This window comes from Pan paniscus, chromosome 13, assembly GCF_029289425.2.
Source record: "Pan paniscus chromosome 13, NHGRI_mPanPan1-v2.0_pri, whole genome shotgun sequence".
NCBI classification, from domain to species: domain Eukaryota; kingdom Metazoa; phylum Chordata; class Mammalia; order Primates; family Hominidae; genus Pan; species Pan paniscus.
The window spans coordinates 133,802,272-134,088,591 of NC_073262.2; the positions used below are offsets into that span (position 1 = coordinate 133,802,272).

General features: G+C 47.3%; 4 protein-coding genes, 3 non-coding genes and 2 pseudogenes across 29 annotated transcripts; 3 read left to right on the forward strand and 6 right to left on the reverse strand.

Annotated features, from left to right (window-relative positions):
• Positions 1-22,821: 22,821 nt before the first annotated feature.
• ARMC9 (armadillo repeat containing 9) lies at positions 22,822-212,827 on the forward strand. 22 transcript variants are annotated; one of them, XM_055109209.2, is made up of 25 exons: positions 22,826-22,931; positions 30,522-30,613; positions 32,451-32,576; positions 39,163-39,333; positions 40,969-41,124; positions 47,042-47,134; positions 51,080-51,104; positions 53,880-54,037; positions 58,550-58,648; positions 74,868-74,902; positions 77,296-77,407; positions 80,631-80,723; positions 89,313-89,403; positions 91,262-91,385; positions 94,953-95,092; positions 96,664-96,740; positions 100,337-100,411; positions 109,636-109,726; positions 114,027-114,082; positions 149,633-149,737; positions 162,603-162,718; positions 174,223-174,359; positions 179,187-179,316; positions 188,309-188,481; positions 212,617-212,827. In XM_055109209.2, exons 2-25 carry the CDS (start codon positions 30,563-30,565, stop codon positions 212,631-212,633), a joined length of 2,451 nt encoding a protein of 816 aa, XP_054965184.1. In that variant the 5' UTR covers positions 22,826-22,931; positions 30,522-30,562; the 3' UTR covers positions 212,634-212,827. The 22 variants fall into 22 exon arrangements, with proteins under 22 accessions (XP_063451679.1, XP_063451682.1, XP_063451683.1 ...); XM_063595605.1 differs by lacking the exon at positions 212,617-212,827 and adding an exon at positions 195,793-196,186; XM_063595608.1 differs by lacking the exon at positions 212,617-212,827 and adding an exon at positions 195,793-196,142 and having other exon boundaries at positions 179,190-179,316.
• A 592-nt stretch (positions 212,828-213,419) lies between these two features.
• Positions 213,420-218,997, forward strand: B3GNT7 (UDP-GlcNAc:betaGal beta-1,3-N-acetylglucosaminyltransferase 7). 2 transcript variants are annotated; one of them, XM_034955356.3, is made up of 3 exons: positions 213,420-213,649; positions 215,562-216,747; positions 217,975-218,997. In XM_034955356.3, exons 1-3 carry the CDS (start codon positions 213,639-213,641, stop codon positions 218,098-218,100), a joined length of 1,323 nt encoding a protein of 440 aa, XP_034811247.1. In that variant the 5' UTR covers positions 213,420-213,638; the 3' UTR covers positions 218,101-218,997. The 2 variants fall into 2 exon arrangements, with proteins under 2 accessions (XP_034811247.1, XP_034811248.1); XM_034955357.3 differs by having other exon boundaries at positions 215,562-218,997.
• Positions 218,998-224,070: 5,073 nt separating this feature from the next.
• Positions 224,071-226,623, forward strand: LOC129397313 (endogenous retrovirus group 3 member 1 Env polyprotein-like). The gene is given in 1 exon segment (XM_055109212.1): positions 224,071-226,623. A coding segment is annotated over 1 exon segment (2,049 nt). The 5' UTR covers positions 224,071-224,091; the 3' UTR covers positions 226,141-226,623.
• Positions 226,624-251,699: 25,076 nt separating this feature from the next.
• On the reverse strand, positions 251,700-252,241 carry LOC100986907 (protein archease-like; annotated as a pseudogene).
• A 2,481-nt stretch (positions 252,242-254,722) lies between these two features.
• Positions 254,723-255,212, reverse strand: LOC112439101 (HIG1 domain family member 2A-like; annotated as a pseudogene).
• A 16,471-nt stretch (positions 255,213-271,683) lies between these two features.
• On the reverse strand, positions 271,684-282,921 carry NCL (nucleolin). The gene is made up of 14 exons (XM_003821864.3): positions 281,249-282,921; positions 280,114-280,230; positions 278,450-278,927; positions 277,583-277,780; positions 277,389-277,475; positions 277,063-277,204; positions 275,903-276,027; positions 275,173-275,296; positions 274,550-274,707; positions 273,907-274,030; positions 273,537-273,670; positions 272,921-273,047; positions 272,326-272,549; positions 271,684-272,192 (listed from the first exon to the last, which is right to left on the reverse strand). Exons 1-14 carry the CDS (start codon positions 281,264-281,266, stop codon positions 272,116-272,118), a joined length of 2,133 nt encoding a protein of 710 aa, XP_003821912.3. The 5' UTR covers positions 281,267-282,921; the 3' UTR covers positions 271,684-272,115.
• LOC112439156 (small nucleolar RNA SNORA75) lies at positions 272,725-272,861 on the reverse strand. The gene has a single exon (XR_003027455.1). It is a non-coding gene; the product is annotated as a small nucleolar RNA SNORA75 (small nucleolar RNA).
• On the reverse strand, positions 273,354-273,433 carry LOC112439164 (small nucleolar RNA SNORD20). Its single transcript, XR_003027463.1, has one exon. It is a non-coding gene; the product is annotated as a small nucleolar RNA SNORD20 (small nucleolar RNA).
• LOC112439163 (small nucleolar RNA SNORD82) lies at positions 277,282-277,351 on the reverse strand. The gene has a single exon (XR_003027462.1). It is a non-coding gene; the product is annotated as a small nucleolar RNA SNORD82 (small nucleolar RNA).
• Positions 282,922-286,320: the final 3,399 nt, after the last annotated feature.

Below are 286,320 nucleotides of genomic sequence, written 5' to 3' on the forward strand. Positions count from 1 at the left end.
ACCCAGGTGGCAGAGGTTGCAGTGAGCCAAGATCGCGCCACTGCACTCTAACCTGGGCAACAGAGCAAGACTCCGTCTCAAAAAAAAAAAAAAATTATCCTTGGCTTTCTTGCTCTAATTTTCCTCCTGTCTCTGACCTTCTCTTCATTTGACAAATCAATAGTATTTCTCTTTATTTGAGCATCTGTTTGTGCAGAGATACTTTGGTTTTTTTGGCAAGTCCCACTCCCTCTGACTGCACTTTAACTGCCAACCTTCAGAATTTGGTCTTTGATCCTCTTCTCAGTCTACTTTCTCCAAGCAACTTCGTCCATCCCATGTCACCCAGGCAGGGGAGTGCAGTGGCACAATCCCATCTCACTGCAATCTCCGCCTTCTGGGCTCAAGCAGTCCTCTCACTTCAGCCTCCCGAGTAGCTGGGACTACAGGCGCACGTCACTACACCTGGCTAATTTTTTGTGTTTTTAATAGAAATGGGGTTTCACCATGTTGGCCAGGATGGTCTCCAACTCCTGAGCTCAAGTGATACACCCACTTACCAAGCTGTTGGGATTACAGGCATGAGCCACCACACCCAGCCTCTGAGCTTCTGACATGTACATTTCAGCAACTCACTGGTGTCCCTATCTGGGCTGCTGCACAAGCACTTAAAACATTATGTCCAACCACACTCCACACCCATCCTGCTCTACTTCGGGCTAATGCCAAGCCCTCCATCTGGTTTCCTACACCAGAAACCCCAGCTTCACCTTGACTCAATGCTTGGCATCTCAATTATCTCTCCAGTTCATCCACTTCCCTTCCCCACTGCTCAGTACCCTCAGCTGAAGCATTTAACTGGTCTGTACTTCCAGAGTTGACCCATTCTAATCCATTCTCCAAACTGATCTCTAAAACACAAATCAGGCCAGGTATAATGGCTCACACCTATAATTCCAGCACTTTGGAAGGCTGAGGCAGGAATCGCTTGAGCTCAGGAATTCAAGACCAGCCTGGGCAACAAAGTGAGATCGTCTACACACGCACACTAGATGGGTGTGGTGATGCGTGCTTGTGGTCCCAACTACTCGAGAGGCTGAGGCAGGAGGATCGCTTGAGCCCAGGAATTCAAGGCTGCAGTAAGCCGTGATCACGCCACTGCGCTCCAGCTTGAATGACAGAGCGAGACCCTGTCTCCACCAAAAAAAAAAAAAAAAAGTTAGTCTTAAAAATCTGTGCTTTCTTGTTACCGAATAAAGCCCAAGTTCTTCAATATGTACACATGGCTGCCCAAGGCTTGAACTGCTGCTTGTCTCTCCAGCCTCCTGTCTCTTCATTCTTCTCTCACCTCACACTCAGAACTGCTTTTTACTTCCTCCAAAGACCCAGGCTTTCTGTCACCTGGCCTTTGCACATACCATTCCCTCTGCCTGAAATGCCCACCTCTTTTGATTCCCGCCATTTTCTGCCTAGATCTGGTAGATCTACTTGTTATTTAGGAGGTTTTTAAAGACCTCCTTCAAGAAGCCCTCCATGATTTCTCCCACCAGGGCTGACTTAGGTTCTCTGTTTCCCCAGTACCCAACATTGCCCCGCATTGCCGCCCCACCGTATTTTCATTCATTGCCTGGTTTATTTGCCTAACCTGTCCTACATTTGCTCACCATCATAAACCCTAGCATATAATTTATGGTCACATACTCATTTGCTAACTGTGGCTGCCTTCCCCAAGTACCTAAATGTCTCTTCTCACTCTTCCTCCAGTGACTAAATGCTCCCGCTAAGGACTTTTTCCATTAGTTTTGCTCTTGAAAAACCCTTGTTTTTCTTTATGTGCACAGGCAAACAGTGTCTCTGGAATTTCCAGCTGGCGTGAGATGATGAGAAGACATGAGCATGGGCAAAGATTTTGTGGCTTTGTCCCAGACAACTCCCAACCTTCTTGTATCGATTATAAATGAAACACTTCCACTTCCTTAGCAAGTGCATTTTGCTGTTTCTAGGGTTCCAGTTTCGGTTCCACCCTCTCATCCTTTACTGTTAAAGCTGTAGGGGCCCTTCCAAGCCAAACCACGTAAATGGGAAGATCATGGGCTTTGGCCTCAGATTTAAGTTCAGATCCTCATCTGAGGATCCCTTCATGGGTTCCTCATTTGCACAGAGGGAGTCATGTTGACCTCAAGATTGTTATAGGGATTTAAGAATGGCTGATTATTACACGATGGCTATGTGCTACTGATGAGAATCACATGCATTGTTCCTCATTCCTCACAGCCACTTGAAGAGGTAGATGCTATTATATAGAGAAAATCTACGTTAAGAAACCTGCACTCAAGTAGGCATTCACTAAATTTTACCTGAATCAGAATGGTGTGGCCGGCCAGACGCAGTGGCTCACGCCTGTAATCCCAGCAGTTTGGGAGGCCGAGAATGGCAGATCACTTGAGGTCAGGAGTTCAAGACCAGCCTGGCCAACATGGTGAAACCCCATCTCTACTAAACATACAAAAATTAGCCAGGCGTGTGGTGTGCCTGTAATCCCAGCTACTCAGGAAGCTGAGGCAGGAGAATCACTTGAACCTGAGAGGCAGAGGTTGCAGTGAGCCGAGATTGTGCCATTGCACTCCAGCCTGGGCGACAAGAGTGAAACTCCATCTCAAATTTTAAAGTGCCAGGCGTGGTGGCTCACGCTTGTAATCCTAGCACTTTGGGAGGCCAAGGCGGGCGGATCCCCTGAGGTCAAGAGTTCGAGACTAGCCTGGCCAACAGGGCGAAATCCCGTCTCTACTAAAAATACAAAAAAAAAAGACCGGGTGCAGTGGCTCACGCCTGTAATCCCAGCACTTTGGGAGGCTGCGGCAGGCAGATCACAAGGTCAGGAGATCAAGACCATCCTAGCCAGCATGGTGAAACCCCATCTCTACTAAAATACAAAAAAATTAGCCAGGCATGGTGGTGCGCACCTGTAGTCCCAGCTGCTCAGGAGGCTGAGGCAGGGGAATTGCTCGAACCCGGGAGGCGGAGGTTGCCCTGAGCCAAGATTGTGCCACTGCACTCCAGCCTGGTGACAGAGCAAGATTCCGTCTCAAAAAAATAATAATAATAATACAAAAAAATTAGCTGTGTGTGGTGGCACATGCCTGTAATCCCAGCTACTCAGGAGGCTGAGGCAGGAGAATCATTTGAACCCAGGAGGCGGAGGTTGAAGTGGGCCAAGATCGTGCCACTGCACTGCAGCCTGGGCAACAGAGCAAGACTCTGTCTAAAAAAAAAAAAAAAGAGCGAATCATGCGGCCTAACCCCTCATGCAGGTGAGAACATGCAGACTGAAGTGCTTTGTTCAATATCAAAAGCCATTTTTACATTTGTGTTTCTACTTCCTCTTGCCATTAACCTGGTTTCTGGCCTCTTCATTTTCTGGTATTGTTTGATCCAAAGGATCAACAGACACACCAATAGCCGTGTCTCTTTCATCCTATACCATACTCTGCTCCACATTTCTATCTGCCTCCATACTCCTAAGTCAGTATGCCTTTTCAGAAAGGGATTTTTAACAAAAGCATTCTTTCCAGTTGCCCTCTACAATGTAGCCCATTGGTGATGGGCATTTGCCACTTGTTCGCTGGGATCTGGGCAGTACCTTTGGTGCATGTACTCAGTGTTTTCCCAATCAGCGAGTTATTTATTTTTAATAAAATTATATCCCAGGCCAGGCACAGTGGCTCACACCTGTAATCCCACCTCTTTGGGAGGCCGAGGTGGGCAAATCACGAGGTCAAGAGATCAAGACCATCCTGGCCAACATGGTGAAACCCCGTCTCTACTGAAAGTACAAAAATTAGCCGGGCATGGTGGCGGGTGCCTGTAATCCTAGCTACTCAGGAGGCTGAGGCAGGAGAATCGCTTGAACCCGGGAGGCAGAGGTTGCAGTGAGCCGAGATCGTGCCATTGCACTTCAGCCTGGGCGACAAGAGCGAGACTCCGTCTCAAAAAAAAAAAAAAATTATATCTGGTAGATAATTACCTTTAGAGATCTTGGGCATTACACAGAGCTGGGACTTGGCAAAGAGTTAGACAGAGATAAGGAATTTTCCATTAAGTCTTATTCCCATGACCTAGGCTGGGCAGCATCTGACTCTTGTGCCATTATCGTCTCTCAGAAGCCCTGATTCATGTTCCAAAGATTTCAGAGGTTTACAAGTGTCTAAGCCTTTTTCTGCATGCAGAGTATCAACTAGCATCTCTAAAATAACAACAGGGACGGGTCCTAAGGAAATTCCTTCCTTTGTTCCCGGATTAGAAGCCTGATGGAGGGATTCTACTTACACCTCACTGTCAGTCCCCAGTAATCTCTTCTCTGAGCAGCTCTCAGGCATGTATGACACATGGTTCACAAGGTGATTACTTGTTCTCCTGTGGTTTCCTGTGTGTGTACAATTTTTGTTTCCTAACCAGTCTATAAATAAGCTCCTTAACAGCAAGTCCCAAAGTGTCCCCCAAAGTCCCCATCACAACGCTTGATACACGAGGCCTATTGGTATCAGATTAAACCATTGAGTTAGCTCTGGGAGTCTAGTGATGCCCTTGATCCTGACTGAGTTTCTTCATGGCACTTACACTCACCTGGCATCATAGCTGCTTATTTGTTTATTGTCTGTCTCCCCGGATTAGCACATAAACCTAATGAGGACAAGGAGTTTGTTTTTTATGACTGCTGTATTCCTAGTGCCTGCAGCAGTTTCTGGCTCATTGTAGACTCCTGGTAAATAGTTATTGGAAGGACAATAGTGGCAAAAATGTATTTGGCTCCTGTGCTCTAGGCACTGCATTCATCACTTGGCTGCCCTTCATCCTCACACTTCTACAGTGAGGTAAATATTACAGATAAAGGAAATAGAGCTTAGAGATATTACAGGTGCATAGTAATTTACAGGACTGGAATTCAAACACAGGGTTGTCTAACTATAACACCTGTTTCTTTTGGTTTTGTTTTACTTATTTCCCTTTTTTAAATTTCTTTTTTCATTTTTATTTTTAATTTGAGATGGGGTCTCGCTGTGTTGCCCAGGCTGGTCTCAAACTCCTTAGCTCAAGCCATCTTTCTGCCTCAGCCTCCCAAAGTGCTGGGATTACAGGCGTGAGTCACCGTGCCTGGCTATTTTCGATTATTTCTTAACCACTATGGCAGTGATTTCGGCAGATTTGGAGTCCACCTCAGGAATCCAGCAAGTTTAGCAGGTACTCAGATGATTCTGAGACGGATGGTCCTGAGGCCTCCACACTAAGAAACTCTCCCATATAAAGGTGCCTCCGGAAGACCTGAGTCTCCTGGCCATTTCAATGAAGCGTGGATACAGGAATAGTGCACACCCCAGGACGCTCTACCAGCATAGATGACAGTAGACATAAGCGAAAGTCCTTCCTGAAAAACAGATTTCTCCAGAGGGTACTCAGGGTCTGTCTTACCATCAATAGAGTACAGACATTTCTAGAGACGGAATATACTTCCCAAAGGGGAGTTCCCCAACCACAGAATCGATTGACCAAGTGGGAGCAGGTAGGAGTGCCGTCTATGGCCCCTTGGACGGGTCTCTCTGAAGGACACAAGACACATGGCAGCAGGTCTGCCAGATTCCCCATCTCCAGGCTCTGCTAAACTCGCCATGGCAATTACTGTTCATCATCAAAAAGGCGTTGGGTTGGCCGGGTGCGGTGGCTCATGCCTGTAATCCCAGCGCTTTGGGAGGCCAAGGTGGGTGGATCACTTGAGGCCAGGAGTCTGAGACCAGCCTGGTCAACATGGTGAAATCCCTCTCTACTAAAAATACAAAAAATAGCCAGGCATGGTGGCGGGCGCCTGTAATCCCAGCTACTCGGGAGGCTGAGGCACAAGAATTGCTTGAACCCTGGAGGCAGAGGTTGCAGTGAGCTGAAATTGTGCCACTGTGCTCCAGTCTGGGCAACAGAGTGAGACTCTGTCTCAAAAAAAAAAAAAAAAAAAAAAAAGGCTTTGTGTGTATAGGACCCTAACAGCAGCCCATATTTTGAAATGCTTCTGGCTGTCTTTCCTGGAGCCCATGCTTGGCATACCATGGAGCCCAGGGGCCACAAGAGCCAGCAGGGGCAGCCAGAACGCACCACTTCTCTTGGGAAGTGCCCTGGCCTGAGACTCTGCAGCTTGCAGCAACCCAAGGAGATCAATACACATCCGATGACCCAAGCAAACAGTGCCTATGAGTGGGTGCCATGGAGTCAGTCCTTGCCCTGGAATCTCCAGGCCTCGGGCCTGCCCCATGGTGGCCTGGACACAGGTGCTTCAGCCTCTGGTCGGTTCTCCAAGGGGAACTCTGTTCAGTCACACCAGTCACGCAACAGCGGGAAGCCAGCAGCAGGGGGAAGTGAGAGGGCCACACTCCAGGGTCAGATTAGGACAGCAGGGCCAGACTCCTATAAGCAGGCAAAGCACACGCTGGAGCCAGCACAGCAGAGGCTCAACAAAAATAATTTCATTTTTCTTAAAATAATTTGATCAACATTTGTTTGTCATTGAAATAATCTTTAACAGAAAAAGGAACAAGTCATCAGACTTCCTTATATTCATTCTGTGGCTTACAGCTGTTGTTGTTTTTAATGGGGACAAAGGGGGGGGGGGTGAGTAGAAGGCACCATAATCTTTTTAGTGCTTAGAGTCTTTAAATGTCTTAATCCAGACCCGAACAGGGACACATAATCTGTGCTCGGTCCCTCAACATTCTCAAGCCACTGGTTCAAGATAAAGTCATACTCTGGCGGTGGAGCTGATACTGACAAGGATAATGAACGTGGAGAAGGAGCACCTCGCAGGGCAAAGACCACTGACCTGACCAGACGGTGGGAAATCCAGTCTGCAGACCGGACCTAGCTCAAACTTCTGTATCAGGTTACAGACGATGGCAGAGCCTCCTTCACTCATTCATTCGCACATTCAATAGTGAACTTCCACAACGTCTGCAGCCCAGCAACCACTGGCACTCCTGGTAACGGGTATCTGTGCCTTCATTTCTTCTTAAGGGAAGTGGCCACCTCCTAGCTCAGCCCAGATGCCAGCCCACACATTCCATCCACCAGGTGACAATGATTGGTTCAGGGATGAGCACGTGACCAAGTCAGGCCAATCAGAGCTAACAAGACCCAATTCTGGGGTATCTGTTCTGGCTATTGGGAACCCATCTCTCTCTATCAATCAGCATCTATCTATCTACCTACCTACCTACCTACCTATCTTACCTCTCTACCTAATCTATCTTATCTATTGTCTATCTATCTATCTTCCACTGATGATGTAGCCTAAAACTGCTCCTTCCACCATGTAGATCCTGAATGTGGCACCAACCAAGAGGAAGCTGAGCTAAGAAGCGGATCCAGACGGGCTCTCCTAAGCCCTACGTCCAGCCGTGCCTGTACTTCCAGATTGTGTCGTTCCAGGCAGCAAGTTTTATTTGCTTAAGCAAAACACAGGCTACTTGGAGGTGAATTTCTGGCACTTGATACCAAAAGAGCACTTTAAGAGGAGCCGTGATGGGGGGTATTATGGACTGAGTTGTGTCCTCCCAAAATTCATATGTTGAAGCCCTAACCCCCCCACTAAGTACCTTCAGAATGTCACTATATTTGGGTGGGCACGGTGGTTCACGCATATAATCCTAGCACTTTGGGAGGCCAAGGCAGGAGGATTACTTGAGCTTAGGAGTTTGAGACCATCCTGGGCAACATACTGAGACCTTGTCGCTATAAAAAATTTTGAAAAAATTAGCCAGGTGTGGTAGTACATGCCTGTAGTACCAGCTACTCAGGAGGCTGAGGCTAGAGGATCGCTTGAGCTGGGGAGGTTGAGGCTGCAATAAATCGTGATGGCACCACAGCTCTCCAGCCTGGGCAAAAGAGCCAGAACTTGTCTCAAAAAAAAAAAAAAAGAAAAAGAAAAAAGAGAAAAAGGAATGTCACTATACTTGGAGGTGGCCTTTAAAAAGATGATTAATATAAAATGAGGCCATTACAATAGGCCCTAATCCACTCTGACTATTGTCCCTATAAGAAGAGATTGGGACACAGACACACACAGATGGAGGGACACTGTGAGGACACAAGGAGAAGGTGGCCACCTGCAAGCCCAGGAGAGAAGCCTCAGGAGAAACAAACCTGCCAGCACCTTGATCTTGGACTCCAGCCTCCAGAACTGAGAGAAATAAACATCTGTTGTCAAAACCACCCAGTCTGTGGCTGTTGCAGCCACCCAAGCAGGCTAACACAGAGGGCTTACCTGAAGAAAGGTGGGGCGGTTGAATGCGGGCAGGGGGCATGAAGGAGGTGAGCCAGCTGGAGGAAATCACTGCAGTCATCACTGGAGAGCTGAGGAGGAGGCGGGAGTGATCAAGAGAACATGGACTTGAGACTTGGTCACTGATGCTGACTGCATCGGCGTAGGGAGGAGATTGGCTTCTTCCTGGAGCCTGGTGGTGCCGGCTCCACTAGGAGGGAGGTCAGGGGCACTGAGTGGTGACTGTGAACTTCCCTGGATCTGTCCTCACTGCGCTCTGTGCCTCTTCCCACGCTGGATTATGAGCTTCTGGGGCTGGACTTGGGTCCCTTCATTTTCATATCCCCTCCACTTCCAGGGCCTAGATTCTCAGGGAGGGCACCACTGCCCCTGGGAAGCATTGCACACAATGATGGGACATTTTTGGTTTCTACAATGTTGGGGGAATCCAACCAGCGTTCCTGGAGGGAGCTGGCATGCTGGACGTCCTGCAGCGCTGGGTGGGCAGAGACTGACCTGGGGTGGGTTCAGAACTTTACCAAGGGCTGTTCATCATTTTGAAAACTCACATCAAAGATAGCCACACCATTTGTTCTGCTGAGTCACCAAACCACCACACACCTATGCCAGTGCGAGTGTGCATGACCCACTCTGCCTCAGGTCACCTGCATCAGACTTTGCTTCTTTCTAGAAAGATCTGCATTTTTCTATGCTTTCTGGTATAGTCAGCCTAAGCGCTTATACATGGAAATTATTATATATATATATAATTGCTTTCCCCAGCCTGGGCAACATGGCGAAAACCTGTCTCTAAAAAAAATACAAAAATTAGCCGCGTGTGGTGGTAACTGCCTGTAGTCCCAGTTACTTGAGAGGCTGAAGTGGGAGGATTGCTTGAGCCCGGGAGGTTGAGGCTGCAGTGAGCCATGATCACACCGCTGTACTCCAGCCTGGGTGACAGAGAGAGACCCTGCCTCAAAAAGTAATTACTTAATTAATTAATTAAAATAAGTTGCTTGCCTTTTATTTCTTCTTTCCATTAGAGATAGGGCATTATAAGGGTCATTTTTAAATCATGTGGATAAATATCTGGGAATTTCCTTTTAGGACAGGAAAAGAGGATATTACGAAACATGTTATTAAAGGGGGAGTCTGGAAGGGTGGAGACTCACCGCCCAGGTCAGCCAGGCATGCTCGATGGGGAGCCCCTCTGAGGCCACCCTGCCTGTCCTTCCCCGCAGGCCTGGCACTCTTCTCAGCCTCTACCCTATAAGGCCATGTGAGGGCTGAGCAGCAGACAGAATGAATGGGCTTCCCTGGCCGGTGGCTCTCACGGCTCCCCGGAGCAGAGGGAGGGGAAGGCTGTGGAGACTGGGACTGAGCAGCCTCCCAGGAGAGGAAGCTCCACAGCAACCCCTGCCCCGGGAGCCCCCGATTGGAGGTAGCCTCCGGAGCTGATGCTGGGCAAGCCAGACTTTGAAGTGCAAGCAAGGAAAATGCCCTGTGACCCCTGCTACTTCCCTCTAGACAGGTGCACACACATGCCCATGGGACAGATGGGTCTAGAAAATGTGAGTCAGGACAGATCAGAGCCTTGAAGGCTCCTGGGGCCAGAATGGAGGGTGGGGAGGGAAATCTGTCCCTTGTCTTGGCTCCTTCCCCAGACCTGTGTTCTGGGTTTGGTGCCACTGGTGGAGATGGCGAATGGCCTGCCTAGGGGCGGGTGAGGCCACAGCTGGCCTGGCCTGAGACCTGAAGGCCTAGACAGCTTGGATTCGGGGGGCTTTGGGCTCCAGACCAAGACCTTGATGCCGCAGGGATGGGGCCCCCATAGTGTACCACCATCTGCAGAGACCCCTGGATACAGTGGGGGTTCAACCATGCCCCCACCTCCCTGGAGGGCCAGAGCCTTGCTCCAGTCCCCAGCCCCACCAGCACTTCCAGGCTGGTTCCAGGGAGGCTGGGAAGAAGCTGGGCCTGGCCTTCCTTCCACAGTTGTTCTTGGAACCAAAAATGTTTATTTCCCAGCCTTTTGGTAGCTCCTTCAGGGAGGGACATTCACAGGCAGGCTGAAGGGGAAATGGAGGCACAGGACAGGGTGGTAACTCATCCGGGTCATCCTGTGCCTCCCTGCCCAGCCCTGGCCTGTGTGGAACCCAGGTCCAGATCATGTCACAGCGAGCCTGGGTCCCAGCAGTCAGCGGGACCACCTCCTCTCTCAGGGCCCTGGTGGATTCCCCAGAGGATGCTGCCTTCAGCCGGCCCTGTGGATCTGTGTGTCTTTGCTGGACTGCCTCTGGGACCACCCGCCTTAACCAACCTGCCAGGACAGAAGGACAGGTAGGGTCAGGCTGCCAGTCTGTCCCTCCAGCTCAGGAGTGGGACTGGCCTGAGATGATGGTATGGCACCTGCTCTGGATGGGGTGCAGTGTTCAGGCTGTGCAGGAAAAGGTCAGAGAATGATGTGGGGCCAGTGTGCCCAGGGCCAGCAGCAGAGACAGAGCTGAGATCCCAGAGCGGCCACCACCTCCAGGGCAGCCAGGTCCTTGAGCCACTTCCAGGTCCTGCGACCCTTGGGCCCAGCCTCTGAAGGCTCAAGTTCTTCGCCTGGACCTCCCCGGTCAAAGTGCTCAGCACAGGAAGCGCTGTGGGCCTGGGTGGGGGTCAACTATCCTCCCAGGCTCTGGCCAACAGGCATGAGCTATTTTGTTATTGTTATTTTTAATTTATGGGGTACATGAGATGTTTTGATACAGGCATGCAATGTGAAATAAGCACATCATGGAGAATGGGACATCCATCCCCTCAAGCATTTATCCAAATTTGAGTTGCCAACAGTCCAATTACACTCTAAGTTATTCCAAAATGGACAGTTATTGACTACAGCCACCCCGTTGTGCCATCAAATAGCAGGTCTTATTCAATCATTCTATTTTTTGTACCCATTAAGCATCCCCATCCCCTTCCAAGCCCCTGCTACCCTTCCCAGCCTCTGGTAACCATCCTTGTACTCTCTATGTCCATGAGATCAATCACTTTGATTTTTATTAATTATATTTATTTATGTATTTATTTTGAGACAGAGTCTCACTCTGTCGCCCAGGCTGGAGTGCAGTGGTGTGATCTTGGCTCGCTGCAACCTCCACCTCCCGGGTTCAAGAGATTCTCATGCTTCAGCCTCCCAAGTAGCTGGGATTACAGGCAAGTGCCACCATGCGCGGCTAATTTTTGTATTTTTTGTAGAGACGGGGCTTCGCCATGTTGCCCAGGCTGGTCTCGAACTCCTGAGCTCAAGCAATCGTCCCGCTTTAGCCTCCCAAAGTTCTGGGATTACAGGCATGAGCCACCGCGCCCAGCTATTTTGATTTTTAGATCCCACAAATAAGTGAGAAAGTGCAAGGTGTGTCCTTCTGCCAGGAACTCTCTCAGCTTTTCACCCTGTGCCCACCTATAAAGAGAATGCCACGCCCCTGCAAGTGCCCTCACCCAGGGGAAATGCACAGATGGCATGAGGGGTCCCACAGGTGGCTGGACACTCGTGCACCTCAATGTCAGGGACATGCTCCCACTATCTTGTGCTCCTATATGAGCTGGAAAATGTCCCCCTAAAATTCATTTCCACCCAGCGCTCAGAAGGTAACCTTATCTGGAAATAGAACCCTTGCAGATGTAGTTAGTTAAGATCTGGTCATATTGGAGTAGCGCGGTTCTCCAGCACCAGAAGCCAGCAGATAGGCAGGGATCAGAGTCTCCCTCCTAGCCTTCAGGAAGAGTTAACCCTACTGATCTGATGTCAGGCTTCTGGCCTCTGGAACTGGGAAGGAATCAATTGCTGTTGTTTTCAGCTGCCCAGCTGTGCTCATTTGTTATGGGAGCCCCAGCTGACTGATAAGCTACCAGGCATGGTTCCTTTCCCAAGGCCACCTCGTGATCCAACGTGGCGCCTGGGCTTCAGACGGTACATCTGCGTTCCAGCCATCAGGAGAGGGAGGAGGGAGAATGCTGAAGGCACAATCTTCCCCTTGAGGGACACTTCCCAGAAATTGTACACATCATTTCTGCCTTCATTTGGCCAGAGATTAATCACTTAGTGGTATGTGCCCAGCTAAAAATGTTTGGTTTGGCTGGGCGCAGTGGCTCATGCCTATAATCCCAGCACTTAGAGAGGCTGAGGTGGGCGGATCACTTGAGGTCAGGAGTTCGACACCAGCCTGACCAACATGGTGAAACCCCATCTCTACTAAAAATACAAAATTGGCCGGGCGTGGTGGCAGGTGCCTGTAATCCCAGCTACTCGAGGGCTGAGGCATGAGAATCGCTTGAACCAGGGAAGTGGAGGTTGCAGTGAACCGGGATCGTGCCACTACACTCCAGCCTGGGCAACAGAGCGGGACTGTCTCAAAAACAAAAATAAAACACAAACAAAAAAAATTGGTTTTATTCCTTTTATTCGTCTGGAAAAAGGGGAGAAGAAAGATGGAGGCGCTATGCTGCACACTGACACTCCACAATAAACAAACTTCCTCTATTAGATGTTTCTGGACCCTAAATCCCAAGATCCCCTGATGGAGCCAGTGCCTTCAGCACCTCCATGAGCAGCTCACCACCTTGCTAGCTCCCTTTCTCCCCAGCTCCAAAGCTCCTTCTAGGCCCCTTCTAGGCCAGGACACTCCAGGTCAGCCCCAGTGCCCCCATGGGACCACACACCCTCCACCCACTTCGGCACTGAGACGCAAAAGGCCCCCAGGCACGAGCACCCCCCCTCCTTGAAGGCAGTTCTGAGACCCCGGAGTCTCACCCTGCTCCTCTTGCCACCTCACCCTAGAGGACTTATGTAAGTATTCCTTCCTAATGAATCCATTGCTCCTCCTAAGAGGAAATCTGGAGAAAGAAATGTCCTTCATCTGCTACCATGGGACCCCATTACCTTTCCAGCCTGATTGGTCGGTTGGGCTTCCCCACCCACAGCCAGAAAACCCTCAAACTCAGAGCATCTCTTCCCTCCACCCCCACCGGCTAACGGGCCTGGAGTAAATGACACGGTGGGGTCCAAGCGGCTCAGGCTTCCTCAGCCTCAGAGCTCTCAAGGGGTGGGTTGAAAGCTTTCTTGAAAGCAGGGGGTCCCGCCTCCCCAAAACCCCTCCCACAGACTTCTCTCACTCTCCACATGTTTTCTGGCTGGTCCCAGGGACTCTCTTGCCTCTAGTAGGATGAATCCCAGAGATTTTTGGCTCCCAAATGGGACTCTGGTGCACCTCCTGGGAGCTGGGACCTGCTGCACCCTGTAGTTATGGGACTGGAAGACAGCTGCCAGGTCTTCGCCCGCAACATGGGGAGCACTGTCTCGATGCGTTCATCCTGACGGCTGGGCACTGACGGGCCAGGGAGCAGCTCTCTGAGCCTCAGCTCTCTCCATTTGATGATGCTGCCCCTTGGGTCTGTGCCAGTGTTCTGGTGTCAGCCTCCGGATGCACCCAGACCCTTGCAGGCCAACCTCTGTCAGGACAGCCCCAGTCCTCAGATAGGGTTTGCTTAAATCTAAAGGGTGGGCAGGGCTCATGTCACCTTTTTCTGGATAGCTTCTACGCCTTGATTCAAAGCAGGGGCCGCAAATACCTAGGGGAGTGGGTGACTTAACTCCATTTACTAGAAGTGTCTGAGCCTGAACAAGCTGCCGCCACACTGCACATAACTTCAGCACAACTGCCTCCTTCAGCACCTCCCCCAGGATCCCGGGGCCCCTTTCCAGGACCTGGTCCAGGCATGGAGAAATATTAGGACACGGCTGATCCTCCCTCCCACGGGAGGGGGGAGGAGGGGGCCCCCGGAGCTGAGATTCAGCCACTTGTTCTTTCCTCCTGCTTAGAACTCTGCCTCGTGGGCAGGAAGGGAGGCCTGGGATGGAGGCCGGCTCTGCCAGGGAGCCTGTAAGAGTGCATACTCTGCCTTGCAAGTGATCAGTGTGAAGAGCTCGAGTCAAAAAGGATCCTTTATCCAATACACTCAGAGGCATTTTAGAAAGTCAAGAGGGTGCAGCCATGCCAGGGTAAGGACTAGGCTCCCAGCCTCCAGGGAAGACCCTGGAAGGCCTTGGTGGCTCCTCTCTGGTTCTCAGCAGACCCAAGGTTACCCAGGCAGAGCGGACATGCAGTCCCAGTCCCACACAGGGCTGAAAGCGGAGCGGAGAGGGAGAGAGCGGGACGGAAGCCCAAAGACCGAGGGCACTGTAAAGTCCTACTTCCAGCCCTGCCCAGCGGGGCCAGCTCCACCCCTGACTTCTCAGGGATGTGAGCCAAAGAAAGCCCTTTTGGCTTAAGCTGTTTCGAGACAAGTTCCTATCACTGAATGTGAAGGATCTCTTCTTTCCTAAGACACCGGACAGTTCTGATCTGTCCTTTGTAAGGAGTTCAGGCAGGGAGGGAAAGGGCCAGGGGCCGGACCAGAGAGAACGTGCAGTAAGGGACCCCGGTGGGCCAGGGCTGCCGGCCGGCCAGGGCAGCTCCACAGTCAGGGGCTGGGGGCTAAGCCGGGGCGTGTTGAGAGGGGGCGGCTTGGGGGTCGGTGATGGGAGGAAAACAGGGAACCCAGGACGCCCGGGTGGGGACTGACTCTCCACTCCGGGGTGTATGTTTTCTGGGCGCCTCTAGCCGTCCTGACCGCTGGGCTGGCAGAGATGGAGCTGTGTTCCTGGAAATGACGGCCTAGGGGAGGTGGGGGTGCACCTGGGGCCAGGTCGGGCTGTGCTGGCTGCTCCCCAAGACTCTACCTGAGTCTCCCGCCGCAGCCAACCCCAATCCTTCCTACGCCGGAGATCACTGCAGTGACCCACCCTTCGTTAAGTGTCAGGCCACTGGGTAAAAATCCCTGCAGCCCCTCGCTCGCTTCTCTTGGCTGGAGGCCGCGGGACGGGCTCGCTCCCCGCGCCGGGACCCAGATCGGGAACTGGCCCCCACGCCAGTCTGGCTGCGTCTGGGCCGCTTCCCGGGCTGCTCCGCCGGCCGGATGCTCCCGCTGAGACATTTATCCTCGGCGGGGCAGGGCCCTGGGGGGGCTGCCCCGCCTGCACTGGCCGCGGGTCTCTCCTTGGAGTTGGCTGGGGTACCCAGTGGGCCCGCAGCTCGGCTTTCTTGGCCGCAGATGCTGCAGGGGCCCTGCCTAGGACCCTTGAGTTCCAGCAGAGGCACCCAGACTGCTGAGCCAGAAGATTTGCGTTTCTTTTCTTTTTTTCTTTGAGACAGAGTCAGGCAGATCACGAGGTCAGGAGTTCGAGACCAGCCTGACCAACATGGTCAAAACCCGTCTCTGCTAAAAATACAAAAATTAGCTGGGTGTGGTGGCACGTGCCTGTAATCCCAGCTACTCAGGAGGCTGAGGCAGGAGAATCGCTTGACCCCGGGAGGCGGAGGTTGCAGTGAGCTGAGATCGTACCATTGCATTCCAGCCTGGGTGACAAGAGTGAAACTCCATCTCAAAAAAAAAAAAAAAAAAAAAAAAAAAAAGATGTTCTCTGTGTGCTACCTCTTGCTGGTCACCCAGGTGTGTTGACCTGCCAGGAAACTACCCAAATGTGGTCACTTTAGCATCTATTCCTCCAGCTTAAACCAACATGCCACCCTCTGGGCTAACATCCTGTGCCCTGTGATGTGCTTTTTTAAACTTGCTTAGAAAGTGACAGTCCTCAGCCGGGCGCAGTGGCTCATGCCTGTAATCCCAGTACTTTGGGAGGCTGAGGCGAGCGGATCACGAGGTCAGGAGATCGAGACCATCCTGGCTAACATGGTGAAACCCCGTCTCTACGAAAAAATACAAAAAATTAGCCGGCATCATAGCGTGTGCCTGTAGTCCCAGCTACTCGGGAGGCTGAGGCAGGAGAATGGCGTGAACCCGGGAGGCAGAGCTTACAGTGAGCCGAGATCGCGCCACTGCACTCTAGCCTGGGCGACAGAGCCAGACTCCATCTCAAAAAAAAAAGAAAAGAAAAAAAGAAAGTGACAGTCGTCATGAAAAGTCTTAAGTGTCTATGTCTATGAACACCACTGATGAAAGCCCTAGCAATCTCTCCAAGTGTGCCTGCTTGGAAACCACCTGGGAATCCAGGCTTGCTCTTCCAGATGTTCATTTTGAGGCCTGAGTTTTTCTGCCAACCTCCTCCAGGCCACAGAACGATTGGGGCAGTGATGCGGCTCACATCTTTGGGACAGGGGAGGAAGGACACACACTAGAGGCCACAGTGGCTGCTCAGTGACTTTCAGGGGTCGCCTGCTTTACCGCCCACCGAGAGCTCTTTTGGGAGATGAATAGTTCCACCCGGTGTGCTCTCCTTCCAAGAAATCTTCAGCTTCCAGATATAAACAGCTTTGGGAAGGGGAGTGGGAGGAGAAGCAGCCTTTGGGAGACAATTGTTCCTCCACCCCTACATGGACTCCGGGCTGGGAAGATGAATGGACCTGCATACCCCACACATCATGAGTTTTGAGCAGCGACCAAGATCCAACTTTCCTGGAAGGAAATGTTCGCTTAAGCAGCATCTTGTAATTCATCTCTTGATTTACGCCGGGCATTTCAGTACGTTCCTCCTCCATCCCACTGATTAGATCCAGGCGCTGGGCCTGCCCAGAAACATGCTCTTGGTCTGAACTCCCCCTGCAGGAGCTCCCGGATGAGGCAACTCAGTGTGCTTAATTTAGGTGGCTTCACCCTTTTATGCAACTCAGGAAAGTAACATTTACCAACTCTCCCTCTTTGCTTGTGGTCTCAGCTCTTTGCCTTCCAACAAAGACAGCAGCCAGAAAGATGCCTGCTTTGCCTGCAAAGATGACTTCATTCATGAACTGTGTGTAGCAGGCCACAGAGGAGTGTGACCCTCCTGCCCCTAAAGTACTCAGGGCTAGGGCCCACAGAGGGCTCTAGGCTGCAGAAGAATCAGCTGTGTCCCCCACCAGAATCTAGAGCTCCACCAGTCCCTTCGATGTCCTATGCAAGGCTGAAGATATTGGCTAAAGTGTTCAGCATATTCCAAGGATTTAATTTGAGGTTAAGTTTTTCCCAGCACCAGTGTCATTATAATCCTAGAATCTGAGAGATGGGTGTATGGCGATTCACTAAACCATCCTCTGGTTTTGCATATGTTTGAAATTTTCATAATTAAACAATTTAGAAAGTCATCTTGGGCCCATTGGCAGTATGTGTCCCATTTTGGGAAAACTGGAGTGGTCAAACAAGAACATTTGGGGCAAATGGGATGCTTTGGCAGGTCCTAAGAGTGGTGAAGCTGAGGCAGCTGGTTCAGTGTATTGCTATGAACTCATGGAATATACACAGCAGAGCCAACCTAGAGACTGCCTGGAGGAAGCTTCAGACCTAAGCAGTTTTGCCTCTTGTGACAAAAGTATCCTTTGTACTCCCACGAGAACACATCGAATAAGTTAAATAGACTGAGACTGAGTCAGAGATTTTCCACCTAAATACTGGCATTATGCTTACACAAGTGTTCAGGATTCAAAGAAAGTCTTAAATTATAACTAAGGAATTATAGTAGTTTAATTATTTTTAAACTGTATCAAACCGTATCTATTTGTTCCATATCACACCTAGTCACGGGGATGATACAATTCAGAACCAACCCAGATCCTTGACAACTTGAGCTGCTGGTAAGAAGCCAGCTACTTCTGTATTTATTATAAGAAAATGAATCACCACCCCCATTGCTGAGGCCACTTTTAGTTGATATGACATTGTGAAATAAGAAAAATATATAATTAGGCTGGGCACGGTGGCTCACACCTGTAATCCTAGCACTTTGAGAGGCTGAGGCGGGCAGATCACCTGAGGTCAGGAGTTCGAGACCAGCCTGGCCAACATGGTGAAACCCTGTCTCTACTAAAAATACAAAAACTAGGTGGGCGTGGGGGCACGCACCTGTAATCACAGCTACTCGGGAGGCTGAGGCAAGAGAATCATTTGAACCCAAGAAGCAGAGGTTGCAGTGAGCTGAGATTGCACCACTGCACTCCAGCCTGGGTGACAACAGCAAAACTCTGTCTAACAAAAAAAAAAAAAGAAAGAAAAAGAAAGGAAAAATATATAATTGATCTCTGCCCCTGGCTCCTGGCACAGAGCTCCTAAAATTCTTGTCATTTCCTGAGTGATGGGGCACTAGGTGGATCTTTTTGTTCTATTTGGTCTTTGTCCCTTGCTCCTGATAAAGGGTCCTAATCCCTTGGAATTTCATGGGTGATGGGAACATCTAGTATTCTAATGAGATGACTCTTGGTGGGCTGGTCACCAGAAAAACCAAGCCAAGGTTAGAAGCTTGGAACTTTCAGCCCTATCCCCATCTTCTGGGATGGGGAGAAAAGCCAGAGATTGAGTTAATAATTGATTGTGCCGACCAGGGGCAGTGGCTCACGCCTGTAATCCCAGCACTTTGGGAGGCCAAGGCAGGTGGATCACCTGAGATCGGAAGTTCGAGACCAGCCTGACCAACATGGAGAAACCCTGTCTCTACTAAAAATACAAAATCAGCTGGGCGTGGTGGCGCATGCCTGTAATCCCAGCTACTTGGGAGGCTGAGGCAGGAGAATCGTTTGAACCCCGGAGGCGGAGGTTGCAGTGAGCTGAGATTGCACCATTGCACTCCAGCCTGGGCAACAAAGAGTGAAACTCCATCTCAAAAATAATAATAATAATAACAATCGATTGTGCCTGCATTACGAAGCCTCTGTAAAAATCCCTCAACCACAGTGTTTGAAGAGCTTCTAGACTGCTGAACCATGGAGGTACCTGGAGTGGGCATGGAAGGTCTGCGCCCCCATCCTTTGCCCTGGGTACCATCTCATCTGGCTGTTTATCTGTAACCTTTGTCACATTCTTTATAATGAGCCAGTACATGTGAGTGTTTCCTTCTATGAGCCATCCTAGTAAATTAATGGAACCCTCATTTATAGCCATTTGGTTAGAAGTATAGATGACAACTGCTACTTTTGACTGGCATCTGAGGTGGGGGACAGTCTTGTGGGACTGAGCCTTTGACCTATGGGATCTGATTCTAACTCCAGTCATTAGCTAGTATCAGAATTGAATTGTAGGACAACCAGTTAGTGTCTGCTGGATAGTTGCTTAGTGTGTAGGGAAAAACCTCCACACATCTGCTGTCAGAAGCATTGTGTTGAGGATGGGCATGGTGGCTCACACCTATAATCCCAGCACTTTGGGAGGCCAAAGCGGGAGGATCGCTTGAGCCTAGGCGTTCGAGACCAGCCTGGGCAACAAAGTGGGATCCCACCTCTAAGAAAAAAAAAAAAAAAAAAAAGCCGAGCATAGTGGTGCGCACTTGTGGTCCCAGCAGCTACTTGGGAGGCTGAGGCAGGAGGATCACTTGAGCCTGGAAGTTGAGGCTGCAGCAAGCTATGACTGTGCCACTTCACTCTAGCCTGGGCAACAGAGTTAGACTCTGTCTCAAAAAAAAAATGTGTTGAGTGTGAGAAGAGTAAAAGCAGTCAGTTTGGTTTTTCCTATCTCAAACAGACATATAGAAATTGTGTCTATATTAGTCTGGTCTCTTTTGGTTGCAAGTGACAGAAACCCAACTTGAACCAGTTTATTAATTAAAAGAATTTTTTTTTGTACAGACGGATTTTTTTTTTGTACAGATGGATGTTGCTATGTTGCGTAGGCTGGTCTGAAACTCCTGGCCTCAAGCAATTCTCCCACCTTGGCCTCCCAAAGTGCTGGGATTACAGGCATGAGCCACCATGCAGGTCCAAACCAGTTGAAATTAAAAAGATGGTTGAAGTCGGGTGCAGTAATATGTATAATCCCAGCACTTTGGGAGGCTGAGGCAGGCAGATGGCTTGAGCTCAGGAGTTTGAGACCAGCCTGGGCAACATGGCAAAACTCCGTCTCTATAAAAAGTACAAAAATTAGCTGAGCGTGGTGGCACATGCCTGTAATCTCAGCTATGAGGGAGGCTGAGGTGGGAGGATTGTTTGAGCTCAGGAGGCAGAGGTTGCAGCAAGCTGAGATTGTGCCACTGCACTCCAGCCTGGGTGACAGAGTAAGACCCTGTCTCAAAAAAATAAAAAATTAAAAAGACAGTTGATTGGAAGGATGCTGGAGGAGCTATAAGAATAAGTGCAGCTCCAGGGAACTCAGATCCTGGGACCAGGGATTTGATGTCCCCAGCACTTTCTTTGCATTTCTCTAGGTAATGGCTTCATCTTCTCAGTCTTTCCCATGTAGTGAATGCTGTAGGCTGCCCTGGAGTCTCACTTTACAATAACCTGACCACACTTTAACAGCAAAATCCCAGGGAAGGACTATCATTGGCTTTGCTTGGCTCACATGCCCATCCTGGACCCATCACTGAGGCCAGAGGGATGGGGTAAAATTGGTCCAGTTTGGACCATCTGCCCATCCTGTGGTCAGGGATGGGGTATGTTACCAGAAGGGAGAGGGGAGGTAGACAGACAAAGACAATAGCCACCACAATGACCATAATCCCGGCAGTCAGGCAAATGCACTCAGGAGGGAAAGCAAAGCAGGTGGGGTGTTCACGGCAGCTCAGAGCCCAGGGTCCAGAGACACAGAGACCTGGGTTTAGTCCTGGTCTCCTCAGTGGTGTAAACTTTGAGGAGTTTCTTAATCCCCTATGCCTCATGTTGTTCATCTTGCCAAAGACAAAACAGACAGGTCTAATCTCAGCTAATCAACCATGAGACAAAGAATGAGAAGCTGAAAAGTCTGTCCTTGGCCTTGCCGGCAGGCTCAGGCAGAAGGGAAAAGGTCTGCATTTGTCCTTGTCACAGGTAAACAAGGGGGTCATCCGTGCATCATATGGGAGGCATGAGAAAGACAGGACTGTGGGTCTGATGAAGTCATATGTGGAAGGGTAGTTCTTTCTGATAAGCTACTTCCCAGAACACAAAAGTGTGGAGGATTTTAGAAAACAAAAGGTTTGGGGGTGCGTGGGTGAGATTTCTTAACTGTAGCTGTTTTCTAAGAGCACACAGCTCAGGTTAATTACAACATTGTCAATCAGTAAAATGCTGAAAATATTATTCATCTCATAGATGTGGTGTGAGAATTAAAAACTTTTTTTTTTTTGAGACAGAGTCTCACTCTGTTGCCCAGGCTGGAGTACAGTGGCGTGATCTCGGCTCACTGAAACCTCCATCTTCCGGGTTCAAGGATTCTCCTGCCTCAGCTTCCCAAGTGGCTGGGACTACAGGCACATGCCACTACGCCCAGCTAATTTTTGTATTTTTAGTAGAGACAGGTTTCACCATGTTGGCCAGGCTGGTCTGAAACTTGTGACCTTAGGTGATCCACCTGCCTTGGCCTCCCAAGTGCTGGGATTACAGGTGTGAGCCACCGTGCCGGGCCTGGTGTGAGAATTAAAGAAAACAATCTATATGATTCACTTAGCACAATGCTGGGCACACATATAGGCTGCACGTTTTGCAAACAAAAATACAGAACAATATAACATCCTACATGCACAATAAAATGAAGCAGTATTCGGGATTTACTTATACTAAAACATTATCTAAAATTTACATTTAACTGTGTGTTCTATATTTTGTCTGGCATCTCCTGGCATACAGTTGTGTTGACGATAAATATTATGGCCATGGATTGAAGATTTATTTTCAATCCATATTACCTGGACAGAAGGTAGGGCTCTCTTCTACTAAATACAGCTTTTTTTCTTTTGGAAGACAATCCACTGGCAGGGTTGGGGACTGGGGAGGTGGTGGCCACAGCCCATCTTAGGGCTTCTTCAAAGGCGAGCTGACCTACCTTCTCCGTGCCCCATTCCCTGTCTCTGGCCCTGGTAGCCTCCTCCTTCTTGGAAGCATGGAGGTGGAAACACTGAGGTGGCAACGAGAGACTCCCACGGAATCTCAACGCCTGGAGGGGAGGGATTTTCTATCCATGGCCATCTCTTCACCCTCCAGCACAAAGTTGGGTGACTAGCAAGTGCTCATTCAGTGCTGATGAACTTCAGTTCAAAAGCATCAGGTGCAAAGAGAGGGAAGACGTGTGCTCCTGATTTATTTTTAATAGCCCACATTTAACATGGAAAACAAAAAGTTTCTCTGAAATCCTTGGAAACCGCTGCAGTGGGGCGGGACCCTGGTACCCGGAGCTTTAATGCACATCTTGGGCGTCACTTTTGGTTCTAAGGTGGCCCCAGGTCCCTCCTTTAAGATGGGAATAACCATGCCTGACTCTTTTCCCACGGACACCACACTGTCCTAGTTTGTGTTCTCTACGCGACCACGAGCTCCTTGAGACAAGGGGTTGAGCCTGCTCCGGCTCATCCCGAGAGCCGGCGCAGCGACTGGCGCAACGAAGGGGAAATGAACGAATGAATGAACGAACGAAAGTGGAGTGGTGGAGAGGACCACAGGAGACGCGGTCACCCAGCGCGTGAACCTTGACCACTGCTGGGCTGTGGACCCTCACTTCCGCCGCCAGGAAGTTTCGGGGTCGCCCACCTTCCCTCCCAGGCTGCTCCGCGTCGGCGGCGCCCCGCGCGATTGGCTGCGCCGGCCCCACGTGACGCCGGGGTGGCGGCGGCGGTTGCCCGGGTGACGGCTGCGGAGGTGGCGTCCGGGCTGGGATAGCGCGAGTGTCCGCGGCCGAGCAGCAGGTAAGCGCGTCCCCGGATGCAGCCGGGCCACCCTCCGCCCGCCGTCCTGGTGCTGGGAGGAGGAGCAGTGGGGTTGGAGGGCCGAGGCTCTGCGGACCTCTTGTTCCGAGGAAAACCCCGACGTGCCCGCTCCGCCGCCGCCGGATGCTACCACTTCTCGCCTGCGGTCCAGGGATCTTTCTTCGGCAAGGGCCGAGGCGGCCGCCTGGACATCCCAAGAAAGGACAGGCCCAGCTGCTTCCCGCAAGTAGTCCCTGATCTTTGCTGCAGTGGGCCAAACTTGGAGGGGGTCCCTCAAGCCGTCCAGCTGGTGGTGGCGGCGCGAGCGGGTTATCCGGGATTTAGATCCCCCTGATAATCTCCATCTGCTAGCCGCGTTCCTCAGGCACCCAGTGGAAGTCCAGACTTCACCTAATCTTAGGAAAAACAGGATGCGTGCTATGCAGATTCGGCTTCCATACAAATCCCATAATCCCACCCGTTTGTGGGCCCTAAATCTGTCTTATATAGGAATTCAAAAGCTGCCGCTGCAATCCCCAGATATAACTGGAAAAGTTTTTCTTAGTTTCCGCATAAAGGAGAGCACTGGTTCTCAAACTTGGGAGTGTGTAAAAGTCACCCAGGGAGCTTGTTTAAAAGGCAGATTTCTGGGCATGGTGCCTGCCACGGTGCTCAGTAAGACCAGGGTGGAGGCAGGAATTTTCATTTGCACAAGCGTGCCAGCTGATTCTGATTTAGGTGGTCCAGACTTTGGGAAATACTGTGTAGTGGTTCTTTTCAGCCGCTTAGTCACTTACTGTGGCTGTTGGGAGTGTGTCAGACTTCCTGGGCCTCAAATTGCCTCATCTGGAATGGGAAAATATAAACTATATTCACCTCTCAGGTTTACTATGAAGGTTAAATGTAAAACATTTTGCACATTGCCTGGCATACCATATACCCTCAATAAATGATCCCTATTATGATATAAAAGTTTAGAGAAAATTCTGTAATTTCTTTTTCTTTTCCTTTTTTTGAGACGGAGTCTTTCCATGTCGCTCAGGCTGGAGTGGAGTGGCATGATCTCGGCTCACTGCAACCTCCACCTCCTGGGTTCAAGCGATTCTTTTGCCTCAGCCTCCCTGGTAGCTGGGATTACAGGTGCAGACGCCACCACGCCCGGCTAATTTTTGTATTTTTAGTAGAGATGGGGTTCCACCATGTTGATCAGGCTGGTCTCGAACTCCTGACCTCAGGTGATCCGCCTGCCTCAGCCTCCCAAAGTGTTGGGATTACAGGTGTGAGCCACTGTGCCTGGCCAATTCTGTAATTTCTAAGAATGTTGAGTAATAGGATACCTAGCAGCACTCACATTCAATGACAGTTGATCACAGCAGATACTATTTAAACGGCTTAGGGAGGTCTGCTCTAAGGAGGTGATGTTTATTAGGCACAGTGGTTAACCAGGTGAAGAGAGGGAAGAGTGTTCTAGGTGGAGAGAGTAATATGCGCAAAGGCCTTGAGGTTGGCCTCAAGGTTTCAAATTCTCAGAAACTCACTTTTCCCGTTCCAGGGCCTTTAAAATGACATCCCCTCAACTCCGGCTTCATTTATTCATTATATGCCTCGAGTACCTTTCTTGCTTACTACACACTCTGTTAGGTTCTGGGGATACGAAGTTGAAATACAGCTCCCTGTCTTTGTGAACAGGGTTATAAGAAGTGCCAGGTGCAGTGGCTCATGCCTGTAATCCCAGCACTTTGGGTGGGTGAATCGCTTGAGGTCAGGAGTTCAAGACCAGCCTGGCCAACATGGTGAAACCCTGTCACTACTAAAATAATACAAAAATTAGGCCAGGTGTGATGGCTCACACCTGTAATCCCACCACTTAGGGAGGCTGAGGCAGGTGGATCACCTGAGGTCAGGAGTTCGAGACCAGCCTGGCCAACAGGGTGAAACCCTGTCTCTACTAAAAATACAAAAATTAGCTGGGCGTTGGTGGCGGGCGCCTGTAATCCCATATACTTGGGAGGCTGAGGCAGGAGAATCACTTGAACCTGGGAGGCAGAGGTTGCAGTGAGCCAGATTGCACCTTTGCACTCCAGCCTGGGCGACAAAAGTGAAACTCCATCTCAAAACAACAACAACAAAAAAATTAGCTGGGCGTCATGGCGCATGCCTGTAACCCCAGCTACTTGGGAGGCTGAGGTGGGAGAATCACTTGAACCCAGGAGGTGGAGGTTGCAGTGAGCCGAGATCCCGCCACTGCACTCCAGCCTGGGCAACAGAGCTAAACTCCATCTCAAAAAAAGAAAAAAAAAAAAAAGCCTTGGTAGGGAAAGAAGGGAGGGGTTTTTCATAGAAGACTTCTTGAAAGAGATTAAATCTGGCTTGGCTTAGAATCATGAGTCATGTTTGCCTGGGGGTGCAGAGCATACATCAACCACAGGCTTAGGATCCTGGAAGAGCTTGTTGCATGGGGGAATGGCCAGGAGTTCGCTGTTGGCAGGGTCCAGTGTGGGATTGGTGGAAGGGAGCAAGGAGAGGGATAAGGCAGGGGGAAGGTGGATGGATTTGAGGCATGGGTCCAGAAAAAGGCTGGAGAGGTGGGTGTCCTCCAGCAGCAGATGCCTTTCTTCTCTCCCCTTTTGCATCTGGCAGGGCTGGTGTGGTGCATGGGGAGGTGTCCTCCCTGCTCCTCATTACTGCTTCCAGATCACTACCCACTCCTTCACAAACCCCAGCTCCTTTGAAGCACATGGCAGATGCTGTACCCCTTGCCAGCCCTCCCTGAGGTAGCCACTTCCCAGGGCAAGTCTCTCCAGTTCCCTTGGAGCCTCCAGCACCCGGCTGGCTGCCTATCCCTTCATCTCTTTTACTTCACTTCTGGGGGTTTCCACATCCTGGCCCCTCCAGTTTCTTCATCCTCCTTACTTGCAGGCATCTCTTTCCTCCATCCTCCTCATCTGCCCACTCCCGTGGTCGGGAGCTTTTTAGTACTAGTCACCTTCAAAGTCTTGCCTTCAGGCATCTGTCCCACTCTCTGCCCACTCCTTTCCATCTTTCACACTCACTGGAATGTGCCTCCTTCAGCAGGTCTCAGACCCCACTGCTTCCTCACTGCTCTGCAGCCGCCTTATGTGTGTTCCCCTCCCCCATTCTTAACCTGATTAGTTCCAGTGTCCCATCATGGTTGTACTGTTTTCCCTTTCCTCTCTCTTCTAGAAGAACCTCTCACATTGGTTAACCTAACTCAGATAGCTGAAAGTGCCTGGAGAAGAGCTGCAAAACTGTGCAGACTGATTCCATTTTGGATTCAAGTCCAGAGATCTTAAATGGACTATAATACCAGCAACCCTGCCTTGTTGCTGTAGTCGCTTTGGTTCCCACCCTCCCTTCTCTTCGAACTGTCACCATGCTTCTTACTTGCAGCCGATGACCTTGTTTCTTTTTTTTTTTTTTTTTTTTTTTCACAGAGTCTCACTCTGTTGCCCAGGATGGAGTGCAATGGCACGATCTCGGCTCATTGCAACCTCCACTTCCTGGGTTCAAGCGATTCTCCTGCCTCAGCTTCCAGAGTAGCTGGGATTACAGGCGCCTGCCACCACACCCGGCTAATTTTTGTATTTTTAGTAGAGATGGGGTTTCACCATGCTGGTCAGGCTGGTCTTGAACTCCCAGCATCAGGCGATCTGCCTGCCTTGGCCTCCCAAAGTGCTGGGATTACAGGCGTGAGCCACCGTGCCCAGCTGATCTTGTTTCTTGTTTCACTTTTTTTTTTTTTTTGAGACAGGGTCTTACTTTGTCACCTAGGCTGGAGTGCCATGGCGTGATCCCGGCTCACTACAGCCTCAACCTTCCTGGTTCAAGTGATCCTCCTGTCTCATCCTCCCCAGTAGCTGGGATTACAGGCACACACCACCACACCCAGCTAATTTTTGTATTTCTGTCGAGATGAGGTTTCACCACGTCGCCCAGGCTGGTCTCGAACTCATGAGCTCAAGTAATCTGCCTGCCTTGGTGTCCCAAAGTGCCAAGATTACAGGTGTGAGCCACTGCACCCAGCCTGTTTCACTTCTAATCACTAAATCTGTGTCTTTGCTCAGCACCCATATTCTCTGCTATCCCTCTGAATGCCGTTCCTGCTTCTCCCTTAAACTCCAGGCTCATATATCTGTAAGAATTAAAGAAAGAGGAGAGAAACACGAAGGGTGACTCGACAGTCAACAGGTTTGTTTCCTGGGTAACGGCCAAACTTCACCCTCTTACAATGGGCCTCGGTATAACAGTGGGCCTTAATAAGGACATTCTGTTCCCTTCAGGTGCACTAAGGGAAGCTAAAAGCAGACTTGGGGGGTATGCCTGCAGCTGCAGAAAGTTGTATAGGAACAGACACACAACTCTCCCTCCCAGATAAGCACAACAGAGAGACACAGAAACAGTTCAAGCCTTTGATAAACTCTCCCACCCTGAATCCTTAAAAACTCTTAGTCTGTAGGAGAGTGTGGCTCTGACCTAACTCGGTCGGAAGTCCCTCCCAGGTTTGAAATAAACCTGTTGACTGTCGAGCCACCCTTCGTGTTTCTCTCCTCTCTCCTCTTTCTTTAGTTCTTACAATACCCACTGACCATTTCGGAACCTCCACTGGAATGTCTAACGGGCAGCTCAGACTTACAGCCAAAACAGAGCTCTTGGTTTGACCTCAAAACAGTCCTTCCCCAGGTTTTCGTTGACTCAGCAAATCACATACTCTTTGGCCAGCTGCTCAGATCCCAGGGTTTTTCCTTCCCTTCTTCCCCTCATGTCCCACAACTAACTGGTCTGCAGATTGTGCCTCTTCTGCCTTTTCCATCTGGACTCACAGCACTCATGGCCCCTCTTGCTTATCCAAATGATGCTCATGGCTGGCGTGGCCTGAGCAGTACTCATCTCCCTCTTCCCACTCCCCTCCAGTCTTCTCTGCAGAGCAGGCAACATGCATATTAAAAAATGGACATCAGCAGCCGGGCGTGGTGGCTCACCCCTGTAATCCCAGCACTTTGGGAGGCAGAGGAGGGAGGATTGAGCCCAGGAGTTCAAGACCAGCCTGAGCAATGGTGAAATCCTGTCTCTGAAAAAACCAAGGCTGGGCGTGGTGGCTCATGCCTGTAATCCCAGCACTTTGGGAGGCCGAGGCAGGTGGATCACCTGAGGTCAGGAGTTCGAGACCAGCCTGGCCAACGTGGTAAAACCCCGTCTCTACTAAAAATACAAAAATTAGCTAGGCATGGTGGCGGGTGCCTGTAATCCCAGCTACTTGGGAGGCTGAAGCAGGAGAATTGCTGAAACCCCGGAGGTGGAGGTTGCAGTGAGCCGAGATTGTACCATTCTACTCCAGCCCAAGCAACAACAGCGAGACTCTGTCTCAAAAACAAACAAACAAAAAAAAACCTCACCAAAAACCAAACAAATGAAAAAACCAGAAAACAAAAGACTTGGGGCATAGTGGCACACTCTGTAGGCCCAGCTACTCGGGAGGCTGAGGTGGGAGGACTGCTTGAGTCCAGGAGTTTGAGGCTGCAGTGAGCTATGATCATGTCACTGCACTCTAGCCTGGGCAACAGAGGGAAACTCTGTCTCAGGAAAAAAAAAAAAAAAAAGGACATCAGTGGTGTCAGTCCCCTCCTCCATACTCTCTCTGAGCCTCCTGTTACTGTCAGCCTAATGTCCAAGCCACTTACCAGCTCTGTAAGGCCCACCTGACCTGGCCCCGGCCCCCCATTGCCTGCTGCTGTCTGCCTCACCTCTAGCTACATCCCAATACCCCAAGACTGCAGAGCTCTTCAGCCTGAAGCCTGTGCACTAACAAAGCCCTCTTCCCCAGATCCAGGTGCTCAATCTTTGCTGAAATGTCGCATTCCCAGTGAGGCCATCAACCACTCTATCTAAAATAACCCCATACCCATCTCCTTCAGGTTCTGTCCCTTTCCTTGTGCTGTTTTCTTCATGTCTGGAATCAATTTCCACTCCGTCCATGTTTTTGAGCCTGTACTGTGTGCCAGGCACTGGTCTAGGCACAGGGGAACACCTGTCAGGTGCTGTTGAGAAAAATCAAGCAGCACAAAGGGCTGAGAAGTGATGGGCCGACCTCTTAGAAAGGGTGGTCAGTTAGGCAGAGACCTGAATGAGACGTATCTGAAGGAAGGGCAGTGAGCCAGAGTTCACGAGGGCAGGCGTGTGCTTTGGGTGTTCAGTGGGTGTCCACAGGAACCACACAGTGGCCAGTGTGGCTCAGGTTTACAGAACAAATGGGAGTGTGTCAGAGGCCAAGTTGTCTAGGGCTTTGGGAGTTGAGCCTAAGGAACCTGGCCTTCATCTGGAGGGCGCTGGAACCACAGGAGGGTCCCAAGCAGGAGGGGAATGCTCACTTGTTAAAAGTGTAGAAATTGGATTGAAGTGGAGAGAAAGGAGATGGGGAGGCAGTGGCAGAAAAATGTAAGGTTACAGACTCAGAAGAGATCTGACTGAGTGTGGTGGCTCATGCCTATAATCCCAGCATTTTGGGAGGCCAAGGCGGGAGGATTGCATTACCCAGGAGTTTGGCAGCTTAGTAAGACCCTGTCTCCCTGTCTCTACTTAAAAAAAAAAAAAAAATTACCTGGGTATGGTGGCATGCACCTATAGTTCTAGCCACTGGGGAGGCTGAGGAGGGAGGATCCCTTGAACCCAGGAGTTTTAGCTTGCAGTGAGCTGTGATTGTGCCATTGCACTCCATCCTGGGCAACGGAGTGAGATCCCATCTCAAAAAAAAAAATTCGATGAGTTCTGATACATTCTGAATTTTATAGATGAAAAAAGGCTCTGCACTTCAGTGAGCTGTCTCAGATCAGGTGCCAGTGAATGGCATGGTTAATATCAGAGCCCAGACCTTTTCATTCCTCTGGGGTTACGGGCAACTGCTTTGGGCTGAGCCTGGGGTGTGGGCCATGGGGAATGACTGCTTTGGGTACTCCTTGAGGGAGGGCTAGTAGAAAGAGTAGGAAGAGTTTCTTTTGACTTTAGCCATTGTATTTCCTAGTGCCGCTGAACAAATGACCATAAACTGAGTGCTGTCAAGCAACAAAGATTTAATATCTTCTAGTTCTGGAGGTCAGAAGTCTGAAATGGCTTTCACTGAGCTGAAGTCAAGGTGTCTGCAGTGCTTGATCATTTCTGGATGCTCTGGGAGGATCTGTTCCTTGCCTTATGCAGTTTCTAGAGGCTACTTACCCTCCTTGTCTTATGCCACTTTATCCCCTTTAAAGCCTGCAGTGGCTGTTGAGTCTTTCTCACATCTCATCATGCTGACACTGACCCTCTTGCCTCCGTCTGCCCCCCTCCCTCTGCTGTGACTGCCTTGGGCCCACCTGGGTAATCCAGGATCATCCCCCAATTTAAAGGTCAGCTGATGAGCAACCTTAATTCCATCTGCACCTTAATTCCCCCTTGCCGTGTAACCTCACGTATTCACAGGTTCTGGGGATTGGGGCATGGATGTCTTTGGGGGCCATTATTCTGCTCACCACAACCACCTTTTTGTAGTTTCATAGGTGGTTGAAATGAAAGCTGTTGTCTTGTATTTTTGCCTTCTAGAGATTTTTGCTGTGAGAATTAATTACCAGTAACAGTTCAATATGGGGGACATTCTGGCTCATGAATCTGAATTACTTGGACTAGTGAAAGAGGTAGGTATATTATACAAAACAGAGGTCACAGAGAAACAGATCTTGAAAACTTGTGTTTTAAAATGCAACAAACTATTTAGTGCCTTGTAATGTTTCTAATATTGTTATGTTGGAGCTATTTTTCTATTATATAATATTCCATGTATTTACATTTTGGTTTTATAACTAAACAAATCTTAAAGCCACTTAAAAAGTCCCTTGAAAGAAAATTATAAAAGCAATACATGTCCATGGTAAAAGATTCAAGCACTACAGAAGTATAAAAAGGAAATTTCCCTCCCAGACTTTTTTCTATGTATAGTAAAAATATATTCACATGCCTGTAGTTTGTTTTACAGAATGGGATGATACATTGTTCTATAGCTTGCTTTTTATCTGCCAACAATAATATAGCATGAACATCTGCCTATGATCGGCCCTAGACATTTGAATGCCATAGAGTATTTCATTGAGTGGCTGCATCATAATTTTTTTAACTCATTGTCTGGTAATGGCCTAGGTTTCCTACGCTTAAAGCTTTGACAAGTAGGGCCCAGGCCTTAAACTTTCTGGTGCTAAAGAAATGGTTCGCGCTTGCTGCTGCTTAACTGTGTGAGTAACCATCTGCAGGTTGCGAGAGCCACGGGCCTGGAGCAGGGATGAGGCACCCACCGTGCAACTGCAGATTTGGAATTTGGTGGTGTGATGGTGAATATATTCTTTTTTAAAAAATTTACATTTAAAAATCTTTTTAGAGACAAGGTCTTGTTCTGCCGCCTAGGCTGGAGTGCAGTGGCATCATCATGGTTCACTGTAGCCTTGAACTCCTGGGCTCAAGCAATCTGCCTGCCTCAGCCTCCTGGGTAGCTGAGACTACAGACGTGCACCACCATGCTCAGCTAGGTTTTATTTTAATTTTTGTAGAGATAGGATCTCACTCTGTTGTCCAAGCTGGTCTTGAACTCTTGGCTTCAAGCAATCCTCCTGCCTCAGCCTCCCAAAGTTGTGGGATTGCAGGCATGAGCCACTGCACCCTACCTATATAACACATTTTCTTTTAAAAATTTATTTATTTGAGATGGGGTCTCGCTTTGTTGCCCAGGCTAGTCTCAAAGTCCTAGGCTCAAGCGATCCTCCTACCTCAGCCTCCCAAAGTGTTGGGATTACAGGCATGAGCCATGCCACCTGGCCTATACCATTTTTTCTTTTTTTTTCTTTTTTTTTGAGATGGAGTCTCACTCTGTCGCCCAGGCAGGAGTACAGTGGTGCTTTCTCTGCTCACTGCAACCTCCACCTCCTGGGCTCAAGCGATTCTCCTGCCTCAGCCTCCCGAGTAGCTGGGACTACAGGCACGCGCCACTGCGCCTGGCTAATTTTTGTATTTTTAGTAGAGACGGGGTTTCACCTTGCTGGCCAGGCTGGTCTCGAATTCCTGACCTCGTGATCCACCCGCCTTGGCCTCCCAAAGTGCTGGGATTACAGGCTTGAGCCACTGCTCCTGGCTGGTAGTTCTATTTTTATTTTTTTTGAGGAACCTCCATACAGTTTTCTATAATGGCTGTACCAATTTACAGTCGCACCAAGAGTGCACAAGTGTTTCCTTTCCTCCACATCCTTGCCAAGACTTTTTATCTTTCGTCTTTTTTGTAATAGCCATTCTGACAGGTGTGAGGTAATTAGGTCTCTGTGGTTTTGATTTGCATTTCTCTGATTGTTAGTGATGTTAAGCACCTTTTCATGTATCTATTGGTCTTTTTAATGTCTTCTTTGGATAAATATCTATTCAGATCCTTTGGCTGTTTTTTAATTGGATTATTTGTTTGTTTTGCTGTTGAATTGAATTATTTATTTTTTATAGTATTTAGATTTTGCTGAATTTGAAGACACCTTGAAAACATTTTCAAAAGAATGCAAAATAAAAGGAAAACCATTGTGTAAAACAGTAGGCGGATCTTTCAGAGACTCCAAATCATTGACAATTCAGGTAACATTTTGCTTATTTTTCATCCCTGTAGATAATTCAGGATGCTCCCAACTTGTGGAAAATGCTGCTGTTGGATAGTGCTAGAATAGTTTTTGAGCACTTGCTCAGAGTTACTTTAGATAGCACAAGTGTTTATAGATGAACTAATAATGTCATTTTAAATCTCTGTACCCTCCCCAGGAAATGTGTGGCCATATAAGATCTTTCACAAACATTTCTTGGGAAGAAGGAAAAGAAGAAACCATGCAGTGTTTAGGAACTGAGACAATTGTAGCCTTCCTCCTGAGGAGTTTCAGGTTATTAATTCTAGGCACTGGGGATCCAGCAGTGAACAAACAAAATCCAGCCCCTTGCCAGCACAGCATTTGCATTCTAGCTTGGGGAGGTTGGAGGGAACAGGGAACAAGAGTGAGACTGACAAGGCGGGTCTGTGAAAGGAAGTCTGAGCAGCTCTGTGAATACCAGTGGGCTGCAGGGGCACAGAGGTTATACAGACCTCAACTCTCAGGGTTAGAAGGGACCTTAAAAATCCTCGACTAGGCATGGTGTCTGACTCCTGTAATCCCAGCACTTTGGGAGGCCAAGGCAGGAGGATCGCATAAGCCCAGGAGTTCAAGACCAGCCTGTGCAACACAGTAGGACCTTGTTTCTTTTTCTTTTTTTTTGAGATGGAGTCTCTCGCTCTGTCGCCCAGGCTGGAGTGCGGTGGTACGATCTCGGCTCATCGCCACCTCTGCCTCCAGGATTCAAGCGATTCTCCTGCCTCACCCTCCCTAGTAGCTAGGATTACAGGCACATGCTACTGCATCTGGCTAATTTTTGTATTTTTAGTAGAGATGGGGTTTCACTACGTTGGCCCGGCTAGTCTTGAACTCCTGACCTCAAGTGATCCGCCCGCCTTGGCCTCCCAAAAGTGCTGAGGTTACAGATGTGAGCCACCATGCCCAGCCAGAACCTCGTTTCTATAAAAAATAAAAAATTGGCCGAGCATGGTGGCATGCACCTGTAGTCCCAGCTACTTAGGTGGCTGAGGTAGGAGGATCACTTGAGCCTGGGAAATCAAGGCTGCATTGAGCCATGATCATACTGCTGCACTCCAGCTGTAGTGACAGAATGAGACCCTGTCTCCAAAAAAATTAAAAAGTCATTATTTTAACCATTATTTGATGTCTAAATCTCATTTGTAATATGCCAGGTAAGTAATTAGTTCACCTAGAATATTTCCATTGACTAGAGACTGTACCATTTCCTGAGACAGCATGTTTCACATTTGGATGATTTTATTATTTATTTATGTATTTGAGACGGAGTTGCGCTCTGTTGCCCAGGCTGGAGTGCAGTGGCAGGATCTCGGCTTACTGCAACCTCCGCCTCCTGGGTTCAAGCGATTCTCCTGCCTCAGCCTCCCAAGTAGCTGGGATTACAGGCACACACCATCATGCCCAGCTGGTTTTAGTATTTTTATTGGAGATAGGGTTTCACCAGGTTGGCCAGGCTGGTCTCAAACTCCTGACCTTTGGTGATCCACCCGCCTCAGCCTTCCAAAGTGCTGGGATTACAGATGTGGCCACCACACCTGGTCTATTTTATTTTTATAATTAAAAAAAATTATGTGGAGACAGGGTCTTGCTGTGTTTCCCAGGCTGGTCTCAAACTCCCAATCTCAAGTGATCTTCCTGCCTCAACCTCCCAAAGCACTGGGATTATAGGCATGAGCCACTGCACCTGGCCTTATTATTTTAACAGATTTTTAAATTTTAACATACCTACTTCCAGAAATAATTTTAGGCTTGGCTTGCAAGCCCCTTGAGTAGCTGGAGTTCAAGTGGCATTCACTGCTGGTTTTCTCCTAGTCCTTGACTCCCCAGTGGCCTGGCATGGGCGCTGTTGAGAGAGGGGCACTTTTGAAGTGGCCCGTGGAGCTCAAGGCAGGGCTGAACCCTCTGCCTGCTCCGCTTCAGGCCTCTGGCCCCTGGATGCTGAGCTGCTGCTGCTTCCTGTCAACACAGACTCTTCTGTGGATGCTACAGCAGCCAGACCTTCCTGGCACCCCCCACACCTAGAACGATATGTTCAGAACATAAAAGAATATAGTCATTAGTAGAGGTGAAAACAGGTTCTTAGAGTGAAGTGTGTTCCTCAGGAAATCAGCTTCACTCCCCAGCACCTGGCTTCCCTGGTTCTTTCTGGATGAAGAAAGACCTTTACCCTACACGTTGGAAGTATAGGTGAGCATCTCTTAATTAAAGCTACCATTTGAGAGGAATATAGCAAATCCTCAATACCTAACTAGCAGAAGAGTGAGACTCTTTTGTGAAGTTCACACATGACCAGATGATGTGATGATACAGGGTAAGGCCAACAGGCCCTGTGCCTTGAAGCTTCTTTGCATATCGGTCCCTCCAGAGGTGGCTGCTGTACACTTTCTGCGACTGGTTTGCCATCGCATTTCAGCTCCAGCTGCATCTGAGAACACTCAAATGTCTCTTTAGGTCTTTTTAAAAAATTGTGATTAAAGATAACATAAAATGTATCATCTTAACTATTCTTATGTGTACAGTTCAGTAGTGTTAAATGTGTTCACACTGTTGTGAAACAGATCTCTAGAATTTTTCATCTTACAAACCTGAAACTCTGTCCCCATTTAACAACTCCGCCTTTATCCTCCCCCTAGGCCTTGGCAGCCACTATTCTACTTTCTGTCTATGAATTGGCTACTTTAGATATGTCATATAAATGGAATTATGCAGTATTCGTCTTTCTGTAATTGGCTTATTTCACTCAGCATAATGTCGTCAAAGTTCATTCATGTTGCAATGTATGACAAGATTTCCTTTCCTTTTAAAGGCTGAATAATAATCTGTGATATATATTCACAAACACATACACACACACACACACACCCCCACAGTTTATCTGTTCTTCTGTTGATGGACACTTGGGTTGCTTCCACCTCTTGGCTATTAAGAATAGTGCTGTTGGGGCTGGGCGTGGTGGCTCATGCCTGTAATCCCAGCACTTTGGGAGGCCGAGGTGGGCAGATCACCTGAGGTCAGGAGTTCAAGCCCAGCCTGACCAACATGGTGAAACCCCGCCTCTACTAAAAAAAAAAAAAAAAATACAAAAATTAGCGGGGCATGGTGGCAGGCACCTGTAATCCCAGCTACTTGGGAGGCTGAGGCAGGAGAATCACTTGAACCTGGGAGGCAGAGGTTGCAGTGAGCCAAGATCACACCATTGCACTCCAGCCTGGGGTAAAAAAGTGAGACTTTGTCTCAAAAAAAAAAAAAAAAAATAGTGCTGCAGTGAACGTGGGTGTGCAAGTATCTCTTTAAGGCCTTGCTTTCTGTTCTTTTGGATGTATACCCAGAAGTATTGCTGGATCATATGGTAGTTCTGTTTTTAATTTTTTGAGGAATTGCCAAGCTGTTTTACAAAGTGGTTATACCATTTTCCATTCCCACCAGCAGTACATAAGCGTTCCAGTTTCTCTACATCCTTGCCAATGCTTGTTATTTTCTCTGTGTGTTTTTAAAATATTCACCATTTTGATGGGTTTGAAGTGATATCTTGTCATAGTTTTGATTTGTATTTCTCTGATGTCTTCAGGTCTATTTTTATATAACTTCAAAGACCTTGAAACTTTCTGATTGTCACAAGCATTTCTTTTCTGCTCATCCAGTCAACAGCTGTGTCCCCCACTATGGTAGATTTCCCAAATGAAAAATGCCTGGGTTGAATGAAGAAGAGTGGGGAAAAAATTTAGAAAGAAAAATAAAAAAAAATATCTAGAACTGAGGTTCAGCAAAATATGCTAATTGTTAGTGGAACTCAAAAAATAGTGAATTTCCCCAAGCAGTTTTATGTGTATAGTTCAGTAGTGTTACGTATGTTTACATTGTTGTGAGATATAAGAAGCGTGTGTGTCTACAAGTTACTATTGATGGTGTACACATTTTCTCATCTTGTTGATTCTGCTTTGATCATGGTTTATAGAACATCACTAATATTTTGTGACTGTAAGTTATAATAGCGGATTCTTTTATGTGTGGGAATTATTTTAAGCTCAGGGACCATTTCCAGGTACAGAATATGATTCATGAGTTAGGAAGGATGATAGATGTGATTGTAATGACATAGCAAAAGTTTGTGGTTTCAGGTCTACAAATATAGACCTTAGAACAAACTGTAGATGGGCCATTTGACTTGTGGACTCTGCCAAGCCACATTGATAAAATAACTTTCTTTAAGCCATAACATTTCACAAGAGTCTGCGCTCACCTCATCCACACAGTCAGAGAGCTCTTGGTCACCGCACTTCTCATGGCAAGGCCCCCTCAGGAATGGGCACAGGGTTTGCTTGGGACCTTGGCAGAGGCAAGCATGGGGCAGAACCTGGCCCCACAGCACTGCCCCTGGGAGGATCCCTTCACCTTTGTGGCAGTCATTAACAAGCATGCAGGTCTCTGGTCAGCTTCCCCAAATTCTTCCAAGAGGTGCCTGCATTCAGCTGCTTGTACTTTGTTTTGGCAACCCTCACCCACAGGCGCTAACACACTGTCCCTCGCCTGTGTCCAGGAGGAACAGAAGAGCCAGCCTTGAGGAGGTAGATGCTCATTGTAGGGCTTATTTGAAAAATTCTGAGTTTACTTGAAATGTAACTGGCACCTTCCAGCGTAAGGCAGTATTCAGAGACAGTTCTTGATCACATGACATAGTGAACATTTTTGTAATATTCAGATTTGAGGATTCCTTACCAATCAACATCTTTGACTTATGTGTAACCAAACACTGTTACATTATTTGTTCTCTATACATTTCCATTTTATGTTAGAAAATTTGCTTATAAACAGATAAAACAAGTAATTTTTAAAAATGACAATTAAGCAGGAAAATTATCTGTAAACGTTTTTTCTTTCTTTTTTTTTTTTTTTCTGAGACAGGGTCTCATTCTGTTGCTTAGGCTGAAATACAGTGGTGGGATCTCAGCTCAGTGCAGCCTCTACCTCCAAGGCTCAGATGGTCCTCCCACCTCAGCCTCCCGGGTAGCTGGGACTACAGGCACATGTCACCACACCCAGCTAATTTTTGTACTTTTTGTAGAGACAGGGTTTCACCATGTTGTCCAGGCTCGTCTTGAGCTCCTGGGCTCAAACGATCTGCCCACTTTGGCCTTCCAAAGTGCTGGGATTACAGGTGTGAGCTACCACGCCCGGCCATGTAAACTCACTTTTTTGTTTTTTTTTTTTTGAGATGGAGTCTCGCTCTGTTGCCCAGGCTGGAGTGCAGTGGTGCAATCTCGGCTCACCCCAACCTCCGCCTCCCGGGTTCAAGCAATTCTCCTGCCTCAGCCTCCAGAGTAGCTGGGATTATAGGCATGCACCAGCATGCCCGGCTAATTTTTGTATTTTTAGTGGAGACAGGGTTTCATCATGTTGATCAGGCTGGTCTCGAACTCCTGACCTTGTGATCCACCTGCCTTGGCCTCCCGAAGTGCTGGGATTACAGGTGTGAGCCATCTCACCCATAAACTCATTTTTAGAAGTATAAAAGAACAATGGCCAATAATGGTGGTAAATAACAATGGTATTGGGTGGGGAAGTGGGGATTCTGTAGAAAATCCAATCTCAGAAACGCTGTTGCAGTTGAGCGTAAAATGTAAGTACAAATATCTTGGGCATTCGATACAAAAAGAACAGTAGCAACTGCATTGTTTTGGACTCTTAAGAAGTTCTTTGACTTCTGCCTGATACTTAAATCCACAAAATTATGCCACAGATATTTGTGACAGGTGAGTTATCTTCCTTGTGAGACAGGTGACATGATAATTGCCACCTCCTTTCTCCAGAATTCTTTGAACTAGTGCATGCTGAATCATGATGCTGTCATTGTCCCAGGTGGACTCACACAGCTCTGTGGTCAAACGGCACTGAGCCGGTGCTCCTTCCTCCATCTCCAGCCTTCTCTGTCGCTGCAGCTGCAGCTGGCAGGCGTGGACAGTCACCTTATGGTATAATGGGGTCTGTGGTGGCTTCCTTCAGCTCCATATCAGCCTGGTGTGCTTCTAGCAATGGGGCAAGTGGCAGCGCTATCTCCTAGGCCCAGGATTGACTGGGTCAGTGTGTGTGGGCTCCCAGCCACTACAGGATGTGGAGCCATGCTGTCAGCAACCTTCCATGCCTGTGAGGTTTGTTCCTGGGAGGCCTGGCTAGACTTGGTCTGGATAGCTTTTGTCAGTTGCACGCTGTGGGTCAGCAGGTCCAAAGGGTGACTTCAGTATATTTACGTGTCCGAGAGTTCTCTGGCCCCAAGTCTTCGTTCTGTGCCTGATTCTTTCCATTTCAAAGACCTTAAATGTTTTGTGTGTTCTTTATAGTGCCCAGATTAGATATTGCAAAGGTGTGGGAAACCAGGGTTGGTGTGCAGGAATCGCAGGCTCAGGAGCTTGAATCCTGTGGGATCTCTATTTTTCTATCCTTTACCACTGAAAAGGAGTATATGGGAGATCTGTGGTGTTGAGTGGGTTGTGAGAATTTTGGGTGTTGAAATTTACAACGAGGTATATAGTCTGATGTCTTCTCCACAGAAGGATCTTGTCGCTGCATTTGACAACGGAGACCAGAAGGTGTTCTTCGATCTGTGGGAGGAGCACGTTTCAAGTTCCGTCCGAGATGGGGACTCCTTTGCCCAGAAGCTGGAATTCTATCTCCACATCCATTTTGCCATCTATCTTTTGAAGTACTCTGTGGGGAGACCGGTGGGTTTACCTGGTGATGCGGGTGGGTCTGAGCGGTGTGTTAAGGAACAGTGTTTGCTGTCGTTGTCCACATGGGCATGGATTTCATATGTGGCTGTGCTGTCATAATGCTTACAAGGTACAGGCATCCTCTGTCCTGGTGAGTGATTTTCTACTGTATTCCCAGCAGTTTATATTCTAATTTCTATGGAGATTTAATAATTTCTGTAATCAAAGCTATATTCCTAAATACCTCAAGTTTTTGAAACCTCATCAAAATAAAGTTTATTTGGCAACTTAGTATGTAGGCGTGTATGTCTAAGAGAACATATATTTCAGCTGCATGTTAGACCCTATATTAGAACATAAATTTATTTACTTATTTATTGTAGAGAAAGGGTCTTGCTATGTTGCCCAGGCTGGTCTTGAACTCCTGGGCTCAAACAGTCCTCTCACCTTGGCCTCCCAAAGTGCTGGGATTACAGGCGTGAGCCACTGTGTCTGGCCAGAACACACATTTAAACTTAAGTAGTGGAAAAGAGTACGTCTCTTTGTGGAAAGTCCTTTTGAGTGATAGGTTGAATTTAGCATCTGCAGTCCTTTCCCAGATGGGGCTGGAGATGGGAAGAGAGGAGAAGGCTGAAATGTGAAGCTGCTGCGGTGGCTGAGCTTTGAGTGCAGAGTAAATGACAGAAGGGCAGCAGAGGCAAGCTGGCATTTGACCCCGTGCATTAATGACTGCCCTGTGGACCAAGGTGAACACATGAGAATGTCAGAACACCAAAGGTGGGGACAGTGGTGGAGGGAGCAGCAGGACCATACATTGTGGTAGCTGTTGTTGGAAGCTCTTCCTCAGGTTATCACTCTTGCAGGGAAGATCACAGGAGATTTTCATTTTCTGTTTGTATTTCTGTTTAAGTCTGGGGGTCAAAAGAGGGCTCATGGTTTAGGTCAACTGAGATGTGTTTGTAAGAAGAGGCTTAGTCTATGTACGAGACTGTGAAGGCCATGATTGGTAGAGCCAGTGTGGGAGCAAAGCGCCACATTCACCTCCTCTGGTTTTCTCATTGAGGGCCAAGAGGAGATAGAAGCCCCGAGAGGGGAACTGACTTGCCTGGGATCCACATGGAATAGTGACACAGAGCGAGCCCAGGCCTTAGCACAAGAAAGGAAAGGAGTGACTTGGAAGCTTTTGTTTCCAACACCGTAAAGAAATGCCTGTTAATCTTTAGAAACCGCTCCTGCTGGAGGCATGGGAATGCAGACAGATACTTATTTATATCTGAAAAGTAGAAGCAATGTGTCTATGTAATAATGGGGAAGCTAGTTAAATAAATGTGATAGACAACATGAGGTTTTGTCCTGCCATTAAAAATGTTTATGAAGAATTTTAAGGACATGAGAAAATGGCAATAATAAAGTTAAAAAGCAGCATATTGAACTGTATATATAGTTGTCTGATCTTCCTGACATAGTCTCATTAAGGGGGAAATTTAGGGTGGATGGTAGAATTCTAGAGACAATGCACCTGCCAGGTTAGATAGGGGATGCCAGCGACACGACTGGGACAGAAGGAGCCTCAGAGAGAGGATGGGGTGAGCAGATAGACTGGGCATTGATCTGGAGACCTCAAACAAGTGTTTTCCCTTCTTCTAGGACAAAGAGGAGCTGGATGAAAAGATTTCCTACTTCAAAACCTACCTGGAGACCAAAGGGGCAGCCTTGAGCCAGACCACAGAGTTTCTTCCTTTCTATGCCCTTCCTTTTGTTCCCAACCCTATGGTGCACCCCTCATTTAAAGAACTCTTCCAGGTAAGTGTCAGCTTTTAACTCCTGTGTCAGATCCTGGGTGACATTGTGGTTTTACCTTCTATATGCTGGGGGCTTCTGAATGATGCTTTAAAAAAACTAAAATTTGCTTACATTAGTATTATTTTTAGTTATAACCATAATTTGTTTAGTCAGTCTCCTATTGGATGGTTAGTTAGGTTTGGTTTTTGCCATCCTATACTAGCAGTGGTTTGCAACTTGTACATACATTAAATCTGGAAGAGTTACAGTAATTAACACTTTGTAATAGCAAAAACTAGGAACAACCCAATTGTACACCAACAGGAGCATGCATAAATACATTGTGTTATATTCACACAATGGAATACTATACATCAATGAGAATGAATGAACTAAATTACACATTGATGAAATCTTAAGCCAGATACAAGAGAGGACATGCTATGTGATTCCCTTTGTATATACATCAAAGCAAACAAAAGTAGTTTTTAGGCATATGTGTACCAGTGTTAAAATGTTACAGAAAGTTGGCTGAGCACGGTGGCTCACGCCTGTAATCCCAGCACTTTGGGAGGCCGAGGTGGGTGCATCACTTGAGGCCAGGAGTTCGAGACCAGCCTGGCCAACATGGGGAGACCCCGTCTCTACTAAAAGTACAAAAATTAGCCGGGTGTGTAATTCCAGCTACTCAGGAGGCTGAGGCAGAACAGTTGCTCAAACCCGAGAGGTGAAGGTTGCAGTGAACCAAGAGTGCCACTGCACTCCATCCTGGGCAACAGAGTGAGACCTTGTCTCAAAAAAAAAAAAAAAAATTACAGAAAGCAAGGATTCTCACCTGCTCGAATGGCAACCTAACAATTTTTACATTATCACACACAGAATTGACTTTTCAGGATGTATAGTTCTATGAATTGTAACACACATATGTTTTGTTTGTTTGGTTGGTTGGTTTTGTCGCCCAGGCTGGAGTATAGTGGCGCGATCTCGGCTCACTGCAACCTCTGCCTCCTGGGTTGAAGCGATTCTCTTGCCTCAGCCTCCTGAGTTTAGGTGGGGCTACAGGTGCGCACCAGCACACCTGGCTAATTGTTGTATTTTTAGTAGAGATGGGGTTTCACCATGTTGGCCAGGCTGGTCTTGAACTCCTGACCTCAGGTGATCTGCCTGCCTCGGCCTCCCAAAGTGCTAGGATTACAGGCGTGAGCCACCGTGCCTTGTTTGTTTGTTTTTTGGAGACAGAGTCTCATTCTGTCACCCAGGTCACTCTCACTCAACAGCAACTGATGCAATTCTTCCAAATCCCAGTACATTTCAGCATCCCATTCAGTTGTAATTCTGTAAAACAACTTTCATCCCTCCTGAATAGTAACTGCTAAACTGAAGGTTACTTAGTTGACCGCTTTCATTAAAGCAGGCCTTTTGTAGAGTAGCCCAAGTTGAAATTTTTGCTGTTTTTTCTTGATCATTCTAGATTTAGTTTTACCTACTTCCTCTCCCAGAAGGTTGAAGAAAAAAGTGGTTAAGAAGGTGATTAAATTTGGAAGGGTTCAGATGTCTTCGAGGATTAAAACAAAGAAAATAATAAAAATAAATTTTAAAAAATTAAAAATTAAATTTAAAAATTTCTAAAAATAAATATTCTTGGAAGGAGATGGTAGATTTTCTCACAGTGAGACTTCTGTTCCTAAGTATTCTGTTCGTGAATATTCTGGCATAGTGGCATAGATAAAGCTTGGATCCAGGTGGCAGTAGAGCTGGCAGAATCGGGGATGGGGCCTAGCAGAGGCTGCAGCTGGCAGCTTGACTCACTCAGATTTGGTGTTCCAAGGTGGAGTTCAGCTTCTGGTGGTTTAAGGAATTTAATGACCTTCCGTATTCATGGAGATTCATTTTATTCCATTTTTTTCTTTTGTTAGTCTACATATGTTCTTTTAATGGTAATCACAGATATTTTAGTATGTATACATAATAAAGTCAGTCTTTTGTTTTTTTTTTTGAGATGGAGTTTCACTCTTGTCACCCAGGCTGGAGTGCAACGGCTCGATCTTGGCTCACTGCAACCTCCACCTCCCGGGTTCAAGCGATTCTCCTGCCTCAGGCTCCTGAGTAGCTGGGATTATAGGCACGCGCCACCATGTCCGGCTAATTTTTGTATTTTTAGTAGAGACGGGGTTTCACCATGTTGGCCAGGCTGGTCTCAAACTCCTGACCTCAGGTGATCCGCCTGCCTCAGCCTCCCAAAGTGCTAGGATTACACGTATGAGCCATCACACCCAGCCATAAAGTCTAAATTTAATCTTTATTTTCTTCCAGAACATTCAAGGAACTCAGAATGCATTAACTTCATTCATCCCCTTCACAATTTATGTCCTTTTTTTTTTGTCAAGTATCTTAGTTATATATTTTAAATGTACAAATTAAGAAGTTTTACTATTTTATGCAATCAGTGTGTGTAGATTTTCCCTTATAGCTACCAGTATTTTTGTTCATCATTCCATCTTGTGTTAAAGACCTTCCATCTGGGATAGTCGTCTCCTCTTATTTAAGTACATGTCTTTAAAACCCCCTTTCCTTGAAGATCTCTTCTTTCAGTTCTTGTTTGACTGCAGTGTCTTTATTGCTTTCTCAGATAGGATTAGAATACTAGGTTTACAGTTATTGTCTCTTACTACATTGAAGATACAAATCCTAGCTAGGTTGCATCATTTCCTAGCTCGCATTGCTGCTATTTTGAAGTTGGCTGTCAGTCTAATTGCCGTTCCTTTGAAGGTGATCAATCTTTTCTCTGGCCTCTGGGTTTGTATCATTTCCCTACAGTGTTTCTAGGGATAGATTTCTATTTTTACTTGAGATTTGTTGGGTTTCCTGGATGTGAAGTTTTGTGTCTTTCAACAACTCTGAAAAATTCTCAATTAGTATCTCTTTGTATATTATCATTCTCTTTATTATCTCCTAGATATCTGACTAAATGTATATTAGACCTATTATATTCTCCATGTCTTTTTTTCATTAAAAAAATTGTAAAATACACATAACATAAAATTTACCATTTTGACTTTTTTTTATTATTATTAAAGAGATGGGGTCTCACTCTATCCCCCAGGCTGGAGTGCATGATTATAGCTCACTACAGCCTTGACCTCCTGGGCTCAAGTGATCCTCCCACTTCAGCCTCCCGAGTAGCTAGACTATAGGCGTGCGCCACCACCATTTTGACCATTTCTGAGGGTTCAGCTGAGTAGTGCTAAGAACGTGCACATCATTGTGCTCCCCATACCTTTTAACATCTTATGTTTCCTTCTCTTAATCTCTCTGGCTGTATTCTGGGTGATCTCTTCACATCTGCCTTCCAGTTCACAAACTCACCCTCCAGCTATGTTTAGTCTGTTCTTTAACCTTTTCATTGAATTTGTAATTTCAGTTAACTCTTTTTTTTTAGAAGTTTATTTTTTTGTTGTTTATTGAAATTGCTGGGACATTTTTATAGTCTCTCATTCCTTCCTGTCTTTTATTTCTTTAACATATTAAAACTTTAGGCCAGGTGCAGTGGCTTACACCTCTAATCCTAGCACTTTGGGAGGCCAAGGTGGGCGGATCACCTGAGATCAGGAGTTCCAGACCAGCCTGGCCAACATGGTGAAACCCTGTCTCTACTAAAAATACAAAAATTAGCTGGGCATGGTGGCTAATGCCTGTAATCCCAGCTACTCCGGAGGCTGAGGCAGGAAAATCTCTTGAACCCGGGAGGCGGAGGTTGGAGCGAGCCGAGATCACACCACTGCGCTCCAGCCTGGGCAACAGAGCGAGACTCCATCTCAAAAAAAAAAAAAAAAAAATTCCTTGGCTTCCTAGCTCTAATTTTCCTCCTGTCTCTGACCTCCTGTTCATTTAACAAATCGACCCACCACGCCCAGCTTGGAAATGTTCTTATTCTCAGAGTTGAAAGCACAGAAAAAATAAGAATGGTCAAGAAAAAAATAGGTGACTCATGTCCAAAGAGGCTTTATTTCAGTCTCATCCCTGTCATTAGCAGAGCATCATAAAGTAAGTAATTACATTGAAAACACATATTTGTTGGTAATACAAAATAGTAATCAACAACAGAGCAATCTAACTGGAAGTCTGTATGTCCCAAGCATTTTGTTTTGTTTGTTTTTTGAGACGTAGCAGTCCTTTCCTGAGATTCTTCTCTGTGTGGTTGAGCGTAGACCACCTTGAGTTGTAGCACCTGGGTGATTTCCCTAGGGCTGCCCTAGCAAAGTACCACAGGCCAGATGCCTTAAGACAGCAGGCATTCGTTGTCTTGCAGTTCTGGAGGCTGCAAATCTGAAATCAAGGTGTTGGCAGGGCTGTGCTGTCCCTGAATCCTAGGGGAGGATCCTTCCTTTCCCCTCCCAGCTTCTTGTAGCCACAGGTGTTCTGTGACTGTGGCAGCATCATTCCAGTCTCTGTCTCCATTGTCCCATGGCCGTCTTCCTTCTGTGTCTGTGTCTGAATTTTCTTCTTCTTGTAAGGACATATTAGATTAAGGTCATATTGGATTAAGGACACACCCTACTCCAGTGTGACCTTATCTTAACTTCAATTACATCTGCAATGACCCCATTCCCAATGACCTCATGTTCTGAGGTACCAGGGGTTAGGACTTCAGCATGTATTTTGAGGGAACACAATTCAATCCATAATAACACACACCTTATAAACAAAGTTATGCAGTATCAGGGAATTACACAATTTTTTAAAAATATAAGAACTCTCTGGTCGGGCATGGTGGCTCACGCCTGTAATCCCAGCACTTTGGAAGGCCAAGGCAGGTAGATCACTTGAGGTCAGGAGTTTGAGACCAGCCTGGCCAACATGGTGAAACCCCGTCTCTACCAAAAAAAAAAAATTACAAAACTTAGCCAGGCTTGGTGACCCTCGACCCAGCTACTCAAGAGGCTGAGGCAGGAGAGTTGCTTGAACCTGGGAGGCGGTGGTTGTAGTGAGCATAGATCGAGCCACTGCACTCCAGCCTGGGTGACAAAGCAAGACTCTGTCTCAAAAAAAAAAAAAAAAAAAAGAACTTTCTGCTCATCTGGCAGTATTTTTTTCTAGAAATCAGATGACATACTGGCTAGAATGATTGGGTGGGGGTGGGAGGCATGGAGGAGGGTACAGAGCTGGAGAGGCAGAGACAGTGGGGAAGGATGGAAAGGTCTGAGGGCCATGGGGCAGCATCCAAGAGGATGGTGGGTATGAAGTTTTAGTGGCTTCGCTGCATTTTTGTGGAACTTCTTGGTTTGGGTGGAAGATATTTCTGTATAAAGAGTATAAGAAAAATTGTCCTGAGACAAAGATTGTTACTTGTTATGTTTTTTCTTAAGTCATTAATTTTTTCTTCTTAATGAGCATTATTTGAGATAAATAATTTGTTTTTAAAGGACAAATCATGCTAAGACTATATCATAATTCTTGACATGGTGGGGTATTTGTGGCAGAAAATAGCTTCTGTCCTTTTTTCTTATCTAGACGAGGTTTGTGGAAATGAGTCCCTTTCTTGGGGAGACTCTCAGTAACTTAGTGATAATTGTTTATGTTACGCCTCCCAGTGCTGTGCGTGCCTAGACTGTACTGAACTATTTTTGGTATGCAGCCTAATAAGGTTCCTTGTCACGACTGTGTTTAAATCACATGAAATACTCAAATCATGTTCAGGGTTATTTTTTCCCTGTTTATGAAAGAACTCTATTTTTTCTTCCTACTGTGGGCACTTGAATCTTCTGTAAATGAGTTGGTCAGATGTCCTAAAACCTGTTTTTCACAGCCTCACGTCACTGGCATTTTGCTTTTGGTTTCAATCACTGTGCAGGGTTTTTTAGCCTAATGACCTCAACTTGATGATGCTATTGGTACTTAGTAATCTAATGTTTGTATTTTTGTTCCCTTTTTTCTTTAGGATTCCTGGACTCCAGAGTTAAAGTTGAAGTTGGAAAAGTTTCTAGCTTTAATATCTAAAGCCAGCAACACGCCAAAGCTTTTAACAATATATGTATCCTTTTGAAGCAAATAGAGACCACCTATGGTTTTAGAGCAGATTTTATTTAGAGTTGCACGCTGGCTTAGGTTTATTTAGGTTGCCTCATTAAATCGGGATAATTAATAGTGTTGCTTTCATATTTACAAGGTCAATGAATCATTAGTGGCAGGGCCTATAGAGATCAACTTCTATATCATTGGATCTCTGAGACTTTCTTTTTGGCTAGGTCTTATTTTGATGTCACGTGACTAGAAGTTGTCTTGGTAGAAAAGAAAGTTTGTCTTGTAAAAGAATTCCTTGGGATAATTGTCCCTTTGCAGAATGTCACTTAACCACTTTTAAGCCCTTCAGGCCATGGCATATGGATTGGGTGACCATCTAACTTGTCATTCAAATTGGGATTTCTTTTTAAATAACTTTATTGAGGTGTAAATTTACATACCATAAGATCTACCCATGGTAAGTGTACAATTTAATGCTTTTTGGCAAACGTACAGAGCTGTGCGGTATCACCACAGTCCAGTTCAAACTGGGACACTTTTGAAAGTAAAAAGGGACACTAACTGGACAAAGTACCAGGGTGACAGGTGTAAATAGAGCCTGTTTCAGGAAGAGCAGAACATTAGGTCACCCAACCCATGGAAGACTAATTTCCCAAAGGTTATTAGTTTTTAAAGACAAGTATCTCCTTTTATTTGGAATAAAAATGTATCCAAAGTTATTTCATAACAAGAACATAATGTTTTGAATGGTAAAATTGGTCACCGTTTTGTTTAATTTCATGAAAAATTTAGGCTACTTTGCCGCGTAATACCTTCTGCTTCCTTTCTAACTCCAAAGCATTTGACTTTCTTGACCTAATTGAGGTTTTATTTGTCACTAGGATTCCATGCCACATTTCTACTTGAGCTTCCTAAGCCTTCCCTGTTGCCTGTATTCAAATTCCTTAGCCTGGCCTGAGCCAAACGGACTGATCTACAGCTCTCGTCTCTGCCTTTATATACAAAAGCCTTAAGACTTTTGTTTAAATTCTTCTCTTTACCTACATACCTCGATGTTCGCATATCCAAACCTTTTTCTTCCTAGAGTTCCATATACAGTGATTTTCAATGAAACTAGAACTTTTCCAACTTGACTTATAATTATTTGAACATGCTTTAAAAAATCATTTCTCAGCTTAATTTTTTTTTTTTTGATACTGCTCCTTGTGGAACAGGGCTACCCCATAGGCAGTGTGCCCAGAGTAGCTCAGCTTAATAATTATGGGTGCCAATATGTTAAGAATCTAATCAAAATGATTTACATGGTAAATTATATTAGTTATATTAAAAATATATTAGTATACTCAAAACAGTACCTGACTGGGCCCCGTGGCTCATGCCTGTAATCCCAGCACTTTGGGAGGCTAAGGCGGGAGGATCACTTGAGCCCAGGAGTTTGAGCCCAGAGTGGGCAACATGGCGAAACCCCATCTCTGCAAAAAGTACAAAAAGTTAGCTGAGCGTGGTAGCATCCATATGACTATAGTCCCAGCTATCTGGGGGAGACAGGTGGGCGAATCACCTGAGCCCAGGAAGTTGAGGCTGCATTGAGCTGTGTATTCTGCCATTGAACTTCAGCCTGGGCAACATAGTGAGACCCTGTCTCAAAAAAATAAGAATAAAAAAAGATCATAGTACCTATTTTATAGGAAGAGTATGAAGATTGAGTTAATACATATAACTTGTATGAAACAGTCCAGTATATAGTAAGTGCTTGATAACTGTTAGCTGTTGGCATTAGAATTTTTAAGTACTTGTCACCTTTCATCCTGTTCCACATGCTTTGAAGCATATGCTGAAATATAGCAGGTAACTGTAAATAACATTCTGATATTTTCCTTGTTACATGAAAATACTTGTAGTTCAGTTCAATACATTAAGCTTCTACTATGAGTCAAATATTGTTCTAGGATTTAGAGATATAAAGAAAAGTCCAAGATGTAATTCTCTTAGCCAAACTGGAGCTTTGAACAATAAAATAGGAGTCTGTGAGGCAAACAGAGGAGGGATGGGAATTACAGGTAGAGGGAACAGCCTGTGCAAAGGCACTGAGACAGTGCCTGGGAAACTGAAATAATTTAATATTACTGGAGCAGAGTATTGACATAGACAAACTCAGAGACTAGGCAGGGCCTAGGTCATAAAGGTTTATGCCAAGTCCTATAAGGAATAAGGAGCCTTTGAAGCATTTTAAGTAAGAGAATAACAGTTGTATTTGCAAAAAATAACTTTTTACTTCCTGATTATAAAATCAACTATATTCCTTATAGAAAATTTGGAAAGTACAGAAAGGTATTTAATACAGACATACACCCAAATTGTAAGAAAGGTAGGTACATGTATGTGTGTGTATATTTCTATGCATTTTTATCAAAGGAAGAGAACATCTTCCCATATCATTAAATAGCCTTCAAAAGCAGGTTAAGTTCCCCCAGAGGTTTAAACGTAGAGTTACCACATGACCCAGGAATTGGTCCTGGCTGTACACCCAAGAGCTATATACCCTAGCTATATACCCAAGAGAAATGAAACATACATACGTCCACAAAACAACCTGTACACAAATGTTCATAGTAACATTATTCATAATAGCCAAAAAAATGCAAACAACTCAAATGTCTATCGTCTTATGAATGGATAAACAAACTGTGGTGTTATCCAAATGATGGAATATCATTTGATATCATCCAGCCATAAAAAGGAATGAAGCACTGATTCATGCTGTAACATGAATGATCCTTGAAAGCATTATGCTAACTGAAAGAAGCCAGTGGCAGGGACCAGGTATTATATGACTCTATTCATAAAATGTCCAAAAGAGGCAAATCTGGAGAGACAGAAAGTATATTAGTGGTTGCCAGGGGCTGGGGAAAGCAGGGAAAATGGGAGTAACTGCCAGTGAGTACAGGGTTTCTTTTGGAGGATGATGAAAATGTTCTAAAATTGATTGTAGTGATGGTTGCATAACTCTGAAAATACTGAAAACCATTGAAATGTACACATTGATTGATGATTGATTGATTGATTGAGTCAGAATTTTACTCTTGTCACCCATGCTGGAGTGAAATGGCGTGATCTTGGCTCACTGCAACCTCCGCCTCCCAGGTTCAAGTGATTCTCCTGCCTCAGCCTCCCAAGTAACTGGGATTACAGGCACCCGCTACCATACCTGGCTGATTTTTGCATTTTTAGCAGAGACAGGGTTTCGCCATGTTGGCCAGGCTGGTCTCAAACTCCTGATCTCAGGTAATCCACCCACCTCGGCCTCCCAAATTGCTGGGATTACAGGCGTGAGCCACCACACTGGCCTGAAAGGTACACTTTAAATAGGTGAATTATACAGTACGTGAATAAAGCTATTACCAAAATACTAAGGAAAAGTTTAAGACAAATTAAGGGAAAAGAAACATGTTAAGTAACTGTCTTCAGTCATGCAGCCAGACGTGTGGGAACTGAGATTTGAACCCACGCAGTCTGGCTCCAGAGTCCATGGTCTTAGCAACACTGTGCTATGCTGTTTTCACCTCAATATCGATTTCCTTAGGATAAAGCTTTGAATTGAAGTTAGAGTTGAATTATGTACAAAATCAGATTTGCATTTTTAGTTGGCTTGGTAGCAGTGGGGAAGGCCTTTGGAAGGGGATAGGAAGGGGATAGGAGGCTGTTGAAATAGTGCAAGACTTGAATTCAGACAGTGATAATTGAGATGGGGAGAAGAGGACTTGTTTGGGAGTGAGTCAGGCCAGTATGGAGAAGTTGCTTAGCTATTTACAGCAACAGTTGGAGCTGGCCCTCCCGGCTCCGAGAATTCTGTTTCACCATGCTGAGGTGCTTTCTCACATTGGCCACAGGATGTCCGATACCCCAAGTACCGTTCCCTAAATGCCTGTTTTCCTGAACTTCTTTTTCATCCCAGAAGGAGAATGGACAAAGTAACAAAGGTAAATCATCTAGATTTAAATTTGTCTAAAAACAACTTTGCCAGTTCAGGTTTGAAGTAGTAAGATTGGTGCAAAGATGGAGAGAATTCATGATTTTGGCTTTAAGAGTCTAAATATTTATGAAAGGCTTTGCAGTCATAGTGACCTGCAGTTCCTTGAGGCCCATTTTCGGGAGGGCTGGTATTGTTAGCTTCGTCTTGCATGTCAGGTAGCTAAGCCTTGGAGAAATGAAGAGAATCCAATAATATCCCAAAGGGAGGTAACTGCAGCAGCAGCACATTTTCCCTAGAAGGTGTAGGGCAGCATGGGTAAGGATAGAGTTCTTTTAATTTAATTTATTTTAATTATTTTAATATTTAACTTTTACCTTGAACTAGTCAACAGGGGTCTTCGAAGACATATGGAGTACCCATTCTTATCAAGCATTTTCCATTCCAAAGTAGGAATTCCAGTCTTCAGTTTGTAGCATAAAGTGTTATTTTTCCATGGTCAATCATTTTTACCAGAACTGTTCACTTTTGAGTAAGGTGAGAAAAAGTGTAGTTAATATGAAGTTGGTGGCCCCAGTTGGGGCACTGTACCTCAGTTTTGCCTTTGATACTACATTTTGACAGCTGCTTAAATGATGATGCTGGAAAGGGCCTGTGATGCATGTCATCCCTCTGGTGAGTATTGATGGCATAAGCCTCAGTTCCCAGTAGGTGGAGTGTGACTACAGGAGATCTTGTTCCATGCGCCAGCACATTTGCCCTTTCAAAGCAGAGTCATGCCAGAGAGGATTTCAGAACTTCCTGCCATTGCTTTTTCCTGTTTCTTTTTAGGGAGTGAAACTCTTTTTAAAGAAAGGAAGCATTAATTAGTAAATTATTTAGCTGTTTGCTCACCAGGGAGTTGGCAGATAAGCAGTGGGGTTTGTCACCCTCAGGGAGAGCTTGGGTTTAGGTTTGTCACTCAAGATGGCTTTGGCAGCGTCAGCCTTTGAGAAGGCTTCGGATGCTTGGTTTTGCTCTTGGTAGCCTCAAGCATCCCCAGCTCAGCCGTTCTAAGTGTGTGACTGGTTCTGCCAGCCATACTGACCCTTCTGTCGCTCAGAGGGGACAGGCCCTGCTGGCCCTTCATGGAGGAGCAGGGCTACAGATACGGCCCCATGGGATCAACCTGGACTGCTCCAAGGGTCGCAGGAGCACCCTGAGTCTTGCAGCTCCCCAAGGTTGCCCTACCCCCAGTACAGTATGTGGAGGAAGACTCCCAGCCTGCATCCTCAGCTCTGCAGGCCCGCTCTCTCAGTGCTAGCCTAGGCCCAGGCCTTGGCCACGGTGCGTCCCGGGCCAGTTTGCTCACATCCAACACAGCTGGCATCTTCAACTGGACTGGGACTTTGGATCTTGCCCTGCAGCTCCTGGAAATACACCTCAGCCCACTGTTCCATTGCTGCCTGACAGACCATCCCGACTTGGTGGCACAAAACAATGACATTCACTTATAATGGTGATGATGAGCCTGCATGGTCTGGTAGCTGTGGGCTCAGTTAAGCTGTTCTCCCTCAGCGTGTCTCTCAGGTGCAGTCAGGTGGAGCGGCCTGGGGCCAACTCCAAGGCACTCACACGCAGAGTGGTGGTCGGTGCTGGCTGTCACGTGGGGTCTCAGCAGAGGCCCTTGACGAGAACACCTGCGTGGCCTTGTGGTCTGGGCTTCCTCCAGGCATGTTGCCTGGTTTCCAAGGGTGAATGTCCCCAGAGAGAGCCAGGAGGAAGCTGTATCACTTTTTCTAACCCAGCCTCTGAAGTAAGTCAGTCATTTCTGCTGCATTCTGTTTCTTGCAAGTGAATTCCTAAGGCCCCCTCACCTTCAGAGAAAGGAAATTACGGGGGGATTCCAAGCAAAGAATCCTAGAGCCTTCTAAGCTGCTTGCTCTAAGGCCTGGTGGGAGTGGTTTTATGCTTTATCAAACTGGCAGAATGATGGAATCTCTTCTCCTTCTGGATTCTTGTTTTTCCTAGCAGGAGTCAAGCAGCCCAAAGTTTTATTTAAAATAAAGAAGTGTCCTGCAGATATGAATTGTCCCCCAGACAACTTCATAATACAAAAACAGAGAAAAAGACACAGGTTTGATTCAGGCATTTTATGAGCTCAGTATAGAATAAAACATTCTTTTCTTTTTTTTTGAGACAGAGTCTCACTCTGTTGCCCAGTTGCCCAGGCTGGAGGACAGTGGCGCGATCTTGGCTCACTGCAACTGCTGCCTCCCAGGTTCAAGCGATTCTTGTGCCTCAGCCTCCTGAGTAGCTGGGATTATAGGCGAGCACCACCATGCCTGGCAAATTTTTGTATTTTTTTAGTAGAGATGGGGTTTTACCATGTTGCCCAGGCTGGTCTCCAACTCCTGGCCTCAAGTGATCTGCCCGCCTCGGCCTCCCAAAGTGTTGGGATTACAGGTGTGAGCCACCACCAGCCCTAGACATGTTTATTTTCTTAGACCTAGAAGAACTAAAAGAAATTGCATGAGGTTCAGTCAAGGGAATAGATTTTCTTAGGAAGCCCAGTGAGGATTGAGTTGAACTTCCTGAAAAGGAAATTTTAAGTCAGTGTGGTTACAAAGCACTATGTAAATAAATGTGGCATAAAATAGAAGTAAGTGTGAAACACAAATAGTGTCCAGTTTATTGTTACAAGAAAACATTCTGGCAATAAGTATGGTAGTTCTTTGAGAAGAATACAATTATTTTTCATATTGTGGATTTTTATTGATGTTGTTTGTTTTAACTGTCTTCCTAGAAATCTTGCAGCAGCTCCACCAGCAGCTGGTTGAAGCTGAACGTAGGTCAATGACATACCTCAAACGGTACAATAAGATCCAGGCCGACTACCACAATCTCATTGGAGTCACAGCAGAGCTGGTGGATTCTCTAGAGGCCACAGTCAGCGGCAAGATGGTAAGGAAGATCCCCAATTGTGTGTATGTCTGTTTGGCAATGAAGAAGGCTTATAGGCATGGACTATGTTGATATGGCAGATGGAGCCTGCCTCTCTCCATTCCAAGCCAGTGGCACCTGCTGCTCTATTTCCAAAAGCCAACATGCATGAAGGAGATAAAGCTGATATTTTTTACTGTTTTTATCAAGCTGCTTGCAGTGTTTTACCCATTTTTCTTAACATACTATCTGCTATATCTTTATTTCTCTACTTTATTCTTTTTTGTTTGTTTGTTTTTGAGACGGAGTTTTGCTCTTGTTGCCCAGGTTGGAGTGCAATGGCGTGATCTCGGCTCACTGCAACCTCCGCCTCCCAGATTCAAGTGATTCTCTTGCCTCAGCCTCCCGAGTAGCTGGGATTACAGGCATGTGCCACCACACCCAGCTAATTTTGCATTTTTAGTAGAAACGGGGTTTCTCCATGTTGGTCAGGCTGGTCTCGAACTCCTGAGCTCAGGTGATCCGCCAGCCTTGGCCTCCCAAAGTGCTGGTATTACAAGTGTGAGCCACTGCGCCTGGCCCTTTTTAAAAAATATATTTTTCAAATATTGAGACGGGGTCTTGCTTTGTTGCCTAGGCTGATTTTGAACACCTGGGCTCAAGTGATCCTCCCACCTTGGCGTCCCAAAGTCCTGGGGATTGCAGGTGTGAGCCATCGCACCCAGCCTCTACCTTATTAATATTAGCAAAGGATAAATTGTCTGGCAACAGAAAAATATGTGCTAGCAAAAAAATGAGGGGCACGTGCCCTGCTGTCGTATAGGGAAGCCACTGATTTTCTAATATTGGTTTCGTATCCAGCTACCTTTCTGAATCCCATTAATCTTGGGTGTTTTGATTTATTCTTCTGTGTTCTAGATTGACAGTCATGTTACATCAAATAATATTTGTGTTTTGCTTTTAAAATTTATCTTAACTTTTTTTTCTTAGTACATTGGCTATGGCCTATGGGATATTGTTGAATAATGTCATCATGGGCATCTTTATCTCATTCCTGACTCTTTATAAAGTACAATAAAATCTATTTGTGGACATACAGATTTTTTAAAAATTGAAGTAACTGTAGATTCACACTGCAGTTATAAAAAATAATTCAGGCCAGGCACAGTGGCTCACGCCTGTAATCCCAGCACTTTGGAAGGCTAAGGCGGGAGGATCACTTGAGGCCAGAAGTTTGAAACTACTCTGGACAATATGGTGAGACCTCTGTCACTAAAAATATACAATTAAAAATAAAATTAGCCAGGCATGGTGTCTCACACCTGTAATCTCAGCACTTTGGGAGGCTGAGGTGGGCAGATCATCTGAGGTCAGGAGTTCAAGACCAGAGCCCCGGCCAACATGGCGAAACCCCGTCTCTACTAAAAATACAGGAATTTGCCAGGTGTCGTGGAGCACATCTGTAATCCCAGCTACTCGGGAGGCTGAGGCGGGAGGATCTCTTGAACCCGGCTGGCAGAGGTTGCAGTGAGCCAAGATTGCACTCCAGCCTGGGCAACAGCGTGAAACTGTGTCTCAAATAAATAAATTTAATTTAATTTAAAAAAAGATGGGTCAGAGGAGGAAAGCTGGACTCTTTACTAGCCTTTCTAATGTAAAAGAACCGCGTGGTTTTGGTAAAAGATTGAAACACTTCAGAGAAGCGTGTAGTAAGGAGCAAAAGCTCCTTCACCACAATGCTGTAGATTCATTTCCTTATTGATGTTCAAGACTGACATTGTCTTGTGTATTATTTTAGAACATTTCTCTGCGTATGCGTGTGTGTGTGTGTGTGTGTGTATGTACACACATGCGTACAGCATTTGTACCCTTAGTTGGGATCATATGATGCGTTACTCTTCTGAAACTTGCTATTTCTCTTTCGATATATCTTGGACATCTTTCCATATGGCCAGATCCACCTCATTCTTTTTAATTCTTATACACAATTGCATTATAAGGGTGAATCATTCATTATCAGATCTCTGCTGATGAACATTTAGATTTTTTTGTTGTTGTTTGCTATAACAAAAAAATGTTGCAGTGAACATCCTTGTGTATACTGTACATCTTGATAAAATTCTAAAAGTGGAATTGCTAGGGTAAAGGTATGGGCATGAGCATTTTGATAGAGGTTGCTAAATTATTCATCCTAAAATATCAACAATGTCTACTCCCCCAATAGTGCATGAGAGTACCTATTTCTCCACACACGGCAACACCAAATAGGACTAAACTTTGAAATCTTTGTCAGTTTGGTAAGTAAAACTTGGCATTCTGCATATTTTAATTTAGATTTCTTTAATTATGTATGAGGCTGAGTATATTTTCATGTATATATATATATATATATATATATTTTTTTTTTTGTTCAGTCATCCATTTTCTTTCCTCATTCTCCTGTTTTAAGCAAGAAAGTGACATGATCAGATTGGCTTGTTAGAGAAATGGTTCTGCTAGCAGTTTCAGAAGTTAAAGGAGGAAACAGTTTCAGAACTGAGGGTTTGATCCAAAGTCTCAAAAGCCACAGAAAACTCCAGAAGAAGAGACCTGAAAAGTATCCAGTGTTTTTGACACTTAGAAGTTCACTGGTTGTGAGCTTTGCCACACGAGTTTCCATGGAGGAACGCAGGTGGAAAGTTGGTCACATTGTATTGAAAGTTGAAGTGGGTTGAGACAGTAAATGCAAGCGGTTCTTTCAAGGACCTTGGCTGTAAAGAGAAGCTGTTGAGAGAGTGATTGATAGATAAGGATCTAGGGTGAAAAAGAAGAAGAAGAAAATCTAGGGTAGAAGACGGGAAAGGTATGTTTTTAATATGAAATATATGTGAACATGTTTCTAGTTGTAGGGAAGGAATAAGTATAGAAAGAAAGGTTAAAAATACAAGATGAAAAAGGTATGTTTTTTGTTCGTTTGTTTGAGACAGGGTCTCACTCTGTTGTCTAGCTGGAGTGCAGTGGTGCAATCTCAGCTCACTGCAGCCTCGACCTCCCAGGCTCAAGCCATCCTTTCACCTCAGCCTTCTGAGTAGCTAGGACTACAGGTCTGTGCCACCATGCCTGGCTAATTTTTATTTTATTTTTATTAGAGATGGTATTTCACTATGTTACCCAGGCAAGTCTCAAACTCCTGAGCTCAAGTGAACCGCCTGCCTCAGTCTCCCAAAGTGCTGGGATTACAGGCATGAGCCACTATGCCAGGCCTGAAAAATGAATGTTTAAATTTTAATACTATAGAAATTTACTATAGAAATTCAGAAGGAACGGACTCAGGATAATATAGGAGGTCTAGCCCTGGGATGGAGTTCCTTTTTCTCTGAGTCACTTCACATGTAGCTATGTAACAAAGGGTGACAGACCTCTGCCACAGGATGGACAGAGCCTTTCATGTGGCTGAAGCAGACCAGAAGTTTCTAGCAGATAGGCAGGAGGCCCAGGAGGAGAGAAAAGGGCCCAGCCCTTTCCAGCTCCCCAGGGGTGGAGTAGCCCTGCTTCCCACGCAGTCCTGGGGGATGGCCTTCCTCCCATGCAAGTGGATGAGCAAGGGGTGGGAGAGCAACCGCTTCTACTGCCATGTGGAAGTTCCCCCAGGTGGAATCATGAAGCTGCGGAAGAGGAGACTATTTTCAATTATCATGCCTAGAAAAAAGTGTGGAAGGGTGTACACTTTTTAATAGTCATTATCCGCAGGGATTTGTTTGTGGGGGAAGGGTGGGATTCAGGAGAGGTTGTGGTACTTGTACATTGAAATGAGCATACATTATTTTTTTAAAAAGAAAATGGATGAAAAAAACTCCAAGATGACCACTTTCGATGCTGTATGTCAATCCTGAATTCTCGTAGCTGGTGAGAGAGGCACAAGAGATGCTAAAGGAGAATGCAGGATCCAGCAGCGTTGATGGCGACAGCAGCTCAGCCGCACGTTGTCGAGCACTGGATAGTTGATTAAAAGCGTTTCCATCACTCATTCAGCAAGCACTGGCCAAGCCACCTGTCATGTGCTAGGCATATCTGTGACCTCATTTACCTGCTCACTGTGGCTGTTACAATAAAGGTGTGGAAAGCGAGAGGCAGAGCTGTTGGTCTTCTCGAGTCCGGGACTTGAGCCCTGATCTTCAGATTTGAAGCTTGGCTCTCTTTCCCCCACATTATGGTTGTCCAGTGACTTTGTTACATGAATTTACCAAAGTGGTTTAGGATCTGTTTATTCTACATGACAGTGGAGATAGCTGAAGTGGAGTCAGTTAATTTGCAGTCTGATGTCTCATGAGCACACCTGCAGTGTGTTAGCACCTTGTTCTGTCAGGGCTGGTGCTTTCACTCCTCCCAAGAGCTCTGATGTTAAAGCAAATGATTATTTTTCTGGCTTACATACCTCATCATCATGCCTTACAGAAAGCTGTTGAGAGACCACTCTAATAATTGCCAGCTTGCCTCAGGTGTCCCTCAGTGAGTTTCGTGCCATCACCAGATGTCTTTGTGTCCTCCTTGCAGATCACCCCTGAGTACCTCCAGAGCGTCTGTGTCCGCCTGTTCAGTAACCAGATGCGGCAGAGCCTGGCGCATAGTGTGGACTTCACGAGGCCTGGGACGGTGAGGCTCTGCGCTCAGGGCAGGGTGCCCGTGGTCTATCCCCCTAAATTTAAAAAGAATGTAACTTTAAAAATAGCATGAAAAAATGACATGCAAGAGGCTGCATTTAAGCTGGCTTTTGAAGTCTAGAAACTCCTAGAAGGAAAATAAATCTGTTTTTGAAGAGGGTACAGCTGAAAGCTGGCCTCCTAGGGAGGGTGAGGAGAGAGGCGTGTTCTGCCCACCAGTTGCAGCCACTCAGTGGGGGCTCCCAGGGTTGGGGATCAGTAGGAGTGGATGGAAACTTTATTCTCCTTTTTTAAAAGCACTGCCATAGTGGAAATTGCGTGGTCTAAAGCAGGGACACTTTTTTTTCCCCTAACTTTTTACTTGGAATAATTGCAAAACTGCAAAAGTAGCACAAAGGACATTGGTATACCCTTTACCCAGAGTTACCAGCTGCTAGCATTGGCCCCTTCCTTTGTTGTGTCTCTACACACAAGTGAACACGCACACATATGCACAAAATCTGTTTTCTGAACTATTTGAGGATAAATTATATATATTATGACTCTTTACTCCTAAATACTTCAGTGTGTATTTCTTAAGGTTAGGAGTATTTTCTCATATAACTATACAGTTACCAACTTCAGTAAATTTAACATTGATACAGCCTTCTTATCTACCGTCCATTTTCCACTTTTGGTAGTTGAGTCAGTAATGTCCTTCACTGCATTTCCCGTCCTCTGGTCATCTAGGGTCAATTGTCACATTGAGTTGGCACAGCTCTTAGCCTCTTCTAATCTTGAACATTTCCTCAGCCTTTCCTTGAGTTACGTGACATTAACATGTTAGAAGAATATAATTTTCCCCCTTTAAAAAAAAATAGAACATTTTGCTGGGCGCGGTGGCTCACACCTGTAATCCCAGCGCTTTGGGAGGCCAAGGCGGGTGGATCACGAGGTCAGGAGTTCCAGACCAGCCTGGCCAACATGGTGAAACCCCATCTCTACTAAAAATACAAAAATTAGCCAAGCGTGGTGGTGGGCACCTGTAGTCCCAGCTACTTGGGAGGCTGAGGCAGGAGAATCGCTTGAACCCGGGAGGCAGAGGTTGCAGTGAGCCGAGATTGTGCCATTGCACTCCAGCCTGGGGGACAAGAGCAAGACTTAGTCTCAAAAAAAAAAAAAAAAAAAAAAGAACATTTCTCCTTTTGTGTTTGATATTTCCTTATAATTAGATTCAGGTTATGCATCCCTGAATCACCTAGGCCAAATATGACGTCGGTGATCGTGTGTCCTCCTTAGTTAGACTAGCACACCTAAAGGCCCATGGTTTTGAGGCAGGCATACTTAACCAGAAGAGACACCATTGTCTCTCAAAGTCTTCAAAGTACAGGAACCCACGGGCCAGGAGCTCACACCAACCTGCTGCCCCATTCACAGGCTGCGTGGGTGAAGCCCTGTGAAGCCAGCTGTATAGATTTGGAATGAGGCTCCTGTGTGATCCTGAGGCACCCCTGTGGGTCAGAGCCACAGCTTTTAAGTGAGGGTTTGCACATTAATATAATATTAGAGTCTTAATAAACAGAAGCCTTTTTTTTAGTATTTAAAAGAAAATTTATACCCTACCTAATTCTCAAGTAGATTTGAAGAAGTTTACTATAATATGAGAAAACATAAATATGAGAAACGAGAAGGTAGAAAATAAAAATAAGTAAAGCAGTTGTGATTAAGGGAAAATAAGGGTGGGAAAAATAAAAGTAAACAAGGGCTAAGGCTGGTACAAAAAATGCATGCTGTGAGTTGCCTCTCCGGAGAGGCAGGCTGCAGACTGGGCTCTGAGCTTTCCAGCAGTCTGTGCAAAAAGGGAAACAGGAGCAGTTACATGATTCCCAGTGCTTATAAAGCAGGAGAGGGCAGTTACATAACTTTTATTATGTAATATTTCCTGCATCCAAAACAACATATGTGCTGCATATGCAGGCTAGGAACCATGACAATAAAAGAAACACCCACAAGTCCGCCACATGTGGCTGAAATAGACCATTTCAGTGCTGCTAAACTTTTCTACCCTTCAGGCTTCTTCCAAGTAGGTGTGTTACTTATGTAATTTAAAAACAAGTTTAAATGCTTTTTTTTTTTTTTTTTTTTTAAACTGGATGGTCAGACAACTGCTTCACACAGTTATTCCCGGTGCTAAGACCCGGGATAATTTCTTGGGTCAGCAGTTTGTATGGATCTTCATAGAAGGCACGTAGTCATGTGCTGAAGAGCAGGCGGCCTTGACCACTTCCTCTCAGCCTAACAAATATCTCAGAATGGCTGGCTGTCAGCTGTTCCACACACGTGGACAGACAGATGGTAGAAGCGGAGTCTTTGGGACATGGCCACAGTGATTTTAGTGTGCCAAAATCTTAGAGAATCAGCCATTTTTAAAAGGTCAGTAAAGTCACCATTGGATATGCAAGTCTTAGAAAAGTAACCTCCTCATGAGCCCCTCAGAAGAAGGACTTGAAGCCACATCCCCGAGAATATGGCTGACCCTCTGTCCACTGTCCAGTTAACATTCGGACAATTAGGAAGCAGAGTGTGCTTACCGAAAACTGTGGCTTTCTCATAGCAATTAGCATGACAGGGTCTGTCTACTAGGAGCACTCCTTTCTTCCTCCTTCCCATTTATTTGTTAATTCATCAAAGACTTAGTGTTTTCTAGGTTCAGTTTATAAAATCCCATTATATCTTATATATACCAGCCATCCTTACATTCCCATCTTCTATAGGAGGAGTGATGTATCCAGTTTATTTAAAACTGATGTTGGTCGGGCATGGTGGCGCACACCTGTAATCCCAACACTGGTAGTCCAAGGCGGGCAGATTGCTTGAGCCCAGGAGTTCGAGGCCGGTCTGGGCAACATGGTGAAAACCCATCTCCACAAAAAATACAAAAATTAGGCCAGGCGTGGTGGCTCACGCCTGTAATCCCAGCACTTTGGGAGGCCGAGGCGGGCAGATGACAAGGTCAGGAGATCGAGACCATCCTGGCTAACATGGTGAAACCCTGTCTCTACTAAAAATACAAAAAAATTAGCTGGGCATGGTTGCGGGCACCTGTAGTCCCAGCTACTTGGGAGGCTGAGGCAGGAGAATGGCATGAACCCGGGAGGCGGAGCTTGCAGTGAGCTGAGATCACGCCACTGCACTCCAGCCTGGGTGACAGAGCAAGACTCCGTCTCAAAAAAAAAAAAAAAAATTAGCTGGGCTTGGTGGTGCGTGGCTGTAGCCCCAGCTACTCAGGAGCCTGAGGTGGGAGGATCACTTGAGCCCAGGAGGTTGAGGCTACAGCAAGAGGAGATCGCACCACTGCACTCCAGCCTGGGTGACAGTGAGAGCCTGTCTCAAAAGAAATTAAAAACTGATGACATGTTATTAAGCACGGTTTAAAAGGGAGCAGGGGTACAACACAGCTGGTTATCCCACGAGAAGTTATCAATACCATCTGTCAGGAGACAGTCCTACCACCCCGACTGTTATGTTAGCAGCAAAATACAGACTTTGTCTAACCACTGGAAACCAGGGGAGGGAGGATGAGTTATGTTTAGCTTAGTGATAACCATTCTCCTACTGAATCATTGGCTTAGGAACACGCAATAAAAGCTGCAAAAGCCTTTTACTGTTTCTAGCCGATTTCTTTAACAAGATGATAAAAAGCGGATGGGGGGTCATTGTCAAAGTATAAAAGAGTATTGTTGTTGACTAGACATGCATATATAAAGTTGATTTATGATATGTGTCTCGAGTTCAGATTTACAATGTGTGAAGAAGGAAATTAAGAAACAGTTTAGATGCAATGTCCAGTAACTGGACTGGTAGGATTTAGGATTTGGAAGGAGAAGAAGATTGCTTGCTTTTTTGCTGATTTTTTTAAAGGGATAAATTCTACTCTAGGGCCCAACAGAAGGCCATCAATTTCAAAATAAGTACGTGGCACAGATCAGCATCCTTCATAGAGCGGTCTTGGGTCAGCTCGCCGTCAGGTGCTCTGTTGAGCTTGAGTGTTACTGCTAATTACATACTGTAAAGGAGCTTGGGCTGGGTCCTTTCACAAAACCGTTGATGTCTATAAAGTTTGGTACACTTGATACTGGTTTTTATATCTGGCAGTTAACAAGAATCTGGGCTTCTACCAACTTACTCACTGTTAAAAAATCAAAAGGGCCCATTAAATCGAGCCCTTCTTTCCCCCTGAGTTCTGAACTGGTTGAAAAATAGGACAAAAGAGTAAAGGAAAAAGGAGCTGAAAATATCACTGTTGGTACTGACAAAGCTTATATTGGAGAATGTGGATCTTTTTTTTTTTTTTTTTTTTTGAGACAGGGTCTCGCTCTGTTACCCAGGCTGGAGTGCATTGGCACGATCAGGGGCCTCTGCTGCCTTGACCTCCTGGGATCAAGTGGTCCTCCCACCTCAGCTTCCTGAGTAGCTGGGACTATGGGCCTGCACCACCATGCCCAGCTAATTTTTATTTTTTATTTTTGTAGAGATGAGGTCTCACTATGTTGCCCAGGCTGATCTCAAACTCCTGGGCTCAAGCAGTCCTCCCACTTTGGCCTCCCAAAATGCTGGGATTGCAGGTGTGAGCCACCACACCTGGCTGAGAATGTGGATTTTGCTTGCAGGCAGGTGGGGTCCTACTCTCGTGCCTGGGAATTATGGAAGCATTCTTGCACAGCCCTGGACAGCTCTGGCCAAGCCTAGCCCGCTGCCATTGCTGTGGCCACCATGAGGGCGGCACGGAGGAGCGGAGTTGACACGTCGTCTCTGGTGGGCTCTGCCCAAAGCAGAAGAGGACAGGCAGGGCAGTGATGCCCAGGTCTGCCCCCAGCCTCACAAGTCCTGTTAGTCACCGCCTCTCTGGAGAGGAAGTCTCCCACTGACAGAGCAGCTCACGGTAGAAACACCACAAGAGGAAAGAAGTGTGGTTCTGCCCTCACCTAGTTCACACCCGGGTAGCTGTGTTCAGAAAGCTGCCCGTGTTATCGAAGCTGGCACAGGTGTCTAGGCACTCCCAGAGGGTTTATAAGGACGGGATTCATTTCTTTGAGGCGAGAGCTGTCCCAGGTGGCCTTTTTAGTTTGACTCCGCGTATTGCTGCTCCCACTCATTTGTCTTTCTGTAGTCCTTACCTTATCAGAGCCTGTGGCTTGCTGGGATATGGGAGAAATCAGATTTTATATTATCATCAACTTAGTGATAAGAAGTAAGGGAGAAAGTTATCCCTCAGGGCACAAGAGGCTGAGTTTTTTGTTTTCTAAGATTACGCAAGTCACACGGGTGTGTTCGTTTGCAGGGAACGCAGCGCTAGGCTGTTCCTGGATGACAGTCTGCTGTCGGGGTTTCACCCATGGCAGAGCAGCTCCCTGGCTGTGATCTATTGAAAGTCAGCCCTGGGCACAAGGGGTTAGCGTTAGGGTTAGGGCTAGCGTTACACAAATATGTTAGCTAGAAAGTATACCATTTTATCTGTAAATGAAGGAAAACCCATCCCCTCCCTTCGCTCAGCGCATCCTGCCCTCCCGTGGGAACCTGTTGCCTGCGTTTCATATGCGTCCTTCTAGAGCCTTGAAGTATATATCATTAACTTTTACTTGTGTGTATATTTTCTTTATCTTCTAGAGTTCTAATTTGAGAACAGCATTCCTCTATCAGACATTTAGGTGGCTTTTCTGTTTTCTGCTGTTTCTAATGGTGTAGTACACATTTTCCCTGCCAAGAGCAGTTGAAAGTGCCTTGGTTGGTCTTTCTCTTCTTCACCCCCTGTTCCCCCTGGGCAAATGTGAATGCAGAGACACTGGAGAAAAGGTATGCCACGAGAGGGGGCTGTTCCACCTACACCAAGCCTCTGCCCTAAGAGCAGGAGTGGGTAGAAGGCAGGCTGACCAGGAGACAGAATCTGGTGCCAACTCCTAAGGTAGAAATTCGAGCTCCTGCCCCCTGGATGAGTCCCAAGTCTGACCTAGTGGCACCTCTGGGTTTCTGGATTCCTTGGATGGGGAGGTTTCCATTTAAATGCATCCTTATTTAGAAAGATGCCCATTTGAGAATTAATGCTCTTTTTCTTCAACAACTCCAGATAAGGCCCCGTTGGAAATAAAAGTCAAAACACTTTATTTGTTTGGCTTTTATTTTAGGCTCAGCAGATACATGTGCAGGTTTGTTACATGAGTAAATTACATGTCGCTGGGATTTGGCATACAGATGATCTCATCACCCAGGTAGTCAGCATAATCCTGAGAGTTAGTTTTTCAAACCTTGCCCCTCCTACCCTCCCCCGCCAATAATTCCCAGTATCTGTTATTCTGATCTTTGTGTCCTTGAGTGCTCAGTGTTTAGCTTCCACTTAGAAGTAAGAGTGTGTGGTATTAGGTTTTCTTTTCCTGTGTTAATTTGCTTAGGATGATGGCCTCCAGCTGCATCCATGTTGCTACAAAGGACATGCTTTTGTTCTTTTTTATGGTTTCGTAGTATTCCATTGTATATGTGTACCACATTTTCCTTATCCAGTTCACTGCTGATGGGCACCCGGGTTGATTCCATGTCTTTGCTATTGTGAATAGTGCTGCCATGAACATATGAGTACGTGTGTCTTTTTGGTAGAACGATTTATTTTCCTTTCAGTATAGAATTGCTGGGTCAAATGGTAGTTCTGTTTGAAGTTCTTGAGAAACCTCCAAACTGCTTTTCACAGTGGCTAATTTACATTCCCACGAACACATACAGAGCTTTTTTTGTTTTTGTTTTTGAGACAAGGCCTTGCTTTGTCGCCCAGGCTCACTGCAGCTTCGACCTCCTGGGCTCAGGTGCTCCTCCCACCTCAGTCTCCCAAGCAGCTGGGACTACAGATACACGTCACCACACTTGGCTAATTTTTTTTTTTTTTTTTTTAAGACCGAGTCTCGCTCCATCACCCAGGCTGGACTGCAGTGGCACGGTCTTGGCTCACTGCCAGCTCCGCCTCCCGGGTTCACGCCATTCTCCTGCCTCAGCCTCCCAAGTAGCTGGGACTATAGGCTCCCGCCACCATGCCCTGCTAATTTTTTGTATTTTTAGTAGAGATGAGGTTTCACTGTGTTAGCCAGGATGGTCTCGATCTCTTGACCTCGTGATCCACCTGCCTCGGCCTCCCAAAGTGCTGGGATTATAAGCGTGAGCCAACATGCCCAACCTTGTGATTTTAATTTGCATTAAAATGGTTTTGATTTTGTGATAGAGACTATAGCATTAAATGTAAAAAGACCCAGGACATGTGGCTCTTATAAGGCACCTGCTTCCACCTCAGCCATCTTTGTCAGCAGCTTCCTGCTATGTGGCTTGTGGCTCTGGCTTGAAGCTCAGCATCTTCAGCCCTTGCCTTCTCCCCAGTGTGATTTTCTTACATCTTGGCAAATGCCTACGCTTTCCCCACATTGCTGCCATGTGTCCAGGCCATCTTCCTTGGTGCAATGCCCTGTGTATTGAGGAGTCTCCCAACCAGCACCCCTGACCCTGCTATACCTCGTATACCAATGCCTGTTGCATACCCAGACCAACCTGGTGACGAGAGGGTTTAACACCTTTGTAGGCCGGGTGCAGTGGCTCACGCCTGTAATCCCAGCACTTCGGGAGGCCGAGGCAGGCAGATTACTTGAGGTCAGGAGTTTGAGACCAGCCTGGCCAGCATGACAAAACCCCGTCTCTACTAAAAATACAAAAATTAGCCGAGCGTGGTGGCACACACCTGTAATCCCAGCTACTTGGGAGACTGAGGCACGAGAATCACTTGAACCTGGGAGGCAGAGGTTGCAGTGAACTGAGATCACGCCATTGCACTCCAGCCTGGGCAACAGAGCAAGACTCTGTCTCAAAAAAGAAAACACCTTTGTATTAATATCTCAACCAGTGAGTTAGAGCTGTGACCAGCCATCAGCTGAGACCTTTCTCGAGCTCCAAACCCAGACTTCTGGCCTCCCCATGAATGCCTGACAGCTTCACCAGATTTGTGTCCAAATCGGGCTCAACTTTTCCTCCACACAGGTGGTCTCCCCTCCTGAATTTCCTGTCTCAGTGAAAGACACTCCAGGGAGCACCTGGGAAGCGTCTGAGGTTTTTCTCTGTCCTTTGCCTGGTAATGGGATCTGCAAGAGCTTCCTCCCTCCCTGCCCACATTGCTGTTGTTTTTGTGTTTGTTCAGGCTCTCCATAGTTCCCTCTTGGCTTAATGTCACATTTCCTAACTGGTCTTAAAGCTCTTACCTTACTGGTCATTTGTCACATGGGATCTGAAGTGGCCTTTCTGGTTGTGTCTTGTTTATTTGTACCCTTCATGTTCCAGGAAGGACTCAGGTGTCTTACAGGCATCCGATCATATTACTATCTTGCTCAACACCGTTATCACCTTAGGGTAAAGTGGTTTTCATCTCTTTTAACGTGCAAGTGCCCCTTCTCGTTAAAAAGCTGGCAGGGCCGGACGTGGTGGCTTACACCTGTAATCCCAGCCTTTGGGAGGCCGAGGCGGGCGGATCATGAGGTCAGGAGTTCGAGACCAGCCTGACCAACATGGTGAAACCCCGTCTCTACTAAAAATACAAAAATTAGCCAGGCGTGGTGGCGCACACCTATAATCCTAGCTACTCAGGAGGCTGAGGCAGAAGAATCGCTTGAACCCGGGAGGCGGAGGTTGCAGTTAGCCGAGATCATGCTGCTGCATTCCAGCCTGGGCAACAGAACGAGATTCTGTCTCAAAAAAAAAAAAAAAAAAAAAAAAACCTGGCCATAGCAGCCCCTTCCGCATCTGATGGGGATGTGCCTCTGGCTTGGGCCTCCATCGCCTGCCTAGTCCTCTGGCTGAGATATTGCCTCAAGGGTTCCATTGTGGGCATTTGAACCTCTGTTGAGGTCAAGGGGCCCTACCTTCCTTACCCACGTGCATCCTGCACAGCCTGCCCAGCCACAGTGCTCTGTTAGTCCATGTGAGTACGGAGAGAAGAAGGGGTTGGCAGAAATGGCCTCATCTTCAGGGGCTCACTGGCAGCCTCTCCTGGGGTCTGGCCCCCACACTTACTTTCTGCCCCTCACTGGCCCGCGCACCCCTGCCCCATCCTGCTGCTGTCTCTACTTAGAGCAGCGTTTTCCAAAGCCTGTGCCCACAAATGCCCATCCCGCAGGATTTCCCTGCCCCACAGCCAAACAGCCTGGGAGTTAATAAGCTTGTGAACTGCCATACAGTGAGATTCCCAGCACAGCAGCACACAGGAGACTCCCGAGAAGTCCCACGGAAGAAGTGTTACCCTTGCTGAATCCAGTCAGTCTCCAGTTAGATTGGACCCAGGAACACTTTCCTTACCTTACACCTCCTGCTGGTTTGTCTTAGAAAGTCCCCATCCTGCTAGTCACCAAGAGCTGTCCCAGGCTTGGTGTGGCCCCACTGCCCACCTCCCCACATCATGACACCAGCTAGGGAGAGCAGCTGCTCTGGGAGGCAGGCCCCAGGTCTTCCTGTGGCTGAGAAGGGATGGATGGGGGCAGAAATGCAGCTGTTTCAGCTTGGCTTAGGTAGGCATTTATTTTTCCTACCCAAAGGTTCCAGAGAACCTAGAAGGGAGCCTGGCACGGGGCAAGTGCTCAGTGAATAACTGATGGGTTACTACATTAGTTGTTCCACTGTTCTTCACCTGCATCCTAAAAAGGGTTGCGCCTGCATTTGACCCAGACATCTTCAGATGGGAGCATACCACCCACCCGTGCACACCTCCACGGGAGGGAGACCACCACTTACCCGTGCACACCTCCACGGGAGGGAGACCACCACTTACCCGTGCACACCTCCACGGGAGGGAGACCACCGCCCACCCGTGCACACCTCCACGGGAGGGAGACCACCGCCCACCCGTGCACGCCTCCACGGGAGGGAGACCACCGCCCACCCGTGCACGCCTCCACGGGAGGGAGACCACCGCCCACCCGTGCACGCCTCCACGGGAGGGAGACCACCGCCCACCCCTGCACGCCTCCACGGGAGGGAGACCACCACGTGCATTCGCAGGTCCACTGTGATTGGGAGCACACCACTGTGATTGGGAGCACAGTCCTTTTTCTGATGCCCCAGGCCTGCCAGGCCTTTCCCTGAGCTCTCAGCCTGAAATCCTAGAAATGAGACAGCACTCACTTGGGCTGGAGTGGGCTGGAGTCAGAGCGTCCGTAGCAGGTGGAGTCCACCCTGTGTTCAGAACCCATTGTTAGCTCAGTGAGGGAAATTTTTCTGACTGGTGATTGGTGATTCTGACTGTGTTGGATGGTTTGGGGCTTGTGATTGTTGATGTCTTTGTTGTAGGGCTGTCTGTTGCACTGTAGGTTGGTTAGCAGCGTTCTTGGCCGTCCTCCATTAGATGCCAGTAGCACTACTCCCGCTATTAACAACCCAAAATGTCTCCAGACATTGCCACATATCCCCTATGGGCAAAACCACTCCCAGCTGAGAAGCACTAGAGGGAAAGGAAACATGGCTAGTGCACAGTGTGGAAAATGCTGCCACTCACACTGCAGAGAACGCAGGGGATGCTGAGGAAAATCAATGCCGGCCCATGCTCCCAGAGGGGAGGGTAGACGGTGATGCTGGAAATGGTCCCTGAGAGCATGGAAGGCCAGGGAAGATCGGAGCTATCTTGGAGGATGGGAGTGAAGGAGGCCGAAGAGGGTGAGGGGCTGCCAGGGAGAGGAGCTGGTGACTAGAGCCTTGCGGGGGCCTGGGTTGAGGCTGAGCAGATGCGATTTTTACAAAGACCCCTGTGTTGAGTGTGGAAGGAGGGCTGGAGGAGAGACCTGAAGCAGGGGAGTGGGCAGAGCAAATGTGGACTTTGGGACCCGACTACCTGATTAGATTCTTGTTCTAGGGGAAGTTGCTCAGTCCCTGTGTTTGCTGATCTGAAAGTGGAAATGGCAGTGCATGAAATGAGTTAATATGTGTAAAGTTCCTACAATGGCATGCCTGGTGACTAGTGAGCCCTCAGTAAATGTCAGTGAGTACATCCTTATTAAGCTAAGGTGGTAGTTCAGAGGAGAGAAGTCGTCCTGAATGGAGCCCCTGGCACGGGGATTGGAGAGAAGGTAGCAGCTGTGGGATGGAATCAGTAGGACCTGATACTTTGGGAGATGTAGAGAGTGAAGAGGCCACTTTTTTCTTTTCTTTTTCTGTTTCTTTTTCTTTTTTTTTGAGATGGAGTCTGGCTCTGTCACCCAGGCTGGAGTGCAGTGGTGCGATCTCGGCTCACTGCAACCTCCGCCTCCCGGATTCAAGCGATTCTCCTGCCTCGGCCTCCCAAGTAGCTGGGACTACAGGTGCCCGCCACCACGCCTAGCTAATTTTTGTATTTTTAGTAGAGATGGGGTTTCACCATATTCGCCAGGCTAGTCTCAAACACCTGACCTTGTGATTCACCTGCCTCAGCCTCCCAAAGTGCTGGGATGACAGATGTGAGCCACTGCACCCGGCCTGGCCACTCTTAACTAATTTAATTCCTTAACAATCCTGTGAGGTAGGTACTGCTGGTGCCACCATTATGCAGATGAGGAAACTGAGGCGTGGGGAGTTATTCGGTCATTTATCCTCCTCATTGGATTGTGAGCGCTCTGAGAAGGGCATTTGCTTTCTTCACTGCGTATCACTAGCGCATAGCAGAGACCTGGCTGATGGGGGCAGTCAGTAGGTATGCTTTGCTTGCCAAATGCATGAAATACTGCAGCCTTCTCTCCTTAATTTTTTTTTTTTTTTTTTTTGAGACAGGGTCTTGCTCTGTCACCAAGGCTGCACTGCAGTGGTATAATCATAGCTCACTGCAGCCTCAACCTCCTGGGCTCAGGTGATCCTTCCACCTCAGCCTCCCGAGTAGCTGGGACTACAGGTGTGCACCACCACACCTGGCTAATTTTTACTTTTTGTTGAGATGAGTCTCACTGTGTTGCCTGGCTGGCCTTCTCTCATTGAGAGCATGCTGAGCCACTCCTTCTACAGCCATCTCCAGCTTTGTTTATTTTATTAGATACTAAAGTTGTAATAATGTTTATCAGACTGGCTGTACTCATGAAAGGGCCAATTATTACTGCTTTTCAACCAATTTATTCACAGGGCAAATAGAATGATAGAGAGTTTAGCAAAAGAGTGTTTTAAAAGGTAGAAAACGTTTTTTGGCTACGGAAAAAGGAGAATGTTGATAAATTTCATTTGTGGAAATAACCAGCCAATATCACTAATTATCAAGTATTTTTCTTTATATATTATGGTAATATTTTATTTATTTTTGAGACAGAGCTTTGCTCTTGTCACCCAGGCTGGAATGCAATGGCATGATCTCGGCTCACTGCAACCTCTGCATCACTGATTCAAGCAATTCTCCTTCCGCAGCCTCCCAAGTAGCTGGGATTACAGGCACCTGCCACCATGCCCAGCTAATTTTTGTACTTTTAGTGGAGACGGGGTTTCACCATGTTGGTCAGGCTGGTCTCGAACTCCTGACCTCAAGTGATCCACCCACCTCGGCCTCCCAAAGTACTGGGATTACAGGCATGAGCCACCGCTCCCGGCCATGCTAATATTTTAGTATGGCCGTGTCCTTACTTGACCCGTCTGACTTGTTATCTTAGCTTCTTGGTCTCTGTAAGGTGTTAGGTGAATAATTTTTTTTCTTTTTTGATACAGGGTCTCACTCTGTTGCCCAGGCTGGAGTGCAATGGTGTGATCTTAGCTCACTGCAGCCTCAACCTCCCAGGCTCAAGCAATCCTCCCACCTCAGCCTCTTGAGTAGCTGGGACCACAGGCACGTGCCATCACAACCCCCTAATTTTTTTTTTTTTTTTTTGTAGAGATAGGGTTTCATCATGTTGCTCTGGCTGGTCTCAAACTCCTGGGCTCAAGTGATCCTCCTGCCTCAGCCTCCCAAAGTGTTGGGAGTACAGGCGTGAACGGCTATGCCCAGCTAGATGAATAATTTAGATGACATTTCAAACTTATTTTCTAAACTCACTATTTAAGCCAACAACAGGAATAGGTAATTTCTTTATTAAAACAATCAAGGGTTAAAAAGTATAAAAACATACATGCATGGTCTGAGCCACTTTTTTAATTTTAGTTTTTATTTTCATTGTTTTTTGTTTTTGTTTTTGTTTTTGTGTTTTGAGATGGAGTCTTGGTCTGTCACCCAGGCTGGAGTGCAGTGGTGTGATCGCAGCTCAGTCTCCTGTGTTCAAGCGATTCTCCTGCCTCAGCCTCCTGAGTAGCTGGGACTACAGGTGTGTGCCACCACGCCCAGCTAATTTTTTGTATTTTTAGTAGAGATGGAGTGTCACCATGTTGGCCAGGCTGGTCTTGAACTCCTGACCTCAAGTGATTTGCCTGCCTCGGCCTCCCAAAGTGCTGGGTTTACAGGCCAGGGCCACTGTGCCTGGCTGATCTGAGCCATGTAAAAGTGGTGTTTGGCTGGGCGCGGTTTGGCTGGATTGAACCTGGTAGGCGGAGGTTGCAGTGAGCTGAGGTCATGCCACTGTATTCCAGCCTGGGAGACAGAGTGAGACTGTGTCTCAAAAAAAAAGAAAAAAAAAATGTTATGGACCAGAGTTGGGCTTCTCCAAGTTTATTGTGCAGGCATGTCCGCTGGGGACCTGGCTAAAGTGCAGGTTCTGGTTCAGGAAGTCTGGGATGGGACCCAAAATTCTGCATTTCCAATGAGAGCTGGATGATGCTGCTTGTCTGAGGAGCACACTTTGAGTAGCAGGGGGCTGCAGAGTCCAGAAACAAACCTAAGGATAGATGTATACCTAGCAGACAACAGAGGTAGGAAAGGGGTGGTTTATTTCATGGGTCACGGAGTCAGATGCTGTCAGGGCTAGGAAGTGTGTAAAGCAGCTGGTGTCAGGCTGTAGGGAGCTCTGGGGCCTGAAGATGATGTTCCTTCCACCTTAGTGTTCACATTCTAATTTAAAAAGGAAGAACAAAAAGGAGGTGAAGAAAAAGATAGGGAGGAAGCAAGACTTACTGATGGAAGCATTTTGAGGTGATGTTGGATGGCCTGGGTGGGACTTACATGACGCAGCACAACTGGCTCTCGGGGAACAAGAAAACAAAGTTGCATGCCTCACTCACACCACAGAGGAAAATACAGTAGCATGAATTCCAGAAGGATGAAATCTCTAAATGTAAAAAATAAAGCTATGAAAATCTTAGAAGAATTGAGAGAATGTGTGTATCATCTTGAGGTAGGGTAGACCTTCTTAAGCAAGACTGAAATCCATGAAAACAATCTGGTATCACATAAGGCATGAAGGCAAAGTCAAAAAGCAGGTAATGTCTATGAAAAATAATGGCCAATATCACTAAAGTTTAAGAAAGTAAACTCTTTTCTACCCTTCGAATTGATGGAAGTTTTAGAGCGATAGGCTCCAGTACTGATAACGAAAAAGGAAAGCTTTCCTTCAGTGCGGGGTGTCTGGCAATGTTTATCAGAATTGAAAATCACATACCCTTTGATCTAGATTTTGGAAGTCTAGCTTAGCTCACAAAACAAAATATCAGTAAGTACAAGCATGGTGGCGCACACCCGTAATCCCAGCTACTCTGGAGGCTGAGGCAGGAGGATTGCTTGAGCCCAGGAGTTCAAGACCAGTCTGGGCAATATAGTGAGACCCTATCTATAAAAAAAAAAAAAAAATTGAAAAAAATTGAAAAAAATTGAAAAAAATTTAAGTATCATTAACTGACAATAAGATTTTTAACAAGGCTTCTGTAATTTCATGCACACAGGGGAGAATCATAAAATGGATCCCCAAGTGCCCATCACCCAGCTTCAGCAATAAATGGCATTTCACTAATCTTGCTTGCTTTCTTCTCCTCTACTTATTCCCTGCCCCCACCCTGGAGTTCTTTAAAAGCCAATTCCAAACATGTCATGTCACCTGTAAATCATTCAATATACATTTCTAACTGATCAGAGGCTTTAATATACAAGCACATAGCCACAACACCAAAGACAGTTAACACTAATTCCTTAGTATCTAATACCAGTCCACTCCATATTCAGATTTTCCTTATTTTCTCAAAATATCTTTTTACAGTTGGTTTGAGTCAGTTCAAACAAGCACTACACACTGTATCTGCTTATATGTTTCTCAGATGTATTTTAGTACATACTTAATACAGCACTACCTGTAGTGGCAAAAAGAAACACACACACACACTCACACACACACACACACACACACGCGCGCAATAAATGGGACAAGAATCTCCGTAAAGTAGGTGATGATTTTGCCTATAGACAGGATCAGGATTAAAAGAGAGTGGGGTGGAAGAGGGGTTGTTAATGTTTTTTAAACACGTGTAGAAAACGTTTGACTTGGTACAAAGTGCACATTTTTATACTTGAAGAGAAAATCTTAATAAAGAAAACAGCCAGAATAATATAATGATTCATATTGCTTTTGTTCTTCACAATGTATTTAACTAGGCAGTTTGAAATGCCCCTGGGAGTTTGGTCAGGGAGAACCCATCGTTTTCTATAGAGGATTTTTTTTTGTTTGGTTGTTTTTGTTTTTTTTCTAAAGAAAATAAAGGAATCAAAGAATGGTTACTCCGTAGGCAGAGCAGCCTCTAGAGTTTTTCTTGGAGTGGTGTAACATCAAACCAGGGCTGGGTAGGCTGTGAGCTGGATTAGTGGTGTGTAACTTTAGTTTGGGTTGATGTTTACATCATATGTGACTTTGGTTGGTGAATCCTGGTGGATTAAAACTTTGCACATCTGGGCCAGGCGCGGTGGCTCACGCCTGTAATTCCAGCACTTTGGGAGGCCGAGATGGGCGGATCACGAGGTCAGGAGATTGAGACCATCCTGGCTAACACGGTGAAACCCCGTTTCTACTAAAAATACAAAACAAAATTAGCTGAGCATGGTGGCAGGTGCCTGTAATCCCAGCTACTCAGGAGGCTGAGGCAGGAGAATGGCGTGAACCCGGTAGGCGGAGGTTGCGGTGAGCCAAGATTGCGCCACTGCACTCCAGCCTGGGCGACAGAGCAAGACTCAGTCTCAAAAAAAACAAAAACAAAAACAAAAAAACCTAACTTGCACATCTGTTGATTCCATGCTATTAGGGTAATTTGGGATCCGTGCATTGCTATCAGTGTTTAACACCGTCTGTTTTCTTCTGTCCTCTTCCCCCTAGGCATCCACCATGTTACGAGCCTCCTTGGCACCCGTGTAAGTAACTGCTCTTAGGAATTTTTATTAAGGAGAACAGCAATGTGTAAAACGGGAATTCAAAGTGTCTTTAATAAACACTTAGCAGCCTAGGTTAGAGGAATGCCTTTGAGCTAGAGCTACATGTGAATATTAAAGGAAATACGAGTACTTATAAGTAATGTTGTTAAACTAGAATTATTTTTTATTGCCTGTGTGGTTTTTTTTTGTTGTGTTTTTTTTTTTTTGAGACAGAGTTTCGCTCTTGTTGCCCAGGCTGGAGTACAATGGCGCAATCTCAGCTCACCAGAACCTCCGCCTCCCGGGTTCAAGCGATTGTCCTGCCTCAGCCTCCCGATTACAGGCATACGCCACCACGCCTGGCTAATTTTGTATTTTTAATAAAGACGGGTTTTCTCCATGTTGGTCAGGCTGGTCTTGAACACCCAACCGCAAGTGATCCACCCCCTTTGGCCTCCCAGAGTGCTGGGAATATAGGCGTGAGCCATCGCGCCCAGCCATCTTATATTGTTAATTCTATTCTTTTGGTAAGGAAGCCTCAAACAAAAAAACCTGTTGAATTGTTCATATGGTATTGTATAGAAGTGAATCTAATCTGCTATCATAGTGCAATCCACAGAGTGTTGCACTGTCTGAATTTATGTTGTCTGCTGGTTCACACTGTGATCAGGGCCATGGGCAGCCCTGTGTGTGCCTGAGCACTCCTGTCCTGATGAGTTGGGCTGTCCCCCTTAAGAGTGTCTGATGCTGTGGTGGGAAGGGAGTTGAGAATCTTTGACTTGGGCATGAGGACCAGGGTGGCTTCTGGGACCCTCTGAGCCAGCTTTGCGGGAGAGGAGGGGAAGACAGGGGTGCTGTGTGATTCCTCACACACCTGAGATGCCCACAGCCTTCCTCCTCCCTCAGCCCTGCCTGAGTCTGACCTTGACCCCACGCTTTATTCTCTCCTACCACTTTGGCAGCAGTATCACTGCACAGACTGCTAGGGTTAAAAGCCCACCCCTGCTACCCTCCCTGTGACCGGGGATTACTTGTTTAATTTCTCTGTGCCTCAGTTTCCTCACTTACAAAATGAGGAGAATCATAGTAATTCTATTATAGGATTATTGTGAGGATCAAAATTAGTTAATACGTATACAACACTTAGCATTTGGCGTAATACTGTATATTACACCAAAATTAGGAAACTATCATTGATACAGTACTGTGAACTAGACTGCAAACCTCATTTAGTCTCACCAGTTTTTCCATGCCCTCTAATCTCCTTTTCTACAATAAAACAACAATAAAACAACAATAAAACAAAACGTGAAGACGCTTGTTTTAGCGACAAGGAAGCTGAGGTGATTCCTTTTGTTTCTGGCTGACCGAAGGTGGGTGGCAGGGCAGTCTGAGCTGTGTGGATCTCCAATCCAAGGTCTCTCCTCACTGAAACCTGGCTCCCCAGAGGTCTTTGGAGTCTCCCTAAGGAGGATCTGCAAATTGTCCTACAACCAATCTCCTGCCTACGTTCCCATGCTGCTTCCTGACCACACCTTCTACCTCCTTGGAGGGCTACGCCACCCACCTAATTACTCTTTTTTTCTTTTTTTTTTTCTTTTCTTTGAGACGGAGTCTTGCTGTGTCTTGCCTAGACCGGAGTGGTGCAATCTCGGCTCACTGCAGCCTCTGCCTCCTGGGTTCAAGCGATTCTCCTGTCTCAGCCTCCTGAGTAGCTGGGACTACAGGCGTGTGTCACTATGCCCGGCTAATTTTGTGTTTTTAGTAGAGACGGGGTTTCACCATGTTGGCCAGGCTGGTCTCGAACTCCTGACCTTAGGTGATCCACCCACGCAGGCCTCCCAAAGTGCTGGGATTACAGGCCTGAGCCACCATGCCCGGCCCCCGACTACTTACTCTTCACACTTGTTTCCTGACTGTTGTTCATATTCCCCCAGTCCAGTAGCTCAGGCTTGAGAGGAACAGTGGCTTCAGGTGTTTAGGTAGAACTCTTGGGGCCTGCTGATGCTAATTTTCTTTGAATTATGTCCAAAATTCTAAACAGAACTTCAGTGGAAAGTCATGATGCCCTCAAGGTGATTTCTTCCCTATCCTAGGGAGGTCTGGCTGAAGGTGAATGTAGGGGTTTCTAAATCTGTTCAGGCAAAGACTCCTTGTTTTAGGAAAAATGTTAAACAGAACCTAAGTCCATCCAACAGAATAGGCAGAGCTGAGCTGGTTGAAGCTGAGGTAGGAGCCTAGAACCCAGCCCGCCTTCCAAGTGGAAGCCGGGAGGTCATGCTGGCAGCCCATGGGAACAGCAGGCTCTAGCTCGGGTGTCATAATGCTCAGGAGGTGTAATAAACATGCCCTTTTGCCCTTTTCTTTCTCTTTGAACTTGTGTTGCTGAGTAGGAAATTGAAGGATGTCCCATTACTGCCCTCCTTGGATTATGAGAAACTGAAGAAGGATTTGATTTTGGGCAGTGACCGCTTGAAAGCCTTCTTGTTGCAGGCTCTGCGCTGGGTAGGTGCCTTTGTCTTAAAGTTAGAAAACAAAACCAAACCAGTGCTGGTTTTCTTGGCTGGCTACCTTGCTTGTATCTTTTAACCCATCTTCCAGAAATCTTTCTTCCCCACTGTCTGCTGACACCAAGAACGGAAGTCAAAAGCCACTTCTGAAGATAGCCTGGGCCTCCTTTTAGAAACTCCTATATTATGGCAATTGTGATGTAATGAGTTAGATAAATGAATTTCAAGGCCCAAGAGACTGCACCTGTGTGTAGCCCTTTCCTGGTGATGAGCCCCACTCTGCTTGTGTGAGTGCGTGGAGTCAGGGTTACCCACAGTCCCACAGAGGTTCTGTATTCAGGCACTGCCATGCAGCCACCCTGGACAGGCACCAATGAAAGAACTCCTGTTCACAAGGCCTAAGGAAAGTGTCCTGGTCCCCATCGCTACTTTTCTGCCTAGTCTTCATATTGAGTGCAGTTGAAGTCAGCAATTGGTTCTCAAGCTTTTTAGTGTCAGACCCTTTCCACTCTCAAAAATTACTGAGGACCTCAGAGAGCTTTCATTTATGTGAATTTTACCTACCAATATTTACAGCATTTGAAATTAAAACTGAGAGGATTTGGCTGGGCATGGTGGCTCATGCCTGTAATCCCAGCACACTGGCAGGCCGAGGCAGGTGGATCACCTGAGGTCAGGAGTTCAAGACCATCCTGGCCAACATGGCAAAACCCCATCTCTACTAAAAATACAAAAAAATTAGCCAGGCATGATGGCAGGTGCCTGTAGTCCCAGCTACTCAGGAGACTGAGGCAGGAGAATTGCTTGAACCTGGGAGGCAGAGGTTGCAGTGAGCCAAGATCACACCACTGCACTCCAGCCTCGGTGACAGAGCGAGACCCCATCTCAAACAAAACAAAACAAAACAAAACCCTGAAGATTTGAAATATATGTTTATTAATTCATTTAAAATGAGCAATAATAAATGACATGTTAACATAAATAACATTTTTGTGACAAATACTACTTTCCAAACAACAATAAAATTGTGAGAAGAGCAGCATTGTTCTGCAGTTGTCTTTAATGTCTGGCTTGATGGAAGACAGCTGGATTCTCATATCTGCTTTGTGTTTGATTGTCAGTGTCACACTTCATATGGCCTCCCAGAGATTGATCATAAAAAAGGCATTGTCACATCTTAGTATTATGAAAATTGTGAACTTGCAGACCTGCTAAAGGGTTTGGGGGACCTCATAGGGTTCCCTGGACCACACTGAGAACTGCTGACTCAAGCCAACACTGGTTGAGCCAGCAGTTCTTTATCTGAACAGTCCATTCTAATTCATTAGCATCAGACACCTTCATGGACCCCCGAATTTCAAGGTATCTTGGCATCAGGATCCTTAGCAATTTCCCATCTGTGGATAGAAACAGTTCTCACTTGCATGCTTATATGGTAGTGCTTCCTGAAGTACGTCTTGAGGACTCGGACGACGTATCCAGGATCCACAGGAAGAGTCCTGTGGACAAGCAGTGGTGTCTGCTCTGGTTTTGTTTGGGTCAGGACTAGAGTGGGTGGGGCAGCATGAGTCATCCACGGTGGCTGTTTCCTCCCTGGCCATTGCCTCTCTCTGCTCAAGCTCTCAAACTCATCTTTTATGCGGCTCTTGGTTTACTGATGCTGCACTTCCTCTCAGTCCGTGCTACTCCTGAGCCTCTTGCTGAGACAGGGTATTCCTTTGCTGAGAGAGTGACATCTTCACAGAATAACCAGGAAAAGTGAACAGTTTTCTGTTTTTGTCTGTGTCCCCCTCCAGTGCCCCCACCCAGCTTCTTGCCCCTGCTTCAACCTCAGTGAACTCAACGGAAGGGTAGCAGCACCCCAGTGTGACATTCCAGGCACACCCTGGCCATGGTCATCACATCTGTTGGCAGTGCCTGCTCTGGAGGCCTCCCCGGCTCTCCTTCCAGCCCAGGGCGTCTGATGCTCTGGCCTGCGCTCTTGCCCACGCTAAGAACTAGCATATTCCTTGCACATCCAGCTTCTCTTTGGCTAGAAGCAGGGCTTGCAGCCTCAGGATTTTTATCTAGTAGGATTTTCCTGAAAAAGCAAGGATATTTGCTCACTCTGTTACATGCTTTTTCATATCCCACCTCACACCTGTACACACCGATGTGCACACACCGATGTGCACACACACATACCCATTATACATGCTCTTCACACGAAAGTTTTCTTCTAGCCCTGTGGACATTGCGTAAATTTTTACTTGTAGCAACATGACAGTTTTGCGGCTTTCTAAAATCTACAGAATTCTAGCCAGCTACCTCTACACTCATGCATGCACGCACACGTGCACACACACGCACATGCACTGTATCACTCTGTCATTCCCAATAGGATAGGATAGAGTGAATTTGTTGGCAGGGCATGCATTCAGAGTGCTCTACAGTCAGCCCTGGGCCCCTCCCACGGAGCCCACTCCACTGTGCCCTGTATTGTACTTCCCTGAGCTAGACCTCACTTCCCTATCCCCCACTGTGCTCACGCTCCCCTGTGCTGGTTAATAGGCTGCCCATCCTGCAGGGGCCAGCTCCTGAGCCCCTTTATATAAGAAATGCTTCTCTGTGCATGGATGAGCTCTTCCCTATCTGCACACTTACAGTCTGAGCATTTTGCTGCCTCACTTCTCTGGAGAGTTCACATGTATAAGTTGGCTCCTTGTGTCACCCATTAGGACATCATAGGTTCTTTTTTTTTTTTTTTTTTTTTGAGACCGAGTCTTGCTCTGTCGCCCAGGGTGGAGTGCAGTGGCGCGATCTCGGCTCACTGCAACCTCCGACTCCTGGGTTCACACCATTCTCCTGCCTCAGCCTCCCGAGTAGCTGGGTCTACAGGCGCCTGCCACCACACCCGGCTAATTTTTTTGTATTTTTAGTAGAGACAGGGTTTCACCATGTTAGCCAGGATGGTCTTGATCTCCTGACCTCGTGATCCACCTGCCTCGGCCTCCCAAAGTGCTGGGATTACAGGCGTGAGCCACCACGCCCGTCCCGCATCATAGATTCTCGTTTTGGTTGGCTGGTTAACTTGCCACCACTCCCCAAGCTGGATATTACTTATTTTGTTTGGTTAAATGTGTAGGTACTGATACTGCCATCTAAAACACACCTGCTATGAGAAACTTTTCTCCATGATAAGAGTTAGGTCTCACTACTTTTGTTTTTCTTTGCTCCAGCGCTTGACCACATCCCATCCGGGAGAGCAGAGGGAGACCGTTCTGCAAGCCTACATCAGCAATGACCTCTTGGACTGTTATAGCCACAACCAGGTTGGTAAGAGGTGGGGCCAGATCCCAGCCAGGGCCTTCAATTCTAGGGAATGATCTTAGCAGATGGGGGAAGCTTATAATTTCTCTGCACATTTTCAGCTTCGTAACTGTATGTCAGCCTTGAGCTCATGAGGTTCTGGGCATTGGCTTACTTTTTGCTTCTAGTGAAGAGTTATAAACAAGTTAGAACTGCCTGATTCATCATCTCTGGAGCTCTTTTCTGCCGTTTTTCCTTTTCTCAAATTCCCTACTCTTTACCTCACCTCACTGCTTACCATGAGTCCTGAAAACTGAGTATGACTTCGGAGGGACAAGGTAGGTAAGCAAATTCAGGTTGTTTACATCTGGGCCTGACTAAAAATTTCTTTAACACAGTACTTACTTATAGTTTTGGACCAGATAGTTCTACTGATCCTGTGGGAAAAGTATGAGACTTGGGGTAAAATAAACTGGCTTTCAAACCTCTGCTCTACCACTCATTAGCCAGGTCACCGTAAGCAAGTTACTCAGTCTCAGGCACCTCCTCATCTGGGCAAGGAGCCGCGCCTGCCTCGGGAGGTCGTTGGGATGATTACATGCAGTCAGGTGGGGGAAGTCCTTAGCCCCAGGCCTGGCACCAAGTAGTCACTACATGGTCTTTTTCTTCTGTCCTTGCCCCTCCTACCTGTATCTGCACCAAACTTCACTGGACAGGAGGAGGATCAGGATTTTGAATTCGGCACGTGTTAAGAGTGTACTACATTTTATTTTATTTCAGTTGAATTTTTATCCAGAGTGCTGTAAAAATGTAAAGCTATTGTTAAACTTCACAACGTGTGCACTGAGTGGAGTATCAAATGCTCTGGACACTCACCGATTAAACAGCTGTCTTAGGCCATTTCCTGCTGCTGTAACAGAATACCACAGATAGGGTAATTTATAAACAATCCAAGGGTATTGTCCTCATAGTTCTGGAGTCTAGGAAGTCCAAGAGCATGGCGCCAGCATCTGGCAAGAGTCATCCCAAAGCAAAAGGCAGAAGGCAGAAGTGAGCATGCAAGTCAGAGAATGGGGGTCGAAGCTGTCTTTTTATCAGGAGGCTACTCACACAATAACTAACTCACTCCGGCAATGATGGCATTAATCCATTAATGCCTAATATCCTCTTAAAGGTCCCACCTCCCTGTACTACTACATTGGCAATTAAATGTCGATATGAGTTTTGGTGGGGACATTGAAACCATAGCAACAGACCGTGGGAAAGTGAGTTTCACATTCATCTGTTGTGCATACAGGCAATACAATCTGAGTTTTGAGTTGCCAGTTTACTCTGTGAATGTAGTCTTAATGTTCTCATGAATGAGTTAAGTTTGAAAATAGTCTCTCATATTCTTGACTTATTTTCTTGCTTTTTTTTCCTGTTTGGATTTATAATGGCATTGAATCCAGCCTACAAGGCATGAAGCAGCTGAATAATGTATTGTTATAACTTCCAAACTCAAATTAAAGAGTAAAGTCAATACTGATTATTTCTAACATTATTTCATTGAGTCGAAGATACACTTTTTCCCCCCATTTTAACATCTTTGCTATTAGGGTGTATCTGACAGTCAATGGCATTTTATAGTTTAATTGGCAGGTTTTTTTTTCTTTCTTGATTATGTATAAAATGATAATGTGTCCTCTGATGAAAGGTGTGTTGGGTTTTGTCATCTGTGGTTTTTGTCAAAAAGGCAGTGACCTCTATAGCCATTGAAGAGAGTAATTTCTTCCTCAAGTCGTTATATGTAATTGCTGTGGTTTACTTATATATATTTTTTGAGATGGAGTCTCTCTTGTCACCCAGGTTGGAGTGCAGTGGCGCAATCTCAGCTCACTGCAACCTCTACCTCCTGGGTTTAAGCAATTCTCCTGCCTCAGCCTCCCAAGTAGCTGGGATTACGGGTGCCCACCACCACACCCAGCTAATTTTTTTATTTTTAGTAGAGACGGGATTTCACTGTGTTGGCCAGGCTAGTCTCGAACTCCTGACCTCAGATGATCCACCCACCTCAGCCTCCCAAAGTGCTGGGATTACAGGCGTGAGCCACTGTGCCCAGCTATGGTTTATTTATTTATTTATTCATTTATTCATTTTGAGATGGGGTTTCACTCTAGTCACCCAGGCTGGAGTGCAGTGGCACGATCTCGGCTCACTGCGACCTCCACCTCCTGGGTTCAAGCGATTCTCTTGCTTCAGCCTCCCAAGTAGCTGGGATTACAGGCATGCGCCATCACGCCCAGCTAATTTTGTATTTTTAGTAGAGATGGGATTTCTCCATGTTGATCAGGCTGGTCTCGAACTCCTGACCTCAGGTGATCCGCCCACCTCAGCCTCCCAAAGTGCTGGGATTACAGGCCTGAGCCACTGTTCCCAGCCTGGTTTATTTTTTTAAGAAGAAATGAGCTGCTGGGCACAGTGGCTCACGCCTGTAATTCCAGCACTTTGGTAGGCCGAGGTGGGTGGATCAGGAGGTTAGGAGATCAAGACCAGCCTGGCCAACATGGTGAAACCCTGTCTCTGCTAAAAAAATTAGCCAGACGTGGTGGCACGCACCTGTAATCCCAGATACCCAGGAGGCTGAGGCAGGAGAATTGCTTGAACCCGGGAGACGGAGGTTGCAGTGAGCGGAGATGGCACCACTGCATTCTAGCCTGGCGACAGAGTGAGACTGCGTCTCAAAAAAAAAAAAAAAAAGAAGAAGAAATGAGCTGAACCCTTGAACTCTTTTACACTGCTGGTGGCAATGTAAATTAGTACAACCACTATGGAAAACAGTATGGAGATTCCTTAAAGAACTCAATGTAGAACTACCATTTGGTCCAACAATCCCACTAGTGGCCATCCACCCAAAGGAAAAGAAGTCATTATATGAAAAAGACACATGCACACACACGTTTTCAATTTGCAGTTACAAAGATTTGGAACCAACCTAAGTGCCCATCAACCAAAGAGTGGATAAAGAAAATGTAGTATATATACAACATGAGATACCACTCAGCCATAAAAAGGAATGAAATAATGTCTTTTGCTGCAATTTGGATGGAGCTGGAGGCCTTATTCTAAGTGAAGTAACTCAGGAATGGAAAATCAAATATCATATGTTCCCACTTGTAAGTAGGAGCTAAGATATGAGGATGCAAACAAAAATTTTATAATGGACCTTGCACAGGTGACAGTGTTCACTGTATCCACTGGGTGCACTGAAGTCTCAGAAGTCACCACTAAATAACTTACCCTGTAATTAAAAACCACCTGTAACCCAGAAACTTGAAATAAAACTTTTTTTCTAAAAAAAAAAAAAGAAGAAATAGGCCAGGTGTGGTGGTTCATGCCTGTAATCCCAGCACTTTGGGAGGCCTGAGGTGGGCAGATCACTTGAGGTCAGGTGTTGAGACCAGCCTGGCCAACATGGTGAAACCCTGTCTCTACTAAAAATGCAAAAATTAGCCAGGTATGGTGGTGTGCACCTGTAATCCCAGCTACTTGGGAAGCTGAGTGCTTGAACCCGGGAGACTGAGGTTGCAGTAAGCTGAGATTGCGCCACTGGACTCTAGCCTGGGCAGCAGACTGAGACTCCATCTCAAAAAAAAAAAGAAGAAATGAGTTGAAGTCCTCTTAAGATGTCAGAGAATCTGCAGGGCAGAAAGACTTCTTGTCCAACATGGATGCTGTGTCACTATGGCACCAAGGTAAACTGACCTGTACAGACAGGAAATTGAATTCGTTGGTTCATTCCTCTCCCATAGTGGTTCTCAAAGTTTAACATGCATCGTTATCTCCTGGAGGTCTCATTAAAACAGATCACTGGGTCCCACCAACAGTTTCCATTCAATAGGTCTATGGTGGGGCCCAAGGATTTGCATTTCCAACAAGTTTTCCAGTGATGCTAATACTGCTGGTCCAGGATGCGTTGAGAATTACAGCTTGAGACCAAAAACTTGAATGGAGCCAAATTTAATGAAATTGTAGAGAACTGAATTGTTCATTTTTAGCTGAATTCTTAGTTTCTAGACTTCATAAATATCTCTCTTCATATCTCTAAGCATCTTACCCATTTTTAGGTGTACAGTTCAGTGGTATTAAACACATTCATAATGTGCAACCATCACGTGCCATCCATCTCCATAAATAACTTTTTTCATCTAGTAAAACTGAAACTCTGTACCCATTAAGCAATAATTCTCCATTTCCCCCTACTCCAGGCCCCTGGCAAATTCCCATTCTACTATCTGTCTCTATGATTGTGACTACTCCAAATACCTCATATAAGTAGAATTGTACAGTATTTTTCTTTTTGTGACTGGCTTATTTCACTTAGCTAATGTCCTCAGGTTCATCCACGTAGCATATGTCAGAATTTCTTTCCTTTTTAAGGCTAACATTTCATCATATGGGTGGACCATATTTTGCGTATCTATCTCTTCCTCCGTCAGTAGAAGCTACTGTGGATAGTGCTGCTGTGAAGTGTGCATGCACATCCTGACTGTTGTGTTATCTGCTCCTTGCTTTTCTTTATAGTTTTCCCATCTATGTATATCCTGCATAATACAGTGTTTGCTTTTGTGCTGAGTAGCAAGCATCAGCCTTGCTCTGCAAGGAAACAGGACTGTGCCCATGTTAGATGAAGTTAGCTAGGAGAAGATGGCATAAACCAAAGTTTGGGATGACAGTTAGACATAGCCTCCCTGAGCACTTATTGATCCCCTCTGGGGACATTGGTAATCAAAGGTGGGAGAGAGTCCTGGGAAACATAGAGCATCTGGCAGAATTGAAAGGTGGGCCAGGTACCAGTTGTCCAACAGCAATATTTATTTATTTTTTTTATTTTTTGAGACAGTCTCACTCTGTCGCCCAGGCTGGAGTGCAGTGGCGCAATCTCGGCTCACTGCAACCTCCGTCTCCTGGGTTCAAGCAGTTCTCCCACCTCAGCCTCCTGAGTAGCTGGGACTACAGGTGCACGTCACCATGCCCAGCTAATTTTTCTATTTTTATTAGAGATGGGGTTTCACCATGTTGGCCAGGCTGGTCTCAAACTCCTGACCTCAGGTAATCCTCCTGCATCAGCCTCCCAAAGTGCTGGGATTACAGGTGTGAACCACTGCACCCGGCCCGGCGGCAATATTTATGCCCAAGGGCAATGGTGAGCTGCTCTGTATTTTGGCTTTAAGCTCACTTGATCTACTTCTAGTTCTTGATCACTTGAGAACACTTCTGTGGGGGTAAAAAAAACTATTCACAGCTAATCCACACAGCAGGGCATGGAAGGGGGAGCTAGAACTTCACTAGCACTGTTTAGGGTTATCCAAATGCAGATAAGAGTCTGGGCTCGTTTCAGCAGTCATTTTGTTCTCTGTTTAAAAATTGGGACCTCGTGCACTACTTTGGAACACGGGCAGCGTTTACTAAAACTGAATACCTTATGTCCTAGCAAAACCACTCCTAGATAAGCCCCAACCAAAACGTGCCCATATGTTCACTAAAAAACATGCAAGAATATTCATAGCTGCAGTTCTAGAACCAAAACACTGGCTGCAACCCAAATGTCCATCAGCAGTAGAATGAATACCTGTGATGTGTTTGTAAAATGGGATACCTTGAGCAATGAGAAGGAACACAGCAGAGACCCTGGGTGAATATCACAGACATATTGTTGAATGAAAAAGTCAAACATAAGAGAATATATAATATATGGTTTCATTTATTAAAAAATTTAAGGGGGAGCCAAGCAACATGAATCTATGATGTTAGAAGCCAGGAGAGAGGTCACCCTTGGTTTGGAATGGGGTTCTGGAAGGGCATCTGGGACTATGGTCATGTTCTGTTTCTTTATCTGGTTACTAGTTAGCCACGTGTTCACTTTGTGAACACTCATCAGGCTGTACATGTGATCTGTGCAATGCCCTGTGTAGATGCTATACTTCAGCAAAAATTCAACCTAAATGGGTGTAATGGTAATAGGCATCTTGGGGACGACAGCCTTTGACATGTTGCCCTCTCGAATCAGCTGGGTTTAGTCTGGAAAACATTCTGGTGCATAGCTGCTGTCCAGGAGTCTCTTCACCAAACTTTTGTTGATTCCTTTCACCTCTCTCCTGAATTGGATCTCTGTTTCCAGTGCCCCATATTATCTTATTTCTTGACTTGTTCTCTCGGTTGGTGGAACACATCCTTTAGTTAATAGCGTCTAGAGAAAAAGTACACAGGAAGTAAATTTTTTTGAGATCATGTAGGGTCAAGAAATGTCTTCATTTTTCACATAGAATCCTGGATTGTAAATAATTTTCCTTCAGAATTTTGAAGACATTGCTCCATTGTCTTTTAGGTTCCAGTTTTGCTGTACAGAAATCCAAAGCCAGCTGGGCACAGTGGCTCATGCCCATAATTCTAGCACTTTGGGAGGCCAAGGCAGGAGGATCGCTTGAGCCCAGGAGTTTTTGAGCAGCCTGAGCAACATAGACCCCATTCTCTAAGAAAAAAAAAAATTCTTTTAAATTAACCAGGCATGTTGGTGTGCACCTGTAGTCCCAGCTAACTCAGAAGGCTGAGGCGAGAGGATTGCTTGAGCCCAAGAGGTTGAGGCTGTGGCTGTGAGCTGTGATCACACCACTGCACTTCATCCTGGGCAACAAAGTGAGAGCTTGACTCAAAAAATTTAAAAAAAGAAATCCAAAGCCATTCCAATTCTTTATCTTTTGTATGTGACCTGTGTTTCTCTCCCTAGAAGCATATTGAATCTTCCCAATTTCCCATTGACGTCCTTTATGAGGTATATTTTAATCCCTTTTATTGAGCACTTTGTGGGCCCTTTCAATCTGACAACTTTCATTCTGGTCTTGAGTTATTTTGTTGATGGTTTCTTCCCTCTGTTTTCTGTGTTCTCTCTCTGAATGTTGAACCTCCTGAACTGGTTTTCTATTATAGTTTTCTCTCATCTTTTCTACTTTTTGTTCCACCCACTCTTTAGGAGATTTCTTTTCTTCTTTTTTTTTTTTTTTTTTTTTGAGACAGTCTCACTCTGCTGCCCTGGCATGATCTCAGCTCACTGCAGCCTCTGCCTCCTGGGTTCAAGCAATCCTCCTGCCTCAGCCTCCCGAGTAGCTGGGATTACAGGTGTGTGCCACCACGCCTGGCTAATTTTTGTATTTTTGTAGAGACAGGGTTTCACCATGTTGGCCAGGCTGGTCTCAAACCCCTGACGTCTCTGCCCACCTTGGCCTCCCAAAGTCCTGGGATTATAGCCATGAGCCACCCTGCCCAGCCTCCCTAGCAGATGTCTTCATCTTTATTTTCTGACCCTTCTGTTGAAACTTTTATTTCCTTTTTGATAGCATTCTCTTGTTTCATGGATATAATACAGTTTCTTATATCTTTGAGGATATTATTGATGAATTTTTATTTAATTTTTAGTTTTCTTCTCCCTGCACAGTCTCATTTACTCCAAGCCCCGCCCCCGCCCTCCCCCCCCCATTTGTTTTGGCCTCCTGGTAGAAACTTTTCTCAGATGTCTGCTAGTCCTTGGTGATCTCCTAATGAGAGATTTGGAGTGAAGGGGACCACAAAGCCATTGAGTGTGATGGTGGGGCCTGTCGATGGATACTTCCACCCAGGGGGATCTGGGTGGGCCGTTTGCTGGGAACCTCTGATTTCACGGTCTCTAATTCTTTCCCCATGGGCTGGTCATTTCACTGTGAGAATAGTCTTCTAATCTCAGGCCTAGAGGGCAAAGGTCTGGTTGCCAGGGTCCTGGGAGCCAAGTTTTGGGGTGGCCCTCTGTTCCACATTCATTCTGCATTTAGACACTAACCCCCCTCTCCATTTTGTTCTAGAACCCCGGCAACCCTTGCTCTCCTCTGCCTGGTGTCCCAGATCCACAGACCCTTTGTGTCTCCCTCACAAGGGAACACCCTCTCCCCAGCCCTGTGCTGAGAGGTGTGCAGGAGTCACATGAGTGGGATCCAAGTGCTTCTTAAACAACTTTAATTCATTCGTCTTTATTTTTCTTCAGCTCTTAAGTGCTTTGAGGAGTGAGTAATGGAAATTGGGTAATTCCACAGTGCCCGTTGCTGCCTTGAGATTTGGCCTTCTTGGGCCTGCTAAGCCTCTTGCCATGCTGCATTCCCACTTCCAGAATTGTGGCGTTATCGTTTTTCGTGCTGTTCTCTCTGTCCTTGGGAATTATCTTTTTTAACAGTCCATTTATTGTAGTTTTACTGTGGCTTAGAGGGAGCCAAATTAGTCATGTGTCTTGGATCTGCCATTCTAACCTGGAAAGCAGCAGCAACGGTAACAGCAAACAGGACTGCTTCCTTCGCGCCAGTCACTGTTCTGAGGGCTTCGTGTAATTAATTCATTTAATTTGGAAGTCTGACTAACTTATTTTTGCCAAGTCTCATCAAATTTCAGTTGGAAATCAAGGCTTCCAGATGAAATGTTTGGCTTTAGTCTGTTTATTTCACCTCTAATAAATTCTGGCAGAGGAAGAGAACTACCAGACCCTTAGAGGAGACATGTGTTTATCTCTCCCTGTTCTTAACCTTGTTGTTTTTCCTCTTGACTTTTTCCCCCAGAGGAGTGTGCTTCAGTTGCTGCACTCCAAGAGCGACGTGGTGCGGCAGTACATGGCCAGGCTCATCAATGCTTTTGCGTCACTGGCAGAAGGTGAGACATCAGCTTTGCTTCAAAGAGAAGAGCTAGGTCATATTGATGTGCTTTTTCCTTTGAAAATGAGCGTTGCTCCCAAGTTTCTTAGAGATGACGCTTCCTCAGTTTGTTACTGTTTAATTCATCTAAGGTCTTTTGTGAAAATTAATTGTTGTCATATTGCTTTAGTTTATATCAGAGCACATTTGGACAGTTTAGGGGTTTATTTTGTAAACCTCCCGATTTTATTTTATAAAGCTTTCTGGTTTTGTAACATAGTAACATTTTATATTGCTTTCAAGTATATCACAGGTAATGAATGCATCTTCTATAATTTTCTACTTAAGGCAAAATAAGTGAAACAATTACGGCAAAATAAGCTTAGCGAAACAAAGCAGACTCCAATAAACACTGCACCATTTCCTTCAGAAGACTATGACCTCTTAAATCAAAGGATTTGAAAACTCTGAAAATAACATGCCCCCATAACTGAATTTAAAATGATTTTGCAAAGTGCCATTATCTTCCGTAAGTTCTTATTTATTTGAGCTCTTTATAATGTGAATAAAGGGAGTTTTCAAATTATGAATATATGATACTCCAAAACTTTGTTCATTTGTTCATTCGTTCTTCCATCCATTTGGCAGACATTTATGATAAGCCAGGATGTGTTACTGAGGACCATTCATATAATAATACTGTTGAAACTTATGTCTGAAATTAACATCTTCCATATCCATTCAGAAGTCCACAACAGGCTAGGGACCATTCTGGGCTTATTACAGGGTCCCAGGTGTGGCTTCCTGCTTCTTCTCCAGGCCTTGTACAGAGAGTGTGTATGGAAGCATTCCTTGGCTGCCTCTGTTGTGAAGACTTAAGGGCTCATAACACACACATTACCCCTCATTTCTGTTTGTAGATCTGACTGTTGGGTTCAGGATTTCATGGAAAAAAAAGGACAATGCTCCCCACAAGAACACAGCAATGAATTATGTTTAGCTCACAAGAAGAGTGGTTTTTCTAGTCACCAGATATTTCATTGAATAAAACCAATGTTTAGAAGAAATATCTTTTAATAAGTTTTAATAAGTTTTGTGGGGGTTTTGTGTGTGTGTGTTTTTTTTTTTTTTTTTTTTTTTTGAGAGAGTCTCACTTTGTCAACCAGACTGGAGTACAGTGGCATGATCTCGGCTCACTGTAGCCTCAACCACCTGGGCTCAAGGAATACTCCTTGCGCCTCAGCCCCCCAATTAGCGGGATCAACAGGTGTGCATCATCATACCTGGCTAATGTTCCTTAGTTTTTATAGAGATGAGGTTACGCCCTGTTGCCCAGGCTGGTCTCCAATGCCTCGGCTCAAACAATCCACCTGCCTCAGCCTCCCAAAGTGCTAGGATTACAGGCGTGAGCCACCTTGCACAACCAGTAAGTGTTTGCTTGTTTGTTTGTTTGTTTTGAGATGGAATCTCGCTCCGTCATTCAGGCTGGAGTGCGGTGGCACGATCTCAGGCTCACTGCAACCTGCCTCCTGGGGTCTAGCAATTCTCCTGCCTCAGCCTCCCGAGTAGCTGGGATTACAGGCATCTGCCGCCACACCCAGCTAATTTTTGTATTTTTAATAGAGACGGGGTTTCACCATGTTGGCCAGGCTGGTCTCAAACTCCTGGCCTCAGGTGATCTGCCTGCCTTGGCTTCCCAAACTGCTAGGATTACAGGTGTGAGCCACCGCGCCCTGCCCAGTAAGTTTTTTAGAACATAAAATTACCCAAACTCTACTGTGTTATATGCAAAGTAAGTTTTCGTGGGAAGTGGTTTTGTAGCATACCAGATAAATTATTTCTGTCTTTGACCTGTTTCATCTCTGGTGTATTATCAGGTCGCCTCTACCTTGCCCAGAACACAAAGGTGCTGCAGATGCTGGAGGGAAGGCTGAAGGAGGAGGACAAGGATATTATCACCAGGGAGAATGTTCTTGGGGCCCTGCAGAAGTTCAGTCTCAGGTAACGACTGTGCAATAGGTCACGGTGTCTCCTGTGAGATCAGATTGAGTTAAAATTCCCATGGCAACCCAGGAGGCAGATGGTATTTTTCCACTACACTTTGGAGAGGTTGGATGACTTTCTAAGACAGAGCTAGAAAGCTTATCTGTAATCCACTAAACTCTCCTGCGCAAGGCTGCTGGGGATGGAGGAAGACATTTTCAAAGCATCATTGGATTTTCCTAATGGACATTATCGAGTGCCAGCCATGCAGGATTGTGTCTCAGGGCATGTGCAGGGCTTAGAGACAGACACATGAATCAGACCTGATAGAGCCTCATCCCTCAAGTTACTTCCAGTCCCCTGTGGGAGCTGCACACATGAATGCACATCCCAGCAGAGTGTCAAGGGCAGTTCTGTGGAAGTCAGGGTTAGGGCCTCCTGACCTTGTCCATGATCCCAGCAGCCCACCCCATGGGATCAGCCTAGACCATCATGACTTGGAACCAATGGGGCCAGGCTAATTTCTGTATTTTTAGTAGAGACAGGATTTTACCATGTTGGCCAGTCTGGTCTCGAACTCCTGACCTCAGGTGATCCGCCCACCTCAGCCCCCCAAAGTGCTGGAATTACAGGTGTGAGTCACCGCACCCGGCCCCGTAGATTCCTTTTCAGTTTACAGCTTTGTTGAGATGTATTTACACACCATAATATTCCCCCATATTAAGCATACAATTGAAGGATGTTTAGTGTATTTACAGAGTTGTGCAGTCATCACCACAATCCAGGTTTAGGACATTTCCATCACCACAAAAAGAAACCTCATACCCATTTACAGTCACTCCTCATTCCTACCCCCAGTCCCCGGTAGCCACAAATCTGCTTTCTGTCGATTGACTTGTACTGGACGTTTCATATAAATGGAATCATGTAGTGTGCACTCTTTTGTGACTGGCTTCTCTCACTTAGCATCGCGTTTGCAAGGTTTGTCCATGTAGCAGCATGTGTCAGGGCCTCATTCCTTTTGTGGCTGAATATGTACTCCATTATGGCTACATCATATTGTTTGTTTGTTTTTGAGATGGAGTCTCACTCTGTCACCCAGACTGGAGTGCAGTAGCGCAATCTTGGCTCACTGCAACCTCTGCCTCCCGGGTTCAACCAATTCTCCTGCCTCAAACTCCTGGGTAGCTGGGATTACAGGCGCACACCACCACACCCGGCTAATTTTTGTATTTTTAGTAGAGATGGGGTTTCACCATGCTGGTGAGTCTGGTCTCGAACTCCTAACCTTGTGATCCACCCGCCTCGGCCTCCCAAAGTGCTGGGATTACAGGTGTGAGCCACCGCGCCCGGCCTACACCACATTTTGTTTGTCCTTCAGTTGATTGGCATTTGAGTTGTTTGCCTTTTTGGCCAATATGCATAATGCTGCCGTGAACGCTTCAGCACAAGTCTTCGTGTGGACATATGTTTCCTTTTCTCGTGGATCAGCATCTAGGAGAGGAACTGTTGGGACATATGGTAATTTTTTCAGAGTTTTTATTCTCTCATGATCACCTCAAGTTCTCTTTGACTTTCTTGAGAACTCTAGTCCCTGGAGTCTTCAACTTTTTTCTGTCGGTCCTCTTCTGAACACACTTTCTTCCCATCAAATGTGGTTTACATTTGACTGACTCACAAATAACCAGAAGCCTACAAAGTGAAATGGTCTAAGCATGTGTGTTTTTAGTGGGGGAAGGGATAGGTATTTGTATCTACCATTTGCCAACTCCCTGCCAATGAAAATTCTTTGTTCTAACTATATGAATCGAAAAGAACTGTAAGTGCTGCAGAGTCATTACTTCCTCAGAGCATACAAACACTTCATTTCTGTTTGTTTATAGAGAGAACTTTGCTCAATGTTGATCGCTTTGGGGAAGTTTTTAGAAATTCAATAACTATAGTTAAGTAACAGATATAAGATATGGTGAAAAAAATAATTCCTCCTGGTAATGCGAATGTTTACTGCCTGTTTATCTTTTCCTCCAAGTGTTAATTTAAGCTTTTTTGTTCTGTAAATGTGCTTAACCTTTTTGCAGTTTTCCAGAGTCTCTGCAATAAATGAAGAAGGTAGCTAGTTACCAAGAGAGCGCAGTCTTCACTGTATTCTAATAAGCCACCCTGATTGGGTCAGTGTAGTGTTTAAGAACAGAATGAACGGATAACTGGTTCTGCTGTTCTGTCCTGAGTGGTGGTTTCACCATAACCTGCTCATCCAGAGATGTGCAGAGCTGGCTTCTCTGTGGCATGTCAGTTTTCTACTAATCCAGATGGCATCTCATAATGATACCACACTTAGTCTCAGCAATTCTTAAAGCTAACCTGATGACATTCACCATCACACATTTTGATGGGGTATTGGATTTTGTAAGATTCTACACCTGGACTTTGGGTGGAAAATCATTCCTTATAATTTGCATTAACCAGGTCATTAAACTACCCTTACTCTATAGAAATGTGAATCAAAGTGATGTTAAGCTAGGCTTTTGCTCCTCCTTGTTTTCTTTATTTTTATACAGCTCAGAGTGCCTAGAGCTGGATTATAGAGAGTTTAGGTAAAAATCTATTTGTCAGCTGGGCACGGTGGCTCACGCCTGTAATCCCAGCACTTTGGAAGGTTGAGGCAGGCAGATCAGCTGAGGTTGGGAGTTCGAGACCAGCCTAGCCAACATGAAGAAACCCTGGCTCTACTAAAAATACAAAATTAGCTGGGTGTGGTGGTGCATGCCTGTAATCCCAGCTACTTGGGAGGCTGAGGCAAGAGAATCATTTGAACCCAGGAGGCGGAGGTTGCGGCGAGCCGAGATTGTGCCGTTGCACTCCAGCCTGGGCAATAAGAGCAAAACTCCGTCTCAGGAAAAAAAAAACAAAAAACCTGTTTGTCAAAGAAGTATTTCTATGGTCCCGTTTCCTGGGTTAAGTAAACCAAAAGCTACAAATAAATATTTATTAGATATTTGAAGCAATGCTCTGCTAATTTTAAATATTGAAAAGGAAACTTTCAAAGTAGGAGGCCTCCTTACCACCTTATCTTTATTTAAACCCTTAATAAATATCCCTGATATGTAAAGAATTTTTGTTATTTCAATTGTATGGGTTTAACAAAAATATTCCTCAGAGTCTATGTCTTCTGCAAGTTTGTCTTTTCTGATATGCATTCACATTACTGTTTCTTCTTTTTTTTTTTTTTTTTTTTTTTGAGACAGAGTCTTGCTCCATCGCCCAGGCTGGAGTGCAGTGGTACGATCTCGGCTCACTGCAACCTCTGCCTCCCGGGTTCAAGCAATTCTTGTGCCTCAGCCTCCCGAGTAGCTGGGATTACAGGCGCCGTCACCACGCCTGGCTAATTTTTGTATTTTTAGTAGAGACGGGGTTTCACCATGTTGGCCAGGCTTGTCTCCAACTCCTGACCTCAGGTGATCCGTCCGCCTTGGCCTCCCAAAGTGCTGGGATTACAGGCATGAGCCACTGCTCCCAGCCTACTGTTTCCTCTTATATGAAAAGTTTCTTGGCAGTTTGTATTTACCGTAGGCTCTTTCTTCCCAGGCGCCCGCTGCAGACAGCGATGATTCAAGACGGCCTCATCTTCTGGCTGGTTGATGTTCTGAAGGACCCTGACTGCCTGTCTGACTACACGCTGGAGTACTCGGTGGCTTTGCTCATGAACCTCTGCCTCCGCAGCACAGGTCTCAGCCCCAACCCTCATTCTAGTGCAAGAAGGGGAAGAGATCTTGACCCTTGAAGCTGGGTTTCTAGTGAGCCTGATATGGTTTGCTTTTAGTCTCATAGAAAACTAAAAACAGAAAAAGGAGTAGAAAGCATTTCCAACTAGGTATCAAGCTGTTGAATCCCTGAAGGCAAAATCCATTCTTGCCCTGGAAAAAATGTCTTGTATATATGTAGTGCCTTCATTAAGAGGAGACTAAGTTCATTTACCTTTTTCTTTATTGCATTATTCAAAGGTAGGAAATTAAGAATATGATCCCCTTTTCTGAAGACAAAGAAGTGTGTTCCCAAGATACTACAGGATTAAGCTGGCCGCAGTAGCAGTGACACTAAACCACACTTCCTGCCCTGAATCACACTCTTTTCCCTGCCCCAGCCCTGGAGGTGGAGGTTCTCCTGTGGGCACAAGTCATTTATATACTTGATCGCTGAAGGTAGTGATTTTAGCTTTTCCAGGTACAGGTACTATCTCATTTAAATTGTTACCTGGGATGAAAGAAGCTTCTTTGGAAGAGGTGCCACCTCCAGGCTGTGGCTTTCCCCAGCCTGAGCATCCAGTGTTAGGAGAGAAAGGCTCCCTGGGTAAATAGCTGGCTCAGGAGGACTTGTTGGAGCATCTTCCCCTCTATATACTTTGTAGACTGAACCATGTAACTGTGTGTTGTTGACTGAGTAAATGACTGTTATTTCAGTCATTTAAAAAAATAGCATGTGCAAAAAGTCCTAGCCTTTTTTTTTTTTTTTTTTGAGATGAAGTCACGCTCCATTGCCCAGGCTAGAAGCAGTGGCATGATCTTGGCTCAGTGGTGCAACCTCTGCCTCCCGGGTTCAAGCGATTCTCCTGCCTCAGCCTCCCGAGTAGCTGGGATTACAGGTGCCCGCCACCACACCTGGCGAATTTTTGTATTTTTAGTAGGGAGGGGGTTTTACCATGTTGGCAAGGCTGATCTTGAACTCCTAACTTCAAGTGATCCACCCACTTCGCCCTCCCAAAGTGCTGGGATTACAGGCGTAAACCACCGCACCCAGCCAAAAGTCCTAACTTCTAATATGTTTATCAGATTAGAATTAGCTTTTCTTCATCATCATCACCATATTTGCAGTGATTTTTATGATGATGTTTATAACTACTAAAATGCCTATATGGTCTTCCTGATGGTGGTGTCCGTGCGTGGGAGGGAGAACGTTGCTCTATAATGTATCGTGCTTTCACTGTAATGACTCGCTGTGTGCTCTGACCGGAGTAATAGCCACCACTTGGGATGGTTTACTGAGCACTGAAGTTCTATGCTACACTGAGTCCTTTACATACATTAGTCTGCTTAATTTTGCATCACCTTTTGAGGTAGGTATGAATAGTAATCCCTGTAGTAAAGAAGAGGAAACTGAGGCCCAGATTGGTTACATGACTCACCCGAGGTCATACAGCTCATGAGCAGAGGAGCCAAGATTTGTCTCCAAGTCTACCTGACCTAAAATTGTGCTTCTGGGTTTAGACATGTCATGTTTAGCTTTGATTTGTTTCCCATAGGGAAGAACATGTGTGCCAAGGTGGCAGGCCTCGTGCTCAAAGTCCTTTCGGATCTTCTTGGCCATGAAAACCATGAGGTACTCATTCAGCACTGCTGGCCCTGGGCTCGGGGAGGCTACACTGGGGACCCAATGCCTGTGACCCCACAGGCACACAGCTGGCCCAGGATGGTTGCTGTATTTGAAAACTGTACATGTTCTCTGTCCTGGGATTTTCATAAGCAACTGGGAATCTTTTATAATTTTTAGAATTTTGGAAGTCAGAAGCAGGATGTTCTTTCCGTCCCTGTCTGCTTGGCCCACTGGCCTGTGCCGGGCCCCTCCAGCATTGCTTTTTCTCATCATCTAGCCCCCAACATTCCTCCCCCACATGCCATTCCCTTGGTATGTTTAACGTATCTCTGTGGATGTGGATGGAGCCTTAAAAGAGATATGATACTGTGTATGTGTGTATTGAATTTACAGAAATAGATTGCCCTTTAAGTCTCATTCTGTTTATGGCTTTTCCCTTGTGTTTTTAGGACCTTTCTATGTTGCTTTACATATGTCTAGTTCATTAAGTGTCACTACTGCAAAATAGCCCCTTGTTTGTGCCCCTGACATTTTACTTATCCAGCCTGTACACTTTGAGTGCCATCCACTCTCTGTTGCCACAGCAGTCCTCAGTGGGCATGGCTGCACCTGCCCCATGGGAGCCTGTGCCAGAGCTTCCAAGGATGTGTAGACACTCATCACTACTGGCTGCCAGCATACATCAGTTTCAGGTCACTGAGTCCTGCCAAATTGTCCTCCAGAATGGCTATACTAGCGTTTGCTCTCACCAGTGTCACCCCAACACCTGGTGTTATTTTCTAAGTTTTTAACCTATGGGCCCCAAGCACTTTTTAAATAAAGTAGAGGTATGTATGGGTAAACAAATTAACAAAAACAAATAATCAAATATGATTATTCTCTCACTTGCCTTCTACAAATGCCATTGCAGAAACCATGGCAAAGCTTCAACAAAAATCTAACCACTTTAGACAGATGAGATCCAGGGGTATATCTGAGCAGGATACGATTGAGTACCACTTGGTTTCCACACGTCTGTTCCCATTTCTTTCTTTCTTTTCTTTTTTTTCTTTTTTCTTTTTTCTTTTTTTTTTTTTTTTTGAGACAGAGTCTCACTCTATCATCCAGGCTGGAGTGCAGTGGTGTGATCTTGGCTCACTGCAACCTCCACCTCCCGGGTTCAAGCGATTCTCCTGCCTCAGCCTCCCAAGTAGCTGGGATTACAGGTGCCCGCCACCACGTCTGGCTAATTTTTTGTATTTTTAGTAGAGACGGTGTTTCACCATGTTGGCCAGGCTGGTCTTGAACTCCTGACCTTGTGATTCACCCACCTCGGCCTCCCAAAATGCTGGGATTACAAGCCTGAGCCACCATGCCTGGCCCGTCTGTTCCCATTTCAAGCAGACAGCTCCCATTCTGGTCATTCCATTCACATTTTACACCAGCCCTATCCACTGATTGGTGTGACTTCTTTAGCAAGTGGATGTTTGGTGTCTTTGTGACATTCATTTTATATTTTAAAGCTAGTGAGCTCTGAACTACTTCCAGGCCTGAATGAACTCTGTTCCTCACTTTATTCAACTCAGGCAGGTGAAACCAGTGGGAAACATATTCTTCCATCTCATAATAAAGGTTGGTTTCAAGTACTGGAACCAACATGTCTGCTCTGAAAACTTAATAGACCAAAGGATTCATCATATCATTACCTGTTACCAATGCATTGGCTTTGAAAATGAGCTGGATGGGCTGGGCACGGTGGCTTACGCCTGTAATCCCAGCAATTTTGGGAGACCGAGGCAGGAGGATCACTTGAAGTCAGGAGTTCGAGACCAGCCTGGCCAACATGGTGAAACCCCATCTCTACTGAAAATACAAAAATTAGCCAGGCATGGTGGCTTGTGCCTGTAATCCTAGCTACTCAGGAGGCTGAGGCATGAGAATCACTTGAACCTGGGAGGTGGAGGTTGTAGTGAGCTGAGATTGTGCCATTGCACTCCAGCATGGGTGACAGAGCGAGACTCTGTCTCAAAACAATAAATAAATAAAGAAAAAGAAAATGAGCTTGAAAAATGACATATATATATACATATATACATACATACATACATATATACTTTAGAGCCAAGTAATATGTTTGCTACACTGTAGTAGTCATGATCTTGAAAGACAAAACCAAAATAAAGAAAAAGATGCACATAACTGACTATATGAACATTACATTTTTTGATTGGAAAAAGATGCCATAATCAAAGTCAAAAGATGAATGAAACCCCAAGGAAAAGTTGCATCACATGTGACAAAAGTTTAATATTCCTAATAGATGAAGAGCTGGTATAAATTGGTAAGTAAAAGTCAAGCAATCCAATCGAAAAGAAGGATAAAGGATATGACTAGACAGTTCACAGAATCGTGCTGCCCCAGAAACATGAAAAGATGTTCAGTTGTGCTAGTTCAATCGGGAACTGAAAATAAAAACAACCGTAGGATGCCTTTTTTTACCCATCAGCTTGGCAAGCATTGAAAGTGCTAATGAAGTCCAGTGCCGAAGGAGGGCGGTGGGAAACGAGCCCTCCTCCATTGCTGTGGCGGGCACAGCGTACAGCCTGCTGAAAAGGGAACTTGCTTATCAGCACCTGCCATGCTCCATGTCCCATGTGTGCAAGTAAAACATGGGTCCTGTCTTCAAAAAGCTCATAATAAAGGGGACATAGTGTGAATTTAAAAGGATACTGCCTCCAGTGCTGTAGTGGAGGGATGTACAAGAAGCGGAAGTGAGTGCCCTGTATGGGGGCAGTGGGGCGGGGGTGGGTTCAGGAGAGACTTCCCAGGAGACATGTCTGGGCTTAGTTTTCAAGGTTCATTGTATGTGTGAAGACCATTCCTGGCAAGGTGAACTGCCAGAACCTGGCTGAGACATGGAACAGCCTGGTGGGGGGCATCCCTTAGGTAGTATGGACACTTTGTGGTGGCAGGGAGGAAGAAGCAGAGGTCATGAGATAGAGGCCACCCCTTGAAGATCCTGTGTGCCACACCAAGGAGTTCCACCTTTCCAACTGGGCTCTATGGAAGGTTTCGGAGATGGAGGGAGGGATGATTTGGCCCACGCTATAGAATGTTGGTAGTGATCGATGGTTACATTAAAGGGTGAATATTGAGGGTAGAGAGACTGGTTTGGAGATTTGATGTAGCCTGGTTCATGGACGATGATGTCTGAACAAGGACAGTAGCAGTGGATATGGAAAAAGAGGGGTTCCTATCGAAGAGGCTTGAAGACTAAGTATTGGAGACTGAACAACAACAACAACAAAATCAACGATGACTCCAGAGTTTCTAGCCTGAGTGATTAGGAAGTTAAAGGTAACTTTAAGCAATGAAATGCGCAGGAGTAAGCTTTGGGAGGGAGTGACGAATTTGGTTTTAGACTCAGTGGTAGCTGTCACCTGGGCATGCAGATGGAGATGTCTGTCACTTGGAAACATACATCCTGGAGCACAGGAGAGCTGCGAGGACGGGAACACCCACTCTCCCCATTTGCCAGATTGTTCTGAGGTGTGGTGTTTGATATAGAGTTGTGCAGTATTTGAAAACTTGCAAATAACTGGTTTTTTTTCCTCCCCTTAAAGATACAGCCATATGTGAATGGAGCTCTGTACAGCATCCTTTCTGTTCCATCCATTCGTGAGGAAGCAAGAGCAATGGTAAGAAAGCGTGCCTGAGACACATGTGAGCTTCCTTCAGCGCCGCAGTTCAGAGCTTTTAGAGCAAGACCTCCTTGACTGGGCTCCATAGAAAGGCTCAGATCCGTTCCAAACTCCTTGAAATTGTATGCAAAATGTATATTTGCCATTTCCTGGGGAGAGAGTCTGTAGCTTTTATCAGATCCTCAAGGGGATCCCTAACTCCTAAATGGTGAAAAATTAAAGTGTTAGAAAGTTCCCAGCAGGCTGACTTTTGCAAAGTTATAGACATTCTGATGGCAACCAAATGGAAAAGATTATAAAACTGTCTAGGACTTGGTTTGGTTGGTAAATAGTAAACTCAGTGTTTAATGTGTACGTTAACGCTTGTATGTGAAGTAAAAAACAAACCTCAGGTGATTAGTATATTATTTTGAAAGGACAAATGTTTCTAGATCTAATCAGGAAAACAACTAGAGTTTTGTCTTTTTTCTTTCTACCATGTGAAACCAGATTAACAGTGTATTAAATGCTGTGGTGAAAGAATTAAATATATTTCCACCTTCAAAACACAGGCAAAATTCTCATTGAGACCAACAAAACATTCTTCTAATTGGTTTTGCTTACTTAAAGAATTGCTAAATCTTCTCATTGATCATTTAAAATTACATCAACAATTACACCAGAGACCAAACTTATTTAAGAACCATTCTATGTGATCACACTAAACAGTGGACCTTAATTGTCTACTGCTTTTAAATTTCACTACAGAACAGGGGAAAATAAACTTGCTTAAATTCTGTGTTATGGTCATTTAGGTGAAAGAAAGGGGTTGTCAACCAAGGCAAAGAAGAGGAAAAAACATGTAGGCTGAAGAGAAAGAATGGAGGTAGCATTCAGTCAAAGTGTGAGATGCAGCATGGAGGAAAGGCACCAGGGCAAAGGGATGGAGGGGGTGGGGAGTGAAGCTGAGGACGGGCCATGTGAGGAAGAGTCACAGTTGCAGGTTGTGAGAGCAGGACTGCCCTTAGAGATCCCAGAGCAGGGAGAAAAAAGACGGAAGAGAGGGACAACTTCTGAGACCTATGTGACAACATCAGGTCTGACAGATACCCAATAGGAGTTCCAGAAGGAGATGAATGTGAGCAAATGGGGCGGAAAAATGATTGAATAAATAATGAAGACATGGTGAAAAATACAAACGTAACAGTAAGGTGTCTAGGAAACCCCTAAATGTTTGGAAAATAAACAGCACACTGGTATTAGTTATCTGTTACTGCATAACAATTTACCCCAAAGCTTAGTGGCTTAAACAAGTTTTTGTTTTTGTTTTTGAGACAGAGTCTGGCTCTGTCACCCAGACTGGAGTACAGTGGCACCATCTCGACTCACTGCAACCTCTGCCTCCTGGGTTCAGGCGATTCTCCTGTCTCAGCCTCCCAAGTAGCTGGAACTACAGGTGTGCACCACCACACCCAGCTGATTTTTGTATTTTTAGTAGAGATGGGGTTTCACCATCTTGGCCAGGCTGGTCTCAAGCTCCTAACCTCAAGTGATCCACCTGCCTCAGCCTCCCAAAGTGCTGAGATTACAGATGTGAGCCACCATGCCCAACCAATTTTTGTTTTAGTTTTTGAGACAGGGTCTTGCTCTTTTGCCCAGGCTGGAGTGCAGTGGCCTGATCGTAGTGCACACTGCAGCCTCCATCTCCTAGGCTCAAGCCATCCTCCTGCCTCAGCTTATCCAGTAGCTGGGACTATAGGTGTGCGCCATCACACCTAGCTAATTTTTTTTAAGAGACAGGGTCTTACCATGTTGCCCAAGCTGGTCTCAAACTACTAGGCTCACGTGATCCTCCCATCTTGGCCTCCATGCAGGGATTACATGCATGAGCCGCTGAGCCTGGCCATTGAATTTTTAAATTACAGTCATGTACCACGTAACGACATTTTGGTCAACAAAAGACTGCATATGTGATAATGGTCCAATAAGATTATAATACCCTATTTTTACGGTACCTTACCTATGTTTAGAGATGCTTAGATACACAAATACCACCTTGTTACAGTTGCCTACAGTATTCAACACAGTCACGTGCTGAACAGGTTTGTACCCTAGGATCTTATTAGCTATGCCATATAGCCTAGGTGTGTAGTAGGCTACACCATCTAGGTTTGTCACTTACTCTATGATATTTATACAATAATGACATCATCTCACAACACATTTCTCAGAACATATCCCTATCACTAAGCTACCAATGACTGTTTCTGTGGGACAAACATTCAAGAGCAGATAGCAGCATAGTCCTAACTAAGAGTTGCTCAGTTTATAGTTGAGACTTCAGCCTCTGCTTCCAAGCTCACTCACCTGGCTGTCAGCAGGAGGCCTCAGTTTTCTTCTGGCTATTGACTGGGGACCTCATTTTCTTCCCCCTTGGGCCTCTCCATAAGGCTTCTCTTGACATGGCAGTTGGCTTCCCCTAGAATGAATGATTTGAGAGAGAAAGTAAGCAAGACAGAAGCCCCAGTGTCTTTTAGAAAAACCTACTCTCAGAAATGAGATACCATCGCATTTATTGTCTTGGTTACACAGACCCACCCTGGTACAGTGTGGAGGGGATGGAACCAAGGATGTGACTACCAGGAGGTGGAATCACTGGGGCCACCTTGGGGCTGGCTGCCACACACTCCTAAGTAACTGTGGGTCAAAGAAAAAAGCACAAGAGAAGTGAGGGGCTATTCTTTTGAAAAATATTACAAATATTTTCTCAATTTTGGTTTGTCTTTTTAAATTATGGTAGTTAGCCAGAAGCGGTGGCTCACGCCTGTAATCTCAGCACTTTTGGAAGCCGATGTGGGCAGATCACGAGGTCAGGAGTTTGAGACCAGCCTGGCCAACTTGGTGAAACCCCGTCTCTACTAAAAATACAAAAATTAGCCGCGTGTGGTGGCACGTGCCTGTAATTCCAGCTACTCAGGAGGCTGAGGCAGGAAAATTACTTGAACCCAGGAGGCAGAGGTTGCAGTGAGCCAAGATCATGCCATTGCACTCCAGCCTGGGTAACAGAGCAAGACTCTGTCTCAAAAAGAAAAAAAAAATTATAGTGGTCTTGGTCAAACATTAGCTTTAATGATAGCCAGATCTGTTAATATTTTCCTTAATGGCTTCTACATAGGTTTCTAGATAGGCTGTGAGTTTTGGACTTTGAAAAGGGAATGTGGATTACTTACATAAAGATGTAAGTAGATGATGGGGCACGGTGGCTCATGCCTGTAATCCTAGCACTTTGGGAGGCTGAGGTGGGTGGATCACCTGAGGTCAGGAGTTCGAGACCAGCCTGGCCAACATGGAGAAACCCTGTCTCTACTAAAAATACAACAATTAGCCAGGTGTGGTGGTGGGCGCTGATAATCCCAGCTACTCAGGAGGCTGAGGCAGGAGAATCGCTTGAACCCGGGAGATGGAGGTTGTAGTGAGCTGAGATCATGCCACTGGACTCCACCCTGTGCGACAGGGTGAGACTCTGTCTCAAAAAAAAAAAAAAAGATGTAAGTAGAATAAGCTTCCCTCTGGCATTTAACAGAGATTAAAGATATAAGCCAGGGAGGAACCCCCTTTTAGCCTGAGAACACATCACCTAGGCAGTTGCCTACTTAATTATTTGTGAGAGTGACCTCTAAGGGATGATCATGCCCACAATAAGGTTTTTCTAAAACCCTGAGATTTCCCTCCTTTCACGTTTATCCTTGAGGAAGTTTTTAGATTGATAAAGCCATTATATTCTCTTTGCATGTAGGTCTCACATGGGTGCATTTGCTTGGCAGAGTTTAGGTTGTATGCCTGCACCCTAGCTGAAAGGGAGGCTAGAAATGCTGAATAATGAAGGAAATAAGACAACAAGGAAAACGTTTCCCACAATTCCTCCACCTTGACATCTGATCATGCATGGTGCTAGGGAAGTGGAGGCAGAATTGATGTCCTCAGCCCTGCTGGTATTTGGTTTTTATTTGTTTATTTTTTTGAGACAGAGTCTCGCTCTGTCGCCCAGGCTGGAGTGCAGTGGTGGGATCTCGGCTTACTGCAACCTCTGCCTCCCGAGTTCAAGCAATTCTCCTACCTCAGCCTCCAGAGTAGCTGGGATTACAGGTGCCCACCACCATGCCTGGCTAATGTTTGTATTTTTAGTAGAGACAGGGTTTCACCGTGTTGGCCAGGCTGGTCTCAAACTTCTACCTCAGGTGATCCACCCACCTCAGCCTCCCAAAGTGCTGAGATTACAGGCGTGAGCCACCGCGCCCGGTGCCTGCTGGTATTTGTATGTGTGTCAGCACAGTCCTTCTGGAAAGCAGTTTGGCAGTTACATGAAAAATCACTAAAGGATCTATCTTTTGGACTCATTCATTTTCTTCTGGTTGTTGATGCACAGAAGAAGAGCTCTATGCATGACAATGCTCATTTCAACATTTTTATGAGGGAAAAGCTGGAAGCAACATAAATATCTAGTAATACAGGAATTGCTAATGAAATTATGATTCTTTTGCTCAAAATATTAATATCTATTGAAGATGATAATTAGGAAAAGCAGTATGAAGCAGTATGGAAAAATTTATTTTACTGTATAATGAGAGATAAAAGCACAGTATCTAAGAATGTGTGTGCTCATGGAAAATGACACAATATACATAAAAATTACATTAGTACCAAATGCTATTATAGTAGTCTTACAAGAATACCTAAAGGGAAAAAGGAGAACAAAATAAATGAATCCCCTGAGGCCCATTTGAACTTTAAGAGCCTGCCAAGGCCTGGGGCTGGAGAAGAGATCAGATAAGTGGAGCTGCCCTAATACCCACTCCCCAGGCCTCCTGCAACTAGGGCTGGAGTCATAGTCAGCCATGGGCCTCTGCCCTGGGGACCCCAACAAACATCCTGCCCAGGGCTGGAGCCGATCAGAGACTCTGCAGGTTATAAAGGCTCCCAGAATCTGGGAAGGCCAGGGAGCTGGGCTTAGAAGCCACTCAGCCCAGAGGAATGTCCAAGCACACCATGGGGCTGCTCTGCTCCAGTGACCCTGGGGCCCACAGCACAGGCCCATGACGCCTGCAACTGCCTCCGCTCTCTCCAGAGGGCTGGGTGCTGCTGCTCCCCACCCAACAGAATGATGTGTATTCCCCACGCACCTGATCCTCCACATTGCCCACTTCTGAATCAAAGTCATTTGCTTGGCAGAATCTAGGTGGTGTGCCTGCACCCTAGCTGCAAGGGAGGCTTGGAATGTGAGTATTCTGTCTGTTGCCTTGGGAAATTAACAGTGTAGAGAACCTGGCTATAAGGCATTTGTCAGCCACAGGTGTCACAGTTGTCCATTACAGGTGGTCAGCCTAGTCACTGTATTCCGTGATGCTCACTAGGTACGGGCTTTGCTTTGCTTTGCTTTGCTTTGCTCTCCTTCCTTTCAACGGGGTCTCACTATGTCACCAGGCTAGTCTCGAACTCCTAGGCTCAAGCGATTCTCCTGCCTCAGCCTCCCAATCTCATGATTACATGTCATGTAATCTCATGTCATGTAATCATGTCATGTAATCATGTCATGTAATCATGAGATTACAGACATGAGTCACCACGCCTGGCCTAAGTATGGGCCTTTCAAAATTAGTGTAGAAATTTTTCATATTCTTGGCCCCATAATTCTACTTCTGAAGCTCCACACAAGACATGAGCAAAGATGTATGTATCAGAATGTTCATTCCAGCTTTATTGATCATAGCGGAAGACAGGAAACAATGACAAGACCTAACATGAGGGAGTGACTAAGAACAGAGGCCGGAAGGTAGAGTAGTTGAGAGTGGGTACTCCTGAGCCTGAGGCTGGCTTCGAATCGTGTTCCGCCACTTCCTAGTTGGCTAGTGACAACTGAAGCTCTCAGTGTGATCGTTTTTCCATCTGTAAGATGAGGATTATTGCAGTACCAAACTCATAGGATTGAAAGCATTGAAGGAGCTCATAATATATTTAGAAGAGTGCCTAGCGTGCAGTAAGCATTGAGAGATGTTAGCTGCTATTATTATTATTATAGCTATGAAAATGTAGTTTATAAGATTTTTATTGAACATGAAAATGATCATAAAGTTAAATAAGAAGCAACATATTATCAGTATGTTCTGAGTTACGTAAAACAATGCACATAAAAGGAAGGAAATACTTCAGAATGTTCCCAATTATCTCTGGGTGGGGGGCCTGTGAGTAATTTTTATTCTTTCTTTTATGTTGTTTGCAAGTTTTCTATACAGAACTTGTGTCACTTTCATAACTAGAGGAAAATATTTATATCTACCTGAAATAGATATTTGAATTTCTCAGGGGAAAATTTCCCTTGAAGACCTTTAGTGATAGAGGATTAGACTGTGAAGCTGGAACGATAGAATGCGCTAGAGAGTTCAGTTGTTGAGTAAAAGTAGAAGTGAGTTCGAAGTTAGTTGTTCTGTGTAGCGTTCAGTGCGTGTTGTCAGGCTCTGGAAGAGATGCTTTCTCTCATTTAATCCCTCAAAGGTCCCCTGAAGGAGTGACTGCGGTTGTGCCCATTTTGCTGCTGACAACATCAAGGCTGAAAGGTGAAATCCTCTGCCCAGGGCCACACGGCCGGCGAGGGGCTACGCACCGTGGTTTGACTCCAGAGCCCTCTGCACCTGTGCTGCAGTATCACTCCAGACTTGGGACTTTCACCTAGTCAGACATCTGCACATGACAAATTGTTTTCTTTAACACTATATATACAAATACAGGCTTCTCTATGATTATCTTTATGGTAGTCTTTAATGATAGCTAGCTGGAAGGAGCAGGAGTTCCTTATTTACTTTTTGCACACTGCTTGTATTCCCATTTTTATGCATCTGGATTATTCACTAGGACCTTTTATTATCCTTCTGTCTTCCTGGACATTGTTACCTGACCTAAATTATCTGAAATGACAAGTTATTACTTTCAGGATAAGATGTGGTTGTTCTATGACTTCTTTCTATAATTTAGATCAGATATTACCTAATGTATGTGATTTTTTAAAAATACATGATATTTTGGCTGGGCACACAACTCACACCTGTAATCCCACCACTTTGGGAGGCTGAGGTAGGAAGACTACTTGAGCCCAGGAGTTCGAGACCAGCCTGGGTGACATGGTGAAACCCCATCTCTACAAAAAATACAAAAATTAGTCAGGCATGGTGGCACATGCCTGTAGTCCCAGCTACTTGGGAGGCTAAGGTAGGAGAGTCACTTAAGTCTTGGAGTTGGAGGTTGCAGTGATCAGAGATCGTGCCACTGCACTCCAGCCTGAGTGATAGAGCAAGACTCCATCTCAAAAAATAAATAAATAAGTAAAAATTTTTAAAAGGGGCTTATCACACTGCTTTTTGCTTGATAACTTTCTCCTTCCTGTGGCCCTTACATTGAGTGGGGGATGGAGAAGAGAGGAGAGACACATTTGTGAGATAGATATAAAATTCAGCTCTCCCAGCAGTGCAGGGCCAAGGCAGTCATTGGTTGGTAACTGTCTCTCTGGTACGACAAGCCTGGCCAGGTGTCCAACTGGTCCCACAGGAGCCTGGGCGCTGCTGCTCCCTCAACTCATGGACAACTTTCCAGAGTCCTTCCTCCCTTCCAGACTGTCACCTCCTCCTCTGCGAGCTTACCCATCTCTGCCTCCCAGCTCAGTGTTACTGTTCCCTGAGGTTCTATCCTAACCCTCTGCTCTTCTCTCACTGCCGTCACTGGGGAACCTTGTTTCTTCCCTTTGCTTCAGCTACCAGATCTCTCTCCTGAGCCACGAACCCCTACTGGACACAGCAAGCACAATCTTGACCATTTATCAAGCATCCACTCTGTGCCAGCCATTGGACTAGAGGCTATTTCTTCAGGTGTAATTTACAAACAGTGAAAAGCACAGGCCTTACATGGGGGAGTTTAGTACATCTTGACGAATGTGTATATCTGCATACCAACACCCAGTTATATACTTTGTCTTTTAAAAATTTCAAGTCAACTCAAATTGTTATCCTCATATTTATAGTTGAAGAAACAGGCTAGATGAAGTTGAGTGATTTGAGTGAGGTCACACATTAAATTCATGGGGGAGCTAATTGCAATTACAATACTGATTTAACTTTTCTAGAAGGTAGTGCTCTGTTTTGGATGATAAGAACTCAGCATGTTCAAAGCTGCACTTGGCATTTCTTTAATTCAGTTAGAGCTATTGATTCCAAACTGGCCTACATAAAAAGAGAACTTGTTGGCTCATGTAACTGAAAAGTCCAGGAAAATGTTCAGGCACAGTTTGATCAGGGGCTCACATGCCACTAGATCCGTTTCTCTGGCAGTACTTCTGGACTCCACTTCCTCTGTTTTGAGATCATTATTAGAAGCACTTTCCCCTCACAGTGGTTAGAGGCCTCATCAGCTCAAGCTGTATGGACTCATTCAAATCCTGCCAGGGAAGAGGAGGGAGGGGAATTAGACAATGTGCTTAAGTCGGTATCTTATCCCTACTTTTCCCTGGAATTCTTTTACCCAATATTGAAAATTCTGGCATCAGGGTATTATAATAAACAATGTGTAGTGTAGTGACTTTATAATTCTTTTACTAGAAAAGGAATGAAATCTGTTTAAAGAGAGGTTCTATTCATTTACTTCTCTAAGCATATGGTTTCACTTCTCAATGATCATATTTGGCCCTAAAATCCAGAAGACAGTTTATAAATTTAGGGAAAACACAGGAAAAAAAAAAAAGTAGCTCCCAGACCAACATATTGCCAAAACTTAAGGCAATATTATGCAGTCAAATTTTACAATAGTTTTTTTTTTTGCTAAATGTGTTATAATTCAGCCAGAGAGTCAATAAAAAGAAAATTATTTCACTGTGAATTATGAAAAGGATAAAATGAATGTTTAGTATAAGCCAAGGATTTTTCCTTCTGCCCTTGTGGGACCAGTTGGACACCTGGCCAGGTTTGTCTTGCCAAAGAGATAGTTACCAACCAATGACTGCCTTGGCCCTGCCCTGCTGGGAGAGTTGAATTTTTGTATCTATCTCTTAAACATATCTGCCTCCTCTTCTCCGTCCCCCACCCAAGGTATCCTCTTCCTCTCCCCAAAACATTATTTTTTGGATTAGATGAGATGACCTCATTGAAAAGTAGTTTCCCCCCAGACACTGAAATGTTAACTGTTACTTTCGCCAATACTTCTAGGGAATGGAAGACATCCTACGCTGCTTCATCAAAGAAGGCAATGCTGAAATGATCCGCCAGATAGAATTCATCATCAAGCAGCTAAATTCCGGTCAGTTTGATGCAAGAATCTTTGATCTATCTTTTGAATTATTCACATTTGCCAGAAAGACATATGGCGTTTCATTCAAGAGGCCTTTAGGAAGCCGGGCACGGTGGCTCGTGCTTATAATACTGGCACTTTGGGAGGCCGAGGTGGGTGGATCACGAGGTCAGGAGTTCAAGACCAGCCTGGCCAATATGGTGAAACCCTGTCTCTACTAAAAATACAAAAATTAGCCAGGTGTGGTGGCTTGGCCTGTAGTCCCAGCTACTCAGGAGGCTGAGACAGGAGAATCGCTTGAACCCAGGAGGCAGAAGTTGCAGTGAGCCGAGATTGCACCACTGCACTCCAACCTAGGTGACAGAGCGAGACTCCATCTCAAAAAAAAAAAAAAAAAAAAAAAAAAAAAAAAAAAAGAGGCCTTTAGGAAGGTGGGGAGACCCTAGTGAACCCATAGACAAAAGTTCAGCCAGGTAGGCTGAGCGCGGTGGCTCACACCTGTAATCCCAGCACTTTGAGAGGCCGAGGCAGGCAGATCACTTGAGGTCAGGAGTTCGAGACCAGCCTTACCAACATGGTGAAACCCTGTCTCTACTAAAAATGCAAAATTAGCCAGGCGTGGTTGCGCATGCCTGTAGTCCCAGCTACTCAGGAGGCTGAGGCAGGAGAATCGCTTGAACCTGGGAGGCGGAGGTTGTAGTGAGCCGAGATTGCGCCATTGCACTCCAGCCTGGGCAACAGAGCGAAACTCCTTCTCAAAAAAAAAAAAAAAGTTCCGCCAGGTAGTCAAGGCCAGATTGTCCAAAGATTAACAATCTCTTATCGTACTCTAGGCATATAGTCAACAAAAAGAACTTAAAAGCAATTACAGAAACCCTCCCCTAACCTTGTAAGTTCTCTTTATGTGGCCTCTCCCTTTCCCCTCCTAAATCCTGCCCCACTATTAAGGTGGCTTCCCAAGGGTCCTGGGGTCAGATAATGAAAGCAAATGCCACTGTAAGAAACTTCATCATTTTCCCACTTTTATTCATTCACTGCAGAAAAACTGATGTTGCCAACTGCAGTGTGGAAGGAGGCAATGTGGTCCTTCTATCCAGCCTCCTCCATTACCATAACAACCCACATCCCATAGTAAGCAGGAGAGAGGAAGGCCAGGAAGCCTGGGATGGGGCAGAGGTGGTAGGGAAAGCTCTTCGGCTGTTTCTGTGGACTCCTGACATCATTCACCTGCCAGAGGTACCAAGCACTGCTGGAATCCGGGGCCAGGTTTGTCACCGAGTCTCTCTCCATGCCCTTCCCTGACACCCAGCAGTCCACATCCCTGCAAGTCACATGCGTGAATCCCTTCTGCACATGAGCAGAAAGTGAAGAGTGAGTCTCAAGAGAGCTGCTTGGCCAAGGCCAGAAGCCCCCAGGTGGCCTTTCTTCTAGCTCAGGGTTCACAGTCTGGCTGTACAGGGCAGTCACCTGGGGAGATGTTTAAATCTTTAAGACTGTACCCCACACAAATTAAATCAGAACCTCTCAGAGAGGGGATTTCAAGCTCCCAGTGGGGGCCTCATGTGCAGCCAAGGGCAGAGCCTCACTGCCTGGGTCGCAGAAACGAGGGTGTCCAAGGGGCTCCCGATCAAAAGGAGGCAGCTGAGGAGAGCAGCCAGGGAGCTTTGAAACCTTTGTCCTTTTTAGGCTGGGTGCCCATTTGCCTTGAATATCTCTTCTTTGGGTTGTATGGAACAGCTATAATTCATCCCAGATTCAGGTGGGCAAAAATTAGAACTTTATTTTTTGCAGTAACTTCATTTCTGACTCTCAACCCTCATTCTGGTATATTGAAAAAAATAAAAATAAGACCTGAACCTCAGTGCTGCCTGAGGTTGCTCTCCTGCCTTCTCTGGGTAGGCCACGGTGTGGGGGCGGAGGATTGTTGCACATCCGCGCCTAGTCATCAGCTGTGCCCAGCCCTCCCAGGCCAGGAGTTCTCTGCATTCAGGCTGAGAATCTTCTTCAAGGCCACCTGTGTGTTTTAGTCCACTGAGATACATCTGTCTCCTTGTCTTCCCTCCTTCCTGGCAGCCAAGAAGCAGGATGCAGGCCCCCTTTACTCTCTGGCCCAAGAAACATCTTTTTCTCTTTTATAAGCCTGGCCCTTGGACCAGCCTGCTAGAGTGGGATAAGGGGACAATTTACACTTTTGTAAGGGATGTCTCTGGAAGAAATTGTGTTGGGCAGAGCTAAACTTTCTAACCCTGGGCATTCTGGAAGGCTTGGGAAATACCTACTTAGTTCAGTAAGTTACTGTTTAAATAAAGAGGGCCTAAAGTATTTATCTTTCTATCTCAAGCACCTAAGTTATTCTGTATCCATAGGACAGTGGCAGGAGCCCGCCACTTTGAAACGAAATTTTACAGTGGTTGAACATTCAGATGGAAGACCAGACACACAAGTACCTCGGGACGTCCATCACCAGCATCAAATCAAAGTGAAACCCAGGAGGAGAGCCTCCATCCTGTCTTCATCCTCAAGTGGAAATTAATAGCAGAGTACAAATTGTTGCTAGTGTACCAGTTCTTAAGATGTGTGAAATGGCATTGCCACCATCTTTATTTAGATTATTGGTTTCCTTGTTCTGTTTCAGTAAACTTGAAAACATCTCTGTGGGTTTTCACACGTCCAAGTCCAATCACAGTCTTCTAGCACAATTTATCCAGTAAAGTTTTAAGGTCTTCAAGTATTAAAATTCAAGTATATTTTAGTGACCTAACCCCACAGGTGGGGAAGGACTGTTCTGGCAAAGCCTAAAGGAAAATTCCAGCTGGTGACATTGACAACGCCGGGTGAGCTGCCAACAGCAACAGCAGGGAGATTTGTCCCCTGGCTTGGGCCTGGACCACAATGTCAGCCCTCAGGGAGGGGAACCAGCACCAGAGAGACAACAGAGGCACCAGCCAGGTCACTGGGCAGGAGCAAGGCAGAGCCCCTGGGAAAGGAATGATACTGGCCATTCTAGCCCCACGTGCGTTAGATATCGGAGTGCGGGCACCTCATGGAGTGTGGACCAACTCAGGGAACAGGATGGGAGACAGTCATCCCAGAGAGGAGCTGAGGTCTACAAGGCACTTCACTTCTCAGGACAGGATTATTCTGGGTAGTGGGATGAGTCTAAGCCAGCAGGCCTTGAAGTTATGGGGTCAGGAGAAGGGGAGCTGGGCAGGAGGAGGCAGAGAAAGAGAAGCGTGGCTGGGCTGTCTGTGGCCTTACAAATAGCCAAGAGTCTTAAAAAAGGCATTTCTGTATTCGAAAATGAGCGGTTTATAACTGATGAGTACAGCAGCACTTCCTGAAGGTGGAATGGTGTATGCTGTTGGTGGATAGGGAAGTTAGTCATTAAACTTCAGCCAGAAAGCAGAGTGGCATCACATCTTCATGCCTGCACAGTAGCTTTCTAGACTAAATGGCATTCACGACAATGCTGCGACCCATGGGGCATGCAAGCCTCAGTGAGCAGGAGGACACTTTGGTGTCCCACTGGCCTCGGTCCAGTGAAGTCAGTGGAGTCCTTCCCTTTAGAATGAGCGTTGGGTTGAGAACATGGGTTTCTACATCTTCCCTCCTGGGAATGGTTTGGTGTTTGATCAAATGTGGGTGCACCCTGCCTGCCACTTTACAAGCTGGGTGCTCTCCTCAAGTATGGCTTTAGTTCCTTCTTTTCTCCTACTTCCCATTTGACTTCCTTCCTTCTTTCAGGCTTTCTTTACCTTCATGTCATTTGTTCAAGAAACAAGTGCTAATAAGAAAGATGTAGTAGGGATAGAGGGAGGGGTAAGTCAGCTGCTCTGTCCCCTGGGACTCACAGTTCAGTGCAGTGGGTGAGAGACAAGTCAGTAAGCATTCATTCATTAGTAAGCAGCAATCTTCCAGAAGTGGCGTGAACTGTCAGGAGTTCTAGATAAAACGCTGAGTGTGTTCAGGGGAGGAAGAGATGGCTGCTGAGCAAGGGGATCAGGGAAGACTTCGTGGAGGAGAAAGTACCAACACCTCTGCAGTGCCTGCTTCGTACCTGGCCCTAAGCCGGGCGCTTCCCTTGTGATGTATTGTGAGGTCCTCCCGACAACCCTGAGAAGTGGCTGGTACAACCCCCATTCTACAGAGGAGGAAGCCAGGGCTCTTTCTTTCTGTAACTCCTTTGTGCTACCAACTTACTGCTCTTTTTCTCATTAAGGTGTTTATGTCTCTGCAGAGGCTGACAGATTCTGTGGACCAAGGCTCCCACTGTTTATCCATTATTCATTGATTCTTTTTTTCTTTATAGAAGAGCTACCAGATGGTGTTCTTGAATCTGATGATGATGAAGATGAAGATGATGAAGTAAGTTGGAGGTTCTTGACACCACATAGAAAACCCACACCAAACTGTTCTCTCTTTCCTGCCTTGACAAGTGAGTCCAGAAATGGAGATTTTTCATTCCTGCTACACTATTTCTCACAATTCTGAGGGTTGGCTAAAGCTCAGCTGGGTGGTGGTTCGGGTCTCACTTGGGGTCTCATGTGGAGAGCCCAGCGGCCATGTTTGAAGACTCCCACACTCATTGCGTTCACAGCAGAGACACAGCATTGCATGTCATTCGAGTTTCATGGGAAGCTGAACAATGACCATTCTTCTGTGTGAGCTTTTGCTCTGAAGGGGCACGAGCCTCGGCCTGTCTTCCTCACCGGTGGGAGTGCTGGGCGTGTAGGCGCCTGGCGAGAGTCTCTGGCGTGAGGGGTGCTGGGTTTAGTTCAGAGCTAATGGAACTGACCAGTTTTCTCTGTTATTTGCATTCTTTTGACTTGTGTTTCCTCAGCTGTGAAAAATCTACTTGCCTGGTGTTTTAGAGCATGAAGGTTTAGAAGTTAATGTATGCGAGTCTCTGAAATGATGTAAAGAATGGTGACTCAGGGACTGTAGTCGGATTTTCAGATGACAAGATTTTACATGGTTTTCCTTCAGATACCTAGGAAGAAAAGACCTGTTGTCCCCTCTGGTCATCCTTGATTTGCCTGCCTTCATTTGCAGGGAGCAGTTACTCCTGCAGTGAATGCTGGAACATTTTCATCTATTTTGGGGGGAGCATTCACTGAAAAAGTGGATGTCAGAGGATGTTTTTTTGTTTGGAGTCGTGGCCTATCAGCTTGTAAAATGTGTAAAAGCCAGGTTTTTGATCACTGATGGCATCAGTTGGGAAAGAGGTATTTAAGAGCCCCTGCCAGAGAGGATGTGCTAAGATCTGCTGGGAGATGCTTCCTCAGCAGGCGGCCTCTGTGGCTGCCGTTTTCTTCACAGGCTGCAGGTGGCATCAGCGGGTACGTGCTCCTGCTGGCTCTTCCTGCCTTGTCCAGCAGTGCAGAGCTTGACCTCCAGATAGGGGTCCTGGCCCCTATCATCTTCTCCAGGCCCCTGTGTTTACAAAGGTGGAGGCAGAGGGAAAAACACCAGCTTGAGCTCACACAGAGAGTTGATGGTGGTAAAATTGGGTTTAGAACAGGAGTCGGCAGACACTTTGTGTAAAGGAAAAGATAGGAACTATTTTAGGGCTTGCAGGCCACACAGTCTCTGCTCCAGCCACTCAATTCTGCCATTGTAACACGGTGGCTGTCAGCAGTACATAAGTGGCTGAACGTGGCTGTGTTCCTGTAAAACTATTTATGGACGCTAAAAATTTGAATTTCATACAATTTTTGCATGTCATTAAATATTTTTTCAAATACTTAAAAACACAAAAATCATTCTTAGCTAGTGAGCATAGGAAAGCAGGCACCTGACTCGTGGGCCATTGTTTGCCAGCCCCTAGGCAGTTCCCGGACTTGGGCAGCCTTCTCTTGATTATAATGAGTCACCACCTTTGTGCCTGGCCCTTCAATATCATTCTAAATGATAGTTTAAATTAATATTTAATTATTTGTTTTTAACAGCTTTTTTTCATTGTGTCCAAAAGTTCGTCTCGAGATCTGTTTTCTTCCCTTCTTGTATCATCCCTTTGGGTTTTTCGGTTTGCTTTGGTTTTTCGTTTTGCTTTGTTTTTGCTATAAATCCTGTTTTTATCTTATAAGGGAAAATTCATTTTGTTCAACTGTTCTAGTTAATGATGAGAACTCAATTTCTGGAAATTTCATTCTGAAAGCAGTTGTCTACTGTAAATGAACAAATACAGAAGTCTTATAATTTTCTGGACTTTTGCTACTCTTTTAAGAGGTTGATGTTTGAAAATACTTGTGATAACTAGAATTTTCAGAAGATTTCTAGAAGAGGTTTAGTTGGAAAATTATAAGGAAAAGATCTGTCATTTGGGCCAAATGGGACTCTGTGATGAACCCCGGGCAGCAGATGGGGGCTCCTTCTCCCAGGTAAGCCTCACTGTGCATCACCGGTGCCAGCCGGGGCAGTCCGGGCACAGCCCATCTTGCCTGGATTTTACTCAGCTTTCACCGGAGGCTAGCATTACGTTTATAACTGTCTTTCAAAGTTGGAGGGAAAAAAGAGAGTGACAGATCTTAGGCTAAAGAAAATTTCTAAGAATCCTTTGAGAAGTAGCACTGTTGTTGGAATGTGGTTATCACTTCCCAAGGTGACAGCGCTGAAGGAGACAGCAAAATTATTTGCAAGGTGTTGGAGTCATACCGTATCTTGCTTAGCAGTGTAAATGTTCTTTCATTTAATATTTAGACCCAAAACACAGAAAAATGAAACCACTGTTTTCAGTTAGCTGCTTCGCGACTCTAAAGATAAAATGGTTCTAATGGGGCCAGGCACGGTGGCTCACACCTGCAATCTCAACACTTTGGGAGGCCGAGGTGGGCGGATCACTTGAGACCAGCCTGGCCCACATGGTGAAACCCCATCTCTACTAAAAATACAAAAATTAGCTGGTTCATGGTGGCGTGCGCCTGTAATCCCAGCTACTAGGGAAGCTGAGGCACGAGAATCACCTGAACCTGGGAGGCGGAGGCTGCAGTGAGCTAAGATCCTGCCAGTGCACTCCAGCCTAGGCAACAAAGCAAGACCCCATCTCAAAAAAAGGGGGGGGCTCTAGTGGGATGGGGCCTGAGACCAGGGTAAATTATGCTCACTCTAAATCACATTGAGCTGAAATCTGCACTCGCAACTTCCACCACTGCTATCCCTGCTTCACTGGAAACTCTCAAGAGAACCCCTGATGCAAAGTCTCGTTTTTCTCTGTAATTTATAATGACTTGATCTAATGTGCTAACCTAACAAAGTTATGTCTGAATATACATACATTTATACACTAAAATTTAAAAAAAAATAAAGGTAGAGCTAGAAATGCATCTTCTGATTTATAGACTGTCTAGGATATAGTGTCAAATAGAAAAAGGAAATCATAAAGTAATTTGACCAATAATTTCAGAAAAAGCAAATGTATAAACACACAGGGCTATGGATTATGTATGTGCCTATGTAGCGGAAAGGTGTGGACATGTACGCCCTCTTTGCTGACATTATAAACTGCAAGGGGGGAATAGGAATAAGGAAGTTTGGGTGAAAAATGCAGAGAGGCCCTGAGGCTCCTCAAGAGAGAGAAGTGAGAATAGGACACGGGGTTTAGTGGCATGGAAGTCAGTTGCTGTGCATTTTTGTGGGTTGATGGAGCAAAAGCGAAATGAATGGATTAAGGGCCAGGTGGGAAGTGAGAAAATGGCTTAAGAAGTGTATGCTGCTCCTCGCCCAGTCTGGCTGTGCACAGAAGAGCAATAGTGGCTGAAGGGGGCGTTTTTGTTTGTTTTAAGATGAGAGAAACCTGAGCATGTTAAAATGCTGATGGAATAGCTCCAGCCGAGAGGGAGAGCTGGAACATTCAAGGCAGGAAGAGTCTACAGGATGGCATCGAAAAGATGGGTGTTTTCATTGTTTTCTAAACCACTTATACTTTCTTGGCCCACAAAGCCCCAGACCCATTTAAACCTCCAGAGAAACAAAACCATCATTAGATCAGCTTGGACAATACACCCCAGGGAATGGACAATGACAGCTGTTATTTAAGGATTCAAATGCATCTCATTTAGCACTTCAGAGAAATGTTGTTACCTGATGCATTTATTTTATATGAAACAGACGTAATATGTTACAAAAGGGCTGTTGGTAAATCACTAAGCTTAGGAGCCTGGTTCCGTTGTTCTCACCCCCAGTGACTCAGGTTTCCTTACTATATATCACAGCCAGTTTCCTTGTATGGCTTCCTTAAGTAGAAATGCAAGACCTTCCTGTGCTATTCTAGAAGACTGATTTTAAGACAAATATTCTCGCCTCTTGACAAAATAGGTTTAAGTGCCAGGTGAGGTCAGCCGTGGACATTTACTTGCTGGTTGCCATGTAAGTGCCAATCATATGCTCAGCAATTTCCTTCTATACAAAGTGCTCAAATCTAAGAGTTGCTCATATATTTACTCAACAAATATTTGAGGGCCTCGAAATAACACTATTGTAGGAACTAATAGGGAAGGGATGCAAAAGAAATCTAAAAGAGTATCTGTGGTTTAAAATACCTCCAAGAATTTCCAGCCTAGATAGGGAAGATCACAGTGATTCTGACAACAGCAGCTCCCGCCTGCTGGCAGTGCCGGGTGCCAGGCACTGTTCTAGGCGCCTTATGGGTGTTCAGTCATCTCCTCTTCTTAGCAGCCCTGTGGTAGGTGCTATTTTTATTCACATTTCACAGATGAAGAGACAGAGAGAAAATAGGTCACTTGCCAAGTTCACACAGCTAATAAGTAACTGATGGGGCTGGGATTCAAATCCAGGTGGTCTGACTCAGTGGTCCATGCTCCTAACCACTGCCCTATATTACCTTCTTGTGAGACATACATGAATGCAAAATAGCAAGTAACAGAAAATAAATATGTGATCACAGATTCATAAAGGTGATAGACACAGGAAGTGCCACAGAAATTCCAAGTACTCCAGGAATACTGGGAGATGGCTGGTGTGGGGTAAAGAGGAAGTGAGATGAGTTGAGGAAGGGAAGGGTGTGGCCAGCAGGGGTGGCATCCTCTAGGGGAGACAGCGCAAGCATAAGCTTTATCCTTTGCCTCTCCACTGCACTCACATCAACCCCCCCAAGAAACCCATGTTAGTGATCTAGTGTGTGCACGTGCTTTCATACTTAAAAGATGCACACACAGAGTACATGGAGGTATGTACTACACACAGATCCATATATACTTTTGTCAGTATTTGTTTTTCAAAATGAGATAACATAGAGATAGAAATACACATACTTCTACACCATGTTGCCTTTTTCTCTTGTTAATGTTTCTTGAAAGTCCTTCTGAGTTAGGCAGTGTAGCAAGTTGATACTTTTTAATGCTATGAATGTATAATTTTCTAGATTTTTTGCTATTTCAAACAATGCTGTAGTAAAATCTTTGTAAAAATATCCTTATTTACCAGGGCTTTTATTTATATGGGCTTTTGCTGCTGGATGAAAAAGTATTTTTTTAATAATAGATTTTCCCAGATTGCTCTTTTTCAAAGGCTGTTAATAATTCAGATTTCACTAGGAGAACATGAAGGAGCCTCTTCCCTCCATCTCCACTAGCAATAGGTGCTGTTACTCTTTTTTTTTTTTCAATGTTTTTGCCAATCTGGATTTGGATTTGCTACATTGTACATTTCCAATTTCATATCCTTTCTGTTTTTTTCAGTTGTGCTTCTTTCCAAACCCTTTTCACCATCATTACAAATGTTTTAAAGATATGTTTTTTCTGATCTCTTTTGCCACAAATCTTTAAAAAAAATTTTTTTAAGTTAAAGATTGAGGCGGTATGTGGTGGCTCAAGCCTGAATCCCAGCAATTTGAGAGGCCAAAACAGGCATATCACCTGAGGCCAGGAGTTCAAGACCACCCTGGCCAACATGGTGAAACCCTGTCTCTACTAAAAATACAAAAATCAGCTGGGCGTGGTGGTGCACACCTGTAATCCAAGCTACTCGGTAGTCTGAGGCGCAAGAATCATTTGAACCCGGGAGGTGGAGGTTGCAGTGATCCAACATCATGCCACTGCACTCCAGCCCGGGCAGAGCAAGACTCCATCTCAAAAAAAAAAAAGTTAAATATATTGGCTTTTATTTTATAGCTCCTGGGTTTCCTGTCCTGGTTAAGGTCTTCCCTAACCCTAAATTTTACATGTAGTCTCCTAGGTTTTCTTTTAAGATTTTAATTTTTTCATTTAAGTTTTAGTTATTAAATATGTTATACATAGGAAAGAAAAACATACATGTTTATATAAGGTTTGAAGTAACCATTCTCCAATTTTTGGTTTCAGGAGCCATTTACATTCTTAAAAATTACTGAAGATTCTGAAGAGTTAATGAGTATTTTGTCTATCAAAATTTTTTAAATGAGAACTTAAATATGATAAAATGTTAAATATTAAAATATTAAATAACTTAAAATGGCAATAATAAATCCATTACATTAATATAAATAAGATATTCTTATGAAAAAATTATTTTTCAAAACAAAATTTTATTAAAAAGTGTAGCATTGTGGGTTTTTTGTTTTTTGTTTTTTTTTGCCAATCTCTTTAATGTCTGGATCAGAAAAACACAATTTGATCTGGGCTGTATCTGTTGTCATATGTTGTTTTGATTGAAGGACATAAAGAAAATCTAGCCTCACACACCTGTGTACTTGGAAAGGGGTGAAGTATTTTCAAAGCCTTTTCAGATAGATATTTCTGCTCAGTATTACTTTAAAACCAGACAGGTAATAGTTTATTAAAAGTTAGTTGCAATGTGGAATTAGAAACCAATTTTAAATATCATTTTTATTGGCTGGGTGCAGTGGCTCACGCCTGTAATCTCAGCACTTTTGGAGCCCCAGGTGGGCGGATCACCTGAGGTCAGGAGTTTTGAGACCAGCCTGGCCAACATGGTGAAACCCCGTCTCTACCAAAAATACAAAAATTAGCTGGGCGTCGTGATGTGCGCCTGTAATCTCAGCTACTCTGGAGGCTGAGGTGGGAGAATCGCCTGAACCCAGGATGCGGAGATTGCAGTGAGCCAAGATCACACCACTGCACTCCAGCCTGGGTGACGGAGCGAGACTCCGTCTCAAAAAAATAAATAAATAAGTAAATAATCATTTTTATCTTGTTAATTAAAATCTATTGATCTATCTTGCATTTTGTTAATTTGATTTTCTGATTGTTCCCTAACAATCAGATGTGCTAATGTATAGAAATACAATTGATTTTAGAATATTGAACTTGTATCCTACAACCTTACTGAATTTATTAGCTCAAAGAGTTTTTTGTTTGTTGTGGGTTTTGGGTTTGTTTGGGTTGTTTTGTTTTGTTTTGTTTCGTTTCGTTTTGGATTCCTTAGGATTTTCTGTATAACAAGATTGTGTCATCTGTGAATAGAGATCATTTTACTTCCTTTTCAATCTAGCTATCCTTTATTTTCTTGCCTTGCCTGATTGCGCTGGCTAGAGCCTCTAGTACAATGCCAAATAGAAGTGGAGAGAGCAGGCATCTTTTGCTTGTTCCTGATCTTACAGTGAACGTTTTCAGTCCTTCTCCATCTAGTACAATGTTAGCTGGGATTTTTTCATAGATCTCATTATAAGATTAAGAAAGTTTCCCTCTGTTCCTAGTTTGCTGAGTGTTGGATTTTGTTAAATGCTTTTTCTTCATCATATGAGATGATCATTCTTTGATTTTTTCCCTTTCATACTATTGATATGGTGTATTTATTTATATTGACTTTCAGACCAGGTGCGGTGGCTCATGCCTGTAATCCCAGCATTTTGGGAGGCCAAGGCCGGTGGATCACCTGAGGCCGGGAGTTCAAGACCAGCCTGGCCAACATGATGAAACCCCATTTCTACTAAAATACAAAAATTAGCCGGGTGTGATGGTGCACGCTTGTAATCCTAGCTACTCAGAGGCTGAGGCATGAGAATTGCTTGAACCTGGGAGGTGGAGGTTGCAGTGAGCCGAGATTGCGCCACTGCACTCCAGACTGGGCAACAGAGCGAGACTCAGTCTCAAAAAAAATAATTATGGCCAGGCGTGGTGGCTCACGCCTGTAATCCCAGCACTTTGAGAGGCCAAGGTGGATGGATCACCGGGTCAAGAGATCAAGACCATCCTGGCCAACATGGTGAAACCCCATCTCTACTGAAAATACAAAAGTTAACTGGGTGTGGTGGCGCACGCCTGTAGTCCCAGCTACTCTGGAGACAAAGGCAGGAGAATTGCTTGAGCCCAGGAGGCAGAGGTTGCAGTGAGCCGAGATCGCGCCACTGCACTCCAGCCTGGCAACAGAGACTGCATCTCAATAATAATAATAATCATTATTATTATCATATTGCTTTTCTTACTTCCCAATTTCTACTGGCATCCTGCCTGTTTCATATTTTCAATAGCTCTTTTACCCATGCAGGATTTTGTATTATAATTCATTGATCATTTGGAAAATATTGGCTTACCAAGTTTTACAGTTTTTCCAAATTTTTTGTTTGTTTGAGACGAAGTCTCACTCTGTCGCCCAGGCTGGAGTGCAATGGTGCAATCTCTCGGCCCGCTGCAACCTCCGCCTCCTGGGTTCAAGTGATTCTTTTGCCTCAGCCTCCCAAGTAGCTGGGGTTACAGGCATGTGCCACCACGCCTGGCTAATTTTTTGTACTTTTAGTAGAGACAGGGCTTCACTATGTTGGCCGGGCTGATCTTGAACTCCTGACCTCAGGTGATCTGCCCACCTCGTCCTCCCAAAGTGCTGGGATTACAGGTGTGAGCCACTGTGCCCAGCCCCAAATGTTGATACATTTTATTATATAACATCAGAAATTGTGTGTTATCAACACCAATAGCATCAGAAAAGCCTTTAGGTATTGGGAAGCTATTGAGCTCACAATGGCAGATATAGGTTTCTCAAAATTCTCATTTTTTCTTGAAAGTTTAAATTGTATTATTGCTGACAAATACTATTGGTTGTTTTCCTTAAAGTGACAGGCTCACTTCATTAATTTTTGAGAAGACATCTGCTGTATACTTAAGTCTAAATAACCATAGTCTGTCAGTTACTCTTTCAAATGAAAATGGTGTTCCTTGAAAAAAGTGGCTTGCAACTTCATCTCACAAGTCCCATTCCTGAAGATAACCATCCGCTTTAGTATAGCAGTACTGCTTTATCTGCCTGTACATTCCAAAAGATGGGCCATAAGGGTTAAGAGTTAATAAAATTAATTCCTACCAGTTCATCAAGGACAGCCTTCAATGAAACTCTATCTACCTGTCATCTATCATCTATCATCATCCCCGTATTTATCTATGGTGAAATACAGTGACTGCTACTAGAGTTTGAGATCGCTGCCTTGGTTTGTGCTAAGGCACCAGTGGTTTTACCCATCATTGCTTTTGTATCATGAGTGCAAATGTCAATGCATTTGTTCCAGGATAAACCATGAAAGTCAATAAAGCATCCAACACTTTAAGTATTTCAGCCAGTATTACTTGTGCTTCGTTGCCAAGTATTTACATAAGAGATCTTTGTGATTAGTGACTGTTGATACTGGAAGATTACAAGCAAAATAACAAATCCAGGCGTAGTTCTGCAGATGAGATATTAACTCAGCATTCACGTTTACAGCTTCATCTTTAATTCGACAGGCTATTGTTTCATTGGAAAGTGACACTAATGTGATTTCTTTTGTAACTTTCCATCCAGCAGGCATTCAGCAGTGGCAGCTGTACAAGGCTATCGTGTGTGTTTCTCTAGCGAAGGCAATATAACTTACCTACCCTGCAAGGTTCTTTACTGGCCGTGTTTTAAAATTTTGGGTGCTGGGGGGAGAATAATTTTAGATTTACAGAAAAAAAAATAGTAGAGAGGATTCCTGTCTACCCATCATACAGCTGCAGTGGCTTTTTAATTTCTAGTTTGAAAAGTGATAAAAAACAAATGTTCAATTTCTCACTTTTAAAGAACTCATCACGATTTAAATAAACTCATCACTCATCAATATTTAAACAAACTCATCTTGTTTAAATAGTCAAATTCTTTTTCATTAAACTCCGAATGATTGGTCTCAAAATTGCACTCCAACTTAACTGACGTTTGCACTCCAACTTAACTGACATAGTTAAATACATTCTGTTACATAAGTTACAATAAGGTAAATTATTGACATCTGTAAAACTGAGGGAAAGACAGCTTTCATCATATTTATTTTTTATTGGCAGTTTCATCCAGCTTCTTTGGAATAGATTCCTCCCTTCCATGAGTCAGAGAACTTTCCCTCCCTTATTACTTCCCTCCTTCTTGCCACTAGTTGGGATTTTGATTGGGACTACATTAAATCTATAAATCAATTTGAGTGTTTTATTCCATGAGCATAGTATGTCTCCATTGTTTTGAGGCCTTTTTATACTGTGCTTCAAATCTAATTTAAATACCTGATACATAAAGACTTGAGTCATTGCCACCTTTTTTTAATATCCAGAATCATTTGGAGAATAATCCAATGTGAATAAATTCAAATGTGAATCATTTGAAGAAGCTAATTGGTAGAGTTAGAACAGTATAATGGCCAAATTAATACTTTTCTTAGAATTTGAGACAATAAATAGAAAAATGTGGCTGTTGGTCACATTAGTGCTATAATGGAATTGTAATGAAACACAGCATGACAGATCCAACAAAGTGCAATCAGAACTAGCTAGACCGGGGCATGGAACTTGTATACATCTCGAGAGCAAGAAGTTAAATTCAAGAAGATGGGCTGAACAAGATAGGAACAAGCTATTTGTCCAAGCAGTCAAGAGTAACAAGATCTTCCAAGTGAGGCCTAAGAACTCAGGCAAGGAGGAAAAAAAAAAAAAGAACTCAGGCAAGGAGACAATAAGAAACAACACGGGACTTGTAATCCACACAGAGGATCTGGGCAGTGAGTCTTGAACAACAGGGGAAGCGACAGTGAAGCTTAACACAAAGCAAGAGTTTTATAATCTTATTCTTCCTTCCCTTCTTGACCAGAGCCACAGGTGGCCTTAGCACGGACGTGGAGCTCTAGGGTGTCTGGCCCAAGGATGGTGCTCAGGGCTGGATCATTGAGTTCCTCTGAGAGTGCCTCTCCAGAGGGCTCCAGTGCAAACCTCAAGGTGCCCCTGGTTTTCCTTTCCCTTGCCCTGGTGTTCTCCCCTCTCCATCTCAGTTTTGCCTGGGAACAGCTCTGCTCCATGGAAAAGACAGTTTGCTGCTCACAGTGCCCCAGAGGCAGGGGCGTGCCACACCACAGGGAGTCACACAAGGAAGCACTGGGGTGGAGCAAGAGGCTGAGAGAGGGGGTAAGTATAGGCGAGGTGGCATAAGCATGCTGAGGATTGTTTCGTTTGGATGAATTTCAGTGGGCTCTCGAGCAAAGGGGCTTTCCCTACTTGTCTGGCACCTAGCCCTGGGGTGATTAGGGCAGGTGGATAATGGCCAGGCGTGTAAGAGCCCAATAAAGGAGATGGTTGGGGTGTGAGCTCTGGATTGGTTGATTTGTATTTGGAAAGCACACTTGGGGGCAAATGTTTTAATATTCCTAAGAGCTGACTAGTTCTGGAAGGGGCAGTCCCTCCAGGGCCAGGCAAGCTCCAATCAAAGCATCAGCGTAGAGGGAATGGAAGACATGGCTAAAACATGAGACCTCCACAGCCTGGCCTCACTGAATATCTAGTCTCATCTCCCTCTCCTCTCGGAAATGGACTCTGGGCCTGAAGGAGTTCCAGGGACCTTACATGGCCCCAAACCCCCCTTCTTGGTTTTCCCACTTCCTTTATCCCATCATTGCTGTCAACCAGGTTCCAGAGCAGGGACAGTTGACTGCCACCAGGCATCTGGCCATAACGTTGACATTGCTCCCCTTGTTATTCAGCCCAATTGACAAAAACTGAAGTCTTTCAAAAGGAACTTTTATTAAAAACTAAAGGAAGAAACTTAGCAAATAAGAGAGGTGTTCAAGCATAGGTTCCAGATTGAAATTGCAGAGCAGGTGACATCCCAGCTGAGGAGCAGCAGGAGCCAAGGCACCGGCCTGATGCTAACCAAGGGGGGTTCACTTTGGCCACAGCTCAGGGAGTGTGGAGGGCAAGGGTGGGAGACAAAGCTGGAAGGATGAATTGGAGCCAGACAGTAAAGAGTGGACACTCACTGAAGATTTGTGAGCCCAAGAGACGTGAGCAGAGCCATGCCTTCAGAGGACTACTCTGGCATCAGTGTTCAAGTTCACTGGGGACCCGAAGAGCTTAGTGCGGCAACACAGCCAGTATTTTCCCAGTGCTTCCGTGTGCAGACATGGGCCAAGAGCTTCCCTGGCTTTCTCCCGTGCATTCCCCTCACCCTTCTGCCGGGTGTGTGCTATTCTTAGCCCCATTTTATGGATAAGAAAACCAAAGTTCAGAGAGGTTCAGAAACTTGTCTAGGGTCCCAAGGCAGTAGCTGGTGGGACAGAGATTTAAGCCCAGGCTGGCGTGAGAGCCTGCAGGCTGCAGCGGCAGTGGGGCTGAGCTTGGCTGATGGCAGAGGGTGCTCCTGGAGGTGGGACCTGCAGGAGTTGGGAACTCACGAGCCATGACATGAGTAACCAAAGGCTGGTAACCTTGGACCCTAGGTAGCTGGGAGGATGGCGATGCCATTAACAATACGGGGAACACAGGCTGGGGGTAAGAGCAGATCATGTGTAGGGCGAAACTAGATTTTGCACGTGTCAGGAGGCACAACAAGATGATGTGGCTAGAACGGAAAATGATAGGGCATAGAACCAGACAGTTCCTGACCAGCCTTCCTCCAGGTGACTTTGCATTCCATACGCAGAGACATACTGTTGAGGGTTTGGGGCCTCCTTTCTCTTCGGCCACCTTCATACGTGACCTGTGAGATTGTGGACCCACTTGAAGCTGCTTGTAGGTGCATGTCCAGAGAGCCAGAGGCTAGCTGCTCTCCATGAATCAGTCACCTCTGATGGGTCACCCGTCGTGGCCAGCTCGCTTGGCATGGCCAGCTCGCTTGGCGTGGCACAGGCTACGCTTCTAATCCCCGTTACCTAATGAGTAAAGAAGTGTCTGTCTTATGTCTGTGTTACTTGCAGGACCTTTCCATTATTTAACCAAGTCAATAAAGAAACCAGTGTTTCCCAATTAAGGCTTTTGCTTCTTTCTGGTACCTTTTCAGCTTCTAAATTCGTTTATTTCTGCAAGACTGCTCGTGTGCTCTCAGACCCTGGCTGGGATGCACCACCCAGCAGGCTGACTCATGGCTCCTGCCCTCATTTCCACTCTGGTTTCTATGGAAATAGACATCCGATGGCTCAAAACAAGGTGAGGGCTTGTAGACACCTCATGATTCCTAGGCATTTATAAACCCTATTTGTCCAACATCGGTTGCCTTGGAAACAGGTGCAGAAAAGGTTTTCTCTCTTATCTGATTTTTTAAAAATTTTACCAAAGCAGTGATGAGTTTTTCCTGTTATCACGGAATTTGGGAATAATAGTACATTTTATGTAGTGAAGCATATTTCTAGTTTTTCATTATTTGATAAATAAATGCATTCTACATTATTTCATTTTACAATATTTATTTAATAAATAAATACGTTTCTATCCATTTGATCAAATCACTATCACTTGGTATTCAAAGATGAAATGCTTAGCGTCTGGGTCTAGAAATATGACTGGAGAAAAAATGTGTATGGCCTGCTGTTCCTTGCAACTTCAGAATTCGAGGCATCTAGGGCATAGATGTCTTGAATTCTGAAGTTGGAAGGACAACAGGCCATATACCACTTTTTACAATTTTTTTTTTTTTTTGCAAAATCTAAGATGTTTTTTCCAATTGAAGTTAGAGTTTAAGTGATCAAAACTGATGTTTATGCTGAACCTTAGCAAGTGGGAAAAGCCAACTAATTATTTCAGTCTTATACTATCCTGACCAAGGTTCTTGGCTTGCATCGCTGCTTGGTTTTAAGAGCTCAGGGTCTGTTTACTCAAATTGAGCCATTTTATATCTAAATTCTGTGTGCCATCCATGTTATGTAAAATATGGAGCATGTCTGTTATAGAAAACATAGAAATAGAAGCAATTTTCTGTTAATCGTGAGCAAATGAGCAATGCACCATACTCGGTTTAGTGGAGTGACGAGGACTACATAACTAACTGATAGTCATTCATTAAGCATTTGTTAGGCATGGTGTATTAAAGTTCAGCTATGGGGCCGGGCGCGGTGGCTCACGCCTGTAATCCCAGCACTTTGGGAGGCTGAGGCGGGAGGATCACCTGAGGTCGGGAGTTCGCGACCAGCCTGACCAACATGGAGAAACCCCGTCTCTACTAAAGCTACAAAATTAGCCAGGCATGGTGGCACATGCCTGTAATCCCAGCTACCCAGGAGGCTGAGGCAGGAGAATTGAATTGCTTGAACCCGGGAGGCAAGGTTGCAGTGAGCCGAGATCGCGCCATTGCACTCCAGCCTGGGCAACAAGAGTGAAACTCCATCTCAAAAAAAAAAAAAAAGGTAAAGTTAAGCTATGGGCCGGGTGCAATGGCTCACGCCTGTAATCCCAGCACTTTGGGAGGCCGAGGTGGGCGGATCACCTGAGGTCGGGAGATCGCGACCAGCCTGACCAACATGGAGAAACCCCATCTCAACTAAAAATACAAAAATTAGCCAGGTGTGGTGGTGCATGCCTGTAATCCCAGCTACTTGGGAGGCTGAGGCAGGAGAATCGCTTGAACCCGGGGTAGGGGGGAACGGAGGTTGCAGTGAGCCGAGATTGTGCCATTGCACTCCAGCCTGGGCAACGAGTGAAACTCCGTCTCAAAAGATAAAAAAAAAAGGTAAGCTGTGATCTGCTGCTAGGGGCAGTCCAATCTTTAAGGGGAAAAGCAGAGTAAGTTCACTTAAAATAGAAAGACAGAAAAGCAGGCCAGGCACAGTGACTCATGCTTGTAATCCCAGCACTTTGGGAGGCTGAGGTGGGAGGATCGCTTGAGCCCAGGAGTTTGAGACCAGCCTGGGCAACATGATGAGACCTCATCTCTACAAAAAATTTAAAAATTAGCCAAGTGTGCTTGTGCGTAACTGTAGTCCCAGCTACTTGGGAGGCTGAGATGGGAAGATCGCTTGAGCCCAAGAGGTTGAGGCTTCAGAGAGCTGAAATTTGTGCCATTGCATCCCAGCCTGGGTGACAGAGCAAGACTGTGTCTCAAAAAAATAAAAATAAAAATAGAAAAAGACAGAAGCATAGTGAAAGTTAATGTTGCTGTGTGGGGAGGGACACTGCAGAGAATTTGCTATGCAGCTCACTTTGCAGCCGGCTGTGTGCTACTTTCTGGCATTTATTTTCATATCCTCTTTCCTGGTGGAGTCATTTTTTTTTCTTTTGCTGCTATTCACACTACCTTTTATTCTGTGTTAGTGAATTGTAAGTGCTGCTGGGACAGGGCCGTATCAGTGTGGTTCTCCAGAGGCTCCTCACTACCGGCACAGCACTTGGCACATACCAATGGTGGGGTAGGTATTTGCTGACTGAGCATGTGCCCCGTATAGAACACTGTGCAGGGGTTCTGCTGGGCGCAGTTGCTCACGCCTATAATCCCAGCACTTTGGGAGGCCAAGGCAGGCGGATCACTTGAGGTCAGGAGTTCGAGACCAGCCTAGCCAACATGGCGAAACACCGTCTCTACTAAAAATACAAAAATTAGCCAGGTGTGATGGCATGTGCCTGTAATCTCAGCTACTCTGGAGGCTGAGGAGTGAGAATCGCTTGAATCCGGGAGGTGGAGTTCTCAGTGAGCCGAGATCGTGCCACTACACTCTAGCCTGGGTGACAAAGTAAGACTCCATCGCAAAAAAAAAAAAAAAAAAATATTGTGCAGGGGTTCTGATGGTTCCTTTCCGCAGAGAATCCCTTCAGAGGAATGTAAGAAGGCAGATTCATCCAATCCCAGCCTGGAGAATTTTCACAAAGTGCATATACCTATGTAATTCAGACACCACCCACCCCCTCAAGTTCTTGACCTCTTCTTGAAATTTATATAAATGGAGTTATTCAGTATAATATACTCATGTGTCTGGCTCATTTGATCAATGTTATGTTTGCTAACCCCCAAAAAACTACCCCAAATCTTAGTGGCTTAAAAAACAATAATATTTTCCTCCCAATTCTGTGGGTTGGCTTGGCAGGTCCTCTGCTGGTTTCACCTGGACTTACTCATGTGGCTTCATTCGGCTGGATGTCAGCTGGGCCGGAAGGTTCGAGGTGGTTTGGCAGTTGGTGCAGGCTGCCAGTGCAGTGTGCCTCAGTTCTCCGCCACGTGACTTCACTCCTCCAGTGAGCTGGAACTGGGCATCTCTGAGTTCCAAGAGGTTGAAGTTGGAAGCTTCCAGTCCTCTTGAGGCTGAGGCTCCAGAATTCTCAGGGCCTCATTTCTGCCAAATTCTACTGTCAAAGTCACAAGGCCAGCCCAGACTCAAAGGATTAGAAAAATAGACCCTTCCCTGCATGGGATGAGTGGCAAAGCCACATAGCAAAAGGATGTCCTTGCCAGGATGGCAGGAGTTTGTGGCGGTTAAACAGTCTGCTACAGGGAGATTCTTCTCCGAACAAACCGTTTGAAGATAGTCTTTGTGTGCAAAACAGCCTTTTACAGTTTCACACACTTTTTTTTTTTTTTTTTTTTTTTGCAAAATCTAAGATTTTTTTTTCCAATTGAAGTTAGAGTTTTGGTGATCAAAACTGACATTTATGTTGGCCCTTACTAGGTGGGAAAAGCCAGCTGGCTATTTCAGTCTTATACTACCCTGGCCTTACCACGCTCTATCCTCAGTTCTTAATTTCAGAAACGTTACCATTCTTTTTCTAACAAAAAAGTAGTATTGTAAGGACTCAATGAACTAATCTGTATATTATCCTGAACAGAGTGCCTTGTGTGTATAGTATACATTCGGTTCAGGCTTGCTTTTTTGTTTCCTCCTAGTTCTCCCGAGTGGATCAAGCTCTGGGAATGTTGTAAAAACTGACTTGGCTAGAATTCATCTATTTAACAAATATGTATCAAGCACCTGTTATATGCCCAGGTCTATTCTATATCCTTAGTGTTTTTTTCTGTCTACTCATTCTACCAGTTACTAAGAGAGGAGTATAGAAATCTCCAACTAAATTGTGAATTTGCCTATTTTCCCTTTCAATTCTGTCAGTTTTGGGTTCATCTATTGTGGAATTTGTTTGCTTTAAGCATATATGTTTGTAATTCTGTCATCCAACAGTGTTGACCCTTTATCACCATGAAATGTCCTTTGTCTCTAATAATGTCTCTAGAATATTTGGTCTGTCCGATATTAATATAGCCACTTCAGCTCTCTCATGCTTGCTGTTTGCGTGACATGTTTTATTCTTTTACTTTCAACCTATTCGTGTCTTTTAATATAAAGTACTTCTCTTGTATACAGGATATAGCTAGCTTTTGCTTTTTTAATCCAGTCCGACAATCTGCCTTTGATTGGAGTATTTATTTAGTGTGTTCACATTTTTGACAGTTTTATTGAGGATATAATTTATATACCATAAAATTCATCTGTTTTAAGTAAATGTATAATTCCATGAATTTTAGTAAATTTATAGAGTTGTGCTACCATCCCCACAATTCAATTTTAAAATATTTTCATCACCCTGCAAAGCTCCCTTGTACACATTTGTAGTCAACCCTTGCCTGGGTCCCCCACCCCCACAAACCCCAGGTAACCATTAATCTGCTTCTGTCTCTAGATATTTGCCTTTTCTGGAGATTTTATATCGTATGCATGTGGCTAGTGTTTTCATTTTCTTTTTTTTGTTTGTTTGAGACAGGGTGTCACTCTTGTCATGCAGGCTGGAGTGCAGTGGTGCAATCACGGCTCACTGCAACCTCCACCTCCTGGGCTCAAGGGATCCTACCACCTCAGCCTCCTTGAGTAGCTGGAACTGCAGGTGTGTGCCACCACTTCTGCCTAATTTTTTTTTTTTTTTTGGTAGGACGGAATCCCACTATGTTGCCCAGGGTGGTCTTAAACTTCTGGGCTCAAGTGATCTTCCCACCTTGACCTCCCAAAGTACTGGGATTACAGGCATGAGCCACCACACCAGCCATCTTTTCTTTTTTTTTTTGTTTTTTGTTTTTTGTTTTTGAGACGGAGTTTCACTCTTATTGACCAGGCTGGAGTGTGATGGCGCAATCTCGGCTCACTACAACCTCCGCCTCACAGGTTCAAGTGATTCTCCTGCCTCACCCTCCCAAGTAGCTGGGATTACAGGCTTGCGCCACCACGCCTGGCTAATTTTGTGTTTTTAGTAGAGATGGGGTTTCACCATGTTGGTCAGGCTGGTCTCGAACTCCCGACCTCAGCTGATCCGCCCGCCTTGGCCTCCCAAAGTGCTGGGATTACAGGCGTGAGCCACTGCGCCAGGTCATTTTCCTAATAGTGTCTTTTGATTTGTAAAAGTTTTTTATTTTGATGAGGTCTAGTTTATCTTTTTCATTTTTTCATTTATGGTCTATGCTTTTGTTGTTGTATCTAAGAACTTTTTGCCCAACCCAGACTTTCTCAACCTTGGCACTATTGACATTTTGGGCCAGATAATTCTTTGTTGGGGAGGCTGTGCTATGCGTTAGTGGGTGTTTAGCAGCATCCATGGCCTCTGCCCATTAGATGCTAGTATTAATCCACCCCTCTTCCCAGTTGTCACAACCAAAAATGTTTCTAGACATTGCTAAATGTCCCCTACGAGGCAAAATTACTCCTAGTTGGAAACCATTGGCCTAGGCCAACATTGCAAAGATTTTCTTTTATGTTTCCTTCTAAGGGCTTTGTTTTTAACTCCTATGTTTAGGTATAGGACCATTTTTAGTTAATTTTTGTGTGTGATGTGAGATAAAGATCTAAATTCACCCTCCTGCATATGAATATCCAGTTGCCCCAGTATCATTTGTTGAAAAGACTATTATTCAACCCATTGTATTGCTTTGTCAAATAGCACCTTTGTAAAAAATAAATTGGCCGGGTGCGGTGGCCATAATCCCAGCACTTTGGGAGGCCAAGGCAGGAGGATCATGAGGTCAGGAGTTCAAGACCAGCCTGACCAATATGGTGAAACCCCATCTCTATTAAACATACAAAAATTAGCCAGGTGTGGTGGTGCATGCCTATAGTCCCAGTTACTTGGGAGGCTGAGGCAGGAGAATCACTTGAACCTGGGAGGCAGAAGTTGCAGTAAGCCAAGATCATGCCACTGCACTCCAGCCTGGGTGACAGAGCAAGACTCAATCTCAAAAAAAAAAAAAAAAAAAAAATGCTGGACGCAGTAGCTCATGCTTGTAATCCCGGCACTTTGGGAGGCCAAGGTGGGCAGATCACGAAGTCAAGAGTTCAAGACCAGCCTGGCCAGCATGGTGAAACCCCATCTCTACTAAAAATACAAAAAAATTAGCCAGGCGTGGTGGCGCACACCTGTAGTCCCAGCTACTCAGGAGGCTGAGGCAGGAGAGCTGTTTGAACCTTGCAGGCAGAGGTTACAGTGAGCCGAGATTGTGCCACTGCACTCCAGCCTGGGCGACAGAGCAAGGCTCTGTCTCATAAATAAATAAATAAATAAATTGACCACAAATGTAAGAATTTATTTCTGGACTCTCAATTTTGTTCACTTGATTCATATGTCTAGCTCTATGCTAGTACCACATGATGTTAATTACTATAGCTTTATAGTAGGTTTCAAAATACGAGTTCTTCAACTTTGTTTTCTTTTTCAAAATTGTTTTGTTTAATATTCATATTTAATGTAATAATTGATACGGTTGGGTTTAATTCTGCCATTTGCTATCAGTGTTCTATTTATCTCTTTGTTACTCTGTCCTTCCTGCCTTCTTTTGTATTAAGTAATATATGTACTGCTGCCCTTTGTATTAAGCAAATATTTTTTAGTAAACCATTTTAATAACTCTACTAACTTTTTAGCCGTATTTGCCTTTTTGTTTGTAAGTTGGTTCTAGGGATTCAGTATGCATCTTTTACTTGTCACAAACTACTTCGAGTTAATACTGATTTATTACTGGTCAAATAGAAGAACTTTGCATCAGTAGGCTTGATTTCTGTTCCTCTTTTGTGCTCTTGTTGCCATATTTGCTACATTTATATTTATTATCAACCCGGTTCTATAAATAGTCATGTATCATTTAAAGAAGGAACATGTGTGTATGTGTGTGTGTGTGTGTGTGTGTGTGTGTATCTCCACCTACATATTTACCATTTCCAGTGCTCTGTAATGCTGGTCTCTTAACAACAAATTCTGTTTTGTTTTTTTTTTAATCTGGAATTTTCTTTAGTTCACCTTCTTTTTTTTTTAATTGCTACTTGATTTGGTCAAAACACCTTCATTTTTGAAGCATAGTTTCACTGCATATAGAATTCTTAGTTGGCAGGGCGCAGTGGTTCATGCCTGTAATCCCAGCACCTTGGGAGGCCGAGGCAGGTGGATCACCTGAGGTCAGGAGTTCGAGACCAGCCTGGCCAACATGGTGAAACGCCATCTCTACTAAAAATATAAAAAATTAGCCAAGCGTGGTGGCACATGCTACTTGGGAGGCTGAGGTGGGAGAATCGCTTGAACCCAGGAGAATCACTTGAATTGAGGCGGAGGTTGCAGTGAGCCGAGATCATACCACTGCACTCCAGCCTGGGTGACAGAGCAAGACTCCATCTCAAAAAAAAAAAAGGATTCTTAGTCAACAGGTGTTTTTTCCCCAGCACTTTTAATAGGTCGTTCTTTTGTCTTCTGGCTTCCATTGTTTTGTTTTGTTTGTTTGTGACAGAGTCTCACTGTGTTACCCAAGCTGGAGTACAGTGGCTTGACCTTGGCTCACTGCAACCTCTACCTCCCAGGTTCAAGCAATTCTCATGCCTCAGCCTCCTGAGTATCTGGGATTACAGGCATGCACCACCACACCTGGCTGACTTTTGTATTTTTGGTAGAGATGGGGTTTCACCATGTTGGCCAGGCCGGTCTCAAACTGCGCCCAGCCCCATTGTTTCTGATAAGAAGCCAGCTGTTAATTGCATATTTTATCATTGCTCCCCTGTATGTAATGGGTTGTTTTCCCCTTACTTTTGAATATTTTTTTTCTTTGGTTCTTAGCGGTTTGTCTATGATGTACCTAGGTGTGGGTTTTTCTGTGTTAATCTTTTTTAGGGTTCATGGAACTTTTTTTTTTTTTGAGACGGAGTCTCATTCTGTCGCCCAGGCTGGAGCTCAATGGCGCAATCGTGGCTCACTGCAACCTCCGCCTCCTGGGTTCAAGCGATTCTCCTGCCTCAGCTTCCTGAGTGGCTGGGATTACAGGCGCCTGCCACCATGCCTGGCTGATTTTTATATTTTTAGTCGAGGCAGGGTTTCACCATGCTGGCCAGACTGGTCTCGAACACCCGACCTGAGGCAATCCGCCTGCCTTGGCCTCCCAAAGTGCTAGGATTACAGGTGTGAGCCACTGCCCCCGGCCTGGAACTTCTTGGATCTATAAGTTACAATGTTTTTTGTGTGTGTGTTTGTTTTGGGTTTTTTTTTTTTTTTTTAAACCAAATTTGAGTAGTGTATAACCATTATTTACTCAAGTGTTATTTTCTGCCCCTTTCCTCTCCTCCTGAAAATCCAGTTGCACACATGTTAGAATGCTGATATTATCTAACAGATTTCTGAGGCTTTCTTCATTTTTATCCAATGTTTGTTCTCTTCTTTGAGCTGGATACTTTCTCTTGATCGTCCTTCCAGTTAACTGATTCTTTTACCCTTTTGTATCTGCTGTTGAGCTCATCTATTGAATTCTTCATTTCAGTTATTGTACTTTTCAGCTCTGGAATTCCCATTTGGTTCCTTTTTATAGTGTCTATTTTTCTGTTGAGATTTCCCGTTTTTCACTGATTTTCAGTATTTTTTTTAAAACTTCTGAGCACATTTTCCTTTAATTCTTTGAGCATATTTATAATAGCTGCTTTGAAGTGTTTTTCTACTAAATCTAACATCTGGGCCCACTCAAAGTTAGTTTCTCTTGTCTATTTTTCCCCCAAGGACAGGTCACGCTTTGTTTCTGCTGTATCTAGTAATGCATTTGGTTGACAACCAGACGTTATAGATAACGTGTTGTCGTGATTCTAGATTACGTTTTGCTCTCCTGAGGGCTGTTGCTTTCATTTGTTTGGTAAGCAGTTAACTTGCCTGCTCTTAAACTGAGAAATGTGTCTCCCCTGTAGAAGGCAGCCACGAGTGTGTCTATCATTTTCTCCAATCCCAGGGGTCTCCCCTGCATAATTTAACTGTTGATTGGGATGGAAATTGTGCTCAGATGCCTGAAGCCAGTAAGGTTTCCACCTTCTGCTGCTTGAGCTGTGTGTGGATTGAGGAATACATTTGCAAGCACAAAAAATTATCTGCAAGTTTTCCCACACTGTTAGTTTCCTCTGGGTTCCTTGGGTTTTCTGCATGTACCTGTAGTTTAGCAGTCAGAGATGTGTGGAGATTGTAACATCTCTTAGCCTCTGTAGCCCTCTTGCTTCCAGCTGTCCCCCTTCAATTTCTAGCAGCTGTGCCTGCCACTTGCCCTCTACCATGTTCACACCTCCAGGCCCTGGGGTGTCACTGCCTACGATGGGAACGCCTCCAGGCAGGAAGGCCATGAACACACAGTTCTCACCCAGTGCCCTAGCACTTCCCCACTGAGCAAGTACTGCTTAAGTTGTTGCCTGCCATTGGTCATTTTCCAGTGTCCTGGAATGATTATTTTTAGTAAACGTATCACATTTTGCACTTGATAACTGTAGAGAGGAATTGCCTGACCTACTCCTGTTCCAGGAACAGGAGTATATGCCTAGGGCCAGAAGTCGTTAGATCCTAGGGATATAGCGGTAAAAGCAAAGTAGACATCCTATTTGGAGAAAGCAAGCCTTCAACAAATAAGCAGAGATCATAGCCAGGTGACCATGAGTGCTTTGAAGAGCAGTGGGGCAGAGGGAAGAGCAAGTGGCAAGGTCCTGAGGCAGAAGCATATTGGGGGCCTTCCGGGAACAGGAAGAAGCAGGGAGGGAGTTGGATATGAGGTCAGATCACCTAGGGCCTGGGGAAGGACCTTGGCTTCTATCCTGAGAGAGGAGGGAAGCTGTTAGAAGGTCACTTTCATTTTTAAGTGATCAAAGTGCTAGTTTACTAATTTACAGTGAGAAATAAAACTGCCTGAGTGAGGTCAGTAAGTCATTGACTGGGCTGGGCTATTCCTGGGACTTGAACTGAGCCCAAAGGCGCTGGGACCAGGTAGCCTTGTAGAGCTCATGAACATCCAGGTGGAAGTGGCCACTGGGCTCTGCCAAGTGTCCCCCATCCTAGGATCAGGAGCCCTGTTCGGGTCCTGATTCTGCCATGTACAAGCCTTAGTTTCTCTAAATGGGCTAAAACTAACTGCCACGAACCTGAGCAATGCTCAGCCCAGCATCTCACCCCCATGCTAGGCACTAGTAAGGGGTTCTAACCCAGATGTGGGCATAACAAACACCTGAGGCTCATAAATCACCTGGCGGTCCCAGGCGCCCATGCTCCTTAAACTGCTAAGTGACCAGGGACTCTTCCTCTCCCTTACACTTTGCTGTCATCTTCCAGATGGTGTCTACACACTGTGGCTCATCGTTCTGGAAGTCACTTTCATCTTCCCCTTCATTTCCTTTCTGCTCCACATCCTGACTTAAGCCTCACACCCCTCTCTGTACTAACTTCCCAGCCTTCGGTCTCTGGCCCTCCCAGCTTGTCCTGCATGTGGCCACCAGACCATCTTCTTAAAGCAGAGCTTGGACCACACGGGGACATGATCACTTAATTTTTAAATTAGGGAATATTTTAAACTTTTCAGAAAGAACAGAAAATAATATAACAGACAGCTGTGGCTGTATCCCTTCCTCTCCCTCCCCGCCTTCTCTCCCCAGAATTAACCACTATCTTGAAGTTGGTGTATTAATTCCACAGATGATTCTGTACTTTCATAATATACACTGTTATGGTTTTTAATTTTACATAAGTGGCTAGTATTATATGAATTGTTTACTGGCTTGCTTTTTTCATTCAACATTATGTGTTAGAGGTTTACTCATCCCAATACCCAGTTCACCCACTTAGCTGCTGTATGTAGTATTTCATTGTCAGAATAAGCCCCTGTGTGTTTCTCCTTCCTTTCCTGTGTTTTCCACAGTGCAGCAAAGAGCTTCCTCATCCTCGTGTCCTTATATGCCCTTGAGTGCTTCTCTGCAGCTCACACCTAGATGCTGAATTGCTGATGCAGGGGGATGAGGGTCTCATCTTTACTAAATCCTGCCAAATTGCTCCCCAAAGGGCTGACCCATTTGCACATTCACATGATGCCTTTTAAAACACTTTCTTGCTCCCCATCACTTGGCACAATCTCAAGTTGCTAACGGTAGTATTCAAAGCCTCACTCATTAAGACCCTGTCTACCTTTATATTTTTATTTATATTTGTTTTTTCATCTGTAAAAATAGGGATAAATAATGACAGAGATGTGAACAGCAAGTTCATCTGTGGCCCCTCATGGACAAAAAAAAAAAAAAAAGATAGTGTCCTTTCCTTCCTTTTCTTCCGTATAGTGTCCACTCGCTGGTCTTTCTTCTGGAGCTATATAGAATAAGCCTAATCCAGAAAAGGCAGTGGCAGGGGGTGGCATTAAAGCCAAGGCTGGGACCTGTCTTAATCCCTGTTAGGCATCTTATTGGCAGGTGAGCTGATGGTCACAGCTCACTGAGGTATTGGATCACATCCTTGTCTTGTATCACGTGTGCATTTGATCAGCATGCTCTTCCTGTCCTTATTCCAAGTCCAAGGCAACAGGGAACAGGTGGGGCCAAGCCTGGAAGCCTCTCTATACCTGCCAGAGACTCACAAAAATGATAGATGCATGGTTAATACTTGCTGAATGTCGAGTCAGTGACTGGCAGAATCTGAACACCAAGAAACGGTTCAGAAGCTAACTCCCTGTGTTTGAGCCCTGCCCGACAACTTACCAGCTGTGTGTGGCTTTGGGCAAGCTGGTGAACCTCACCAAGCCTCAGTGTTCTCATCTGTAAAGCGAGAATATTAATACCCTTTCCATCAGGTGCTTGTGAGGATCAAATGAAACAATCCATGTCAAGTGCCAGGCAGACTCAATGCCTGTCAGCTGTTTTTAACACCGCCCTTGCGATCTAGAGGCAGACTGGCCTGACTGGTCTGGAGGCAAGCCGAAGTCTGCTGGAATGGAGGTTCCTCATGTGCTGCCTGGCCAGAATGAGAGAGAGCCAAGGCCAGGGCTGGCCCGGATGGAGCGGGGATGGAAAGCAGCTGGCAGAGAAGTAGAGCACCCTCAGTGGGGAAAGGAGGGGTGGGAGGAGGCTGGTCCCAGGCCACACTTTGGGTAGCAGCAGCCTGGGAGTTTTTCCTGAGGTTTTTTCTGTGAAACTTTAAGATTCATCTAAACAGTATTTCAGAACATAGACATTATATTGAATAATAGTTTTTTTTTTTCTTTATGGCATTCCTGCTGGCATGTAAGAAAATCCCTTCATTGGGTCAGGAGTGTGTCCAGTCCTGGAGTGGTGGTTTCTTCTTAACTAGCCCATCTTCACTTGCTCCAGGTTGGGGTGGGGACATACCCTGCCTTGGTCCCTAGGTCTTTTGTTCCCCTTTGCCCCTTGTGTCCTGAGCACACTCTTAGGATCCTGTTTGGAAGGGGCCCTGATTTCGGTTACCCTCTTCCTCTTCTCCATGTGAAGCGCGGTGTCTGTGGTGCTGCTGGGACACTGGGTCCCTCTCCCTCTAACCTCATGGAAGCTTTCTGCTCTTTCACTTCCTGTCCCACTGAGCCTCCAGGTCTTCTCTTATTGGGTGTATTAAATATTGCGATAAGCCCTGCTTTTCCTAGGGCAACTTTGCCATCATCTCCACATTTCTTGCTGTTTTTGCTTAGAGTACAGAAAAAGTTTAAGCAAGTAAACTGAGCGGCGAAAGCAAGAGACTGGGAGAATTAGGGAAGTAAAGGTTGTTTGGGTTCTCCGGTTTCTGTCATATCCTTATTTAATGAACTGGTCTGGTTGTGAAACCAACTGTCATACCCTGGGCTGCATTTTTGTGAATGGGGAAATGAATGTAGAGGGAGACTTCTCCGCGTCGCAGGGAGCCCTCAAGGATCCCGGACGTGCTTCCATCTGCAGTCGTGGGCACGTGCTCAGGAGGAGAGCTGCACACGTGGCCAGGGCCCATTCCACTGGGGAAGTCAGCGCCTCACGCTGCCTGGCCTGGTCACCTCAGTCCACCTCGCTCTCCCATGTGGAGTGTTTTTCCCTTATTTTCACAAAGAGTGAGATTTACAATTCAGCGTTCTGAGAAGGTGTCTCAAATTTAAACTACTTATAGAAGTCTTATAATTATTTCAAGTGGAAAGCACACTGGATACTTTCACTTGTCATGTGTAAAACCTCCTGAACACATTCTGCTCTGCATTCTATCTGTAAGAATCTGAGTTTTCAAATGCATTTAGTGGTCACCCTTAGTTTTGTTTTCAGGCCAGTTGCTTAGAATCTGGTTTGTCTGGAGTATTATGTATCGAAAGCCTCCAGTTAAGCATCTTGTAATGTCATAAGGTCACCAAGCTGCCATGGGGAAGCTTCGCATTAGGACATCTAAATTCATCTCAGCTCGAGCGCCTTTTTTATGAGGCATTCTTAATTTCTTGAAGTAATCAGTTATCACTGAGCTCTAACGTTAGTAATCTGATGCATTCTGCTCTGGTACATAAAGACCAGTAATTTTAGTCAAATTCCTCCAACAATGGTATTTAAGACCCACCCTAATGAGGCATTTATTCTTGAGTATTTCTTTATCCATCACTCCCTTACTTCACAAAGTAGATTTTAAAATATGTCGTTTCGTTTGGAATTCACAAGCAGCTCAGACAAGTTAGCACAGTGGCTGGTGCCTTTGTCGCCCAGTGCACCCAGCACCTTGCCAGGCTTGCATTGAGAGAGGCTAGCAGAATTCTTTCCCCGAGCAGGGCACGGTGGCTCATGCCTGTAATCCCAGCACTTTAGGAGGCTAAGGTCGGAGGAATGCTTGAGGCCAGGAGTTAGGGGCTATAGTGAGCTGTGATCATACCACTGCACTCCAACATGAGCTACAGAGCAAGAACCTGTCTCTTAAAAAAAAAAATGGGGGGAGAACTGATGGCAGTAGTGGCTCCCCTCCCAGCTGGAAGGCCTGAGTTGGCATTCTCAGAGGGTGCCTCCTGGCCTCACCTCTGGGTTTGCCCATTATTAAAAGTCCGGATACATCCTCAGAGTTGTTTTCATCTGCCTGGCACTGATTGAGAAAGTGGAGCAAGCGCCTGCTATCAGCAAGCTTCATTTCTGGGAGGTTCTCTGCTTACATTTCCCACCGCAGGTAGTGGGCTCCTCTGCCTGCAGGTGTTACTGGGAACGGTTGAATGAAGCTCTGGCTTCTTTGTTAAGCTGCCCTTCCCACCTCAACTAGCGCAGCTCAGTTTGCTTCCGCTCTCTCCCCTCCCGAGCCCTAAGGATGCCTCCATTCCCTTTTCGCCGGTTTCAGTGTTTCTCAGAAACCATGGCAGTGACTTGTTTATATCTACACAGTATCATGGCGTTCCAAAAGCAGAGAATTTAAGAAATTTCTTCCATCAGTAAGTCATGATTTTAAAGGAGGCAGCCAAGTGATCCCATTTACTAGCTAGAGAAAATGAGGCGCTGACAAGAATCATGTCTTTCTGAATTAGAACCTTGGTACAAAATTTTTCAAACCAAGAACCATCAATTTGGGGATGATTTTCACCTCAGTTTTCTTACATCTATGCATTTTACATTGAAGTAACAATAGTGTTTGCCTGCATGTTGCACTAGAGAAACTGAGGCAGCGGAAGCCAACCGTCCCTGTTGTGAGCAGGTCAGCTGCGGGCCCTGGTTCTGCCCCAGGCCGCCCCCTGCTCACACTACTAAGCTGCAATTCAAGTTAACTTTTATTAATGGGTAGCAAATATTAGGACCAAATGCAGAAACTGTCCTGTGTTTCTGGAGGTTAGGGAGGGCCTATCAATTCTCAACAAATTTAATTGTAAAGTACTTTTTTTTTTTTTTTTTTTTTGAGATGTAGTCTTGCTCTGTTGCCCAGGCTGGAGTGCAGTGGTGCGATCTCGGCTCACTGCAACCTCCGCCTCCCAGGTTCAAGCGATTCTTCTGCCTCAGCCTCCCGAGTAGCTGGGACTACAGGCACACGCCACCACGCCCAGCTAATTTTTGTATTTTTAGTAAAGACGGGGTTTCACCATATTGGCCAGGCTGGTCTTGAACGCCTGACCTCGTAATCCGCCCACCTCGGCCTCCCAAAGTGCTGGGATTATAGGCCGCCCGGCCTATAAAGTACGTTTAATTAAAAAACAGCTTTGTTTTAATTAAAAAAAAAAAAAAAAGGCCAAGCACAGTGGCTTACACCTGTAATCCCAGCACTTCGGGAGGCCAAGGTGGGCGGATCACCTGAGGTTGGGAGTTCGAGACCAGCCTGACCAACATGAAGAAACCCCATCCCTACTGAAAATACAAAATTAGTAGTGGCGCCTGCCTATAATCCCAGCTACTCGGGAGGCTGAGGCGAGAGAATCACTTGAACCCAGGAGGCGGAGGTTGTGGTGAGTGGAAATCGCACCATTGCATTCAGCCTGGGCAACAAAAGCAAAACTCCATCTCTAAATAGATAGATAAATAAATAAATAAATAAATAAAATAAAATAAACCAAAATGAGGACAGGTACAGTGACTCACGCCTATAACCCTAGCTATTCGGAGGCCGAGGCAGAAGATCGCTTGAGCCCAGGAGTTCAAGTCCAGCCTGAGCAACATAGCAAAACCCCATCTCAAAAAAAAAAAAAAAATTCGTTTAATTAAAACAAAATGAGCTGGGTGCAGTGGCTCATGCCTGTAATCCCAGCACTTTGAGAGTCCGAGATGGGTGGATCACTTGAGCTCAAGAGTTTGAGACCAGCCTGGGCAACATGGAAAAACCCCGTCTCTACCAAAAATACAAAAATTAGCCAGGCGTACTGGTACATGCCTGTGGTCCCAGCTACTTGGGAGGCTGAGGTAGGAGGATCACTGGAGACTGGGAAGTTGAGGCTGCAATGTGGCCCTTGATTACGCCACTGCTCTCCAGCCTGGGAGACAGAGCAAGAGACCCTGTCTCAAAAAATAATAAATAAAATAAAATGGAATAAATAACTTTAACTTGTGATTGAGATGTGTTGTTTGCTAGTTTGTGTTTATATAAGTTGATTTGCAAGTAAATGGGTCTTACATATGTACTTGTCCAGGATAAAGAAACACTTTTGCTGGCATTGACTGAAGTTAGCCATTGACTATGTGTCTCTCGTTGAAATGGAATATGGACATTTATTTTGTTTCTTAATGTTTCGTATTCCCTCCTGGCAGGGAAGTAGTGTCTCACCAATACCTTGGTGAAACTGTGATTCCAATGCCCATTTCCAGCTGGGGCCTCTGAGGCTCTGTCCCCTGGAGAAGAGGTGAAACACTACTCCATGCCCAGAGCTCCCTGCCGCTCACTCAGACCACAGAGCTGCTGCTTTGGTTCACAAGGAGTACTCATTTTCCTAAAATTCATCATAAAATGTACACACACCCTTTGATCACTGAGATGTTGTTATTTTGGTGAAGTACTCTAAGCCAAGGCAACAACCTCAATCTTCCGTAACCGTCCCAGAGTTGACTTGGGGTAGGGCCTCACAACAGGATTACCTTTAAGGAAATTTCAGGACAGCGGGTCTGCTAGCACTTGGCAGAGCTGGCAACTCAGATGCAGCAGCAGGAGAAGGTGGCTGCCCTCACCATAGGGCATGAGTCCCAACTAGAGCTTAAATTGCAGTGGTAACTGTGAGCCTGGGCCCTGGGTGGGGCAAGAGTGGATTCTCCATTTGTGATTAAACAAGAGAAGGGGAGAGAGAGGGACGAGACCCTGAACTTCAGATGCCACTATAGCCCTCCCTTCCATTACTCTCTGTGTCCTGTTGAGCTCAGTCTTAGCCAGGCAGCAGGGACCCAAGCTATCCAGCCTGTACCTCCTCAGAAACAGGCTTCTTCTGTGGGGCCCCAAGAGGCCCAAGTCAAAGACCTGGGCAGAAAGGGGCTGCCCCAAGCTTAAAGTCCAGACTCCTAGACTCAGAGCTGGGCTACTGCTGTGGATTTGTCACTTCTCTGGGCCTCTGTTTCCACACCAGGAAAATCCACACCAAGCCATTGTGAAAGTTAAGATGTAAAGTGCTATGGAAATGTAAGGTGGGTTCCTTAATTATTCTATGACAAGGGACATCAAATAAATGCCCCCAAATGCAAGCTAGCAGGAGCAGCATCTCCTCAGTAGCCCCTTCCCTGAGTAAGATGGTGCTGATTGTTGGAAAAGGCTCTGGATTGATCTGGGGCCTGCCTCTTATGCTGCTGGTTCAGGCCTGTCTTTGGGGACAGCCTAGAGTAAGTCGAATCCCCTTTTCTTAGGACAGCCCATCCCAAGGTGACACCGTCTGGTGATGGCAGGTGGCACTGACTATGTGGTTGAGAGACTGGAGAGGCGGGGTAGCTTCCCCCAGCGCAGCCCTAGCTAGGACAGGCAGCATCACATTTCAAGGCCCAGTTCCCAGCCACAACCTGCCTTCCAGGCCCAGGAGGTTGAGCCTTCATATTCCTTGGAAACTGACTGGGGCAAATCAAACTCACCAAAGACCAGAACATCCTGAATAACTAGAAATTAGTCGGAAATGAAGACAGGGTACTCATTTTTGCAGAATACAGCTTTCTCTTCCTGTTGGCAAGTGTCAAGGAGCCAATTATAGTCATTAGATTGTTGGGTGGGCCAGGAGTCAAAGGGAAGGACTGGGTAGATGATCTTAGGGAACACTGTCACCAGGAGATGATGGCCTGCCCTCCCCCTGCACCCCTAGACCACTCCAGCACTTGGCTGCCACCTTCCTCCAGGGCCCCTCCTTCCCCTTTTTCCCTCCATAGCCAGCAGCTTCCCTCTTTCTGAGTTAATATTTGTATTGCTCTTTGTAATTTAACCTGCAAAGGACAGTCTAAGGTCGGCCGGAAGCTTTGGCAGGGACGAGGAAGGGGCAGTGCACGCTCCCCCATGACTGTGTGTGCCGTTCGGTCGGCGTTCGAGTATACAGAGCCTTGTGACATCTCACATATGCTCGTTTTTTAATTTTTAACTCTTCTGTTTTTAATTCAAGATCAGAACGTTTCCATCACTCAAGGATCCCTCATAGAAGGATCCCTTTTACAGCCACCGCCATTTCCTCCTTAACACCTGGCAACCACTAATCTGTTCTCCATTTCTATAATTTTATCATTTCCAGAATGTTATAGAAATGGAATCATATAGTATGCAACCATTGAGGACTGGCTTTTTTCACCAACATCATTCTCCGGAGATCCATCCAGGCTTGTGTACATCAGCAGTTCCTTTTCTTTCTGAGTAGTATTCTGTGGTGTGTATGTACCACCTTCGTTTACCTGTTCTCTTGTTGAAGGGCATCTATTGTTTCCAGTTTGGGGCTATTATGAATAAAGCTGCCATGAAACATTCATATACAGATTTTTGTATGCCAACAAGTTTTTATTTCTCTGGGATAAATGCCCAGGAGTATAATTGCTGGTTCTATATAGTTGCATGTTTACCTCTTTAAGAAATTGCCGAAATGTAGTTGCATGTTTAGCTTTTTTTGTTTTTGTTTTTTTGGGTTTTTTTTGACACTGAGTCTTGCTCTGTCACCCAGGCTGGAGTGCGGTGGCATGATCTCGGCTCACTGCAACCTCTGCCTCCCGGGCTCAAGTGATTCTCATGCTTCAACCTCCAAAGTAGTTGGGATTACAGGCACATGCCACCAGGCCTGGCTAATTTTTGTTTTGTTCGTAGAGACGGTGTTTCGCCATGTTGCCCAGGCTGGTCTCAAACTCCTGATTCAAGTGATTCGCTCGCCTCGGCTTTCCAAAGTGCTGGGATTACAGGCATAACCCACTGCACCTGGCCTGTTTTTGCCATTCTAATAGGCATGTAGTGATATCTCATTGTGGTTTTAATTTGCATTTCCTTAATGGCTAATGATATTGAACATCTTTTCATGTGCTTATTGCCATCTGTATATTCTCCCTGGTGAAATGTCTCTTCATGTCTTTTGCCCATTTTCTAATTAGATTGTTTGGGTATTTTGAATGTTGAGTTTTGAGAGTTCTTTATTTTAGTTACTAGTCTTCTGCTGAGTATGTGGTTTCCAAATACTTTCTCCCTGTCTATAGCTTTCCTTTTCATCTTCTTAACAGCGTCTTTTCACCGAATAAGTTTTTAAGTTTTTTGATGAAATTCAGTTTATCAATTTTTTCCTTTTATGGGTTGTTCTAAAAATGTGTTAGTTTTACGTTTAAGTCCATGATGCATTTTGAGTTGATTTTTATATAAGATACGAGAATTAGATTGAGGTTCAGTTTTTTTTCCTACAAATGTTCAATTTCTCCAGCACTATTTGTTGAAAGGACTATCCTTTCTCATTGAATTTCTTTTGTACCTTAGTCTAAAACCCACTGGACATATTTGTGTAGGTCCATTTTGGAGTTCTCTGTTCCATTCCATTGATCTATGTGTCTGTCCCTCTACCAGTAGCATACAATCTGGACTACTAAGCTTGAAATCATGTAGATTGATTCTTCCCATATTGTTCTTTTTCAAAATTGTCTTAGCATGTTCAATTTTCTTTTCTTTTCTTTTCTTTTTTTTTTTTTTGAGTCGGAGTCTTGCTCTGTCGCCCAGGCTGGAGTGCAATGGGGCAATCTCGGCTCACTGCAAGCTCCGCTTCCCGGGTTCACACCATTCCCCTGCCTCAGCCTCCCAAGTAGCTGGGACTACAGGAACCCACCACCACGGCGGGCTACTTTTTTTTGTATTTTTTGGTAGAGACAGGGTTTCACCATGTTAGCCAGGATGGTCTTGATCTCCTGACCTCGTGGTCCACCCACCTCAGCCTCCCAAAGTGCTGGGATTACAGGCGTGAGCCACCGCGCCCGGCCAACGTGTTTAATTTTCTTTGCCCTTTCCATATAGATTTTAGAATAATCTTACTTATGACTACAAAATATCTTGCTGGGATTTTGATAGAAATTCCTTTACACCTGTAAATAAATATGGGGAGAACTATGTTGAGTCTTCTTGATTCATGAACGAGGTGTGGTTCTATATTTATTTGAATTTTTGATTTCTTTTTTCTTTTCTATTTTGAGACAGAATTTTGCTCTTTTTGCCCAAGCTGGAGTGCAGTGGCGTGATCTCGGCTCACTTCAACCTCCGCCTCCTGGGTTCAAGTGATCCTCCTGCCTCAGCCTCTGAGTAGCTGGGATTACAGGCATGCGCCACCACGCCCGGCTAATTTTGTATTTTTAGTAGAGACGGGTTTTCACCATGTTGGTCAGGCTGGTCTTGAACTACTGACCTCAGGTGATCCGCCCACCTCAGCCTCCCAAAGTACTGAGATTACAGGCGTGAGCCACCGCGCCCGGCAGATTTCTTTCACTAGATTTTTGTAGTTCTCAGCATACAAATGTTGTATATGTTTTGTTAGATTTATGCCTATTTCTCTTTTTCTGAGCACTTGTAAATGGCATTATATTTTTAATTTCAATGTTCGTGTGTTCCTTACTAGTATATAGAAATTGATTTTATATGTCTTTCTTATATCCTGTGAGCTTTTTGAATTCATTACTTCTAGGAGGGTTTTTTGTGTGTGTATGTGGTTTCTTTGTAGATTCCTTATTTCTACACAGACAGTCATATTATGTGCAAATAGGGATAGTTTTTCTTCCTTTTCTCATCTGTATGGCTTTTATTTGCTTTTCTTGCCTTGTCAGGACTCCTTTTCCTACAAATGTTCAATTTCTCCAGCACTATTTGATGAGATAACTATCCTTTCTCATTGAATTTCTTTTGTACCTTAGTCTTAAACCCACTGGACATATTTGTGTAGGTCCATTTTGGAGTTCTGTGTTCCATTCCATTGATCTATGTGTCTGTCCCTCTGCCAGTAGCATACAGTGTGGACTACTATAGCTTGAAATCATGTAGATCGATTCTTACCATATTGTTTTCAAAATTGTCTTAGCGTGTTCAATTTTCTTTTTCTTTCTTTTTTTTTTTTTTTTTTTTTTGAGACGGAGTCTCGCTCTGTCACCCAGACTGAAGTACAATGGCGCAATTTCGTCTTCTAATTACTGCCAGGTTTGAGTAGAATTCCAGGTTCCATGCTTGGCCTGGTTGACACCAGATAATGGGGGGTCCCGGAAACCCACTACGCCTCCACTAATGCCTCCCTGCCTAGAAGGGACGAGAGTGCCCCGTCACTCACTGCGCCCCACATGGCTCCTCCAACACCACCCCAGGAAGGGTGTGAGGGGCATCTGGTCACTGCCAAGTGTGGGTAGAAGTCTGGGCTCCCACCTGGTCTTCACTTACATTGTGGGGTGGGGGCCTCCTTACCGCCCAGCAGGGATGAAACTGCTGCCTACCCAGCCTTCTCTAGTAGAGAGAACCCACCGCCAGGGGTGTTGGGGTGTGCGGCCCAGCCTGGTGAGGGTACAGCTGGGGCTCCTGAGGCCCTTGCTGGCGCAGGTGGGAGTGGAGCTACCATATTTTCTCCAGTGTTTATTTCCTAAAATCTTCCTGTCATGCCAGCCTTCCCCTGTCAGGTCCTTTGGCTAAAGGAAGCAGGCTTTGGGTAAAGGAAGCAGGCTTTGGCTAAAGGAAGCAGGCTTTGGCTAAAGGAAGCCGGCTTTGGGGGGCTTTTTTTGTTTTCACCATTGACATTTCTGGGTTGTTGGTTTCTTGGGCTCCAGGTGTGGCATATATGAAACAAAAAGAAAACCCAGGCAGCCTGGGTAACCTGGCAAAACCTCGTCTATACAAAAAAATACAAAAAGTAGCCGCATGTGGTGGCATACACCTGTAGTTCCAGCTACTTGGGAGGCTGAGACAGGAGGATCACTTAAGCCCAGGAGGTCAAGGGCACAATGACCTGTGATCATGCCACTGCACTGCAGCCTGGGTGACAGAGCGAGACCCTATCTCAAAAAGAAAAGAAAACCCAGGGAAGTCACCAGCTGTCATCCTTGGGTCTCAAGGCCCCTAGGCAGTCTGCTTTCATCTCTCCATCTTTCAGAGTCACCTTATGTTTCTTTTATAGGTAGTGTCCAGTGTTTTTGGTTGTACGTAGTGGGAGGAATATGGAAAGGAACATCCACTGGGTCTTCCCAGAAGCAGGACAGTGCTGCCCTTTTTGCTGAGTCTTGTTACTTATTGGCTGTAAATGTTCCTGAGACGAGCAAACCTGTTCTAGAGTTCCCTATCCCCCATAAGGCCTGTGTATGACTGACTGGCTGTTCATATGGTGCCTTGATCTCACAGAGAGAGAAGTTCTGAGAACTGTGATTAGGAGAGACTTTAAAGAGCCTTCTGGAACCTCTGCACACCTAAGCAATGGAGGCTCCCTAGCTCCCTAGCTTCCTGAAGAGGCTGGTTGGCCTTGTCCCTTTGGTCTTCATGGAGAGGTTGGGAGCAGAGGCAGACTGCCCCTGAGCCCCCTTGGAATATAAGCCTCCAAGTTGCTGTGATTGGCCGAGGCCTTCTTGTTTCATGACAGCTACACATTCTGGGGAGCCACCCCTTGGGAGCTTGTGGCAGGGTGTCCATGGCATTCACCCCATGTCTCCTGAAACAGGAGGACCATGACATCATGGAAGCCGATCTGGATAAAGACGAACTGATCCAGCCCCAGCTCGGAGAACTCTCAGGAGAGAAGCTTCTGACCACGGAGTACCTGGGGGTAAGTGCCACACAAAGGGTGGGGATCCTGAAACAGAAAGGCCAGATGGACATTGATGGATTTCGTGTTTTCAGTGACACAGAGGGTTTAGTTTGGTTTGTTACCATACTGTATTTATGAGAAGGTCCATGTTAGCCAGTCTGCTCTCAGTGGCCCTGAAATGCACTGTGGCCCTAGCTACCTGTCACAAGTAGACAGGTGTACGGATTGGGGAAAGATATAACTAGAAGGCATATGCCAGGGGCCTTTGGAACATCAGAAGATATGCCTGGCCCCAGTAGCAATCGCCTACCATCCCACTTTTTAATTTCTGTATGCCTTATGTATTGGAAGGGAATACTGAGGTAGACTTGGAAGTCCTTGGTGCAGAGGTGTTGGCTGAAACCATCATAGCCCATGAGGTTACCCACTGAAGCACAGTGTGGAGAGAGAGTGGGGGCTGAGCAAGGAGGGGCATTCCAGCAGTCAGGAGTGGGAGAAAGGAGAGGACCCGAGAAGGCCAGAAAGTGAGTAGTCACCGCGTCCTCAGGAGAACTGAAGAGGGTCATGGAAACAGAAGGGAGAGGTGTTTCAGGATGGAGCCAGTGGTCAGTGCAAGCATCCAAGAGGCCTGTGGAGTCACCATCTGGGATGGGTCCTTAAGCTGACCTGTGAGAGCTCCCGTTGGCTCGGATGCTCAGCCAGCTCCAGAACCACTGGCTTAACGACCCACCAGCTAAATAGGGCAGGATGTGAGTCAGGAGGAAGCAGCCACTCCTCAGGAGAGGATAGCAGTGCCAGGGCCCGCAGGTATCTCAGAGAGCAGGTTGGGGGGCCTGGTGGGATGCTGGAGTGTAAGGGTCTGGAAGGGAGGAGCAATTGCCAGGAACCAGGACCAATTCAGACTGAAACCCTGTGTGGGACAGCTGAGCACATAGGGTAGAAGAGTCACTAAAAGAGGCTCCTAGAACTTTGAAGCTGGTGGTTGCTTCAGTCAGTTGTTTGGACCCCAAAGTCTTCCTCACAGCCAGCAGGTTGGTGTTGGAGAAGAAGGGTGGAGCCAGCGTCTCAACAATTGACTGGCACAGCCAGAGCCTTGGGAAGGAGAAAGACGATGCATGCAGGTGGCCTGAGGCTTTATGGGAGCAGGTGGAAGCAGAAAGTGCCTGCCAGGTCCCATTGCCACCCCCAACCCAGACCCTTGGCACCTCCCCAGGACACTGGGCCCCCTGGTCACCTGGCCCTCATCTCTTCCTCATCATCTGTGGAACTTCAGGGATTCTAGGCTGGAGTGCAGTGTGTGGTGGTGGGACTTCAGGTTGGAGAGAGAGCCACAGTCCAGATCATGTGGCTTTGTAGGTCATGGCGAGGGTTTGGGATTTTATTTACAAGAGCTAGGACGCCACTGGAGGTGAGAGCAAGGAAGTGACTCGGTTTGACTCATGTTCTAACATATCCACTATATTTTCACTCTGCTGCTTTGTGAAGGCAGGGAGGTGACTGATGGAGGCTGGGGGGCGGGGAACCACCGCGAACCCCTTCAGGGATAGGGGTTGCTGGGCAGTACCTGCCATTCCTTAGAACATCTCAAGGATTAAAGTAGTCTAATTGGCTGTGGAGCTGTTTACATTAGGTGGAGCAGGGAGGTGCTCAGGAAAGGTCAGAAGTGCAGCCGTCAAGGTTCCAAGTTGTTGATGGAAGCCTAAGGCTTGACTAGGCCTCTGTCGCCCTTTGGAAGAACGCTGGTTTTGTCAGAGACGCGGCTCCGTGTGATTGGTTTCACAGGCAGGCGGTGAGGAAAACAGAGGAGGCAAATTGGTGGGGCTTCCTCAGAGGGCACGTGTTGATACCTGTTGAGACCGCGGCGCATGTACCCCTGACCACACTACCGCACAGACAGACACGCAGGCACGTAAACATGAGCAAGGATGGCCATTTGCAGCCAGGTCAGACAGAAGCCTGAATACAGCGCTTAGTTAATAATCTAGAGGACCTCTCCCCGGCAAAATGCCATGGGGGAGGATCTTCTGTTGATATGGTAAACATCTTCAGTAAAAACAAAAAAGCAAGGTGCAGAACGTGGTGAGACTGCTAGTTTAATCATGCAGATTGGTGAGGCGCAAAGGCACAGAGCTTTCAAATCAATCAGTAACCCCAGTTTAATGGCATCTGGAAATGGTACCATCTTACCATAATATGCAGTTCTAAACCTCCTAAATGTTTATGGATGATCCTTTTACTAGAAGGAAACCATGGGTGGAGATGTGAGTACTGAGAAACACAGAAAGAATCCACTGTGAAGATGGGAAGACCCAGTACAATTTGGTATTTCCCATGGCTGCAGTAACAAAGCACCACTAACTGCAGACTTAAAACAGCAGAAATGTATTCTGTCTTCGTTTTGAAAGGCAGAAATCCAAAATCAAGGTATCCTTAGGGCTCAGCTCCCCCAAAGGACTCTATGGGAGGATCCTTCTTGCCTCTTCCAGCCTCTGGTGGCCCCAGGCCATCCTTGGCTTGTGGCTGCAACATGCCAATCCCTGGCCTGCCTTCACATGGCCTTCCCCTCTTCTGTCTTTTGTAAGGACACTTGTTCCCCCGGGTGACCCAGGATGAGTTCTTCCTCTCAAGGGTCCTTATTACATCTACAAGGGTCTTTTTTCCAAATAAACTCATTCACAGTTTCCAGGGGTCAGGACATGGGCATAGCTTTTGGGGGCCACCATTCAGCTGACCACACCAGGTCACCATAGGATCTCATGAATATTTTGATTAGAAAATTTAACGTGGAGCAGTAAGCGCTGAGGCCGGATTCACTCCCAGCACTGCCCCTGTTCATGAGTCATCCCCCACCGCCCTGTCACCCGGTCTTGTGATCTGACATTGCCAGCCTGCCAGCCTCTGTGTGCCGGGTTGGGGATCTCAGAAGATGGGATCCCACCTTGTCATGCCCTTGCTCTTGTGGTGCATGAAAAACCTTTAAATTCACATTTTTGTCGCGTTTTGTGTGTGTGCCAAGCTGAGGAGCTCTGACCAAGATAGAAGACGTTTCACTGGGAAATATGGGCCTGAAAGTCATGATCCAGGCCCCTTGTTCCGATGTACTGGGTACATTGCAGATTTTTCAAGATGACTCTAAAGATGTTGGCGTTTTGAAACATTCTGTCAGAAAATTGTATTCAAAAAGCTTTGAGTGAACCTGTGCCATCTGCCCAACACAGCGGAATGCCGAAGAGGCTTAAGACACAGCTGTTACCGTCAAGAAGTTTTCAGAAGGCCCCAAACAGATAAAACTGCTCTTGCTGAGTGGGGTAGATAACAGCTGGTCAGTGGCCAGCAGGTGTGATCCTGCAGGGTGAGAGCTAGTCCCAGACCACTGAATCTGGGTTAAGGATAGAGTCTAGGCCCTACCCTATACCTCCTGACCAAATCCCAGGAACCAATCATGGTGCACGCCAGTAATTTAAAAACCAACCAGCAGCTTGGGAGTAAGGGTGGTGGTGCGACCGGGGCGTCCGCCAGAGTGTTCGGGGATGGGAGGAAGCTGTTCCCAGGATCCTGGACCAGTAGCCACCCGTTCCTTGCAGGGCCACACTGCTAGTCCCCACCCTCAAAGTCTACCCACAGCTCCTCTGCTCTGCAGAGCACAGGCTATGCAAAATGCTGAAGAGCACGGCGATCTCAGAAAGCTAGGGACAGAGAACAGGTCATGCTTCCGAGGCTTGCGGGAGAGTAGCGGTGGCCCCATGAGATGTGTTGCTTACTCGTAATTCTAGTAAAGCCATGTGCTGTGTTCTGCTATAGGCTGTGAACGTCAGAGTTCAAGACTGCTGACTTTCCTCCTGCTTCTCCTGCCTCTAGTATTTGTGAAATTTTTAGTGCCGTGCATACCGTGCTGAGTAATCAACAATGCCTCTGGCCAGGTGCGGTGGCTGACGCGTGTGATCCCAAGACTTTTGAGAGACAGGTGGGAGGATCGCTTGAGCTCAGGAGTTCAGGACCAGCCTGGGCAATGTAGGGAAACCTTGTCTTTACTAAAATTTTTTTTTAAATTAGCCAGGTATGGTGGCACGCACCTGTGGTCCCAGCTATTCAGGAGGCTGAGGTGGGAGGATCACCTGAGCCCAGGAGATGGAGGCTTCAGGGAGCTGTGATTGCACCACTACATTCCAGCCTTGGAGTGCAAAAATAAATAAATAAATTATTATTATAAAAATAAATAAATACAAATACAAATAGAAAACAATTCTTCTTAAGAAGAATGCCCTGACTTAAATAGCTCCATCACCTGGGTTAAAGGATATAAACATTTATGACAGAATCATAGAATCCCAGTTTTTTTTTTTTTTTTAATTTCATAGTGACCTTTAACAGTAATAGGCAGATCTCAGATTAATTCAGTCCATGCCATGGGCCAAGCCCTGTGCTGACTGCTTCACACAACTCCATTTGACTGAATCCTCCCAGCAAACTTACGGGGCATCTTCCACTAGTATCTGCATTTTATAGAGGAGGGCGCTGAGGCTGAGAAAGGCTGAGTCGCTTCCAGGCGTCACCTGAGCCCACCTGCCTTTTACCACTCAGCCGGGCCGCCTTGCAGCAGCACTGGCCGTTGTCAGGTGAGTGGATTCTGTACTTGCAAGTTGAGAGAGCTCCAACCCGTGTGACATATTCGTAATAACTATATGATCTATGTTTTCGTCACAGACTCAGTTTTGGGGGGAATGCCTATAGTGAACGCTAATTGCTCCCTTTCCACACTTCCTTTCCCCTCCATCAAGTGAGAACCCAAATTCATTTAGTTTTCCTAAGAATCCCCGAAAGGGCTGGTTAGAGTGCAGGTTCCTGGCCCCACCTCCAGAGAATCTGAGGCTGTGGCAGTGCCCCAGGAGTGTGCATTTTTATTTTCCCCTAAAGTGGTTCTGAAGCAGGAGTCTGGGCCCTGGAGACTTGGCCCATTTGGACAGAACTCAGGGTGTTCATGGAGCTGCCCCCAGCCTGTCTTCTGCAGCATGGCACCGTGCAGAGCTGAGGCCCTCCTAGGCTGGGCTCAGGCCTGGGCGAGCACCTGGAGACAGGAGAGGGCCCTGGGATCCTGCTGTACCCTGTCCTGCTGTGCCTAGAGGGGCAGAAGCATGAGGTGGCTTGCAGCGGGCCCTGAGATCTCCTGCCCTTCTGTGCTCACAACAAAAACCAAAACTAGAGGAGAAAAGGCCTCTGTTTCCAAATATTACTTTTCGGGTTTTTTTTCACATATGTCTCCACTTTGGGGCATTTCCTAATCCCTTTTCAGTCTATTATTCCTGCCCCGTGTGACTGTAATGGTTGAAGAGCCATTGCCTCTGCTTATTAGGGGATTTGTTGGAACTGACTCAACGTCTATACATGTGTGTGTGTATATATATATATATATTTTTTTTTTTTTTTTTTGAGACAGTGTCTCACTTTGTTGTCCCAGCTGGAGTGCAGTGGCACAATCTTGGCTCATTGCAGCCTCCGCCTCCCAGGTTCGAGGATTCTCCTGCCTCAGCCTCCTGAGTAGCTGGAATTACAGGCGCGCGCCACCACGCCCGACTAATTTTTGTATTTTTAGTAGAGACAGGGTTTCACCATGTTGATCAGGCTGGTCTCGAACTCCTGACCTCGTGAGCCACCTCACCCGGCCTCAATGTCTATATTCTTGTACATGAAAACACAACCAAATAAGCAGGGGAAAATCCCAAACCCCAAAATATCTTGAATCCTTTTCGTTTGCCATTTGTTTCTTATTCTTTTTTCTAATTACAAAAGAAATGTATGCTTATTCTAAAAACTCGAAGTAACAGAACGTAAAGACCAACCCTAAGTCTACCCAACCAGAGGTAATCACTGTCTCTTGTTGTCTTTCCTTATCAGTTAGGATTGGGCTGAGCTGCAAATAGCAGAGAGTCCTACCTTATCAATCCAGCTAAAAATTCCTGGCAGGTGGGGGCTGTCAGAGCCCAGGCTCTTTTCATCTCTTAGCGTGGCCCTGCCTGCCGGAAGGGCAGATTTAAGCGTTGTGGTTCCTCCAGCTTACAAGGGCTTGGGAGGCCTCCTCTAAAATAATGGAATGCAAAATGAGGTATAAAAACGGGTGCTTATGTGGAATGAGAATTAGAAAATAAATCATAGTGAAGCTCACATTTTTTTTTTTTTTAAACAGTCTTGCTCTGTTGCCCAGGCTGGAGTGCAGTGGCGCAATCTCGGCTTACTGTAGCCTCCACCTCCCAGGTTCATGCAATTCTCGTGCCTCAGCCTCAGCCTCCCAAGAAGCTGGGACTACAGGCGTATGTGCCACTATGCCTGGCTAATTTTGGTATCATTAGTAGAGATGGGGTTTCACCTTGTTGGCCAGGGTGGTCTCGAACTCCTGGCCTCAAGTGATCCACCTGCCTCAGCCTCTCAAAGTGTTGGGATTACAGGCATGAGCCACCTCGCCCGGCCCCAATTCACTTTTTTTTTTTTTTTGCGACAGTGTCTTGCTCTGTCACACAGGGTGGAATGCAGTAGAGCAAACATGGCTCACTGTGGCTTCAACCTCCTAGGCTTAAATGATCTTCCCACCTCAGCCCCCCAAGTACAAGTTCAAGTTTTAAAAATTGGCAGATAACACAAACATTATAAAATCTAGAAAAATAATGTTTATATTAACTAGCTGCTTGGCAAACACCTCATAGTTTTTCTTCATATATCTTCTGTTTTATGCCCTTTGATTGCTTCTGTATATGGCAAATTAGTAATGTTTTACAAGCATAAACATAAAAATGTAATGTTTTTGTCTACATATATGAAGATGTTTTTAATGTTTTCTACCGAGAAAGAAAAAAAGATTAGCCTTTCCTGTAACATATTTGATCAAATTTTCTTAATATTGATTGATTAAAAAACTTTGTTTTGGCCTCACATTTAGTTCATGGTAATGCCCTGTAAATCTTTTTACTTAAAAAATTATATGTATAGGCTGGGTGTGGTGGCTCACGCCTGTAATCCCAGCACTTTGGGAGGCCAAGGCGGGCAGATCACAAGGTCAGGAGTTCAAGACCAGCCTGGCCAACATGGTGAAACTCCGTCTCTACTACAAATACAAAAATTAGCCAGGCGTGGTGGTGTGCATCTGTAATCCCAGCTACTCAGGAGGCTGAGGCAGGAGAATTGCTTGAACCTGGGAGGCAGAGGTTGCAGTGAGCCGAGATCGTGCCATTGCACTCTAGCTCTGGGCGACAGAGCAAGACTCTGTCTTGTGGAAAAAAAAAAAAATTATATGTATTTTTAAAAGACAAAAATTTAAATCAACACCTGTAGAAAATAATAAAAAATAATACAAAAGAAAATGTTTATGTAAATTTTTGTTTTGTTTTGTTTTAGAGATATGATGTCACTCTGTCACCCAGGCTGGAGTGCAGTTGTGCAATCATAGCTCGCTGCACCTCAAACTCCTGGGTGGCATTAAGCAATCCTCCTGCCTCAGCCTCCCAGAGTGCTGGGATAACAGGCGTAAGCCACTGTGCATGACCCGTTTTGTTATTAAATTTGAGAAAACCATCCTCAAGTTTCTTCCATAAAAACACTAGGCCGGGAGCAGTGGCTCACGCCTGTAATCCCAACACCTTGGGAGGCCGAGGTGGGCAGATCACCTGAATTCAAGACCAGCCTGGCCAACACGGTGAAACCGTATCTCTACTTAAAATACAAAAATTATTCAGGCGTGGTAGCACATGCCTGTAATCCCAGCTACTTGGAAGGCTAAGGCAGAAGTAATCGCTTGAACCCAGGAGGCAGAGGTTGCAGCGGGCCAGAATCACGACATTGCACTCCAGCCTGGGTGACAAGAGTGAAACTCCGTCTCAACCACAACAACAGCAAACACTATATAGGGGAGGCAAAATTTTACCTTTCTCCCTTAGGATTTTTGGCTGGGCCTGAGAATTAAATTGATGTAAAACAGATACACAGGAGAAAAGCATATACATTTCTATAAGTTTTATGTGACATGGGAGCTCTCCTGCAGAAACGAAGGGAAAAGAACTGGCAGAACCTAAATGCTTTTAAACTAGGTTGAACAAAGAGAGGCAATGGTGGAAAAGTTACCAAATTATATGGGGAGGCTAAAGGAAGACAAGAATCATGTTACCCAGGTCTGTTTGTACAGAATTCTCTCAGCTCTGACAACATGTGGTTTTTTTCTTCTGGTACCCGGAGAGCATCTTTCACATGGGAGTTTTTATCGCTTGTTTTCAGGAAGAAAAGAGGAAGATTAGAATGTCCTTCTTGCATCAAGCGCCTTTACCTCAAAATAATCCTAAGCCAAAGTGGCTTATTTTGGAATGGCATATTCTGCCACCCCTTAACTGTAACTGGGGGCATTTGAAGTTTTCTTGCACACTGATTATTCACAAATACTCTAACAACATAGAGAATTACTAGAGACCATTCCTACACCAGGACAGATAGCAATCATTTGACTATGCATGGAAGGTACTGTGAATCATGGAAATTTTTCCCACTAAATCTAAATTAAGGCCAGGCTGAGTGGCTCACTCCTGTAATCCCAGCACTTTGGGAGGCTGAGGCAAGTGGATCACCTGAGGTCAGGAGTTCGAGACCAGCTTGGCCAGCATCGTGAAACCCCGTCTCTACTAAAAACACAAAAAATTAGCCAGGCATGGTGGCACATGCCTGTAGTCCCAGCTACTCGGGAAGCTGAGGCAGGAGAATTGCTTGAACCCAGGAGACGGAGGTTGCAGTGAGCCAAGATCGCGCCACTGTACTGCAGCCTGGGCAACAGAGCAAGCTCCGTCTCAAAACAAACAAACAAACAAAAAACAAGTGTAGGGCTGGGCATGGTGGCTCATGTGTGTAATCCCAGTGCTTTGGGAGGCTGAGGAATGAGGATCACTTGAGGCCAGGAGATCAAGACCAGCCTCAGCAACAATAGGAAGGCCCATCTCTACAGATTAATTAGCTATGGTGACGCATGCCTGTAGTCTCAACTACTTGGGAGGTTGAGACGGGAGGATCATTTGAGCCTAGGAGTTCAAGGCTTCAGTGAGCTATGATTGCACCACTGCACTCCAGCCTAGGTGGCAGAGCAAGACCTTGTCTCAAAAACCTACACGTACATAAAATGACCATGTGACACATTAAGTTTCATTAGCTCTGGTAATTCTGCCTTGATGTCTTCATTCACATGCCTGTTGCCTCTTCATCATATGATGACGGGTACATTTCCTGGCACAAATCTGTGATCAACTCAGGAAGAAGGCCAAATGTGCAGGTCAGCCAAATCTGCCCCTACAGTGCTTTCCTGAAGCTCCACTTGGTGACCTCCACTTAACTAACTGGTCAAAACTGGGTCCTATGGCCCCTAGCTGCACGGGAGTCTGGGAGGTGAGTATTTTTAAGTAGACACATTGCCGTGCTGACAAAATCAGTTCTGTTGGTCAGGAAGGAGAGGGTGAATATTATGTAGACTGCTAACAGTGTCTGCCTCCCCTTTCAGATTATTTTCTATGTATACAGAGATATAGATGATTGATTGATCAATAGATAGATAGATAGATAGATAGAGTATACCTGTATTTTTTTACAGAAATTCATACTGCTTTATAATGTCTTTAAGCGATTCACAAATACTCAAAACCAATTAGTAAGAAATTTTTTTTACCTAAATTGACATGTTGACCAACTTTTACTACTGAGTAAATTGCATTCAGCTAAATAATATGCTCTTTTTTTATTGTGCTTAAATATGCTGCATTTTTTAGTAGCAGAACCTTCTTTCAAATAAATAATCTCCGTCTGTAACACTGATGAAAGCCGGGTTCTCTGAATGAGTATAGGTGGATGTGAGGAGCCCTTGCTCTCCTCTCTTCCCAGACCCCAAAGCATTTCTGCGGAACTCAGTATAAACAGCTCTGTCTCAGCAGGTTGTTGGACAAGATACCCTCTAAGATCCTTCAGCCCACAAAGGCTTCTTTGCAACTGAGGGGCCCGAGAGTAGGCTGGGTGGCTCACACTGCAAGCAAGGGGAGGGGAAGCCCAGGCCAGCAAGAACAGGCTGGGAAGCAGCTGCACTGCCAGGCCCTGCACACTGAAGCCGCTCCACTGAGGGCCTTTCTTCAGGCATTTTTGCAACAGACCAGGCAGTGCTGGCCCACAGGCCAGACGCAGTTTCCCCATCCACTGGAGAGGAAAAATGCCAACCACTTTAAATTATTTTCCAGGTTTCTGTAGTTTAAGGAGATGAAATAACTGGCAGAGTCTAAAATATTCTCGAATACGTGACATGTTCTGTCATTTCCAGGAAGACATTGGGAGGAGCGAGCTCAGATGACCGCTGACAGTGGGGAAGTGGAGGCAGAGGACTAGTCACAGGCTCGAGAAAACCCGCATGTTGACTGTTTCCCCTTTTCCAGTTGCCTTCTTAGTGTTTCTCTGTGGGAGGGCTCAGGGGTCCTCTGGCATGAGGGACAGGAAAAAGAGAAGGCAAGAGTCACCCTGGAGCACCGTGATGAGAGCGTGTAAAGCCGACCCTAGATCCTCCTGGATCGGGGAAGTGGGGTGGAAGGGAAGTTACAGTGGAAGCAGACAGCAGTGTTAAGTGGTTGCAGTGAAAATATCCTGCCTTGGTAGATTTCTTTAGAGACAGAAAAGGCGACGCAACTGCATTTTAGTTTTTATTTACGTGGCTTAGTTACATTCCATTTCCCCCAAGAAGCTGGGTGCCTCCCACTTTCTCACTCTCCCAGGCTTTTTCCCTTTCACTCTTCTTTCCATCCCTCCCCACCTCCTAGTCAGGGCAGGGTTTTTTTGTTTTTGTTTTTGTTTGAGATGCTCTTGTTGCCCAGGCTGGAGTGCAATGGCGCCATCTCGGCTCACTGCAACCTCCACCTCCCTGGTTCAAGTGATTATCCTGCCTCAGCCTCCTGAGTCACTGGGATTACAGGCATGCACCACCATGCCTAGCTAATTTTGTATTTTTAGTAGAGATGGGATTTCTCCATGTTAGTCAGGCTGGTCTCGAACTCCCAACCTCAAGTGATCCACCCACCTCGGCTTCCCAAAGTGCTGGGATTACAGGTGTGAGCCACTGTACCCGGACCAGGGCAGGTTTTGACCCCACCTGTCACTTCCCTGACTGAGAACTGTCTCAGGGTCCAGTGAGGCTCACTGAATCCCATAGGCACTGGCCCTTTTTTTCTTCCTCTCCCTGCCTAAGATACTAGATAAACGCAAAGGAATTTTCAGCAGAAATCAAAGATGAAATTCCAGTGTTCAAGAAGTTTGGTTTTTTGTTTTTTATTTTATTTACTTTTTGTTTTGAAATAATTATAGATTGATAGGAAGTTGCAAAAGTAACACAGACAGTTCCCAGGCGCCCTTCACATAATTTCCCCTGGTGCTAGTATCTTATGTAATTTATAGCATAATAATAGCAAAACCAGGAAGCTGACATTGGTATCATCCACAGACTTTATTCACATTTCACTAGTTTGACAGTGATTTCCTTTTTAAACAGTTTTTCTTAAGTATTAACATAATAGTAACCATGTTACAAAAAATTGTGGCAGAAAAAAATATTCTTAGTTCTACTGTCCTGTAGAGCCACCCTAATCATGTTAAGGTTCATTTCTTTCCAAGGTCTTTTTGTGCACTTTTAGCACAATTGAAAGCATTGTTTAGCTGGACACAGTGGCGTGCACTTGTAATCCCATCTACTGGGGAGGCTAAGGCAGGAAGATCACTCCACTGCACTCCAGCCTGGGCAACATGGCAAGACCTTGTCTCGAGGAAAAAAAAAAAAAGCATTCTTTATGTACATTATTATAACCTGATTTTTATTTAATGTTTTAAATAAATATATTTCTGCATAACCTGTTCTTTATCATTGTACATGGCTATATGATATATATATCAAGTGAATATGCCATGTTTTACTTATTTACTCCCCTGTTACTAGACATTAGATCATTTCAGTTTTACTCTATAATAACTTTATAATGAACAACCTTGTTTATCTTACGCTTTCCATGTTTTGGATTCATTCACTCGTATTTACACTCAAGGATGTGTGAACATTTTTACAACTCTTGATAAAATGCCAAATTGTTTTCCAAGAGTTGTCTCAAATTTCAATCTCCCTAATTAGTGTTAATCGTTAAACTAGTGTTTTAAACTATCGGGAGCAGTGGACGGGATCGTTTTTCTGTCATTCTTATAATAGTTGAAGAATGCCACCTTGTTTTGTGAAGTTGTAGTTTCTAATTTCTAGTAAAGTTGGTCTTTTTTGTTTCTTCTACTTACTAGTAATACTTTCTATTTTGTGACATGGTGGTTTGAATTCTTTGCCCGATTATCAATTTAGTGTTTTACTTACTGATTTGTAGGAGCTCCTTAGCTATGAAAATGTTAACCTTTAATCTGTTAAATTTGCTTCAAATACTTCTTCCAAGTTTGTTGTTTGCCTGTTGATTTGGTTTATTTTTAACATACTGCGCATGTGGAAATGTTCGTATTTTTATGAAATCAAATGTCCGTCTTTTTTTCCCTTCTCATTTTTACAAACCCAGTCCTTTTCAGAGATGTGATGAGTTACAGTAGATCAACCGCTTTCTTCCTTTTCCTAGGGTTTGACTTTGTTTTAATTTATACTGCTAAATGGTGTGATACACAAACCGTTAGCAAAAAAAAGGGTTTTTCCCCGCAATTTCTGTTTACCTGAATAATTTGTGACATGATCCTTCCTCATTTATTTGCAAAGCTTCTTATCATTATAGAGTAGTTTATTCAGTGTATTCTGCTTGACTTCTAGCTCAGCTCTCTAATAGATATTTCTCCAGCCCTTTTTTCTCTTTCCTTCCACCAGATCATGACCAACACAGGGAAGACAAGGCGGAAGGGGCTGGCTAATGTGCAGTGGAGCGGGGATGAGCCCCTGCAAAGGCCCGTCACCCCCGGCGGCCACAGAAACGGGTACCCAGTGTAAGTCAGGGCTAAAGGAAGCGGGAATTGACTTTCTTAAGCTTTGTTTTGATTACAGTGTAAGATGTATGTATTTTTAAAATTCAAAATAAAGCATTCATTTTGAAAAGCATTTATCTCTTTATTTTGGGGGGATTTTTGGAGGGAAAGAGGTTGAGTCCTTCTCCCTTCCCCCAGGATTTTTTTATTCCAGAAGGAGAAGTGGTTGGATTACAGGATCTCCAGGGCCACTTCAGAAGACAAATGTTGGCCAGAGTAATTTCAAAAGAAGGGACCTGAAAGGAATCGGGCTCTCTCCAGAAGGACTCCTGTCGTGCCTTTTCTGTGGCCTCTCGTCGCAGCACCAAGCCCTGTGTTGGGATTGGAATGTTACAGTTTAAGACTCGAAATCAATTTATTTTAGATGACTTTTTGGAACAACTGGATGCTGTTTTAGCTGCCGAGCCTTATTCATCTTCCATAGCCTTGCTCGTACCCCATTTGTAGAAATGAAATTTTAGTCTCGTTACGTAGAGCCTCTGGTCTCCCTGGAGGCCTAGACCCCTTGTGGGCTAGGGAGCCCCAGATCAGACAGTCCAGTGGGTGGTAGAGAAGCCACTTCTGTGGTCTGGGTGGCCTCTCTTTTCCTGTCTAGAGAGAATATTACAGCAAAATATTACAGAGAGCAGGCTAAAAACCTCCATATATTCATTCAAAAAATAATGGCCATGTAATTTTTAAAAGAATATACCGTGTTTTACTTAGTTATCCCCTGAAACTGGGCACTTTATTTTTTCCAGTCTTACTCTATTGCAATTTTGTAATGAACAACCAGGCAACGGAATTGAGCAACAAAACTCAGAAATGCCTGCCCTCATGGAGCTCTGTGCTGCCACGGACACCAGGGACACCAGGCAAGACAGACCCAGCTCCTTGATGAGTTCTGTTGCCCATCTGGGATTTGTCCTATAAATGTTTCAGGGCCCATGCCATAGATGAGTGCTCTGAGATCTGTTTGGTTTGATTTCATAATTAGGTATGATATGCTTATATTTCTAGGTGTTTATTTTTAGTTACTGATATATAAACTAGTACATGCCCTTTTCTCTCTTAAACTTACAATCAGTGTTTTTAACCTACAGAAAAGTTAAAGAATATTACACTGAAGATGGCCGGGCGTGGTGGCTCACACCTGTAATCCCAGCAGTTCGGGAGGCTGAGGCAGGCAAATCACAAAGTCAGGAGATCGAGACCATCCTGGCTAACATGGTGAAACCCCATCTCTACTAAAAATACAAAAAATTAGCCCAGCATGGTGGCAGGCACCTGTAGTCCCAGCTACTCGGGAGGCTGAGGCAGGAGAATGCCGTGAACCCAGGAGGCAGAGCTTGCAGTGAGCTGAGATCTCGCCACTAGCACTCAGCCTGGGCGATAGAGCGACACTCCGTCTCAAAAAATAAAAAAAAAAAAAAATTACACTGAAGAGCTTTCAATTAACATTTGTGTGCCCTATCTCTCTCTCTTGCTCTCCTTCTGTGTGTATGATACGTAATTTACATGCGTATACATTTTTTTGCTCAACTATCTGAGAGAAGATTGTAGACTTTTGCACATAACCCCACTATCACAGCTAAGAAATTTGACAGTAATAATATGGATATAGTATTATAGTATTCCTTAATTGTCCCCTAAAGGTTCTTTACATCTGAGTGGTTTTGGATCATTTGGTTTTCATCCAGCAATACGGCCAGTTACCAATTACTAGTAAATCTAGTTGATAAATATAATACCTTTTTAAATGGAAGTAGCAACAGGAACTAATAAAATTCCTCTTGGCTTGACATGGGAAAGAGGACACTGAATCATTGTCTTAAAAGTATTTTTCAATTATTTTTTAAAATAATTAAAACCCTGCTTTCATGAGAGGCAACAATGACATAAGGCTATTTTAATCAGAGATAAGGATAGGGAATCTAATAAATGTGGGGCTAACCAGTGGGCACAGTTAATTCTTGGGTCAGGTGTTCTTCTTTGTAGAGAAATTTGAGGATGTTTTCCATGCCTGGGAGCACATCTGTCTCCCCTCTGATATGTGGGGGTGGCCCCATCAAGATCTTTGGCTGTGGCAAGCTGCCAGGTAATGAGGGCAGCTCATTTTCCTGAAACCATGGAACTTCCCACTATAATGATGCAGTCGCCCCGTCACCAGCTTCCCTTATCAGGCCTCAACAAACATTTTTATCACTTCTCTGCCATATGGTGTTCTCATTGCTGGGGTTGCAGAAATCAATAAGATGTGACTCCCTGCCCTCAGAAGCACACAGACCAAGCTGTGTGGTAGGGAAAGAGGTGGTCAATGGAATGCAGTGGGCACTCTCCCCAGCGCATGGGTACTCCAGATGGGCTACACGATGCTGATGTGCAAGATTTGCAGTTCTGCCTTTGCATCTCGAGCTCACCTCTACAAAGTTTGAATGCTGGGGGTCTTGGACATCATCCTCTACAGATAAGAGACTACTATATGTGATGTAAGATAGGCATCCTGGCTTATTTTTCTCCATGTAGAGAGCTACTCTTCTCTACACCACCTATAAACAGCTCATTATTTCTCCACTGATTCAAGGTGCCACTTTAATTCTATATCCCCTCCAGTCACCCTAGCTCTCTATTTTGACACATTGTCCAGTTGCCTGTTGCCACACCAGTGTTTATTGCACAGATTCTTAGCATATCTAAATATTGCATAGAAAAATCCTCTCTCCCTGCCTGACTTTGGCTTTCTCTTTCAGAGCTGATTTAACTATGTAGAGACCTTTATTTTTCTGTAAGCATTTAAAAATAAGTCTGGCAACTTCCTTAAAAAATCCTTTTAGGATTTTGATTAGTATCACATTAAATTTATGTAATGTTTTGGAGATGATTGAAATCTTTGCAATGTTAAGTCACTGTGCAGCATTACATCATATTAATTTTATATGTTAAGACAGAATAATGGTCCCTCAAAGATGTCCACATCCTAATCCCCACAACCTGTGACTAAATGACATTACATGGCAAAAAGGACTTTGCTGATGTGATTAAGTTAAGGATCTAGAGATAGATGATTCTGGATAATCTGGGTGGGCCCAATGTAATCACAAGGGGCCTTACTGAAGGGAAGCAGGAGTGTCAGAAACAAAAGGAGGTGTGACAACTGTGTCAGAAGTCTGAGTGATGCAAGGCCATGAGCCGAGGAATGCAGACACCCTCTAGAAACTGGAAAAGGCAAGGAAATAAATTCTCTCCTGGAGCCTCCAGAAAGAATGCACCCCTGTTGACCCACTGTAAACTCCTGACCTCCATAATTGTGAGACAAGTTTGTGTTGTTTTCAGTCACTAAGTTTGTGGTAAGACTGCAAATTATGAAACAACTACAGGAAAACATTGGGGAATGTCTCCAGGACATTGTTCTGGGCGAACATTTCTTGAGTAATACCTGACAAGCACAGGCAACCAAAGCAAAAATGAACAAATGGGATCACATCAAGTTAAAAAGCTTCTATAGCAAAGGAAACAATCAACAAAGTGAAGAGACAGCCCACAGAATGGGAGAAAATATTTGCAAACTACCCATCTGACAAAGGATTAATAATCAGAATTAAAAAGGAGCTCAAACAACTCTATAGGAAAAAGTCTAATAGTTGGATTAAAAAAATGGGCAAAAGATTTGAATAGACATTTCTCAAAAGAAGACACATAGATGACAAACAGGCTTATGAAAGGGTGCTCAGCATCATTGATCATCAGAGATGCAAATCAACACTACACTGAGATACCTTCTCACCCCTGTTAAAACGGCTTATCTCCAAAAGTCAGGCAATAACAAATGCTGGCAAGAATGTGGAGAAAAGGGAACCCTCATACACTGTTGGTGAGAATGTAAATTAGTACAGCCACTATGGAGAACAGTTTGGAGATTCCTCGAAGAACTAAAAATAGAGCTACCACATGATCCAGCAGTCCCGCTGCTGGGTATATACCCAACAGAAAGGAAGTCCATGTGTCAAAGATAGCTCTGCACCCCATGCTTGCTGCAGCACCGTTCACAGGAGCCAAGATTTGGAAGTAGCCTCAGTGTCCATCAGCAGATGAATGGACAAAGAAAATGTGGTACATATACACAATGGAGTACTATTCAGTGCAAAAGAATGAGATCCAGTCATTTGCAAAACATGGATGGAACTGGAGATCATTATGCTACATGAAATAAGCCAGGCACAGAAAGTCAAACATCACACGTTCCCACTTACTTAAACAATCTAAACAATTGAGCTCATGGAGATAGAGAGTAGAAGGATGGTTACTAGAGACCGGGAAGGGTGGTTGGTTGGGGGTGGTGGCTAGGGGAGTTGGAGAAGGTTAATGGTGCCAAAAAAACACATAAAGAATGGGCCAGGCATGGTGGCTCATGCCTGTAATCTCAACACTTTGGGAGGCCAAGGCGGGTAGATCACTTAAGGTCAGGAGTTCGAGACCAACCTGGCCAACGTGGTAAAACCCTGTCTCTACTAAAAATACAAAAATTAACCAGGTGCGGTAGCGAGTGCCTGTAATCCAGCTCCTCGGGAGGCTGAGGCAGGAGAATCACTTGAACCTGGGAGACAGAGGTTGCAGTGAGCTGAGATCACACCACTGCAATCCAGCCTAGGTAACAGAGTGAGACCCCCAACTTAAAAAAAAAAAAAGAGTAAGACCTAGTATTTGATAGCACAACAGAGTGACTATAGTCAATAATAATTTAATTGTACATTTTAAAATAACTAAAAGAGTATGATTGGAATTTTTTTTACACACAGGATGAATACTTGAGGGGATGAGTACTCCATTCTCCATGATGTGATTCTTACACATTGCATGCCTGTATCAAAACAATTCACGTATACTATACATATATACACCTACTGTACCCACAAACATCTAAAAAAAAAAAAAATTGAGGGGAGTCTTGCTCTGTTGCCCAGGCTGGAGTGCAGTGGCACAGGCTTGGCAACTGCAAGCTCCGCCTCCCAGGTTCAAGCGATTCTCCTGCCTCAGCCTCCCAAGTAGCTGGGATTACAGGCACCCGCCACCACACCTGGCTAATTTTTAAATTTTCTGTAGAGAAGGGATTTCACCATGTTGGCCAGGCTGGTCTTGAACTCCTCACCTCAGGCGATCCGCCTGCCTCAGCCTCCCAAAATGCTGGGATTACAGGTGCGAGCCACTGTGCCTGGCCTTAAAAATTGAAAATTAAAACAAAAATATTACGGTACTTTGTTAGAACAGCAGTAGAAAATGAAGACAACCATCCTGTGTGCAAGTACAGGATGACTCTCCAGTTCTTTAGGTCTTGTTTGATACATTTCCTTGCTAGGAGAAACCTGAGGCCAGGCATGGTGGCTCACACCTGCAATCCTAGCACTTTGGGAGGTTGAGGCAGGAGCATTGCTTCAGTCCCAGAGGTCGTGGCTGCAGTGAGCTGTGATTGTGCCACTGCTCTCCAGCCTGGGCAACAAAGTGAGACCCTTGTCTCAAAAAAAAAAAAAAAAGAAAAAGAAACTTCGTATGTTCAAGGCAATGGTGGGCATGTTCTTGAGGGAAGGTCAGGACCCTTCTCAGCCCTGGAGGTTGGATGTGTTTAATTTAGCCCAGTTTTTTAAATTTAACTCCCCTTGTCAATGATGATCTCAATGGGCATGCAATCCATTCCAGCCATGGGATCTAAGATTTTCCAACTTTTATGAAGGGCTTGAGAAACTCTGTACTTTCTTTTCCCCTTTTGGGCTTTGACTGTTGCTTGAGATGCTATGCTTGGAGGTCCTGCAGCCATCCTATTTGCACAAAGTGACAATTCTTTTTTTTTTTTTTTTTTGAGACAGAGTCTCGCTCTGTCACCCAGGCTGGAGTGCAGTGGCACAATCTCGGCTCACTGCAAGCTCCATCTCCCAGTTCACGCCATTCTCCTGCCTCAGCCTCCCGAGTAGTTGGGACTACAGGCGCCCGCCACCATGCCCAGCTATTTTTTTGTATTTTTAGTGGAGACGGGGTTTCACTGTGTTAGGATGGTCTCGATCTCCTGACCTCGTGATCCGCCTGTCTCGGTCTCCCAAAGTGCTGGGATTACAGGCGTGAGCCACTGCACCCGGCCACAAAGTGACAATTCTAAGAACAAAAGCAAAACCACACCAGGAAGGCCAGGGAAACCCAGCAGAGAGAACCTGGATCTGCAGCAAAGTCACTCAGCTTTGCATTCCCCACCCTGTACTCGCTCCCTCTGGAATTCTGTTTATGTTGAATATTACATTTCCCTTACCGTTTAAACCAGTGGTGTTGAACTTTTGTTACTTGTAGTCCAAAACATGTATGGAACAAGTAAATATAAAGAAAATAAAAATTATTTATTCCAGCAACCAGAGAGAATTATGATCATCATTTTAGTGTATTACATTTAGTGTAGTTTTTTCCTACTTATATTTTTAGCAAACAAGAAACCTTTTAGTGTTTGTGTATGTGTCTACATGTATATATGGTTTGTTTGCAGTTTGATTTTTGTTTGTTTTCTTTTGCATTGTTGAACATCCTGTAAAAGATGATTTAATGATTTATATTATATTTACATACCCTAATTTATATAGCCATGCTGCCATTTCTGACATTCGTTTTTACTGATTTGGAGTTATTATATGCTTGGTGAACCAGTAAGTACATAAATATTCGTAACTAAAACAAAAAAAAAATGATGACCCTCCCTTCACCACCAGCACCCTCTGGTATCCTGTTGCCAGGAGTGTGGATACATCTAGAATCTTAGTCCTCTTGAGGACACAATGACAGTATGTATTGCACACATTCAGAATACCAGGACTTTTTTGGTTTTGTTTTAAGACAGCATCTCGCTCTGTCACCCCGGCTGGAGTATAGCGGCACAATCACAGCTCACTGCAGCTTGACCTCCTGGGCTCAAACCATCCTCCCACCTCAGCCTCCCAAGCAGCTGGGACCACAGGCATGCGCCACCACATCTGGCTGAATTTTTAATTTTTTGTGGAGACAGGGTCTCACTATGTTGCCTAGTCTTGAACTCCTGAGTTCAAGCAATCCTCCTACCTCAGCCTTCCAAAGTGCTGGGATTACAGGTGTGAGCCACTATGCCCAGCCCAGCCACTAGTACTTTTGGAGCCAGTAATTCCACTGCTAAGATTTTTTTTTTTTTTAACAGTCTTGCTCTGTCGCCCAGGCTGGAGTGCAATGGTACTATCTCAGCTTCTTGCAACCTCGGTCTCCTGGGTTCAAGCGATTCTCCTTTCTCCTGTCTCAGCCTCCCAAGTAGCTGGGATTACAGGCGCCTGCCACCACGCCCAGCTAATTTTATTTTATTTTATTTATTTATTTATTTTTTTTTTAGTAGAGACGGGTTTTCACCATGTTGGCCAGGCTGATCTGGGACTCCTGACCTCAAGTGATCCGCCCGCCTTGGCTTCCCAAAGTGCTGGGATTACAGGCGTGAGCCACCGCACCCACTGCTAGGATTTTATACTGAGAAATAATCAGATGTTCACAGGATAGATAGATAGATAGATAGATGACAGGTAGGTAGATAGATGGATAGAAGATAGGTAGGTAGGTAGACATAGATATAGATAAATAGATAACCATATATACACACAAAAGGTTATTTGTTGCAATATTATTCATAAAATTAGAAATTACATTCCCAGGCCGGGCGCGGGGGCTCACACCTGTAATCCCAGCAGTTTGGGAGGCCAAGGCAGGTGGATCACAAGGTCAGGAGTTCCAGACCAGCCTGGCCAAGATGTTGAATCCCCGTCTCTACTAAAAATACAAAAATTTGGCCGGGCGCCATGGCTCACGCCTATAATCCCAGCACTTTGGGAGGCCGAGATGGGCGGATCACAAGGTCAAGAGAACGAGCCATCCTGGCTAACACGATGAAACCTGGTCTCTACTAAAAATACAAAACAAATTAGCTGGGCGTAGTGGCGGGTAGTCCCAGCTGAGGCAGGAGAATGGCGTGAACCCAGGAGGCAGAGCTTGCAGTGAGCCGAGATCGCACCACTGCACCCCAGCCTGGGCGACAGAACGAGACTCGGTCTCAAAAATAAAATAAATAAATAAATAAATAAAATACAAAAATTAGCCAGGCACGGTGGTAGGCGCCGGTAGTCCCAGCTATTTGGGAGGCTAAGGCAGGAGAATCACCTGAACCCAGGAGGCAGAGGTTGCAGTGAGCCGAGATCATGCCACTGCACTCTAGCCTAGGCAACAGAGTGAGACTCCATCTCAAAAAAAAGAAAAAGAAAAATTACATTCGCAAAATAGGAGGCTGGTTATATAAATTATGATATATTCACACAAAAGAGTACGGAAGATGATGTTTTAGAAAAATATTGAATGACATGGGAAGAGCCTCACAATATATTGCTAAGTGAAAAAGCAGATTATGGAATGCTGTGAACATAGCATGCTGGCCATTTAGAGTGAACCCCAGCTAGAATTTTTAAGTGTATATTTGCATATTTTTAAAGATTTTTTAAAAAATCAAATGTTAAGTGGTTGTGCTTAGATATTGGGAGTGCAGGTCATTTATATATTCTATATATTTATCTAATTTTTCATGAAAAACACTTACTGGTTTTATAATCAAGGAAAAAAAGGTTGCAGGTAAACACATTTGCCTTGTGCAATGGGGGCTCTCCCACCCCACCTCAGCCTAGCATCAGCTGCGCCTCCCTGGCCATTTTCTTCCCACCCAACCCTGCCCCCTTCGATGGTTCCAGATCCTTCTGTCTCCCCGATCTCTGTGCAATCCCTGGACACATCCTTTGCTCTGTCTTCATCCTCCCCTCCCGCTGCCTTCCTTGGGCCTCTTGACAGGCTCTGGGGCTGTGCCTTCCTCCCTCTCAGGCCCTCTCTGGCTGTGTCCCTGCCCCATCTTCCTCTCCATTCAGCCCTCCGTGGCCAGGCGATGACTTCCAGAGGGTATTTCTGCCAAGACCACAGGTGACCTTCCAGTTTCCAACCCCGGAGGACACTCAGGGCACATTGTCCCCACTCTTTCAGTTGCCGGCTGCTGACCCCTCCTAGGAGTCATTCCACCCCAGTCTCCATGTGCTGGCCTCGGCCTCTCACCCCCTTCCTCCCTGGAGGCCCCAGTGAAGGCCCTAACTCCATCCTGCCTGTTCCCTAGTTTCCACTACTCACTCATGACACCCACACTCAGCCCAGATGTCCCTACAGCACCCCAATTCAGCATTTCCTAGAACGACACAGTTGCCATCTGAGTCCCCTGCTTCAGGGCATGGCATGAGTGCCCGCAAACAGCCAAGCCAGAGTCCAGCAGGTTTGCACACTCCTCCCACCCCGTCCTGCCCACCACTGGCCTTCACGGCTCAGGGAGTTCCTCCTAACAGTGTTCCCTGCCACCGGCTACCTTCCACGACTGTGGATGGAATGATGTTTCTAGCAGGGAATGTCATTCCTTTGGTTCTCCATTACTTGGGGATCAAGTTTAAATTCGGGCCTTACAGACTGCTTCTCAATTGACACCCCTGTCACAAGCATCAGAGCCCCCCAGGACACCCTGCCCCCTCCACACTACTGTCGCACAGGTCTTTTCAGGAGAGGGAGGTAGGGGACATCCATATTTTGTGATGTTTTAAATCTTTCTGTAACAATGCAGCATACACACACACACACACACACACACACACACACACACACACACCCCATATATAGATATATAGATTTTTTTCCCCTCTTCACCTTGCTCATGGTGTTACTTCTGCTGGAAAACCTTCCCTCTTCTGGCACCTGGCAGAACTGAGTTCAAAACTCAGAAAAGAGTTCAAAACTGAGTTGGCTAGGAGTGTGGTGGCTCACGCCTGTAATCCTAGGACTTTGGGAGGCCAAGGTGGTAGGATCACTTGAGCTCAGTTCAAAACCAGCCAAGTCAACACAGACCTCATCTCCATTTAAAGAAAAAAAAAAAAAGACTGATTGCCCACCTCGGGAAGACTTTCCTGCCCCCCTCAGGCTCCTTATCTTTGACTTTGGGTTGAGCCATGTGAATTTTTTTTTTTTTTTTTTTTTTTTTTTGAGACAGAGTCTCACTCTGTTGCCCAGGCTGGAGTGCAATGGTGCAATCTTGGCTCACTACAACCTCCGCCTCCCTGGCTCAAGCGATTCTCCTGCCTCAGCCTCTTGAGTAGCTGGGACTACAGGTATACATCACCACGTCCCACTAATTTTTATATTTTTAGTAGAGACGGGGTTTCACCATGTTGGCCAAGCTGGTCTCAAACTCCTGACCTCAAGTGATCTGCCCGCCTTGGCCTCCCAAAGTGCTGGGATTACAGGCATGAGCCGCCACGCCTAGCCAGACATATGAAATTGACATTCAAAAACAACCATTTGCAGGGTCCAGCCCTAGGCAGGCATGAGCTTGTCGTGTGTTCCCCACTGAGCCCTTGTTGGAGTAGGTGGCCCATATCTCCTTGTTGAAGGGGGAGTGAGGGCTCCGTTGCCTTACAGATAACTGGAGGGCCTTCCTCGGAGATCTGTGATCAAGGTTGACCCAATGAGGCTGTCCCAGCCAGCTGGCCCTCGCAACTGGCTGGATCTGGTGCAATGAAGCTCTCAGCACTTGTCTGCTGGGCGAAGGTGTCTCCCCCAGCTTGGGTGCCAACATGAGGCACTGCAAAGGAGCTGTTCTGCACACATCCTTTAGGTAGTGTTACAAGAAAGTTAAGTTCTAGGCCAGTCACAGTGGCTCACACCTGTAATCCCAGCACTTTGGGAGGCCAAGGTGAGAGGATTGCTTGAGCCCAGGAGTTCGAGACCAGTCCTGGCAACATGGAGAGACCTTGTCTCTACAAAAAATAAAAAAATCAGTTGAGTGTGGAGGCGCCCATCTGTAGTCCCAGCTACTCCGGAGGCTGAGATGGGAGGATCACTTGAGCCTGGGAGGTCAAGGCTACAGTGAGCTGTGGTTGCACCATGGCACTCCAGCCTGGGCGACAGAGTGAGACCCTGTCTCTAAGAAAAAAAGAAGAAAGTTCTGCAGTCTCGTTCTTGGCCAACACTTGCCACGGCTGACATGACATGTTATGTCTTCTCTGGTTGGATTCATCCCTTCATTCATCTGCTTCATCCTTGGAGAAACCAGCAGATCCGTGCCTTACGTTGTTTGCTTGAAATGTCATGGTCCCATGTCACCCAGGGTCGTAACACGTAATTGTGTGTTAGGAATACACCACGCCATGTATCACTGTGAATACAGAAGGGGGCTAACAGGAGCAAGGGGAGGCTACTGCCTCAGAGGGTCAGCCTCCTGGCTCCTGCCAAGACCCTTTAAAAGGTCTGATATGCTAATGATGGTTTAACAAGACTTTGAGGCACCGCCCCCTCCTGTATTTGTGATGCTGCAGTCAGCAGTCCGAATCTCCTGGCTGGCTATACTTACTGCCGTTTTTCATGTTTTTCTCCAGGGTGGAAGACCAACACACACCTCCCCAGACAGCCCAGCACGCCAGAAACGGCCACCCGCAGGCCCTGCCAACCGCTCACGAGGCTGTCTACAGGGAGGGCAAGCCCAGCACCCCGGAGTCCTGCGTCTCCTCTTCATGTAAGAACGTGGGCAGCACACTGGGTCAGTTCTGGGATTGTGATGTCTAAAACCTACGCAAAACAGCAGCAGGAGTGGCAGACGCACGTCTGCTCCTGGGAAGCCCTCTGGTCTCAGCAACAGCCCCGTGTCACAGAGGCTCACGGGATTCCCAGCCCACAGCCAGACCCATGCTGGGCTGGTCCTCTGCGTCCCCTTCTCAGAGCACTGCCTGTTGTCCCGTCTGGGAGCTCCTGGGGCAAGATTTCTGACTGGTGAAAGCCGGCTTTAATGTGAAACTTCGGAGGAGGAATCCCGGGCTGATGTTGATCTGTGACCCTGATTCTGATAGCTCAGATTCTGGTGCAGAGGAGGCCAGCCGCCTGCTGGAAGGCTGGACGGAGGCAGAAATGTGCAACTAAGAGCACAAACAACTCTGGGATCCAAACGCCTTTGAAACTTCCAGCTGAGTTAACCAGAGGCTGATGGGAGATAAAAGTATTTTTTAGATGCCAGAAAAAATATATATACTTTGAATCAGAAATGTACAAAGTATTTTTTTTAATTTTTGAAAGGAAATTAAAAGGATTATGAGCAGTTCAGATAAGACTCTAATTTCCATTTGAGTAGGAAAAACAACAGAGGAACGGGTTGGATTCCTGTCTGAGAAACATCTGAGAACTTGCATCTGCTCACAATTGGATTCAGACGCTTCCAGGCCCAGGTGCAGAGCGGTAGCCAGTGACGAGTCAGCAATGGCTGGGTTATTTGCAACCCCTGGGTCTCTTGGTGATGAGCAGTTTCAGAGGTTTTGCCAGCGTTGATCATCAGTTATTTTACATGTGCTTTACTAAAGCTGTAAATATTAATATGCTCTCCAAAGGTGAGCAGCTTAGTAATTTATCCAGAGATTTCTGCTGCCAGGGTGGAGGTCTTAGGGGGCGTCTAAAAAGTTTTGCCAATTTGACTGAATGCCATTGAGTTAAAACATTTCAAGTTCTTAGGCCTGGACTTCCTAAAAGGCTCCACAGTACATTCAGGGTAACGTAGCGGTAACATCCTTGCTTTACCAAAATGACCACTGAGAGGCCCTTTATTTTTGCACTGATTGGACGTGCCTTTGGGAAGCTGTCATGCTGTTACCTGCAGGGCGGAGGCACTTGAGGTTGGCATGGATGGAAATGGCCAAGGAGCAGCTGCCGCAATGTTGATGTTATTGTTGTTTTCAAGAACAGTTTACTTTAGCCCTGACAAAGTCTGGGCCCAGGCACATTCCGGGTTCTTGCATGAACAGGGTGGGCACCCACCAGGACACTCAGCCTTGGTGGTCACGGACGGTTGCCAGTGCTTCTTCCTAGGGAGGCAGCAGCTGCCCACCAGCCCCCAGATGGACCAGCTGGAGGCAGAGCAGTGCTTTTCCCAAATCCCGCTGTCGGTGCCCCCATTAACCTGCCCCAAATGCTGAGACCATGTTCTGAGTGTCCCTTCCTTAAGCCTGCTCCTATTGGCTCAGCCTGGCTGGGACCCAGGACACAGACCCACGCAGCCCTGCCCTTCTCCACCTGCCAGAGACCAGGAATAGTCACTGCCCTCCCTGGCCCTGCCAGGCCCGCTCTGAGCCTCAGGCCAACACCCCTAGTCCTCCTTTTATTTTATTTTACTTTATTTTATTTTATTTTGAGACAAGGTCTCACTCTGTCCCCCAGGCTGGAGTGCAGTGGCCAGTCATAGCTCACTGCAGCCTCACATTCCTAAGCGATCCTCCCGCATCAGCTTCCTGAGTAGCTGGCACTACACATGCACCACCATACCAGGCAAAGTGGTTTTCTATTTTTTGTAAAGACGAAGTTTGCTGTTGCCTAGGCTGGTCTTGAACTCCTAGTCTCAAGTAATCCTCCTGCCTGAGCCTCCCAAAGCACTGGGATTACAGGCGTGAGCCATCATGCCTGGCCCTCTTAGTCTCCTTTAAAATCCTTTTACTTGACAAAAAGTTCTTCCTTTGGAAAAACCAAGCCCCAGGTGCAGTTTCCTCTGGGTCATGAGTAAGCCTTTGCCACGCCTGGAGTAGATTCCATTCTGACCTTCTTTCAGACAGGCCTGCCCACGGCCTGTTGCGTCTCCCCAGTTGGCCTCCCTGCCCCTCTCCCTGTCCTGTCACCTGCCTCTGTCTAAGGGATGGATGGCAAACAGCCCTCTGCTTCTGTGCTCCATCTGGGCTTTGCAGATAGGGGGACTGCGGTTAAGTCCATTAAGCCAGGGGATGAATGAGGGGGAGGGGGATGAGCAGCAAGGACAGCAGGGAGTGGGCAGTGCTGGGCTGGGCATGGGCACCCCTGAGCCATGTTGCCTTCTGCTTCATTCCTTCCCTGCTCAGGAGCTTGCTCTGACTTCCTCCAGACAGTCCTGCTTCTCCATCCCTCCCCTCCACTTCAATTGATTGATTGATTGATTGATTGATTGATTGATTGATTGATTGTAGAGAGAGGTGTTTCTCTGTGCTGCCCAGGCTGGTCTTGAACCCTTGGGCTCAAGCGATCCTCCCGCCTCGGCCTCCCAAAGTGCTGGGATTACAGGCATGGGGCCCTCTCCACTTCCCTTCTCTCACTCACCTTGCCCCAGGCCCATCCTGGCCCCAGGCAGTGCTCCCCACAGGTCTCCTTGCACACAGCTCGCTGCTGAGTCTGGCCTGTGCTGGGAACTAACGCCCCACCCAGAGACCCCGTGGAAACCCCCACCTTCACGCTGAGTTTCTTGAGGAAGAGCCTTTGCGCTTTGCGTTCAGTCAGCACCTCAGGGAAAACTCATGAGGAGGAACCTGTTGGACCCTCAAAGTGCTTGATCGGTTGAGTGCAGGCCCAGAAAGTACATTCTAGGCAAAAGACAGCCCCAAATGCCAACAGGAAATAGTTCCCAAGGGAAAAGGCCAATAATATGGCTTAGCATTTTGCAGAACATTGGCCTGAGGAAAGCTATTCTCATTTCCCCACCAACCAGGACTATCTTCAATATCAAAATCACATGCCTTGGGACTTCATAGCCCTGGGAGTTAAAATGCCCAGCCCTGTCTGAAATGGACCAGCAGGCAAGAGATACTACTGTCCCAGGAAGCCCCCGGTGCACACCCATGGCTGCCCCATCTCCTAGCTCCTGGCTGTCTTAGTTAGGGGGGTCTCCTGTTCTTTTTTTTTTTTTTTTTTTTTTTGAGATGGAGTCTCACTCTCTCACCCAGGCTGGAGTGCAGTGGTGCGATCTTGGCTCACTGCAAACTCCGCCTCCCGGGGTTCAAGTGATTCCCCTGCCTCAGCCTCCTGAGTAGCTGGGATTACAGGCATGTGTTACCATACCCGGCTAATTTTTGTATTTTTAGTAGAGACAGGGTTTTACCATGTTGGCCAGGCTGGTCTCAAACTCCTGGCCTCAAGTGATCTGCCTGCCCCAGCCTCCCAAAGTGGTGGGATTACAGGCGTGAGCCACCGTGCTCAGCTGGTCTCTTGTTCTTGGTGGGACCTCTGAAAGTCTTCAGTGTGGCCTGTGCTGGAGGAAGTAGGAGAGGAGAAGGGGACAGCTGAACCAAGACCACCTCATGGTCTTGGGACGCTCCAGCTCAGTTCCTCCTTTTTTATGACCACCCCATCCCCTACGCTCACACCCCCTGGGAAGCTCCTGGTCCTGGTCCTAGAGGACTTGCCTGGCGTGGGCACAGCTTTGTGACTCCACACGTTGTAATGGGGTTCCCCTGCGTGTAGCCCAGCAATTCGGTGTGACTTCACTCAAGTATTCTCTTGTACACCTACGCTTTTTCTCCTGGCCTTATTCTAAGCACACTGAGCATGTGCCTCCTGTCCTGAAGCTCTATTTCTAGACCCAGATCCAGGTGGAGACCGCCCAGTGCCACCCGCTGGGTTCTGGTATCAGAAATAGATTCTCGTTTGGGTCAAAAGAGAATTATCTGGAAGTCAAAGCCCCTTGCTACAGGGAAACCTGCAGGGAAGATCCCTTTATATTTAAGATTAAACAGATCACATTGCAAAGCCACAGAGGAGCTGCTAAAATGAAAGAGCTGAGAGGAGCTTGGCCTAAGGGAGTCACGGATGCAGCCTCTGTCACAGTGTCGCTGCAGCAGTGACATGGACCCCTTCAGCTGTAGGAGAAGAGGAGAGGCGGGGTGGGGGAAGGGGTGCGTGGCATCTGAGATGAAGGAACATCTGTTCCCAGGCCCTTGGGGAGCCCTCCGTATGCTATGATGCTATCTGGGATTCTCCGTCTGCTTCCCCGTGAAGGGCTCCTGCATGTCCTGGGTGGCCTGGTTCTGGGTGGGCATCAGCTACAGCACAAGTCACTGGGAGGGCACTTCCTGGCCACCCTGGGTGTACCGAGGGGTTCAGCATTAAGGAGCCTTGGGCTGCTCGGTGAGGAGCACCCTACCTCTCAGGTTGTTGGTTTTAGCAAATTAAACTACACACCACCCAGTTACATTTGAGTTTCAGATAAGCAAATGGGCCTCCACATTCTGTCTGGGGGCGCCTAGCCATGGCCCAGGGAGACAATTCGTTGTTCTGAGGGCTTTCCAGAGGCTGAGGGGTGCCAGGAAGGCTGAGCGGCCAGGGTGATCTGAACCTCCCTGGGCTGTGCCTGTCACCGCCAGCAGTGTGCCTGCCATCCCCCGCTACCTGGCAAGTTCCCGGGCTGCACGAGTAAACAAGTATCCCAAGCCACAGGCGCCAGGGAGCCCGCAGGGCCTGGCCTGGGGTGCGTGCTTTTCTTGGCTTTCCAGCCCAGCCCAGGAGAGGGCATCCTTAGAGGGGCTCCAGAGCAGATGTGGACTGAACTTTCTCTCCTCCTCCCCAGCAGCCATCATCGCCAAGCCAGGAGAGTGGCTCCCAAGAGGACGCCAGGAAGAGCCTCGCCCAGCCCCCACGGGGACCCCCCGCCAGCCAAGGGAGGCGCCCCAGGACCCAGGCAGTGGAGTGACCACCAGGTAAGGGGGATATCACAAGGCCTCGAACCTGACTCTCGGAGCTCTGGGAGTGGGCGCCCCACACCGGATGCAGAGCACCCAGGAGACCTGGAAGGCTCCTCTGAGGCCCAGCCTCTGACAGGGGAGGCTAAGGAGCAGTGTCAAGATTCCCAGCGGAGTGCAGCCGCCACTCCTGACCACCTCGGAGGGCTGTGCTGCCTGAGAGCCATCAGTCAGACGGGAAGGACACGGCACTCAGAAGCATGCCCATGGGACTAGTTTTCAAAACTGCCAGGCGGACTTGTCCGGGGCTGGGTGATGGGGTGACTTAGGGACAGTGTCCTGTCAGCTTTTTGCATTTGGAGGAAGTGGGCTGTAGGGCAGAAAGATGGAGAAGGAGGTGAGTAAATGGTTTGGCTCAGAGGTCACTTCCTGAAACAGAAACTGGGCCTCCAGGCTGGGGCGTGGTGGCGCACGCCTGTAATCCCAACACTTTGGGAGGCTGAGGCAGGAGGATTGCTTGAGCCCAGGAGTTTGAAACTAGCCTGGGCAACATAGTGAGACCCTGTCTCAAAAAAAAAAAAAATCAAAAAACTAAAAAAAAGAAAAGAAAAAAGTGGACCCCTGAGCAGAAGAAAAAAAAAAAAAAGTGTCCTCTCTTCCACTGTGCCACGTGAGCACAGACTGGCCCTGTGGGTTATTAGGGGTTCTTTAGGGTCTAGAAAGGACCTTTCCAATCTTGCCAGCTCTTTCTTTTGGATCTGGAGAAACCTGCTCAGGGAGAGGGGCCTGGCCTGGGTCTCAGACCCTGCCTGTCCCTGACCACCAGACATGCCAGCTGCCCCTCACCACTTCCTCCTGGCCATGAAGGAAGCCAACCTCCTGCGGTAAAATATGGGGCTGGAGCAGGATCAGCTTAGTTCTGGGGGCCCCAGGAGAGGACAGGCAGGAAGACTGAGCAGAACCTACACCCACTGGTGGAGAAAATCGGAGAGAGAAAGAGGCAGGAAGAGAAATCAATGGGGAGTGGCAGACAGGAGGAGGATGTAAGAGAAAGGGGGCGCAGATGAGTGTGCTGAGCTTCCTTGGGTGGGATGGGCTAGAAGCCGAAATCGGAACTGTGGGAAGGATGGGAAGGACTTCAGGACCTGGGCTAGGGAAGGGTGGGGGCAGTCCCAGCTATCTTTAAGAAGCACAGGGGTCAAAGGTGGCTGCATTACTGGGGGAGGGGCCAAGCCTCTGGACTCCTCCAGTTCCACTGCCAACCTGCCTGGGGACCCAGGGACCTACCTCCCCTACCTGGGCCTCTTCCCCTCTTTCTGTGGCTGAAGAGGAGCTTGTCAGCCAGACCAGGGGTTCTCAGGCTCTCAGCATCCCCCTGAAATGGGGACTCAAAATGAGAGACCTCTGAGGAGTGGGCTAGAGCTATCTCATGCCCCCAGTCCAGACTGGATCCTCCCCTGCGGTTCAGCCAGGCCAAACCTACGCTTCCGGTATAGGCCACTTCTTTTTACTTCCTGCAAATGCTGAGTTCATTTCTGAGGCTCCCCACTGGGGACAGCCCTCTCTCCCCAGAAATAACTGTTTTCACAGTAGGTAGGCAGCCGACCCTGAGGGACCTCATTACATCAAGCACGGTTGCCTAGCTGGCCCCCCAAGATTCTATTGGCACAAAGACCCCTCAGGGTCCAACCCAGAGGTGCCCTCCCCTTGGTGTCAGTCACTGAAGCCAGCTCTTATTTTAAGCCTGGGGGTTCAGTGTGAGGAAGAAGAGGATGGAAGGAGGGAGAAGTACAAGTTGTTCCATCTTCCCCTTCCTCCCTCACTGGCAACGTCATCTAGAATATTGCGGCATTCTAGATGGGAGATATATATATACCTCATATGTATATGGTATACCTCATCTAGAATGCCGTAATATTCTAAATCACAAGTGGCCATCTCTTGTCAGGCTGACTTCAGCCCCAATTCAGGTCTCACTGAAGCATCCCTTCCTCCTGCCTGACCCCAAAGTGCAGGTCACGCCCTTCTGCCAGGCTCACAGAAGCCACAGTCCCTCCACGGGGCGGAGACCCCACTGTGTTGTCATGTGGCTGCCTCTCACTGCCTCAGAGACAAGCGCAGTGTGCAGGGCACAGAGAGCGTGCAGGGCCTGCTGGGTATACGGGAAATGCAGGGCTGCAGGGAGTGTGCACAGTGTGCAAGGTATTCAGGAAGTGCAGGGCTGCAGGGAGTGTGCAAGGAGTGCAGGGAATGCAGGGCATGCAGGAGTGTGCACAGAGTGCCAGGAGTGCAGGGCATCTGTGCTGTGCTTCTGCACCTAGCCTAGGTGGTTAGAGTACTTGTTGATGAACAAGTAGGAGAAAGGGAGAAAGAGTGGTTCTCTATGTGGCTTTGGTGGGGAACGTTTGTCCCCTCAACTTCCCCGAGCTCTGTTCTCTTGCTCTTTCAGGTGAGGTCTCATACCCAGAAGAAGAATTGGTGGATGGGCAGGAAGCCCTTGGGGCAGAGGTCTGGGGTCAGTGGTAGACTGAATGATGGCACTGTTTACTTAGCCCGGCTTTCAGGTGTTTTAAGGATAATGGCCACTCAAGCTCTGTGCCAGTGACTTCCAGCAACTGTCTTGCTGTAAAATTACTTTCTCGGAGGCTGGGGAATAAAAGTCTAGACCTGCCTGGCGCAGTGGCTCACGCCTGTAATCCCAGCACTTTGGGAGGCCAAGGCGGGCGGACAACAAGGTCAAGAGATCAAGATCATCCTGGCCAACATGGAGAAACCCCGTCTCTACTAAAAATACAAAAATTTGCTGGGCGTGGTGGCACGTGCTTGTAGTCCCAGCTACTTGGGAGGCTGAGGCAGGAGAGTCGCTTGAACTGGGAAGCAGAGGTTGCAGTGAGCCGAGATCACACCACTGCACTCCAGCCTGGATGACAGAGTAAGACTCCATCTCAAAAAAAAAAAAAAAAAAAAAAAAAAAAAAGCCCAGACCCTACAATCATGGTGCCTTCCCCCAACCCCCATGGTGAAATGTTCCTTTTCCTTTGTCAGCTTCTTAGACTCCTTAGATTAAGTAGCAGGAGAAAACTAATGTTGACCAGCTTTAAAGATGTATTTATTAAGAAACAAATGCATTTATCCTGCGAAGAGCCAAAGTGCATCCCAAGAAGTATGTCAGTCCAGACCACAGAGGCTGAGTTGCACCCTGGAATGTGCAGGAAGGTGATGGCAGGGCTGCCTTGACTGTCACCTGTCAGTCCTTCTCAGCATGGCCCTGCCACTCCAGAAGAGCAGCCCCAGCCAGGTGTGGGGTGCTTGTGCCTGGAAGTTCACCTCCACGTGGCCTGAGGACAGGTGAGGGAGGTGGCTCTGTCTGAGGAGCTCCTCGCACCCAGGCCCAGGACAGGATCAGAAGCAAATGTCAAAGATCTTGTCCTGCCACAGATGAGAAGTGATTCTTTTGCAAGTGCTGTGACTTTTTTAAAATGAGAAGAGATTGTACATATGTCTACATGTATGCCTTTCCCCTCACGTTTGTCCCTGAGGATGGACAGCAGCTCCCAATGGCACATTCATGCATCCAGCTAAAGAAACAACACATGCTCATGCCTGGAATCCCAGCACTTTGGGAGGCCGAGGCGGGCGGATCACCTGAGGTCCAGGAGTTTGAGACCAGCCTGACCAACATGGTGAAACCCTGTCTCTACTAAAAATACAAAAATTAGCCGGGCATGGTGGTGCATGCCTGTAATCCCAGCTACTCGGGAAGCTGAGGCAGGAGAATCATTTGAACCCAGGAGGTGGAGGTTGCAGTGAGCCGAGATCACACCATTGCACTCCAGCCTGGACAACAGGGCGAGATTTCGTTTCAAAAAAAAAAGAAAGAAAGAAAGTGGCCCTCGGCAGAGCATCAGGGAGCTGCCCCTTGGCCTGGCAGAGCCCACCCCGTGAGGCACCCTGACCACCTTGGGGGCTGCTTCAGGCAGTGCCTGTGTTGACCTAGGAGGCTGGGCCCCTATCACTGGATGCTCCGGCTGCTCTAGGAAGGATGCAGTGGGAGGTGGGGTGGACGGCTGTTGGTAAGTGTCAGCTGAGCCCCCGGTGGCCTCAGGGCCCTCCATCCTCCCAGCATGGTGAGCTCAGCAGCCTGGAGGCAGCCAGGAGCCAGGGCCAGGAAATGGCGCTGGTGTGGCCTGAGATGAGGCCAGATTAGGGCAGAGCAGAGAAACCATGTGGAAAGGAAGTCCAGGACGGCAGTCACCTATGACATAGGGGAAGTCATGTGCCGCAGAAACGCATGAGACTGAGTCCTGGAAAAAATGTAAAGGGTGATATACGGGAAAGTTGGGAGGTGCTCTGCAAGGTAGGTGATTGTTTATTAGAGCAGCCTGGCCCTTATATGATCTCAGCGTATCAATAGGAACATTGTGTTGGGAGGGAAGAGCCATAAAATGCCTCGGGAGATGCTGAATCTTTCCCTGTGTTTGCAGTGCTGCTGAGTCATAATCCGGCTGCTAAGCATCACCCAGCAGAGGATCCTGTGTCCCTTCTGTTTGCATTAAGCCCAAAGAAAAGCATTCAGGGCCCCTAGGCGACTCTGCCCAGAGGGTTCATAACCGGCTCTCAGTTATTGCTGCGCACATTTCATCTGGATTATAAGAAAACCCAGAAAGGGGCAGAGGTGGGGAAACGGGCCAGAACAGAATACACCAGATAAAGGCAGATAGGAACCAGCCGCACACACAGCAGATAGGAACCAGCTGCACACACAGCTCCCGTGCCATGGGCACACATTTGGCTACACGTCTCAAGCTCCTCGGCCTCCTGGGGCTTCATGTGTCGTTTCTTTTTCTTTTTTTTTGAGACACAGTCTCGCTCTGTCACCCAGGCTGGAGTGCAGTGGCACGATCTTGGCTCACTGCAACCTCTGCCTCCTGGGTTCAAGCTATTCTCCTGCCTCAGCTATTTTCTCCAGTGCCAGTGGGAGGGGCCAGCCAGAGGTAGCCCCGGTCTGAGGAGGCTCATTCCCACCCCTCACAGTCATGTCCTAGGGAGAGGGGGACAGGCTTAAGGTGTATTAGTTAGGACTCTCCAGGGAAACAGGCTGATTTTAGGGAATTGGCTCATGTGATTGGAGAGGCTTGGCAAGTGCAAAAAAATCTGATTGGGTAGACCAGCAGGCTGGAGAGTCAGGGGAGAGTTGCAGTTCAAGTCCAAAGGCCATCAGTTGGCAGAACCCCTTCTTGCTCAGGGAATATCAGTCTTTTTCTATTATGGCCTTCAGCTGACTGGATGGGGGCACTCATGTTATGGAGGGTGATCTGCCTCACTCAGAGTCCACTGATTTAAATGTTCGTCTTGTCCAAAAAAGAACTTCACAGAAACGTCTAGAATAATATTTGACCGAATATCTGGGCACCATGGCCCAGCCAAATTGACACATAAAAATAACCATTACGGGCCAGGCACGGTGGCTTATGCCTATAATCCTGGTACTGTGGGAGGCCAAGATGGGAGGATCTCTTGAGGCCAGGAGTGTGAGGCCAGCCTGGGCAACATTAGCAAAACCCCACCTCTAAAAAAATAATAAAATTTTAAAAATTGGGCCAGCTGCGGTGGCTCACGCCTGTAATCCCAGCACTTTGGGAGGCCGAGGTGGGTGGATCACGAGGTCAGGAGATCGAGACCATCCTGGCCAACATGGTGAAAACCCGTCTCTACTAAAAATACAAAAATTAGCTGGGCATGGTGGCGGGTGCCTGTAGTCCCAGCTACTCGGAAGGCTGAGGCAGAATTGCTTGAACCCATGAGGCGGAGGTTGCAGTGACCCAAGATCATGCCACTGCACTCGAGCCTGGTGACAGAGCGAGACTCTGTCTCAAAACAAAACAAAACAAAACAAATTTTTTTTTTTGAGACGGAGTCTCGCTCTGTCGCCCAGGCTAGAGTGCAGTGGCGCAATCTCGGCTCACTGCAACCTCTGCCTCCCGGGTTCACGCCATTCTCTTGCCTCAGCCTCCCGAGTAGCTGGGACTACAGGCGCCCGCCACCACGCCTGGCTAATTTTTTGTATTTTTAGTAGAGATGGGGTTTCACCATGTTAGCCAGGATGGTCTCGATCTCATGACCTCGTGATCCCCCCGGCTCGGCCTCCCGAAGTGCTGGGATTACAGGCGTGAGCCACCACGCCCGGCCAACAAAACAAATTTTAAAAAATTATTTTTAATAACCATCACATAAGGGCTTTGATACCCAGTGGCAAATTGCTCTCCAAAAAGATGGTGTCCTCTTCCAGTTATCCTTGGGGTGGGACGTTACAGATTCCTGGGCCCTGCCGCCCAGGCTTTCTCTCCTTGGGCTTCTTGTTGACTCGCCTCAGCTGACCCTGACCCTGCAACTTGACCTTGCTGCCTGCCGGCTTTAAGGCGCCATATGGAAGCCAGCTATCCCTCCTGGAATTGCACTGCCAGTTCCTCCAACCCTGGGGGACCCTGGCTGCCTTTGAGGGCTGCCTCCCAGGCTAGCTGGTGCTGGCCGCCCTGTCCCCAAGACCATGCGATGGTCCTAGGGCTAACCCAGCACTAACCCCTGCCCTTACCAGTGCTGGGAATAGTACCGCTGTTCATGTGAGTCGTTTTTACTAGGTTTCCTGTTGTTCCTTCTTAAAATATGGCAGGGCTACACTTAAAAATGATAAAGATGGTAAATATTGTGCATATTTTACTACAATTTAAAATAAGTTAACTGGCCGGGCGCGGTGGCTCATACCTATAATCCCAGGACTTTGGGAAGCAGAGGTGGGTGGATCACCTGAGGTCAGGAGTTTGAGAGGAGCCTGGCCAACATTGTGAAACCCTGTCTCTTCTAAAAATACAAAAATTAGCCGGGCGTGGTGGCGGGCGCCTGTAATTGCAGCTACTCGGGAGGCTGAGTCACGAGAACTTGAACCCAGGAGGCAGAGGTTGCAATGAGCCGAGATCGCACCATTGCACTACAGCCTGGGCAACAAGAGCAAAACTCCATTTCAAAAAAAAAAAAAAGATAAATTAAAATAAGTTAACTATTATAATAATGACACAAAATATCAAAATATGAATAGTAAAACATAAAAATTTGAACCAAATAATTTTAAAACACCTCATTTGATGGTTACACACGTTATATCTGCATCAGAATATCACACTGTACCCCATAAATATGTACAATTATTTATCAGTTTAAAAAAGAAAGAAACCACCTCACTAGACCACGTACAAAGCTCCTTTGTATGTGTGAAAAAAGCATCAGCAAAGCTTTCATGTAATGATTTTACAACCCAGTTCCCTGGTCAGATAGCCCCGCGTATCTGTGAACTCATCCCATCAGGAAATGCATCCTGATCTCTGATCCCCAGCCCCTAGCAGAATTCTCAGCACGCATGAACTTGATCAATGAATGAAAGAAAAGCAGAACATCCATTTATTAAATCCGAGTATATCAATCAGAAGAAATAATACCCAACTCTTGTAAATGCTAACGACAGGCTGCATGGACGTGTGGAGAGGGTGGGGTGAGACTCATAAAAGCAGAGTGGTAACAGGAGCCTGTAACTGTACCTACAAGTAAGCAACAATGTCACATAGGCAAAAGGTAGAATGTGGAAAATATTTGGGGGAATAGTGTTATGAGTGATACAAAAATTTTATTTTTTGAGACAGGGTCACACTTTGTTGCCCAGGCTGGAGGGCCCTGGCGTGAACAAAGCTCACTGCAGCCTTGACCTCCCAGGCACAAGTGATCTTCCTGCCTAGCCTCCCAAGTAGCTGGGATTACAGGCACATGCCACCATGCCCGGCTAATTTTTTGTATTTTTAGTAGAGATGGGGTTTCACCATGCTGGCCAGGCTGGTCTCGAACTCCTGACCTCGTGATCTGCCCACCTTGGCCTCCCAAAGTGCTGGGATTACAGGCGTGAGCCACCGCGCCCGGCCTATTTTTCTAATTATTAAAGTGATATATTATCAATGTAAAAAAAAAAAGGCATATAGAAACACATCAAACCAAAAGAATCCCACAGTCTCCTCCCAAGTCCTACTTCCCAGAACTATACTTCCATCTAAGGGGTGCTAACAACTGGGCCCAGGATATGACCTCACTGAATTCTCACAGCTGTTCCTTAGACATTTTACAGGCAGGGAAACTGAGGCTCCCAAGGTGTCAGGGAACTCCCGTGCAATCACCATCTGGAGAGCGGTGGGGCTGGACCCAAGGCTGCATGGCATGGGGATTCTTGCCCATGGGTGCCTGCATTTCCCCACCTTATGCCCATCGTCTCCTTCCTCCTGTGGTTTCTTTTTTTTCTTTTTTTTAATTTTATTTTTTTGAGACAGAGTCTCACTCTGTCACCCAGGCTGGAGTGCAGTGGCGTGATCTTGGCCCACTGCAGCCTCTGCCTCCCAGGTTCAAGCAATTCTCCTGTCTCAGCCTCCTGACTAGCTGGGACTACAGGCATCTGCCACCATGCCCGGGTAATTTTTGTATTTTTAGTAGAGACGGTGGGGGGGGGGGTCTCACCATATTGGTCAGGCTGGTCTCGAACTCCTGACCTCAGGTGATCCGCCTGCCTCGGCCTCCCAAAGTGTTGGATTACAGGCGTGAGTCACCATGCTCAGCCAGTTTCTTTTTTTTTTTTTTTTTTGAGACAGAATTTTGCTCTTGTCGCCCAGGCTGGAGTGCAACAGTGCCGTCTTGGCTCACTGCAACCTCCTCCCAGGTTCAAGCGGTTCTCCTGCCTCAGCCTCCTGAGGAGCTGGAACTACAGGTGCCCGCCACCCCGCCCGGCTAATTTTTGAATTTTTAGTAGTGACGGGGCTTCACCATGTTGGCCAGGCTGGTCTCTAACTCCTGACTTCAGGTGATTTGTCCGCCTTGGCCTCTCAGAGTGCTGGGATTACAGGTGGGAGCCACCACACCCGGCCCCTCCTGTGGTTTCTAATGCTGTAGTAGCTGGGACTCCAGGTTGCACGTTTTGTTCTAGGGAATGTGCATCAGCCTTCACCTGCAAGCCCCGGGCCCCCTGCACTCCAGAGATGCTGGACTGGAACCCACCCAAGGCAAAGGCGCCAGTTCTGGCCCCTCTGTTCTCTTCATGTGGCCCCCAGCAGGCCAGCCGCCCCGGCTCCACAGCGTCCTCCACAAGGGGCCTGCCGAGTAAGTCAGCCTGGGCCCCACTGGCGTGGGAGCCTGGCCACCCGCCAACCTGGAGGGAAGGGCATTTTGCTGCTATATTTGGCCCCATGCTCCTGTGTGTACCAGGCCAGGCCAGAAGGGCAGAAGGCCTGCTTCCCTTCCCCACACAACCAGGCCCCAGCAGGTGGCTTCCTTTCCTCCAGGGACTGGTTCTGCATGAATCTTCCTTCCTATTAAATTCCCTTTGGCTTCAGTGACTCAAACTCAAGCTGAGGAGTGAGACCTCCAGGCAGGTCACTGAGAGAGAAGCCCCTCCCCACTTCCCTCTGTGGAGCTCACAGAGTTGGCCCTGAGCTGGCCCTGCTGCCCCGGGGTTGGCCCTGAAACTCGGACCTGCCCTGGTGGGAGGTGGTCCAGCCCCTGGTTCAGCCACTGTGTCCCTGCCTGGCCCAGCCTCGGTCAGGCCACCCCCAGGTCAAACAGAAGCGGGTGTCTGCTCGCAGGCTGGATGGAGGGGCCGCCAGAAGGGCCTGAAGATGGGATGGGCCCAAGGGGCCCCACTCTCTCCCTGGGGCCTCCCTCTCACCCTCTCACCTGAGGCTCACTGTAAGGACCACTTCTCTGTCTTTCTCTGTCCCCTTCCAGCTTCTGCCAATTGATAGCCCCTCCACCTCCACGCCCCAACTGAGCTGAACCTTTCTAGAGGGCTTTACCAAAACACAGGGAAAACAAAAGGACAGAACAAAAGGCCAGGCAGGACTAAAGGAGTCCCGCTTAGGATATGCGCATTTCTGTGGCCACCCCCAGCCCGCCCCACCCTACTACCTTCCTGGCCAGGCCCTGGGTGCTCTGGTCAGCTGGGGACATGCTGGGTTGGAAGTGGGGGTAATGGCCATGGCTGGGGAGCCAGGTTGGGACCCCTCCCGCTTCCCACTGGGAAACACACCCAAAACCCCAGCCCAGCCAGTCGCAGCCCAGGTCAGGCGCAGAGGAGGTACAGCAAATCCAGGGGAGGCTCGGCCAGGAGGAAGGTGCCACTGGGGCAGGGATCCCCAGTCATAGCAACAGTGACACCAGCAGCTGGTGGCTGGCCTGGCCCCACATCTAGCAGCATAGCGTGGCCACGGTGTGGACGGCTCAGCCAGCCATGGGCGTTGTGTGTCCTGTGGGCTCAACAAACACGTGAGCTGTTGCCAGCAAAGCTGACTAAGTGACCCGCACCAAGCAGCCTGCTTCCTGTGAGGAAAGAGCCGGCCTGCCAGTCGAGCCCAGGCCACAGAACAGGTGACCTGGGAGAGGGAAGGTTCCCTCGCTTCTGAGCCGGCTGAAAGAGGGACTGAGTGGGACAGAGGGTATTCTGTGCGGAGACCACACAGCACTGGCATCTTGCTCTGGCTTTTCTCTTCAGGCAGCCAGTCTCACAGGAAGTAAGGATGTCCCCGGGTGTCCCCATCACGTTGCCGGAGGACCAGCCAGCTTCCCGCTCTCAGCTGGCAGCAGCTGTCGGTGATGGATGTGAAGGGACAGTTGTCCACAAGACTCTGGGAGCTGAGGGGAGGCCGGCTCTCCAGGCAGCACCAGAGCAAGGCCATCGCAGCCCCGCCAGCCGGGTCACTTTCTCCCGGGGCAGAGCCACCAAGGAGGGCTGGGGAGAGCCTGGCATTGCCCTCCTGGAGAGGGGAATTTCCTGCTCACCCTTCACACACAGAGGAGAGGGGTGGCTTTTGCCCGCAGGAGATCTTCTGGCCCCAGAAACAGCAGGTGCTGGATTTGCAGCCCTGGCCCTCCAGGCCCCAACAGGGCGACAGTGTGGGGCCAGCCTGGAGCAGGGCTTTTCCAAGGCTGCTGAAGCCAGCCCTCCTCACTTGGACTGACTACCAGGACCCAGAAGGAACTCAGGGTGAAGCTCATTTTATTCTCAAGCCTGCGTCTCAGCAGCAAAGTTGGTGTTTTCTTCCTGTGTTAAACTCTGAGAAAGAAGGCCAGGTGCGGTGGCTCACGCCTATAATTCCAGCACTTTGGAAGGCTGAGGCGGGCAGATCACGAGGTCAGGAGATCGAGACCATCCTGGCTAACGTGGTGAAACCCCGTCTCTACTAAAAAAATACAAAAAAATTAGCCGGGCGTGGTGGCGGGCGCCTGTAGTCCCAGCTACTCTGGAGGCTGAGGCAGGAGAATGGCGTGAACCCGGGAGGCGGAGCTTGCAGTGAGCCGAGATCGTGCCACTGCACTCTAGCCTGGGTGACAGAGCGAGACTCCGTCCCAAAAAAAAAAAATTCTGAGAATATGGTGTGTTCCAGCCTCTTCAAAGCTCTGCTCTTCTGCACACGTTTTTTGAAGGCCTTAAAAAGGCCACCAGTGTGACCAGGGAGCACCCTCTGCCTCCCTCCCTGCACTGGGACCATAAACATAAACAGCTCTACCAGCAAAGTGACCCATCCCGCGGGGGAGGCCTGCGCACGCCCCTCACCAGGGCTGTCATCAGAATCCAGTCTTAGGACAGAGGAAGGATGTTTGCCTTCAGGACCAGCAAGTCACAGGTGTCCTGGATGTTACCCAAGCTCTAAAATCAAATAAAACCCATCAGTATTTAGTGGTGTGTGTGTGTGTGTGTGTGTGTGTGTGTGTGTGTGTGTGTGTGTATGTGTGTGTATGAAGGGAAATGGAAAGCAGATAAAAGTCGCGTGCCCTCCCCCAGGCACCTGATCTGCCCACAGACCCTTCAATGGGGACATCTCTGGTCCCAATGGTCGTAAATAAAGGCTAAGCGCTGGATTTTTCCATGGCCCCCTGACTCCTCAGGAGCGCAGGCAGAGGAGGTAAACAGGAGGCCAGGTTACCCATGAGATGACCAGAAGCTCATCCAGGGCCGGGACCCTGGTTCATCTCGTGAATTCTTGGCAGCGGCTCCAGGCTGGGCACATTAGATGCTGTCAAGTGACTGGCCTGGTGGCCCCCTCTTGGTTCTCTGGAACTGTGTCCACTCTGTGCTCAGGGAAGAAGGCTGCCGTCCTGACCTGTCAGCCACCAGGCCCTCTCTGAACTCCTCACTTGACCTGGAGGCATTGGGAGCAAACACAAAGCTCGCCCCTGGTGTCGGTGCAGACAGAGGAAAAGCAGAGGGTCCGCAAAATGCAACTCCTCCGTGGTGAGACTTTGAAAAGGTGTAGAGTGGTTGCAGACAAACAGCAAAGGAGTGGAATGGAAAAATCTCTCTTGCTCCCCACAAGAAGTCCACTCCCCTACAGATTCCTCAGATGCCACTGGCTGGCACAGCCTTTCCCGCCCTTGGTGTGGGAGCAGCAGAAGTCCAGGGGGGGGTGGGAGAATCATCGGGGTCAGGTCAGTGTCTCCCTCGTCTGAAGTCAACCACTACTTTTCCCTCAAGCCTACCAAAGAGCTAAAGTCTGATCTGTAGATGTCTGATGGTTTGAGGAGAAGAAAAGATAGTCTTTTAGAGAAGTGGGGAGTATCCAACTTAGGGTCAAAATACACTGAGATTAGGCCGGGCACGGTGGCTCACACCTGTAATCCCAGTGCTTTGGGAGGCCGAGGCGGATGGATCACTTGAGGCCTCCAGGAGTTCGAGACCAGCCTGGCCAACATGGCGAAACCCCGTCTCTACTAAAATACAAAAAATTAGCTGGACGTGGTGGTGGGTGCCTGTAATCTCAGCTACTCAAGGAGGCTGAGGCACAAGAATAGCTTGAACCGGGAGATGGAAGATGCAGTGAGCCAAGATCACGCCCCTGCACTCCAGCCTGGGCGACAGAGACTCCGTCAAAAAAAAAAAATACATTGAGATTACCAGGTGGGGTATGTGTGGTTCTTCCAGGAAAGTGCTGAAAATATCACCCAGGCCTCTGCACCACACCCTGGGAGAGTACACTCCTGGGCTCACGCCTCTGCATTCCAAGGCTGACAGCTAGAAATATACTTTGTAAAATACCAACAACTTATTCACAAATATTCCAACTATCTACCGGCTCCAATGAGCTTGCTGAGGATGGGTATGACCCCAGTCTAAGGGGAAAGAATCTAAAACACAAGTAAACCTGTTTAAAGGCCAGATCTCCAGATGGAGATCCAAGCAGATGGCGCCTAAGGTTTGCCCTTGAAAACTACCAAGGGAAGCCACAGAGAGGGATCTTTGGACCTTCTGGAAAATGGTAAGGCCCCAGGTAGATTATGGCTCCTCTGCCCTGGAGGCTGAGCCGCCCCTCTGGTTACCTCACGTCTTCTGGTTTCTTCTGAGTGGGACTTGATCTCATTTCTGCATTCACAGCAAGGTGGAACTGTCTGGCAAGAGCTTAAATTAGGACCTGTGGTGGGGACTTTAATAGGCAGGTGGAGGTTTGAGATCCAGTGAGATGCCAGAGATTAGTCAATAGGTGAGGAAAGATTTGGCCCAAATCAAAAGAGCTAAAAATAATAATAATAAAATAAAAATAAAAATAAAATAGTTGAACAAATAAGGTTCATGAAAAAAAAAGAAAAGAAAGAAAAGGTAAAGAAAAGAAATCCGTGATAAAATATCAAACTTTTTAATAAAAACAAGTCTGGCCCTGTACTTGGATGACCCCACCTGGCTTGTCTAACCCTAATCCCAGCCCCAGTTTTAATAAAACTGTATTTACAAAATAGGCAGCTGGGACGTGGACCAGAGATACCAATTTGATTTTTTTAAAATATTACTTTAAAATATTACATCATGTGTCTTCATTACTGAGTTTTGGGGTAGCCCTTTAAATTTTGTATGCAAGGTGAATACCTCACCCCTCTCTCCTGGCCTAGAATCTGGGGGATCCCCCTGTCCCTCCCACAGTGCCTGATAGCACAGCCTGTGGCTGGTGGTGTGCCTGTTTGCCTAGCTTTATCTCTCCAGATATTATTTGGGGTGTGCTGTTCTAAGAAGTGATTAGGTTAGCTTTTGCATATTAACAAACTACCTCTGAAACTTAGTGGCTTAAACCAACAAATTTATTAGCTTTATAATGATTTGGATCAGTGATGGGGGCTGGGCACAGATAGGCGATTCTTCTGCTGGGCTTGGCTGAACTCAACTATGTCTTATGGTCAGAGGGCAGTCAGGGGCTTCACTCATGTCTGGTAGTTGGCTGTTGGCTGAGCCCTTGGTTCTCCTCTGGCTTAGGCTTGTTCACATGGTGGCCTCGGGGCTCCCATGGCAGTTAGAGAAATCAAGCCCAAGTCTCATATCACGTTCACTATTCTCCCATTGTCCAAAGCAGACCACATGGCCAAGGCCCAAGTCTGTGTGAAAGGATGTGGATACAGGGACCCCGAATGAACCAGAGGCAATACTGCTGCAAGCTACCACATAGATGCTGTTCAGAGCTTTGCAGAACCAAATCTTTTAGGGCTGTTTTTCCATTGTGGTATACCCTCTCCATTTAGATTCAATTGAACAAATATATTCTTTGGGGCTGCAGTGTGTCAGATGTGGAGACACGGTCCCACTGGCTTTCAAGTTGCCATCCATCTTCTAGGGAGAATTTCTGGCCTTTTCGGATGGCACGGTCCAGGCCAGAGCACCAGTCCCAGGTTGAAACATCAGGCAGGTTTCTAGGAAATGGTTGCAAAATTAGCAAAAAGTCAGGGCTACAGAGCCCTATCCAGAGTCATCTCCTTAAGGTGTCTACTAAAGCCTGGGGGTGGATGGGATCTCAGAAGGGGGACTAGAGAAATAGGAAACTGGGGACAGAACCCGGGGGTGAGAAAGAAGACAGCAGGTGTTGTGGGAAGTCAGGGACCCCAAACGGAGGGACTGGCTGAAGCCATGACAGAAGAACGTGGATTGTGATGATTTCATGGACATTTATTAGTTCCCCCAAATTAATACTTTCGTAATTTCTTATGCCTGTCTTTACTACAGTCTCTAAACATAAGTTGTGAATATTTCATGGACACTTATCACTTCCCCAATCAATACCCTTGTGATTTCCTATGCCTGTCTTGTCTTTAATCTCTTAATCCTGTCAGCCGAGGGGGATGTATGTTGCCTCAGGACCCTGTAATAATTGCATTAACTGCACAAATTGTACAGCATGTGTGTTTGAGCAATATGAAATCTGAGCACCTTGAAAAAAGAACAGGGTAACAACAGCAATTGTTCAGGGAATAAGAGAGATAACCTTAAACTCTGACCATGGGTGAGTCGGGCGGAACAGAGCCATATTTCTCTTCTTTCAAAAGCAAATGGGAGAAATATCGCTGAATTCTTTTTCTCAGCATGGAACATCCCTGAGAAAGAGAATGCACACCTGGGGGTGGGTCTCTGAACTGGCCCCCCTCCCCCGGGGGCGTGGTCGTCTCTTATGGTCGAGGCTGCAGAGATGAAATAAACTCCAGTCTCTCATAGCGCTCCCAGGCTTATTAGGAAGAGGAAATTCCCGCCTAATAAATTTTGGTCAGACCGGTTGCTCTCAAACCCTGTCTCCTGATAAGATGTTATCAATGACAATGGTGCCCAAAACTTCATTAGCAATTTTAATTTTGCCTTGGTCCTGTGGTCCTGTGATCTCGCCCTGCCTCCACTTGCCTTGTGATATTCTATTACCCTGTTAAGTACTTGGTGTCTGTCACCCACACCTATTCGCACACTCCCTCCCCTTTTGAAAATCCCTAATAAAAACTTGCTGGTTTTTGTGGCTTGTGGGGCATCACGGATCCTACCAACATGTGATGTCTGCCCCGGACACCCAGCTTTACAGTTTCTCTCTTTTGTACTCTGTCCCTTTATTTCTCAAGCTGGCCGACGCTCAGGAAAAATAGAAAAGAACTTATGTGATTACTGGGGCAGGTTCCCCGATAGGCAGGTGCAGGAGTTTCAAGGAAGGAGGAGGAGGAGGACTAGGGATGCAGGGAGGAGGACTTGGAGTGCAGGGGGAGGACTAAGGATGCAAGCTCTGGAACCCAGGGAGGAAAGCAGGGGATGGAGGGCGGTCACCATGGTCGGGCTGTAGAGGAGGTGGGGAAGAAGATAACAGGCTAAGGCCAGCTTGAGAGCAGTTTCCTTAGAGCACTGGCCAGAGGTCAGCCTGCACCAGTGCCCGTCAAGGCGGTGAGCTGGATGCCAAAGGCATTGAGGTCAGAGGGGAGACCCAGAGAAGACAGGGAAGTGGTGGCATGAGCTCTAAGAAGGGAGGCTGGAGCAAAGGCCTTAAAGTTGTGATCTTGAGGGGTGCTGGGGAGCAAGGAGTCCACCAGGCTCTCCTCTGGCCCCTGGGCAGGAGGCAGCGGTGTGTGGCCAGTTTGGGACAGCTCACAGAGCTGATTACTAAGTTTGGGGGGAATTCTTTTTTTTTTTTTTAGGACAGAGTCTCGCTCTGTTGCCCAGGCTGGAGTGCAATGGTGCGATCTCGGCTCACTGCAAGCTCCGCCTCCCGGGTTCAAGCAGTTCTCCTGCCTCAGGCTCCCAAGTAGCTGGGATTACAGGCACGTGCCACCATGCCTGGCTAATTTTTGGACTTTTAGGAGAGACGAGGTTTCACCATGTTCGTCAGGCTGGTCTCGAACTCCTGACCTCAGGTAATCCGCCCACCTTGGCCTTCCAAAGTGCTGGGATTACAGGCATGAGCCACCGCGCCCAGCCCAGTTTGGGGGAATTCTATGAGCTGCTTTTAAACATAGCCATTACCAAAACTTAAGTTATATAAACTTACAGTAAAATAAATTCTATTAAGAACAAAGGGAATAAATACTCAAAACATCCTTTCCTAAGGATTTTCCTGCATCCACTGTCCTCAGTCCTGGAGGTTATTCACATCTGTTGCATCTGTATGGTGGAAATATGACAGAATTAACAAAGGCTGCTGGACATCTCTTCCCAGCTCTGTGTTCAGTGACATCATTTTGGTAGCTTGAAACTGGCCATGGTGGGGGTATTTACACCCAGAAATTGGCAAGCACCACAAACCAGAGCTTTAGCCCCCACCCCCAAGAGCCGGTTATTAAATGTTTACCAGCACACCACTGGCAGAAGCCGTGCAAGACGGTGCAGCCTCAGAGGCAGGATGTTGGGTGGATCAGGAACTATGTCAGGGAGAGTTAGAGGAAGCAAGGCAGTGTGCGTCCCTGAAATGGCAAAGTCAAGGGTGTGGCATGCACGATGGAGAGGTAGCGGCTGACTCTGCCCAAATCTCTTTCTACAGGTCCTCAGGGATCGCACTGGCCCAAAGCACTTGTGTCAGCTCACCTTCCAGCATCTGGCTCAGAGCCTCTCCCCATTTCTGTGATCACCGAGGGCTTCTTCCAGTTGTCCTGGGTGTCACTTGGACACCTTCCTGCTTGGCACAGTGTTGCTGCTCACGCTCTCGCTGTCCCTCTGGGCCTCTGGAAACACGCCTGCCCCAAGTGTGCACAGGTGTGGAGGTGCTCTTTGTCACAAGTCTTCAGTGATGAGTCACCAGTTCCCGGGGGGGAAGAGTTCACTGGATACATGATAGTGTGGCCTGGGTCTCAAACAGCCTGGAGTAGGGAGCGCTGACCAGGCTGGAAAGGAGGGGCGTACAGGGTGCCACCCTCTGACCAGCAAGTTTCCAAGTTATGCCAAGTCAGGCCTCAACTCAGGCAGCACCGTCTTCAAGGGAGAAGCCAGGCAGAGGGTCCCAGTGGCTTATAGGCCCTGAGGGGCAGGACCAGGGACCCTGGGTTTACTGAGGGAAGGTGGGGTAGAGGCTGGATAAAGTACCTCAGCCAAAGGCAAGAAGAGTGGGGCTGAAGGGCTGGGGCCTGGATTTGGGACGCCATTACCATTGCCATTCTCAGCCAAACACCAGTCTTTTTTTTTTTTTTGAGACAGTCTTGCTATGTTGCCCAGGCTATCCTTAATTGATCCTCCTGTGAGGCCTCCCAAAGTGCTGGAATTAAAGGCACGTGCCACCAAGCCCAGCCGAAGGCCAGTCTTTCAAGGCCTCAAAGGGGAACAGCATGATTAGAATGTGTGCACAGCTGGCCGGGCACGGTGGCTCACGCCTGTAATCTCAGCACTTTGGAAGGCCGAGGTGGGCGGATCACGAGGTCAGGAATTCAAGACCAGCCTGGCCAACATGGTGAAACCCTGTCTCTATCAAAAATACAAAAATTAGCCGGGCATGGTGGCGTGCGCCTGTAATCCCAGCTACTTAGGAGGCTTGAGGCAGGAGAATTGCTTGAACCCGGGAAGTGGAGGTTGCAGTGAGCCGAGATTGTGCCACTGCACCCCAGCCCAGGCGACAGAGAGAAGAAAGCATGTGTGCACAGCCTCCAGGGAGGCCCTTGGCCCCAGGGTCTGAGGATAGGCCAATGGCCCTCCCTGGCCTCGGGCATCCCACCTGGGCCCTGTTGGGATGACTACCCTGGGGCTGTGTGGCAAACCAGCAAGGAGGCGGCTGCTGTGCGCTGAGCACCCTGGACAAGGCCCAGGAGGCTGCCGCAGAGACAGGGGAGGCTGGGGGAGGGGGAGGGAGGCAGGGACAGGGAATCAGCATCCCTGGGAGACCCCAGCAGCAGCCAAGACTCCAAAAAGGGCATGAAATAGTGGTCAGGTGGAAAAATGCAAAAACCAGGCCAAAGAGGAGAGAAGTTTCAGATTTTGTGAAACCCCCCTCCCCCAGAGACCCTGGAAATAGTGACAGGGAGGAGACCTCGCTCTCTGACTCACGGCTATTGCTGTGCCGCATGAGTGCACATGAGTGGGCAAGGTTGCTGGGGTACTAGGAGACCCCAGGACCAATAACCCCCATCCTAGGAAAGGAAGCAGAGTCAGGCAGGGTGAGGCCATCCTCTGGGGTGAGGCTGAGGCCCAGGCAACTGGATGTTTGTTGTTCCCGTGGCTGAGAGGAAGAATGGAGGGAGTGGCCATTGTCAATACAAAGATCTCAAGGAGAATCAGGTCATGAGTCAGGCCGACTAGAGCCAGTAAGGGGGGCCACGATCAACAATGGCGCTTCCAGAGGCCACCATGGCCGAGGCCGTGATGTGGAGAGGATGGGTGGGGAGTGGCATCACACAACACCTGGAACTTGGGCTTCAGGGCGTCCTGGTGCTCTGCTGAGCCCGTCCGTGGGGATCCTCTGGTGTGGCCTGGGATCCCAGAGCCATCAGCAGCTGCGGCGCTGCCTGGCCAGGGTGAGGGTTGAGCAGGCCTCCCTCCAGGCGGAGGCCTCCCCTCCCCACTCTCGCCATGTGGTCTACATGGGAACTGCCCGACTGCCCTGGTCGGGAGCAGATGGGACCCCCCACTTTCCCTTTCAAAGACAAAGCTGAGATGAGAGCTGCCAGTGGCTGGGCCTCCATCTCCAGAGGAAGCCATGGTACAGGAGGAGAGAGAGAGCCGCTATTCAGGAAGAGGCAGAGGGGCCGATCGCCCGGTGGAATCTGGTTGTTTCCAGCAATACCCGGCCCTGCTCAGCTTAACTGAGCCAATAAATCCCTGCCTTTAAAATAAAAAAGATACTTCAGGTTGGGTGTCGCTAGCAATCCAAAGGTTTATAACCTAAACACTGACCCTGGTCACTCAGACTTGGGATTGCTGCTTGAGTTTTGTGTGCCACGTTGCTCCCATCTTCCTTCAAAACCCACCTTCAAGCCCAGTGTAACTCTGGTCCTTAAATTTTTAACTGTGAAACCACCTCCAACGCTCCACAGGCCCTTTACCCTTCCATCAGGAGGTGCCGATGGATGCCCAGGGCTCGGGTGCTTCCAGGGAAATCAGCATTTGGCTGGGCCCCTTTGGTTTGCTTAGGAGCAAACTCCTCTTTCTTTGAGTTCAAAACCACTCCAGGCTCCACTCCATCCTCCACTCTCTACTCCATCCACCACTCTCTTCTCCACTCCATCCTCCATCTCTCCTCCACTCCATCTTCCACTGTCTCCTCCACTCCCTCCTCCACTCCATCCTCCACTCCCTCCTCCACTCCATACTCCACTGTCTCCTCTACTCCCTCCTGCACTCCCTCCTCCACTCCATCCTCCATTCCATCCTCCACTCCATCCTTCACTCCCTCCTCCACTCCATTCTCCACTGTCTCCTCTACTCCCTCCTTCACTCTCTCCTCCACTCTCTCCTCCACTCCATCCTCCACTCTCTCCTCCACTCCATCCTCCACTCCATCCTCCACTCCCTCCTTCACTGTCTCCTCCACTCTTCTCCACTCCATCTTCCACTCTCTGCTCCACTCAGGAAAACAATTTTCCACCTTCACTTTTATTTCAAAATTGTGAGGGTTCTCTTGGTGTCGTGTATAAATGTAAGATGATGAAGGGACAAAAGAGGGGATGATGTGGCCTGTGATTAAGGAATTCAGCACAGAGATTAAAGGTGGGACAGATGGTGACAGTGGCAGTGCCCGGCTCGAGGTCCAGACTCAGCTCTGGACTCTTTTGGTGGATGAGACCTGGGCCACAGCCTCGGCCATGAGGCCCAAGGTTCGTGCTGAGGATTTTAAGGTCTCCATCAGGCACAGGCAGCAGTGGGCCCAGCAAACTGGACTGAAAAGTTCACGGTCATAATTGTAGTTAAATAAAACTCAGAAACTCAATCTGGCCCAGGGGTGAAATACACCACAGTTTTTTCCCACACAGTGGTTTGGCTAATGAAAAGTTTACTGCTGGACTATGAGGCTCCATGACCAGTGGCCATGGGTGGGGACAGGCAGGCACTGCAATGCTTTGACTGGGCTTCATGCCCCACCTAGGGGCTCTGGCCTCCCAGCACTGTCTCCAGGCCCAGGACCCTGCAGCACGCTGCACTGGCCCTGCCCCTCTGCCCTCACCCACTCTCTGGCTGGTCTCAGGGGTCAGAGAGCAAAGCAGGTCCCCAAGCCAGACAGACGTGGCATCAAACCTCATAGCCTTCCAAAGCGATGGAGACACAGCAAAAGCTGACGCCTGTCACCTGTGAGTCAGGCTCCAGTTCTCTCACCGAGGCCTGTCACCAGAAGCCCTGAGTCCCCGTTACAGAGGCCTTCTGCTCTTACAGCAGCAAACCCAGCACTGAGCTTTTCTCTTCTGCTCTGTTGGTTCTCCAACATCTACCATCAGTAGCCACCCCAGCTCCTGGTGTCACCCTCCCATGTTAAGGATAGATCCCAGTTCCACTCTCCAGAATCTTGGGTCCTCTGGCTCTGAAAATGCCCTGAATCTCTCCCACCCTCATCTCAGCCCATCAGTGACCCTCTTCCTGCCAGCCACCCGCTCGTATACCCAGGGCTCCCGTTAACCTTCCAGCCCTGACTCCTGCGGGATGACAGCCCAAGGAGAAGAGGGCACAGGGGTTCCACCTGGCGACGGGAGGGTCTAAGCAGGGATGAGAGGAGGCGCCCAGCCTCTGCTCCTCCTCTTGTCCTGGTGCCTCTGGCTCCATAGATTCCCAGAAGCAAGATGGCACCGTGGGCCTAACGCTGGCATTAAACCAATATGATTTCAGGGGCAAGACCAAACTGCTGTTCCAAATTTTAGTCTGCGATTGGGCCAAAATGGCATTATCACTTTCCTGGGCAGAGGATCCTCATTTCTGAGTCCCTATCCTAGGCCGGGGCCAAGGGCTCCAGCTGCAGTGGCAGCAAAGCCAAGACTCTCCCCTAACTCAGCATGGAGGGGAGGGAAGGAAGACCAGGGCCAGGCAGCGGGCTGGGAGTCGGGGGTGTGGGAGCCAAGACGGGGATTGGACTAGGGCCAGGGAGGGCCCTGAAGGTAGGTGCTAAGCTGAGGTGTGTGAGGGACCCTCTGGGAGGTCTTGACCCCATGGGATGCGGAGTTGGGTTTTCCTAGCCCTGGCTCCTGCCTCCGTCCCCCTGGCCTACAGCCCCTGCATGCCTTGGCCCCTGCCTGCTCCTCCCAATGCCACCGCATGCCACCTTTAGGCTCTTGTGGGACCTCAACTCCTCAGCTTCCTGCCCCTCTCCACCTCCAGCTCTCAGACCTTTCCCCTCCCTGTCACTGAACGCACTGTGAGGCCCTTGCTTTGAGAGGGCAGGGTGGGCCTGGGACTGTTCCCACAGTGTCCTGTCGGGGCCAGGCACAAGCTCAAACTTAAATGTGCATATGGGTCACTGGGCAGGGCCTCACGGGCCTGGGAGCTTGCACTCTAAGGAGCCCAGGTGCTGTCGATGTTGCTCAGCTTCTGGTCGCAATGCAAGGGTCCCTTCCTGAGCTCACCACACGCTGGGGTCACTCCGGGCTGTGGCTACCACTGGGCCTCGCTTCTGCCTTCTGCAAAAACCGCAAACTCCCCAGGGCAGCACATGTGTCACAGACGTCTTTTTAACAGCTTTATTGAGGTATAATTGACAACAATCAACTCTATGTGTTTAAAGTATACAATGTGGTGAATTTTGACGTATGTAAACAACCATAAAATCATCGCCATAATCAAGATCGACACAGTCAACGTCACTCCCAACAGTTTCCTCTGGGCCCCTTGTAATTCCTCCCACCTCACCCCATGTTTAGGCAATTGACATTTCTTGTCATGATAGATTAGTTTGCACTTTCTAGAATTTTATACATACAAGGTAAGGCAAGATAGGTGGGTGGGGACAGGCAGGCGCTGCAATGCCTTGGCTGAGGTTCATACCCCACCCAGGGGGCTCTGGCCTGGCAGCCCTGTCTCCACACCCAAGACCCTGCAGCACGCTGCCCTGGCCCTGCCCCTGCCCCTCTGCCCTCACCCACAGTAAAGACACCTCATCACACAAGATATATTCTTTTTTTGACTGGCTTCTTTCATTCAGAATAATTATTTTGAGATTCATCACTGTTGTGGTGTGTAGCAATAATTTAGTCCTTTTTATTTATTTATTTTTATTTTTATTTATTATTTTTTTGAGATGGAGTCTCACTCTGTCGCCCAGGCTGGAGTGCAATGCCATGATCTCAGCTCACTACAAGCTCCGCCTTCTGGGTTCACGCCATTCTGACTGCCTCAGCCTCCCGAGTAGCTGGGACTACAGGCGCCCACTACCATGCCCAGCTAATTTTTTTGTATTTTTAGTAGAGACGGGGTTTCACCACGTTAGCCAGGATAGTCTCGATCTCCTGACCTTGTGACCCACCCGTCTCGGCCTCCCAAAGTGCTGGAATTACAGGTGTGAACCATCGCACCTGGCCTAGACCTTTTTATTAGTAGTAGTATTCCATTGTACAGATATGTCACAATTGGTATATGTGCCTACTACAAATAAAGCTGCTGTGAACGTTCATGTACACATCTCGGTATGGACACACATTTTGTTTCTCTTCGAAACGTATAAAAGTATACGTTTAACTTATTAAGAAGCCATCCTGGCAGGGTGCAGTTGCTCATGCCTGTAATTCCAACACTTTGAGAGGCCAAGATGGGAGGATCACTTGAGGCCAGAAGTTTGAGACCAGCCTGGGCAACATACTGACACCCTGTCTCTACAAAAAAGAAAAGAAAAGAGAAAGAAAGAGACCATCTAACTGTTTTCCAAAGTTATACCAATTTATATTCCCACCAGAAGTGTATGAGAGTTCCTTCCAGTTGCTCCACATCCTCACCAACACTTGGTATGGTCAGTCTTTCTAATTCAAACATTCTAATGGGTGTGTAGTGCTTTCTCGCCATGGTTTTAATTCATGTCTCCCTAATGACTAATGATGTTGAGCAACTTTTCATGGGAGTATTTGTCATCCAAATGTCTTCTTTGGTGAGGTGTCTGTTCAAATCTTTTGCTAATGTTTCGATTGGGTTGTTTATTTCTTATTTATCACATTTGAGAGTTCTTTACATATTCTTGATACAAGCCCTTTATCAGACATGTACTTTGCAAACAGTTTCTCCCAGTCTGTGGTTTGTCTTTTCATGCTTTTCCAAATGTCTTTCAAAGAGCAGAAGTTCTTAATTTTGATGAAGTCCAATTTATCAATTTTTTTATTTTAGGAATCACGTTTTTGGTGTTGTATCTAAGAAATGTTTGTTTCCATTTCAGTGCCTGGCCCTAGGCATGTATGCCCCTGTTGCTCAATCAGTGCTTGTGTCCGGCAGAGCAAAGGTTGAGGCAGGCTGGCCAGGGGACTTTGGCTATAGATGAAGGAAGACTAGAGGTGCTAGGAGACATGGCTCCAGAGGGCTGAAGAAACACTGGTAGTACCTTGAGATGTCCCAGGAGGTGAGCAGGACAGGCTGCAGCTGCGAAGGGATGCCTGGGGCAGGGAGGTGCAACTTGGGAGCTTGGATGCTGTGTTCTCCTGCCATTGGTGGCAAATGGCATCTCTCTCCTTTCCTTCCTCTCCCTCCTCTCCTCCTGTCCTTCCTTCCTTCTTTATTTCTACCTTCTTTTTATTTCTTGCTTGCTTGTTTGTGAGCTGGCTTTACTTCTCTTTTGTGAACTCTTTGCCCTATTTCTCTCCTGGGGTCTTCTTGTCTATCCATGTAGGGGACCTCTGCATGTAGTAAAGGCACCAACCTTTCCTTTCCTATTGCTCCCAATCTTCCTCGGAATCATGATTTTCTGTCTTTTGACCCTGCCAACCTTTGCAGGCTTTGACCAAACCACCATAGAACATTCTCAGACAAGTCACTTCTCTCGGGCTCCCAAGTGTGCTCTCTCTCCCCAGTGACCCCAGACCTGCTGGGGTGGAGGAAGGGATCCATCTATTTAGGTGAGGAAGGGGTAGATCTGGGTCTTCTAGAAGAACCTTTGAAAGCTCTGTAGCCGGGTGTGGTGGCGCATGCCTGTAGTACCAGCTACTTGGGAGGCTGTGGTGGGAGGATCACTTGAGCCCAGGAGGTCAAGGCTGCAGTGAGCCAAGATTGTGCCACTGCACTCCAGCCTGGGCAACAGAGTGAGACCATGTCTCAAGAAGAAAAAAAAGAAAGCAAGCTCTGATGCTCAAGAAGACTTGTCATTCTCACAGCCTTTGCTGCCCCCACCAAAAGTTTCCCCATGTTCTGGTGCCCCTGTCTCCTCCCCATCTGCTAGGGCAAGCCGTTTGTGGGAGACAGATCACAATAACAGCATCAGTCTGGAATCTTTAGTCATGAGTGACCAAAACCACAAATGAAAAATTATTGGCTCCTGTAACCAAACCAGGGGAGGCAGGGTAGCACCTAAATTGCCACACAAACATAGTGGCTTAAAACAGCTCACACTGACCATCTCACAGTTTCTGCAGGTCAGAAGTCCAGGCCGGCTCAGTTAGTTCTCAGCTCAGAATTTTATAAGGTTGGAATCAAGGTGTCTGTCAGTCACCGGGGCTTTACTGGGAGGCTCAGGAAGCTCTTGGGTCTAGGCTCATCAGAGCATGGGCAGAATCCAGTTCCTCAAGGGTGTGGGACTGAGGTTCCTGTTTCCTGGCTGGTGTCAGCCAGGGCTGCCCTTGGCTCCTCAAGGACCCCTCTGGAGTCTCTGGACCAAATATGGGTCCAGTAAAGGAGGCGAAAGCCATCTCATGCGCAGAATCTCTAACTTTCTCTTCTGCTGCATCACCTCTGCTTGCAGCCAGCGACAGTTCCTTGCTTTTATGGACTCGTGTGATTAGCTTGGACCACCCCAGATAATCCAAGATAATTTTTCTGTTTTAAGGTCCATGACCTTAATTACATCTGCAAAGGCCCTTTTTTCCCTGTGACCTAACATAGTCCCAGGTTCCAGGAACAAGGGTATGGATATCTTTGGGGAAAGAGCATTCATTTGCCCACTGCAGGGCCTCGAAACCAGGATTCCAGCCCTGTTCAGACTCTGGTTTCTCTGTTTTGCTTTGCGTGTTGTTTTAGTCTTTTCCCTGCAGTGAAGGGGCCTGGGGTGCACAGCACAATATTTCCCCAATATATTCAGAGTCACACCCTAAAAACCCTGATGATCAGAGACCAGTGCCCTTTGAAAATCCCCAGGGAAGGGCCTTGATTGACCCAGCTCGGGTCACAGGCCCATCCCTTGGACCAAGCACATTGTTGGGGTGCAAGGGGTATAAGGTACCATGACTGGTCCAACCTGGCCAAGAGGCCACCCCTGAGACTAGAGGAGTGAGGTCTCTGCTAAAAGATGGAGACAGGTGCTAGCTACAAAGCCAGAAATGATGTTGTGATTATCATCATAGGGGGCCACCTGTGGATCCTGCTAGTGGGTCTCAGGGAGGCTGCTGCCTTAGTACTTCACTGCAACCCTGGGAGGTCACACTATTATATTTTTTTTTTGAGAAAATATATAATAATATTATTTATTATCATTTATGCTGGAAAGCAGTGGTGCAGTCATGGCTCACTGCAGCCTCAATTTCCCAGGCTCACCTCAGCCTCAGCCTCCTCTCACCTCAGCCTCAGCCTCCAAAACCACAGGCACGCACCACCACACCCTGCTAATTTTTAAATTTTTGTAGAGACGGGGGTCTCACTGTGTTGCCCAGGCTGGTCTTGAGCTCCTGAGCTGAAGTGATCCTCCTGCCTCCGTCTCCCAAAGTGCTGGGATTACAGGCGTGAGCCACCACGCCTGGCCAGGTTGCATTATTAACGCTACTCTAATGGCACCAAGTCCCAGCCCCACCACCCACCTGCCTCAGTTTCCTTCCCTGTAAAATGGGACTAATAAGAATCTGTGCCTGGCCAGGCTGTAGGGCTGCTGGGGAAGCAGAGAGGAGGGTGTGTGTGAAGAGGAGGCTTCGCGTGTGTGAGGAGGCCTTTGGCCAGAGCCTGGGAAGGACTTCTGGAGCCCTCCAGCTCTCCAGCCCACCTCTCTCCCAGGGCAGCAGAGCCACGGGCACAGAGATCTGGCGGGCCTAGTGGGAGCAGGGCTGCCCAGCCTGCACCTGGTCAGGCTCTGCTCCATGAAAAGGCAGCCATTCAGGGCCAGCTTGGACGGCGGCCGGGTGACGAGAGACAGGGAGCCCTGTGCTCCGGAGAGGAAGCAGGCCTCCGTGTGGCCTCAGCGTGGGGCTGAGCTGCCAGCTCGGGAGGGGAGGCGCCCGAGAGGGAAGACTAAGCTAGTGTTTGGGGCTGAGGGGCTGAAAGGAGGCTGTGTGTACCCAGGCTGGCCGCCCGGCGGGCGGGATGTGAGTCATGGTGGCCTGGGGGAGGAGGGTGCTGCCTGGGCCCAGCTGTCCAGGGCGAGGGGCACAATGCCCACCGCGGGTGAATATGTGGCAGTGTGTGCTGGGGGTGGGGCTGAGGCTCTGCACATCTGGCCAAGCCGCCCCAGGCTCCCTGGGGTGGGCACACCCCATTGCCCTCTGAATATGGCTGCCCCTCCTCCCTGCCCAGGCCTCCAGGCTGCCATGCTGGCGATGTGGTCCCGTAGTTGCTCAGCCAGTGGGCATCAGCCCCGCCCTTCTGCGTGCTGCCCACCAGGAAAACGGAAAGGCCCGTCCCTGCTCTTAGTGGTGCCCCGTGTGGTGGGACAGGTGGAGGAGGGACAGACAGAGGAGGCTCGTGCAGGGGAACGCCAGCCAAGGAGGGAGCGCCTGCTCCAAGGGAGGGGGCATTTGAGGTGGGTTTTGAAAGATGAGCAGGAACTCACTGGATTCTAAAAGGTGGGTGGAGAGAGCACATTTGAGCAGAAGGAAGGCTGGGATCTGAGTGAACGGAGACCAGGGTTGCTGGATTGAGGTTGGGGGCAGATGCGGGTGGTGTTAAGGGTTTGTGGACGGTGCCCAGAGGGCCCTGAAGGTCATGGGAGACACAGACTTGAGAACTTGGGCAAAGATCACAAGGGCTGCTCACGGATGTAACAGGGCCCTGCCTGGTCCTCAGCCCCTTCCCAAGGGCCTACCAGGCAGAGTTTCACTGGTAACAGATGAGCTGGCTCGGGGAGGCCCCTTCCACCTGGGAAAGGCCATGGACATGGTGTGTGTGTGTGTACGTCTCTGGCTGTGTGTGGATGGGTGTGTGTGTGTGTTTTTTACCAAGTGTGCATGTATCTCAGGTGTGTGAGGGTTACATGCATGTCTGTGTATCTGACCTCTATGTGTATAGGCATGGTTTGTGTCTCTCCAAATATGCGTGTGTGTCTGTATGTGTATGCATGTCCCTGAGTGTGTGTGTTCATGCATCTGGGTTCACACGTATGCCTGCGTGTTTCTGTGTGTGTGTTTGTGAGAGTGTGTGTCTATGTGTGCCCACCAACGCCCCTGCCGACAGCAGCCTAGGTGCAGCCCCGCCGCCCTGTGTCCGGGGCGCGCTGCTCCACTTCTTCTTTGCCTTCTGAGCCCTCTTTGCTGGGCTTCCAGTTCCTCGGCATCTTTGAACTCCAGCTTCTCTCTCTGGCTGCCCAGCTCCACCCTGACTTTCCTGGGTCCCAAACCCAAAAAGCTCAGAGCAGCCAATGGGTGCCTGGGCACAGGAAAGGGTCCAGAGAGCTGCCCAGCCCCAGAAGGAGCTGCGTCCTCCCTCCACTGGCCAGCCTGCGGCTCCTCCCCACCCCAGAAAGAAGGGCTGATCAGGAGCACATGTGGAGGCATTTCCCAGCACCTCTCACCTGATTCTCCAGCCTTCTGGGACTCTCATCTAGGGCTCTGTTTTGGATGATCTGAGAGTCCCAGGGGCTTGGCATGAGTGGGAGACCAGGCCCAGGCATCTCTGCAGCTGCTGAGTGAGCCTCTGGAACCAGGTTTTCTTGATAACAGCAGCTTCCTTTGACGGATCTGCCCACTCCAGGCTGTTCTCATGGGGCTGCAAATCTCAGGACTTGTCCCAACCACAGAAGGGAATGCATAACCCAGGCCTGGCCAACTGTGGTACCCCCGCCCCCCCGCAACGTGATCATTGGCCTAGGTTGGGGACATGACTGAAGTGAGACTAGTGAGAGTCCTTCCCTAGACATCTGTATATGGAGGCCGAGACAGGGAAAAACCTCTCTTTTCTCTGAGGTCCCTGAGATGAGGTGACAAATGCCTCAGCCCATTTGCGAGCCTGTGTTTCTCCTGCTCTTCATGAAGAAGCCCGCAGACCTTAGGGAAGAGCTAGGGGCTGGGCAACTGTCCAGAGAGAGAGGCTGTGGAGGGAGAGGGGATCCTGTTATATGAACCAACAAATCCCTCTGGCTGGAGCCACCTTGGGTCGGGCTGCTGTCTCTCACAACCAGAGGAGCCCTGAGCGATCCCTGCCTGGAACCACACAGCTGGGTTTCCAGGGAGCACCTTTGCCTGGCCCTCGACATGCCTCATCGTTCCTCCCTGGCCTTCTCAGATCCTGCACAGAGGCTGTGGACACCCTCTTCCATTCCTCAAGCTCTAAACCCACTTCTGCTTCCTCAACTGCCACCTATTTCAGTGGGAAATTTTAACTTCCTTAACTCGTTCCTTTCTGGCCCCAATTGCTTCCATTGCCGCTTCCCCATTCTGTCCTCCTCCTGCCCAGGTTCAATGACGCAGTGGCCCTCCTCTGGCCCTGGCTCAAGGCCCACCAAGAGAGCAGGGATTGGAGGGCTCAAAACCGGTGGTTCCCAAACCTGCCTACACTTTGAGAATCACTGGGAATCTCTGGGGAATTACAGTCTCCTAGGCAGCATCCTTGCATGCAGGCTCTGGAATTGGTAAGAAGCACCTCCTCTGGGAGGGCAAGGTGTCTTCCTGGTTGTTGGGCTTGGCTTTATTGGGCAGGACTGGGCCATGGAAGGGCACCTCAGGGTTCCCCACAGCAGGATGCTGCCTGGCATGCTGCTTCTATGAGAGCCCTGCTTGCAGCCTTTTTTTTTTTTTTTTTTTTTTTTTAAGATGGAATCTCACTCTGTCGCCCAGGCTGGAGTGCAGTGGCACAATCTCGGCTCACTGCAAGCTCCGCCTCCTGGGTTCAAGTGATTCTCCTGCCTCAGCCTCCCAAGTAGTTGGGATTACAGGCACCCGCCACCACGCCCAGCTAATTTTTATATTTTAGTAGAAACGGAGTTTCACCATGTTGATCAGGCTGGTCTTGAACTCCTGACCTCAAGTGATCTGCCCGCCTCAGCCTCCCAAAGTGCTGGGATTACAGGCCTGAGCCACCATGCCCGGCCACATGCAGCCTCTTTAAACTTCTTCCTGTTTCAGTTCAACGCCTTGTGATCTGGGCTTCTTTCTGGCCCAGTCTTCCCTTGGGCAAGGGGAGTTCCCAGACTCCAGACCACCCAAGCCTTGAAGACACGGTCATCTCCTCCTACCTCGCTGCTTGCTCCATCCTGGCCTTCTCCTCCTCCCACCCCTTCAAAGGAAGACCTGTCCCCCAGGGAAATGTGTTCTCCCTTTTCATTTTCCATCCCTACTTCCCTTCCTGCCCTAGATCCACACACTGCCTTGGCTTCACATGGGAGCCATTTCTGGGAGACACCAGTTTACCTGGGGGCACTCCCCCAGTGCTTGTCTGGGTAGTGACCCCCTTGACTCAGCAGCCTTGAGGTCCCTCCTGCACTGCCCTGCAGGATGGGTCAGGTTCTCTGCAGAGGATATTGGTGGCCTTCAAGGACCAGAGGTAGTTGAGAAAGCGTAGGTCTCACCCCACCCTTCCCCATCGGGTGGCATATTATAATGAAATCAACTCTCAGACCCAACGGCTACCCTACTGGAAACATCTGTTAGCACGAAGCACAGAAACAGACACCCTGCCCCTGCCCACAAGCTCAGGGAAGTCTCACTCTGTCCTGTCACAACAGCTTTTGTCAGGGTGAATTCAAGGACATGCTCACCATGACTAGCTAACCTCCAGTCAGAGCACCACCTGTGGGGGCCCAGAACCACTCAGAGAAAGTTCTAGACCCGGGGCACTGCCCTGCTGGTGGCTGGACTTGCCCAGGCACAGGCAGAGGGGACTTGTGGTGCCTCTTCCCAGGCACACATCTTCAGCAACACTCTTTTTACTACAGAACAATGATTTCCGACCCTCCCGTGTTAATGTACAGACCCTCTGCTGTGACAGTAGACAACCACATTTGAAGTGCTGGCTGTGGCTGCCCCTGGAGTGTAGACTGCTGCTCAGGGTCTTTCAAAAACACCAACTAAGATTAACTCACAAGCTCACAAAATCACAGCAGCACTGAGGCGATTACAGCCAGCATAGCTGCCTGCCCGTGGCCCCTGCTGGGCTCCGCGCTCTCGCCCCACGATGGCCACCTCTCTGCAAGGCACGCAAGACTCCTCACCTTCTGCTTTGGGGGTCCCTCTGACCCAAGTTGGCCCCCACCTTGTCCAGTCAAGCCACTGACCCAGTGTGTTTTCTGGCCAGTCAGATACTCCCACCCTTGGGTCTCTGCAGCCCTCGCCTCTGGGCAAAGGCCTGTGCTGGGGTTACCAGCAGGGTGGGATTCCAACCTATTCTGGAAGGTTGAAGGGGTGGGATATAAAAGAAAGTGGAGGTGGAGGTAGGGATGGGCTGAGGGGCCAAAAGATGTACTGGGGAAGGGGGCATTTCTTGGGGTCCTCCAACGTCCTGGCTCACGAGCTTCCCCCTCCAAGGGAGCAACCTGAGGTGCACAGAGTGGCCTTGTGACAAGGACACAGAACCCACCTCCACCTTGGCTTGGGACTCCTGCAGCCTATGCAGCCAGCTCATCCGTCACCCACCCTCTTCTCCTGGTATCTGCCACTCTGGAACTTCCCTCTACCTCTGGGCTCTGCCTTCAGCCAGGGTTGGGGACAGCAGGTAGGCAGATCCCATCGCAGACAGGCCTGCCTTCCTCAGGGCCTCGCTTAAATCCACAGGAATCTGCTGGGGCTCTGCCCTCTGGCTGGGGCAGGTGGAACTGGCCAGATTGGCGGTGGGGGGACCACTGTGCTTGCCATAGGGACTGGCCCAGCTGCCCCACAGGGGAGCACATTGGAATAACAGGGGAGGCTGACCCAAGCCTGGCCCGGCTCCACACTCCCCACCCCCACCCCACCATCAGGGACTCGCATTTAATTGTCATTCATTTCCCCTCTCTGAATTCAAACTAGGCACAGATCAAATGATTCCATGATGACAAACTGCCTGTCTCAACTGACCAGATTCCACTGGCAAACACTCCGCTGACCTTGGGCAGCTCCCTCTGCTCCCACCTCCTCTGGCCCTTGTGCTTCTGGGGCTTTGTGGAGTAGCTGGACATCAATGATAACACTAACAGTAGCCGGCCTGCCACCAAGTTCTTTACATAGGGGATGCCTATGTCTGTGCTTCATTGGCGTCATCTCACAAGGCCCTGAGCTGGCAGGAAATTGAGGTCTCAAGGGGAAAAGCCACCTGCCCCCAGTGACAACCAGGAAGTGCAAGACTCTGACCCAACCCCCATGCCTGCCATCCCCAAACATGGGCTTAAAACCCCTTCCCAGGGACGGCTGTGTCCACCCCTCAGCAGGAGAAGGAGACCCCACAGCACCGGGTGAGAGGTCAGTGCTGAAGCCAGGGAGGCAGCTCTCAGCAGGGCACCTGTGTGGAGCCAGGGAAGCCAGGGCCACACTTGCAGGGTGAAGTGGGGAACCCGGAAGGCTGGGCAGTGGAGCAAAATGCTTGGTGCCCTGCGGGAACCGGTGGCCAAGGCTACACTGGGATGAAGGGAGCCGTGGAGCTGCAGAATCTGCGGGTGGCCCTCAGTGGCAGGCAGCCAGGCCAACAGGGGCTTTGGGCTGCAGGTCAGCCCCTCCCCTGCTCTGGAACTTTTGGAGGGCCATTACAAAGGACATCAGCCCCAAGATACTCCTCTGAAATTCTGCCTGAAAGGCCCTTCACATTCCCTAATTGGCACTTACAACATTCCAGAACATTCTATGGTACCTTAAGTTTCTCCTCCCCCTCCAAAGGGCCCTTGAACCTTAAGGATAGGGCAGAAGGGGCTCCTCACCCTGGCCTCGAGGGCTTAAGATCCAGCTGAGGACTCCTAGCCTCCCTGTGTGCTGGGCAGGAAAGTAGCTCCTTGTCACTGCTGTCCCTGGGAAAGGAAAAAAGGTTGAGGAAGGGCTCAGAGCCAGCCTTCAGACCAGGCAGGAAGGGTTCAGAGCCAGCCTTCAGGCCATGCAGGCCTCCTGGATGTGCTTACTAACTCTGGGCTCGCTGTTCTCTGAGCTGGCTGGGAGTTCCCCTCTGCACCCCCGTTTCCTCCCCTGTAAGGTGGGAATAATAGTGTATGCCTCGAGGATTAAGTGAACCAGTCATGCATGGGCCGAGAACCAGGTTTGGCATATTGTAGCTGCTCAGTGGACGTTAGCTGTTATGATTGGACCACAACGTGCTTCCGTTTCAATTCTATGGGCATTTTGGAGGTCCTGCTGGATGCTAAGCACCGAAACCTCAACCCGGAACAAGACCAGAACAACCTGAGCAACAACAGGACCAGCGATGGCTCTCCCGGCTGGAGGATTCCGGAAGTCACCTGGCTGGACCAAGCCCTCTCCGTGTTCTCTGTCAGCCCACTCCCCAGAGCCGCTAGGCCTGATGTGCACAAGCAGACTAATAAAGGCTTGAGGACAAAAAGGGTTTTGAGTGATAAGTGAAAAAAGAAAGGAGATAGGGCTGGGCCAACAGGCCTTCCCTTGGTGGTGGGGAGCCCTCAGAGGTGGGAGGAACCCCAGAGGTGAAGAGAGGGACATGGTGGGGGCACAAAAAAAGCTTCCAGAGCCACAGCCTGGGCGAGTCCTGACATGGAGCCCAGTCTCATACGGCCTCTTTCCCTAGTGGCTGGCTTTGCTCCTGGCCCTAGGTAGCCCAACAGCTGGGCAAGGGGTCTGTCTGGGCAGGGGAAAGGTGCAGGGGCAGAAGGTAGCAGAGGGAGAAAAGGACACCCTGTCTGCCTCTGGCCCCAAAGACAAGTCCGAATGGGGCCAGAGGGAAATGGCTGGGCCTTGGGGTGCCCCAGGGTCTTGGAGGGGACTGGGTGTTCAGGTTTCGCACAAGTACAGGAGGGACCGGCGACCGCCCTCCCCCCGCCCCGGGAGGCTCCGCCAGGGACAGGCGTCCCCGGGATTGGAGGTGACCCCCGTGGGCTCCGAAGCCCCGCCTCGGCCATGCACTGTCTACTAGGCGCGCTTGGGGAGCCTAGGGGCCGTCTCGGAGAAATGGGGTGGTCCCCGCCAGGCGGCGGCGGGGCGGGCCCGGGGCGCCGAAGGGGTTAAGGCACCTGGGCCACCGCCCCTGCCGGCCCCTCCTCCCGCGGCCGGGAAGAGGAAAGTCGCGGCGGGGGCGCGGCCCGGCCTCCGTCCCCACCCGCCCGCCGTCCCGCCGGCCCGAGCCGTGGCGCCCAGAGCTGCGAGCCGCTCGCCCCTCCGCCGCTCCGGCCCGGGCCGCCATGTCGCTGTGGTGAGTGGGGCGGGGGGCCGTCGGGGGCCTGGGCGGGGGCGTGGGCCCGGGGCTCCCCCTCCTCCGTGGCCACAGACGGGCGCCGGGACTCCCGGGATGGGAGATGCCCCCGCGCGCGCCGCGCCGGCCTCAGTTTCCCGGGGGCGGATGGGCGGGCGCGGCGGCGGCGGCGGGAGATGTTCGCGGTACGCGGCCCCGGACCCCTGGGGGGCGTCGAGGGGTCTTGGGGCGCCGCGCTCAGCTCCCCGGCCCCGCGGCCCTGGACACCGCTCCAGGACCCCGGCGGCTGGGACCCCAGGTCTTGCCGGCAGCTGGGTCCCCTCGCCCTTCCAGACCCTTGAGGGCCCCCTGCGCCCGGGCCACTCTCCTCCTCTCGGGGCTTCCTTCCGCGGGACCTCGGACCGCCGCCCGCCCGGCCCCTCTCCGCCCCTCCCGGGCTTTCCCTACGAATGGAGCGGACCCGGCAGGTGGAGCGCCCGCAGCCCAGGGCTTCGCCGCCTTCCCGGTGCACCCCCCGACCTCCCCCGTCCCGGCCTCGGTGGGCGGCTTCCCTGGAACCCCTAGGGCTGGCAGGGCCGGATCCGGAGCCCTCCGTTTCCTCCCCGGAGAGCTGGACCTTGGGTCACACCCCCCAGCCTGCACCTAAGTTGCCCCTGTCTTCCTCCAACCACATGCCCCAGCAACCTGGGGACCCTATGGGGAAAATGTCGCTCTATGGGGCTCAGCCTGCATTCACCCTGGGGCCTGGACCTGCAACCGGACCAGCCCTCAGGGCAACCCAGGCGTCTCCACGGGCTGCCTGTCTCTCCTGGCACCCTGCTCCTCCCCCTTGGAGGTCAGCGCCATCTCTCTGCTAGGCTGGCCCTGGAAGGCCACTCTGCTGTCCCCAGAGCTCTCAGCCCCCAGGTCTCCACTGGGGAGGGTGGGGCAGGTGTCCTGGCAGCCCCTGGAGGGTGAGATGAAGAGAGGAGGTCCTTCAGGACAGGGGCTCAGGCCCCAGGGCTTGGGACGACCAGCACTCCTGGCAGAGAGCTCTAATTTCTGCTTCTGAAATGGGTGTGGACCGGGGTTGGGGTGGGGGGGTCTCTGGGCAAGAAGGGTCCCTCAAGGGCTGGAGCTGCAAATGTGCCCCCTCCCAGGGAGTAGAGCTGTAGCCTCATGTCTTCTAATGGGGTGTTATGAGCTGGGGATGTTAAGGTAGGGGTGAGGGGCAGTGCCATGCTAGAGGTGCTCACTGCATCCTTGGGCCTCCATCAACCATGAGGGCTGCTCTTTGTTGGGTGAGACAGACTGGAGAAGGGGGAGGAGGGCCAGTCTTCCTCGGGTCCCAAGCTCGAGCCACTCTCCAATGTGCCCCACATGTGATGGAGCTCCCGGGCGGCACAGAGGGTCAGAGGGTGCCCTCTCAATGACTCTGGCTCTGAGTCACCTAATGATACCAATACCTACTGCTGTGGGTAGGTACACCACAGGGAAATGAAAGGCATTGGGGTTCCAGGCGTGGGGAACAGGGCAGAGGTTTCCACCTGAGGCCCTCCTGTTAAGGTGACAGCATTCCCCTAACTGTGCACCCACTGCCTGGTACTTTATATGGCACTCCAATCCTGTGTTTTAGCCCCATTTGGGGGAAGAAGAAATCGTGGCTCAGAGTGGTTGTAAACCACTCATTCAGCTTGTAAGCGTCAGGGCCTGATTCCACAGTGCTCCTTGAGGAGAGGGCAGGGTGGGAGAAAGAAAGGGCAGGGTGGGAGAGGAAGCGGGACCCTACCCTGACAGCTTAGGGACTCCGGGACTGAACCTGTGCCCAGGTCCACTTGCCCGTCTGGGACCACCCAGCCTCCCAAGGGGGGTGCCAGGAGAGCCCTGGGCTCATCTTTTCTCTCTCCTCTGTACTGTCCGCTCTCCCCCACAGGAAGAAAACCGTCTACCGGAGTCTGTGCCTGGCCCTGGCCCTGCTCGTGGCCGTGACGGTGTTCCAACGCAGTCTCACCCCTGGTCAGTTTCTGCAGGAGCCTCCGCCACCCACCCTGGAGCCACAGAAGGCCCAGAAGCCAAATGGACAGCTGGTGAACCCCAACAACTTCTGGAAGAACCCGAAAGATGTGGCTGCGCCCATGCCCATGGCCTCTCAGGGGCCCCAGGCCTGGGACGTGACCACCACTAACTGCTCAGCCAATATCAACTTGACCCACCAGCCCTGGTTCCAGGTCTTGGAGCCGCAGTTCCGGCAGTTTCTCTTCTACCGCCACTGCCGCTACTTCCCCATGCTGCTGAACCACCCGGAGAAGTGCAGGGGTGATGTCTACCTGCTGGTGGTTGTCAAGTCAGTCATTACGCAGCACGACCGCCGCGAGGCCATCCGCCAGACCTGGGGCCGCGAGAGGCAGTCCGCGGGTGGGGGCCGAGGCGCCGTGCGCACCCTCTTCCTGCTGGGCACGGCCTCCAAGCAGGAGGAGCGCCTGCACTACCAGCAGCTGCTGGCCTACGAAGACCGCCTCTATGGCGACATCCTGCAGTGGGACTTTCTCGACACCTTCTTCAACCTGACCCTCAAGGAGATCCACTTCCTCAAGTGGCTGGACATCTACTGCCCCCACGTCCCCTTCATTTTCAAAGGCGACGATGACGTCTTCGTCAACCCCACCAACCTGCTAGAATTTCTGGCTGACCGGCAGCCACAGGAAAACCTGTTCGTGGGCGATGTCCTGCAGCACGCTCGGCCCATTCGCAGGAAAGACAACAAATACTACATCCCGGGGGCCCTGTACAGCAAGGCCAGCTATCCGCCGTATGCAGGCGGCGGTGGCTTCCTCATGGCCGGCAGCCTGGCCCGGCGCCTGCACCATGCCTGCGACACCCTGGAGCTCTACCCGATCGATGACGTCTTTCTGGGCATGTGCCTGGAGGTGCTGGGCGTGCAGCCCACGGCCCACGAGGGCTTCAAGACTTTCGGCATCTCCCGGAACCGCAACAGCCGCATGAACAAGGAGCCGTGCTTTTTCCGCGCCATGCTCGTGGTGCACAAGCTGCTGCCCCCTGAGCTGCTCGCCATGTGGGGGCTGGTGCACAGCAATCTCACCTGCTCCCGCAAGCTCCAGGTGCTCTGACCCCAGCCGGGCTACTAGGACAGGCCAGGGCACTTGCTCCTGAGCCCCCATGGTATTGGGGCTGGAGCCACAGTGCCCAGGCCTAGCCTTTGGTCCCCAAGGGGAGGTGGAGGGTTGAGGCCTACGTGCCACTGGGTGTGGTGGGGTGCAGGTAGCCAGAAAGGGACCTCCCTGTGTGGATAATTCTAGGAAACTGAGGCCCAGGAACGGTTGGAGCTGCCCAGTCTGGAGGCCCTCTCTGAGGAGCGAGGTGCCAGGCCCTGGCAGCCCTCCTGACCTGGGTCCGTTGCTGCCCCCTCAGATGTGGTGGGAGGTCCTGGTGACCTCTGGAGGAACGCTGTGCTCAGGTACCTGGGCTAGGCCTGGCCTGATGGGTCTGTGGCCGCCCCTCGTCTTCACAGGGAAGAGTCTTCTGTGAAATGCCTCAGTCTCCCCAGAGGCCGGGCGGCCCTGGCAGGAGAAACTCAACCCTGTGCAGGCTCACAGGCACCCCCCAGTCCACGCCCCGGTCTCCTGGGAGAGAGGGCCCAGCAGGCTCTCCGCAGCCCCAGGCCTGCCTGGAGACGGGCCGCCTCTGCCACAGGGCCTCCACTCCCGGCTGTGTCCTGTAAGGTCTGGAAGGGCGACCGCTCTGACTACCTCAGCGCCCCTCAGAATCTCCCTGGGGCTGCAGCCCTACCCCACCCCGACACAGGGCAGAAGAGCAGCGCTCCTGGCCCCTCGAAGTCCCAGAGCTGCTGACCCCCGCCCCAGGCAATTCCCTCCCGCAGCCCCCACACCCCCAGGCCTGGCTCCCTGGCTGGAAAGCAGCCGGTTTGGCCCTGGAAGTGGACATTCCTCTATTACTGTGAAGTTTTATTTATGAAGAATTTGGAGGGAGAAGGCTCCAGGCTTCAGGAGGGGGCGGTGTCCTCCCTGGCCCTCCTCCCTTCCCTCCCCTCATTCCAGCTGCCTGCCCTCAGCACCCCCAGGCCCCTCACAGCCCAGCCCCCTCCAGAGCCCTGCCCCACCGCACCCTGCTTCTCCAGGGCCTAGCAGACCAGCATCTGCCCCCGTGAAGGGATGGATCAGCTGTGGGGGTGGGTGCAGAAGGTTGCCACCTCCTACCTCAGCGAGAGTCACCTAGGAAAGATGGAGGGATTGACACTATTTTCTCAATAAAATGGGACTTTTTTTTTTTTTTTTTTTTTTTTTTGGTGTGAAACTTCCTGTTCCCAGCTGCATCAGAGAGCCTGTCTGGGGCCAAGGTTGCCAGAGATTTCTGAAGACACAGCTTGTTCCTTGTTCTTGGCTGGTGGGTGCACAAGGACTTCTGGAAGGGATTTAGACGGGGCTGAGTGCTAGGATTAAAGTGGGAATGGGAGTACGGCAACAGAAAAACCTGGGAGCTAGCAATGCACCCAGCCCTTGACTGTGCCCTGGTGGACAGCCGAGCTGTGGCTCAAGCGTGAGCCAGTGCCTTCCTGTCCCTGCCAAGGGTGAGGCCAGAGTTGGCCCCAAGGCTAATGTTTCAGTGGGTGGGATTAGGTCGGCCGTACAGAGGCCGGTGGGCTCCCTGACGTCCCTTCCAGGCAGCCTGAAAGCACTGAAATAGCTTATGGCCCTGTGCCAGGGACCTTGGCCCAAGCTGCTGACCTCCAGGGTGGGGAGGGAGCTACCCCCAGGAGAAGAGTCACTCAGGCAACAGTATGAGCAAGCCAGCCAGCAGCTCCGTGCCTGCACCCAGCTCAGGGGAATCCCAGGGGGTTCAGATGCCCAGGAAGGAAAAGGGGACAGCGCTGCTGCTATGGAATGAGACCACCACTTCTCCTGTTGTCCTTCCCAGCTTCTCCCCAACCTCCCCTTTTCCCTAGTTTATAAGACAGGAGAAAAGGGAGAAAGCAAAAAGTTGGAAAGAAACAGAAGTAAGATAAATAGCTAGACGACCTTGGCGCCACCACCTGGCCCTGGTGGTTAGAATGATAATAATAATATTAACCCCTGACCAAAACGACTGGTGTTATCTGTAAATCCCAGACATTGTGTGAGAAAGCACTGTAAAACTTTTTGTTCTATTAGCTGATGTGTGTAGCCCCTAGTCACGTTCCTCACGCTTACTTGATCTATTATGACCCTTTTATGTGGACCCCTTAGAGTTGTAAGCTCTTAAAAGGGCTAGGAGTTTCTTTTTCGGGGAGCTCGGCTCTTAAGACGCGAGTCCGCCGATGCTCCCGGCCGAATAAAAACCTCTTCCTTCTTTAATCCGGTGTCTGAGGAGTTTTGTCTGGGACTCATCCTGCTACATTTCTTGGTTCCCTGATCGGGAAGCGAGGTAATTGACGGACGGTCGAGGCGGCCCCTTAGGCGGCTTAGGCCTGCCCTGTGGAGCATCCCTGCGGGGGACTGTGGCCGGCTTGAGCGACGCGGATCCTGAGAGCACTCCCGGGTAGGCAATGCTCTTGACGGGTGGAACACCTCGTCAGAGCAGTGTGTGGCAGGCCCCCGTGGAGGATCAGCGCAGTGGCTGAAGGAACGGGCACTTGGAGTCCGGACATCTGAAACTTGGTAAGACTGGTCTTGGGAACTTGCCCACTCCATTTGAGTGGAAGCATGTCCTGATCACCCACGGTGTGCCTGTACCGGCACTTTGGTTTTTGTTTTTGACTTGACTTGAATTGCTTGATACTTTGGTTTTGGTTTTGACCTGGCTTGGATTTCTGGATACTCTGGGTTTGGTTTTGATTCTGGTTTGGTGTAAACTGAAAGTGTGTGTGCCCTTTTTACCCATTCTTTGTTCTGTGTGTGCGTGCGGTGTGAGCTTGGTGTTTTGTCTCAAGGAAACACGGGTCAGACACAAGGTAAGCCTACTCCGCTAGGAACTATGTTGAAAAGTTTTAAGAAGGGATTTAACGGAGACTATGGGGTTACTATGACACCAGGGAAACAATTTTGTGTGAAATAGATCGGCCAACATTAGAAGTGGGTTGGCCATCAGAAGGAAGCCTGGACAGGTCCCTTGTTTCTAAGGTATGGCACAAGGTAACTGGTAAGTCAGGACACTCAGACCAGTTCCCATACATAGACACTTGGTTACTACAGCTGGTGCTAGACCCCCCACAGTGGCTAAGAGGGCAGGCAGCAGCAGCGCTAGTAGGAAAGGGACAGATAGCCAAGGAAGGATCCCGCTCTACCCACCGAGGGAAATTAACTCCTGAATTTCTGTTCGACCCAACATCAGAAGATCCATTGCAGGAGATGGCACCAGTGATCCCAGTGCTGCCCTCCCCTTACCAGGCAGAGAGGCTCCCTACTTTTGAGCCCACAGTGCTTGTGCCTCCGTAAGACAAACATATCCCTAGGCCACCCAGAGTAGACAAGAGAGGAGGTGAAGCCTCGGGAGAAACCCCTCCCTTGGCAGCTCATTTAAGACCCAAAACTGGGATACAAATGCCCCTGAGAGAGCAGCGGTATACTGGGATAGAGGAGGATGGTCACGTGGTGGAGAAGCGTGTTTTTGTGTACCAGCCCTTCACCTCTGCCAACCTTCTCAATTGGAAAAACAATACCCTGTCCTATACTGAAAAACCACAAGCTCTAATTGATTTGCTCCAAACTATTATCCAGACCCATAACCCCACTTGAGCTGATTGCCACCAGTTGCTCATGTTCCTCTTTAACACAGATGAAAGGCAGAGAGTGCTCCAAGCAGCAACTAAGTGGGTACAGGAACATGCACCGGCTGATTACCAAAACCCCCAAGAGTATGTAAGGACCCAGTTACCAGGAACTGACCCCCAGTGGGATCCAAATGAAAGAGAGGATATGCAAAGGCTAAACCGAGACAGGGAAGCTGTCTTGGAAGGATTAAAGAGGGGAACCCAGAAGGCCACAAACGTTAACAAGGTCTCTGAGGTCATTCGGGGAAAAAGAAGAAAGTCCAGCACAATTCTACCAGAGACTGTGTGAGGGCTATCGTATGTATACTCCCTTTGATCCCGTTAGCCCTGAAAATCAGCGGATGATTAACATGGCTTTAGTTAGTCAAAGCGCAGAAGACATTGGGAGAAAACTGCAGAAACAGGATGGGTTTGCAGGGATGAACACATCACAGTTATTAGAAATAGCTAACCAGGTGTTTGTAAACAGGGATGCAGTAAGCCATAAGGAAAACCGCAGAGAGAATAAACGTCAGGCCCGGCGAAACGCCGACCTGTTAGCTGCAGCAATCGGGGGGGTCCCCTCAAAGAGGCAAGGGAACGGGGGCCCCTGGAAAGAAACTCAGCCTGGCTGTCAGAGCTTGCAGTGTAACCAGTGTGCTTGTTGTAAAGAAATAGGATATTGGAAGAACAAATGCCCCCAGCTAAAAGGAAAACAAGGTGACTTGGAGCAGGAGGCTCCAGACAAGGAGGAAGGGGCCCTGCTCAACCTGGCAGAAGAGTTATTGGACTGAGGGGGACCGGGCTCAAGGGCCCCCAAAGAGCCTATGGCCAGGATGACAGTTGGGGGTAAAGACATTGATTTTCTTGTAGATACTGGTGCTGAACATTCGGTAGTAACCGCCCCGGTCGCCCCCTTATCCAAAAAGACTATTGACATAATCAGAGCCACGGGAATTTCAGCAAAACAAGCTTTCTGCTTGCCCCGGACTTGTACTGTAGGAGGACGTAAAGTGATTCATCAGTTTTTATATACGCCTGACTGTCCCTTGCCCTTGTTGGGAAGGGACTTGCTTTGCAAGCTGAGAGCCAGTATCTCTTTTACAGAGCATGGCTCTTTGCTGCTAAAGTTACCTGGAACGGGAGTCATTATGACCCTTATGGTCCCCTGAGAGGAGGAATGGAGACTTTTCTTAACTGAGTCAGGCCAAGAGATAAGACCAGCTCTGGCTAAGCGGTGGCCAAGAGTGTGGGCGGAAGACAACCCTCCAGGGTTGGCAGTCAACCAAGCCCCCATACTTATAGAAGTTAAGCCTGGGGCCCAGCCAGTTAGGCAAAAACAGTACCCGGTCCCCAGAGAAGCTCTTGAAGGTATTCAGGTCCCTCTCAAGTGCCTAAGAACCTTTGGAATGATAGTTCCTTGTCAGTCTCCATGGAACACTCCCCTCCTGCCTGTTCCCAAGCCAGGGACCAAGGACTACAGGCCGGTACAGGATTTGCGCTTGGTTAATCAGGCTACAGTGACTTTACATCCAGCAGTACATAACCCGTACACATTGCTGGGGTTGCTGCCAGCTGAGGACAGCTGCTTCACCTGCTTGGACCTGAAAGACGCTCTCTTTAGCATCAGATTAGCCCCTGAGAGCCAGAAGCTGTTTGCCTTTCAGTGGGAAGATCCGGAGTCAGGTGTCACTACTCAGTACACTTGGACCTGGCTTCCTCAAAGGTTCAAGAACTCCCCCACCATCTTCGGGGAGGCGTTGGCTCGAGACCTCCAGAAGTGTCCCACCAGAAACCTAGGCTGCGTGTTGCTCCAGTACATTGATGACCTTTTGCTGGGACACCCCACGGCAGTCGGGTGCGCCAAGGGAACGGATGCTCTACTCCGGCATCTGGAGGACTGTGGGTATAAGGTGTCCAAGAAAAAAGCTCAGATCTGCCGACCGCAGGTACGTTACTTGGGATTTACTATCCGACAGGGGGAGCGCAGCCTGGGATCAGAAAGAAAGCAGGTCATTTGCACTCTACCGGAGCCTAAGAGCAGAAAGCAGGTGAGAAAATTCTTAGGAGCTGTGGGGTTTTGCAGACTGTGGATCCCAAACTTTGCAGTATTAGCCAAGCCTTTGTATGAGGTCACAAAGTAGGGGGACTGGGAACCTTTTGAATGGGGATCCCAACAACAGCAAGCCTTTCGTGAGTTAAAGGAAAAACTTATGTCAGCCCCAGCCCTGGGGCTACCCAATCTGACAAAGCCTTTTACATTGTATGTGTCAGAGAGAGAAAAGATGGCAGTTAGAGTTTTAACCCAAACTGTGGGGCCCTGGCCGAGGCCAGTGGCCTACCTCTCTAAACAACTAGACGGGGTTTCTAAAGGATGGCCCCCATGTTTGAGGGCCTTGGCAGCAACTGCCCTGCTAGTACAAGAAGCAGTTAAGCTGACTCTTGGGCAAAACCTGAACATAAAGGCCCCCCAAGCTATGGTGACTTTAATAAATACTAAAGGACATCATTGGCTCACAAATGCTAGACTCACCAAGTACCAAAGTTTGCTCTGTGAAAATCCCCGTATAACCATTGAAGTTTGTAACACCCTGAACCCCACTACCTTGCTTCTGGTATCAGAGAGCCCTGTCGAGCATGACTGTGTAGAAGTGTTGGACTCAGTCTACTCTAGCAGACCTGACCGCCAGGACCAGCCTGGGGCATCAGTAGACTGGGAACTATGCGTGGATGGGGGCAGCTTCATCAACCCCCAAGGAGAGAGAGGTGCAGGGTATGCAGTGGTAACCCTGGACACTGTTGTTGAAGCCAGATCGTTGCCCCAGGCCACTTCAGCCCAGAAAGCTGAACTCATTGCTTTCATTCGGGCCTTAGAACTCAGTGAAGGTGAGACTGTAAACATTTACACTGACTCTCGGTATGCCTTTTTAACCCTTCAAGTGCATGAAGCATCATATAAAGAAAAGGCCCTATTGAACTCTGGGGAAAGGACATAAAATATCAACAAGAAATCTTGCAATTATTAGAAGCCGTATGGAAACCCCACAAGGTGGCAGTTATGCATTGCAGAGGACACCAGCGAGCTTCCACCTTGGTGGGCTTCGGGAATTCCTGTGCTGACTCAGAGTGCCGGAAAGGTAGAGTGGATGAATTGGACTATCAAAAATAGTTAAGGGAAAGTATGTCAGGAAACAGGATTAAAATGGATACAGGCTCTCCCTATGGTATTATTTAATATTAGATGTACCCTTTCTAAAAGAACAGGATATTCCCCTTATGAAATATTGTAGCCCCCTCCCCTATTGCGGGGACTTCCAGGCACTCCCCGAGAGGTGAAATTGAGTTACAGCGACAGCTACAGGCTTTAGGAAAAATTACACAAACAATCTCAGCCTGGGTAAATGAGAGATGCCCTGTTAGCTTATTCTCCCCAGTTCACCCTTTCTCCCCAAGGACTGGAACATAGCCTCTTTGTGCCCACGGTGGAAAGGACCCCAGACTGTCGTCCTGAGCACTCCCACCGCTGTGAAGGTAGAAGGAATCCCAGCCTGGATCCACCACAGCTGTGTAAAACCTGCAACGCCTGAAACCTGGGAGGCAAGACCAAGCCCAGACGACCCTTGCAGAGTGACCCTGAAGAAAATGACAAGCCCTGCTCCAGTCACGCCCGGAAGCTGACTGGTCCACGCACGGCCAAAGCATGAGGAAGCTCATCGTGGGATTCATTTTTCTTACATTTTGGACTTATACAGTAAGGGCTTCAACTGACCTTACTCAAACTGGGGACTGTTCCCAGTGTATTCACCAGGTCACTGACGTAGGACAGCAAATTAAAACAATCTTTCTGTTCTATAGTTATTATGAATGTATGGGCACGTTAAAAGAAACTTGATTGTATAATGCCACTCAGTACAAGGTATGTAGCCCAGGAAATGACCAACCTGATGTGTGTTATAACCCATCTGAGCCCCCTGTAACCACTGTTTTTGAAAGAAGATTAGGAACTGGCCTTTTCCTAGGTGATACAAGTAAAATAATAACTAGAACAGAAGAAAAAGGAATCCCCAAACAAGTAACTTTAAGATTTGATGCTTATGCAGCCATTAATAGTAACAAGCTAGGAACAGGATGTGGTTCTCTTAACTGGGAAAGGAGCTACAGAGTAGAAAATAAATATGTTTGTCATGAGTCAGGGGTTTGTGAAAATTGTGCCTTTTGGCCATGTGTTATTTGGGCTACTTGGAAAAAGAACAAAAAGGACCTGGTTCATCTTCAGAAGGGGGACGCCAACCCCTCCTGTGCTGCCGGTCACTGTAACCCACTAGAACTAATAATTACCGATCCCCTAGATCCCTGTTGGAAAAAGGGAGAACGTGTAACCCTGGGGATCGATGGGACAGGGATAAACCCCCAAGTTGCCATTTTAGTTAGAGGGGAGGTCCACAAGCGCTCTCCCAAGCCAGTGTTTCAAACCTTTTATGAGGAGCTGAATCTGCCAGCACCAGAACTTCCGAAAAAGACAAAAAATTTGTTTCTCCAATCAGCAGAAAATGTAGCTCTTTCCCTTAATGTTACTTCCTGTTATGTATGCGGGGGAACCACTATCGGAGACCGATGGCCTTGGGAAGCCCGAGAGTTGGTGCCTACTGATCCAGCTCCTGATATAATTCCAGTTCAGAAGGCCCAAGCTAGCAACTTCTGGGTCCTAAAATCCTCAATTATTGGACAATACTGTATAGCTAGAGAAGGGAAAGACTTTATCATCCCTGTAGAAAAGCTTAATTGTATAGGACAGAAGTTGTACAACAGCACAACAAAGACAATTACTTGGTGGGGCCTAAACCACACTGAAAAGAACCCATTTAGTAAATTTTCTAAATTAAAAACTGCCTGGGCTCATCCAGAATCTCATCAGGACTGGACGGCTCCCACCGGACTATACCGGATATGTGGGCACACAGCCTACATTCAGTTACCTAATAAATGGGCAGGCAGTTGTGTTATTGGCACTATTAAGCTGTCCTTTTTCTTATTACCCATAAAAACGGGTGAGCTCCTAGGTTTCCGTGTCTATACCTCCCGAGAAAAGAGAGGCATAGTTATAGGAAACTGGAAAGATAATGAGTGGCCCCCTGAAAGGATCATACAATATTATGGGCCTGCCACATGGGTACAAGACGGCTCATGGGGATACCAAACCCCCATCTACATGCTCAATCGGATCATACGGTTGCAGACCGTCTTAGAAATAATTACTAATGAAACTGGCAGAGCTTTGACTGTTTTAGCTCGGCAGGAAACCCAAATGAGGAATGCTATCTATCAGAATAGACTGGCCTTGGACTACTTGCTGGCAGTTGAAGGAGGAGTTTGTGGAAAATTTAACTTAACCAATTGCTGCCTACAAATAGATGATCAAGGACAGGTGGTTGAAAACATAGTCAGGGACATGACAAAGTTGGCACATACGCCTGTACAGGTTTGGCACGAGTTTGATCCTGAGTCTTTATTTGGAAAATGGTTTCCAGCTATAGGAGGATTTAAAACCCTCATTGTAGGTGTATTGCTAGTAATAAGAACTTGCTTGCTGCTCCCCTGTGTATTACCCTTGCTTTTTCAAATGAGAAAAGGTTTTGTTGCTACTTTGGTTCATCAGAAAACTTCAGCACACGTGAATTATATGAATCACTATCGCTCTATCTCGCAAAGAGACTCAAAAAGTGAGGATGAGAGTGAGAACTCCCACTAAAAAGTGAAAATTCTCAAAGGGGGAAAATAGGGAATGAGACTACCACTTCTCCTGTTGTCCTTCCCAGCTTCTCCCCAACCTCCCCTTTTCCCTAGTTTATAAGACAGGAGAAAAGGGAGAGAGCAAAAAGTTGGAAAGAAACAGAAGTAAGATAAATAGCTAGACGACCTTGGCGCCACCACCTGGCCCTGGTGGTTAGAATGATAATAATAATATTAACCCCTGACCAAAACTACTGGTGTTATCTGTAAATCCCAGACATTGTGTGAGAAAGCACTGTAAAATTTTTTGTTCTGTTAGCTGATGTGTGTAGCCCCCAGTCACGTTCCTCACGCTTACTTGATCTATTATGACCCTTTCACGTGGACCCCTTAGAGTTGTAAGCTCTTAAAAGGGCTAGGAGTTTCTTTTTCGGGGAGCTCGGCTCTTAAGACGCGAGTCTGCTGATGCTCCCGGCCGAATAAAAACCTCTTCCTTCTTTAATCTGGTGTCTGAGGAGTTTTGTCTGCGACTCATCCTGCTACACTGCTATTTCTCCCTCCTCAGCACAGGTCTTCCCACAGTTCTCTCTTGGCCAGCCGGCTGCATAATTTGCAGAGCCCAGTGCAAAATGAAATTACAGGACCCTGGTTTTAAAAAGGTATTAAGAATTTTAAAGGTCAGGCTCACGCCTGTAATCCCAACACTTTGGGAGGCTGAGGTGGGAGGATGGCTTGAGCCCAGGAATTTGGGACCAGCCTGGGTGACATAGAGAGACCCCTGTCTCTACAAAAAAAAAAAATTTTTTTTTTTTTTGAGACAGAGTCTCACTCTGTCGCCCAGGCTGGAGTGCAGTGGTGCGATCTCAGCTCACTGCAAGCTCTGCCTCCCAGGTTCACACCATTCTGCTGCCTCAGCCTCCCGAGTAGCTGGGACTACAGGCACCCGCCACCACGCCTGGCTAATTTTTTTCTAAAAAAATTTTAAAATTACCTCAGAGTGGTGGCACGCACCTGTCTGGGGCCAAGGTTGCCAGAGATTGCCTCGGGAGGCTGAGGTGGGAGGATCCCTTGAGCCCAGGAGGTCGAGGCTGCAGTGAGCTGTGATCGCATCACTGCACTCCAGCCTGGGTGACAGAGCGAGACACTGTCTCAAAAAAAAAAAAAAAAGAATTTAAGATTGCCACAGCAGAGCATTGAGCATTAAACCAAGTGCTGGGAGCTTCTGAGGGAGGCCTGCGACTGTGATGCCAGCCCTATTTGCCCCTCCTCATCCTCAGAAGCCAGGTCCTGCTCTGGGCTGCAGAGAGGTGATTGGGGCTCACAGTTCAGCACGGGAGAGGGCAGCCCAGGGACACCCAGAAAATGGAGGTGTACAGGCCACAGGACCCAGGCCCAGGTGGAGGCCCAGAGACGGTTATGGGTTCAGCTGCCCCTGAAGGATCAGGCAGAGGGAACCACGTATACCAAGGGCTGCTGGGAGCAGGGTGGATGCATTCTGAAGCGGAAAGGAGCTCCTCTCGGGGCTGGACCTGGGGTGAGAGAAGGGGTGGGAGGCTGGGAGGCAGGCAGGGCAGTTTCTCAGGTCTTCTAGGTTCAGGAGTACTTTAACTTTATCCTGTGCACAAAGGGACAAGGAGCAGGGGTTCACGGCAGCCTGAGGGAGCAGAGGGCAGTTTTGAGGCACCTCCACCCCTCCCTCTGGCGCACTTTGGCCCATTCTGGCCATCTCCAGTGGGGCCCCACTCTGGAAAATCAGGCATTTAGTTTTGCTTCCTGGTAATGATAACAGCTGACATTTTATGGAGGACATTTCATATGCCAGGCACCCTGGTAAACATTTAACGTGTAGTCAATATGACTTTAACTCAGGGTACAAATATGGTTACTTTTTAATTTTTCTCATTGATTGCTCAAATCCCTCATGTACCATTATTGGCAGAAAAATCCAATATCAGCCTCTTGGAACCCACTCTCAAATTGTCCAAGAACCTCAGGGATTTCCCTCCTCCAAAGAGAGGGTTCTCTGGAAAGTCTGAGCAGTCATCTCCAGTTGTTCCCTCTCTCTCCACACAGGGGCGCTGTGGAACAGCGCCTGTGCACAGTCCTGTGGCTTCTGAGGCTTGGCTACCTTCACTGCACAGGCTGCGGTGGGGCCTATGCTTCCAAAACAAAGTTACCCTTCTCTCAGTCACCCTCACAAGCTCAACAACCTTTCCCCAGAGAGCAGCAGCATGCCAGGGGTGCTGGGTCCTGTGGCCCCCCAGTCAGCTACACAGTCTGTGGGGGAATCCCACAGACTCAGGTTCTCTCTGGCCTGGTGAAGCAACTTTTTAGACAGTAGATTTTAGTTGGTCCCAGGGTCTTAACTCTTTCCTCCTCAAAGGCCCTGCCTTTGCAAATTGGTTCCCTCCTCCCCAGCAACTGGCTGTGCATTCCAAGGGGCCTTGAAAAGGGGTAGCCTTTGTCAATCCTCAAAAAGTCCAGTTCCACTCTTCCCCCAGGGTAATGGGTGCCTACTCAGCCACATTTACATAACTAAAGGAGACCACTCAAAGAATCCTACTCTTAACAAAGAAAGCCTGTTCCTAGGTGACTTATTCTGTGCACCTAAACTGAGAAGGAGCAGGGGGAAGCTTCTGGAATCCTGTTATACACCATGTTCAAAGTAAGAAATGGAGGGCTCTAAGAGAAGGATCCCACGGCTATTGTGTGACAGGCACGATTTGAACTCTGTGCCCTGCACACCTAACCCCCATACTCTACTGTCTCCCAAGAGCCTCCAGCCTCCCATCCTTTTTCCTTAGCAGTAACTTAGTCATAAATATCTGTGTTTGTTGTTTCTGTCTAAAAGGAGGAAAATGTTATGTCCAATGAGCGATTGAAACTGTTATGTCCAATGAGCGATTGAAACTGTGATGGTTGGGGGAGCCCAGCGTTATTAGGGCTGTAAGAAATAAATGTTTCCAGAGAGTTATTTAAGCTATTGTGAAGAAAAACTTTTCTGTTCCAGTGAAACACTATACATTATCTAAAGCACAGCCAGACCTGTCTGCTTCCAGCCCCATTCATGGTCTTTGAGCTATTTTGCACCTCTTTTTAAGTTGCAAGTACTGAGGGCTTTGCAAACTGTCTTGTCAGGTGAAGCTTCCATTGACTTCTCTTCCACTCCCCACCAACACCCCCACGGTGGAAAAACCAGTTTGCCGCTGTTTGCAATTCAATTCCTTCACTCCATATAAATTTGTGCTCTTTGATGTCTCCTTTGAACCAGATATAACATCTACCTTGTCTTTCTTATGAGTAAAATAAATCTTTAATACATGCTCATTTTTTATTTCTGAACAAGGGTCATGAATCTACCTTTTTCTGAAAATTGTCTTTTACCAATTGCCTTTATGTGAAAATGAACACAGATACATTATCGAACAGAATGCAATTTTTGCTTATATTTCTAAAACAAAACTTGAATCTTGGAATACATTGTATACTCACTAAAGACCCTTCCAAAGTGAGCCAAAGCTTAGAGCTCAATCCTTTTAGAGGCTTTTGCCCCTCGGGAATTTGAGAAAATATCTAGTCCAGATCGCAACCAGACAGAATGAATCCGAATGAGTGAGTGGGTGGGGCGCGAGCCCAGGCATTTTTTATCGCTCCCAGGTGACTCAAGTTGGGAACTACCCGCCCGGGCTAGGATTGACTGACCCTGCCGTGCAGCCTGTGACCTATCACAAATCACCTTGGCTTTGTTTTTCCTCGGTGCGGCCGAATCCCACAGGAATGCACGGAATCCCTGCCCTCACCCATGGCGAAGCTGCCCCCCTCGGGCTCCGCCTGCCCCCCGCGGCTCCTCGTCGCCGGGCAGCCAGGAGCTGCCGGGTGGGCGCGGGCGTCTCGGGGCGCGATGCGAACCAGACCCCCTCGCGGAACCCGCCTGGGCTGTGCAGGGGACAACGCGTTAGGCCGTCGAGGGTGGGGCGAGCCCTGTGTGTGTGATGGGGGTGGCATCCGATGGATCCCGGGGGCCTGCGGAGGAGGTGGGGATCTCGGCGCCACCCGGTGCGCGCCCCGAGGGCATCTCCCCTCGAGACCAGTCCGCGGGGCTGGGCGAGGCGTGGGGTAAGGCGGCGTAGACCTCCCAGTGCCGGCTGCAGGGCCGCGGGTCGGGGCGGGGCCCCGCGAGGAGCAAGGGGCTGGCGGGGCTGGAGGGCTGGGTGAGTCCCGGCCCTGGCAATCCCAGGAGAGGGCAGGGAGCGCCCCCAACTGACCGCCGGGGGCATCGTGACGCTGAGGTGGATGGGAGACTGCACGATTTGAGCAGGTTGTGTGAAATCTGGAACTCCATTACTTGTACCCCAAGGCATCTTTTTAATGCGGATTTATGCTGGAAAGCCCCACACCAAGCTGTTAACAGGAACTGCTTCGTGGCACTGAGATTCCAGGGGCTGCTCGTTCCTTTCTCTGGCTCATCTGTGTAAGGAAGACTTTCCTCCGTGAGCCTTTCCACCAAGCTCAGGCCTGAGGCTTAGGAGAAATGTGCGAGATCCCGACAGCCTCGGAGGGAGTGAGGGGGCTTCGAGAACCTCAGGGCCACCTTAGGGGCCTCTACCAGGGAAGGAGAAATGATCTTGTTTCACCGGCCAGGGAGGTGAGTGCAGCCCCTTCAGGACCTCAAAAATCTCTACTGGGGGCCCACCCTCAGAGGCCTGGTGAGGTCAGAACTAAGGCCTTGGATAGCAGGATACAGTTTGCTGTTCTAATTGTTTAGTATCTGATCTCATAGACAAATGACACAATAATCATTTTTTCATAAAATCTTAATATATAAAGCCAACGATGGTAAGGATATGTTTGGTTTCAAGTGACAAGAGATTCTGCTCAGTTGGGCTTGGTGGCTCACACCTGTAACCCCAGCACTTTAAGAGGCCTAGATGGGCGGATCGCTTGAGCTCAGGAGTTTGAGACAAGCCTGGCAACATGGTGAAACACCACCTCTACAAAAAAGTACAAAAATTAGCCAGGCATGGTGGCATGAGCACCTGTAGTCCCAGCCACTGAGGGTTGCGGGGGGGAGCTGAGATGGGAGGATCCTGGGAGGTTGAGGTTGCAGTACCCATGCACTCCGGCCTGGGTGACAGAATGAGACCCTGTCTCAAAAAAAATAATAATAATAGAAAGAAAAGGAAAAAAGAAAGTCTGCTCGAACTGGTTGCGACCAGCAAGGAGATGTGTGGGCTCACAGAAGTGAAAGTACAGGGATGCCTGCCTCAGGGGCTGATGCAGGACAGAAATATAAAACAGCCACTCCCCATACTGGAGCTGCCTAGCTGGAAAGGGGCAGGTTGAGATTGCTCTCAGGTGGCCTGACTGCAAAAGCTGCATGTTAGCCACCACTCAGAACACGTGCTAGGGTCTGGAGGATGGAGGCAAGTCTGGAAACAGCTGCCTGTCCACCATGACTGCAATTTGTTAAGACCACCTGCAATTTGCTAAGCGCTAATGGGGAGGCCAGGCTCAGCTCAGATAGCTCAGCTCCTGCAGACCTAGTCGAATGTTTCTTGCTAGATTTTGTTTTATGTACTTTTGTAACCAAATGCTCCCATTTTTTCTAAGAAAAACAGAATGAATTACTTTTTTTTAAATTATTATTTTCTATTCTCTCCCCTTTCCCTCCTTCCCGTTTCCTACTCAGCCCTTCAGAAATGCAAATGTAACTGTTCACCTCCCCCTATACATTCCCTTCAGGGTAATTCCCTTCAGGGCAATTTCTTCAATGGCTCCAAGACAGATCTTTTCCTTGAGAGCTGACAGTCGATTTGCTGACAGTTGATTTGCAGACTGAAGCATACCTGCCACGGAACTTTTACCTCCATGGGATGGCCTTAGAACTTCTGCTCTGCAAGCTGGAAGTGACCTTCATCCTCCAGGAGGGTATGTCGAAAGCATTCCCGCTTGGCCACTTTTACAAGTTATTTCTGCCTGGGAAGGCACCAACTCAATTATCCAGTAGATAAGACGCGGGGCAACAGGGGAACCCCTGCCTTGCATACTTGCTCACCCCCTACCTTATAAAAGTGTCCATGTTACTGCTCCAAAGGTGAAGCAGCACATGTAAAGGCAGGACACGTTGTGTCCCTTCCCCAAGCTACCTTTGGAATACATTCACTTTTCTTACACCAGACCTCGCGCTTGTTCATTGGACTCTGCATGCGATGAGCAACTAACCTGCTTTTCAGTTATGCTTTGGAGCCATGTTGTTTAGCACTTAGAAAATAGAGGTGAGTCTGGGCGTGGTGGCTCATGCCTATAATCCCAGCATTTTGGGAGGCCGAGGTGGGTGGACCACTTGAGGTCAGGAATTCAAGACCAACCTGGCCAACTTGGTGAAACCCTGTCTCTACTAAAAATAGAAAAAATGAGCCCAGCATGGTGGCACATCCCCGTAATCCCAGTTACTCGGGAGGCTGAGGCATGAGAATTGCTTGAATCCGGGAGGTGGAGGTTGCAGTGAGCCGACATCACGCCACTGCACTCCAGCCTGGGCCACAGAGTGAGGCTCCGTCTCAAAAAAAAAGAAAATAGAGGGTGTCTGATAAAATGTACCTTCTCTAGTGTGCAGCACAGTAAATCCAGCACCCCAGAGATGTCCTGCCTGGCTCCCTGGAACCCGTCTGTGCACATGATGAGATGTCACCTCTGTAATTAGCTTAGGTTACATGGCACAATTAGCCTTAAAATAGGGAAATATTCTGGGTGAGCCTCATCTAATCCCATGAGAACTTAAAAGCAGAGAGCTTTCTCCCACTATCAGCAGAAGGAGAAGTCAGACTAGAAGCAGAATTCACATGCCATTGTTGACCTGAAGACTGAGGGACAAGGTGGCAAGGAATGATAGCAAATTCTAGAAGCTAACAGCAGCCCCTGGCTGGCAGCCAGCAAGGAAATGGGAACTTCATACTGAATTCTGCCAGTAATAGAAATGAGCTTGGAAGAGGACCCTAAATTCCAGGGGAGGGATGCAGCAGGCCAACACCCTGATTTCAGCTTGGACAGAGAATGTAGCCATGCTGTACTGGTCTCCTGACCTGTGGGACTATGGCAAAATAAATGGATGTTGTGTTAAAAAGAAAAAACCTAAACACTCAGAAAAAAAGAAAAATGTTGGCAGTACAAAGAGATATTGCCAGAAACACAAATATAGTGAGTCTTTAACATACTATTTAACAACCTAGAAGAGATTTAACTTACCAAAATCAGAGACATCAGGCCAGACAGGGTGGCTCACGCCTGTAATCCCAGCACTTTGGGAAGCCAAGTGGTTGGATCACTTAAGGCCAGGAGTTCAAGACAAACCTGACCAACATGGTGAAACCCCATCTCTACTGAAAATACAAAAGTTATCCGGGTGTGGTGGCATGCGCCTGTAATCCCAGCTCCTTGGGAGGCTAAGGCAGAAGAATCTCTTGAACCCGGGGGGCAGAGGTTGCAGTGAGCCAAGATTCCACCACTGCACTCCAGCCTGGCCTGGACAACAGAGCAAGACTCTCTCAAAAAAAATAAAAATGAAAATAAATCAAAGACATCAAAGACCCAAACAATACTATGAGTAGTTTGAATCAAAGATCTGTATCAAATTCTGTACCACACACAGCTTGTATCTTCTTTTTGCATATGAAACCTTTACCATATATGTGTATTAGAAGGAAAGACAACATCAACTATCCCCCAAGGCAGAAATTAAACAGGCCAAACTCTATGTCCACAATATACGGTAAATCAGAAATTACCCACAAAATTAAACCAAACAAGAACAATGACAAAAATCCTAGCCTGTTTCTTAAATAACTGTTGAGTCAAAGAGAAAGTAAAAACTATAATGGTTCATTGTTTTGAAATCGGGAAGACCACATAATTATATTTAAGGGAATAATGTCAGTTTACCTCATTTTGACTTCAAGGGGTGTTACGTGTCAGGCCTTGGGCTTAAGGCTGTAGCTGCTGAACATTGCCCAATTTAACAACTATAAATGCATTCATTATTGTAAAAATAAAAATAAAAACAAGTGAACTAATGTTTCAACTCAACATTGCACGAGAATAATTTTATTTTTATTTATTTATTTTTTTGAAACAGGGTCTCGCTCCGTTGCCCAGGCTGGAGTGCAGTGGCACCATCTTGGCTCACTGCAACCTCTGCCTTCCAGGCTGAAGAGCTCCTCCCACCTCAGCCTCCCCAGTGGCTGGGACTATAGGCACACCCTCCAGGCCTAGCTAATTTTTGTATTTTCGGTAGAGATAGGGTTTTGCGATGTTGCCCAGGCTGGTCTCAGTCTCCTGAGCTCGATTCATCTGTCCACCTCAGCCTCCCAAAGTGCTGAGACTACAGGCACGAGCCAGCACGCTGGGCCAGAAAAGAACTTTATTTATTTATTTATTTTTGAGACGGAGTCTTGCTCTGTCACCCAAGCTGGAGTGCAGTGGTGTGATCTTGGCTCACTGCAAGCTTCGCCTCCTGGGTTCAAGTGATTCCCCTGCCTCAGCCTCCTGAGTAGCTGGGATTACAGGCACCTGCCACCACACCCAGCTAATTTTTGTATTTTTAGTAGAGACGGGGTTTTGCCATGTTGGCCAGGCTGGTCTTGAACTCCTGACCTCAGGTGATCTGCCTGCCTCAGACTCCCAAAGTGCTGGGATTACAGGTGTGAGCCACCACGACCAGCCCAGAAAAGAACTTTAAAGCAGAATAAAACAAAACCAGAAAAAAGAAATAATAAAGACATAAGAGAGATGAGTCAAATTTAATGAATTTGAAAGGAGTAGATAAATAAATCTGTCGGTTATTTTTTTTAAAAAGCGTTAAAATAGCTAAACCTATGCCAAATTTAATGAAAGACAAATGTAATTAGCAAGTTAATTAAATGCAGTTTAAAGTGTAAAAGTATAAGAATTATAATTCATATATGAATAGATTTTTAATTTTTTATTTTTAAAATTAATTTTTTTTTTTTACAGAGTCCTGCTCTGTCGAACCAGGCTGGAGGGCAGTGGAGCGATCATAGCACACTGTAGTCTTGACCTCCTGGGCTCGAGCGATCCTCTTGCCTCAGCCTCCTGGGTAGCTAGGACTACAGGCATGTGGTACCACACCCTGCCATGAGTAGATTTTAAATCTTGTTGAAAAGTATGCGGCCTGAGCAACATGGAAAAACCCCATCTCTACTAAAAATACAAATATTGGCCAAGCATTGTAGCATGCACCTGTAGTCTCAGCTACCTGGGAGGCTGAGGCAGGAGAATTGCTTAAACCCGGGAGGCAGAGGTTGCAGTGAGCCGAGATTGTGCCACTGTACTCCAGCCTTGGTGACATAGTGAGATTCTGTCTCAAAAAAAAAGAAAAGTATGGTTCAAATAAACAAAAGGAATAGAGTCAAAAAGAAAGGAAGCCAGGTGTGGCACACACCTGTACTCCCATCTATTAGGGAGGCTAAGGAAGGAGGCTCACTTGAGCCCAGGAGTTCAAAGCTGCAGTGAGCTGTGACCATCGCACTGCACTCCAGCCTGTGCAACAGAGCCAGACCCTGTCTCTAAAAATAAAGAAAACCCATATGCTCCCATAAGCCAGGAACAATTGGAAAGAGTTATCAATCACCTTCCCAGAGTCTCTGGAGACCATTTGGGCAGTAAGTTCTTTCAGGCAGTAAGGTCTTTCAAACTCCCAAGAAACAACTAGTTCTAGCCTATGAGCCCATTTTTGCCATGGCAAAAAATGACAAGCTCTCCAATTCATTGTATGAAATTAATATAACACTGATCCCAAAGCCAGCAAATAGAGCACAGCTAAATTACCCCTGATTCCCACAAACTGCATTGTAGCCAGAAGCCGCCTTGCTATCCTGGTCTCATAGCTTTCAGGTACTTGGCTCCTCATTTGTTCCTAAATCCTACTGACAGGGACATGAGGTGGGAGAAAAAAAAAGAAGAATTTGCCAAAGATGGCCGGACTTCAGGGGAAGATTACCTACCCCACATCCCTCTTAACAGCTCCCCTTCCCACTGAAAGCCTTTTTTTTTTTTTTTTTTTTTTTTTTTTTTGAGAAGGAGTTTCACTCTGTCGCCCAGGCTGGAGTGCAGTGACACATGCCCTCCAGGCCCAGCTAATTTTTGTATTTTCGGCTCACTGCAACCTCTGCCTCCCAGGTTCAAGCAATTCTCCTGCCTCAGCCTCCCGAGTAGCGGGGACTACAGGCACGCGCCACCACACCCAGCTAATTTTTGTATTTTTAGTGGAGATGGGGTTTCACCATGTTGGCCAGGATGGTCTCCATCTCTTGACCTCGTGATCCGCCCGCCTCAGCCTCCCAAAGTGCTGGGATTACAGGTGTGAGCCACGGTGCCCAAACCGAGCCATTTTCATTGGCAATAAAATCTCCCACATTTACTATCCTTCAATTCGTTCGTGTGACCTCATTTTTCCTGGATGCCGGACAAAAGCTTAGGAGCCACAAGTGTGGATACGAAAGGCTGTCACACTGGCCCTTCGCCCTCGCTAGCAGAGGGCAGCCATGGGCCCACTGAGAGCTGTTAACACTTAAGCCGTCCGTGGACAGCAGAGCTAAAAGAGCACTCTAACATGGCCTCCGGGGCCCCGGGAGTCGCAGGCACCCTGCCTGGACGCTGTTGTGGGGCCTGAACGAAGTTCACTGCTGCTGGCGCCCAAAAGCGCTCGCTCCACCTCCTGCACCTGCTCACCTGTGTGCTCCCTTTCACGAGGGTCGGAATGCGGTGGATCTGAGAGAGTGGAGTCTGATCCTGCCCGCACTGAAACAGCTGGCTGGTTCCAGCACTCCTGCGCTCCAGTTCCCGCCTGGTTTGCTGTGTGCTCCCTCCCACCAGCAGTTGAGAGCAGTGGGCTAAGTAAACTAGGCACCCCTGTCCAAAGTCCTGAGAAGGGCTCAAGGAACTATCCTGCTTCACTATTGATCAGTGGTCTCCCTGTCAGGGGCAGATCCGGCCTTCTCTTCTCAAATTATCCTGGGTGATAATACCCATGGGGTTTGTCTCCTGGGTGATTCCCTCCACGGCTGAGCCTCACCCACTACCTTCTCGTCAGTGTCATTGACTCTGCACACAGGTTACTGTTGCTCACCCACCACTGGTGCCTCTGACCCTTCTAGGACCATCTAGGTCCCCCTGAGTAACTCAGGGGCATTGCTGACCAGCTGTGGACCAGAAGGCTCCCTTAGGGCACCTGCTGCATGGTAGGGCTAACTGTAGCTGTCCCCCAAGACCTGTGGGGTCAGGCCCTTCCCTCTGATGTTGGGGTTGGGGACCTTGCAGCGGAGTCAGAGGGAGAAGCTTCGTGTTCCCTCCACCCCAGGATCCTCCACCGAAGTAAGTAATTTGGCACAGAGGAAACCAGATGCACAAAAATTAAAAGGATAAACCATAATTCAGCTAAAATACCCAAGGGTTGAAATTGCCAAAGAACGTGCAAAATTCAAGGAAAAAAAGATACGAAAGTGGGCTGGGCGCAGTGGCTCACACCTGTAATCCCAGCACTTTGGGAGGCCGAGGCGGGTGGATCACGAGGTCAGGAGATCGAGACCATCCTGGCTAACACGGTGAAACCACGTCTCTACTAAAAAAATACAAAAAAAATTAGCTGGGCGTGGTCCGGGCACCTGTAGTCCCAGCTACTCGGGAGACTGAGGCAGGAGAATGGCGTGAACCCAGGAGGCGGAGCTTGCAGTGAGCCGAGATCGCGCCAGTGCACTCCAGCCTGGGCGACAGAGAGAGACTCCGTCTCAAAAAAAAAAAGATACAGAAGTGAAATAATAAAGGTAAAGGAATGAGATAGCCAGGAAAAGATAAGCCAACTTAAACAGAAAAGCCAGGAGGAGCCAGGTAACTCAGAATGGTAGGTGTGCTAGATTGAACAATGTGTGTCTAAAGTCACACATAAACAAAACAATTTCAACCTATGTGTTTTAAAATTAAAAAACAAGAAGTAGCTGGGCACAATGGCTCACACCTGTAATCCCAACACTTTGGGAGGCCCAGGTGGGAGGATTGTTTGAACCTGGGAGTTCAAGACCAGCCTGGGAGACCCATCTCTACAAAAAATTTAAAAGATTAGCCCTGCGTGGTGGTGCACACCTGTGGTTCCAGCTATCAGGGAAGCTGAGGCAGGAGGATCGCTTGAGCCCAGGAAGTCGAGGCTGTAGTGAGCCATGTTTGCACCACTACACTCCAGCCTGGATGACAGAGCAAGACCCTGTCTCAAAAAGGAAAAAAGAAAAACCAAAAGGACCTCCATAAAACAAGAAGTAGCAGGCAGTTGGGTGCAGTAGCTCACCCTGTAATCCCAGCACTTTGGGAAGCTCCCTTGAGCCCAGGAGTTCCAGACAAGCCTGGGCAACATCGTGAGACTCCATCTCTACAAAAAATTCAAAAATCAGCCAACGCGGTGGTGCACCCTTGTAGCCCTAGCTACTCAGCAGGTTGAGACAGAAGGATCGCTTGAGCCCAGGAGTTCAAGGTTACAGTGAGCTATGATCGTGCACTGCACTCCAGCCTGAGCAATAGAGCAAGACCTTGTCTCAAAAAAAAAAAAAAGTAGCAGACAAAGAGCATGAGCTCATAAAGGGTCATCTGGACTGAAATCTGGGGGTGAAGGAGAGGGCAGGGCCCCAGCACCCCAGCAGCCTGGACACACTCCTGCGCCAGGTGCAGCCCCCTTTTCAGGGGATGAATGGGGGACTTGTCTTCCTCTGCATTCCTTGACCAGCCTGAGTGCCAGCCTCACTTCACTGGTGCTGGAGGAAAAGCAGTGGCCTATGGAGACCCCAGTCCCAGGCTGGCTCCTGTTCTTGCTCCAGACAGAACTTTTGAAGCCCTTGGTGTTGCTAAAAGTGCTTGTTTCTTGGCCCCGCTCCTCTCACTCTGGGGACTAGGAGGGCTGATGCTGTTATCCAGGTTGACAGGGACTGCTTTGTGCCTCGGTCAGGGCTCTGTCCTCACAACCTTTCCGGGCCTTCTCAGAGTCTGTGGGCCACCCATTTGGCTACCCACACTGCTGAGAGTCACTGGGCAGAAAATGCGGAGTTTCTGCATTCCATTTGAAGCTGCTTGGTGTTCCGTCTGAACAAACCATGGTGTATTTAACCAGCCCCTGTGGATGGACGGTGCTAGATCAGTCCTTGTTAATGTAACATCACTCCCATCCCCTTCTACATCTCCCTGCATTTCCAGAGCCCCTTTCCAGTATATCCTAGGCTGAATTCTGCCCATGAAGGAAGCAGAAGCCATTGGTCTCCAGCAGCTACTATGTTAGGCAGCAAAACTCATGGCAGACTCCTTTCCTCAGCTTCTGGGCATCACCCTGCATGACCCCCACTGCAGTGCTATAAGCAGCTGAGATCCAGCCAGGCACAGTGGCTCACACCTGTAATCCCAGCACTTTGGGAGGCCAAGGCTGGCGGATCACTTGAGGTCAGGAGTTCGAGACCAGCCTGAGATCCTTGGTGACAGCTTCCGGCAGCTCCAGGTGTCCCCCTGGGCATCATGTGCTTTGGCCCTGCCAGCACCGAGGATCACTGGTGATGACTTCCCTGCCATCTCCTAACTTCTAGAACTTTCCTGGCCTTTCCTCTCCCAGCCCTTCCAATGCATCTCTTTCTGCTCGAAATACCTAGAGTGGCTTCTGTTTTCTTGATTGAACCCTGACTGCTACAAACAGTACCCTCGCATATCCTGCACATGCCAGGAACACATGCCAGTCTATCTGTAGTATAAGTTACTAGAAGTCAAATTTTCAGGTCAGTTTCAAGGTTGATGGTGTATTAGTTTGCTAGGGCTGCCATAACAGAGAACCACAGACTGGGTGGCTTAAACAACGGAAAGTTTATTTCCTCACAGTCTGAGGCTGAAGTCTGAGATTAAGATGTTGGCAGAGTTAGTTTCACTCTATGGGTGTATGTGTCCAAATTTCCTCTTCTTATAAAGACATCTGTCATATTGGATTAGGGCCCCACCCTAACAATCTCTTTTTAACTTAATTCCCTCTTTAAAGACCCTGTCTCCAAATGCAGTCACATTCTGAGGTACTGGAGGTTAGGACTTCAGCGTGTGAATTTTGAGGGGATGCAACTCAGTCCGTAACAGATAACTAGCTATTCCCAACTCACCCTCCCTGGCAATTGTCCCAAACAGCAGGTACATGAAATGTGTCAGCAAACCTGGTGATCATCATCAATCTAACAGGTAAGAAAATGCACATAGTGTTGTTTTAATTTGCATTTCTCCTACTCTGAGTGACATTAACATCTTTTCATGTGTTTGAATCATTCATATTTCCTTTCCTGAGAAAGATTTGTACAGGACAATTCTCTAGGTGACCTTAAACCAGCCCGGTTCTCCCATCTTTCTTGCTTGTAGTTCTGAAAAATAACTGTAGAATGTGCTAGAAATGCAACATCTTGAGATAAGGGGGAGCTGGCCAGAACTGCTCAGGCTCTGTTCCAGTTCCCCCTTAGAAACAGGGTGGCTCATGCCTGTAATCCCAGCACTTTGGGAGGCCTAGGCAGGCAGATCACCTGAGGTCAGGAGTTCAAGACTAGCCTGGCCAACATGGTGAAACCCTGTCTCTACCAAAAATACAAAAAATTAGCCAGGCATGGTGGCAGGTGCCTGTAATCCCAGCTACTCGGGAGGCTGAGGCAGAAGAATTGCTTAAACCCGGGAGGTGGAGGTTGCGGTGAGCCAAGATCGCACCACTGTACTCCAGCCTGGGCAACAAGAGCGAGACTCTGTCTCAAAAAAAAAAAAGAAAGAAAAGAAACAGGGTGTCCTTCAACACTGCAGCTCAGCCACTCACAGAGCATAAAGCTCAGGGCAGGCTGCTTTTCAGGGTTCTTCAGCCATGGTGCAGGTGGGACGCATGAAGTCAAGATTCCATCAGCCCTGGGCAGCTGGCCTGAGCCTGGGGAACTGGCTCTGAATGAATCCTAGGCCTCTGTTGCCCCTTGCTGCCAATCTGTAATAAATCCTCATCATGTAACTGGGTGCATGTGAGTGTGTTCTGTCTCACCAGATGCCAACAAGTTGGTAAGCAGCGCACGGTGAGCCTGCTTCACCGTTGGTTCATATCCTTTGCCTATTTTTCTATTGGCTTATTTGTCTTTGCCTTTGTCTTTTTTTCCATTGCTACACCTACTAAAATGGGATTGACTTTTACTTATTGATTTGTAGAAGAGGTTCATTAAAGACATTTATCTGATATGCACTGAAAATATTTTTCCATTTGTCATCTATCTTTTGACTTTGTTCATAATTTTTCTGTGATACAGTGATATTTTAATGTAAATTTTCCATCTTTTCCTTAATGGCTTCTAGGTACTATGTCGTTATTCTTAGAAAGTCCTCTCCTACCCAAAAAGCACTGAAAATTTAAAAATTAAAAATAAGACTGGACGTGGTGGCTCACACCTGTAATCCCAGCAATTTGGGAGGCCGAGGCGGGTGGGTCACGAGGTCAGGAGTTTGAGACCAGCCTGGCCAACATGATGAAACCCCGTCTCTACTAAAAATACAAAAATCAGCCGGGCCTGGTGGCACATGCCTGTAATCCCAGCTACTAGGGAGGCTGAGGCAGGAGAATTGCTTGATCCTGGGAGGCGGAGGTTGCAGTGAGCCGAGATCGCACCATTGCACTCCAGCTCTGGGCGACAGAGCAAGACTCTGTCTTGGAAAAAATAAATAAATAAAAATTAAATTTAAAAAGCTCTTTCCAACTTTAAGTTATAAAATAAATTTTCCATATTTTCTTCTAGTACTCTCATATTTCACTTTTTACATTAACATATTTGATCCACCTGAAATGTATTTTAATATAAGATATGAGGTATTGCTGGGCATGGTGGCTCATGCCTGTAGTCTCAGCACTTTTGGAGGCCAAGGCAGGATGATCACTTGATTCCAGGAGCACAAGATCAGCCTGAGCAACATAGTGACACCCCATTTCTACAAATAATAGTCTAAAAATATTAGCCAGGAGTGGTGGTGTGTGCCTATGGTCCTAGCTACTCAGGAGACTGACAGGAGTATCACCTGAACCTGGGAGCAGTGAGCCATGATCACACCACTGCACTCCAGCCTGGGTGACAGAGTGAGACCCTGTCTCAAAAAAAAAAGATATTAATATAATTTTTCCTCTAGGCAGATGGTATTCCAGTTGCGCCAACATCAGTGGAAGTGGCAGATTTATTACGTACTGAATTATCGTGTGGACTTGGGTCTAATTCCATGTTTCCTGGGCACATTTGAGACCTCTGCACTTCTCTAACCTCTGACTCTGACATCTCCCCTCTTTTCATCAGATGACCTTGCCTTTTAATTCAAAGAGCACGTGGAAGGACTCGTGGGAAGAGCACCTCCAGTTTAAAAACAAAAGATCCATCCCCTGCTTGCCTCCGCCTGAGTCTCAGAGCCCACCCTTCCCAAGCCCTTAGGACCACTGTCTCTCTTCTGTGGTCAACATCCATTGCTCCACTAATCCTTCTCCATAGCCTTTTCTTTTCTTTTCTTTTCTTTTTTGAGACGGGGTCTCATTCTGTTGCCCAGGCTGGAGTGCAGTGGTGCCATCTCGGCTCACTGCAACCTTTGCCTCCCAGGTTCAAGCGATTCTCACACCTCAGCCTCCCAAGTAGCTGTGATTACAGGCACCTGCCAACACGCCCAGCTAATTTTTGTATTTTTAGTAGAGACAGGATTTCACCATGCTAGCCAGGCTGGCCTCGAACTCCTGACCTTATGTGACCCGCCCACCTCAGCCTCCCAAAGTGCTGGGATTGCAGGCCTGAGCCACCGCGCCTAGCTCCATGGCCTTTTAAATGGGCTCAAGACTTTTACATGTTGAAAACAAACAAAAACAAGAAACTCCTTCAACCCCACGAACCTCTTCAGCTGTGTCCCTACTCTCATCCCACAGCCACATTCCCTGAGGGAATTGTAGTCTCTGCAGTCCCGTTCCCCAGTTACTCCTCAAGACCCTGCACCCCACTCATCCAGAGTCAGAAATAGTGGAGAGCTCTTGGTCTTGCTTGGTGTCTGGTCTGTCCTCCCAGCTCTGAACAACCACATCCTCCGCCAACATCAAGCAGGACTTCAGCTGGACAGGATGTGGCTCATGACAGCCACTTTCACAAGGTTCCCAGAAGGGGAGCCAAAGGGTAGGAGGTCTCAGAGGTGGCAGCCTTCAGTCTCCTGCGAGAGGGAGTGAGAGGAGCCGCTGGTCTTCTCTTCCGCAAGTGACCAGTCAGGAGTCCGAGTCCACCCACAGATGTTGCAGAAAGCAACAGGGCTTGCTCCAAAAGCCTGAACATCACTGGGGTCTGGGGCTGTAAGGGGGTACCGGGGGGCTCATGAGAGGGCAGTGTTAAGTGCCTTCCTGCCCATCTTCAAGCCAGGCCCTGGAGCCAGCCACCTGCCTCAGCAATTTCCCCATTGCCAGTTCCAGGCCAGGTGAGACTCATAAAATCACTCACAAAGCAGAATGTGTAGTCAGAGCTGGGGAAGCACCAGCCTGAGGGGCAGGAGGCTAAAGTCAGGAGCTGTGTACTAAGCAATTCACACCCTCCCTCTCCCCAGAGAGATCTGGCCTTTGTCCCTTTGTCCTGGTTCCTGGAAGACCACACCTGATGGTTTACCGTTACCCTAATGAGGTGACTCATGATGGGCCCCTTAGGGCGAGAGCTGTCAGAGCAACCCCCGGGGCGAAGAAACAAGCTAGAGACCCAGTTCAACCTCACAGGCAATGATTCCATCACCCTGCCCACAGAGGGAAACTGCAACACAAATTCTGACATCAAAGCCCGGGGAAGCTTCCGTGGTCGGCAGTACTCTGCGAATTGTCACACATCACAGCAAGGAGGAGGTGATGCCACACCCGTGGCTGCCAGCTCCTCATCAGGACCCTCCCTGGACTCTGCCCTGTGTCTCTTCCTTTGGCTGGTTCTAATTAGTATCCTTTCCCGTTCATAAACATGGGGGCAATAGTGCTGTGCTTAAGGAAGCACCAGCAATTGGAGGTGAACCCAGACAGGAAGAATCCAGCCCCAGCCTTGTCCCGCCGTCTGAGGATGACACCAGGAAGTCCTGACCTCCCAGGACCTGAAGCAGAAGGGCGCTTGGTATGGTGACACGGGCGGGACGGTCTGCCACTGGGTTGACCAGCCCACCTTTGTGATGAACCTAAGTAGATTAATTTCATTTTCTGGGAGGGTGTAGTGGGTGGAGGGCACAGATAGTCAGCCAAAGTATCATCCCAGACCCAAAAAATCAGGGGATCTGTTTGCTTTTTAAATAAAAAGAGATGGGGGTAAGTTTGTGCAGACACGAGGAGCACTTAAAATCACAGGTAGAATAATAGGAGAAGAACAGAATTGTCTGAGTTTAGTGCAAGGATAGGGAGAGGCCTCAGAGCCACTGGGGCCAAACCCCAGCCCTTGCAAACAACGCTTCCTCAACACCTGTAGGCAGCCATGGTTTTTTCGGATGGATCTAGCTTGGGGCAACCACAGCTTAAGGAAGAACTAGGGGTACTGTGTCTTCAGCTGGGGAGCAGAGCCCATAGGCCTGCTGAGCCCTCAGCCTCCAGTTCCCTGGTCGGGCCTTCCAGCTTCACTGCTTCCTCAGAGCCTGTGGGAACATTGCTACCTCCACCCTTCACCATGATTGGTGTGGGCCTTTGCATTATCCTCTGTTAACCTGCAGGTGGTCTTAATCTGGGGTCCACGAATGCCCACAGGGTCCACAGAGAGCATTCAGGGGACTCATATGCATGGATGGGAATAAATAGACATCTTTGTTTTCACCAACCCTTAACTTTTCTTCAAAATTTGTTAAGGTAGTGGCAAAAAACCACAATAGTATTAGCAGTTCTGTGACTTTGTCACTATATCAGTCAGATCGCAACCAGAGAAACACAACCAGCAGGAGGTACAGCCCATGCTCCTGATTCGTGGTGGTTATGTTCTATAAAATCACCACAAACACTGGATTAGTGAATGTTGAAGCTTTGCTCCTAGGAGAAATTAGGTTTCTCCTTAGGTTCCTGTGAGGGTCTGGTCACAATATTTTCTTTCTTTCTTTTTTTTTTTTTGGACCGAGTCTCACTCTATTGCCCAGGCTGGAGTGCGGTGGTGCGTGGTGCATTCTCAGCAAACTGCAACCTCCACTGCCTGGATTCAAGTGATTCTCGTGCCTCAGCCTCCCAAGTAGCTGCGATTACAGGTGTGTGCCACCACGCCTGGCTAATTTTTTTTATTTTTAGTAGAGATGGGGTTTCACCATGTTGACCAGGCTGGTATCAAACTCCTGGCCTCAAGTGATCCACTCACCTCGGCCTCCCAAAGTGCTGGAATTACAGGCTTGAGCCACCGTGCCTGGCCTAGTCACAATATTTTCATCAGTTGACCAACACATAACCTTTTTTTATGTTTGTTTCTGTTTAAAGACACCGAAGTTAATATACAGTTGATTCATTAATTTTTTCTTTTTTTAGTTGTAGTTTTACTCTTGTTGCCCAGGTTGGAGTACAATGACATGATCTTGGCTCACTGCAACCTCCGCCTCCCAGGTTCAAGCCATTCTCCTGCCTCAGCCTGCTGAATAGCTGGGATTACAGGCATCTGCCACCATGCCCAGCTAATTTTTTGTAGTTTTTAGTAGAGATGGGGTTTCACCATGTTGGCCAGGCTGGTCTAACTCCTGACCTCAGGTGATCCTCCTGCCTCGGCCTCCTAAAGTGCGGGAATTACAGGCATGAGCCACCACGCCCAGCCTGATTCATTAATATTGGACTCATGGCACCATAACTCACACCTGAATGAAGCTTCTCCAATGCACAGATTTTCTCCCTATAGCACATCACATCCTTCTTGCTCTTAGGAGCACCAGAAAGCTCATCAGCAGTTCACTTGGGGGCCACATGAAACAAGAAAACCAGCAACAAAAAGCACAAAATACAAAAAAAGTGGCACTGGCTGGGCGTGGTGGCTCATGCCTGTAATCCCTGCACTTTGGGAGGCTGAGGCAGGCAGATCACAAGGTTAGGAGTTCAAGACCAGCCTGGCCAACATGGTGAAACCCCATCTCTACTAAAAATACAAAAATTAGCCGAGTGTGGTGACACGCACCTGTAGTCTCAGCTACTCGGGAGGCTGAGGCAGGAGAATTGCTTGAACCTGGGAGGCAGAGGTTGCAGTGAGCCGAGATCGTGCCACTGCACTCCAGCCTGGGTGACAGAGCGAGACTCTGTCTCAAAAAAAAAAAAAAGTGGCACTAAATAGACCACCAAAAGGACACATGTTTACAGTGTGAGAGCTGAAACAAGAAGGCAGGCTCAGCCGGGTATGGTGGCCCACGCCTGTAATCCCAGCACTTTGAGGCAGGTGGATCACGAGGTCAGGAGTTCCAGACCAGCCTGGCCAAGATGGTGAAACTCCATCTCTACTAAAAATACAAAAATTAGCTGGGTGTGGTGGCGCATGCCTATAATCCCAGCTACTCGGGAGGCTGAGGCAGGAGAATCGCTTGAGCCAGGGAGGCAGAGGTTGCAGTGAGTCGAGATTGTGCCACTGCACTCCAGCCTGAGCGACAGAGTGAGACTCCATCTCAAAAAAAAAAAAAAAAAGAATGACATGGACACATATGGAGTAGTTTTAAGGAGTGGAGAGTTTAATAGGCAAGAAGAAAGGGAGAAGACAGAAGAAAGAAGCTCCCCCATACAGAGACAGAAGGAGGGGGGCTCCAAAGTCCAAAGAGGGAACCCCAAGTGTGGTGAATACCAGCCAGGTATATGTAGAGGCTGGAGGAAGCAGTGTTTGATTTGCATAGGGCTCAGGGGATTGGTTTGACCAGGCATGTCATTCATGCAGCCCGTGAAAAAGCTGGCCCTCCCACCCTAGCCTTTTAATATGCAAACGCAGGGTGCCATGATGTTCTACACACATGGGGATATGTAGGGGTGGCCATGTTGCCAGGAACATGTGGGGCAAGGGCAAGAAGGTCGCAGGAATCGCCATGTTTGGGTGGACCCAGTTTCTAATGGCCTTCATTTGCATATCAAAGGTTGCCGGCCTGGCTCTAAGAGCTGCTTTAAAAACGAAAATTTCCCAGGGACCCCTTTTCCTCTCTTATCTGCCTAAAATAATTTCTTAACTCCTACAACACTATCATACCACATTACAGTTGTAGTATTGAAGAAAGAGACATATGATAAATACGTATTATCCAGTTTCAGTTTTGGCAATGAACATGACAGTCCACAAAAGCCACCATGTTTTTTGTGCTGAAAAATTCTTGTGAATGGAAGAATGAAACCAGCAAAATGAAAAGGATCCCTTCTGAAAATGCATTTAAAGATGCAAGGGTTTTTTTGTGTAAGGAAAGCTCAATTCAAAAATAGCTGGGGCCAGGTGTAAGGGGCTCACACCTGTAATCACAACATTTTGGAGTGCCAAAGTGGGAGGACAGCTCGAGGCCAGGAGTTCGAGACCTACCTGGGCAACATAGCAAGACCCTATCTCTTTAAAAAAAAGAGAGAGAGAGTTGGAGCACTTGATTTTTGTCAACCACATCTGTGTGAAGAGACCAGCAAGCAGACTTTGTGCGAGGAATAAAGCTTTTTAATCACCTGGGTGCAGGCGGACTGACTCTGAAAAAGCAGTCAGCGAAGGGAGATAAGAAAGGGACAGCTTTATAGGGTTTGGGTAGGCAGTGGAAAGTTACAGTTAAAGGTGATTATCTATTGTTAGCAGGGGAGGGGGTCCCAAGGTGCATGGTGGAGAGATCATGGGACTCATTGTCCAGAGGAAGAGTGTCCCAGGGTCAATTGATCAGCTGGGGCAGGGCAGGAACAAGTCATAATGGTAGAATGTCATAAGGTGGATTAATTAGTTAAGGCGGGAACTGGCTGTTTCACTTCTTCGTGATTTTTCGTCTGCTCTAGACTTCTTGGCTCCTGCAGGCCATCTTGGCTCCTGCAGGCCATCTGGACTTATATGTGCAGGTCACAGGGGTTATAATGGCTGACTGTCAGGCCTCTGAGCCCAAGCTAAGCCATCATATCCCCTGTGACCTGCACGTATACATCCAGATGGCCTGAAGCAACTGAAGAACCACAGAAGATGACATTCCACCATTGTGATCTGTTCCTGCCCCACCCTAACTGATCAATTGACCTTATGACAATACACCCTCCCCGCCCTTGCGATCATGTACTTTGTAATATCCTCCCCCGCCTTTAAGAAGGTACTTTGTGATATTTTCCCTGCCCTTGAGAATGTACTTTGTGAGATCCACCTCCTGCCCACAAAAAATTGCTCCTAACTCCACCACCTATCCCAAACCTATAAGAACTAATGATAATCCCACCACCCTTTGCTGACTCCTTTTTTGGACTCAGCCCGCCTGCACCCAGGTGAAATAAACAGCCTTGTTGCTCACACAAAGCCTGTTGGTGGACTCTTTTCACATGGACACATGTGACACTGAGCTTTGGCTCAGAGGCTTGACATTCCTGTTTTTTTATTTATAAAATATACAGTAATAAGAAAAGATAAAGAAAATGTAAGTTTCTTCTGGGGATTATTGGCATAGGGGCGATGTTTCTCAGGACTGCTTCAAGCGTGACCAGGACTGTGCGGACACCTTAAAGAAAATTTAAGGGTAGAGGGCAGCATAAGAATGGGAATTGAGGTTAAAAGTGAGTATAAAAGTAAAGAATAGGATTTCATCAGGGTGAAAGTATTGGAGTGTGCCCTGCCAGCAAAGATCTTCCATCCACTCCAAAAGGGAGTCAAGAGTGGCGGTTTGGGGACAGCACCAGGAGATATCAGCTGTGATGGTTTGGAGAAAAGGTGTAAACTGTCAGTGTAAACAAGAGCAAGGCATTTATGAGTAGGTGAGAATGGTGAAGAGGAAAATAGCAGAGATGAAAAAGTTTGTGAGGTGCAGTCCAAGAAGGAGGGGGTGACACCAAGAAGGAGGGGGTGACTGCGTAAAGCCTTGTTGTAAAGAGTAGAGTAAGGAAGAAGAGACCTAATCCTGTGAGGCTGGAAGGGCATATTTTCCTTGGTCTAAGAACCATTTGTCTTGAGTGGAGAGGGATTGATAGGTGGAAACTTCAGTGGGAGAGTAAGTAGCAGTGACTGATGAGAAGGAGAAAAACTGGCTGTGAGGGACAGAAATAGGAATACTGGCTGCTTGTTTAGCTGTCTTATCAGCATAATTGTTACCTTGAGCAGTGGGGTCTGAGGCCCTTTGATGGCCTTTGCAGGGAATGACTCCAGCTTCTTTTGGAAGTAAAGCGGCCTTAAGAAGAGTATTAAAGAGGCATTAATAATGGAGGACCCGTGCGTAGTGAGGAAACCTCTTTCTGCCCATATAACAGCATGGTGGAGCAGGATATGGAAGGCATATTTAGAGTCAGTATAAATATTGACACACAGTCCCTTTGCAAGACTGAGGGTCCCATTTAAGGCAATGAGTTCAGCTTGCTGAGAGGTAGTGGAGGCGGGCAGCACAGTGGCCTCAATGATAGATGTGGAAGATACTATAGCACAGCCTGCCTTTGCTGGTGAGTGGCGATTAGGCCTGGTGGAACAGCCATCAATAAACCAAAGTGTGATCAGGGTGAGGAACAGGAAAGAAGGAAATATGGGGAAATGAAGTGAATGTCAGGTGGATCAAAGAGATACGGTCATGGGGGTCAGGTGTGGTATCAGGAATATTGTGGGAGGCTGGATTGAAGTCCGGGCCAGGAACAGTGGTAATTGTGGGAGACTCAACGAAGAGTGAGTATAGCTGAAGGAGCCAGGGAGCAGAAAGTATATGTGTCAGGTGTGAGGAAGAAAGTAGATTTTGAAAGTTATGAGAACTGTAGAGAGTGAGTTGAGCAGAGTTTGTGATTTTGAGGTCCTTTATAAAAGTATTAGAGTGGTGGCAGCCGCCGCACACAGACATGAGGGCCAGCCTAAAACAGTAAGGTCAAGTTGTCTTGTCGCCTAGGCTGGAGTGCAGTAACCTGATCTCAGCTCACTGCAGCCTCTGCCTCCTGGGCTCAAGCAATCCTCCCACCTCAGCCTCCCTAATAGCTGGGATTATAGGCATGCACCACCACATTGGGCCATTTTTTATATTTTTTATAGAAATGGGGTTTTGCCATGTTGCCCAGGCTGGTCTTGAACTCCTGAGCTCAAATGATATGCCCACTTCGGCCTCCCAAAGTGCTGGGATTACAGGCATGAGCCACCATGCCCAGCCTATATTTTTTAAATTAATGTATAATTTACATCCAAAAAAATGCACAAATCCTAAGCTTACAGTTTGATTAGTTTTGACAATTGTGTACATCTTGTGTAATCACCACCCCTTTCAAGATATAGAATATTTTCAACACCCCAGAAAATTCCCTGGGTGCCTTTCCATTCAATCTCTACCCTACCCCTGGAGACACCCACTTTTCTCTTTTATCAATTTCAAAATTTTTTTCTCATTATTATTTATTAATAATTTCTTTTTTTAATTTTTCAAAAATTCTTTTATTCTCTAGTTATACACACATACTCACTTTCAAATAAAATTCTATATTAGAAGGAAAGGTCTCTTTGTAAGGCATAATATTGACTTTTTCTTATGAGAAAACAGGAAATATCATTGGTGCTTTTAAAAAAGTGAAAGCATGAGAGAAAAATCAGGGCTCCATGTAGAGAAGTCTAATTGTTTCTCTACAAAAACCAACTGGAATACAGGATAGCTCTGTCCTACAGCAACCTAAAACACAACCTCCCTTGATGTACGTATAGAAAATACATGTCTTGTGGCCGGGCGTGGTGGCTCACGCCTGTAATCCCAGTACTTTGGGAGGCCAAGGTGGGCAGATCACAAGGTCAGGAGATCAAGACCATCCTAGCTAACACGGTGAAACCCCGTCTCTACTAAAAATACAAAAATTAGCCGGGCGTGGTGATGGGTGCCTATAGTCCCAGCTACTCAGGAGGCTGAGGCAGGAGAATGGTGTGAACCCGGGAGGCGGAGCTTGCACAGTAAGCCGAGCTCACGCCACTGCGCTTCAGCCTGGGCTACAGAGAGAGACTCCGTCTCAAAAAAAAAAAAAAAAAAAAAAGAAAGAAAGAAAGAAAATATATGTCTTAACCAACTTGGGGTTATTCTTTTTTCAACCTGGATTCAGCCTCAGGCTGCTGTTGACATCAGTGCTCCTCTCTGGGGCGAGGCTGGAGGGCTTGCATTGCACTGGAAGGGCATGAGGCACCTACTGCCACAGCAGAGAATCAAAGGACCATAACTCTCCCTTGGGGGTTGAAGAATTCTTTAAAGTCTGAATATTTGGGGAACACAGAGCAAGGCTGTGCCCTGATTTTCCCTTTCTGAAAGTCACACTTTAACTAAAACATTTCTGTTCTACAAATTTCCATATATCAAAAGGTGCTGTAGCATTTAATTCATACTGTCTTCTCAAAAGGAAGAGGGAAAAAAAAAACAGTTCTTCATAGAAGTCTTTTCTTTTTTGGTGTCTTAAATGTCAATTATCACAAAAACTTCCGGCTTCTCTTCATTATAGACCTGCATTGCTGAATATGTTATTGCCTTGACTTCTGTTCCCTGAGGGTATTTGGACAATGAAGACTCTTCTCCCCACCCAATTGATCATAATTTGAAATTTCTTTGATCAATACTAAGTACTTTCACTTCCCGGGGTATGAAGAATTCATCAGCACTGAACTTATAAAGCCATTCATCCAAAAAGTGAAACAGGAGAGACTGTAAGTCATCTCCTTGGGTTTCTACTTCTACTGTTGGGAGGGGCTCCACTGTCCCAGTATCTGTCATGTAACCAAACATGGCCATTGCACATTGCTCGAATGCTTCCTCCAGAGTATCTCCCCATGCGTGTAACTGCACATCCGCTGTATGATCCAAATACTCGTACTTCCTATTGACTGGTGGATACTTGGCCTTGATCACCTTCTGTTCCTCAGTCAAATTGTAATCTCTAACATCTTCCTCTGCCTGCGCCATGACTCTTTATTAATAATTTCAACTTTTAGGCTGGGTGTGGCGGCTCATGCCTGTAAACCCAGCACTTTGGGAGGCTGAGGCAGGCAGATCACCTGAGGTCAGGAGCTCCAGACCAGCCTGGCCAACATGGTGAAACCCTGTCTCTACCAAAAATACAAAAATTAGCCAGGCGTGGTCATGGGCGCCTGTAACCCCAGCTACTGAGGAGACTGAGCAGGAGAATCGCTTGAACCCAGGAGGCAGGGGTCGCAGTGAGCCGAGATTGCACCACTGCACTCCAGCCTGGGCAACAGAACAGACTCCATCTCAAAAAAAAAAAAAAAAAAAAAAATTTAGTGGCCGGGCACAGTGGCTGACGCCTGTAATCCCAGCACTTTGGGAGGCCAAGGTGTGCAGATCATGAGGTCAGAAGTTCGAGACCAGCCTGACCAACATGGCGAAACCCTGTCTCTACTAAAGATACAAAAAATTAGCCGGGTGTGGTGGCGCCCACCTGTAATCCCAGCTACTCGGGAGGCTGAGTCAGGAGAATCACTTGAACCTGAGAGGCGGAGGTTGCAGTGAGCTGAGATTGCCCCATTGCACTCCAGCCTGGGCAACAGGGTGAGACGCCATCTCAAAATAAATAAATATAAATTTTTTAAAAATTCAACTTTTATTTTATATTCGGGGGTACATGTGCAGGTTTGTTACATGGATATGTTGTGTGATGCTGAGGTTTGGGGTACAATTGATGCCATCACCCAGGTAGTGAGCATAGTACCCAATAGTTGGTTTTTCTTTTTTTTTTTCCCAAGACAGAGTCTTGCTCTGTCATCCAGGCTGTAGTGCAGTGGTGCAAACTCGACTCACCGCAACCTCTGCCTCCCGAGTTCAAGCAATTCTCCTGCCTCAGCCTCCCAAGTAGCTGGGATTACAGGCACCTGCCACCGCACCTGGCTAGTTTTTGTATTTTTAGTAGAGACAAGGTTTCACCATGTTGGCCAGGCTGGTCTGGAACTCCTGACCTTGTGATCTGCCTGCCTCAGCCTCCCAAAGTTCTGGGATTACAAGCATGAGCCACCGTGCCCGGCCAATAGTTGGTTTTTCAACCCTTTTCCTCCTTCCTTCCCCATCTAGTGGTCCCCAGTGTCTATTGTTGCTGTCTTTATGTCCCTGAGTACCCAATGTTTAGTTCCCACTTATAAGTAAGAACATGCGGTATTTGGTTTTCTGTTCCTTAGTTACTTTGCTTAGAATAATGCCTCCAGCTGCATCCATGTTGCTGTAAAGGACATGATTTCATTCATTTTTTTTTTATGGCTGTATAGTATTGCATGGTGTATATGTACCACATTTTCTTTATCCAGTCCACCATTAATGGACACTGAGGTTGATTCCATGTCTTTGCTATTGTAAATAGCGGTGTGAAAAACATACAAGTGTATGTGTCTTTTTGGTAGAATGATTTATTTTATTTTAATATGTATAATATATTATATACTTAATATATAATTTACAGTGGCTCACGCCTGTAATCCTAACATTTTGGGAGGCCGAGGCAGGCAGATCACCTGAGGTCAGGAGTTCGAGACCAGCCTAATCAACCTACTCGGGAGGCTGAGGTAGGAGAATCACTAGAATTCGGGAGGTGGAGGTTGCGGTGAGCCGAGATGGCACCATTGCACTCCAGCCTGGGCAACAAGAGCAAAACTCCATCTCGGAAAAAACAACAACAACAAAAATATATATATACACACACACACACACACACACACACACACATACATACATATAATTTAACATGGCCGGGCACAGTGGCTCACGCCTGTTATCCCAGCACTTTGAGAGGCCGAGGCGGGCAGATCACTTGAGGCCAAGAGTTCAAGACCAGCCTGGCCAACATGGTGAAACCCCGTCTCTACTAAAAATACAAAAAAAAAATGAGCCAGGCTTGGTGGCCTGTAATCCCAGGTACTCGGGAGGCTGAAGCATGAGAATCGCTTGAACCTGGAAGGCAGAGGTTGCAGTGAGCCAAGATCGTGCCATTGCACTATAGCCTGGGTGACAGAGTGAGACTCCATTTCAAACAATAATAATAATTTAATATATTATATATATTTATATAGGCCAGACAAAGTGGCTTATTCCTGTCATCCCAGTGCTTTGGGAGGACAAGGCAGGTGGATCACTTGAGATCAGCAGTTCGAGACCAGCCTGGCCGACATGGCGAAACCCCATATCTACTAAAAATACACAAATCAGCTGGGCATGGTGGGGGCCGCCTGTAATCCCAGCTACTTGGGAGGCTGAGGCATGAAAATAGCTTGAACCCAGGAGGTGGAGGTTGCAGTGAGCTGAGATCACACCACTGCACTCCAGCCTGGGTGACAGAGTGACTCTGTCTCAAAAATAATAACTTTATATATATTTTATAAGTGGATTAGAGTTTATTAAGCAGGGGAGTGGAAGAGATGTGGCACAAATAGAGGTATGTAACATTCAAACAACAGAATCTGGGATTTTTGAAAAAGTATTTTAGTTACGGGTACACAAAGGATCACTTCCACCCCCAACGACACTGGGGCCTCTGAAAGGGGAGGAAGGACTAAGTCCCACGGCAGGGCCAGTGGTTGCTCCTGGGTTTTGGAATGATCTCTGCAGAGCTTTCAAGGCCAGACCATGGGCTCAGGATTGAGACTTCATAGCGGTTGTGACTAGACCCAGCAAGATGGCTGCAACTGTGAAGCCCTGGACAGCGATCCGGGTGCGTGTCATGAGCTGAGAGCGCTGACTGTGGCCCTGGTGGAAGCAGTAGAGGCCGTAGGTGAGGGCGGTCGCCATGCCCAGGCAACCTGGGAACCTGGGTACCATGTGGTTCTCGCGGGTCTTGTGAAGGAATTTTTCCTTGAAACTCTCTGGATTGCTGTAAACAGTGGAGCTAAACCCCTAAATGACTGGGGGCTTCCATGGTTCCAAGGGGACCTCTGGAGTCACAGGGCCAGGAGCCGCCATATCCAGGCCACAGCTACGGGAGAAAATCGGGACTCCGAGCTCTGCCTCCTGGTGAAGGTCAGAAAAAGAAAAATATATATTATATATATTTACATATATTTCTTTTAATAATATATATACCCAGGAATGGATTGCTGGATCGAATGGTAGTTCTGCTTTAAGTACTTTTAGAAATCTCCAAACCAGCCGGGTGCAGTGGCTTATGCCTGTAAACCCAACACTTTGGGAGGCTGAGGCATGTGGATCACCTGAGGTCAGGAGTTCGAGACCAGCCTGGGCAATGTTGCAAAACCCCATCTCTACTAAAAATTAGCTGGACGTGGTGGTGTGCACCTGTAATCCCAGCTACTCAGGAGGCTGAGGCAGGAGAATTGCCTGAACCCGGGAGGCAGAGGCTGCGATGAGCCGAGATCGAGCCACTGCACTCCAGCCTGGGCAACAAGAGTGAAACTCCGTCTCAAAAAAAAAAAAAAAAGAAATCTCCAAACTGCTTTCCACAGTGGCTGGACTAGTTTACATTCCCACCAACAGTATATAAGTGTTTTCTTTTCTCCACAGCCTTGACAGCATCTGTTGTTTTTTGACTTTTTAGGAATAGCCATTTTGACTGGTGTGAGATGTTATCTCATTGTGGTTTGTTTTTGTTTTTGTTTTGAGAGTCTCGCTTTGTTGTCCAGGCTGGAGTGCAGTGGCCCCATCTCAGCTCACTGCAACCTCTGCCTCCCAGGTTCAAGTGATTCTCACACCTCAGCCTCCCATGTAGCTGGGATTACAGGCATGAGCCACCATACCTGGCTAATTTTGTATTTTTAGTAGAGATGGCGTTTTGCTATGTTGGCCAGGCTGGTCTCAAACTCCTGACCTCAAGTGATCCACCCATCTCGGCCTCCCAAAGTGCTGGGATTACAGGTGTGACCCACCGCACCTGGCCCAGCCCCGATTGTGGTTTTGATTTGCATTTCTCTGATGATTAGTGATGTTGAGCATTTCTTCATGTTTTTTGGCCACTCTTGTCTTATTTATTTGTTTGTTTATTTATTTATTTATTTATTTTTTGAGATGGAGTTATGTTCTTGTTGCTTAGCCTGGAGTACAATGGCATGACCTTGGCTCACTGAAACCTCTGCCTCCTGGATTCAAGTGATTCTCCCGCCTCAGCCTCCCAAGTAGCTGGGATTACAGGCATGCACCACCACACCTGGCTAATTTTTGTATTTTTAGTAGAGACGGGTTTCTCCATGTTGCTCAGGCTGGTCTCGAACTCCCAACCTCAGGTGATCCACCCGCCTCAGCCTCCCAAAGTGCTGGGATTACAGGCATGAGCCACTGCGCCCGGCCACTCTTGTCTTATTTTGAGAAGTGTCTGTTCGTGTATTTGTCCACTTTTTAATGGAGTTATTTGTTTTTTGTTTGTTGAATTCTTTAAGTTCCTTATAGATTCCGGATATTAGACCTTTGTCGACTGCATGGTTTGCAAATATTTTCTCCCATTCTGTAGGTTTTCTGTTTACTCTGACAACCACTTTTCTGATTTCTATGACCAGTGATTAGTGTTCTTGTTAGTTCTAGATTTTGTCACTCTACATAAGATTTTTGAGTCATCCACGTTGTTGAATGAATAAGTAGGTTTTTAAAAATTGTTAAGTAGGCTGGGTGCAGGGGCTCATGCCTGTAATTCCAGCAGTTTGGAAGGCCAAAGCAGGAGGATCACTTGAGCACCAGGAGTTTGAAACCAGCCTGGGCAACATAGGGAGACTCCGTCTCTAAAAAAACTTAAAAATTAGCTGGATGTGGTGGCGTGCACCTGTGTTCCCAGCTACTTGGGAGGCTGAGGTGGGAGGATTGCTTGAGCCCAGGAGGTAGATGCTGCAGTCAGCTGATATCACACCACTGCACTCCAGCCTTGGCAACAGAGGGAGACCCTGTCTCAAAAAAACAAAAATGTGCTAAGTGATATTCCATTGCCTTAATATACTACAGCTTGTTTATCCATTCTCCTCCTGATGGACATTTGAGTTCTTTCCAGTTTTGGGCTATTATGAATAAAGCTGCTACAAACATTGTTATACAAGTCTTTTTGTGGACATATGTTTTCATTTCTCTTGAGAAAATATTTAGGAGTGGAATTGAGTCATAAGAGTCGGTATACATTTAAGTTTATACTCTTATAAACTGTCAGAGTTGGTGGGTGTTTAACTTTATAACAAATGGTCAAACACTTTTCCAAAATGGCTGAGCCACTACAGTAGGTAGCTAGTCAGGTATGAGCAGGCCAGGAGAAGGCTCCCCACACACACACTAGGAGTGTCGGGCAACCATCAGGTGATGGTCAGGTGGTTGTTAACTGTCTCTCTAAAGTAATAATTGATCACAGCCAGTGCAGGGAAAGGCCGTCTCTTAATAGATGGAAAACACCTGAAATTGGTGATCAGCAGCTTTCCAATAAGATCCAAGGAATGGGGAGAACAAGACTCCAGAAGTAGGCCAACGTGCAAAACCCCAAGTCGAGACGTCGAGCTGTGCACTAGGGTCTCTCGAGTCGCCTGCTTGGCCCTCTTCCAAGTGTACTTTCCTTCCTTTCCTTACTGCTCTAAAGCTTTTTAGTAACTCACTCCTGTTCTAAAACTTGCCTTGATCTCTCTCCTTATGCCTTACGGCCCTCAGTCGAATTCTTTCTTCTGAGAAGGCAAGAATGGAGGTCGCTGCAGACTCATACAGGTAACTACCACCACTAACAGTGCCATTTCATATTCTAACAGCAATATATGAGAGTTCTTGTTGTTTACACCCTTGTCAACATTCGGCATTGTCAGTGTTGTTAATTTGAACTATTTGGTGGGTGCATGTTGGTATCTCATTGTGGCTTTAATTTGTATTTCTCTGGTGACTAACGATGTTGAATGCCTTTTCTTTTTTTCTTTTTTGAGACGAAGTCTCACTCTGTCACCGAGGCTGGAGTGCAGTGGCGCCATCTTGGCTCCTTGCAACCTCCACCTCCCTGGTTCAAGCAATTCCCCTGCCTCAGCCTCCCAAGTAGCTGGGATTACAGGCACACGCCACCACTCCAGGCTAATTTTTTTGTATTTTTAGTACAGACAGGGTTTCACTATGTTAGCCAGGCTAGTCTCAAACTCCTGACCTCAGGCAATCTGCCCACCTCAGCCTCCCAAAGTGCTGGAATTACAGGCATGAGCCACCACTCCTGGTCGTTGAATGCCTTTTCATGTGCTCTTTTCTTTTTTCTTTTCTTTTCTTTTCTTTCTTTTATTTCTTTTTTTTTTTTTTTTGACTGAGTCTCACTCTGTTGCCCAGACTGGAGTGAAGTGGCGTGATCTCAGCTCACCACAACCTTCACCTTCCAGGTTCAAGCAATTCTCCTGCCTCAGCCTCCCAAGTAGCTGAGATTGCAGGCATGCACCACCATGCCCGGCTAATTTTTGTATTTTTAGTAGAGATGGGATTTCACCACGTTGGCCAGGCTGGTCTCAAACTCCTAACCTTAGGTGATCTGCCCACCTGGCCTCCCAAGGTGCTGGGATTACAGACATGAGCCACCACACCCAGCTGGTATTTTTATTTTATTTATTGAGATGGAGTTTCACTCTTGTGGCCCAGGCTGGAGTGCAATGGCACGATCTCAGCTCACCGCAACCTCCACCTCCCAGGTTCAAGCAATTTTCCTGCCTCAGCCTCCCAAGTAGCTGGGATTACAGGCGTGCACCACCATACCCAGCTTATTTTGTATTTTTAGTAGAGATGGGGTTTTACCGTGTTGGTCAGGCTGATCTCCAACTCCCGACCTCAGGTGATCTGCCCGCCTCAACTTCCCAAAGTGCTGGGATTACAGGCATGAGCCACCGTGCCCGGTCTAATTTTTGTATTTTTAGTAGAGATGGGGTTTCACTGTGTTGGCCAGGCTGGTCTCAAACTCCTGACCTCGTGTTCCATCTGCCTCAGCCTCCCAAAGTGCTGGGATTACAGGTGTGAGCCACCGCACCTGGCCTCTTTTTTAATTGATTAATTAATTTTTTAAAAAGAGATGAGGTCTTGCTCTGTTGTCCAAGCTGGTCTTGAACTCCTGGGCTCAAGCAATCCTCCTGCCTCAGCCTCCTCCCCAAGTGCTGGGATTACAGGTGTGGGCCACTGTACCTGGCCTTCTGTGCTTTTTTTTTGCTGTCCAGATATCTTCTTTTATAAAGTATCTGTTCAAGCCTTTAGTCCATTTTGTTATCAATTGTCTTTTTATTATGGATTAGTAATTCTTTATATATTATGATACAAATGCTTTGTCAAAAATAGGTATTGGGCTGGCCGAGGTGGCTCATGCCTGTAATCCCAGCACTTTGGGAGGCTGAGACAGGCAGATCACTTGAGTTCAGGAGTTTGAGACCAGCCTGGCCTCAAACTGTGTTTGAGACACAGTAAAACCCCGTCTCTACCAAAAATGCAAAAAAAACTAGCCGGGCGTGGTGGCACATGCCTGTAATCCCAGCTACTGGGGAGGCTGAGGCAGGAGAATCGCTTGAACCCAGGAGGCGGAGGTTGTAGTGAGATCATACCACTGCACTCTATCCTGAAAAAGACAGACTCTGTCTCAAAAGAAAAAAAAGTATTGCATTGCATTGTAAAGATTTTCTCCCAACCTGTGGCTTGTCTCTTCATTTTCTCAACAGTGTCTTCTAATGAGCAGACATTTTAGTTCTGATGAGTCCAGTTTATCTTTTTTCTCTCATTTATGGTTAATGCCTTTTGTATCCTCTCTAAGACATCTTTCCCTACCCTTAATCATAAAGATATTCTTCTTTGCTTCTAAAAGCTTTATGATTTTAGGCTTTGTATTTATATCTATAACCTGTCTCAAATTAATTTTTGTATATAATATGAAGTGAAAGACAAAGCTCTTTTTTTTCTTTTTTCTTTCTTTTTTTCGAGATAGAGTCTCACTGTCACCCAGGCTGGAGTGCAATGGCTCGATCTCTGCTCACTGCAACCTCTGCCTCCCAGGTTCAAGCGATTCTCCTGCCTCAGCCTCCTGAGTAGCTTGGATTACAGGCATGCCCCACCATGCCCAGCTAATTTTTGTATTTTTGGTAGAGATGGGGTTTCACCATACTGGCTAGGCTGGTCTCGAACTCCTGACCTCAACTGATCCACCTGCCTGGGCCTTCTAAAGTGCTAGGATTACAGGTGTGAGCCACTGTGGCTGGCCAAGAATACCTTTTTTTTTTTTTTTTGGTCTCTGTCGCCCAGGCTGGAGTGCAGTGGTGTGATCCTAGCTCACTGCAGCCTCGACTTCTTGGGCTCAAGCAGTCCTCCTGCCCAGCTTCCCGAGTAGCTAGGACTTTAGGTGCACGCCACTATGCCCCACTAATTTTATTTTTTGTAGAAATGGAGTCTCCCTATGTTGCACAGGCTGGTCTCAAACCCCTGGGCTCAAGCCTAACAAAGTGCCAGGATTATAGGTTGGAGCCACTGCACTCAGCCCATATGAATATCCAGTTTTCAAAACATTATTTGATGAAAAGACTCTTTTCCCATTGAATACCTGCGTACCTTTATCAAAAATAAATTAACTATATATATGAGGAATGGTTTATTGACTTTCTAGTCTGTGTCACTGATGTATATATTTTCCCTATAACAATACCACACTATTTTTTATTACTGTAGCTTTATATTAAACCTTAAAATCATTTAGTATAAGTCCTCCAACTTTGTTTCTTTTACTTTTTAAGATTGTTTTGAGCCAGGCACAGTGGCTCACACCTGTAATCTCAGCATTTTGGGAGGCCGAGGCGAGCAGATCACTTGAGCCCGGGAGTTTGAGACCAGCTGGGGCAACTTGGCAAAACCCTGTCTCTACAAAAAAATACAAAAATCAGCCAGGTGTGGTGGTGTGTGCCTGTATTCCCAGCAACTTGGGAGGCTGAGGCAGGAGGATCACTTGAGTCTAAAGAGGTCGACGTTGCAGTGAGCCAAGATCATGCCACTGCACACCAGCCTGGGCAACCAAGCGAGGCCCTGTCTCAAAAAAAAAAAAAAAAGATTGTTTTGGCTATTTTAGTGTTTTGCATTTCTATATAAGTTTTCAAATCATCTTGTCAAGTTCTTTTTGTTTTTGTTTTTGTTTTTTTGAGACGGAGTCTCAGTCTGTCACCCAGACTGGAGTGCAGTGGCAGGATCTCGGCTCACTGCAACCTCCCCCTCCCGGGTTCAAGCGATTCTCCTGACTCAGCTCCCGAATAGCTGGGACTATAGGCACCCACCACCATGCCTGGCTAATTTTTGTATTTTTAGTAAAGATGGGGTTTCACCATGTTGGCCAGGCTGGTCTCGAACTCCAGACCTTGTGATTCGCCCACCTCGGCCTCCAAAAGTGCTGGGATTACAGGTGTGAGCCACCGTGCCCGGCCCATCTTGTCAATTTCTATTCAAAGCTTTTCTGAGATTATGATGATTGGGTTGAATCTGTAAATAAGCTTGGAGAGAACTGACACGTTAACAATATTAAGTCTTTTCATTTACAAACATGGTGTATCTCTCCAGTTATTTAGTCAATTTCCCTCGACAATGCCCTGCTCACCTCGTATTAAATCTATTCCTCAGTATTTTGTTTTTCTTAGTGAAATTACAATAATTTAAAAATTTTCTATTTTCCAGTCATTTGCTGTTTGGTATATATGTGAAACCAATTTTTACATATTGATTTTATGTCCTTGAAACCTTGGTACTTTTGCTTATTATGACAGTTTTTTGTAGATTCTCAATGATTTTTCTAAATATGTAATCATATTATCTATGAATAATGACTGTTTTAGTTCTTTCTTCCCAATCTTTACACTTTTTATTTCTTTTCCTTGCCTTGTTGTACTGGACTTCCAACAGTGTTACTTGGAAATAGTGAAAACAGACACCCTTGCCTTGTTCATGATCTTAGTGGGAGACTGTTCAATATTTTACTAGTAAGTGTGATATTAGCCTTAGGTTTTTCATAGGTGTTCTTTATCAGTCTGTTAAAATTTTGTTGAGTTTTGTTTATCACAACTGTTAATTGTTGAAGTTTGACAAATGCTTTCTCTACTTTTATTTGGACAATTGTATTATTTTTGTCCTTTAATTCTATAATATTGTGAATTATTAGGTTGGTGGAAAAGTAATTGCTGTTTTGCCAGTGAAATAATGGCAAAAACTGCAATTACATAATACATTGATTTTTCAAATGTTAACTAAACTTGAATTGAGACTATACCCTACTTGATCATGATGATCATCATTTTTATATATGTCTTGATTCAGTTTGATTTTTTTTTGTTTTTGAGACAAAGTCTTGCTCTTGTCGCCCAGGCTGGAGTGCAATGGCACAGTCTCTGCTCACTGCAACCTCCGCCTCCCAGGTTCAAGCAATTCTCTTGCCTCAGCCTCCTGAGTAGCTGGGATTAACAGGCGCCTGCCACCACACCCAGCTAATTTTTGTATTTTTAGTAGAGATGGAGTTTCACCATGTTGGCCAGGCTGGTCTCGAACTGACCTTAGGCGACCTGCCGACCTCAGCCTCCCAAAGTGCTGGGAATACAGGCATGAGCCATTGTACCCGGCCAGTAATTTTTTTTTTTTTAGAGATGGGGTTTTGCTCTGTTGCCCAGGCTGCAGTGCAGTGGCATGATCATCGCTTAGTGCAGCCTCAACCTGCTAGGCTCAAACAATCCTCCCACCTCAGCCTCCAGAGCAGCCGGGACTACAGGTGCATCACCATATCTGGCTAATTTTTTTTCTTTTTTTTTTTTTTTTTGAGACATCTCACTCTTGTCCCCCAGGCTGGAGTGCAATGGTGTAATCTCGGCTCACTGCAACCTCCACCTCCTGGGTTCAAGTGATTCTCCTGCTTCAACCTCCCAAGTAGTTGGGATTACAGTCACCTGCCACCACACCCGGCTAATTTTTGTATTTTAAGTAGAGATGGGGTTTCACCATGTCGGCCAGGCTGGTCTCGAACTCCTGACCTCAGGTGATCCGCTCACCTCAGCCTCCCAAAGTGCTGGGATTACAGACATGAGCCACTGCACCCAACCACATCTGGCTAATTTTTAAAAATTTTTTTGTAAAGACGGGGGTCTTGCTATGTTGCCAAGGCTGGTCTCAAACTGCTAGACTTAAGCAATCCTCCTGCTTCGGCCTCCTAAAGTGCTAGGATTACAGGCATGAGCCACCATGCCCAGCCTGCTAATATTTTATTTTATTTTATTTTATTTATTGCCACCATGCCCAGCCTAATATTTTATTGTATTTAGTTTTTGAGATGGAGTCTCACTCTGTGGCCCAGGCTGGAGTGCAGTGGCATGATCTTGGCTCACTGCAACCTCTGCCTCCCGGGTTCAAGCAATTCTCTTGCCTCAGCCTCCTGAGTAGCTGGGATTGCAGGTGTGTACCACCGTACCCTGCTAATTTTTGTATATTTAGTAGAGATGTGGTTTCACCATATTGGTCAGGCTGATCTTGAACTCCTAGCTTCATGATCTGCCCACCTTGGCCTCCCAAACTACTGGGATTACAGGCGTGAGCCACCGTGCCCGGCCCCAGCTTGCTAATATATTTTTTAAATTTTTATGTTTATGTTTCATGAGGAATATTGGTCTTTTTTTGTAATGTCCTTGTCATATTTTGGTATCAGCACTCATAAAACAAATTGGAAAAAGTTTTCTTTTCTTCTACTTTCTGAAATATAGTTTGTGTAAGATTGGTATTATTTCTTCTTTCAACATTTTATAGAATTTACTCATAAAGCCATCTGGGCCTGGAGTTTTCTCTGTGGAAAGTTTAAACGATTAATTCAATTTCATCAGTACATGTAGGATTATTCATATTTTCCATTTCTTCTTGTGTACGTTTTGGAAACTTATGTTTTCAAAGAATTTGCTCATTTTATCTAAGTTGTTAAATTTTGTGAAGTAAAGCTATTCACAATACTCCTTCATTATATTGAATATCTGGATGGGGTATGGTGGCTCACACCTGTAATCCCAGTACTTTGGGAGGATAAGGAGGGAGGATTACTTGAGGCTAGAAGTTCAAGACCAGCCTGGGCAACATAACAGGACTCCATTTCTACAAAAATAAAAAAAAAAATTTTTTTTTTAATTAGCCAGGCATGGTGGCATGCACCTGTGGTTTCAGCCACTTGAGAGGCTGAGGCAGGAGGATCGCTTGAGCCCTGGAGTTCCAGGCTGCAGCGAGCTACAGTCGTGCCACCACACTCCAGCCTGGGCAATGGACAACAGAGCAAGACCCTGTCTCTTAAAAAAAAAATAATAATAATAATAATCAGTACAATCTATAATGTGATGATACCCCTTCTTTCATTCCTGATAATGGCTATTTGTGTTTTGTCTTCTTTTTTTCTTGATCAGTCTTGCTAGAGGACTATCAATTTTATCTTATTTATCCTTTCAGTGAACTAATTTTTGTCTTGATTTTTCTATATCATTAATTGTTATTTTTATTATTTCCTTTTCCTATGTATTTCTTCTTTCTTTTTTACATGCTTAAGCTGGAAACAGTTAACTTTAAAACTCTTTTTCTTTTCTAAAGTATTTTAAGTTATAAATTTCCATCTAAGAACTGCTTTAGCTGCATCCCAAAATGTGTTTTTATTGTCATTCATTTTGAAATAGTATCTAATTTCTCTTGTGATTTCTACTTTGATCCATTCAGAAGTGTTTTTCAGAAATGTAATTAATATACAAATGTTTAGGAGTATTCTAGGTATCTTATTGTTATCATTTCTAATTTATTTCTGTTATATCAGATTGTATATTTTCCAATCCTTTGGAATTTCTTGAGATTTGTTTTGGAGCCTAGAATATTTTGGTGAATGTTTTATGTGCACTTGAAAAGAAGATGTGTTTTTCAATAGCTAGACCTAAATGACCAACAGTTTTCAATTCTTCTATATCATTATTGATGTTTGTCTATTTACTTTATCTGTTACTAAATGAGGGGTGTTAAAATCTCCAACTGTGATTGAAAATTTGTCCATTTCTCTTTATCTCTATCAATTTTTTGCTTCACAGGTTATAAAACTCTGTTATTGTTTGCATGCACATTTAAGATTGCTATGTCTTTCTAGTAAATTTACCTTTTTTTCATTACGAAATGTTGCTCTGGGCCGGGCGCAGTGGCTCATGCCTGTAATCCTAGCACTTTGGGAAGCCGAGGCAGGCGGATCACGAGGTCAGGAGATTGAGACCATCCTGGCTAACGTGGTGAAAACCCGTCTGTACTAAAAATACAAAAAATTAACTGGGTGTGGTGGCGGGCGCCTGTAGTCCCAGCTACTCAGGAGGCTGAGACAGGAGAATCGCTTGAACCTAGGAGATGGAGGTTGCAGTGAGCCACTGCACTCCAGCCTGGGTGACAGCAAGACTCCGTCTCAGAAAGAAAGGTTGCTCTGGCCAGGTGTGGTGGCTCACATCAATAATCCCAGCATTTTGGGAGGCTGAGGTGGGAGATCACTTGAGCCCAGGCGTTTGAGACCAGCCTGGGCAACATAGCAAGACCCTGTCTCTATTAAATAAAAAATTAAAAGAAAAAAGGAATTTGAAGGCAATTTCTATGCAGATTTTATGGTTTCCTCCTCTGTGTCTCCCTCATTTTCATTATTTCCCAAAATTTCCGACTCATACTCCAACCTGATTCCTCAGCACAGTAAGACACCCACTTTCTGCTCTATTCCCCCGGAGTCACGCAGGTTGGGTGATGCCCTCAGGGGAAAAGCTGGTTAAACATGGGTCTCATCCAGTGTGCTTCCCTTCTTTCCAGGATCGATACCATCTTCCCTGGGTTGCTCCAGTTTTCTATCTGGTATTATTGGAAGACAAATCAACTTTAGAAGTTGATCTTTAAATATTTCGCCCAGGGCCTGGTGCGATGGCTCATGCCTGTAATCCCAGCACTTTGGGAGGCTGAGGCAGGCGAATCACCTGAGGTCAGGAGTTTGAGACAGACTCGTCAACATGATAAGACCCTGTCTCTACTAAAATTACAAAAAATTAGCCAGGCGTGGTGGCACATGCCTGTAGTCCCAGCTACTCAGGAGGCTGAGGCAGGAGAATTGCTTGAACCTGGGCGGTAGAGGTTGCCGTGAGCTGAGATTGTGCCACTGCACTTCAGCCTGGGTGACAGAGAGAGACTCCGTCTTCAAAAATAAAAATTAAAAAATAAAAAACTAAAAATAAAATAAATAAATAGTTTACCCAGAGTTTTTTTGTTTTGTTTTTTTTGAGACAGGCCTCCCTCTGTTGCCCAGGCTGGAGGGTAGTGGTGCAATCACAGCTCACTGCAGCCTCAACCTCCCCAGTGGCTCAGGTGATCCTCCCACTTTAGTCTCCCTAGTAGCTGGGACTATAAGAGCGTGACACCATGCCTGGCTAATTTTTTTTTTTTTTTTTTTTTTTTTTTTTTTATATATAAGGTCTTGCTCTGTTGCCCAGGCTGGAGCACAGTGGTGCAATCTAGGCTCACTGCAACCTCTGCCTCCCAGGTTCCAGAGATTCTCCTGCCTCGGCTTCCCGAGTAACTGGGCCTACAAGCATACGCCACCATGCCCGGTTAATTTTTGTATTTTTAGTAGAGGCGAGGTTTCACCATGTTGACCAGGTTCGTCTTGAACTCCTGACCTCAGGTAATCCGCCCGCCTTGGCCTCCCAAAGTGCTGGGATTACAGGTGTGAGCCACTGCACCAGGCCCGCCTGGCTAATTTTTGTATTTTTTGTAGAGACAGAGTTTCACCATGTTACCCAGGCTGGTATCAAACTCGGGGGCTCAAGCAATCCGCAGATCTTGGCCTCCCAAAGTGCTAGGATTACAGGTATAAGCCACCTGTCTGGCCTAACCAGAGTTTATAATTGTCATCAACAGAAGGATTAGTCTGTTATAAGCCACTTCATCACTACCAGAACCAAACTACCTGTGTTTTCAATGTAAATAAATCTTACCTAATCCATTAATGAACATATCTATAATTCTATCACATAAGTTGTGCTCAAATATTTTAATAACTAATTTCAATATAATTGGTCTCCCTTGTATTCCTTTTATATTTTAAAGTGATTTAGAAAACATTATTCTGAAAAGGGTTCAAAGGCTTCACCAGACTCCCAAAAGAATCCTTGGTACAAAAACATTAAGAATTTAAACTGGATGCAGTGGTATGTGCCTGTAGTCAGCTACTGGGGAGGCTAAAGTGGGATCACTTGAGCCCAGGAGTTCAAGGCCATACTGTGCTATGATAACATCTTTGTACTCTAGCCTGGGCAACAAAGTGAGACCTCATCTCATTTTAAAAAATAATAAAGTAAAAATAACTTTAAAAATATGTTGGCCAGGTGCAGTGGCTAACACCTGTAATCCTAACACTTGGGGAGGCCAAGACGGGAGGACTGCTTGAGCCCAGAAGTTTGAGACCAGCCTGGGTAATGCAGTGAGACACTGTCTCTATAAAAACATTTTTTTTTTTTAATTAGCCAGGCGTGGTGGTGCACATATGTAATCCCCACCACTAAGCTACTCGAGAGACTGAGGTAGGAGGATTGCTTGAGCTCAGGAGGCCAAGGCTGCAGTGAGCCATGATTGTGCCACTGCACTCCAGCCTGGGCCACAGAGTGAGACCTTATACGTAAAAAAATAAAAAAATTAAAAAATAAAAGTATCTTTATCTTTATTTATTTATTTATTTTTGAGACGGAGTCTTGCTCTGTCGCCCAGGCTGGAGTGCAGTGGTGTGATCTTGGCTCACTGCAACCTCCGCCTCCCAGGTTCATGCCATTTCTCCTGCCTCAGCCTCCCGAGCAGCTGGGACTACAGGCACCCGCCACCACGCCCAGCTAATTTTTTGTATTTTTAGTAGAGACGGGGTTTCACTGTGTTGGCCAGGATGGTCTCAATCTCCTGACCTCGTGATCCGCCCGCCTCGGACTCCCAAAGTGCTGGGATTACAGGCGTGAGCCACTGCACCCGGCCCCTTTTTTTTTTTTTTTTTTTTTTTTTTTTTTTTTTTTTTTTGAGACAGAGTCAAGCTCTGTTGCCCAGGCTGGAGTGCAGTGGCACAATCTCGGCTCACTTCAACCTCCTAGGTTCAAGTGATTCTCATGCCTCAGCCTCTGGAGTAGCTGAGATTATTGGCGCCTGACACCACACCTGGCTAATTTTTCTATTTTTAGTAGAGACAGGGTTTTGCCATGTTGGTCAGGCTGGTCTCGAACTCCTGACTTCAGGTCATCCACCCACCTTGGCCTCCCAAAGTGCTGGGATTACAGGCGGTGAGCCACCATGCCTGGCCCTACTGCCTAAATTCTTAGCGGTGGAGGAGGAGTTTCGGCAGGAAGGAGGGATAGTCTGTTAGATGCTGCAGGGAAGTAGGTGAACCTAGGGAAGGCTGACCCCTGGCTTTGGCACCTGGGGGAAGGGGGACAGAAGCCACACTTCGAGAAGGCTAGAGTATGCTCATCCTGAAAGTTTGGCAATGAAGGGAAGAGACAACTGTGTGAGGTGGCAGGGTCAGGAGACAGTCTTTTGGGGTGAGAAAAGCTTTGGTATTTTTTTTAAGCCTGATGAGAGACAGTGAGACACACAAAGATAACGGGGTAACTCTCAGAGAAAGGGCACAGGACATGCTTCCAAATAATCTTAGCTATAGGATCCAATTGGAAACCCCTTTTGCAGGGGTTGTGCAGCATCACTCAAGGTGGGAGACTCCCTGGGCCTATCCACTGGTCTGGAATCTGAGGCTGAGTTTGGAGTTAGAAGGCCTGCCTTCAGCTCATCACCAGGCCTCCCTCCGGCAGGAGTTTCCACATCCTTGTGGACTTATGCTGCCACCTGCTGGAAACATGACAAATGTGGCGACAACCATTTGCAGAAGAAAACTATCACTTTTCTAAAATGGCTCCAAACACCTCCAAATCAGAAACTAGAGACAGGCACTAGGGAAGACTGGGAATTTGACTTCAGTCCCTAATCGCAAGCCTCAATGTCTCTTTCTGGCCCTGCAGGGTAACCCACCTTCCATCTTTTTTTTTTTTTTTTTTTTTTTGAGACAGTGTTGTCGCCCTTGTCGTCCGGGCTGGAGTGTGATGGCGCATCTCGGCTCACTGCAGCCTCTGCCTCCTGGGTTCAAGCAATTCTCCTGCCTCAGCCTCTCAAGTAGCTGGGATTACAGGCGCCCACTTATCATGCCCAGCTAATTTTTGTATTTTTAGTAGAGATGGGGTTTCACCATGTTGGCCAGGCTGGTCTCAAACTCCAAACCTCAGGTGATCCACCCTCCTTGGCCTCCCAAAGTGCTGGGCTTACAGGCCTGAGCCACCGCACCCGGCCTTCATCTTCGTTCAACAGGAAATCAGCACATATGATTAGAACAAGCACTGAGAAATCACAGGACTGGACCGTCTCTGCTTTCCTTCTCTTAAGGAATGGTAAAGAAAAAGAATCAGGAGACAGGAACGTTAGTGTCCTGCCCTTGTCTTGCCTCACAGCAGGTTAGTAGAGGGGCTGAGGAAAAAGCCCAGCTGCTGAGCACAGTTGCCCAGCAACTGCCCCATTATTAACAGCTACTTGATAGAAATGCAAGCCCCACCTTGGGAGCCATGAGCTCTTCCTGCAATTCAAGCCCTATCAAAATCGCACTCCCATAGGCTCTCCAAGTATGGAAAAAGCAGTGACTGTGCTGCACCAGAGCCACCAGCAATCCCAGCCCTTATTCGTAGATGGCCACACGGCATATAGACTATCGCTTACTTTAACCCACAGGCCTCCCAAAGAAACCAGCTGCAGCACATTCTCACCTCGGTGAAGGCTGCAGGGAACCGAGGAGAGCCCTGGAGGCATCATTTCATAGATTCCAGAAGACCTAGACACCAAGTCACAAGGTTTTTCAAGCTGTTTGTCACCCAGGCTGGAGTGCAGTGTCGGGCTCAAGCAATCCTCTCACCTCAGCTTCCTGAGAACTGCAGGCTTATGCCATCACGGCCACCTCATTTTTCTTGTAGAGATGGGAGTCTCACTGTTGTCTAGGCTGGTCTCAAGCCATCTCCACACCCAGGCTTCCCAAGGTGTTGGGATTACAGGTATGACCCACGGTGCCCGGCCTCACGGGATCTTTCTTGAAAGCCACTGGAGATAAATTCATACTTATGTTCATACTATGTGCTTTGCTGCAATTTAAGAGCTAACAGACCTAATCCACAACACGCCTGATGGGCTTCAATTAACTGAGCTTTTAATTCCTTATCCAGAATACGGGCTGCGAGGCCTTCCTTTTTGTCCTTAGGCTTGCCTCATAGGAGACCCTCCCACTGCTTTTTCATCGTAGTTACAACCCTGGCTGGCCACCTTCCTCTCTAGAGCATGAGGGTCTTGGAACTGGATTGTCACCACCCCCATCCCCTGGACATGGAACAGGGCTGACAAGCAGTAGGTGATAAGCCCAAGGATGTTAAGATTTCAACAGCCCAACTGAACCAGAGTAAACCCAAAGCAGCTATGTATTCTTCACGTTTCCTTCTAAGCTTATCCAAGTATCACAGTTTGATTTCACTAGTCTGACTAGAACAGGTTTTTGGACTTGGCTACCTATGTTGATTTTGGGCACTGGGTTTCAAGTAAATTCATCACAATGTTGATAGTCCCGCCTCTCACGTGGCCTTGTTTTTTTTTTACTAAAAGGGGAGGTTGAGAGGCAAGTACTTAAGACCAGAAAGAATAAGCAATATACGTAGTGCAGAACAAATGGCTTTTTGGGGGTTTACTGGATGGGCAGTTTCCTCCCCAGCCCCATGGTTCCAAAGTGTCCATTGGTCTATCCATCTAGCGTTGAGTTCTATTCCAGAACTGCTTTTTGGGAGATGGGAGTCTCGCTTTGTTACCCAGCCTGGAGTATAGTAGTGTGTGCTCAGCTCACTCTGCTTCCCGGGTTCACGTGACTCTCCCGCTTCAGCCTCCTGAGTAGCTGGGACTACAGGAGTACACCACCATGCCCAGCTAATTTTTGTATTTTTAGTAGAGATGGGCTTTTACCATGTTGGCCAGGCTGGTCTTCAACTCCTGACCTCAGTTGATCTGCCTGCCTCGGCCTCCCCAAGTGTTGGGATTACAGGAGTTAGCCACTGCTCTTCCCTGAAGCTCTTCCTTGTCCTAGGAAACCTGACTAATGTGTTCCTGCACCTCTTTCCAGAGTCGTCTTCAGGACATAATCCTCAGACCTGCTAAAAGTAGGAGAAGCTGCAGCAGCCTTCAAGTCAGCACCAGGGCTGCAGGAGCAGGTCCCCTCACCAGCATTTCAACCAAGTTAGTTAGGGCTGGGATACTGGAAACACGCACTAAGCCATTTCCATTGGGATGGGTGAAGCAAGTGGCAGAGCTGGCTTTGCCATGCTCTCCAGTGACATTCCAGGGGAAACACTCTTTAGGAAGTAACACGTCTGGCACCAGAGTTGACTTTTAATTTGTCCTAAAGCCGCTGAAGCAAAAACCATGATAAAACATTCTTTCTTTTCTTTTACAACCCCACGAACGCAAAAGAAAAAAACAAAAAAACAAAAAGAAACAACAACAAAACCCAAACTATTTGTAGGAAAAAATGGTTTTGTACATGGGATGAAACAATATAAATTCAAAACTTACAGATAAGGGTTAGCTCTATCACTCAACTCTTTAAAAAGTTTATATGAATATCCAGTCAAAACCAACACGGTATTGCCCTTGAAATGTTAACTAGACGGATTTCCAAGGAGACCACAGGACTGTATACTGTCTTGGAATGTCCTCAGAAGGCTCTGTCATTGATCAGGTAACAGTAAAAACCCCAGAGTCCTTTCTTTCAAATGGAAAAGGGAAAGCAGAGGGACAGAAGCTATTCAAACTTCGTCTTCTTTCCTTGTGGCTTGTGGTCACCTCCTCCTCCTCTGCCTCCTCGGAAGCCGCCTCGCCCTACAGGAGGAAGGCAAGACACTGTTAAAAGAATGGGTACAAAGCTCCTCCTCCCCAGTGATTAGGAACCGTGACAGGGCACAGGGTCTGAAGAGCACATGCTATGTGGTGTCACTATCTCTGCGTGCCTTACCTCCAAAGCCTCCCCGGCCTCTGCCACCAAATCCTCCTCGGCCTCCTCTACCACCACCTCGTCCTCCAAAGCCGCCTCTGCCTCCACCACGACCCCCGAAGCCACCTTCACCCTTAGGTTTGGCCCAGTCCAAGGTAACTTTATTTCCATCAATTTCACCGTCTTCCATGGCCTCCTTGGCAGCTTTGGCATCCTCCTCACTGTTGAAGTCTACAAAACCAAACCTAGAACACCAAATGAAATTGCCCATTATAAAAAGCACCTACTACACATGTCCCAAGTTAACTGTACATGCTGGGGAGCCATCCCACAGAAAGTAGCCTTGTTTATTTGGGAAAAGATACCAGTGACAGAGTAGCTCTCTATGGAAAACTAACTGGTGTGACAGCTTGAACCCCAGAATGTCTCACAATACAGCTAAATATACCTCTGTAAAGACAGAAGGTAAAATAATGCTAGTTCTGTGAATTCTCTCTTCTTCTCGTGCGAATCCATAAACTGCCACTGATAGACAGAAAGGAGCTCAATGAGAAGACACATTAGACTCAAGGTCTGCACAGAACAAAAACCCCTTCAAGTGGAAGCAGCACCTTACCCTTTGGAGGACCCAGTTTCCCGGTCAGTAACTATCCTTGCCCGAACGGAGCCGTCAAATGACTCCTTTAATGTCTCTTCAGTGGTATCCTCAGACAGGCCTTTGACAAACAGAGTTTTGGATGGCTCTGGGAAGGAAAAAAAAATGTGACTTTATGTGAAGTCACAGTTCGTAACACTGAATTTGCACAACGCCTAGTATGACTACTAGCCAAGAATACTTGTTTTAGTGAAAAAGCAGTTAAAAGCAACTAAGCCAACTAGTCCTTAATTAAAGTAAGGCTATTCTGGGTTTACATTTTTTAATTGCCATTGCATAGTTGATATCCTGCCCCAGATCTTCTATGGAAAGTGGGAGAAGCAACCCAAGCAGGTGCTGCCCACTGGATGGGGCAGGAAATCATGGGCAAACTTGCTACTCTGAGTTGACACAGCTGGATCAGAACTTGACTATCTAGAGGAATTTTCTTGAGATTTCATCAATTATTTCTCAGGTAATCAGTCATCATATCCAGTTATTGTTCACTCAGTAGCAACAGGAAACACAGAATTTGTGCAAAAAATAAAGCACTGAGAGTGCTACCCCCAACCACAGCACCCTAACCAGGTGAACTTACGGCTTCTGGCATTAGGGGATCCCCTGGGTCCTTGCAACTCCAGCCTGATTGCTCTGCCCTCAATTTCCCTTTTATTACAGGAATTTAAAGCTTCTTTAGCGTCTTCGAATGAAGCAAACTCTATAAATGCATACCTGAGGATGAACAGTTAATGCTTAGAGTAAGTTACCAGGCACATGCTCCTTCACTGTCACATGATGCTGCCAAGCCCCTTCTCTCAAGTTGGTACCTAAATGATGATCTTTATTTTACACTCATTTACGTAGCTAAAATTATTTGGCTTTTCTGACAGGATCACATGACCTTACGTTCCTTTAGACCTCTAAGACATATATAGCCTATAACTGATGATATAAAGGTATTATCTTACCCTTTAGATTTGCCATTTTGGTTCTGGGGTACTTTGATAAAAGTTGCTTTCTCAAATACTTCCTGAAGAGTTTCTTCTGTTGCACTGTAGGAGAGGTTGCTTAAAACCAGAGTTTTTGATTCACCTGCAAATAGAGATGCCACATTCCTAAGACTCTGAAACAGTGGTTCCCAGCTTCGGTCACAACAGTAATATCTTATTCCTAAGAATTTCAGTGCTTGAGTTAATATACAAATACTCATGATGTAAGCTAAATCCATTTCTGTTACTCAACATATTAAGCACCTAGTACGTGTTGCAATGTCCTGCTGGTTGTTCTTACATAGGCTGATGACTGGTCTGTTTTCCTAGAATCATCTGAGTTCAAAACGCACATGGTCAAAGTCATTTAAAGTATAAAACATGCCTACAAAGGAAGCTTGATTTGCCTACTGTATTCCAATGCAAAATGATTTTAGAGCTCTCATTCAAGATTGGAAATTACTATTCCAAATAAGAGTATGACTTGGGGTATCATGTCCTTGATCTTCACCTACATTTAAGTAACTTTGATTAAAAAGTATTTATAAACTTATGAAATACAAAGACACAAAGGAGTTCCCTCCACCAATTCTGGAACCTTGTAACAAGCCTAATTTCTTACCACTCCAAGTGCTATTCTTTCCACCTCTATAGTCTTGATTTTGACCTTTCTCTCCAGTATAGTACAGGGAAATAGATCGCCCATCGATCTCTGTTCCCTGCTTTTCTTCAAAGGTTTTCTCTGCATCAGCTTCTGTCTTAAATTCAATATAAGCAATCCTGCAATGGAGGGAGAAGAACTCATGGTTTTTAAAACCATATTAACACAAATGCTTTTACCTCAGCAACACAGAACTTGCTTCAGATCTGAGTACAATAAATGCCCTTAGTTTTATGCCACTTTTCAATCAAAACTCGCGCTTCCCTCTTACTTCCCACTAGTTTTACAAATACTTGGAATTTTTTCATAGTAACCTCACCTCACTGAAAGAACTGCTACTACTTACAAAGTATTTATTGTAAGCTAGGCACATTTCTTGCTTCTTTATAAGTATTAGCTTGTCTTTTAAAATCACCCTATAAGTACATTATCCCCATGGTACAGATGGGTTACTGAGGCACAAATTTACAGGTTAAACTGTCCAAGATTACACGCCTAAGGAAATCAAACCAATATTTCTTTTATAAAGCAGGAAAGTGCATTAATGTTAATAAAACCCTTACATTTATATAGACAGAACATACCCTTTACTTTTCCCATCCTTGCTGACTAATCTGATCTCTGCAGCATCTTCAAACACTTCTTTCAATTCATCCTGAGTGACTTTGTAAGGGAGATTTTTAGCCAAAAGTGTTCTCGCATCTCGCTCTAGATTAAAAAAACAAAAATGAGCTCTGTGGCCTGAAAAACCAAAGGTGGGGGGCAACAACAAAAAGACGGGAAAAACACACATAGCTCTATTCAACAAATAATTTGAGATCCTATAATGTACAAGGCTCGGTGCTAAATATGGAGATATAGCAGTGTCAACACACAAGTGGTCCCTCCATGTTGTCACAGCTGATGTCAAACTATCTGTTAGGTACACTGGAGTTCAACCTAGAGTAGACGCGCATAACAAAAAAAGTGAATGTACCAATTCAAAACATTACAACTGTATATAGAGAGTAATTAGGGACCTTATCTAGTTTCAGTGAAGAAAGATCCCTTTACGTTAATTTAGGGGCATCTAATAATTCTTGTTCTGTATAAAAGTGCTCTTGCTTGCCTAACTCAGGAATTTATAACACTGACAAGCAGTGCCAAGTACTCTTGTAAACACTGTAGCTCATTTAATTCCCACATTAAGAGGAAACCAAAGGAAAAAAATGATTTAAAAAAATAAGAGGAAACCAAGGGAAATGGGTTACAAAGCATTTTCCCTAGCAGTCTAGCTCCTGAGTTCATTGCATAATCTCATAAAGCCTTACATACCTTTCTTACTGTCTTTTCCTTTTGGTTTCTCTAGTTTAATTTCATTGCCAAAGACTTTCAAACCAGTGAGTTCCAACGCTTTCTCCAGGTCTTCAGCAGATTCAAAATCCACATAACCAAATTTCCTTCAAGGTGGAGAGGAGGGCAAAATTACAACAGGTGAAAACACAAATCAAAATCCACAATATGTATTCTAGACAAATGTGATGGTGCAAACAAAGATCACATTTAAAAAAGCACCCCTAGTATTAGCAAAACAAAGTCAAGGCTCTGCAAACTGCAGCTACAGAACAAGGTCTCAGCACGAAGATATGACATGCACATCCACGTTTGAGGTCTTCATCATGGAGCTAAATTGCTTATAAGAATTCACAGTAGCAGCTGACAAAAGAACACCTGTAAACACTAATACAGGAGAATCCTGTCTGGATAAAAGTATTCACTATGATGACTAGACAGGTCTAATAGTTTCAGGTACTTCCAAGAAAATAAACATTATTTTAAATTGAGACGGTGTCTCAATCTGTTGCCCAGGCTGGAGTACAGTGGCGCGAACTTGGCTCACTGCAACCTCTGCCTCCCAGGTTCAAGCGATTCTCCCACCTAACACCAAATTATTAAAACTTACTGGCAGGGAACAGTGGCTCACGCCTGTAATCCCAGCACTTCGAGAGGCCGAGGTGGGTGGATCACTTGAGGTCAGGAGTTCAAAACCAGCCTGACCAACATGGTGAAACCCCATCTCAACTAAAAATACAAAAATTAGCCAGACATGGTGAAGTGCACCTGTAATCCCAGCTACTCGGGAGGCTTAGGCAGGAGAATCGCTTGAACCCGGGAGGCAGAGGTTGCAGTGAGCCAAGACTGCGCCACTGTACTCCAGCCTGAGCAAAAGCCAGCGTCCGTCTCAATAAATAACAAAAACAAACAACAAAAAAACTTACTAAAAATTATTCTGTGCTATACCAAGTTACGACTGATTATGGAAATTGCAACTTAGGGGATCTACAGTTTAATTCTAACTTAGTTCACTAATGCTAATCCTTGAAGATGTTTACAGTATTCATGTTTAACAGTGGCAGGCTAAAGTAACTGTGCTAACAGGGGAAGGAAAAGCATTAACAGACCCACGTGTATGTAACGTGCAGTGAAGCACTTACCTAGTCATACCAATTCTGACATCCACAACAGCAAGATCATTTTTAGCAAAAACATCGCTGATACCAGTTTTTAATTCAGGAGCAGATTTGTTAAAGTTTAGGTTTCCAACAAAGAGATTGAAAGCCGTAGTCGGTTCTGTGCCTGCACAAAAAAAGCTCAACTCAGTCTACTTGTAGTGTGGTAAAAAGTTAGTTTCCAAAGCAAAATTTCTATACACAGCACATCAGCACACTACAATGTAACATCAGGTTTCAGTATTAAGTCCCTTTGTTATTCATCATTTGTGCTGTTTATCTCCCCCACATCCCCTAATTCTGCAAGTTACCTTCCACTTTCTGTTTCTTGGCTTCAGGAGCTGCTTTCTGTTTGGCCATTTCCTTCTTTCGTTTTCCAGGTGCTTCTTTGACAGGCTCTGGACAAGATGTCAAACAATGTATCACACATCAGTAGCCACAAACACTTAAGTGCCTCCTTTAAACATAACTCATGTCAATGTATGTCAGAATCTAATTTAAGTACCTTCCTCCTCCTCTTCTTCCTCCTCCTCATCTTCATCATCATCATCTTCATCATCTTCGTCGTCGTCGTCATCCTCGTCCTCATCATCCTCTTCTTCTTCATCTTCATCCTCAGCCACGTTCTTGGCTTTCACAGGAACAACTTTTGCAGCTTTCTTTCCTTTGGCTGGTGTAGTCTCCATAGCTTCTTCTTCAGAGTCTGAAAGAGAAGTCACCTAAAAATTGCAGCAATCTCCCAAAACCAACATCGGTTTTCAAATCTAATGTAAAGAAAATGCAATCCTGTCACGTTTAGTTAACAGTCATGGCAAGAACAGATCACTTGGGGCCGGGCGCAGTGGCTCACGCCTGTAATCCTAGCACTTTGGGAGACCAAGGTGGGTGGATCACCTGAGGTGAAAAGTTCGAGACCAGCCTGGCCAACATGGTGAAATGTCGTCTCTACTAAAAATACAAAAATTAGTAGGGTGTGGTGGTGGGCACCTGTAATCCCAGCTACTCGGGAGGCTGAGGCAGAACTGCTTGAACCCAGGAGATGGAGGCTGCAGTGAGCCGAGACAGCGCGCCATTGCACTCCAGCCTGGGAAACAGCAAAAGCTCCATCTCAAAAAAATTAAAAAAAAAAAAAATCACTTAGAAACAAAATCCTACATTATAAAAAACACTAATAGAATGTGCTATTGAAATTTTCTCAAGAGGCACAAAAATCATTCATGGGTAATTAAGTCTAGCACACCACAACAACCCAGAGAATTCCCACAAGGATTCTAATCTCATCTCCAAGTTGTCGTGGAAGGAATATGTTGATCCCAGAATCTCAAGATACCTTGTAATCAGAAGCCCAGTAACTACCAAGACAACTCCTTACCATCTTCCTCATCGTCATCGTCATCCTCATCATCTTCGTCATCCTCATCGTCCTCATCCTCTGAGGCAGGGGCAGCAGCTGCTGCTTTCATCGCTGCTGGTTCAATTTCATCTTCATCCTCATCCTCGTCCTCGTCATCCTCCTCATCCTCCTCACTGTCATCCTCCTCCTCTTCATCACTGTCTTCCTTCTTGGCATTCTTGCCATTCTTTGCCCCCTTGGCTGGGATGGCAGCACCCTTCTTACCAGGAGTTGCTACCAATGCTTTGCCTGGTGTGGCTCCCTTCTTGCCAGGTGTGGTAACTGCTTTGGCTGGTGTAACTGTCTTCTTGGCAGGTGTTGCTGCTGCCTTTTTGCCTGGAGTGACAGCTGCTTTCTTGGCTGGTGTGGCAACTGCAACCTTTTTTGTTGGGGAAACTACCACCTTCTTTGCTGAGGTTGCAGCAGCCTTCTTGCCTTTCTTCTGAGGTATGACGACCTTGAGAATAAATGAAAACCAAACCAGTAAGTCCAGCCCCACACCCAAAAAGATAACCACGGTCCCAATGAGTTGTTAGACTCTGGCAATGCCTCTGGTTCAAGACCACATGCACTAGACACATTAGCATGTTAAACTCCAGGCTTCTGTTATGTTGTCTTAAGTCAGAGCCCCTATCATAAGGTGAATACCCAGACATAAGGAACTCTTTTGAACACTTAAAATACCTCTGAACCAGACCCTCTGAATTCTTACACCTCATACTTTCCCCAAGCCCCAACTTTCTCATCTGAAAATGGTAATAGTATCATCCTTACATGTTTAAGGATCATGAATTGCTATGTGTAAATTATTCAGAACCTTACATATAGGAGGCTCCAAGCATTAACTTATTAAATCATTTGGGGCTCCTACAGTGGGTGGCGGTACCAAGCCCGGTGAAGCTCAATTCTTAGGACCTGAGACAAAAAATGAATAGGCTAAATATAAATATTCCTTACAAAACTATCACACATCAAAGAGTGTGCATGGTAGTTTGATAAAAGTCATCGTTTAGCTACATTAAAATCCCGTAGTTTTATCAGGCAATGTGTGGAAGAGTAAAACTTTCATTCAGTTCTCAACGAGAAACCTGAGCACAATTCAGTGCTCAGCTGTCTTTATAGTGAGCAAATAAAAGGCCAGGAGTGCTAAAGAGGGTCAATGGTAACACAAAGAGAGGTGGCAGCCCTCAGTCTACACCAGAAATAACTATAAAACACAGTGAGTAGTATTACAAAGTTTATATATAATGGAACGGAGACCAATTAATTTTAATTGGAGGCTAGGAAAGGAATCTGGTAAGGTTATCCTCAGATCTGAATACAATGCCCAGCTCTACATGTGGGGGTGAGGCTAACATGTTGAAACTGGAAAAATGTAATGATTTAACACAACAAATCACACTCCAAGCCCTGCAGAGGCACATGGAAAAGAAATCCCCAGATCTCGTCTCACACTCACATTCAAATACTTAGCCAAATGACATCTTGACATGTCAATGAAGAGCTTGTGAAACACTCAACCACTACAATAAGACATACCTGGATAAATAAAATCTTATTTTTGCCACAGATATCCAATTTCATGTCTTAACTCTCCATTTTGTAGTTTTAACATAATTCTGCATTAAGTTGGATAAAATTACCTCTTCTCCACTGCTATCATCTTCTTCATCTTCTGACATTTCCTCATCTTCACTATCTTCTTCTACCTCCTTTGGAGGAGGAGCCATTTTCTTGGGGTCACCTTGATTTTTACCTGCCTAAAATGGACACAAGTAGATCATTACACCTCCACCTCGACATTTCAGGCCATTCACATTTTGCCATTAGTGTTCATACGCCATCATCTCCGTCCTCAGATCCATTTCTCATAGTGCCAAACACCACAACTAACATAGAAACTACTCCTGATGGCAATGCAAGAGGGACTACTCTCAACCGCCCACATTTTTCCTTCCAGGCTTTACCAACAGAAAACCTGCCCTAAGGTAAAAAGTCAACCTGAAGAAATGATTTCTCCTCCCGTTACCTTAGTTAAGCACAACCGTGTTTTAATACTACAAATCCCGGTACTTTATTCTACCACCCTCATCTGAATCCAAATTAACGGTGAAGATCATTAAGGCACTTAAAAAAATGACTACCTTCATTTTCTCATGAAGCTTATGCCTTTACCAGCGAGACAACCCCGCCCCTTAAAGAGGCGGCGCGGCCACGTGGGGGTACCTGGTAGGCCACCACGTGCCCGAAACACAGCGCAAAAAGCACGCGGCAGAGCCACCTTCCGGGGCCCACCACGTGTCGGTTTGCCAGGCCGGGGCGGAGACATCCGAGCGCAGCCGGGACTCCGACTAGGGCCGATACCGCCATTTCCCGGCCCAAGGCACCGGTCCCTCTGGAGATTCCAGGACCCACGCGGCGCGGCCCACGTGGCAGGCCGCGCTCCCGGGCACGTGCGTCAGGAGTCGAGTCCCAGCTCGTACGCGTCGCAAGAGTTTGGTCTCATCTCTCCACCCCAAGACCCAGCGCCCCCTCCCCGCGCTCAGTGACTCTGTCTTTCCCGCCGCGTTCGCCGCCCCCAGCACCTGCAGAAGCTCTTCACCTCGCCACCAAGTAGCCAGAAGCCGCGAGACCTCCCCACTAATCGCGCGAGACTTCCCGCAGCATGGCGCCCTAGAACGCGCCCGGGACTGCGCGCAGGCCCTCCTCCCCGCGGCGCCGCGCTCGCCCCTCGGAAAGCAGGCCTACACGTCTGCGCTCGCGCTCAAGGCCGTTTACCTTCGCGAGCTTCACCATGATGGCGGCGGAGTGTGAAGCGGACAAGTGGCGCAGATGAGTCCAGAAGAAGCCAAGCGACGGCGATGGCGGCCGCGGGTGCTGAAGATCCCGGAGCACGTACACCCGAAGGCCAGCGAGAGCTCGAGACTGAGGCGAAAGACTGAGCCTGCCCAGTAATCGCCTGTGGAAAGGCGACGACGGCGCCCTCGTGACTCCGCGCCGACCAACCAAAGCTCGCGGCCGTCCCCATGAGCCAATCGCGAGCCTCTAACCGTGAACGGCGCGGGGCGGGGAGTAGGCGGGCCGAGGCGGCCACGGGAGGGGGAGGGGCTGGCAACGGCGCCGTGGGGGCGGGGCTCGCTTTGTGCAAGGCCCGCGCTGATTGGGCCGTGGGCGCGCGGGTCCCGGCCTGCGTCGTGGGACTGGCGTTTTTGGCGCCGGCTGTGAGGGGAGCGAGGGGGTGGTGGAATCGGGCGGTCTCCGGTTCGCCAATGTGGCTGGGTCCGTAGGCTCGGGCAGCCTTGGAGTTCCTTAGATACCCCGCGCTCGGTCCCGGCACGCACTCACGCCGCGGCTTCTGGTGGCCCTGGAGCGAGGAGTCCGCCAGCACCGGAAGTTCAGGGACCGCAGAGTTCCCGTTGGCCCTTTTGGAGGCACAGCGTAGCCCTGCTTGCCCGCGAGCATGGGGCCGGAGGCACCCCCGGCTGCAGGCAGTCTCCTGAGAGCTGTTAATAAAGGCAGTCGCGGGTCTGTGCGAGGTTTTCTGTGAGAAATGCACGAACCTCCCCTACCCCACAGAACCTCAAGCGGGAGATATTTCTCGACATGGGGAACGGCCTCGGAGAAGTAACTTTCTGGCCTCACAGGGCAGGGAGAGGGGCCTAGGAGGGCCGACCGCAGAGCCGGGCCTTTGACCGCCCACAGGTTCCCTGGTTATTATTTGGGTCGAATGCGCCAATTAAGGTGGTGGCTGCGAAGTCAGTGTCACCAGATGGCCCGGGAGCAGGTCGAGAGCCACCGGCAGGGTTCCCCGGCGGCAGGGCGAAGGAGGCCGCCAGTGACTTCCACGGTTAGCTTTGTGGGTGGGTCTCACTCGATGCCGGGCTTAGCAAACCAGAGCATTTCCCTCTGTCCAGGGCCTGCCGGGGATCCATCCCATCCATAGGTCCAGCTATGGATCCATCCATACCTCATTGTTCCTACAGAACCAGGATATCTGCAGCTACGGCTGTACTTGTTAAAAATCACCTCAGGCCGGGCGCGGTGGCTCAGATCCGCAATCCCAGCATTTTGGGAGGCCGAGGCGCATGAACCGGGGAGGCGGAGGTTGCAGTGCCCACTGCACTCCAGCCTGGGCGACAGAGCGAGACTCCGTCTCAGAAAGAAAAGCATTTGTTAAGGCCGGGTGCGATGGCTCATGCCTGTAATCCCAGTACTTTGGGAGGCTGATGCAGGAGGATCGCTTGAGTCCAGGAACTTGAGACGGGCCTGGGTAATATAATGCGACCCTGTCTCCACACAAAAAATAATTAGCGGGCATGGTGGCGCTCGCCTGGAGTCCCAGCTACTCGGGAGGCTGAGATGAGAGGATCGCTTGAGCCCAGGAGGCGGAGGTTGCAGTGAGCCGAGATCGCGTCATTGAACTCCAGCCTGAGGAACAAGAGCGAAACCCCATCTCAAAAAAAAAAAAAAAAAGAAAGAAAATAAAATTATTTGTTAAATGAATGAAGTATTTAGGTAGAAGCAGCAGCAGGGAGAGCCGGCATGGCTCAAGTGGCGTTGCTTTGGAGTTGGTCTGGGGCAGCAAAATAGCAATATCTAACACTTCATAATGCTGATTCAGTGCCAGGCGCTCTTCCAGCTCTTTACATATTAATTAACTTACTCTTCAAAATAACCTTTCCAAAAAGTTACCACTGTTTTACAGAAACTGGGACATAGAGGTAAATTAACTTGTCCAGGGTCGCTTAGCTAGCAGTGGAGGCGTAGGATATAAGTGAAGACACTGCTGTGTCATCCCAGTTTCTTTTTTTTGAGACAGAATCTCACTCTGTCCCCCAGGCTGGAGTGCAGTGGCAGGATCATGGCTCACTGCAGCCTTGACATCCCCAGCTATATCAATCCTCCCCCCTCAGCCTCCCAAAGGTGAGCCACCACGTCTGGCCTGTTTGTTTCTAAATGTTTTGTTTTCTTTTGAAAACATGAGTATTTATTGAATTGTAAAGTATACACATAGTGCAAAATTCAAAAGATTCAAACAGATGCACAATAAAAGGTCTCCCTCCCGTTCCTGTCCCCTAGGCCTCCCAGTCTCAAGGCAGTGGCAGTCTCTTGTATATCCTTCCAGATTCAGCCGTACGTGCAAATAGACAAGTATATTTGTTATATTTAATACAAACGCTATCATATACACTGTTCTGAGCTCTTCTTTTGTGTTAACTATATGTATCTTGTAACTCATCCTACATCAGCACATGTAGAGCTGCCTCATTCTTTTTAATAGCTACATGGCATTCCTTGTGTGGAAGGATCACAATTTATCTAGTCACCATTGCTGGATAGTTAGGGTTTTTTGCTATGTTTGGCCATTACAAACTGCTATAGCAAATATTCTCACTTGCGTTATTTTACACAAATCATATCTGTAGAACAGCTGGGTCAAGGGTATGGACTTTTACATTTTCATAGATGTTCTCCCAAGTGCTGTCTTTGGTTGGGGTTTTCCATGGCAGTTCCAGCCAAGAGCGACCCCACCTGCTCCAGCTGGCTCAGGTTATCTGCTGCCCCTGAGCTCCAAGGCTGGGAGACAGTGCTCCACGTTTTAGCAGAGGAAGAACTAGATGGTGGGGAGAGGTGTGAGCATGGCTCTAATTATTGTGGGGAGTGTGACTAGTCTCAGACACCAGCCAAGAAGCTGCAGGGGTACCACTGCCTTGAGTGGCCACTGGCTGCTTCTTCGGGCCTGCATGGACCCGGCCCAACTCTGTCTGCTGCTGTGGCCTGGCTGCCCCCCATGAAACCTGTGTAGTGAGGCACCCACTTGGGACACCCATGGGCACTTCTGACCCCTGAGACCCAGTCGGCCATAGTGGGCCTCATACTCATGCTAGGATCTGACAGCCCACTGGAGGGGGTCTGCAGGCTTCCAAGGATTAACTCCACTTCCCAGGACTGGGCTTCTAGGAAATAAGTGTCTCAGTTAGGCTCCAACTAGCCAAGAAAAATCACATTGAGTATTTAAAAAAGAGGGAGCTTAGCGCAGGGACGTGGTGACATGAGGGATAGAATTGCTGAGAAGCCGAGGGGACTGAGCAGGAAGCAGCTGCCCCCCTTCCAGGCTCTTCCACTGAAGGCTATGATGAGGGCCCGGGCTGATGCCAGGGAAGCTTCAGAAGGTCAGGAGGTTGGGGACATCCTGTGTCTCCCCTGCTCCTGCTCCTCCCCCTGAGTTGCAGGTAGGGCTGGCCAGACCCAGCCAGCACCCAGCCCACAAAGCCTGCAGGGTGAGTCCCTGCCATGTAGGCCGAGCAGGGCAGGGCTGGGCACCCCAGCTGGCCGGGAGGGAGTTCACAGCCTCAGCTTCCAGAGCTCCAGGTCTGCTGAGTGCGAAGGCCTGGGGTGTCTGCTATGAAGTTCCCTTTACCAGTCCAGCCTCCTTCTGTCTTCCTTCTGTCTTTGGGTTCACTGAGGCCTTTGGATACTGCCCAGATCTTCCCCAACACTTTCCCCCAGATGTCAAAGGGGGACCCTAAGCTCTTCCTCCCTTGCCAGGCCTTGCTTAGTGTGTTAGCGAGTCTTTCCCTGAGGAGGCATCTGTGTCTCAGGGTCCCAGGAGCCGGAGCCAGAGAACCCAGCCTTTGTCTTCCCGAGGCAGCCCAAGAAGCTTCACCTGTTCACCCAGAGGTAGAGTCAGCCCGTTGCCAACAACCGCAGGCCCCTGAGCCTGCTGGAGGAGGGTGTTGTGGGCCCCAGATCAACGTCATCCCCAACTTCCCTGCTGCACCTCCCAGGCCTCTCCATCCAGGAGGTTGGGCCCTGCTGGAGAGAAATCTGTGATGATGCAGATTTGGGGCCTCCAAATGCCCTGCCCTCCCAGCAGCTGCCCTGGTAGCAGCCCAGCTGCTAGCCCAGATCATCTTCCAGGAGCTCCTGAACGCTCTCATTTCCCTCTCCCCAGCCTCTATGCCAAGCCTCTTCCCTCAGGCCCCTCACCTCTCCTTCTCTGCCCTCCCTGTCAACAGAGTTACTCTATCTTCTCCTTCATAGGGAAGGACAAACCTCCCAGAGGGATTCCCACCCTCTGATTTCCATACATTTGCAGACATCCTGAGCTCTCTCTGCCACTCCAAAGCCCCAAGGAAACCAGAGTCTTTCTCTATAGCACCCCTTCCCCTGTGCCAGCGAGCCCCTCCTCACCTCCGCCTGGGGGTCCCACTACAGTGATCTCCTCAGCTGTCACTCGCCACTTTTTTGTGTTTTTTGGTGTGTGGGTGTGTGGGGGTGTGGGGGTGTGTGTGTGTGTGTTTTTGGACTCACTCTGTTGGCCAGGCTGGAGTCCAGTGGTGTTAACACAGCTCACTGCAGCCTCGATATCCCAGGCTCAGGTGATCCTCCCACCTCAGCCCCTTAAGTAGCTAAGACTACAGGCGTTTGCTACCACGCCCAGCTACTTTTTGTATTTTTTATTTGTTTGTTTTTGAGACAGAGTCTTGCTCTGTTGCCCAGGCTGGAGTGCAGTGGCGTGATCTCGGCTCACTGCAAGCTCCGCCTCCTGTGTTCAAGCGATTCCCCTGCCTCAGCCTCCCGAGTAGCTGGGACTACAGGCGCCCACCACCACGCCTGGCTAATTTTTTGTATTTTTAGTAGAGACAGGGTTTCACCGTGTTAGCCAGGATGGTCTCCATCTCCTGATCTCCTGATTCGCCTGCCTCAGCCTCCCAAAGTGCTGGGATTACAGGCGTGAGCCACCACGCCTGGCCTGCCACCTGCCATTTCAATACCTCCTTCCCTTCCATTGCCTTTTTCAGGAACAAGCTCTTGGGAAGAGTTGACAACAGTTGCTCCCAGCTCCA

Bases quoted from the DNA above. Each gene is read 5' to 3' on its own strand.
- ARMC9 (XM_063595605.1), top strand. From the start codon at position 30,563: ATGGGGGACATTCTGGCTCATGAATCTGAATTACTTGGACTAGTGAAA. The intron at 91,386-94,952 runs GTAACGACTGTG...CTTTCTTCCCAG, and splicing joins CTGCAGAAGTTCAGTCTCAG to GCGCCCGCTGCAGACAGCGA. The intron at 100,412-109,635 runs GTAAGAAAGCGT...CAATACTTCTAG, and splicing joins GTGAGGAAGCAAGAGCAATG to GGAATGGAAGACATCCTACG.
- NCL (XM_003821864.3), bottom strand. The intron at 275,297-275,902 runs GTATGTAAGGCT...TTTTTAATCTAG, and splicing joins AGGAAAAGACAGTAAGAAAG to AGCGAGATGCGAGAACACTT. The intron at 274,031-274,549 runs GTAAGAAATTAG...CTCTATTTGCAG, and splicing joins AAAGAATAGCACTTGGAGTG to GTGAATCAAAAACTCTGGTT.
- B3GNT7 (XM_034955356.3), top strand. The intron at 216,748-217,974 runs GTGCTCTGACCC...TCCTGTTCCCAG, and splicing joins CCTGCTCCCGCAAGCTCCAG to CTGCATCAGAGAGCCTGTCT.